General features: G+C 41.8%; 5 protein-coding genes and 1 non-coding gene across 29 annotated transcripts; 3 read left to right on the top strand and 3 right to left on the bottom strand.

Moving 5' to 3' along the window:
* Positions 1–11,404: 11,404 nt before the first annotated feature.
* On the top strand, positions 11,405–41,448 carry DDHD2 (DDHD domain containing 2). Of its 3 annotated transcripts, XR_010409684.1 has the most exons (19): positions 11,414–11,674; positions 13,324–13,551; positions 14,515–14,705; positions 15,301–15,390; positions 15,934–16,054; positions 18,357–18,446; positions 19,591–19,726; positions 22,060–22,268; positions 22,538–22,605; positions 23,008–23,130; positions 24,297–24,392; positions 25,678–25,806; positions 25,918–26,073; positions 26,341–26,443; positions 26,583–26,753; positions 27,863–28,022; positions 35,805–35,957; positions 37,859–37,966; positions 39,040–41,448. XR_010409684.1 is itself a non-coding variant. In XM_045879847.3 (18 exons), the coding sequence occupies exons 2-17, from the start codon at positions 13,332–13,334 to the stop codon at positions 37,938–37,940; spliced, it is 2,145 nt and encodes a 714-aa protein (XP_045735803.1). In that variant the 5' UTR covers positions 11,415–11,674; positions 13,324–13,331; the 3' UTR covers positions 37,941–37,966; positions 39,040–41,448. The 3 variants fall into 3 exon arrangements, 2 of the variants coding, with proteins under 2 accessions (XP_064441605.1, XP_045735803.1); XM_045879847.3 differs by lacking the exon at positions 35,805–35,957 and having other exon boundaries at positions 11,415–11,674; XM_064585535.1 differs by lacking the exons at positions 22,060–22,268; positions 22,538–22,605; positions 23,008–23,130; ... (7 more) ...; positions 37,859–37,966; positions 39,040–41,448 and adding an exon at positions 18,798–18,926 and having other exon boundaries at positions 11,405–11,674.
* A 362-nt stretch (positions 41,449–41,810) lies between these two features.
* On the bottom strand, positions 41,811–53,657 carry PLPP5 (phospholipid phosphatase 5). Of its 7 annotated transcripts, XR_008506485.2 has the most exons (8): positions 47,313–47,446; positions 47,052–47,160; positions 46,482–46,572; positions 46,003–46,066; positions 45,405–45,529; positions 44,573–44,743; positions 42,635–42,889; positions 41,811–42,145 (listed from the first exon to the last, which is right to left on the bottom strand). XR_008506485.2 is itself a non-coding variant. In XM_064585537.1 (7 exons), the coding sequence occupies exons 1-7, from the start codon at positions 53,574–53,576 to the stop codon at positions 42,729–42,731; spliced, it is 774 nt and encodes a 257-aa protein (XP_064441607.1). In that variant the 5' UTR covers positions 53,577–53,657; the 3' UTR covers positions 41,811–42,728. The 7 variants fall into 7 exon arrangements, 6 of the variants coding, with proteins under 6 accessions (XP_064441607.1, XP_045735805.1, XP_045735807.1 ...); XM_064585537.1 differs by lacking the exon at positions 47,313–47,446 and adding an exon at positions 53,524–53,657 and having other exon boundaries at positions 41,811–42,889; XM_045879849.3 differs by having other exon boundaries at positions 41,811–42,889.
* Positions 47,945–168,948, bottom strand: NSD3 (nuclear receptor binding SET domain protein 3). 5 transcript variants are annotated; one of them, XM_045879853.3, is made up of 24 exons: positions 168,429–168,947; positions 122,471–123,189; positions 114,436–114,507; positions 113,661–113,823; positions 102,712–102,866; positions 100,696–101,211; positions 98,335–98,461; positions 94,938–95,038; positions 92,763–92,808; positions 89,695–89,825; positions 89,185–89,313; positions 88,132–88,258; positions 79,689–79,886; positions 79,049–79,222; positions 74,866–75,012; positions 71,307–71,463; positions 66,582–66,784; positions 65,755–65,867; positions 64,689–64,958; positions 57,678–57,794; positions 56,035–56,176; positions 54,903–55,009; positions 54,178–54,382; positions 47,945–53,772 (listed from the first exon to the last, which is right to left on the bottom strand). In XM_045879853.3, the coding sequence occupies exons 2-24, from the start codon at positions 123,143–123,145 to the stop codon at positions 53,531–53,533; spliced, it is 4,317 nt and encodes a 1,438-aa protein (XP_045735809.1). In that variant the 5' UTR covers positions 123,146–123,189; positions 168,429–168,947; the 3' UTR covers positions 47,945–53,530. The 5 variants fall into 5 exon arrangements, 4 of the variants coding, with proteins under 4 accessions (XP_045735809.1, XP_064441603.1, XP_064441604.1 ...); XR_010409683.1 differs by lacking the exons at positions 47,945–53,772; positions 54,178–54,382; positions 54,903–55,009 and adding an exon at positions 56,725–56,932 and having other exon boundaries at positions 56,042–56,176; positions 71,307–71,490; XM_064585533.1 differs by lacking the exons at positions 47,945–53,772; positions 54,178–54,382; positions 54,903–55,009 and having other exon boundaries at positions 55,016–56,176; positions 71,307–71,490; positions 168,429–168,948.
* Positions 168,949–172,939: 3,991 nt separating this feature from the next.
* On the top strand, positions 172,940–191,275 carry LETM2 (leucine zipper and EF-hand containing transmembrane protein 2). Its single transcript, XM_064585532.1, has 11 exons — positions 172,940–173,370; positions 174,440–174,520; positions 175,772–176,225; positions 176,850–176,993; positions 180,979–181,116; positions 181,767–181,967; positions 183,066–183,185; positions 186,631–186,744; positions 188,692–188,784; positions 189,104–189,205; positions 189,925–191,275. Exons 2-11 carry the CDS (start codon positions 174,474–174,476, stop codon positions 189,985–189,987), a joined length of 1,476 nt encoding a protein of 491 aa, XP_064441602.1. The 5' UTR covers positions 172,940–173,370; positions 174,440–174,473; the 3' UTR covers positions 189,988–191,275.
* Positions 175,453–175,562, top strand: LOC123849135 (U6 spliceosomal RNA). Its single transcript, XR_006791968.1, has one exon. It is a non-coding gene; the product is annotated as a U6 spliceosomal RNA (small nuclear RNA).
* A 2,883-nt stretch (positions 191,276–194,158) lies between the features above and the next one.
* FGFR1 (fibroblast growth factor receptor 1) lies at positions 194,159–241,646 on the bottom strand. Of its 12 annotated transcripts, none has more exons than XM_064585522.1 (18): positions 240,974–241,646; positions 233,097–233,275; positions 209,351–209,617; positions 207,862–207,951; positions 207,419–207,591; positions 205,263–205,386; positions 204,102–204,292; positions 202,032–202,176; positions 199,915–200,117; positions 198,764–198,909; positions 198,449–198,570; positions 197,879–197,989; positions 197,196–197,386; positions 196,398–196,520; positions 196,096–196,166; positions 195,604–195,741; positions 195,370–195,475; positions 194,159–195,259 (listed from the first exon to the last, which is right to left on the bottom strand). In XM_064585522.1, the coding sequence occupies exons 2-18, from the start codon at positions 233,185–233,187 to the stop codon at positions 195,083–195,085; spliced, it is 2,469 nt and encodes an 822-aa protein (XP_064441592.1). In that variant the 5' UTR covers positions 233,188–233,275; positions 240,974–241,646; the 3' UTR covers positions 194,159–195,082. The 12 variants fall into 12 exon arrangements, with proteins under 12 accessions (XP_064441592.1, XP_045735815.1, XP_064441598.1 ...); XM_045879859.3 differs by having other exon boundaries at positions 199,921–200,117; XM_064585528.1 differs by having other exon boundaries at positions 207,868–207,951.
* Positions 241,647–245,029: the final 3,383 nt, after the last annotated feature.

Genomic DNA, 245,029 nt, shown 5'->3' with positions numbered 1-245,029 from the left:
TAAACAAAACCAGACAAATATATGATGAGAAGAAATGGAGTAAAAATATTGGCTGGGGCTTATGGGTGGGATGAGTGACTTTATGAGATAATGTGACAATTTTATTCTAGGATTTTAATTTTTGGCCTAATAGAGGAATGTTAAAAAAAAAAACGACTTTCTATGAAAATTAGAAAATTGTACTTGAAACTAAAAATTTAGAAGGGGGAGAACCTTAAAGCCAACTTAAAGGAAACCAGTGAGACAGTGATGACTCAGTGACTAATTCAGGAGAGAACACTGTTGTTTAACCGAGGATCCAAGATACCAATTTCCACGAAGTCTTGATTTTTACACACACACACACACACACACACACACATTATACACATATATATGTGTGTATGTTTTTTAGCAGCTTTTTTTTTAATTTTGAGATAATTTTAGACCTCCTGAAGAGTTGTAAAATTAGTAGTTTCTGTATACTCTTCACTGAACTTCCCCTTATGTTAACATCTTATATAACCATAGAACAATTGTCAAATTAAGAAATTAGCCTTGATACAATACTGTTAACTCAAGTAGAGAGTTTAAAAAGTAGAGATTTTCTTGGTCTTTTCACTGATGTCCTTTTACTGTTCCAAGATCCCATGCAGGATTCTACCTTGCATTTAGTTGTCATGTCTCCATAGTGTCCTCCTGGTCTGTGACAGTGTATCATGACACCTGATGTCATAATGTGTTTCTGGTGTTGTTAACCTTAATCGCTATCTAAGGTGGTGTCTGCTAGGATTCTCTACTGTAAAATTCCTACATTTTTCTTTGTAATGACTAAATATTAGCTGGAGATACTTTGAGACTATGCAAATGTTTCTGCTTAAACTATTGCCCACTCATTTTCGTGTCCACTGCCAGATCTTGCTTGTGTCAGTTACTACTGTGGTGTTCTAATGGTGATTTTCTGTTTCTCTCATTTCTTCTACATTTTCTAATTGGAAATCTTCTGTAAGGAAGCGTTATCACATTTGGATTATATTTTCAACAAGATATTCAGGATAAATACAAACTTAGAACTTAAAGAAGTAAACCATGTTAAAATGATTCCATATACCAATATCAAAGAAAGGAGAGTTTTGGTAACCTGTTTCAGAAAATATAATGAACCCAAGAAGGAAAGTAGTATTTATCATTTGTGGGTTTGGTTCAGTATCTGACCTAGTATTGACTCCAGACTGAATTCAAAATTTTCTTGGAGTTTCACATCTGGACTTCCTAAAAGTATCTAAATTTATATTGCTTTGGGGATAGTTTTTGTCAAAATCTTGAATAAAGTTACCTACATCTGGCATGTTAAATACAGCTATGTCTTCTTTATAATAAGCCATTATTGTTTCACATATAAATGCCGATAGAAATGTTTAGACAAATATGCCCTAATGAAGTATCTGGATGGCGGGTTATGCTTGTCTCTACATTGTTGGTATGGAACTCTTCTAAATGCTTTCAAAAATAGGGTTTTGAAAACAGTTCTTTAGTGGTCAATGTAATACCGTTAAAGATAGGCAGATTTAAAATAAAGTTGAAGACTATAGATTAAATTGGCATTTACAAAAAAGATTTTGGGGAGATGGATAGTTGATGACTGGATTTTTTCTTTTTCAGCTTTTTTTTTTTTCTTTTTAAGAAAGTTATAAGCTTAAAAACTCAAATAATTCTATGGAAGTTATAACGGTATAAAGAGTCAATTCTCTGACAAGGACCATGCTTCTGCTCCCAGTGCCTTGTTTCCTTCTACAAAAGCAAGCACTTTGAACGGAGTTTTTAACAATTCTCTTCATATTTTTGTTATTTTCCTATTGTTTTTTTAGTTGCTAAATCATTTATTTCTGCTCTCATCTTTATTATTTCCTTCCTTATGCTGCTTTTGGGTTTTGTTTGTTCTTTTTCTAGCTCCTTTAGGTGTCATCTCCATATTTTAAATTTTTATTTATTTTTTTAAAGGTTTTATTTTTTTAAGTAATCTCTACACTCAAGTGTGGGGCTTGAACTAACAGCCCCAAGATCAAGAGTTGTACACTCCACCGACTTGAGCCAGCCAGGCACCTTTCCATATTTTTTAATGACACAATTGTATTGCTTCTTTCATTTTATCAATTTTAGGTCATTTCTACTAATTTTCTGTTATAGAGGCTGAAGGTTTAGGTTTATCTCTCTACCCTTACCATATGCACATCTCAGTCCTCATCCCCCAAAACTCATCCTCCCCAAATGTAGTTATGTGATTTTGTTGTACATTATTATGACCACATAAATGCTAACCAGAGCTCAGTCATGTAAACTGTGATTATTCTTTCTTTCCTGAACAACTCCTCCTTTTCCCTGCAGTTAATCGATTATTTGTCTTATTTATTGAGTTTGCTCATGTACTTATAGCTAATTTGACCTCAAACCCTCTATCATTTGTGTAAATCTTATCAGATGTTCAGACAGACATTTTCTCAATTTCAAACTCCTGAAGAAGTCTACCCTGGAGCCTTCTAACTGGAGACCTGGTATGTTCTGATTGCATATTATCATTCTGGGATCTTCTACTTATCCTGGGATTCTTTTTGCTTCTCCCGCTGATTTCCTGTTTTCTGTACTTTATGTCTTTCTCTTAATTTATTCCCTCAGTTTGGTGTAGAGCATGTTCTCTAGTAGCTTCCCGCAAAAGGGTGCAGGAGAAAAATTTTTTTTTTTTACATCTTACATATTTGAAAATGTGTTTTCATGATCCTTTGTATAAAACCCTTCTCTCTGGAAGCTTGTATGATATTTTTGTCCCCTGTGTTCTGAAATTTCCTAACAGTGTAGCTTTGGTGTGGGTCTGTTTTTATGCATCTTATTGGGCACATTTCATTCTGGAAACTCATACCCTAAGTCCAGTGACATTGTCTTGATTTTGTTAATTTTCTGCCTCATCACACATCACCCTCATCTGTTAACTCTTTCTAGAATTCCTGCCGTTTCTGTTTTAGACCTCTTAGACTGTTTTTTTTGTTTTTGTTTTTTTAAGGGAGAGACTGGTGGGTGGGTGGGACAGAGGGAGAGAGAATCTTAAGCAGGCTCCATGCTCGGTGCAGAGCCTGGCATGGAGCTCAGTCTCACGATCCTGAGATCATGACCTGAGCCGAAATCAAGAGTGGGCTGCTTAACCCAGTGAGCCACCCAGGCGCCCCTAGACTGGTTCTTTGATTCACTTTGCTTTTTTACTTTTTGTCTGCTGTACTTTGCGGGAGGTTTACTCACCTTTATCTTCTAAATCTTCATTGAGTTTTACATTTCTACTATATATTTTTAAATTGTAACAATTTTTTTTTGTTCTGTGTTCCTTTATGGAATTCTGCTTTTGTTTGTGGTTGTAGTATCTTTTGTCTCTGAGGACTATTAATGATAATTTCTCAGTGTTTCCTTTTTACTGAATAATGGATTTCCTCTGTAATTGCTTTTTCCTTTCTTTTTTATCTCCATCTTTATCATATTAGAGATATTTTCTCAGATGCCTGTTAGTTCTTGGTTGTGTTTTGCAGTATTATACTGGAGACCCAAAATTGTTCCTAGAAAATGCTTCCTCACTATTTCGTTTTTATTTTTTCATAATCTTTGTTAGAAGGGAATAGCTCTTTTAAATCTGAAATTAGGAAGGGAGGATTGTCTGAATAATTTTCATTCCTGTGTGTAAATGGGAGGTTTTATACTCCATGTGGCTTTTCTCACCAGGAGTAGTGGGCACATTTGTTGTCATGAAATGTAAGGCAGAGGAGGTACCAGCTCTGAGAGTGAGGATTTAGAGGTTTCTGGGATCAGGGCACATTTTCTGTCTGCCAACCCTTAAATGTCCTTTTATTTTGCAATATATACTTTGTCTTCATAGGCTAATGTGAAGAGTAGTATTGTCTGATAAATTATAGGACTCCTAGTTACATTTGGATTTCAGAGAAATAACAAATCATTTTTTTTAAATGATTATGTTCCAAATATTGTGTGGGACATACTAATACTAAAAATGACTGTTTTCCTGAAATTCAGATTTACTGGAGGTACTGTATTTTTTGAAGTTTTGAGATACTTGTAGATTCCCATGCAGCTTTAAGAAATAATGCACAGTTTTCATATACTCTTTACCCAGTTTCCCGCAATGGTAATATTTTGCAAAACTTAACTTCAGTGTCAAACCAGCATATTGACACTGATACTGTCAAGAAAGAACAATTCCACCACCACATTTATTCTTACTGTTGACCTTTCACAGGCACACCTACTTCTCCTTTCCCACCACACTAAACCTGTGGCAATCACTAATCTGTTTTCTATTTCTGAATTTCGCCATTTTGAGACTGTTATATAAGTAGAATTGTACAGTAACCGTTGGAGATTGGCTTTTTTTCACTCAGGATACTTCTCTTGAGAGGATTCATTCAAGTGGTTTCCTGTATCAGTAGTTCTTTTTTATTGCTAAGTAGTAGTCTGTGATATGGATGTACCACAGTTTAACCACTCACCTATTGAAGACATCTGAGTTGTTTCCAATTTGGGGCTATTATGAATAAAGCTGCTATGTACATTCATGTACAGGTTTTTGTGTGGACATGGTTTTCATTTCTTTGGGGAAACATGCCCAGGAATGCAGCTCTGGGCCATAGTGTAGTTGCATGCTTAATTTTGTAGGAAATTACCAAACTTTTCTGGAGTGGCTGCACCATTTTACATTCCCACCAGCATGGATGAATTTCTCTGCATCCTTGCCAGTATTTGATGGTGTCACTATTTTTTATTTTAGGCGTTCTGATAGATGTGTAATGATACCTCATTGTGGTTTAATTTGCATTTCCTTAATAGTTATCATGTTGAACATCTTGGCATGTGCTTATTTGCCACCTGTGTATTCTCTCCCGTGAAACGTCTATGTGTGTCTTCTGCTCATTTTAGGGGGATTTATTTTAATAAGCTTCTTACTTTAGAATAGTTCAGATTTACAGAAAATTTAGGATGCTACAGAGTTCCTTTATACTCCACAGTCTATTAACAATTTAAATTAGTATTATACATTTGACACAATTAATGGACCAATAAGGATAGATTCTCATTAACTAAAATGGCTGTGACAGTTTCTCAGAGTTTCCTTGTTTTTGGTGACCATGACCGTCTTGAGGAGTACTGGTCAGATATTTTGTAGACTGCCCTTCAACTGCGATTTGTCTGATGTTTTTTCATATACATTGGGGCTGTGGGTTTTTGGGAGGAAGACCACAGAGTTAAGAGTCCATCTCATATCAAATAACTTATACTGTTGATGTTAACCTTAATCACCTGGCTGAGGTAGGGTTTGTTAGGTTTCTCTACCATAAAATTACTTTCTTTTCCCCTTTCTCATACTGTACTCTATGGAAGGAAGTCATTATACACAGTGCCATGCTTAAGGAGCAGGGAGTTATCCTCCACCTCGAGAATGTTTATCTACATAAATTATGTGGAATTTCCCTGCAAGGGATATTTGTCTATTCTCCCATTTGTTTGTTTGTTTAATCAATTTATATCAGTATGGGTTCATAGATACTTATTTTATACTTTGTGTTATAATCTAATACTGCCTTATTTATTTTGTTGCTCAGATTCTTTTGCTTTGGCCATTGGGAGCACTCTCAGTTGGGTCCTTTTGACATACCCCCATCATTGTGTGTGGCTTTTTTTTTTTTTTTTTAACCCCCTTCTCTTACTTTCTGGCACTAGAAGAATCTCCAGGCTCATCTTGTGTATTTTCTGTTCTAGTCTTAGAATCAGTTATTTCTCCAAGAAGTCCTGATTCCTGTTACTGAAAATGGTATTGAAACCAAACTTGGGCTCCATCGTCTTCACTGCTGAGTTTTGAAAATTCTTCATTTTCTAGAGACAAGTGCCTTGTCAGATGTGTGGTTTGCAAATATTTTATCCTGGTCTGCAACTTGTCTGTTCATCCTCTTAACAGAGTCTTTCCCAGAGCAAAAGTTTTTAATTTTGAAGTAATCCTATTTATCATTTTTTCTTTTTAGGGAATGGACTTTTGATGTCAAGTCTCTCAGAACTTCTGGTTTATTTAACCCTAGTTCCTGAAGATTTTCTATTTTTTTTCTAAAAGTGTTACATTTTACATTTGTGTTTGCTACATTTACATTGGCTCTGAAGGGAAGGAAAAATTCTTCCTCCACCCTCAAGTTCTTCCAGCTGGGCTAAGAATTAAATTTACATGGGACAGATTAACAAGAGAAAAACACCAAAGTTTTATTACGTGTGCATGGAGGCCCAATAATGAAATTGAGATCTCAAGAAGTGACCAAGGCAGGAAGTATTTATACTTTTTTGACAAAGAGACAAATTTGTGAGGAGTTGACAGGACAAAGAAAACTTAACTTCAGGAGGTTCAATTAGTGAGGAATTCTAAACAGAATTTGGGCTGTGGTAGCCAATTAGTAAAAAGTAACAAGGGTTGTTTACACAGCCTTCTTGGCTGTAAATTTCCCATCTCTGGGTGATAGGGATGTCTCTTGTACCTCCTGGTGCAGGGAGGTACCTTTCCCATGGGAGACTTATTTCCTGCTTTCTGGGGACAGAGGAAGGTCTGAGTGTCCTTGCACAGCCTGTCTCTTACGTAACTTTTATTTTAAAAGATTTTATTTATTTGAGAGAGAAAGCATAAGCAGGCAGAAGGGCAGAGAGAGAGGTAGAAACACTGCTGAGCAGGGAGCCCCATGTGGGGCTAGATTCCAGGATGCTGGGATTATGACCTGAGCCGAAGGCAGACGCTTAACCAACTGAGCCACCCAGGCATCCCTTAAGTAACTTTTATTTTAATAATTAATATGCCAACGTGGCCTATGGTAGGGCCGCCTGCCATCGGCCCCTACAGCTCAGTCTGACAACCCTAGCCAACAGGAAGCCTTGGTTTGATGGAAACCTCCAAGAGCTAGAGGAGAGCCAGTTTGCTGCACAGCTTAAAGTGAAGTTCTCAGGTTATCAGTCTCCAAAACAGCTCTCATTGCAGGAAGACAGGAAGATCATAAGGGAAGCATAAATCATTTTCCTCAAAGTAAAAACATTCTATTAAAACTGAGGGCAGGAACTATTTGATTGTGGCTATAAAGTAATACAATGCATTTTCATGAATGATTTATGGACTTAACAAAAATCTCCCAACTTTGGGTTGGAGAACATCACACTATTAATCACTAAGGTTTCTTCTAGTTCTATCATTCTTATTTTATAAACGAAGTTAGTGGTATAGCCAAAATTATAGCTCAGGTCTTCTATTTCTCGATTTAAGCACCTTGCCTCATAGCAGTAGCCTGTATATTCTAGATTAAAATGTAGATTCATGACCCCTCTGATTAAACTCTTGTAGTTAATCAGAATGGCCGTTGGATCTAAAAATCTACATTTTAAAGAATTTACTTAGTGGGGCACCTGAGTGGCTCAGTCGGTTAAGCGTCTGCCTTCGGCTCAGTTCATGATCCCGGGGTCCTGGGATCGAGTCCTGCATCGGGCTCCCTGCTGAGCTGCTTCTCCCTCTGCCTGCCACTCCCCCTGCTTGTGCTGTCAAATAAAATAAATAAAATAAAATATAATAAAATAAAAATAATCTACTTAGCATATTCTTCCATTCATTGAAGTTTGAGAATCACTGTCACAGCCTGAAGTCCTGTTGTTATTTTATAGTCAGAACATCCAAGACAACTGTGGAGTGTTCTCTACTTGGGATGCCTAGCTGTCCACCAGGGATTGGGGACTCCTGCCTCCAAAAACTATATATCCTTATACCTAATGCCTTCATGGGCACTCAACACATACATTTTGAATACTGAAATATGCTTTATTTTGGAAAGAAATGGGAATTCAAAATCGATGCCTCACAATTTTTCCTACTTTGGATATGAAATCCAGTTGTTTTATGACCTTAGGCTCCTGCTTTTGCTTTTTAGGCAACTTACAGGCAATTAGCATTATCTTTAGTATTAGAGCATGGAGTCAGCAAACTGCCTAGCACTAGAGACCAAATGTAACCTACTGCCTGCTTTTGTAAACAAAGTTTTGTTGGGACACAGCCACACTCATCGCTTTACCTATTGTCTCTGGCTGCTTTTGTGGTACAGCGGGAGACCTGATTAGTTGTGACAGAAACTTCATGGCCCAGAAAGCCTGAAATAGTTATCTGGCCCTTTACAGAAAAAAGTTTGCTGCCCCCTCCACTAGAAGGAAAAAGGTAATTTGTTTCAGATTTTGCCTTCTTAAGGTTTTTTTTTTTTTTTTTCTGGTTAAAGATCTGATGTACAACTGCTAACAACAGCCAGTAAAAATTAAGTGGGATTTTTTTTTTTTGAGCGATATATCATAAAATATTCTCTTTTTCTGAACCTACCTACCTACTGAGCCTTTTTGGGAACCTAAAATTTATAGTGCTTAAGGCAGTGTTTCTCAAAGATCTCAAGTAGATCCCATACTATCTGCCTTTAAATCATCTGGAGTGCTTGTTTAAAATGCAGATTCCTGAATCCCACCAAAAACCTACTGAATGAGAATTTCTGGGGGGTATGCTTGGACATCTGATAAACTCCCTCTTTTGTAACTATCAATGTATCTGGCTCCTGTATCTGTTACGACACTCAAGATATATTTATTTGTTTACCTGCTTGTCTCTTAAGACTGTGAACTCCTTCAGGGTAGGTATTGTGTTGTTATTCATTACTTTTATATTCCAAGCTGCAGGGTGGGCACATTTAATTGCTGTAGTTCTCAAAGGGTAGTCCACGCATGCTGGGGGTCATTTCAGGGATCACACAATCAAAACTATTAATACTAAGACATGATTTGCTTTTTTTGCTGTGTTTCTGACATTTGCACTGTTGATGCAAAAGCAATGGTGGGTAAAACTGCTGGCACCTTAGCAAGAATTAAGGCAGTGGAAATAAATTGTACTGTCAGTCATTGTATTGTGCACTGCCATGCGTTCCTAATAAAAATAGTGCCCATTTCACTTAAGAATACTGTTCATGAAGTAAAAATTATTAATTTTATTAAATATTAACCCTCGCATTCACATCTTTTTCATATTCTGTGTGACAAAATAGTATGCCTAAAACAGTTCTGCATCCTGAAGTATGCTGGTCTGTTGAGGAAAAAGCACTTAACAAGTGATTTGAATGGTAACTGCACTAGCTACTCTTTTTTTCATGGATCATTTTTATTTAAAAGTATAACAGAGAACTAAGACTAGTCAGATTTAGTTATTTGACAGAGCCTGTCTTGAAAACAAAGTGAGCTTGTTAACTTCAAGGAAAACAACTGACAGTATTTGTTGCCAATGATAAAATGTGACCCTTCAAGAAAAAAGCAGACTTTAAAGAACTTTTATTTACTAAGAGCTTGACAGCTTCCCTGTACTTAAAGGCTCTTCTAATGAGACCGGTGGTGATTAAAAAATATATATATTGTATAATGAAATGTGTTAACATTTGGAAGACTGAATAGCACAGTGAACTGTTATTTTCCAAATAACCAATGTTTGATGTCATAAATCATGTATAGGTAAAAGAGCCATTCAAAGTGCAAGATAGACCAATGGATTTTAATGTATCAGAGTACAAAATATTCACTGATATGTTTTCAGATTCCATATTGCAACTAACCTTTAAGAAGCCACTATTTGTTGAATTTTATCTGAAGAGGCAGTTAAAATACTTCTTTCTCCAACTACATAGTTGAGGGAAGCTGGGTTTTCTTCATATACTTCAACCAAAACTAAAGTTGTAACAGTTTGAATGCAGAAGTAACTATGAGAATCTTACAATTTTCTACGAAACCAGACATTAAAGAAATTTACAAAAATGTAAAGCAATGTCATTCTGTCCACTGATTTTTTCATTTTTGAAAAGTTATTTTTCCGTTAAAAAATTTATTGACAAGAAACGGGTTTTTAATTTTATTTTAAATAAATTAGTAAACATTTGAATTTGTTTTAATTTCTAGTAAACAGTGATAGATATAACCTACATAAACAATACACTTTAGGGTCCTCAATAATTACAGTGTAAAAGGTTCCTGAGGCCAAAAAAGTTGAGAACAGCTGTTATGGATACAGAGATTTGGAGATAGAGGACCTAAATTCAAGGTCTGGTTTTGTCACTTAGAACTGAGTTTAGGTAAGTTGCTTACGTGCAGCTCTGAAGACAGACACTGTGCTGTTTTGGCTCCATCACTTGCTGACAGTATGACTTTGGATAAGTCATTTTACCTTTGCAAATAGGGAAAACTATAGTCTACTTCAAGTTGTGGTGAGGACTAAATGGGATTACACTTGTAAAATGCTTACAAGCCTACCTAGAAGTAGTAAGAGCTCAGTAAATGCTAGCTCCTGTTAGTCTGTGATATTAGCTAGTCATCTGACAAGATTCTATAGAGAATGGGACAACTCTGGCATTCCTTACCCTGTCCCTGGAGAGCGGAAGCTTTTTAGGTGTTGTAAGTTTCAGAACGTATAAGTAAACTTGTGGATATTTGTGTGTGGCTGTTAACCTGTAAGAGAATTCATGTGTTATAAAAATTCTTTTTTCTCGGTTTCTGAAGAAATAACGAAACTGAAAAACATCCCTGAATCCTTGCCCTATAAACTAGTTAGAATATAGGCAAGCGTCTTACTGAATACTCAAAGGAGCTGAGGTCTTCCAGAAAACTAAATACTCAGGAGAGTAGGGCAGGGCCATTAGCTTCATGACTGTGGGAAATTCATTTAAACTTTTCACCTCAATTATGTCATCGTGTTTGGACAAAAATATCTCGTTTCCAACCTCTCGTGCGGCTTTTAAATCTGGTGAAGCTCACCTCTACATTTTTTTACACTTATCTTTTTGGCAGCCTCGAAATCCTAAGAAATGTAAGGGGGAGGGGGCAAAGCCCCAGAGATAAACTTTCTTCTTCGCAAATGCCAATAGTATCCATTTTCCTCCACACCCAGAAGTGGAAGCTGCTGCTAGCGCCCTATCGTCTAATTGCTCACTAGGGGCGTGGCATCTGCGTCTCCCTCGGGTTCTCCGCATCTTTCCCGGCCCTTTAGTACAGTTAGCCAGAGTAGTACGAGGGTCAGCGCGCCTCTTTTCCCATCTAGTCTACCGAGTGAGGAGGCATGGCTGGTTAATTCTGAAGAAGCTTTCTTTCACTGAAACTCAAAATGCTCCCTTACACCTATAATGTCTTATACCCCATCCCGCCTTTCAAAGACCTCCGACCTCAGACGGAGATTCCGCGCGCCGGCTCAGAGCGGAGGGCACGCCCCACGCACCGCCCACACGGCCAGCGCTTCGGCTCCCTGCCCGCAGGAAGGAGCCACGTCTCGCGCGATTCCTTCCACCTCTCGCGACACTTCCTGCCAGTGTCCTGCGGCCCTCCTTGCCCCACCCATCGCTTCCACGCCGCGGTCCTCGCCACCTCACCTTTGCTGTCGGTAGCCCGAGCCGCTGCTCGCCCGCTGGGAGCGCAGTGGAGCCCAGTGTTGGGCACGAGTCCGGCGGGGCCGCAGGCTCCGCCCTGCTGCGCCCCGCCCCGCCTGCGCTCGGGGGAAAGACCGCCCCGGGGACATGTCGTGCCCCCCTCAGCGAGGGCAGGAGTGTGTGAAAGGCAGCGGGGCTGTCAGGTGAGCCCGTGGTGGCGTGTTGGGGTGGGCGGCTGGGCGGAGGGAGGCCCCACTGGGCTGCGGGTTGGAGGCACTGCGGGATGGGGATGCCGGGAGCGGAGGAGGACGCGATGCCTGAGGCAGAGAAGGGAGGTGGTGGGAGAACCACCCGGGGGGGTGGGGGTGACCTCGGTCCGGGTGAAGCGTCCAGGCTTCCCTTTGTACGGACTGCGTTCTAAGGCACCGGCAAATTATCTTGTTCCCTCGGTGGCTCCGCTCCTCTCTGCAGGGCTGGAAGCGGGAGGAGGCAAGTCCCCGAGCTCTGAAGTCCCAGATCTGGGCGGCAGGAGGCCCAGGGTCGTGGGGGAGAGGGACGCGCCAAGGTGGCGGAGGTAAATTGGTGCTAGGAAAAAGGATAAAGTGGCCGAAAGCCGGGCGAGCGTTCGCTCAGAGGAGGCCAGGTGTTTGCCATCCGGCTGCGCTCGGTGCTGAGATACCAACAATGCTCACTCCCCTCAGGTTGAGTACACATCGGTGTGTGCAGTGTTCCTTGCCAAGTGGTCAGAGTGTTGGAGGGGTAGGACCATATAGGTCAGAGTCGTCTTTGAGAGAAGGAGGCTTTTGAGGTCACTTGTTACTTTTCTCCCGAGACTTGGACGGTGTGAGTGGGTGCGCGAGTGCGCACAGTGGCTCAAACTAGGGTTCGTATTTTCAGAATTTGTGCCCTAGTCGCTAATTAAGTACACTTCAAGGATCAATAAAAGGGGACAGACAGGTTCTTCGGACGCCTGGGTAGCTCAGGTCATGATCCCAGGGTCCTGGGATCGAGCCCCGCACCGGGCTCCCTGCTCCGCGGGAAGCCTGCTTCTCCCTCTCCCACTCCCCCTGCTTGCGGTCCCTCTCTCGCTGTGTCTCTCTCTGTCAAATAAATAAAACCTTAAAAAAAAAAAAAAGGTGACAGGTTCTTAAGTGAATAGTTTTACTTTCAATATTTTAAGATTCCAGTGATCACGTAAGTGTGTAATGATAGGGGCCTGGAGCCTAAAATCTAGGTGTTAAGACAGTTGGAGTAAATTTTTTGCCTTTAGCAATAGACTTAGATGGAAATTGGGGTAGGATGTTTTGTTGCAATCACGTTTTTAACCATATGTTTCTTCTCATTCTAGGTTTGTCTTTTTTTAAAGTTATTTTAAGTTCATTTTTTAAAAAATTGTATTTATTAGAGAGAGAGTGAGCAAGAGCAGGAGCAGGGGGAGGAGCAGAGGGAGAGGGAGGAGCAGACTCCCCACTGAGCAGGGAGCCCGATGCCATGCAGGGCTCATTCCAGGACCCTGAGATCATGACCTGAGCCAAAGGCAGATGCTAACTGACAGAGCCACCCAGGCGCCCCTCTGGTTTGTCTATATGAAAGCCATGCAGTTTTCTGAGAGAATTGGGAAATCAGTGTAAAGTGGTTGGTCTGACTATAAAAAGCATTTTGTTTAAAGCTCCCCCTCAAATCCAGCTGTTAATTTATATGTTATTTCTTGAGATTTTTTTTCCCAGAAATGACACCTTCAAGTGACCAGTTGTGTATGTGTGTGTGTGTGTGTGAGGGAGAGAGAGAAATTTCACTGTTAATAGAAGAAAAATGATTTTTCCTGATAGTTTTCTTATATCTTGTCTTTTAGAGAGCAAAATGTCATCAGCAGAATCACACCAGGAACAATTGTCCCAGTCAGATCCATCCCCGTCACCAAACTCATGTAGTTCCTTTGAGCTACTAGACATGGATGCTGGCAGTTTGTATGAGCCAGTTTCTCCTTATTGGTTTTATTGTAAAATAATAGATTCTAAGGAGACATGGATTCCTTTCAACTCTGAGGATTCACAGCAGCTGGAAGAGGCATATGGTTCTGGTAGGATGAAAATGATGACTTTTAATAGATTAAGACTATTTCTCTCAGTCTAATGTAATAGTTCTTATATTGAGTGCTATTAAAAATATTAGATTTTTTTCTAGTTTTCTCTGTAGCATATTTTGCAGTTCTCTCTTCTATAGCATTTTTATATAGAAATAGAAGTTTTGTACTACTAACCAGTCAATTTGTAATATTTAAGAATTTGGTCTGTATTTGAAAACAGTACTTATTATAATTTCTGCGTAGTTATCTAATAATATTTCTTTTTTTTTTTTAAAGATTGTATTTATTTGAGTGAGAGAGAATGAGAGAGAGAGAGAGCACATGAGAGGGTGAGGGGGGGAGGGTCAAAGGGAGAAGCAGACTCCCTGATAAGCAGGGAGCCTGATGCAGGACTCGATCCCGGGACTCCGGGATCATGACCTGAGCTGAAGGCAATTTCTTAACCAACTGAGCCACCCAGGTGCCCTCTAGTAATATTTCTTATGTTCAGCATATGTTTCAGTTTTTGTTTATGAAGAATGGGGGCATGTCACATTGCAAAAGAATGAATTCTTTAACTTGTCACTTGTTTTTTCTTCTTTTATGAAATAAGAATGACGCGGTAACTGTTTTATCATCATCATGGTCATGGTTGTTAATTTACTTTTTGGCTCCTCAAGCAAAAAATTCAGAAAACCCTTATATACTTTTGTTTGTTTAATGGGGCACGACTGTCTCTCAGAAAAAGAACAAAACAGTGTTGGGGTATTATCTTTTTTATGTATCATTAAAACCAAGAATGGTTTTGATGGCTTGGGAAGTAGTGAAAAAATGCAATTCCGTTTTGCTTAATGTTTAGCCAAGTAGAAAATGTTCATTCTTATGCTCATACCATTATTTAGAGTATAGCTCAGAATTGTATTTTGGGAGATTTATTTTTATATATGTACTTCTTTCCCCCTTTCCAATCCTTGATAGGAAAAGATTGTAATGGGAGAGTTGTCCCCACTGATGGGGGCAGATATGATGTGCATTTGGGGGAGAGGATGCGGTATGCTGTATACTGGGATGAGCTAGCATCGGAAGTGAGACGATGTACCTGGTTTTACAAGGGAGACAAAGATAATAAGTATGTTCCCTACTCAGAGAGCTTCAGCCAAGTATTAGAGGTATTTCTTTGACTCCTTTTCACTTATTTTCATTTTTTTCTTCTCTTATTTAATAATCTTTTTTTGTGACTTATTTTTGTGAAATTTCTAGAAAGAGTTTGGTTCTATCTGGATCACATGTATATCATTTCTTTTGCAAGTTAGTTTCAAGATAAAGTAGTTTTATTTTCAGATTTTAAATTACTATGTAAACTGTTATGCCTTTAAGTTAAAATTTTTTCCCTAATGGTGATCATTGTTAATAATATTTAAATTATGACCACAGGATTGGTCTTTTCAGCCTTTTATTTTTCTGGCTCTGGAAACAGTCTGAAATTTGGTTTCTTTAAATTGGAGTAGACATTAGTACTATTGGAAGAAGTATATCAAAATGTGAACAGTGATTTTACCCAGTCTAGATGATAAAAGTAGGCGTGAACTTTTTGTTGTTCTATACTGTTATCTGTTGTAATTTTAAAAGTATTTTCAAATATTTGATAAATCGGAGTCGGATATTCTTATGTAATTGTTTATCTAGCAGTATTCTTGTAAAAAAAAGTTCAATTTTAATAGAAAAGCTATTAGAGAAATCTAATGAAATGTGTTTTCTCTTAAGGAAACGTACATGCTTGCTGTAACTCTGGATGAGTGGAAAAAGAAACTGGAGTCTCCCAACAGAGAAATTATTATATTACACAATCCAAAGGTAAAGCAAATTAAGCCTTTCTTTCATGTGGGATTAAAGGTTAATTGCATTCCTAAGGAGAACTTAATTGGTTTCTTTTTCATAGGGATTCTATTTAGGATACCCTTTGGAAATTTTTACATTGCATTCACAATTATGAAACTTGTAGCCACTGCCACTATTTTTTACCTCCTTCACCTTATACAAGAGAATTTTCTTAGAGAAAATTATGCCACTGTAGATTAAGAATATCACTGACATATTATGGGGGCATATTTTACATGTGTAGGGTATTATTGAAAGATCTGTTAGCCTGATTTTTTTTTTTTTTTGGCTTTATTGAGGTATAATTGACAAAGTCGTAAGGTATTTAACATGTACAACATTGGCCTACTGTATTTTCAGGGTTCTCATTTCAAGCCATCAGAGTTGCATATCAAAACTCCACTTGAGATCTGACTATGTATTCTCTTTTGAAAGACATGTATGGTGTCCCTCAGCGTGTATAAATAGAGATGTCTATAATGTAGAATATATTTATTGCTCTGATCTTTTCTATTTAAGCTTATGGTGCATTACCAGCCAGTTGCAGGGTCTGATGAATGGGGTTCAACACCCACTGAACAGGGTCGACCAAGAACAGTGAAGAGAGGGGTTGAGAACATCTCTGTTGACATTCATTGTGGTAATGTTGTTTATTTTTTCTTCTGATATACTTATTTATGACTTAAATTATGACCCTTTTTCTATGGTTTTGGATTACCTCAAGGCTTAAAATTGATTTAGTCATATGGGCTTTTTATGAGTTAAGATTAGCATCATTTCATCTACTAAGAATCTTTTTTTTTTATTGATTGATTGATTTTAGAGAGAGGGAGCATGCAAGCGGGAAGGACAGAGGGAGAGGAAGAGAAATCTCAAGCAGACTCTTCGCTGAGTGCGGAGCTGGAGGTGGGACTCCATCTCATGACCCTGACATCACAACCTGAGCCGAAACTTAGTCGATTGCACCATCCAGGTGCCCCACTAAGAATCTTAATAGATATAAAAATCTGTTTTAGGGCGCCTGGGTGGCTCAGTCGTTAAGCGTCTGCCTTCGGCTCAGGTCATGATCCCAGGGTCCTGGGATCGAGTCCCACATCGGGCTCCCTTCTCTGCGGGAGGCCTGCTTCTCCCTCTCCCACTCCCCCTGCTTGTGTTCCCTCTCTCGCTATCTCTCTCTCTGTCAAATAAATAAATAAAATCTTTAAAAAAAAAAAAAAAGAAAAAAATCTGTTTTAAAGTTGCTAAGTATATATATTGTGGAATAGGTAAAATTTGGCAGTACTAATCAAGAAGTCACTTGGTACAAATGAACTGATGTAGTTCTAATTTTAAGAAGTGTGATTCCACCTGTTTGATTAAAAATTAATTTCTGGTAACTCCTGTTCTTGAAGATTGTGAACTAAGGAAAGCTTCTTCGGTAGAACTTTGATGGTTATCCATTGCTAGTATCTAGCTAGGGCCATTTATGGTTGGTTTTGTAATATGTTTAACTGGATTATAAAATTCCTTTTATCTCTGAGAGGAGATGGCTTGTCTTAGACTTACTATACTTGTAAGTCTTAGACTTACTATAATTTAAAAAGATGAGTTTGGGGACACCTGGCTGGCTCAGTCAGAGGAGTATATGACTCTTGATCTCAGGGTTGTAAGTTCGAGCCCCATGTTGGGCATAGAGATTACTTAAATAAAAACTTAAAAAAAATAAAAACTAAAAAGATGAGTTTAAAAATTTAGAGTTTATATACACACCATACATTATTGGTATAATTGATAAAAATGGAATATTAGATAAAAGTATCCTACCAATGTTATGCTGCCTGAATTTGATAACTGTAGTTATTTAAGAAAATATTCTTAGGAAATACATATTAAAGTATTTAAAGGGTTAAGTATTTAAAGAGGTATGATGTGTGCAGTCTGATAATATATGCAACCTGCTTCCAAATGGTTCAGAAAAATAAATATGTATAAACACATACACATAGAGAATAATAAAGCAAATGTAAGATTAAAGTTTTGAATCTATAAAAAGTATATAAGAGTGTTCATACTATTCTTTCATGTTTTCTGTAAGGTTGCAGTTATTTCAAAACAAAAAGTTTAAAGCCTGAAAAAATTTTTTACAGATTTATGTCAAGATAAATTAGAAACACAGTAAAATCACTATATTTTTACTAAGTAAAATATAGGACTGTTTTGTGTCCTTTAAATGATCTGCTTGGGGGCACTTGGGTGGCTCAGTTGTTAAGCATCTGCCTTCGGCTCAGGTCATGATCCCGGGGTCCTGGGAATCGAGCCCCACATCGGGCTCCCTGCTCCGCGGGAAGCCTGCTTCTCCCTCTCCCACTCCCCCTGCTTGTGTTCCCACTCTCGCTGTCTCTCTCTCTCTGTCAAATAAATAAATAAAATCTTTAAAATAAATAAATAAATAAATAATCTGCTTGGGGAGCCTGAATGGCTCAGTCGGTTAAGGGACCAACTTTTTTTTTTTTTTTTTAAAGGTTTTATTTATTTATTTGACAGAGAGAGGGAACACAAGCAGGGAGAGTGGGAAAGGGAGAAGCAGGCTTCCCACCAAGCAGGGAGCTCGATGCGGGCGGGGCTCAATCCCAGGACCCTGGGATCATGACCCGAGCCGAAGGCAGACATTTAACGACTTGAGCCACCCAGGTGCCCAAGGGACCGACTCTTGATTTTGGCTCAGGTCATGATCTCTGGGTTGTGGGATTGAGCCTCTGCTGAGTGTAGAGTCTGCTTGTCCCTCTCCCTCTGCCCCTCTCCCCACTTCTCAAATAAATAAATAAATAAATAAATTCTTAAAGAAAATGATCTTCTATTTTAATTTACCCATCTTTATAGCCTATTCTTTGTGAATATTTGACTATAAACAGAATATAAGACTAGTTATATGAAATAATTTTTCTTTTTAATTTCATTTACAGGAGAACCTTTACAAATAGATCACTTGGTTTTTGTAGTCCATGGGATTGGACCAGCTTGTGATCTCCGCTTTCGAAGCATTGTACAGTGTGGTAGGTTTGCAAAGCATGTAAGATTAAATCATTTAAGGGGAATATTAGTGCTCCTGTAAGCTGTTGTTTTTAGTCTTTTGTCTTATCTGCATAATAAGATTTGGAGAGATAAAGACAGGTGGCCAAGGTAGTAAAGCTTCTTAACTTAGACCTAAAGTACTAGTAAATTCCTTAGGCTAATAGTTTATACTCTTAACTAATAATTCTTGAATGAACAAGCCCTTAATCCTTATAAAATTGTTTTATGAATGTGATGGTCCTCTTTCTAACCATTCCAAATTTAAAGGGAACCAAAAAGATGTTATCATTTATTTTTTATTTTTTAAAAGATTTTATTTATTTATTTGACAGAGAGAGACACAGCGAGAGAGGGAACACAAGCAGGGGGAGTGGGAGAGGGAGAAGCAGGCTTACCGCGGAGCAGGGAGCCCGATGTGGGGCTCGATTCCCAGGACCCCGGGATCATGACCTGAGCCGAAGGTAGACGCTTAACGACTGAGCCACCCAGGTGCCCCGATGATATAGTTTAAATGAATAACAGAACCAACAATCATTTTTGTAATTCATTAGTGTGGTAAAGCTCTTGATATTCTACTTAGAATATTTAGGTCATTAGTATAACTTGATTTTGAAAGGTAGTGTGCTCTAAAACTTAATTGTACATATTCAGAGTATGTACCGACTTGGGAATCTTCTCCTACTGGGTAATGCTTCTAAGCGTAAACCTTCTGGAAGGTTAAGAGACTGATGTAGTATGAATTTCAAATAGCAGTTGTTTTTTTTTTAATCTAAAATATTGGTTACTGGTTGTTTGTAAGAACCAGAAAGTTAGGAATCTAACTGTAAGGCCAATTGACACAGTCCTGGGATTTTTTCCTTTTTTAAAAAATTGAAATCGTTCCCATGACACAGAAGTTTTGAAGTTAGCTTTTCTTTAGATAAAATGTTTTTTATAGTAAAGTTCTGTGGTAAAGGAACAGCTTTTGTGCACTAATAATATTTCCTGAACACTACTTTGCTATTTTTGACTCAAGTAAATATGTGTTCTAAGCAAATGGAGAGAGTATAATTACATGATCTATTGCATCCTTATTCTGTGAATTCATTGCTTCCCTGGTGATGCATAAGTTAATTTCTTTTCCAGTTAACGATTTTCGCAGTGTTTCCTTGAACCTGCTACAGACACATTTTAAGAAAGCCCAAGAAAATCAGCAGATTGGGAGGGTAGAATTTCTTCCAGTCAACTGGCATAGTCCTTTGCATTCTACTGGTGTGGATGTGTGAGTAATACCTTATGTCTTTGAGTTGTTAACTAAGATTGTAATGCGTTTTCTGATCATTGATATGGTTGGGATGTTTGTGCTATAGCTGATTATATAGAAATTTGTTCAGTGAGAAGTTTTTTATACTTCTATGTCTTTCTTAGAGATACATTATTAAATGCTGACCAATCCCTTGGTTTAACTAGCCTGATTAGGAGTAGAGAACTGTGTGTATCTTCTAGTATGTTTTATTAGCTCATTAGTATCTACTATTACAGCTATATTATTTCTTTAGCATTAAAACCAAACATTGCTTTCTTCCTATAGTGTATAAGCATTTCGATCTTTAGATGTCAAAGCCAGCCTACCTCAAGATGTACAAAGTATTTTGTTCCTTTTGTGATCATGTTTAGATAATATTTGTCCGTGTTGGGGAAAAAAAAGGAAATCCCCAAACATTAAATTATTAGCGTTTATAACTTGAGGTATAATTCGTATAACTTTTAAGTGATGGCTTTCTTAAGTCACAAACCCAGTTTTGTTTGTAGGTTTTATGGTAATGTCAGAGAAGGTTGCCTTATGTTAAGGGTATTTTGGAGAGCTATAGGCTCTCCAGAAAGAAGTGTGTTCATAATATAGTTCCAGGGTAGAATGGCAAATGCTTTTCTGGAAGATAAAGGAAATAGTAGTATTTCCATGTTGGTCTTGAAAATGACTTTTCTGATTCTGTGTCTCTCAGTTCTTAATACTGTATGATTTGAGCATATTCCATGTGCCAAATGTTGTATTGTGTTGCTAGTTATGGAGTTCACATTCTTCATGTTTGAGCTAATGCTAAGAGGTTCCTAAGGGCAGATTGCCTTCTCAACTACAGAAGCTCTTGAATCTTTGAGGACTCTTTCTGGGTATTTTGAGAAAGCTTTAACTGGAAGTTGATTTGGATAATGTCAGCATGGTTTTCCTTTTTGAGATATGAGTTCTGTTTGCCTTTGGCATCTGGCAGTCTCACTTTCTTTCAGCTTTCAGAAATTCTGCATTGAGAAAGGGAGCTGATCCATTTATCAGCTGACTTGTGATCAAAAAACCTTAATGCTGAGAATTCTAGAAAAATCATCTTGTATTTTCTGTCTTTAAAAATCCTTTATTATATAGGGCGCCTGGGTGGCTCAGTTGGTTAAGCGACTGCCTTCGGCTCAGGTCATGATCCCAGGGTCCTGGGATCGAGCCCCGCATCGGGCTCCCTGCTCGGCCAGAAGCCTGCTTCTCCCTCTCCCACTCCCCCTGCTTGTGTTCCCTCTCATGCTGTCTCTCTCTCTCGTCAATTAAATAAATAAATAAAATCTTAAAAAAAAAAAAATCCTTTATTATAGAGAATTTTGTAAAAAAAAAAAATAGCTTATATAAGGAATCTTCACGTACAGATTATGATTACCCAGGGCAAACAAGCCTCAACACATGGCCAGTTCTGCTCTATCCATTATTTTTCAACCTCTGTCTACTGCCCATCCTGCCACCATATTATTTTTGAACCAGATCTTAAGATACTATATCATTTCATCTATAAATGTTTGTTTGTATATCGGAAAGAACTTTTTAAAATATATTAACCATAACACCATTATCACATCTAAAAAAATTCTTTTTTTTTTTTAAAGATTATTTATTTGAGAGAGAGCTTGCACGAGCAGGGGGAGGGACAGAAGGAGAGGGGACAAGCAGACTGCCTGCTGAGCACCGAGGCACCCCTAAAGAAATTCTTAATATCAGCAAATATACAGTGTTCAAATTTCCAATTGTCTAGTAAATGTTGTAGTATATATATATATACACACACACACATTTTATTTATTTATTTAGGTTAAAGATTTTATTTATTTATTTGACAGAGAGAGATTGAGCACAAGCAGGGGGAGAAGGAGGTAGAGGAAGAAGGGGACTCCCCACTGAGCAGGGAGCCCAACACAGGGCTTGATCCCAGGACCCTGGGATCATGACCTAGCTTAAGGCAGACGCTTAACTGACTGAGCCATCCAGGAGCCCCTTGTTGATATGTCTGTTAAGTCTCTCTTAATCTCTTGATTACCTTTCCATCTCTTATTTCCTTGCAATTTATGTATTGAAGAAACTGGTGTTTGTCTTGTAGAGTTTCTCACTAACGTGCTGATAACATCGTTTTGACGTAATTAGACATGTCTGAGTCCTTTATACTTCTTTATTATAGGTACTTGTCTCTTGTATCTTTAAATATCTAAGTCTAAGCTTGAAGGCTAAGCTGGGTAATAACTTAGAGGAAGTTATGGAATGTATTAGGTTTTCTGCTTAAAATACCTTTTTTTTTTTTTTTTTGTCAGAGATCTGCAGCGAATAACTCTGCCCAGCATTAACCGCCTAAGGCACTTTACCAATGACACAATTCTGGATGTCTTCTTCTACAATAGCCCCACCTACTGTCAGACTATAGTGGACACAGTTGCTTCTGAAATGAACCGAATATATACACTTTTTCTTCAGAGGAACCCTGATTTCAAAGGGGGTGTATCCATTGCCGGTCATAGTTTAGGTAACAAATTAATTCCGTGTGACCAGAGAGCACTATCACATATTAAGGACACCTGTTTTTGAAGTACTATGTCTTTTATCCATATCAGATTTAGAGGTCTAGAACTGGTCTGTGATGAAGAATTTGGAAGGGGTTGGAAGGGCGGTGGTGGATTGGAAAGAAAGACTTCCTGCTTCATAGATTTTGCTACATGGGTATTTGGCTTAATACTTTTTGTATAAAAGCTATGTAGTGCCAATACTTAGAAATTGTCCTTTCTTCTATTTTAGGTTCGCTTATATTGTTTGATATACTAACAAATCAGAAAGAATCTTTGGGGGATATGGACAGTGAAAAGGTAATTTAGATATACAGATATACTTCTCTTGTACTATTTCTTGGGACAGATTTTTAGATTTTAGACTTATTTTTTTGTGAGTTCTTCCTGGACAGGGCTTTATTTTAGACTGTTTTATGTCTTAAACACTCTTTCCATAATAAGAACTCAATAAATGTTTTGTTAATGAAGATGAAGAAATACTTTGATAATCATTTATTTAAAAACATTGTTTCATCTAAAGTTGCAACACTTAGAGATTAACTACTTAATTTAAATTTTGTACAAATTACAGTTTATTTAAAGCTAAGTATATCTTTATATAGAACTCTTATATAGTACATTATTTTTATTGCTAGTAGTACTAATACAGGACAATCTAAATGAATTTAGAGAATATGAGCTTTACAACTTAATTTTTAGGATGCACCAAATATTGTCATGGATGAAGGAGACACACTGACACTAGAGGAAGGTTTGAAGAAACTTCAACTCTCTGAATTCTTTAATATCTTTGAGAAGGAGAAAGTAGATAAGGAAGCTCTGGTAAAAATAATGTTTTAAAACTTTATGCTATACTATTTTTAGTATTTTTATGCTTATCTTCATCTTACAGCTGATTAAGAGCCTGCCCTTTAGAAGCACTTTTGTCATAAAAACTCTGTTATCAGTAGTAATGTCCTTTAGCATTATCTATGTGTTTTTATCTTATAAAGTGATCTTTGCTTTGTTTGAGAGCAGAGTTCAGAGAAACCATATTGACAAACATTATAGTGATAGAGCAAAGACTAAAAAACAACATAGCTCAGAAAAGAGAGTAAGAATAAATGGACCACTAATTATTCTGGCTTATTTTCTGTTATACTTCAGGAGCTCTGCTGTTGATATTTGCTTACTTATTTGTTTTTGGTTTTTCCGCCACCTTTTTTGTGCTTTTTTTTCAGGCTTGCAATACATTCATTCATTTAATAGGTATTTAGTGAATGCTTTATATGATCAGGCATATTCTACCAAGTACTAGAGAGAGAGTGGTCAGTAAGATATGTAAACCATAAACATGTTATGTAAACATAAACATCATTATGTTTATGGCTTAGTGGGGAAGACACATATTAATAATCAAATATAATTCATTACAATTGTGGTAAGTTCTAAGTTGGAAAAGTACACAATAGTATTAAGAAAGTATAGTAAGACTAATGTAGTCTGGGAGGGTGAAGGAAGCTTTAACCTAATCAGGTGAGTGGCACTTAAGCTGAGATCTTGATTGTTAGTTTGTTTCATGCTCAGTGTTTGCTGTATGTTCTTACTGCTTATGTCCATGAGTAGGGATATAATCTTTCTCAGGAATGTGACATCTAAGTCAGCATGGAAATCAAGGAGTGTTCTTGTGTCATGCAGGTAGATACCCACTTCTGTAGGGTATATATTATATATATATATATATATATTATATATATATATATATATAATACAATGTCATCTGTATTACTGTAGCATTGATACTATAGTATTGGTACCTTTTATTCTTCTTTAGGCTTTTATGAATAAAGTACTCTTCTCAAAATTATTAATGATGTTGTACCACTAGGGAACCCTATTAATGTAAAGCAAAGAACAATAGTACTTAGGTCTTATTCCTCTCAGAGAACAGGACATTTAATTCATTTTATTTTGCCTAGAAATAAGGATATTTGATTTTCTGTGCCTAGGCTTTATGTACTGACAAAGATCTTCAGGAAATGGGAATTCCCTTAGGACCAAGAAAGAAGATATTAAACTACTTTAGGACCAGAAAAAATTCAACGGTATGTGCTTAATATGGCTTGTAGGATTAAATGGTTTTTGACATCCTTGTATCCTTGTGCTTTGTGAGGTGTTTAGGCAGCTAAGCAATTTTGTTAACTGATCTTTGGCTCTCCTTTTAGAAATTAAACACCTTTTCTTTCTTTTTCCTTTTTTTTTTTTAAAAGACTTTATTTATTTATTTGACAGAGAGAGAGCAAGCGAGAGCAGGAGCACAAGCAGGGGGAGTGGGAGAGGGAGAAGCAGGCTTCCTGTGGAGCAGGGAGCCTGATGAGGGGCTCAATCCCAGGGCCCTGGGATCATGACCTGAGCCGAAGGCAGACGCTTAACGACTGGGCCACCCAGGCGCCCCAAACACATTTTCTTAATTGATATCCTTAAAAAATGTTATTAGCTTCAGAAGTCTTGTCTCCCCTGGAGTCTTCCCACCATTCCATTTTTTTTCCTTTTTTTTGGGGGGGGGGGTTTCATAACCGCTTTATTGAAATATAATTCATGTCACATACCATAAAATTTACCCTTTTAAAGTATACAGTTCAGTCGTTTTTAGTGTATTCACAGAGTTGTGTCACGATTACCACTATCTAATTTGAGAACATTTACATCATCCTAAAAAGAAACCCCGTACCCATTAGCAGTCACTCCCCATTCCTCCCTCCTGTGAACCACTGGTCTGTTTTCTGTCGTTATGGATTTTGTTGTTCTGGACATTTCCTCTAAATGGAATTATACAGTATGTGGCTTTTTGTGACTGGCTTCTTTTACTTTAGAATAATGAACTTGAGGTTTATCCATGTTATAATAGTACTTTTACGTTCAGTTTTTTCGGCCACTAAATTCCTTTCCATATCTTAGTAGTTATTTTTCAATTTTGTAGCAGATTGTTTAGTTCTTATTTAAGGTCCAGTTCTTGGACCAGTATCTGTATCATTTTCTATACCCAGAGACATTCTACTCCTTAAAGGGGCATTGTGCTTCATTGAACCCCTTAGCAGCCCTCGGCATTCCTCTTCATCATGCTCTGCTGTTGTTTTTCTCATAATGGTCGCCTAAAGTTTCAACTGCCACCCAGATAGCTCTGTACAGCTTTCATTGATTTAGAGAATGTAGGGATGTCAGTTCATCACTTAAGACAACTTTTGTTTTCATCAGCTTTATCTTGTTTTCTGAGACTCTTCCTAGAATTATTCAAAACTTTCCTAAGTATTCTTTCAAATCAGTGAAAAACTATAATTCTTTGGATATTTTTACAACATAACAGCTCCATAGAATTATTTTATTCTTTAGGGTATTAATAGACCAACCCTGCAGCCAGCTTCAGGGGTGACTATATCTGACATCCCCAAAGAATCAGGCTTCTGCAGTAAAACCGACGCCACTGGAAATGGTGACTATCTGGATGTTGGTATTGGGCAGGTAACAATACTAATTAATTCTCTTGAGTCATTTTATTGCCTGCCATTGGTATGGTAGGAACAGATGTCACTTTTGTTATCAGTGAGAGGTACTTTTATATCCTCTTTCCAGGTGTCTGTAAAATACCCCCGGCTCATCTACAAACCAGAAATATTCTTTGCCTTTGGATCTCCCATTGGAATGTTCCTTACTGTCCGAGGACTAAAAAGAATCGATCCCAACTATAAATTTCCAACATGCAAAGGTTTCTTCAATATCTATCACCCTGTAAGCATTGGACAGCTCTTGTGTTTTTACCTGAATATTAGAGCTTATTGATGAAGAGCATATAATTTTCTATTGTGTTGATTTGCTTTTTTCTATACTATTTTGTGTTAATGAGACAGTTTTTAGTAGTGTGAATCTGAAAGTGATGGAGCAAAACAACTGTTTGTTTGTTTTTTTATGAGCTTATAATTATTTTTGCCTGATACACAGTTTTAAGACTGTCTTTCTTCAGCAGAGGTATCTGTAGCTATTATTTTTCCCGTATAGTTTGATCCTGTGGCCTATAGGATTGAACCGATGGTGGTCCCAGGAGTGGAATTTGAGCCAATGCTGATCCCACATCATAAAGGCAGGAAGCGAATGCACTTAGGTAAATCTGAATACAGAACTTGTAATTCTATACTGTCTGGTCATTGCAAACTGACTGGACCTCATTCACTTTGTTTAACTGTGTTGGACCCTAAACTCTTTGTAAACCACGTAATGTTCTTTATTCAAATATGTTTCAGAATTGAGAGAGGGCTTGACCAGGATGAGTATGGACCTTAAGAACAACTTGCTAGGTTCACTTCGGATGGCCTGGAAGTCTTTCACCAGAGCTCCATACCCTGCCTTACAGGCTTCAGAAACTACAGAAGAAACTGAAGCAGAACCTGAATCAAGTTCAGAGAAGCTGAGTGGTCAGTGATACTGTACACTTTGATATCCTACATTAGGTCAGATAAGAGTAACTCCATGGTGTGTATTTCTTTTTTTTTTTTTTTTAAAGATTTTATTTATTCATTTGAGAGAGAATGAGATAGAGAGAGCATGAGAGGGGGGAGGGTCAGAGGGAGAAGCAGACTCCCTGCCGAGCAGGGAGCCCGATGCGGGACTCAATCCTGGGACTCCAGGATCATGACCTGAGCCGAAGGCAGTCGCTTAACCAACTGAGCCACCCAGGCCCCCCATGGTGTGTATTTCTTATTCATGGTATAGGACCAGTACAATGAGCCCTAATGGGCCTTCAGCTCTGCTAGTCTTTTCTATTATCTAATAGTCACGAATTATGGAAAAACATTATTTGTGAGGAAAAATGTCAAGAGAAGCTGAATACCTGATAAAGAGGCTTTAAAAGACAACCCTCACTTGGGAACTCTTGGGGTTGTGTTAGGAGCCTCCTCTATGAAGCACCTTGCTTTACTAGGGCAATGTCTGTGTGTTCATTGGTCCGTTTTATTTGCCTGGCTGGGCACTAGCTAGTATACGCTCCTCTTAATTTCACAGTTAATGTTGCATTCTTTTTTTTTTTTTTTTAAAGATTTTATTTATTTATTTATTAGAGAGCGAGCGAGAGAGAAACAGCATGAGAGAGGAGAGGGTCAGAGGGAGAAGCAGGCTCCCCACTGAGCCGGGAGCCCGATATGGGACTCGATCCCAGGACCCTGGGATCATGACCGGAGCCGAAGGCAGTCGCTTAACCAACTTAGCCACCCAGGCGCCCCAATGTTGTATTCTTTTTGCTTTAATTTTCAACTGCCTAACGATTTCTATCCCTCCTTATATTTAGTTTATAAACCAGAGGCAAATGAATTGGCTATCAGAGGTAGAGGAAAGAAAAAATGGGATTGAACAAAATCATTGTGACTTGAGGAGAAGCTTTAAGGGGCTTGAGAGGAAGAAGGTACAGAAAGCTTTCTGAGCAGAGAGTACCTCATCCTACTGTAAACTTGGTAGTCTGAGGAGAAGTAAGGACAATCTTGGAGGGCTGGAAGCTTTTAGATTGTTGTTATGGTTCTTCTATGTCCAGATGTTAACACAGAAGAGACCCCTGTGGCAGTTAAAGAAGTCCCACCCATCAATGTGGGAATGCTGAATGGAGGCCAGCGCATTGACTATGTGCTACAAGAGAAGCCCATTGAAAGTTTTAACGAATATTTATTTGCTTTACAAAGCCATCTATGCTACTGGTAAGTGATGTTTGTTTTTGTTTCTTGGTGGGGTTTTTTTTTTTTTTTTTTTTGTCTGATTGTTGCACAGCTATTTGATAGATGTAGAAAAGGGAGGATAGGCTAGTGTACATTTGGGATTAGAGTGATTTCTCATTTAGACAGTTACAAAATAACAAAATTATGTCATTTAAAGAAATCTGGTTTAAACACATTGTTGTTTTACTTTGCAGTTGGGTAGAGCATGGGCTAATGATGCCAGCAACCATGAGTTCAGCTAGCTTAGTTTTATTTTATTTTATTTTTTAAGATTTATTCATTTGAGAGAGAGAGAGAGAGAGCGCACAAGCAGGGAGAGAGGGAGAGGGAGAAGCAGACTCCCCGCTGAGTAGAGACCACCCCCCCCCGACTTCTGGCTCGATCCCAGGACTCTGAGATCATGACCTGAGCCGAAGGCAGACGCTGAACCATCTGAGCCACCCAGGTGCCCCTGGCTAGCTTAGTTTTAAAAGTGGTGTCCTTTGGTCATTGGCGGGGGACAGGATGGGTACATATTAATGTTACTGTTGCTGAAAGTATTTTAAACTCATCTGAAAGTATTGACAGTAGCTAGATCAGAATTTATTATTTTCATTTTGTTTTAATGTTTACATTTTTAATGTTTAAATGTTTTTTCCAGATTTATTGAGATATAATTGACACATTATATAAGATGTTCAACAAGATTTGATACATGTATATATTATGAAATGATTAACACCTCCATGACCTCACATAATTACCTTGTGTGTGTGTGTGTGTTTGATGAGAACATTTAAGAATTACTCTCTTAGCAACTTCCAAGTATATGATACAGTATTATTAACTATAGTACCATGTTGTACATTAGATCCCCACAACTTATTCAACAGAATTAATCATTATTAAATATAATTATCTGATGGATTGTAGAATGGATTAATAATGCTTATTGAAATTCATACATTATAACAGAAAAGAACTTAATCACCAAAGAAATTTAAGCTAAAGGAAAATATAGCTAGGAAAATAAGATGGGTAGGGGATAAGGATTCAAAAATGCATGCTTTTAGGTCTTTTTTTTTTTTTTTTTAAGATTTTATTTATTTGTTAGAGAGCACAAGCAGGGGGAACAGCAGGCAGAGGGAGAAGCAGACTCCTCGCTGAGCAAGGAGCCCAATGCGGGAATCATTCCCAGGATCCTGGGATCATGACCTGAGCCGAAGACAGACACTTAACCGAGTGAGCCACCCAGGCACCCCTTAAATTATGATTATTTTTTTTAGTTTTTATGATATTTTGTTTTTTTAAAGATTTTTTTATTTATTCATTTGAGAGAGAGAGCAGGAGAGCACGAGCAGGGGGGAGGGGTGGAGAGAGGGAGAAGCAGACTCCCTGCTAAGCAGGGAGCCCTACACAGGGCTGGATCCCAGGACAATCCCAGGATTGGGGCTCAATCCCAGGACCCTGGGATCATGACCTGAGCTGAAGGCAGACGCTTAACCGACTGAACCATCCAGGTGCCCCATTTTTTTAAAGTTTTTATTTATTTATTTATTTATTTATTTATTTATTTATTTATTTTTAAAATTATTTTTCTGAGTTGTATCAAATTTTTTTTTTTTTAAAGATTTTATTTATTTATTTACGAGAGAGAATGAGAGACAGAGAGCACGAGAGGGAGGAGGGTCAGAGGGAGAAGCAGACTCCCCGCTGAGCAGGGAGCCCGATGCGGGACTCGATCCCGCGACTCCAGGATCATGACCTGAGCCAAAGGCAGTCGCTTAACTGACTGAGCCACCCAGGCGCCCCTAAAGTTTTTTTTTTTTTTTTTTTTTTTTTTTTTAAAGATTTTATTTATTTGACAGAGCACAAGCAGAGGGAGAGAGAGGGAGAAGCAGGTTCCCTACTGAGCAAGGAGCCGGATATGGGACTCGATCCCAGGACCCTGGGATCATGACCTGGGCCGAAGGCAGCCGCTTAACCGACTGAGCCACCCAGGCGTCCCGCCCCTAAAGTTTTTATTTAAATTTCAGGTAACATACAGTGTAATATTAGTTTCAGATGTACAATATAGTGATTCAGCACTTCCACACACCTGGTGCTCATCACAAGTACACTCCTTAATCCCCATCACCTATTTAATTAACTGTTCCCCTCATCTACCACCCCTCTGGTAACCATCAGTTTGTTCTCAAGAGTCTGTTTCTTGGTTTGCCTCTCTTTTTTTTCTTTGCTCGTTTGTTTTATTTCTTAAATTCCACATGTGAGTGAAATCATACAGTATTTGTCTTTGTCTGACTTACTTCACTTGGCATAATAATACTCTCTAGCTCCATCCATGTCATTGCAAATGGCAAGACTTCATTCTTTTTTATGGCTGAGTAGTATTATATTATGTATGTATACCACCTCTTCTCTATCCATTCATTTATTGATGGACACTTGGGCTGTTTCCATAATTTGTCTATTGTTGATAATGCTGCTATAAACATTGGGGTCCAGGGGTCCAGGGTGGCGCGGTCAGTTGAGCGCCCAGTTCTTGGTTTTGGTTCCAGTTGTGATCTCGGGGTGGTGGGATTGAGCCCCATGTTGGGTTCCTTGCACAGTGCAGAGTCTTCTTGAGACTCTCCCTCCCTCTCCCCCTCCTCCCGCTACTTCCTCGCTCTCTCAAATAAATCTTAAAAAAAAATCAGGGTACATGTATCCCTTTGAATTAATGGTTTTTTTTTTTTTAGAGAACATGCATGGGGGTGAGGAGAATGGTGAAGGGGAGGCGCAGAAGAGAAGCAGAGGGAGAGAATCTTAAGCAGGCTCCACGCCTAGCTTGGGCCGGCACAGGGCTCAATCTCACAACTATGAGATCATGACCTGAGCAGAAACCAGGAGTCAGGTGCTTAACTGAGCCACCCAGGTGCCCCTGAATTAGTGTTTTTGTATTCTTTGGGTAAATAACTAGTAGTGCAATCGCTAGATCGTAGGGTAGTTTTTTTTTTTTTTTTAGTGATTATACTGATTTTATTACTTTTACTAAGCCATTTTCTTTTCTTCACACTCAATGCAAAGAAATAAAACAATATAAAGAAAAATACGTCCTCATTCACAATAAAAAGGGTCTGCTTCATTCTGCAGGACTGGGCGTTTTATATAATAGGGAGCACTTAATGGCTCAAGTGGATCAAAGTACCATTTTGATTCTGTCCCACTGAATAGAATCTCATGCATATTTGGTGACTGGACTAACTTCATGGGAGCTGTGATGTATTGAACCATTTCTGTGGTATCCCCAGATCTCACTAAATAAGAAAAGACTCCACATAAGAAAAAATAACAATCTGTCCATAACTTATATCTATAGACTCTTTGGTATAAAGTGGGAAAAGAGGCCCTTTCTGGAGTATGTGGATACAAGTATTTTTGTGGTCTCAAGATTGCTGGATTGATACTGTTTCACTGTAATGAAAATAAGGTGTACATCAACACCACTGCCAGATTAAGGAACTTCCACAATTTGTCTCAGTTCTTCAAATAACGGAGCGAGTTCCTTTTCTAGTCTGACAGGGAGTCCTGTACCATCATTACTGCTGGCTATGAAACTCACCACCAGAGGTAAATGATTGGATTGAACGACGTGGTAGGTATTATAGTAACAGATGATACTCTTATTTTTTGAAAGTCCAAGTTTGCTCCATTGGTTTGTTGCAAGGGCAAAAGTAGATAAGAAACCAAGTCGGAAAGCATGCTCTGGAGCACTGTCATTGCCTCTTTAATAACAGGTGTTCTGTGTGACCCAACAATAGCATGGAGCCCTTCAACAGTGGGCAATTTTTTTTTCATTGTGGTTTTTATTTTCTTTTTATTAACATATAACACACTATTTGTTTCAGAGGTACAGGTCTGTGGACAGTGGGTAATTTTTTATACAGGAATTGCTTTAGGTCATCTGCCATGTTGAACATGATGAACCCCTTCATCCCGCAGGATCAGTCTCCATTCCTGGCTTTTTGGGCTGCTGTGTTCTCTTAGCCCTAAACTCAGGGACAGCTTCAAAGATGGTCTTCATCTTAGGGTAGTTCTAGTTTTAACTTTTTGAGGAATTCCATACTGTTTTCCAGAGTGGCTGCACCAGTTTGCATACCTACCAACAGTCCAGGAGGGTTCCCCTTTCTCCACATCCTTGTGAAAAAGGCATTCTTTAGGGGCACCTGGGTGGCTCAGTTGATTAAGTGCCTGCCTTCGGCTTAGGTTATGATCCCAGGGTCCTGGGATCAAGTGCTGCATCTGGCTCCCCGCTCAGCGAGGAGTCTGCTTCTCCCTCCGCCTGACGCTCCCCCTGCTTGTGCTCTGTCGCTCTCTCTCTAACAAATAAATAAAATCTTAAAAACACTAGAAGGCATTCTTTAGAGATTTCTGAGTGTGTAGTACATTCATATGGTTCACCATGCAAAGAAAGACAAATAATGAAAGCCTCTCTTCCATTTTGTTCCCTGCTAACTACCTTCTCCATATGCAAGTAACATGCATTTCTTGAAATTTTTTCTAGAGGTCTATTTTATGCATACATAACACAGGTGTGAGTGTGTGAATATATTATTTCTCTCTTTTAACAAGTATAGATAGTATCATATTATAGGCATTGTTCTGTAACTTGCTTTTTCTACTAGCAAGTCTTGGGAGTTTTCTGCTTGTTGTATATAAAGAGTTCATTCTTTTATAGCTTTAGTATTCTACTGTATCAATGTACCATAATTTCTTTAACTAGTCCTGTACTAATGGGTTACTTTAGATTTCTGTCCTCTTGCTCTTTATACACCTTGTTCATATTTTACCTATTCATGAGTGTATCTGTAAATACTTAGAATTGGAATTGCTGGCATAAAGAATACATGGATTTGTAATATTTGATAATTATTGCCAAATAGAAGTTGTACCTTTTTGTACTCCCACCAGGAATATATGGGAGTGTCTTGTTTCCCCACAGCTTTTCCAGCGTAGTTTTTAAAAATTCTTATTTTTTTATTTTTAAAATTTTTATTTTTTAAAATTCAAGTTTAATTAACATACAGTGTCATATTAGTTTCAGGTGTTCCATATAATAATTTTCCACGTTCCATATATTTTTGTGGAAATATTTTTTTTCGTTTTTAGATTACTTTTTTTATTAACATATATTATTTGTTTCAGGGGTACAGGTCTGTGATTCATCAGTCCCACACAATACACAGCGCTCACCACAACTGATACACCCTCCCCAGCATCCATCACCCAGCCACCCCATCCCTCCCACCCCCCTCCACTCCAGCAACCCTCAGTTCGTTTCCTGAGATTAAGAGTCTCTTGTGGTTTGTCTCCCTCTCTGGTTTCATCTTGTTTCATTTTTTCCTCTCTTCCCCTATGATCCTCTGCCTTGTTTCTTAAATTCCTCGTATCAGTGAGATCATATGATAATTGTCTTTCTTATTTTGCTTAGCATAATACCCTCTAGTTCCATCCACGTTGTTGTAAATGGCAAGATTTCATTTTTTTGATGGCTGCATAATATTGCATTGTGTATATATATATATATATACACATCACATTTTTTTTATCCATTCATCTGTCGATGGACATCTGGGCTTTTTCCATAGTTTGGCTATTGTGGACATTGCTGCTATAAACATTGGGGTGCTGCATGTACCCCTTCGGATCATTACATTTCTATCTTTTTTTTTTTAAAGACTTTATTAATTTATTTGACAGAGAGATAGCACAAGTAGGCAGAGGGAGATGGAGAAGGAGGTTCCGAGTCGAGCAGGGAGCTGGGCGCGGGGCTCGATCCCAGGACCCCAGGATCATGACCCGAGCCTAAGGCAGCCACTTAACCAACTGAGCCACCCAGGCACCCCACTACATTTGTTTCTTTAGGGTAAATACCCAGTAGTGTAATTGCTGGGTCATAGGGTAGCTCTATTTTCAACTTTTTGATGAACCTCCATACTATTTTCCAGAATGGCTGCACCAGCTTGCATTCCCACCAACAGTGTAGGAGGATTCCCCTTTCTCTGCATCCTCGCCAACATCTGTCGTTTCCTGACTTGTTAATTTTAGGCATTATGACTGGTGTGAGGTCATATCTCATTGTGGTTTTGATTTGAATTTCCCTGATGGCTAGTGATGTTGAGCACTTTTTCATGTGTCTGTTGGTCATTTGGATGTCTTCTTTGCAGAAATGTCTGTTCATGTCTTCTGCCCATTTCTTGATTGGATTATTTGTTCCTTGGGTGTTGAGTTTGATAAAATCTTTTTTTAAAATTTTTTTATTATTTATTATTATTTTTTGAAGATTTTATTTATTTGACAGAGAGAGAGACAGCTAGAGAGGGAACACAAGCAGGGGGAGCGGGAGAGGGAGAAGCAGGCTCCTGGCTGAGCAGGGAGTCCTGTGTGGGACTCGATCCCAGGACCCTGGGATCATGACCTGAGCTGAAGGCAAGCGCTTAACGACTGAGCCACCCAGGCGCCCCCCCCTTTTTTTCTTAAAGAGTGATGTATTTGAGAAAGAGAGCAGGGGAGGGGCAGACGGAGAGGAAGAGAATCTCAAGCAGACCCGCTGACCCTGACATGGGGCTCGGTCTCATGACCCTGAGATCATGACCTGAGCCAAAACCAAGAGTAAGACGCTTAGCCGACTGAGCCACCTGGGCACCCCCCCCTTTTTAAAGATTTTATTCATTCATTCATTTATTTATTTAGAGTGTGTGCAAGCCAGGGGGAGGGGTGGAGGAGCAGAGGGAGAGGACAGAGAGAATCTCAAGCAGACTCTGCTGAGCACAGAGCCCAATGCAGGGCTCGATCTCATGACCCTGAGATCATGACCTGAGCCAAAACCAAGAGTGGGACACCTAACCGACTGAGCCACCCAGGCGCCCCGCCATCTGTACACCTTCTTTGGTGAACTGTCTGTTCAAATCTTTTGCCTTTTAAAAAATAATAGATTGTCTTATTAAGTTGCCAGAATTCTTTCTATATTATAGTTACAAGTCCTTTTCAGATACATGTTTTTTCCTCAAAATATGGCTTTTCGTTTTTCCAGAATGTTTTGAAGAGCAAAAGTTTTTGACTTTGATGTAGTCCAATTTATTGACATTTGTGCCTTTTTAACATATTTAAGATATCTTTGCCAAGCCCAAAGCCATTAAAATATTACCTGTATTCTAGAAATTACATCATTTTAGCTTTTATATTTAGGTCTGTGATCCATTTTCATTAATTTTTTAATATGGTGTGAGGTAAGGATTGAAGTTCATTGGTTTGCATGTGGCTATCTAGTTGTTGTAGCAACATTTGTTGAAAAGTTTATTCAGATGGAGAAATCATTGAATTGTCTTGGGTCTATTTTGTTCCATTGGTCGATTTCTCTTTATGCCAGTAAAACAGTCTTGATTACTGTAGCTTCAGAATAAGTCTTGAAATCAGGTATTGTGAGTCATCCAACTTTATTCTTCTTTAAAATTATTTTAGCTATTGTCGGTTCTTTGCATTTCCACGTTTTAGATTGAGCTTGTTAATGTCAACCAAAAAGCTTTCTGAGATTTTGATTGTGATCGCAAATATTTTATCTACAGATCAATTTGGGGAGAATTGACATCTGAATAATAGAGTCTTCTGAGCCACAAACACAGTATCTCTAAGTGTATTTTGGTCTTTAATTTCCCTCAGCAATGTTTTGTAGTTTTCAGTGTATGTATTTTGCATGCTGTAGTGTTTTTGTTTTTTTTTTTTTAATTTTGCTTATTTATTCATGAGAGATCACATGAACACGTGAGCAGGGGGAAGGAGAAGAGGGAGAGGGAGAAGCAGGCAACCTGCCAAGCAGGGAGCCCAATGTGGGGCTCGATCCCAGGACCCTGGATCATGACCTGAGCCGAAAGCAGACGCCCAGCTGACTGAGCAACCCAGGTGCCCCACGCTATAGTTTTTAAATTACATTCGTCGTATGCTCCTTTTTCTCTTCAGATCAATCTTTTGCCTTTTATTTAAAAAAAAAAAATTGCATTCCTCCAGTTATGAGTAAGATTGAGCATCTTGACATATATTTAAGGACCATTTTTATTTCCTTTTCTGGGAGTTATTTATATTCTTTATTCTCTTTTATATTGAAATGTTTTTTGTTGTTGTTGATTGTCTGTGATGAGTTGCAAATGCCTTTTCCCCAGTTTGTCTTTGACATTGCAAACATTGGTTTTTGCTAAGTAGAAAAGATTGATTCATATTTGTTGATTTTTCCTCTCTGGTTTCTAGAATATGTGTCATACTTACATCTTCCTTATCCTCCGAAGAATTCCTTACCACAGTTTATTCTGATATTTTATGGTTTCATTTTTACATGTGAATGTTTGATTCACTTTGGATTTATTCTAGTAACAGGTATAGATTGGTTCAGGTCATTTTCCAGATGGCTATCCATTTGTCACAACACCGTTTGTTCTCTGTATATGAGTCTGGTTTGAGAGTCTCACTTTATTAAATTCCTATATAGACTTAGGACTATTTCTGAACTTCCTCTTTTTTTCTGTTGATCTGTTTATTTATGCACCAGGATCACACCATTTTAACATCTGGTTTAGCTAATGCCCCTTCACTGGCATAGGAGGAATTTCTTAACCTTAAGTCTGTATGGGGTTTTTAGGGGATAGAAAAAGCATATGAATCCAATGAAATTTTATTTATAATATTTATATATATATTTAAATTACATTCCTCGTGTGCTAAAGTATTAAAAATATATTTTATTATAATATATATATAAAATCTTTTCTGGAGAGAAACCCATTGGTTTCATTAGATTCTCAAGTAGATACATGATTCAAAAAATGTTAAACCATGGATTTAGAGAAATGTTCGAACTATATGTCCTTAAGGCAGTCCTTCATGATGTTGTTTTTTTTATAATCAAATTTCTTTATGAACTGGATGTAAGTAATTGGGCACACACAGAATAATATCTGGAAGATGCATGAGAAGTTGATAACATTGATTGTCAGAAGATGGGAACTGGTGGTTAAGAAACAGAGGTGGAAGGGAAACTTCATTATTACAGTCTTTCATATCTTGAATTTTGAACCATATGATTGTATTATCTTTTTAAAAAGGTGAATAACATTTAAAAAATTAAGGTGACCAACTGGATGGCTCTTCCATATTGTTCTAAGAATGAGCTCTGTGGAAAGGGAACAATTCTTGGTTGGTCATTTCCTACTAGTTGTTTTGTATTACCAGACATAATGTTGGACTTTTTTTTTTAAATTGTAGTTGACATACAATGTAATATTAGTTTCAGGTGAATCACTGCATAGTGAATTGACAGTTCTTTACATTACTCAGTGCTCACCATGATAAGTGTAGTCACCATATATTATTACAATATTACCGACTATATTCCCTGTGCTGTACTTTTCATCTCCATGACTTACTTATTTTATAACTGGAAGTTCGTACCTCTTAATATCCCCCTCACTTATTTCACCCATCCCCCCACCCCTCTCCCTTCTGGCAACCACGTTTGTTCTCTGTATGTATGGGTCTGGTTTTTGTTCATTTGTTTTGTTTTTTAGATTCCACATATAAGTGAAATCATATGGTATTTGTCTCTTCACTTAGCATCCTCTAGGTCCATCCATATTGTGGCAAATGGCAAGATTTCATTATTCTTTATGGCTGAGTTATAGTCCACTGTAAAATGAACTTTTGCAAAAATGAACTTGAAGGTGGTTGTGTAGATTACATGAGATAGTATATATAAAACCTCTAGTATAAAAGTTAGTTTCTTCTTTTTACAACCTAAGTTTTCCTCTTTACAGGGAGTCTGAAGATACAGTATTGCTGGTCCTCAAAGAAATCTACCAAACCCAGGGCATCTTCCTTGATCAGCCTTTACAGTAAAAATGAATCATGTGTGGCTGCTTAATGTAAGTTTTTAAATGTCATGTATGCAGCATATTTCCTACATATTAACATGTTATGAGGAACAGTGTAGCCTTGAGCTCTTTTTTTTTTTAAAGATTTTATTTATTTATTTGAGACAGAGAGAATGAGAGAGAGAGAGCACATGAGAGGGGGGAGGGTCAGAGGGAGAAGCAGGCTCCCCGCCGAGCAGGGAGCCCGATGCGGGACTCGATCCAGGGACTCCAGGATCATGACCTGAGCCGAAAGCAGTCGCTTAGCCAACTGAGCCACCCAGGCGCCCAGCCTTGAGCTCTTTATAAATGTACTTTTCTGTTGCCTGTCACCAAGATCTAGGTTATTATTATTATTATTTTTATTTTTTTTATTTTTTAAAGATTTTTATTTATTTATTCATGAGAGAGAGAGAGGCAGAAGGAGAAGCAGGCTCCCAAGGAGCAGAGAGCCTGATGCGGCACTCGATCCCAGGACCCTGGGATCATGACCAGAGCCGAAGGCAGACGCCTAACCATCTGAGCCACCCAGGCGCCCAAGATCTAGGTTATTATTTTTAGAGGGACTCTGGTTAAAATTGCTGAAGGAAAAGTGCAATAGCCCATTTAGAGAAAGTTCGTGTGTGTGTTTTTGCAAGTGACTTGGTCCAGTAGCACCTGTCATTTTTTAGGATCTGAACTCCGAATCTAAATAGTTCTGATCATCTAAGAGTTACCATTGGCACCAGTAACGATCTTAATGACGAACAGCCCATCCTGAGATTTAAGTTCCTCTGCCTTTTATTTTTTAATTTTTTTTATTTTGAAGATTTTATTTCTTTATTGGAGAGATAGAGAGAGCTAGCGAGCACAAGTCGGGGAGAAGGAGAAGCAGACTCCCCACAGAGCAGGGAGCCCGATGCGGGGCTCGATCCCAGGACATCAGGACCGGAGCTGAAGGCAGAGCTTAATAGCTAAGCCACCCAGGCACCCCTCCTCCACCTTTTAGATGTGTAACTAGAAAGTTCTTGCATTAGACTCCAGCATTCTGGCTGGTTGCCTTCCAGTTGTGACTGCATCATGACCTCTGTTCCACTCTTCCCTAGACGGACACTGAAGGATCCTCCCCCAGAAAATGCACCTGCTTGTTGCTGCCGTTTCCCTCTCCTCAGCTGCATCATTTCCTGCATGTTGCCTGCCACTTACTTACCACCGGGGTCTTTGGAAGATAATCTTGTTATCTCGGAAGTGAGTGAAAAAACAAAGGGAAGACCCTATTACTTTTTACCACTGGCTTTATAGAAGCACTTGCCACTCTTCATAGTGGGGGTTGTTTGCATCTTTAATTCCAGATGATAGGTGCCATCCTTTATTGCTTATTACTTGAGATAGTATAAAGTCTGTTTTGAGTTTATTTTGGCTTGGTAGAAATTTTTCTAGGAAATTATTGCTTTAGAAAATGTTCTAGTTTGGAGAAGGCTCCGGAGATTCAGAAGGCATTTTGGGGTACACTCATCTCTCATTGGTGTTCTCTGTATTTGAAGGCTAAGTGGGTGTGAAAAAGATTGTTGGGCACCTTCCTTTGAGCCAGCTTTTCTTTCCTACAAGTCCTGTGTGAGGGACTGAAATGTAGCTTACAGAGAGTATTGTTTACTCTCTACAGCTGACAGTTGATGGCATGGAATCACTGATGCTATTCATTGTTTTCCGAGCTGTTCGAGCTGCTTTCAGAGTTTACAGTGGATAGTTTAGTTCACATTAGGTGCATCTTTATAAAGCAAAGATATTATATATCCTAGACCTGTCCTTTCGTATCATGCTCAAATGGGGAGACTCTCAATGAAATCTGACTTAGTTGATAGTAGCTTCTGTTCTTGAGGGCAAAGTTATAAAGGCTGGCAAACCTGAACTCACACAACCTTGACCGGCTGCTTTGGTTATGAGTAAAATCTTTCAGTAGTACTTTTTTTTTTTTTTTAAGATTTTATTTATTTATTTGAGAGAGAGAGAATGAGAGAGAGCACATGAGAGGGGGAAGGGTCAGAGGGAGAAGCAGACTCCCCGCCGAGCAAGGAGCCCGATGCGGGACTCGATCCCGGGACTCCAGGATCATGACCTGAGCCGAAGGCAGTCGCCTAACCAACTGAGCCACCCAGGCGCCCTCAGTAGTACATTTAAGGTGAAATAGAATTTGTGAGTCAACCACCATATCCACTTGGGTGAAGGCAGTATTGTGTGTCCTCTTTGAAAACATTTTGTAAACACCATTGCCTGCTTAGGTACCCATAATCCAGAAAGCTTATTTAACAGCCCCATGGCACAGGCCGTGTTGGCTGGGCAGGTGGCTTTGGCTGGGGGACAGGCTTCCTATTCTGAAAGAAAAACCTATGCCTGTAGGAGCAGAGGAACAGCCAGTGCGGAGTCCACGTCAGAACGTGCAAAGTGAGGTGTACCTTGAAGATGGGTGCATACAGATTGATTTCTTCCAGGGCATCTGCTCACCACTGCGCTGTATTTTCTTTCTCATTGGTCAGAGTTTGTCACTCACTTTGCAGTTCTCTTTGTGATAGTCCTTTACCCTCCACTCCGATTCCCATAGGCCTCTCTGTTTATAGAGTGGCAGAGGCAGGCAAGCTGTGTTTTGTTTTTATAAAAAATGATTTGTAAATATATCATGGTATCCAGTGCATTGGCATTTAACATTCACTTAAGCCATCCCTTTGACAGCAGTGGTCTCTCTCCCTTTCCAGAGAGAAAAGGAAAGGGAAGGTTAATCACCGTCACCCTAGAGATGGCAGAGGTAAGGCTGGGGTACAGGACCCATGCCTGGCCTTTACTTGTCCATCTGCTTATAGACTAATGCTAAGCCACTAAGAAATGTCAGATATATGGAATACTTTTATATTCTTTACTATATAAATTGAGTTTGAAGTAAGGGTTACTGAGAATTAAGTAGCATTCAATTATATTTTAAAGGGGAAACTTTTGTCAAGTTGTTGTCTTCAAATTTAAATTTATTCTTCATATTAGCAGAATAGATACTATTTAAGAGTAAACCAAAGGACAAGCAAGAATGAGTCCCTGTAACCAAAGATGAACAGCATAACCCTGGACACCTAGATAAACCACTGTTGGTACTAAGAAATGTTTTCTGATGGTGAGGGGCAGGCAACTGTAAAGGAGCTTTATATCTTGTCTCTCCGCCTATGGTATCATGGTTGTATAGTACACAGGATAGTAAGTTTGAGTTAAATTCTTAGTTGTATATTATTTGCACTACTTCAGTTGTATCATGTGCAATCTCTTGACCAAGCCTATTTTTAAACTCTGTAGAGTATCATTTTATACATATTCCCTGTTACAGAATTTGTATTGCTTAGCTCAGCAAGAGATTGTCTGCATGGAAAGATTAATAGCACTGATTAGCTTTCTGATATTTTGCACTTTTTGAAATGTTTGTTTTTTACATGATTCTATTTAAAAGTTTACTAAATACTGAAATAAAACCATATTGACCCAGTTGCCTACTTTTACCTGGTTCGATCCATAATAGAAAAGAATAATACAATAACCATTTTCTTCCCCTTTATGTTATTAAACAAATTAAGAAAATAAAAGTTTGGGGCAAAGAACTATTATTTAAGTTCTTTTCCCTTGACTGGTGTTTTCATTATCATAGGCAGATGTAGTTCAGAATTTAAAGCATGGCAATTACAAAGTCAATATTGAGACTGTTCTTCAATATTTACAGGTAATCAGCCTCCACTACAGCCAGTTAGATCACTTTATGTCAGATGGGGTGGGGAAGCCAGTGTTTTTCTTTGGAAATGTTCCAGCTCTCGAACGGTACTCTACGTACCAAAAACACCCATGTTCACCATTTTTGACTGTCACATTTATTGAAGGAAAAAGATAGATACATTGAAAATATAGAAAGTATGATCGCAAAGAGCAGGGCAGTTGTAGGTCCTATAGCATCAGTTCTGATGATGTCCTGTAATTGTCCCTTATATCCCATTATGAAGAAGAGACAGAAAAAGTTCATTTTGTCCTCCAGAGAACATGTGTAATTTTTCTTTCCTGCCTTAGCCAGTTGCAGAGTTGATGCATTTGGGCAGCTCTTCAGTCACGCATGGAGGGAAAGCAGCTCATGAACACAGTTCAGGAGTGCGGTTTCAATACTAGCAAGTGATGATTTCCACTTCATTTGTCCTTACCATTTGTAAAAAATTGTTTATTTAGTGATTCAATAAATTATGCCCACAGGATTCAAAGTGGACAGCAGTATCTGGCTAGACTCAAGTAAGATACAGGTCTAACGTGGTAAAGAAGCCACAACTGGACATTTTCCTACTTAAGGCTTGATGGAATCGTCACCAGAGAAAGTAAACAGAACCAAATAATTTAGTTGGTCATCTTGGGTTGTAAGATTTTGAGCTATGGAAAATGGAAATTTAACTCTGGGTTCTAGGGGTTCTAGGATATGTAAAGGTTTCTTTGTGAAAGAGCCTTCCAAGAATGACATTTAAATTAAACGTAAAATGCTGTAGATCTTGGGATACCAATCTGGTGGACTACTGGAAGATTTCTTTATCAGAATGTGTGGCACAGAGTTGTGAAAAAGAACCCTGAACCCTGACTCATGACAAATCCATGTGAGCAAAACTGCATAAACATACGGAGACAGAATGAAGTGCTCACCTGTATCTCTTAAGAGTAAAAAGGTCAGACTTTCTTGTCTTGCGCAGTTAAGAGGGGCTGCTTCACCTCATCTCCACGGAGGTAGTTCTAGTTTCTAAATACTAAAATGATAAGGGTCACCAGGCTTCTGTGCCACGGGCAGTGCAAGGCTGTCCTGAAACGGTTTATGGCATTCTGCATCCGTCAGAGGAGGATAATACTGCCTGTAGCAGACATAGGCAAACGTCAGGCCAATCATGGCTCCAACCAGTACATCTAAAAGAGAGGAGATAAGGTCTTTTCTTAATCACTGGACTCTCAAATCATGTTAAAACACCACATGTTACTGGCATACCGATATTGAGGGTTCGATTCCAGATCACTGCCAATAAAGCGAGTATTTCAATAAAGCAAGTCAAATGAATTTTTCGGTTTCCCAGTGCATATAAAAGTTATGCTAACACTATCCTGTAGTCTCTTAAAGTGTACAATAGCACTAGATCTAAAAAAAAGTATATACCTTAATTTAAAAATACTTTATTGCTAAAAAATGCTAACCATCATCTGAGTTTTCGGCAAGTCATAATCACTAATCACAGATCACTATAACAAATATAATGAAAAGGTTTAAAACACTGCAAGAGTTACCAAAGTATGACGGAGACAGGTGAGCAAATGCTGTTGGAAAAATGGTGCCGACAGACCTGCTTACCGTAGGGTTGCTAGAACCTTCCACTGGCAAGAGACACAGCTCTCTGTGAAGTGCAGTACAATGGGGGACGCCTCTATAGAGAACTTGGCCCTCCAGGTTACTCTACTTGTTTGGGTGCAAAAAACCTCAATTTCACATTTATCATATAGTTAAAAGGATTATCATCAGGTTCTTTCCTAAACAAGTTAAAACACATCTTTGGGGGCGCCTGGGTGGCTGAGGTCATGATCCCAGGCTCCAGGGACACCCCCCACATCGGGCTCCTTGCTCAGTGGGGAGCCTGCTTTCTCCCTCTGCCTTTGTGCCTCTCCCCCACTCGTGCCCACTCTCTCTCTCTCAAATAAAGTTTAAAAAAACCCCACATCTTTAAGTAAATATAAGCCTTTTTCCGAGGATACGCTAGATTGAATTTTTTTTTAATTCAACTAGGCAACACAGAGTACATCATTAGTTTCAGAGGTAGAGTTCACTTATTCATCAGTTGCATATAACGCCCAGTGCTCATCACATCACGTGCCCTCTTTAATGCCCATCACCCAATTACCCCATTCCCCCACCCACCTCCCGCTAGAGTGGATTTTTTAAAAATTCAAGATAACAAAGTTTCACTTACTGCTATTAACCCCTTTTTCACCATGTAAAGAGTTCTAGAGAAAGCAAAAAACTGTCCAGGAGTTGCTCTTCTTTGCAAAAAATTAGCTTATTCTTAAAAACAGGGCTCCTAAGGACTTCCGGGCAATACTATCAGCTTTTTTTGAATTACGGGTTTTCCGTGAAGATACTCTGTAATTTGGATGTTTTACTATATCATTCAACTTAAATTTCTTTGGCTTAACTACAATTTTATGTTTTCTTGAATTTTGGTTTCTGAACAAAAATCTCATGAGAACGAGCTTGATTTTTTTTTTTTTACAAACTTGATTTTTATTTTAAGACAGTAAGTAAATTGATCTTTGTAAAAAATTTCTTAGAGAAAAAAATTCTTAGAGAATTTATTCTGAACTTAGGATGCTTCAAAATAATGGAAAAATTGGGACATTTCTCCTTGGTAATCTCTTTAAAAGGAAACTGCTTTCTCACCTTCCACACAGCTATACATACTCTTGGTTCAGAAACCCAGACTATCCCAGACTCATTTGTTTATTCATTTAACAGATACAGTCAGCGTCTCCTCTGTGCCAAATGCTAGGGATACAGTGGCAGGTGAAACATGCAGACTTGCATCGCAGGAACACCTTGCTTATTACCTTGCCAGTGATGCTTATAGTCACAGGTGCGGGACAGCGCGATCACAGATGCGAGGAGGAGAGGTGACAGAAAGGCACAGAACCTCCAAGACTTCCCACGGCCTTGTGGTGTGAAGCAATGTAACTTCCCCGCCAGGTAGAAGGAAGCGAAGGCCAGACCAGCAAATGCAACTAGAAGAGGGAAAACCTGTAAGTCTTACATCTTTTAAAGGAAGCTCCCTCACTCATCTGCAACTAGGTGGCTGGGGGCATGAACATGTTTTATCCTTTTTTGGTACACTTGTGGTGTAGATCATTGACGAGGAGGACACAAAAGGAAAAATGAAGGACTTTACTGTGTGTCCCATAGGTAATAATACCCTTAGGAATAGTGTTTGGAATACTGGCATTAAGACTTTGGGCAGGTTACTTCTTGATGCCTTAGTTTCCTGATGTATAAATAGGAATCATAAAAATAATAGTATCAACCTCTTTAGGCTATTATGGTACCAAAAGAGATAAGAATAAAAAAATGCTTTCCAAAGCACCTGCAATAAAGGTTAGTTAATATTTTTCTAACTAGTACCAGATTGCAGGATCTAGACAAATAATCCAAGACTCATAAAATGTTCAAATCTCATGAAGGTAAACTACTTCCTCTGTCCTTGAATATTTACCCTAATACTTGAGGCTCAGGCTTGTGAAATCTTGGTGTTATTAAAGAAGGAGGGGATTCTCTAGTTTTTAGATACAAGAACAAGAGTAGAGAGATGGCCCCATCCTCATAAGCTTCCTAAGCTGAATTCAGTGACCCCAAAAAGGCACAGATGCTGAGTCCCTGTGGTATTCATACAGGAAGAATGTCCACTAGGGAAGCTCTTGCGGCCCTCATTCACCACGTCCTTCTCCCCTGTGCACGTCAAGTCGGACTGGGCTTGCCCATCGGGGAAGCAGCGGTAGAAGAAGTCTGGGCGTGGCCTGAAAAAATAAACATGGTCTCAACACAGATCACTTAACAACTCCAGAAATTATTTTTTGGTTGTATCAGATACTGTAATCCTGTTCACAGTTGGTCAGATTTAGTGTCCCAGGCAAAATAATGAAACTGGATTAGGATAGTCACCATTAAAAGAAAAACATGATTTCCAAGGTCCACATTTAAAGGAAGGGGGGGCAGTCCAACACACGGTAACTTTTTAGGGCAAAGAGCAAGCCACCCTGCAGCTTCAGGGGGTGTTCAGAGGACACGGACCCCGCTGTGCTGGTCCGTGGGAACCGCTGTTCAGGGCAGCAAAGAGCCCAAGTGTCACCCGCAGGACAGCCGTAGGGAAGGGAGGCCATGTTAGGTGAGAAGAGCAAGGTCAGACTGAGGATAGAGGACAGGGTGCGGTTAACCATCTCCTGCGGACTAGGCCGAGGCAGGCTCCGGGGCGCGGACTCTGGCCACTTACCTGCCCACTATCAGTTTTATTGTGTTGGTAAAGACACCATTCAGAGCCAGGGCAAGGCTGGCAGCTGGAACGCAAAGAAACTTCCTGTTAGTGCTTTCTGCCTAGGAGGACTTGCGCGGTCACGGTGCCATCAAGAGAGCAGCCAGGGTCTTTCTGAGACCGGAACGGGCAGGCTCCAGCCGGAGCGGAGCAGAAAAATCATTCTAGCCTTGAACGTGGTGGAGTACAGAGAGAGCTTCCGTACTAGGCTGGACACTAGGCTGGGGTACAAATCATCCAGCGCATCGTTCACCTCGGAGGTTAACGATGTTCTGAGTGCCACTCTTCTCACGGGTGACAACACGGGTCCAGGGGAGATAGGACGCCTTGAAGAATGCACAACTCAGTGGCCTCCACACGCAGAGGTCACACCTCCAGTGGCCGAGATGACAGCACGGAGGAGCTAGAGACCAGCCCAGCCAGAGAGGGCTCGTTCTTACCCAGGCAGGCTTGTTTGCTGTCGGTCCCACCTGCCTTCTTGAGACATCTGGCCAGGAGGATCAGAGACAGTGGGGACAGAAATGCAATGACCTGAACCAGAAGATGGCAGACGTTAAAAAACCCAAACCCAGGGCCCCGGTGAAACCACGCGGCTAGTGGTTCAAGTAGCGCCTACAGGGAAGAGGGATGGGAGGCGACAGCGGAAGTCACAGGTCAGACCTAACGGGTCCCTGTCAATACGAGCAGCGGCCGTGTCTGCGGGGTAGTTGGGCACAGGGCAGCTCCACCAGCAAACGCCACCGCCATGGGCCGTTACTCTAAGGGCCAGGGTGCCTCAGGCCATCCTAAGGAGCAGAGCTCACGGAACGTGTCTCTGGAGCCCACACTGGCATCTTGCCCCTCTAAATTTGGATTTTAATCGTAAGGAAACAAAATGGCGAGCACCTCATCGAAGGGAGCAAGCAGTCCCCCACAAAGATCACGCCGGAGCCGGAAGGCCCACCTGCGCCCTAGCATCAAGCTCAGTACTAAGTATCAAGGGAGGGAAGGCAGGCTGGTTCTCCACGCACAAACATGGGCTTGGTAGGGAAATACTCGGCTTCCACATACGGATTCCGGTACAGCCACATCTCCTCGGGCTGGATCCGCCTCTGGAAGGGAGGAAGGAGCTCCGTTACCCTGGAGGGGAAACACAAATGCGCAGAGCACGTGCGTTAGCTTCCCGGGCCCGGCGGGGGCTGCCCGGCCGCCCGCCTCCTTCGCGTGGACAGCCCGCCCGCGCGCCGCTGCGGCCGGTCGGTGCGAGAAGGCGCCGGCCGCGGGCCGCTTACAGGAAGGCCGCGAACAGGGCGAGCCGCACGCCCAGCTCGGCGCCCAGGGCCGCCGCCGCCTTCCCCATCCTGCCGTCCGCCGCGGACAGACGCTGCGCTGACGCGGCAGCGGCGGGACGCGGGCCCGCCCCCGGGAGGGCTGTCCCCGGGGGCGGGCCTCGGCGGCTCGGGGCGCGGGCTGGCGGGCGCCGGGGGCACTGCACCCGACGGGCGGGTCGGCGACCCGGGACGCGGGGAAGCGGGAGGCGCGGCTCCGCGCGGCCCGGCTTGCAAGCAGTGCCATTCCAGGGGCCGCCGACCCCGAGCTGGCGCCCGGGATGAAAGTGACGCACATCTCCCCCTCCCGCCCTTCGCTCCACAGCCTCCTACCACACCGAGCGAGCAGCATCCTCCTCCAAGGGCCTTCCCTCTGGGACACCACCACCAAACCCCACGTCTATTTGCGGCTCGGCAGCATTTCCGAGGACCTCGCTGTGCCGCAGGCCTCAGCGGCCGGGGGCGGGGCGGCGGTGGGGGGCACGTCTCGGGTCCTCCAGCCCGACCCCGGTGCCCTCCCTCCCATCAGGGCCTCTAGCCCAGCAGTTGCGGCCAGAAACTACAGGCAATGAACAAGCCCACAGTTTAATTTGGAACATACAGGACAATTTATTGAAGTCAATCTCAAGCAAAATCTGAAGTCAGTGGAATGTCATTAAGAACCTTTCCAAATTAATCCTCACGGAAGCAAAAAACACATTTGAATCCCAAAGTATTTGTAAAATAAAAAAAGGCAACATCTCAGTAAATATAATGTACAAAAATTTATGTTCCTACCAGCACACACAGTAGTAAGAAGCTTAAAATTACAGGCAATCCTAAATACACTATAACTAGTCAACAGTAAGCTATCTATATACAGGTTAACCAAGCTTTACACGTTTCACACTATGCAGTAAAACATAGGCCAATCAACAAAATCCCCAAAATATCATATATCTTGAAGTCTATGTGGCAAACATCAAGTCATTATACAGTAATGCCCTAGTGGAACACCCCCCAGGGAAAATGAACACTAATCCCTTAGTGTCAAGAGCTTCTAGCCAAGTCACAGAAACTCAAAAGAGATTGACTTTCGTGAATATTGATGCTTTGTTATTAAAGACTCAAGTCTCGAGTGATTTAGGCAAAATAACATTTCACAGGATCTACAAAGTTTATTACAGATAAACAAAGTACAGAAATAACCAATCTACAAAGGTCATTATCATAGATAAAGATCACAAGAAAAAGAAAACAATCTGTAGGTATCTGTGTTTGTTGTGCAATATCACAAGTGGTTACAAATGAATTTCTCGTATCAATTCCAATTGTGCACACACCCTTGTATAGAAAAAGGATCTTATTAGCCGGCTGTAATCATCATTTAGCATCTTGGTCATCGGAGGCAATGTGATTTTCTTTTTAACAGAGGGTATGTGACAGCACAAATGAGATAAAAGAGCAATATTAATGACAACAGAGGAGAAAAGGAAATTGTATCCAGTCCACTCCTAACCTGACAAGAATACCTCATACATGCCTCGGCCTGGTGATCTGAGGGACACCGCGCCTCGTGCGCACGTCGCAGGTCTGTGGCCGGCACCCGAGGGGGCTCGCTTGCCAATTCGCAGGTGCGGAAGGTCACATAAGAAAACTAAGGGCCGAATAAATGACTTTGGCAACTGTTCATCTTTTCCCTTTTTCTTACGCATAACTGACTTTCACAGGCTACAGAAGGGCAGGCCGCTCCCCGCCCGCCCCCCCCCATCCGAACTTGTCACTTAAGCAGGGGACTGACGGAGAAAAGAACGGAAATGGTTTTTGAAACACAGATTACACCCTGCGTTTCAGGAGTGTAATGTACGTGCACATTTTTGTTTTTTTCCCTACACAGGCATATATATTAAAAGGAAAGAAGAGGTGCATGGGGATAGGGTTGACATAATGACAAAATAAAGAACACACGTGGGAAATACTCATAAAAAGGCTGCTGGTATTTCATGCAAGAGTCTCTTCCCGAACGTGTACATGAAATCTGAGCTATCTGCTGTGGACACTCTCTCCCATTAGCAGAACTTTGCCTTTAATCCAAGTTGAAGAGGACAAGAGACTAGATTGTTTTCAAAACAGTATACAAAACAATGCTTTCTACTTCATAAGTTTAAAAGTAACTGTAAAATAAGGGGAATCTGAAGAGTTTCAAGTACTTAAAAAACCTGAATTCAATGAGGCAGAGGTCTCAGTGTTAAAGTGACTACTTCGTACCTGTGGTAAACATCACTCCCCCTCCCTCACCCTGTTCTAAACCCCTTTTCTCCCTGTACCCCGCCCCGGGGAAAAGTTGGTAGATTTCAGTATATACACATTTCCAACTTTTCAGTCTTCTTTAATACATGGCAAAACCATCTAATCGGATCTGTTCCCCAGCTTAGCTGAAAATGGAGGCGGGTTCTACTCTTGGTTTACAGATAACCGGGGACCAAGTGTAAGTGGTCCGAGGCCAACGGAAATCGTTCCAAATGATCACTTTGTGTCTGCAGCAACTTGGCCAACTTGGGAAGTCGAGTCTGCGCTGCCAGAGGTACCTCCCCGGTGAGCTTCCCAAGCCCTAAGGGCTGCGGCCACCTGTTTTCTTATCCGGTTGGGAGCCGGCAGCGCCCTGACTTCAAGGTGAATGCTGAAGGACCCTGGGCGGGGGGGGGGGGGGGGGGGGGGGGCGGCGGCGTCCAGAGACCAGGCTCTGTAGGCTGCTCTCTGCCGTCCAGACTGCATCGCTCGCCCTCGCCCTCGCCCTCGCCCTGGCCCTGGCCCTGGCCCTGACTGGAACCCAAACCGTGCGATGAGGCCGAAAGGAAACTACTTCATGAACCGGGAGAGAAACCTGTCCAACAGCCTGCCCACTCTGAGAGTCCTCTACATGATTATCTCAGAATTCCAAAACATTATTTACAAGCATGTTTCCAAGTATTATGTGGAAATGGCAGAAGGGAGCTGGGAGCGGCCACCCCCCTATTATTATCATTTAGTTTTTACATTTGTTCCTGACTTGAACACACAGAGAGCTCCCAGTTTCAGTGATTCTAAAAGTCGGCCTATTCTATAGCTTAGGCCAGATCATTTTTAAGAATTAAGGTAGAGTAGGAACTTGTTAAAATAAAAATGAAAATAAACCCCACCTCCCTCCTGACTCTAGCCCTGATTAGCTATTAAAGAAGTGAATCCCTCCGGGCGGGCCGGCCTTCCAGGAATGAGGGGCCGCCAGCCCCCGCCTGCGCCGCGCATGCCCGGAAGGCCGCCCGGGATTTCCTCTGTAGTTGTTACCCATCTGATTTCTGAAGCTTTATGCCGATTATCAAAAATTTTACATTCGCTTCTTCTTCCAAAGAATTAACATGAGGCTAAAAAAAGAACCCACCATTATCCCATGATGCTTTAAGTTACTTCATTTTGGGACAAGAATAAACCCCAACCATTTTTGCTCTGACCATGCAGATTTACAAGCTCACAAATAGCAACCACAGACGAAGAGCGAGCCACACGTCCTCTGACCGTCTGGCTGGTGAAGCGCGGGCAAGCGCAGTGCGTGCGCGCAATGCACGCAGGAAGCACGGCCCTCTCCCCTTCTGCTGCCACAGCCTGCACCGAGCAGGTGGGCAGTGACAGCCCGGAGCTGTGAGGAGAGCGCCCTGGCCCTGGCGGGGCTCAAGCCACTTCCGGACCATTAAAGAGCACTCCTGGACGAAGACTCCAGAGCTACGGTTAGCTATTTTGTTTTCACCCTGATTTCTGCAATGGCAGAACGATCCTATTAGGTACCCCCAACCCCCCAAAAAGATTAAAAAATCTCAGCAGAGCTGTTGTAACACCAACAAAATGTGACACGATGAAGAAGCTGCATAAAAACACTGAAACCTAAGGTGTCTGTAGGTACACAGCACGTACCCGGCTTACCATATAAAAGTCACCAGGTGTTAAACAGCACTAAGTCCAAAACAAAGCAAGGAGGTTAAGATTTCATGTGGGATACGGTTTCAGCGAGAGAGTTACATTTTGCATGTTAAAGGAAATCCTTCATGTTAGGAAGTTTAAAAAAAGCAACCATTTATCTCATATATATATACACACACATATATATATATAAAATAAAGTTTTAGTATGGTAAAACCTAGATTTTCTTAAATTATTTTTAAAAGGACATCCAGCTATCTAACTGCTCAAGAACAAAGTTTAGTGTCCCGGCGCGCCGTGCTGCACGTCACCGGCAGCGATCTGATTCGGTAACATGCACAGCATTTTCCATCTTGCTGTTTCTCCTGGGATCATATCCAATCAAGAGAATTCCTGGAGGCTCAATAAGTTACCTCAGAATTAATTGCTGGAATCAGGCAAATGGCAGTTTAGGAGCTTAAGTAAAGGAATTGTAGTGTGATTTTTTTTGTTTTATGTTTTTTTACAAGAGAAAATCCAGTTCAATTGCACATTTACATTAAAAAAAGAGAGAGAGAGAGAGAGGCACAAAAGAGCTTTTTTTTTTTTTTTTCCAGAGAAGAACTCTAAATTGATAAGAAAAAAGGAACACACATAACACAACGGAAGGAATGTGGCCGAGCATCTACCCTCCCTCCCTTCATAAGGTTCCTAGGTATTTCTTGAGGGAAAATAAATGCCACCAGGTACCAGCAATTGTAAGCAGTCAAAATTCACAGAGAAAGTTAACGTTCATTCAAGCTAGCCCTAGACTTCTACTTAGTACAGTGTGACAACAATGTCTGACATTACTATTTACTTCATACAAGGAATACTGGAATATACATATTCCGAAGCATTAAATGCAAGTGAATTTTGTGGGCAGACATCTTGATACACTTGCATCTATGAGATCCAAGCGTCCCAACCATTTTTGCTAATAACACTGCTTTCTTGGGAGCTTCCCTAAGTGCTTCCTAAAATGAAGTGTGTTTGTGTGGCTCTTACATACCCTGTAGAAGCGCTTCCCCTTCCTCGGTGGGGGTGATTTTAATTAGTAGAGAATACTAAATAGAAATTGTTTACATATAACAGGGGGATACCCCTACCCCTTCCACGCCCCCCAAAGAAGAACTAAACCAAAAAGACCTACTCAGATACAACTCTGATTCACCTGTGACATTTTCACCAGGAAACTCGGCTGGGCGGGGGTGGGGGGGTGGGGGTGGGGGGTGGGAATGTTTGATTCGGAGAGGGAAGCAGAGACAGGGAAGGAAATGGCCATAACGCCCTCCAGGTCAGACTAGGGTAGGGGCCCCGTTACACTGCGCAGAGGACGGTGCCTGAATGATCCAACTCCGGCTCTGGGCCTTTCATCTCCCTTTAGCTGCCTTTGTCCACGTGTCAGAACAACAGGGACGACCATTCTAACTCTGCATTCACATCCACATAAACACGCCTCATCAGAAATGTCCACTGTCAATGGAGAACATTTCAAACTCAGTGAGGGCACCCATTTCTGTTTTTCTCCAAAACCAAAAACCACATTATATACCTTTCTAAGCAAAGGTATCACATCATAAAGCCCAGCTAGGTTCAGACCACAGAGGTAAAATCCGCTGAGGCATCTTGTTTTCAAGAGGCCAGATTCAATACTCCCACGGAGCCCTTCTCTAAGACTATGAAAGTGTTTGGAAGGCAAAGAGAAGTGAGCCTACCTACTGCTCAGCAAAGAGGTATATAAAGATCACCAGAACCTTTTCTAGAGGGCCTGCTCCAACTGCTACTTCAAACACACACGCACACGTACACTGAATAGACTATCTGAACTACACTTCTCCAAAGTTTTAAAAAATGAAAATAAATAAAGGAATCAGGGCTACTTTTGCTTTTTACACCCAAGGAACACATCCTAGACTTTAAATGTATCTCATTAACAAAATTTCTTTTTCTCTTCGTTATTTTAAAAGCGAAGACATCTCTTTTTCCCGCTGCAAGGGCATGGAAGCATGATAAAAGGCAAGAGAAGACCAAGGGACTTTGGCCCGCCACAAAAGAATCCCCAACCCAACAAAACAGAAAAACAGACACGGCCAACCGCTTCTGCCCGCACGCATTGGCCCTGGTCGGCGCGGCGGCAGCTTTCTCCCACTAACGTGCCATCGAGTCACTTGTTTCTTTTCCTTTTTTTCATCTCAATAACAAAAAGAAAAAAAGAAGAAATCACCACCCATTTATTCTTTCAGTTCTTCTCCGTGATCTTGTGATGCCAGTTTGCATTTGATCTTGCTCCAGGATTCTGGCGACACAGGAGACTCGGGGTCGTGCTCCGAGCAGCAGAGCCGGCCTTCCAGAGCAGAGGGGACCAGCGCGCCCGCCTCATGCTCTCTACAAAATGAGCGTGGGCAGAACTCGCAGAAGGAGACGGCCGCACCGCTGCACTCCTCGCACTGATGCCACGGGCACTCCCACTTTCCTGCGGAGGGGTGGGCACAGGGAAAAGAGCCCCGTTAGTGGCCGTCGTGATTACCCACGAAGAAGCCGGGCTCGCACCATCTGCTCTGACTGGAGACCGAATTCAGCTGACTACGACTCGGCATCTCGGCCACACTCACGTCTCAGTGGACGACTGAGCGTGGGTGTGCGCTCCGTCCCAAACTCAACGCCACGGGGGCCGACGGCTCGCCCACGGCAATAAGGAGCAAGAAACCGATCCTCCTGGCCCGCACCTATCCCATATTTGCAGACAGATTTCTCACTAGCATACTTTCGGTTCAACATTATCCATTCCATGGCTCCACTAAGGGGAGTGAAGTACATTCTAGGTGACACATCGTTGGCAGTCGCAAGTCAGGGAAAGGGTCCTGAAAGGCTCGCTTACCATATGGTGGCTGAGTCAGGTTAAGGCATAAGAGGTGGTATGCTTTGGGACAGTCTTTTTTGTCACACATGACCAGCTCTCCACCATCTCCACATTGAAAACAGTAGTCTTCATGCATCTGCTTTGGTTCTGCTTTGATTTTTCGCCTCTTCTGCTTTAACTTAGCATTTTTGGCCTTTTCTTCGGCTGTTGACGCACACGTCGACTGGCGGGGAGAAGGATGAACACAGCGCGTGAGGCTCTACATAGAAAGGGAGCTCCCATAACCTCAGGCTCATCTGAGTTCCCTTGAACTCTTTTGTTCAATTACCTAAAAACCAGCAGGAGGACTTATCCCATAACAGTACTAAAATAAAAATAAGGCTTCATTTTCTCTGACTTTTGAATACGGTGCTTTGTGTTTTAAATTGCAAGGATCCTGAGATGTAATTCATGTACCAAAGCACTCAGTGGTTTTTGGCATAGTGTGAATTTTAAAAAAGTTTTTGAAAAGGATGTTGATAACTAGATTTAATCAGAAATGCAAACACCTCTTCAGAACCTGACAGATCTTACTGAGAGCTGCTTCACTGGAAAGTCAGAGAGTCTACACTCCGGTTAAGGCGACAGCTGTGGACTAAACCGGGGACCCACTCGCCAGCCCTTTCCTGAGATGGTCACAGACTTCAACAGCCTCATTGCTGACTTGCCGCCGGCCTGGGGCGCTCGCTCCCCGTGCAACTGACCTTGGGCCGCACGCCCAGGAAGCCGCTGCAGTTCTCTGCGCCGCAGTGGCACTCGGTTCTGCCGTTGCCCAGACAGTCCAGGTTGTAATTAAACGTTAACTCCATCCCTAAAGCGAGAGAAAGAATTACTCATCCTCAAGTCTCGGGGAACAGACATGCTGTCACACACACACTCTCATAAGGAAAAGAGAGACTTAATTCTGACCTGAAGGCTTTTCCCTCAGCCGTGCTCTGCACTGAAGAGTGACAGGGGAAAAACAACAGAGGGAAACATCCCCACCCACCAAGGATTACAGCAAAAACAGTCTATAAAAGCCGTCATATCCTTCTCATTGAAGTGCTCAAAAACAATGTAAGAGACGAAGAATCTGAAATCTGTGCTCGAGAGAAATGGGCTCTGGCTTAGCTTGCTTTTCTCAAGCTAATTTACAAGAATTTCTGAATGAACAGAGTGGCGGCCACACTATCTCCGGCGACTAACGCTTTAGCGCATGCTCGGAACGGAGTTCACAGTGCGGATTTACTATTTACACCAAAGACCCAGGGATTCGGACTGGGAGGTCCAAGCTTGCTGCTGGCTGGTCCTGAACAGAGTTCCGGGAATGCAGTTTCTCTTTTAGCTACAGCTCTTCTCTTCTCAGCCAGTTCCCTAAAACCTGGCAGAGAAGAAACTAAGTGTTGCTGGTAAGATGCTGGATGGCTGAGGAGACATGGAAGCAATAACGGCCTTCGAGAGCTTTTCGTGTCTAATTTGAAACAGACTGACCTTTCAACTAAAAAACAAACAAACAAACCCCCCCACACACAAACCAAGAAACCAGCTGATGCTAACACAGTATGTTCATACTTTAAAGAAGAAAACAAAAGCTTAAACATCTGGCTATACTGGGCAGACAGGATTCATTGGGAGGAGTCCTTCAGGAGGGTCGCGGACACACAGGATTCTGTAACATCCTCTCGGACAGAAAGGCTCTTGCTAAACTCCCTTTTGCAGGACATGGATTTTCACTTCTTAGTGGCAGATAACAGTTTCAAATATAATCCTATCTTACTTGAATAAATACTTGAGCATCAAACCTTGAAGGATGTCCTGCCCAGAGAGAGGGGCACAGGGAGCAAGTAGCTTTTTTACCTGCAGGAATATCACAAAGAGCAAAAAGTCCAACTCGAACATCTCCATTCACCGTCCACTTTTGTGTTTCACAGTTTGGATTACAACTGTGGTTCATAAAGCGAGAATAATTTCCTTTGGGGCCAGCATCAATTATACGGTCCTTCAGAAAGAAAAGAAATGAAAGGTACCTCTGACATAAAACGAAGTACAAGCCTCTCTCAGAAACCTCCAACTCGGTCAAGAGCCACAGGAAGCAGCGTTTTGCTACCAGCCGAAGTCTGGCAGCTGACAACTCCCACAACACATGCTCTCCGGGCTGGTGACCAAGTTCTCTAGCTGATGAGTTTCAAGTCAAAGCCATTAAGATAAAGTGGAATTTATCTTAAAGTTGTTTAAACTTTGTTTCTAGACACAGACCATAGTAAAATGCACTTAGAAGATGACCCGGCCACAGGGGTGCCAGAGCGCAGAGCTCAGCCAGCCGCGTGGCGTGGGAGCCATGGGACTTGCTGTCAGCCCTCCCTTCCTGCTCTGAACAAGCAGCGAAACCAGTCTGGGGGTAAATGGACAAGAGAGTAGGCCATAAAGAGGGACGGAGGAAATATGGAAGCCTTTCCTCTGAATGAAGATTTGGACGTCTGATCGACGGAAGGGCTATCATGTGGGACATACTCTTCAGTGGTTACCTGTTCCTTCTATTTTACTTACACTGACGTTCAGAACACAGTAAAAAGCTCAACATTCTGAATTCGAACTCTGATCATCCGGATGAGCTCTGGAGGACGGAGCCTCCCATGTGTAATCAAGATGGCTGGAGGGGCCCCGACAGTGAGGAGCGGACTTAAAGGGCTACTCAGGCATCAGAAATAAATGGCATTTTAGGTTTATGAAATTTCTGTTCATGGAAGTTGTAAAACTGTCAAACAATGACATATCAGTTAAAATAAACTTCTTGTAAGTGATTTCTAGTTCTTACTTTTAATGATATTCTAACTCAGTTTCAGGGAGAGCCTGGAACACAGGAAACACGGGTACTAGTCTTAGCCCTTCACTCGACTGTGACAAGATATCCAACAGATCGCTTGTCAGGGCTGGACCTCAGTTTCTCATCCTCTGCAAATCAGAGGACTGCTGAAGAAATTGCACAAGATAACGGATGTCCCGAACGTGTGGCAAATGGGACTTATGAGCATACGGGTTAATCTAGCAGCTTTATGATCATTTCGCTTATGATGGCATCCATTTGTCCTACCTCAGACATGAAGTTTCAGTACACAGAACAATTTAGAGTTAGAATTTTTGCTAAATCAGAACTTTAATGGGGCTTTAGAACTTAGCATGACAGAGCTGATGGTCTCGGTCAGTGATGGAGAAACTGAGGGCCAGGTCCTTCAGTGACTAAGAAGAGCTGGGACGAAAAGCCCCATATGTCCGCCCTGGTCCTGGTCATCTGTCCACTCACATGCCATGTGCAAGGCTTCAATAATCAGCCTTTGTGTAGCCTGCTATAATTAGCACATTATGGGAGCTAGCATACTGGCTACTGTAAAGCGTTCATTCTCCTGAAAAAAAAAATCAAATTAGAGGAAACGGAGTTCAATCTAAGACCATGAAACAAAGACCCCAAATCCTTTTTTCTTACAAAAAAAAAGCAATTTTACCTTGGTAACAGTTAACATATAAAAATTAGTTACACTGTTCTCGTGGGCTCTCTTGATTCGCAATCTGCATTCTTCTTCATCAATTAATTCGCCAACATATTCATTTACAAATTCGCCCTGCAGAGAAGCATGCACTATGTAAATGTAAGACCAATGTACGTCTCTTTGAGAGCATTCTTTAACACCACATGTATAATCCAAGAGAATTAACCAAAAAGAATTCTGGAAATCTAACGCTAGAAACAACAGTAGTTGTCATTCCCTGGCATGCAGGGGGCACTAATTTTCTCATAGCCGCGTCTCAAAAGGTGATAACCCGTCTTTCCTTGCTGACAATATGATTTATGACACTATGTCCAAGGAACATAATGATGGGAGCCTGAGATAAGGCTAACTCAAGTCTTTGAGGCTGTATTATAACAGACTTTTACTAAGTGTGCAGAGTTAGGGTTAATGCCCATTGAAGATCTGAATCGGAAACAAATGAATTCTTTTTTTAAAAAAACTTTTTATTTTGGAGTAATTCTAGATATTCACAGGGAGTCGCAAAAATAGCGCAGAGAGGATCCATGCGCCCATCAGCTGGTATTCCCCGCCCGCAACATCTTACAGAGCTACAGGACTGTATTAAAACTAGAGAGCTGACCTTGGTACAATCTACAAATCTTATTCACATTGCACCAACTTTACATGCACTGCGTGTCTGTGTGTGTGTGTGTGTTAGTCCTATGGAATTTGGTCAGGCATAGAATCATGTCACCATCACCACAACCGAGATACAGAACCGTTCCATCACCACACAGACCGCTTGTACAGTCCTTTCTAATTACACTGTCCTCCTTCCCTCCTCCACCCCATCCCATCCTTAATCTGTTCTCCATCGCTGTCATTTGGAGGATGTTCTATAAATGAAATCATACAGTATGTAATCTTTTGAGGTTGGCAATTAAAAAACCCCTCAGTCTTAATTCTCTTGAGACCTGTCCCATTTTTTATGTCAGTAGCTCAGCCTGTTTTCTCCCACTGAGTACTCTTTCACACTATGGACGTACTGCGGTTGAACGGTTCACTCTCCTGAGGAATGTTTGAATTATTTTCATATTTTGGCTATTACAAATAAAGCTGTTGTGAACATTCTGGCAAAAGTTTTTGTGCAGACATAGGTTTTCATTTCTCTGGGAGAAGTGGCCAGGAGTGCAGCTGGTTGGGTCAAATGGTGAGTTTGTATTTAATTTTTTAAGAAACTATTTTCCGGAGTGTATGCACCATTTCACATTCCCATCATACTTTCCCACTGTAGGAGAGACCCAGTTTCTCCACATCCTTTCCAGCATCTGGTACTGCCGACTACTTTTCGTTTTGCTATTCTCACAGGTGTGCAGGGATTAGCTTCTTTTATTACTTTTTAAAGATTTTACTTATTTGAGAGAGAGAGCACAAGCAGGGGGAGGGGCAGAGGGAGAGGGAGAAGCAGGCTCCCCGCTGAGCAGGGAGGCCGACACAGGGCTTAATCCCAGGACCCCCGGATCAGGACCTGAGCAGAAACAAAGAGACAGACACTTAACTGATTATGCCACCCAGGCGCCCCATGATTAGCTTCTTTTAAAATAAGGTAAATACTATACATTCAACATCTTGTGTTTATAAATTCATAGTCATTAACCCTTTCACCTCGAAAGCATGGCTGATTCAATCCAGGACAAGAGCATTACCTACAGAACTTTTCGGTCTTAAGAAAAAGAAATGTCTTGGGACACAAAAAATGTATTTGCTTATTGTTGCACCAGGCTTGTTCTTCTTCCCACCCCCGACCTCCTCCCCCATACAAATTTTCACTAGCCCTTCTCACGGTTCTTAGAATCACAGAACTGATAGTAAATATCAGTAATCTAAAGAGAAGTACCATATTTTCTGATTTTGGCAAATCATTAAGAACATAAGCCAACGTTCTTACAAATATTTAATCTTTCTCTATTGATAAAAACAAAATATTGTCAGTTCTGTAATATAGAGAAAAAAGTTAATGGGTCAAATTGGAAGGAACCAACCTAATGACCCACGCATGTCTCTTCCCTTGGTGGTCTGCTGTTAGTGGGGTCAGTGAGGCTCTGAGTCAGCCTCAAGGAGCTACATACTTGTTTCCACTGGGGAGTGGTCACCCCAAAAGCTGACCTCTGGCTTTTTTCTCCCTCCCATTTTCACTGACTGTTAACCTATGACAAAGAATTAGGTTAGAAAAAGAAATGTACAAATACAAAAAAAGAAGAAAAAGAAATATACTACACTGATAACTGTAACACTATAACAGAACAGTTTATTTTCTCTACCTTTCCCTTCCAGTTCTTTCTCGCAAAGGACGGAGGAGGGTCTGCACATTTGTGTGCCACGCTCAGTCACCTTACCGGGCTTTCCCTCCATCCAGCTGGGGCTGTGTCACAGCTGATGAACAATTCGCACCATCACGTGGGACCACTGCCCTCACAGGTCGGTTTCCTCGCCACCCCGTGTTACTAATTTAATGGCAGGTTTTCTTTAACTGAAACCCATAGAGCAGAACTTCAACCAAGTCGGCTATACATCATCTTTTCCATGTATTAGGATTCAAGGTAAGATTTCATTTAAAGAAATGGTTCTGTGGCTGTCAAAGCTTCAGTATCATGTATTATGGTTTTATGAAAATGAATGAATACAGGAAAGTTAAAGTGCTGATATCAAACAGGAAGAGTGCAAGTCTTAAAATTTGATACCACTGTAAATAAATATTCCTAGCTATTTTGTAAGAGAAATATTTCAGATGTCCCGAGGGACAAACCTTAGCTTCAAAGAGTTGCTTACTGGGGCACCTGGGTGGCTCAGTCGGTTAAGCATCTGCCTTTGGCTCAGGTCATGATCTCAGGGTCCTGGGAATTGAGCCCCAGCAGGGAGCCTGCTTCTCCCTCTCCCATTGCCCCTCCCCCCTATGTGTGCACGTGCTCTCTCTCTCTCTCTCTCTCTCTCCCCCCCCTCAAATAAATAAATAAAATCTTAAAAAAACAAAAACCAAAAAACGAAAGAGTTGCTTACTGGACTTAAAACCATTAACTGTGGGGCACCTGGCTGGCTCAGTTGGTAGAACATGGGACTTTTGATCTTGAGGTTGTTGAGTTCAAGCCCCACATTGAGTGAAGAGATTACTTAAAAAAAAAAATAAAATCTTAAAAAAAGACATGGGAACCCAAAGACACCCATTAACTGTGAATTCAATTGTGAACAAAAATAACCAAATAAAGAGCTTTAAAAATGCTAGAAATCTGTCCTTAAAGACTATGGCAAAAAGGTAGGGTGTAATTCAGCATTTAATATATATTTATTTAATTTCTGAGAAAGAAATCACCTTGTAACAGGAAGTCCCTTTTTTGGCTCTGGCACACATTTTCAGGAATCTGTTATGTGTGGAAAGAAGAGGACTGGCTGTGTACAATCAGTTTCATCTTTGGCTTCTGTCCCCTCAATGCACCAAAAGTCTTTTCCATGTTGCTACTCAGTCTTTTATGATTTTGCTTTTCAGGAATTTATACTTCCAGCTATTTTGTAAAAGACCAACGGTCTTACATTAGCAATCCCTCAAGAGCTAACAGGCAGAATAATCCTGGCTATATTTTCTCTTGATTATATTAATTTAATAAATTAGAATACATTTTAAAATAAATGCAATTACTGCATAAATTTCAGGATAACCCCTAAACCTCCCCTGAAGTCACAGGCAAAAATTTGTATTATGATATGCATGGCATTAAAGTAACATCAAAAATTTTGCATTCTAGGGGCACCTAGCTGGCTCAGTTGGAGGAGTGTGCTCCTCTTGATCTCAGGGTCCTGAGTTCGAGCCCCATGTTGATGTAGAGATTAAAAAAAATAAACTTAAAAAATTTTTTTGCATTCTATAATGACTTTTTTTTTGTTTTACTTTTTTAAGTAGGCTCCACGCTGAACTCAGGACCCTGGGATCAAGACCTGAGCTGAGCCAAGAGTCGGACACTTAACCAACTGAGCCACCCAGGCGCCCCACTTACAATGACATTTAAATGCTGAGGGCCTTTGGCCAAGAGACCCAATGCATATATCTAATCCATCAGCGAATCCTGTTGGCTCTGCCTTCAAAATGTCAGCAATCCACCCACTTCTCTCCTGTTCTGCGATAACCCTAGCAGTCCACACCACCATCATCTCTCTCCTGGATGATAATGATCTCCTTTTTGCTACTCCTTCAGCCCGTGACCATAAATACCCCAGACTACAGCCAGAGTTTTCTTCTGAACCCCAAGGGTGGCACACAGGTACTTAAGGTGGCCCCCAAGATGCCTGTCCCCTAAGGCTTATACCATGGTGTGATCCTCTGTCCTTGAGTGAGCGGGATCTGTGACATAAGTCTAACCAATAGACAATGGTGAAGGTGACAGGATGTATGTGATTATATGAGTTTGTTACATCAAGACTTTAGGATCCATCTTGCTGGAGTGGAGTGTCTCTCCCCCTTGTTGGCTGTGAGGAAGCAAACAGCCATGTTGGGGAACCCTATTTGGCAAGGAATCGGGGGCAGCCTCTAGAAGCTAATAGCAGCAGAACAACGAGAACAACAACAACCCGAGACAAAAAAACAGCTGAAGCTCTCAGACCTACAGCTTCAAAGAGCAGAATTCTGCCAATAGCCATGCAAGCAGGAAAATGGATCCTTCTCCAGCTGAGGCACAATAATGAGAATCCAGTCCTGGGCAGCATCTTGAATGAAACCTTGTGAGACCCTAAGTAGAGGACCCAGCCAAGCACTGCCTGACTCCTGAGCCCTAGAAACTGTGAGAAAATAAAATGTGTGTTACATTATAAGTTCCCAAGTTTGCAATATTATTGTTATGCAGCAATAGAGAATGAGCACATCAGCTCAGATCAAGTCACTTCCCACTAAAATCTTCCAGAAGCCTCCCTCCTGTGGCCTCTAAGGCACATAAGATGTAGCCCCAGGCCACCCTCCCTCACATCTCCTACCTACCAACCGCCCCTCTCCTCCTCCTCCAGGTGCACTGGCTCTCCTGCTGTTTCTGGAGCATGCTAAGGCCTCTGTCCTTGCTTTTTCTTCAGTTTGAAATGCTCTTCTCCCTTATGTGCCTGCAAGGCTTTCTCCCTCATGTTCATGTCAAATGTCACCTCCTCAGCCCTCCTTAACCAAGCAGTTTGAAATAACCATCCTGTCACCAGCCATCCCCTTTGACTGCGTTATTTTTCTTTGCAGCATTTTAGTGGTACTCAACATTATATATCTATTTATTACCTGTCTCTAGCAGACCTACAAAGGTGTCTTGTTCACTACTGTTTTTCCAAATGCCCAGAGGAGTACCTGGCACACAGAAGTAGCTTCACAAACACGTGCTTAATGAGTGAGTTTCACCCCAAGCAATCTAACCTATAGAAATTGGTGCCTAAAGGGGCACCTGGGTGGCTCAGTCGGTTAAGCATCTGCCTTCGGCTCAGGTCATGATCTTGGGGTCCTGGGATTGGGCTCTCTGCTCATTGGGGAGTCCGCTTCTCCCTCTCCCTCTGCTTTTCCCTCTTTCCCTGCCCCTCCCCCCACTCATACTTGCTCTCTCTCTCTCAAATAAGTAAATAAAATCTTTAAAAAAAACCTGGGTGCATGAAGATAGATGATCAAGAATGTTCTTTATAGAATGAAATATATATATAAATTTATTAGAAAATAGGTGAAATAAGTTATGGTACATTTTACTATGGAATACAATGGGACTGTTGCAAAGAATGAGGAGAAATCTGTATGTATTGTCATTAAGGTGTATTTATGATATATGAAGTGGGATAAAATAATATGTATCATATTTATGTTTTAAAAAACCCTGTAAGTATAGAATATCGGAATATGTATTTGTATATGTTTACATTTATAACTGTGTAGAAAAAGTTATAAAAGGCTACATGACAGCCTCTTAACAATGATCATCTCTGGTGAGGAGATGAAAGGGATGAAGGAATTTCATTCTTTATTATCTTTTTTGTGTTTTTGATTCTCTTTCCTACATTATATGGTGCTTTTTAATTACAGATGTGATTTTTTTTTTTTTTACAGGTACAAAAATGTCAAGAGTAACCCAAAATGCCCACCAGACCTACCTTCTCTCAGTGGAAGCCTCTCTGTGTTCTCTCTCCATGGGGACTAGGCAAGCAGGGGGTGGTGGTGGGGGGAGGGTTGGGGGAGGTGGGCTGGGGGCCTGGTTTTAAAACGCACACTGTTCAGGCCTGTCCCAGGTATTTCAGTAAGACCCTTTGGTAAGGATCCCAGGAGATCCCCAGGATCTCTGAAGTTTGACAGCCACTGTTTGAAAAGTAGGATTTGCTGGGGATTTTCATTTTTGAGTTATTTGCATTTAAAAATTTTTCTGCAAAGAGACTGCTTTGAAAACTGCCTCAAAGTATAAGAATGAAGATAATTTGTAAGTGTCAAAGACCTCAACTTCTGCCAACTGCTTTTGCATATATAATCTGAGACTGGTAGAAACCCCTTCAAATACGTAGGGCAGGGATTACCATGTCCGCTGGAGAGCAGGGGAAACTGAGGCTCAGGGAGTGAGCGACTTGGCCCTGGCCTCATGGCCATGGAACACTGATGTGGGCACAAAGTCCTGGGTCTGCTAGTTTCCATCCCAGCACGTTCTGACCTTTGCACTCTTTTGACTCTGCGAAGCCTTTTACAGCTCTTTTGCTTAACAAGTAAAAAATATTTCAAAGAGAAAATGACCGATTTTTTCTCCTTTTATGCCTAATCACAGGACACCCAAAGTTTATGTATACTTTATTACTGCCTCTTCCTACCGCTCCCGCTTTGCTCGAGAAGTGCCCAAGTTTCACCACGGTAAGTTCCAAAATTTTGCCATAAATCCCCATGCATTTCATCCCGAAGAGAAGATGAAGCATCTCTAAGAGGCACAGGCCCTGGTCTGTCCCCCCGGTGCCCCCGGCCCCCGTTACCTTCTTAATGCTCCTTTTGGTCCTGAGGCCCCAGCCCCTCCGCTCGGTCTTGATGATCTCGGCATCAGGGTAGAGCCTCTTGGTGAAGCACTGGTTCTGGCAGCGCTCGCCGGCCGGGCACACCTGCGGGTGGCACTCATACTGCAGCATGCGGTTCAGGCACTCCGACTCCAGGCCGCACGGGTTCTCATCGGCTGGCTTGCAGTTGCAGCGGGGAATCTCAGACAGGTCTGCAACATGGATCTGTACCTTTCCTATCACTTTGTTAGCCTGGAAGACGAAGCCACAAAGAAGAGGAAGAATTTAAACAGGAACATCAGACACAGCCAGGCGATTTCTCGCTCGGGCTACTGCCTTGTGGCATGACTCTGAGAAGGCTCTTTTTTTTTTTTTTTTTTAAAGATTTGATTTATTTATTTGAGAGAGAATGAGAGAGAGCCCATGAGAGGGGGGAGGGGCAGAGGGAGAAGCAGACTCCCTGCCGAGCAGGGAGCCCGATGTGGGACTCGATCCCGGGACTCCAGGATCATGACCTGAGCCGAAGGCAGTCGCTTAACCAACTGAGCCACCCAGGCGCCCGAGAAAGGCTCTTTCTATCTTGACCTCAGTTTCCCCGTGCAGAAGCTAAGAACAAGATGGCCCCTACCGAGTGGACAGAAATATCAAAGTCTGATGTAAATTCTCCCTTATTTATCTTGTGTATTTCTTCTTCTTCTCGCTGATGGAAACTTCCTAACTGAAGACAACTGTGGGCTTTCTGGAAGAAGAGGAGCTGAACACCTATATTCTCATTTGGTTGCAGGAGAACCTGGTTGGGCGAGAACAGGATTCCACATGGAACATGGTGCTACTGGCTATGAGAGGGCTGATCAACAACCTCCTCACAGCACAGCAGCTGTGGCTCCCATTTTATGCTTCCAACAAAAGCTCCCGGTCTGTTCTACCGAAGACTGGGTGATAACTGACAAAGGTTTTCGTAAGTCAGAAAGTGCCTTCTAATGACGAAGACAGTGATGCATTTCCTCTTGCCTGTCAGATATGAGTGTTTTCATGGGCAGAGACTCACTTTGATGTGTTTGTAAGGAGGAGGTTTTCTTGAGTTTTTTTCAATCTCTAGTGCTTCTCTGCTTTCTCTTTGTGCTTTCAATTCCTGGAAACGTTTTGCAGCTTCTTCCAGTGCTGCCAATAAGACCAAACAAAGTATATAAATACCAAAAAACAAACAAAAACTGTTAGGAGAGCAGTTTTACATTGCCTTCCCAATGCCCTGGATCTGGCCCGAGGCTTTCTTCTTAAAATTATTCCGGAAATGACCATTTTCCACCAACATAGTGTAACACTGAGAGAAGACATAACTCACGTACGGCTAAAGCTGCTCTGTGCAAGGTGCGGCCTCACAGAGGTCCTACTTCAATAATCAGACGCTTCCAAGTAAAGCAAAAAAAATAACCAACCAACCAAAAAAATCCCCAGTTTTTTACGTTGTACCAGATTTAAATTCATTTTACTCTTACCCAGAAAGCCAAACTTCCTGGAAACTTGTTGCAAAAACAGTTGTAAGGCTCTTTGTGAGCAGCTTTTACTACGCTTCTGTGACAAAGAAGCTTCACTTGATTAAGAAGACTATTTCCAAAATAATCTCTATGTTTGTAGAAAAATTGCTGAAGAAACTCCTTTCACACAGATGGCAGAGTCTACTATACTGAAATGTATTTTTCTAACTGACTGGGTAAGATGTGGCTCTAACGTGACTGGATACTTACAGGCACTGGATCATAACACCTGGTGAAAAGTTCTCTAACACCACAAACATGTCCTATGCAAGTCAGGACATGCTGAGAAATCAACCATGGAGTCTTAGTTTTGAGCCCCTGTAAACATCATCCAACTTACCTTTTTTGAAGGTCTTGTTAATACTAGTCTGTCCCTCAGCAAAGCTTTTGTCTCCTTCAACGTAAGGGAACACTCTGCCCTGGTGTACCCAATAGTAGTCATGAGAACCAAAGAAGAACACAGGGAAGTCCCCCAAGTCATGCTTAAGGCCCTGGATGTTCAGTGGCACAGACCTGGGATTGCAGATCTCTGCTGGCCACCATCTGAAAACAAAAGCAATTGCAGATCAAGAGAATGAACAAATCGTACCATTCTGATACATGGCTGGGCGGGGGTGAGGTTTTGTACGTTGCAATTTTCATTCAGATTCTAAGGACAAAAAATACCTTATCTTTAATCCTGCTAAACCACACAACATTTAAAAATATATTGATTAGTGAATTAATGAAATAGTGAACATAAACTAAACAAACTATACCCTAAACACCCAATCTAGTTTTTTCTTTAAAAATTAATACTTGATATGGGGCTCCTGGGTGGCTCAGACGGTTAAGCGTCTGCCTTTGCTTCAGGTCGTGATCCCAGGGTCCTGGGATTGAACCCCATGTCGGGCTCCCTGCTCAGAGGGAAGCCTGCTTCTCCCTCTCCCTCTGCTACTCCCCTTGCTCCTGCTCTATCTCAAATAAATAAATAAAATCTTAAAAAAAATAAAAATTAAAATTAATACTTGACATAAATACATATCATGAACATACAAATTATAAAACATAAGAACTTGCTACCCAATTTAAGAATTCTAATTCTTAAATTCTATACCAATACTATTCCAAACCCAACTTCAATCCTAAAAAAGTCATGTGTTCCTCCAAATTTGACTTTTTTAAAAAGATTTTATGTATTTATTTGACAGAGAGAGACAGAGCGAGAGAAGGAACACAAGCAGGGGGAGTGGAAGAGGGAGAAGCAGGCTTCCTGCAGAGCAGGGAGCCCGATGTGGGGCTTGATCCCAGGACCCCGGGATCATGACCTGAGCTGAATGCAGACGATTAACCGACTGAGACACCTAGGTGCCCCTAAGAATTAACTTAAAATGTAGGCAAGAGGGGCTCAGTTGGGTGGCTCAGTCAGTTAAGCATCCGACTCTTGATTTTGGCTCAGGTCATGATCTCAGGGTCATGAGATCGAGCCCTGAGTCAGGCTCCGCACTCCGCCCCTGCTTCCCCCACCTTCAGCTCATGTGCTCACTCTCTCTCTCTTAAAAAAAAAAAAAAAAAGGCAAGAGTCTGTGCTCAAATTGTTAAAACACTATTTTGTGTAATAAATATTTTAGGAAATGGTTATTTCTTTTTTTTCTTTTTTAAGATTTTATTTAGGGATGACTGGGTGGCTCAGTTGGTTAAGCGTCTGCCTTCAGCTGAGGTCATGATCCCAAGGTCCTGGGATCAAGTCCCACATGGGGCTCCTTGCTCAGCGGGGAGCCTGCTTCTCCCTCTGCCTCTGCCTGTCACATCCCTGCTTGTGCTCTCTCTCTCTGTCAAATAAATAGAATCTTAAAAAAAAAAAAAAAGATTTTATTTATTTGACAGAGAGAGAGAAAGAGAGCGTGCACAAGCAGGGGCAGAAGCAGGCAAAGGGAGAGGGAGAAGCGGGCTCCCTGCTCCGATGTGGGGCTCGATCCCAGGACCCTAGGATCATGACCTGAGCCGAAGGCAGACGCTTAACCGACTGAGCCACCCAGGTGCCCCGGGAAATGGTTATTTCTAACTCATTTCAAGGTATTAAGTGTATACACAATAACTATATTCACTGGGTCGGTTAGGAAGGGGACACTTTCTGCCAGGGGTTGTTCCGGGTCCTCCTCACTTCCCCCAGGAGGCTTCTCATTGGGGTAACCAGTTATTGAAAAGAAACAGCTTCATGTGACCCAGCTGGGCCTGACTGGAAAAAAACACATTGAGTCTCTGCAAAACATGTGAAAAGAACCTGACCTGCATATAAAATCTCACTGAGCTGTGAACCTCAATGCTTTGGGCTTTTTAAAAATGTAATGTGATTAAAAATTTTTTTTGAGTTTTTTATTTTTTTTATTCATTTGAGAGAGATACAGAGACAGAGAGCACAAGCAGGGGAGAAGCAGAGGGAGAGGGAGAAGCAGACTCCCTGCTGAGCTGGGAGCCCGAAGCGGGGCTCGATCCCAGGACCCTGGGATCATGACCTGAGCCAAAGGCAGACACTTAACCATCTGAGCCACCCAGGCGCCCCGTAATTAAAATTTAAGTATGAAAGTTAAAGATACTTTCTATTCATAACTTTTCACAAAGGAAATACGTAATGGACAGCATGGTGACCACAGTTCATAAGATTGGATTGTATACATGAAAGTTGCTAAGTGAGTAGATCCTAAAAGTTCTTACCATGTCTCTTCAGAGGCTGTTGCCGTGGAGGCAACATTTCAAAGGCATGTCAAAGCTACTAGAGCCATCTGTTTTTTTGTTTTCTGTTTTATTTTACTTTTACTTTTTATTGAGGTAAAATTCACTATTTTAAGTTGTATATACTACAGTTTTTAGTACCTTTGCAATGCTGTGCAACCATAGCAGTCACTCCCTACTCCCACCTACCCTCGGCCCCTGGCAACCAACCACTGATCTGCTTTCTGTCCCTACTGATTTGCCTAATTTGGTCATTTCATATAAACGGAATTGTGCAACAACAACAACGAAAACAAGCTCTTATCACAAGAAAAAAAGATTCTGTAACTATGTGTGCTGCTTAACTGGACTTGTTGTGGTGGTCATGTCATAACATATACAAATACTGAATCAACCTGAAACTAATATAATGTTATGTCAGTTATAACTCAAAAAAACCCCCCAAAAACCCAAGAAAGAAATTTTAAAAAGTAGACATTCTGAAATTTATGTGAAGATCTGAAGGCTTCTTACACTGTTTTAGATATTTCTTATCCAGGAATGTCTTATCAATTGTCAAACTTGCACCCCTTCCCACCCTGGAAAGATATATTTTTAATTACAAAAAGCAGTGCTTCTTTTAAAAATTAAAACAATGCAGAAATGTATAATAGAAAAATTGAAAATGCCTCCCCTTTAATCTTATGTCTCATACTATAACATTAGATGTATTTCTTTCTGGGGTAATGAAAAACAAACCTACAATTTTTTAAACTGTATAAACATATGGAAAGATAATGTATACGCTGTTTAACATTCTTTCTTTTTTTAAAGATTTTATTTATTTGTCAGAGAGAGAGAGAGAGAGAGCACAAGCAAGGGAGAGGCAACCAGAGGGAGAAGCAGGCTCCTTGCCTGGCAAGGAGCCTGACGCGGGGGCTCAATCCTAGGACCCTGGGATCATGACCTGAGCCTAAGGCAGATGCTTAACCAACTGAGCCACCCAGGCCCCCCTAGGCTCAGCATTTTTTACATGTTTAATTTCTTTTTTTTTTTTTTTAAAGATTTTATTTATTTATTTATTTGACAGAGAGAGACACAGCGAGAGAGGGAACGCAAGCAGGGGGAGTGGGAGAGGGAGAAGCAGGCTTCCCGCGGAGCAGGGAGCCTGATGCGGGGCTCGATCCCAGAACCCTGGGATCATGACCTGAGCCGAAGGCAGACGCTTAACGACTGAGCCACCCAGGCGCCCCTTACATGTTTAATTTCTATTTGCTATTCTTTGGCAAACTGGCTCTTTCTCTTCTTTGTCCCTGTTCTAGGTAAGATATTTGTCTTTGCTTATTAAAGTAGAAGTGCAAATACTTTACTGTGGCTTAACATTTGACTTTTAAAACTTTGTGTCTTTTGCCAGAAGTAAAAAATTGCTTATGTATTTAACTGCCAATTTTTTTTGGGGGGGGTGCTTTGAGGCTTTCTGTCATACGTTAAAAAAAAATAGTGTATGTGGGGGATCGCTTCTCAACCTCAAGGCCCCTTATCTTAGCTAAAAACAAAATTTTTAAAGTTAAATAGGTAAGCAAGCAGCATATTCAAAACATAGAGAAAATGACATAGCCATTACTAAAAAATTACAGTACCTTTGAAATTCTATAGAAATATATTTTACTTAGTATTCTAATTGAATAGCAGACTCTTATTGTGCCCTCTTGAATAGTATCTATTTTCTTAGTAAAATGATAAACATATGACTCAAAACGTAAAATGTAGAGTTTTTAAAATATATCGCTATTCTGCTCAGTGGAGGCTTGGTAAGGACAGGCTTCTTAAAAGGAGAAAGTTTTTTGAAAATAATGGCAATCACACATACTTCTTACACTTCATTCTCTTAAGAACTAAAAGCTCTTAATGAAATAATTGCTCTCTTTAAATTCTAAAGAGCTCTCTCCTTGCACTCAGTTTAAAGCTTAGCAGGAACTAAAATGGGCAAAGACAGCTATTTTGAACAGGATATAAAGTCTTGATTTTATTAGAAATCAATATGAATGTATTTGGACACAAAGAAAACATCTTCCCTACTATCTACATTAGACCTTTTATTCCATAATCTAGTAGTACATAGTTCATTAGTATAAAATAACTTTCAGAACATAAAAACAAGCCAACCATCCAATCAAAAAAAAAAAAACTCCAACAACAACTAACCTTCCCAATCCTCTAAAAACCAATTCAAAAGGTTTCTCTTCTCTTTCTTTTTTTAAGGAAGTAGCTCTGTGGTATTCTACCTATCTCCTCACCAGTTTGTATACAGATTATGAGCACCTGTGTCTGAACAATGATTGAATACTTCCTCTTTGTCCTTGGAAAAACTTGCCTGTAATTTCCCAATTTGACCCAAACAATCTGCTTGTAATGTAGTTTCTTGCCAGCTTTACAGTCATTACAATTCCAGCAGCCTTCTGGCATTTCTATGCTCAGGCATTCCGGGTGGAAGGAAGCTGGGCACGATTCACAGCAGAGCAATCTTCCACCTTGAAACAAATAAATAGTCTTAATAACTGAGAAAAGAGGAAAGAGAAAAAGAAAGAGAAAAGAGAACGTTATCTTTTAAGTGCATTAACTCTGAGTCAAACTGGGGGAAAATAAAGGGACTGAGTCAGGTCTATAGTGATGGATTAAAATAGAAAGCAAATGAACACATTTAGCTATTTCAGTCCCTTTCCAGGGCCACATGGCCAGACACTCAAAGCTTTGGAGGAGTATGAAAACCATTACTGTGGTCTTTACCCCTTGAAAAGGTGGGCAATTGAGGTATGAGTTTAGCAGGAGCTATAACTCTTAACAGATGACACAACAGATGCATAAAATCTTTAGACTGAGTAGATTTGAGAGCAGATTTTCAAAGAAATATGTAGCAACTTTCTTTTCTCCTTGAGAGCTAAGAAAGCAAGCAATGGTCATCTTTGTATTTTAATCCAGTGCCACAGTTAACTGAATCCCTTTATAATAAAATTAGCAAGAAAGAAGATAGCCAATAGGTTGACTGGTACTTTTTTCTTTCCATAAAAGAATGCGAAAAAGCAAAGGATTGTACTTTCTCAAATTGGTGATTACATTATCATTTCCCTTTCCAGTAAAAATAAAGAAAGTCAAATAGGCTATACAGCAGTGGTTTGCAACTTTTTCATCACCAAGGATCCCCTTTCCCTTCCTCAGGGACCCATGTTTTTTAATATTTTATCAACCAAAAACAAAACAAAAACCCCCAAACCCAAAAAAACCAAAAAACCCTAAGCCAAAAAAAAAAAAAAACCCAAAAAACAAAGCCCCTGTTAAAGGTAACAATTTCTTCTGTTTTTATTAACCAAAGAAATATATAACTGCCAATCAGAGCTTCTGATCCCAATAATAAAACTAGTCTTATCACATTAAGTTGTTCAAATCATAGCTAAATATAAAGAAACGTATGCAGCCTTATTTTGTGCGAATGTATGATTCTGTTAGGTTTTCTGAAATATTAAACATAGTTCAAAAATTTTTACATAAGTTTTTCTGACTTCATATTGAGAACCACTGCTTTATAGCATAAAACTAAGTAAATGTCACTGTAAAATGAAGTACCATACACAAGGAGATCCCTCTCCAAGTTCCCTAGCAAAATCCTCTCCTTTGAAATGATCTCTGGATTAAGACCAAAACAAGTGCAGCAAACAAAACAAAAGAATATTTTTAAATGTAAAGAAATAGAAGAGATTTGGGGGGAGGTTACCTATTTCTAATAGGTGTTTCAACAAGTGACAGAAGGATGTTAACCACTTTAGATGAAATATAATAAAGACATTTACTGCAAAAAAAAAAATTAATTCTATTGGAAAATCAAGTCTATAACCCATGAATGTACTGAGACTTAAAATCTCATAAGCAAAAGGTTAAGAGCCCTCTACACAACTTTATGAAATCACAGCTCCAACCTTTTGAGGGTTTGCTATCAATTTTCCAGAAAATCTTTTCTTCCTGTAGACTTTCAAACTTCCAACTGATTAACATAAAAACAAAAAGAAAAATCTATATGCAATCAGTGATGAAATAAATTACTATATTTCCTCTGCTTAAAAGATTTTGCTTTAATCATTAAGATTTTTTTTCCTTTGCAGATCTCAATATGGATTCATTGTTCCAATTCTCCAACCTACAGATTAGCTGCCTGAGTGCTCTTAGCCTAGGTAGGGAATTCTGTAAGTTTCAAGTAAAATGAGATAATTGACTTCTCCATCAGAAAGGAAGGACCAGTAGGGAGAGCAGTCTTTGCAAACAGCTTTAGAGGACATGTGATCATTAGAGCTGATGTGGAAAAGTCAGCCTGGCCATTTTTTAACATAATGGAATAGTCCTTAATTAAAATTAAAACTTAAAAGTCTTATTTCAGAGGAAATACAGACCCAGAACCGTCAATGAAAATCATCACGATTTTTTGACAAAAAATACACAAGAAAAATAGAAAAATGAAAATATGAACAATCCACCTTGGTGCTATGCAAGAAAACTGCTTTAGGATGCAAGAAGAAGTAAGACATGGTTCAAGCTAAGCAAATAGAGGGCTCAAAATAATTTCAATTCATGTCAAGGTCAATACTGAGTGCTGAAAACAAAGTAAGAAACAACTGACTTAATCTAATTTTATGAAGGCGCCAGTAGGAAATAAGGCATTTCCTAAAATGAATGCCTCGGGTAGTCTAATTTTATTGCATTATGGAGTTAGACCTCTCTGTCCATCTTTGTTTTAGAAGTAGGTGGTATCACCAGTCAGGTGACATCCTCTGACTTCAGTGGAAAACAAACAAGCAAGCAAGCAAGTAAGCAAGCCAATACTCTCTCCAACCTATTCCTTATAGGTTCTAGTCACCCTGTTTAGTTAGTGGTATTTTCTTTTAGTCATGGGTTGCCACTTCAGATGTCTGACAAAGAGCAAAGACATATCAAGCAGGCAACAAAAAGAATGAGAAAAAAAAAAAAACCAAAACACCTTATTTCAAATATACCCAGTCTATTAGGTATGGATTAATTTTTCTCTAAAGATTCGGAACCTGGCCCCCAGATCATAATGGGAATGTATACAGGAAAAGGCCTTCACCTTCCAGGTTATTCATTTTACCCTCTGGGGTAATAACTCCCTAAGTAATACAGTACTGTTAAATTACCTTTTCCCTGTGTTACAAGTAGGCTATGTAAAGCTAAAAACAAGGTATGATTTTCTCCTATAGGTTAAATTAATTGGGAGAATATAAATATACATTTAGCTCTTGGTTCTCTGTGGATAAACTATCCATAAGCAATTCTTCAGTTGAGCTGGGTTGCCTTTCAATATCCAGTATTTGGGTTAATCTCCCCAGCTGCCCACCAAAGCCTCCCAAGAGAAGGGCAGCTAGTTTTCATAGCATCCTAACAAAAACATTTAAGAAACAAAAAGATAGCATATACCCTAAAATCAAAATTTTAAGTATCGATATCTTGGTTTCTCTTTTAATAACCTACCCAGGTTTTTTAGTTGAAAGTTCATAATAATTTATATCATGTCTATTCTTTTCCAATGGTAGTTCTACATCAGGCAAAAGAGCAAGAGCCTTTAGAATATCTTTCTATATATAAAGCAAAATCCCAGCCTTTCAATTGTAGTAACTCACAGATATATGGAATGTGTGAGAATTTATTCAAGGAGAAGAGTAAGTAGGTAAGAATTTGTAATAATGGAATTATTTTAAGCCCTTTTTAATAATGTTGCAGCCACATGAAGACACAGTCACAACCACCAGGCAGAATTTACCAAAAGCAACAGATGGTGCTTGACAGGCATACATTTCCCCCCTTCATTTAAAGAGGAAAAAAAAAAAAAAGGAAATGCAAAAATAAAAGAGAGAAACTATTTTGATTATTACCTTTCTCACATTTCTTTTTGGAAGCTGACGAAGAAGGAATCATAGGTAATTTCATCAACTCTGCACGATTTGATTCATTCAGTAGGTAGTGGGACTTATAGGCATATGAACTGAACATGGGGTCTGAATGGTCCTGAACTATCAGCCCTATACGAAACAAACAGAAAGAGATGAGCTGCAATGAAACTACCCATGATTCCATGAGGGAAAAAAAATAAACCAACATCTATTATGTAGCTGTGCTAAAAACTGGGGGCGCGGGGGGGGGAGAATATGAAGAAAAAGGAAGATCTGACAGAAAAGCCTTGCCAGAGTTATTAAAGGGAGTTTGAGCTACTCAGTGCCTTATCCCATAAAAACCTACACACCCAGAAGAAAACTAAAACTTAATTTGGAGATGTAAACTGCATTTGACGTCATACTTAAAACCCCCTATGGAAGACAAAGCTACATTCCTTAATATTTACAAGTACTATGATGACAATCCAAAGAACAAAATGACATATCACTTAATAGCAAATAAGAGTTATTTACATAACATGGTAGAGACACTGATCCACCTTCAACGTATCAAGGAGTACTGAAAGGCAGAATTGAGTCTCTCCTCTAGTCGTATCTTGAGATGTACTCAAATAAATTCTAGCTTTTTCTGCCAGATAATGAAGCTATTCTCTATCAATATGACACATGATTTTAAAGGAGCCATAATTTGTTGAACTTCACTGAGGTAATGCAAACTGTTTACATTTCTTCCCTGCCATGATATAAACTAAAGACAGTTCTTCTGACCTACCAATCCAGCTATCCTATTGGAGGGAAACAGAAGATCTCCTTTAACCCACTTGTGATGCCCACTTCTCCGCTCCCTCCCATCCCCTTCCCCCCTTTGTTGAGTTCACTACAGGCCATTCCTAAACCTAGGGCAGTGTGAGACCAGGGAACATTTCTCTGTTTGGTGACTGGACAGTTCACAATGATCTGGACTTTAAAATACGGATCATGAGAGCAGTTTTATAGAGATCATTTTGAGAAGAGGGAAGAGTTTTGTTTTTAAAGGGGTTACCATTTGCTTTTTGCCGTGGGTGTTATCTTCATTTGGTGCTACCCTACACTGAGAAAGATTTAAGAAACATCTCCGACCTGGAGGACAGAATGGGACTTAAAATTGCTAATTGGTAACAGCATAAAAGTCTTCTAAAAAAAGTTATACAATGTCAAATGAATTTCATACATGTAACAGAGAGAAGCAGTGTAGTGTAAAAAACAGTGGGTTTGAAATGAGAAAGATTGGGTGCAAATGCTAGTCCCTCTATTTAAACTTCTGCAACCTTCAAGTAAATGATGTAATCTGTGCTTCGGCATTCTCATCCATATAAAATGGGGCAATAACTCCTTAAGGCAACTGTGACAATTCACTCAGATAGCATATCCAGTAGAGTTTGATTTACAGATACAAAAAAATTGCTATTATTAAAATGAAAAGAAAGCCCTAATCTACCTTCTCCATTATAAATTACCATTACAAAGAGAGGGCGAGAATGTTAAGTAACTTGATTTTACAAACACGCCCCACCACCACCACCTGCCTGGATGGAAGGAAAGCCTAAAGGATGTGTGTATACTACACTGAAATATGATGGGACACTTTCTATGGCACCATGAGGGTCAGGGGTGGAGCAGTGTTCCTCTAAACCTTAAAACATTTCTAAAAACATTTCTAGATAATCATTCAGTCCTTAAGAATTAGCTGAATGATTTTAAACAATCAATAACCATGAACTAAGAGAAAAATCCTTTGTGAGGAGGGAAAGACTCCGTATAAGGCAAGAAACAAAAGCAAAACAAACTAAGTTTTCTAATACCAAAACATACACAATTAAAGCCTCCTTTTTTATGTGTGGATTTATTACAATTATGTCTCTTTTTTTTTTTAAAAAGGAGACCTCTGTAAAAACTGATGAGAGAACATATATTATTTACTTGTGAAAACTGTTGACTTAAGCCTTCTCAAATCCCAACATCTGATCTATTTAGGATAAATTTCTATATTTTGGAAAGGAAAATGACAGTTTCTATTTACTGTACAAAGTTTCATAGTTAAAATATTTGAGAATTAAATAATCTTGATTACACAGGCATTTAAATACAGTATATCTTTCAGATATCTATCAAATTGTTAAGATGCAAATACAGGTCCTGTAAAACGTGAGTTTTCCCCTCATTTGCATTACTTCAAACTTTTAATCAAAGCATCTAAGTTAAACTTTAAATGGTTAGTCTCTATAAAACTAGGCTCCTTGACAATGGGCCATTTTCTGCCTATCTTAAATTGAAAATACCTGTTTTAAATGTTTCCCAATTATTGAATGAAAAGAAAGGAGTGGTTAATATATTGATGGTACTTGATTCAGAATGTACCAAGTAAGCCAACATGATAGTTATGGAGTTGACATTTAAAATGTTGGCTCAGGGGCGCCTGGGTGGCTCAGTCAGTTAAGTGGCTGCCCTGGGATTGAGTCCCACATCTGGCTCCCTGCTTGGAGAGCCCGCTTCTCCCTCTGCCTCCCCACCCCTCCGCTCATGCTCTCTCTCTCTCTCACTCGCTCTCTTGCTGTTGCTCTATCTCAAATAAATAAATAAATAAATAAATAATCTTTAAAAAATAAAATAAAATGTTGGCTCAGTTACACACTCTCTAGCATGCACCGTGTGTTTGTGTGTGCGTGTGCAAGTAATACTAAGTGCCCAGCAAGGTAGAATAAAATGTTTACAAAGCGAGAGAGACTTCATGTTATCACTGACACTCATCTGTCTCTAAAGCTAGCCATCCAATTGATAATTCACTATTTCCATACTATCATCACTTTCTCAGGCATGGGGAGACCATAAAGACATCAGGGGTGACTTTTTATTTCTTTTGACTATTCGAATCCTTGCTGCCACCTGTTATAATGTGGCACAAAATATTTCAGACCTACTCCTCCATGTACCAGCCAGGTTTCAGAGCAGAATACAGTTGTAATTGCTCTGGTAAAGAAAGACACAATGCTTTCCCTCTAATAGCACACAGCCCCAGGTGCTTACTGCAAACTCTGGCAAACTGAAAGCTATACATACCATGGACTCAGCTGGCTGCCAGAAGGACTGCCATTTACTTAATCTTTTACTGCCAACCTCTTCTGGCTTTTTTTTTTTAAAACAAAAGACACCATACCAAAACAACTCAAGATCTGTCACACTACCTAAATTCTATTTTAAAATACTTTATAGTACTTCCACCAAATTAAAATAACTATCTCCTAAAGGAAAAAACAAACAAAACCAAGTAAAACCAAAACCAAACCGAACACCTCATCTTCAGTTTAGTCTAAATATAATTTAATAGGCCTGATACACCATGGAGTCCTTTCAATTATTTCACCACTAAGGTAAGTTCAGAAAAGTTAGTATTTGTATTAAAAAAAAAACAACACAAACAAAAAAACTGCATCAGGGGATATTAATTTCTAAAATGTTTAATACTAAAAACTGTTTTCTTATAATACAGCTGAGACACTGTAAAACTGAATACTCTGTATTATATTCAACCAAAGAAATCTTATTTTCTATTTATCACGAACTCAAGTTCATTGACCCCCTCAGGGACACAATAATTGTTTTTACTTGATCAATCTCTTGGCATACTTAAATATCAACAGGTGGCAAGTAAGAAAGCTTGTATCGCCTGACTCTTAGCTAACACCACCACATATGTTGTCTTGGCTGTATCCCATCAGGCCTTCCTCAATGCCAGACCAAAACAGGATAAAATACAATGTAAACAATTAAAAAATAAATGTGCTTATCTTGCCTTCCAAGTGAAATCTCAATCAGTTGAAAACTCTGGATTAAAGAATATGACATGGGAAGAGTCTACTTTGAACAGAAGAACTGTTTGCAGAAGGGAATAGATTAATCTTTTGATGCTCCATACAGGAACACTAAGAACTTATCTGTAATTCTAAGTCACTAAAAAAAATGCAGATATTAGGTTAGAGAAGAATAAATATTCTAACAATTTGAATGTTTCATGTTATAAAAGGGACTACTGAAAGTGTTAATCTCTCGGGGATATAACTGAAACTCTAGTTTGATGGGGAAATATGCCACTGAACTCAAAGAAAGAAAAAGGACTGACACTCACCTCTTGCACAAACGAAACAAAAGCCTACATTTATGGCCGAGGAAGCCTTGGTGCTCCGTTTGGAATGATTACTACAGATGAGCATGCAGGAGGATACAAATGTGCTGCCGGCAGCAATGCAAGCCTCTCCGGAGTGATAGGCTACCGGACACCTCAAACATCGCATCATGCGACCTGTTTAAAGACAAATCAGAAAAAACAAAATCTACGTAATCAGGCCTCAGCTGGATATAAAGTGAGCTTTTTGGAGTTGGGCTCTTTTGGGTTCCATGGGATACTGTTATGGTAAGATAATATTTTTCTCCACACGTGTGGTTCTGTCATTCCTATGCAGGACCCTAAATGCAGTGCCCATTGAGAGATCCCTCAAAAAAAAACTTGTTGGCTCTGATGCCGGAGATGGTGGTCTCAATGTCACCTGCGAAAGAAATTCTCAAGGGTAATTTTGAACATACGGAATTTTCTTCTCATGATCTGAATTAGAACCTAATCTCTACTTACCGTGCTATTGTGGCTGAGCGGTTACATCTACAGATGCAGAGAGGGATAATTACCTAATACTCTTAAAAATAATGTGCTTATCATTTGCTACTGCACTTAAAAAGAAAAAAACCTTAGTCCCCTTTTAACTCTGTTTTACCTTTACTTGCTTTGTAGATATCTTTCTCCATGGAACAGGCAGAGCAACAGTGCTGAGGACAGCGGAATCCTTTTGATTCAAAGATGGCAGTGGGGAATTTGCGGACACAGGCTTCGTGATAAAATTTCCCACAAGCACCAACAGAGCAACGCTTCACATCTGTACCAGACACTTTACACGAAAAACACAGGTGCTGTCCTGAAAAATTGGTTGAGGAACACAGATTAAATAAAATCTGATTAAAGCATATTCTTCTTAAATAGAAGCAGCGAATGACATCAAAGAGCTACTCCCCAAAGAGACTCTGCTATGTATAAGAATTTCACATACAAAAAAAGGCATTGAAAATAAATGGTTAAATTATAAGATTATTTACGTGCTCGCTTCGGCAGCACATATACTAAATTATAAGGTTATTTATTTAATTCATTTTTTAATTTTAATTTTAGTTCATTAACATACAATGCAATATTGGTTTCTGGAGTAGAATTCAGTGACTCATCACTTATCTACAACACCCAGTGCTCATTACAAAAAGTGTCCTTTTTAATACCCATCACCCATCTAGCCTATCCCCCACCCACCTCTCTCCATCACCCAGCAGTTTGTTCTCTACAGTTAAGAGTCACTTACGGCTTGTTTCCCTCTCTCCTTTTTTTCTTTGCCCCCTTCCCATATATTCATCTGTTTTCTTACTTGAATTCCACATATGAGTGAGATCATATGGTATTTGTCTTTCTCTGACTTATTTCACTTAGCATAATACACTCTAGCTCCATCCACATCATTGCAAATGGCAAGATTTCATTCTTTTTGATGGCTGAATAATATTCCATCACACACACACACACACACACACACACTACATCCCCCCCCACCAACTGTTTTATCCATTCATCAGTTGATGGACATCTGGGCTCTCTCCATAGTTTGGCTATTGTTGAAAACGCTGCTACAAACATCGGGGTGCACATATCCCTTCAAATCCGTATTTTTCTATCCTTTGGGTAAATACCTAGTAGTGCAGTTGCTGGTTCATAGGGTAGTTCTGTTTTTAACTTTTTGAGGAAACACCAAACTGTTCTCCAGAGTGGCTGCACCAGTTTGCATCCTACCAAGAGGGTTACCCTTTCTCTGCAACCTTGCCGACACCTGTTGTGTCTTGTGTTGTTAATTTTAGCCATTCTGACAGGTGTGAGGTGGTATCTCATCATGGTTTTGATTTGTATTTCCCTGATGATGAGTGATGTTGAGCATCTTTTCATGTTTCTGTTAGCCATCTGGATGTGTTCTTTGGAAAAGTGTCTATTCATGTCTTCTGCCCATTTATTAACTGGATTATTTGTTTGGGTGTGAGTTGTTAGGTTCTTTATAGATTTTGGATACTAACCTATCAGATATGTCATTTGCAAATATCTTCTTCCATTCTATAGGCTGCCTTTTAGTTTTGTTGATTGTTTCCTTTGCTGTGCAGAAGATTTTTATGTTGATGAAGTTCCAATAGCTCATTTTTGCTTTTGTTTCCCTTGCCTCCGGTGACATGTCCAGTAAGAATTTGCTAAGGCTGTGTTCAAAGAGGTTTCTTCCAGCATTCTCCTCTAGGATTTTGATGGTTTCCTGTCTCACGTTTAGGTCTTTCATCCATTTTGAATTTATTTTTGTGTATTGTGTATGGAAGTAGTCAAGTTACATTCTTCTGCATGTGGCTGTCCAGTTTTCCCAACACCATTTGTTGAAAAGACTGTCTTTTTCTATTGGATACTCTTTCCTGCTTTGTTGAAGATTAGTTGACCATTAATTGACCATTAGTTCTGGGTTCTCTATTCTGTTCCACTGATCTATGTGTCTCTTTTTGTGCCAGTACCATACTGTCCTGATGACCACAGCTTTGTAATATAGCTTGAAGTCCAGAATCGTGATGCCTCCAGTTTTATTTTTCTTTTTCAGGATTGCTTTGGCTACCTGGGGTCTTTTGTGGTTCCGTACAAATTTTAGGATTGTTTGTTCTAGCTCTGTGAAAAATGCTGGTAGTATTTTGATAGGGACTGCATTAAATGTGTAGATTGCTTTGAGTAGTACAGAAATTTTAACAATGTTTGTTCTTCTAATCCATGAGCATGGAATGCTTAGAAGGTTATTTAATAAATTTGGTAGAATAATTGATCATCAATTTGGAGATAAGGCACTAAAAACAATTTAGATCTTCAGTTCTCACTCTATAATAAAATCAATCCATAGAAAACCCAGAACAGAATTTTTCAACATATGAGAGTGGGAAGGTCTTCCCAACCAAGAATACATAAAAGATATTACCAAAGACAAAACAGATTCCATTAGTCACAATTTCCATATGTAAAACAGACATAAAATGAAAACTCATAATCCTAATGCAAAACACAGAAAATTACAGCTATACATCTTATTCAAATTGTAGTAAATCAAGAACAAAGAGAAAATATTAATATTATCCACAGAAAAGACAATGACCTTCAAAGAAGCAACAGTAAGACTGAGAGCTGACAGCAAAGGAAAAATGGAAGTCAGAAAACAATGGGATGTCATCTCCAAAGGGCTGAAAGGGCTGTTACTAAGTCAGCATTCTATATCCAGTGAAAGCACTCTTTTAAGAATGAAGTGAAATTAATATACATTGAGGAGGATTAAAAAACCCAAAAGTTGTTTTTTTGAAAAAGAGTTATAAAACTGGTATCTCTGGCAAGAGCGACTAATAAAGGGAGAAAAGGCACCAATATTAACAATACAAGAAATGGTACATCACTACAAATCTTACAACTATTAAAAAAATAAAAGGGTATCACTACATTTTTGCCAATAAATGAAAATTTACATGGATTCTTAGAAATTCATAATTACCAACACTCACACAAAAATAAATAGAAAAAATGAATAGTTCTATAAATTCTTTAAAAAATTGAAACCATAATTAAAAGCCTTCCTACAAAGAAAACTTTAAGCTCAGAAGGTTCTACAACCTGTCAAACATTTAAAGCTAGGATTAATGTCAATTAGAATAGAATAGGTAAAAAAGAAGGAACAGGGCAGATGTGGAAAAATACATGCCACAAAGATGACAAAGGATTATGTTTTGTTACAAAAAGAGTTCACATATGGAGAAAATATATGCAACATATAAGCAAAGGTAACTCAACAGGATTCATACAGAACTATAATTTAATACAGAAACAGAACAGCCTAATATAAAAGTGGGCAGGAGCACCTCACTGGCTCAGACAGTAGAGCATGTGACTCTTGATCTTGGGGTGATGAGTTCAAGCCCCACATTGAGCCAGAGGGCTTACTTAAAAATGACCAACTGAATGAATAAATAAAGTGGGCAGAATATGAAGAGGCAGTTTACAGAAAGCAGAAAGACAAACAGCCAATAAACATGTGGGAAAAAACCCTCAACTTCACTAGTAATCAGATAAATGATAATTAAACCCAAGTAACATTTAAAAAATTCATCAAATAAGAAAAAAAGAGTTTGATGATACAAACTGTTGAACAGGTACTCTGATATATTGCTAGTAGGAGTTCAGGTTGGAAGGAACTACCTTAGAAGGCTACATGGCAATATCCATTAATTGTACATTCACTTTCTGTGACCTAGAAATTCTGCTTTTGCTGTCTACGTTGGGAAGACTTGTACTTGTAAAAGGATATTGAATGAAGCACTGTTTGTAACTGCAAAGAACTGAAAGCAACTCAAATGTCCTTCAATAGGAGAATAGTTAAATAAACTGTAATATATGCACACTATGGAGCACGATGTAGCAATTAAATAGAATGTATTTGTATTGACATAAAAAGAGCTCCAAGATAGTGAAAAAAGCAAGCTGCAGAACAATTAATACATTTTTGTTACAATACACAAAAAATGTTACATACATACATGTGTTTGTGTGTACACACAATCTGCTTAAACTATAATTATAATATTTTCATAAGATTGTATATATATACTATTTGTGTAATTAGAAATAAATTTAAAATATTAACAAATGCAAAGAACATCTTTACCAGCACAATACACAAATGGACAAAACATGAACAGATCATTCACTAGAGACTCAATAAAGATAGAGAAAAAAATGTTTAGTTGTAAACAAAGAACTGCAAATTATAACAACATTTTTGTTATTTGTTTTGTTATTCTTTGAAGGTAATTGCCTTTTCTGTGGGTAATTTTCTGCCTCTTTTATTAGGATAGGAATTTTCATTGTGTGTCCATCTTACATACAGAATTTTAAGTGATTATTTACTGGCTATTTGGATATCATCTTTTGGAAAGTATTCAAGTCTTTTGCCCATTTTTCTTATAATGTTATAAAAAAATCTGAAAAAAAACGGAATAGTTTTTTTTTAATGGAATAGTTTTTTGTTTTGATTTTTTAGTTAGATTTTATTTTAAATTATTTTATATTAAAGTACCTGACCTCTACAAATTGGCTGAATTATAAATATTCTTTAAAATTAGTACTTAATTCTTTAAAATTAGTACTTATGATTATGATGTTCAAATGTGTATTTTTTAAACTGGCTTTGTTGTAAATAGAGTAGGGTTTTTCTGTTGTCTTGTTACAAATATATAATTTCAAATTATATATTAACATGTATGTAGATATGAAAGCGATAGTACTGTTTTAAAAATAACTTTTAGAAATTTAAAAATTAAAAGAATTTATTTTAAAGGTTAAGAGGTTTGCCTTTACAGCTTTGGCAAAATGCATAAATTGCCCTGTGTGTAAAAAATAAAAAAAAAAAAGCCTTCACTTGCATAATGATCAAAATAGGTCTAGTATAAATGAAAATTGTTATAACTAGTGACACTGTTATGCTAATAGCCGAACTATCAAACTCCTTTAAGACTTAAGTTTAGAGCCCTAGGAGATGAGTACTTCTAATATCCTCCCTTCTCAGTAGGACATGGTCTTCATTTATAATAATTAATAAGTAAACTTGATTGTATACATTTTATTCACAAGGTCAAATGAAAGTGCTTTCTTTCTAGAAATCACATTTGTCTTAAACGATAATAAGTGATAGTATAAGAACTTCTTAGGCATGTATCCTATATAATACTTTCTACGTACAAAGTATCTGCCTTTGATAAACAGAAGAAAACTTTCTAAATGACCTTAAACAATGGTTTGAAATTTTTACTCCTAATCTGTTGGAAGGGTAACAGATTAGTATCAAAGTAATGTTCATGTAATAATAAATAAAAGCAATTTTTTAAAGAGTTTATTTTTTTATTTGAGAGAGAGAGAGAGTGTGTGTGTGTGTGTATGAGCAGGGGAAGGGGCAGAGGGGGAGGGAAAGGGAAAGAATCTCAAGCAGACCTCGCGCTGAGTGTGGAGCCCAAAATGGAGCTAAATCTCATGACCCTGAGATCATGACCTGAGCCAAAACCAAAGAGTGGGATGCTCAACCGACTGAGCCACCCAAGTGTCACCCAAGAGCCACCCAAAAGCAATTTTTTAAAAATTAAAAAATAATTGTGTTTTAAACTGTGGTTAAAAATACATAATATAAAATTTACCATTTTAACCACTTCTGAATGTACAGTTCAGAACGTGAATTAAATACTCATTATTTTGCAACCATCACCACTATCTCCAGGAGTTTTTCATCATCCCATCCTGAAATTCTATACCCATTTAAATAATAACTCCCCATTCCTCTCTGGTAAAAACCAACAAAAAACAAAACAAAACAACAACAATAATCAAAAAACCACCTTGGTAAAAACTGCTCTACTTTCTGTCTCTATAAATTTGGCTACTCTAGGTAATTAATTCATATAAGTGGAATCAAATAATATTTGTCCTTTGTGACTACTGTATTTTGTTCACAATCATGTCCTCAAGGCTCATCCATGTTATAGCATGTATTAGAATTTCATTTTTTAAACTTCATTTTAAAAAACATTCTACTGCATGTACACAGCACATTTTATTTAACCATTCATTCATCAGTGGACACTTGGATCATTTCCACCTTTTGGCTATTGTGAATAATGGTGCAGTGAACATGGTGTACAAATATCTGTTTGAGTCTCTGCTTTCGGTTCTTTTGGGTATATACCCAGAAGTGAAATTGCTGGATCATACAGTAATTCTATGTTTAATTTTTTGAGGAACTGCCATACTATTTTCCACAGAGGTTGTATCATGTTACATTCCTGCTGACAGAACACAAAGGTTCCAATTTCTCCATATCCTGACCAACATTTTTTTTTTTTTAAATAATAGCCATTGTAGTGAGTATGGAGTGGCATCTCATGTGATTTTAATTTGCATTTCCCTGATTACTAATGGCGTTGAACATTTTTCATGTGCTTATTGACCCATTTGTAGATCTTCTTTGGAGAAATGTCTATCCAAGTCCTTTGCCCACTTGGGTTGTTTGGTTTTTTGTTGTTGAGTTGTAGTTCCTTATATTAATCCCTTTTCAGACATGGGATTTGCTAATACTTTCTCCCATTTTGTGGGTTGTTTTTTCAGTCTGTTAATGGTGTACCAGGTTTTTAATTTTGATAAAGCCCAATTTATTTTTTCTTTTGTTGCCCGTGCCTTTGGTGTTGTATCTAGGAAATCAATGTAAAATCCAATGTCATGAAGCTTTTCCCTTATGTTTTCTTCTAAGATTTTTATAGTTTTAGCTCTTATGTTTTGGTCTTTGATTCATTTGAATTAATTTTTGTATCCTGTTGTTAGGTAAAGGTTCAACTTCATTCTTTTGCATGTGGATATCCAGTTTTCCCAGCACCATTTGTTGAAGACTATCCTTTCCCATTGAATGGTTTTTGCACCCTTGTCAAAAAATCATTTGACCAAATGTGTGAATGTTTATTTCTGGGCTCCCTATTCTATTCCATTGGTTATACTTCTGTCTTCATGCCAGTACCATATTGTTTTAATTACTGTAGCTTTGTAGTCAATTCTTATTTTTCATATTAAAAAAATTTATTATTATTATTTTTGCTTTGTAGCAAATTTTTAAATCAGGAAGTAAGTCTTCCAACTTCGCTCTACTTGTTTTTAAAGCAAATTTCTCTTTTAAATTTTCTAATAGATGTGTGCCAAGTTAGATTATATCTAAACTTTGTTGGTAGAATTCTCCTCTGCTGGGTTCTAGAGTTAGGAGAAAAGCCCTCAGAGTATTCTAATACCATGAAACATGGTCCTTCCTATCAGTTTTTTTTTTTTTTTAAGATTTCATTTATTTATTTGACAGAGAGAGACACAGCGAGAGAGGAAACACAAGCAGGGGGAGTGGGAGAGGAGGAGCAGGCTTCCTGCTGAGCAGGGAGCCCGATGTGGGGCTCGAACCCAGGACCCTGGGATCATGACCTGAGCTGAAGGCAGATGCTTAACGACTGAGCTACCCAGGTGCCCCTTTATCAGTAGTTTGTATCAGAGATTGCAACTTAAGTGCTTAAGGGGCCAGGTAGATTACATAAATGCCTGGAGTGATAGGATTTTAGAAAAGGGAATGGTAGGGAATGTGGGGAACTAGGAATACGTGCCTGTTCCATGTTCACACATCGAAAACACATTTTGAAGGCCAAATAAAACAATGGGTAGATAATCTGACCTTTAGGCTGCCAGTTGGCAAACTGTTCAAAAATTTTACTGCAGAGTCTAAATGTGATAAATAAAAATACAGGGGAACATACAAGTTATATGTTCAAAACAGCTTTTATAGCTTAATTTTTACATGTGTTATGTATGTGTCTGTTTCATATGACTACGAAATACAGTCTTCACCCTACTTAGTCAAGGTGGTAGAAGGCAACAGTAAAGAGTAAGGACTCTGGGGTTAAGCTACTTCCTGGATTTAAATCCCAGTTTCATTATATGTTGTCTTTTGACGTTGGGTAAAGTGTTCAACTTTCTTTCTCTGCAAATTGTTTTGATCAGTAGTAGTCTATACGAGGCAGGGGGATAAGAAAAAAATGGTGAATCCAAAACTTCCAATGTCTAAAAAACAATTTCCAGTAGCTGCACCTTTCCAATAAAAATATAATCACCATGGTTATAGTTCGTGATTGATGCTTATTCCAGTCTATTAAAGTCAAGGGACTTTTTATTTAACACAAAACTCTCACACCCATCTAAAAAATAATTCAATCTACTTATTTTGCATAGTTGTTTCGATAAAACACAAATCCATCTCAATGATTTCATAGATTTTACAGTAAAAGCACCAGTAGGAGGAAATTTGACAATAATATTGCTAACTACTCTTTTGATCTTAGGAATCCCAATCCCTGAATGGTCTTAATTTGTTGAAATATCTACGGGAGTGGAGAATGAGAGCTACATAAAAGTGGTAAGAGAATTAGATGTCATGGGGGCTGGCATGGCACATTCCTCCCTACCTGTCTTTTCATATCTATCAAACTAAGTAAACTTACCGGTTTTACATTCCACGCAGATGAACTTTCCATCAGGGAGTGATGCCAATCCCAGGCACTCCAGGTGAAAGTGTTTGCAGCACTCTCCCTCACAAGGAATCAGAGGGTCACCAGAGCTTTCACAGATCTGTAACATGGCAAAAAGCAGTAGTTCTAAAACTTTAGCAGGCATCAGAATCACTTGGAGGGCCTTTTAAGACACAGATTACTGGATTCCTCTTCCACAGTTGCTGATTCAGCAGGCCTATGGTAGGGTCCAAGAATTTGCATTTCTAACCAGTATCCTGACAATGTTGATGCTGCTGGTCCTTGGCCCTCACTTGAAGAATCACTGAAGTTAATTTCTTATTTTTATTTTTTTAAAGTTTTAATTTTAATTCCAGTTAGTTAACACAGTGCTATATGAGTTTCAGGTGTATAATACAGTGATTCAACAATTCCATATATCACCCGGTGCTCATCATGACAAAAATAATAAAAACATAGGAAGACTCCTATATTTAATACATTAAGGAAAAAAAAAAAGGAAAAAAAGAACCACTGAACTAGATAACTATTTCCAGACCCAATATGGTATAAAGTTTAACAGGCATACTTGATCTTCCATGATTCCTTCTTTGGAATGTGCAATACTTTAACTTTTCTTCACAGGGCAAAACAGTATTTTTCAAAAAGGGTAAATACACATTAAAAAAGGCAATACCAACTTAAATTTAAGAAAATGTTTTTTGAAATAAATCATCTGCCATTTACTTTTTTCGTAAGTAAGCTCTAGGCCCAACATGGGTCTTGAACTCACAACCCCAAGGATCAAGAGTTGCATGCTCTACTGACTGAGCCAGACAGGTGCCCCCCATTTACTTCTAATTAAAAACTGAGTATCACAATGAAGATGGGCACTTGCATGTGCAGAAGAGACCCAGAAAAGGCTTTAGGACCTATAGCTTTAAAGTAATATAATTTAGAAAGATATTACTCTGTCCAGCAGGAGGTTAATTGTATTATCGGTGGAATATTACAGCAATTATTTCAAGCTATCCGTCGCTTGCCTACCTGACACACAGTGTCCTTCTTACTGACTCCAACACCTCTTCTTGACAAACTTGAATCCACGGACTGCACATCAGAAACATCTACATCTGCAGTAGCGGAAGGGCTATCTACTTGCTTTCCAAAGCCTACCTACATGGAAAACATAGCACTTTTTAAGAAAAATAAAACAAAAATTTCCTCCAAGTGAGGAGCTATGAAAATCCTAGCAAGATATGCTCAAATAAACCTTGATATCTCTTTTTTGTTTCTTTCTTTGTAAAAACCCCTGGGTACCATATACCTGATGTTTTGAGAAAAATTATCGTTAAAATTTACAATACAGAAACTATGTTTCTCTTACATAAGAGATCAGCAAAATTAAGACATTTGTAAATTACAAAATAACCAAAATGATTTGTTCCCTGAGTATTTAAAAAATTCCCCAATCTCCCCAAATAAGTCAGGCAAAGCATTTTGTTCATCTTGCAAAGCAAAAGAGAGCACTGTGCCCCGAGCCTTGAACATATTTACCTGCAGGTCACTCAGTCCTCTAGAATCGGAGTCAGATGTGTCTCTGTATGCTGAGCTAGTCATTTCTACATCAGTTGAGGCGCGACTCCTTTTCTTTAGAGGTTTACAGGAATCTGAAATCTCGCTGGCACCTTAATACAACATACTGAAATTAATCCTAAAATAGTGCTTAAGGTTTGTTGTTTTCATTTTTTTTTTTTTGTGGGAGATTCCTTCTTTCCCCAAACTCATCTGTAGTGTGAAAAAAGCACAGCTCTCTTTGTAATACTGAAGTCACGAGTCAAAACTTCAGAAGCTTCTGACCTTCCTGATAGTGAGTGATTTAATTTACAACCGCTCTATTAAAACATTTAATTCAGTGCTCCTGCTCTAAAGCTATTTTCAGTCAACAGAGCCCAAGTTCCAAGCTAAAAACCAATTCTATCAAAACTACAGGATAGCCGATTGATTTGGAGCAATCCAAAGAACCATTCAATTTGGAGGGGGAAGACATAAAACCCAACACACTGTGTAGCTTACAAATATGGTCGCAGAGACATCTCCATCTTGTTTTTATTAGGGATGTGACAAATCTTTGATTTGTATTCGATTCGTACACGGATAGTGCCATTTTCCCCCGAATTTTGCAATTCAGTTGATTATTGCCCCCCGAATAAATTTTGGATGTTCATAATTGTTCATCTGAGACTTCCTTGGTGAAGTGGCATTTATTGTGACCATTAACAAGTGCTGCAGCACATCTACATATGTCATGCCATTTAGGAGGCACATTGCTGAGGGTTGTAACGGACAATCAATGTTCAAGTGCAGCCAAATCACGAAGAGCTGGATGAGAGGCCTCTATGTGGAATTTGTGCGGGAAGGAATAAATATGAAAAAAAAAAAAAAGGCAGAGAATAGTGTGGAATTTTTTTAAAACTGTGTGTAATACAAATCCAGCCAAAACAATAGTGCAAAAAGTTACAAAGCAACAATCTCTTGGGCTAATGCAGTATAGGCTATACAGAAACAGCCACGATGAAATGTGCAGATCAGGCACGGTGAATACCAGGGAACCAAGGAGACGGTTAATATTTCAACCCACAGTTTGTGTTTTGGATTTTTTTCCCCCAAAATTTCCATACAACAAACAGACATCTAGATCAGCCCAGCAAGCTATGGTGGAAGTGTGCAGTCCAGAAGAGACCATGGAGAAACAAGTCTCCTGAGGCCATGAAGATCCGCAACAGGCTGAGTGAGAGTAGCACTTGGTATATAGCCATGTTCTGTGGTGGAGGATGTGGGCCTCTTTAGACTGCTCAGATTACTGGAACCTTGTTATCACATCCCATTCTACAAGTTTTTTCACTGAATGTTTCCTTACATCTATAAATGAGGGTGCCTGCCCATGTTAACGCTGATTAAAAAACACAAGTACACAAATCTATCTCCTTCATTGCTGGTGTGTGGACCCAGAACACCACCACAAAGTATTTCCTTGGCCTAAAAGATCACTGGATTAACAAGGAGTTTTAACAGAGGAACAGGAGTGCTGTACTGAGAGGCTTTCGAAGGGAAAACACAGGTACCGCCATTTCCGATGAGTTTCTGAAAATGCTAGAAAAATGACAGACTGCCAAAGACAGCTGCCATGCTGTTCTCCATGATAACGGCACTAATATTAAAAAAAATAAGAGCTTTTAATGATTGTAATGTATACAGTTTGGGCTGTTTGGCAAAACCCTGCAGATGTGCATTAATGATGCTTTATTTAAAAACAAAAAACAAAAAAACAAAAACAGTCCATGTTGAAATTGATCAGTGTAAGTTAAACGGTGGTTTTTAGGCTGGACCCATGATTTAAGCTGTACCCATCCAGCTCAGACCGAAAAAAAAAAGAAAAAAAAAAGAAAAAAAAATCATCTGAATGTTAAAGCAATCGTTCAGAGTCTTGAAGAAGAAACCAGGCAGGAAAATGCCAATAATGATGATTGGCGAAATCAAAATTGAAAACAAAGAAACTGTTTATCGAGCCGCCGACAAAGAAATCTTGCATGGAGACTCCAAGTCTGGAGTTTCTGGGATGAAATTGTACAGGAATCTCAGTCCACAGTTTCCTCAATCGCTGCGGAGACGGAGCTGTCACTGAATCTGACAGAGCCCTGCACTCCCCGGTCCGCCGACCCTGTGGAATGGTGGAAACACAACGCAATCAGGCCTCCTAATCTCGCAGCGATCGCGATGTCTTTTCTTGGAGCTCCGCCAAGCAGTGTTCCCTCCGAGAGGCTGTTCAGTTCTGCTGAGGATCTCCACGGAGACCATCGCTGCAGACTTCTCCCCGAGAATGCAGAGAGGCTGGTGTTTTTTTTTTTTTTTTAAATAATGCAATTTGCCCAGAGTAAACTACAGGTATTAAATACAGTTTGAATGATCTCACCAAAAACGCACGAATCATGCTATGGAGTTTGTACTGTAGTCAAATTGCACACAGAAAATACGGATATAAGTTTAAGGTTTCTTAAACTTTGTGCATATCTCAAATAGATTCGCATAAGGTCATCTAATAATGGCCATAAATATGCTACGAATCATTTTAATTAAAAAAAAAAAAGATTTTACAGCACTGTCAAAATAAACGTGGCAAGATTTTTTTTCAATCAGGTTGTCTTGTCTGATTTGTCATAGTCCATGTTTGACAAACATTAATAGCTACTATTCGGTATTCAGTCGAATACCAAAAAAAATGGATTCGTCACATCCCTAGTTTATAAACCAGTGAAACCCCAGAATCTTATGGAGAAAAGTTGGAAACAGTATCAAGTCTACATGGTGTTCTCCAATTTACAAAAACAAGTAAGACTTTACACATGGAGGTACAGAATAAGATCAACTCTAAAACACACACACACACACATACATACATACACACACACACATACCAGGAAATACTTCAGTTTCACATAAATTTTTGACTGAAGAGCAACAACAGTGATTTACAGAGACAAACAAAAATACATGAAGTACAAATAAGTAATTCTTAAAAATTGGTTTTAATCAAGGAAATGCAAGGCAACATTATAGTAACTCACCTTTCTGTAATCCAGTCTTCACTGTAGCCTGAGGAACTGTTTCAACCTGTTTGGACAGAAAAATATACCATTAACAAGGAATTTTTTTTTTTCACTTTTAATTAACAGAGGGAAAAAAACAATACTTCCATCAATCTAAGTAATGATGAGTGATTAATGTATCTGAAATCTGAACTCCGTCCCATCTTCTGGGTAAAGTTCTCTGTCTCAAGGTCAGGGAGGGTTTAAATCCTAGCTGCCTATGCTGAATTCCAAGTGACAACACACAGCCACATGCTCTCTAGCAAAGACTTTTCCCACCATTCCCTTGGTATATGAAGAGAACAAGAATCCTTTCCTCAGTGTCTGGGAGGCAGGAGAGGGGTTGTTTCTGCAACCAGCCCCAATGTTGCTATAAACCCCTCCCGCCCCAAAGACGTTAGGATAAATTTTTACTTACTATGATACTCAGGTTAATGTAACTCACGCCACTTTAAGACCCTTCCGCGCCTGCACTCACAGCTAAGTTGCTGGGAATCAGGACCCTCTCTGTAGAGAGTGCTACAGGGCTCCATACAGCTGGAAGCTCAATACTTTTGCTGCTAGTACAAACTTAAGAAAATAAGTTTGTGATATTGCAAAAGCACTTTCTTGAGTGTCTTATGAACAGTGTCTTGATCCTACATTAGGAGAGCGAGATCAGAAGTTATTCTGCCAATGTATATGTAAAACACGTGGTAATTTGAGGCTTGAACCATTGGAATTAAAGAAAGGATGCTGTTTGGAGGAGTTCCTGTTTTAGCTATGAATTGAATTTTATGTTTCTTTAAGATGTGGTGAGATATGCATGTTGAAACACATTTTGTAAATATTTAAGGATTGTTCTAAGCTTTTTAAAAAAAATTTTTATTTTTTTTACAACAGGTAAAAAAACATACAACAGAAGCGCTTTTATAAGATACAATTAGTAATACAAATATAAAATCTTCTAAACAATCACTGTTATTGTTCTACTACTAACTATAACACAGTGGCATTAACAATTTGTCCCGCTTTTTATACTCATTCTGCTTATTAATTTTAAACTGGTCACAGACTGAATTTGGGAACCAGCTGGAAAAATCACAACCTTGTTTTGGTAATTAATGCTATAGATTTGCAAGAGCTTAGAAAGATTTTTTGGAATATAATTTCCTAAGTATGAAAGTTAATTATGGTGAATGAGTGACAAATTAGTATATTATTTAAATTTTAGTTAAATATTTCTGGGAAAATTGTTTTACATGCTTGGAGATACCATAGAGCACCCACAAAATCACCTTTTAAGTTTGGAAATTTAAATTATGAAGGAAATAATTTGAATAGAAAAGTCCACACTTCCATATTAAGTGGTTTTAAAAATATAAAGCTTATTGGAATACTATTCAGAATTCTTTTTTGTTTAACAGCAGCTGTCTGGGCTATAAAAAATGGATATTCTTCCACTTTAAAAAATTTGGAAAAATTCTTATTGTGAGTTTAATTTCAAGGAATAATGGTTTCTAAAAATTTCTTTGAACAGGTAATTTCATATGCGTATTACTACATTGATTACACTGGTTTAATACCCTTCAGTCAAATCTCCCTCCTCTTTTTTGTTTTTACTTAAATGGTGTTTCTGATAACCCAATCACAGGTGAGTGCCAATCCACTGGGAAAATAACATTCCAAAAAATCTGTGATACCAACAGAAAAACCAGATCATCTATGATTATCTGTGTCTTAAATAGAACTCTCATAGTTAAATTAATTAGATTTGTTTAGAAAATAAAAACAATACATACCAGCAGCTTAAACAAAAAATCAAAATTTAAAAGGGCAGGGGGGACTCAATGATGGTTCCAAATAAAAATCATGAAAACATGAAATCACTTTGCTCATAACAGAAATTTCAAAATAAATGTGAGGAATTCTTTAAGAGTCTTGTACCACTGGCTTCCCATCTCCTGAAGCCTATTTTCTGTGAAAATGCTTGAAGCAGAATCACAGGGATGGTTGTATTAGAATTAGGCACTGGAACTCACCAGGACAGAAGCATAAGATAGTCCAGAAAAAGGAAACCCAGTTTGGGGAAAGTTTCTCTTTCTTTTAAGAAACCAAATAAGCCACAACATTTACAAATACAATGTTTTAACTCTCTACATGTAGGAAGCCAACCTGCTCCTTTTTGATCTTCTTCTTTGGCACAACCTCAGTGGATTTCTCTGATTCAGAACGAGTTCTAATCGATCTTCTCTGTTGCTTCTTTTCTACTGAGCCTAAGAGATGATTTAAAGGAACAAAAAAAACTCATTTAAGGATGACTTGACATTCATGTAATTAAGATTTGACCCAATTCCCTGCTTTTCTTATCCATTACTTTGTTTTCTAATTGTAATTGTTTTGTTTTACTTTTGGTCTTTCAATTATAAATCACTAAAAATTCAGTCAGTATTACATATTTTTAATTTTAACAAATGAATTAAACTAATTCTATATGTAAAATGTTTAGTGGTGCTTGGTGTACCTGTATGAGTTTTTGCTACTGTTATATTATTAACAAAAACAGAGGAAAAAGGCACAAAGATGTGGCCAAAACCAAATCATTAATTTGGATGTCAAGGGACTTGTTACGCTTTAGAAATAATGAGTTATGAAAAACTTTTTGAAACAAGTTAGCAAGGTTTTTCATGTTAAATAGTAAAACAGAAACTAAGTAATACTTTTAAACAGTAAAATTCTTTGGAAGTAAACAGAAAAACAACTCACATGGACCCCATTTTGGACAGGATAAAACTTAGAATGAGGACCACCATTAGAAAGAACACTAAGTCAGGAATGATTCATTCTGCAATCCTGAGAAGGAACGATGCCTGCAGCACAGCTGTTCTCCATCTTCTCAGCGCTAGGACCACCTACATGGTCCTTCCTACATAATAATCACCCTTCCACACCTTGCCAAGGGAGATAGCTCTTATCAAAGCAGGCAGAAGCTACTTCAGTAAAACCTTCCACATTACCTTTATATTTTGTGGTTTCATTGTTCTTGCCTATGTATAAATGGTTTCCTTCCTTAGTTCAAAGCCAAAATAAAGAAGGATCGCACTATATCTGTTTTGGGGAAGAAGGAGGTAGTGTGATACTAATATATTGTTCCTGAGCTGTGTTGATTTCTAGCAGAAAAGTCACAAATTAAGGTGTTGGCTCCTTCCTTCATGCTCACTCTGCTTTACACTGATGGAAATGTTCACTAAGACAACAGATATCCTACCCTCACAGGCACCTGAGTATCCCAGAAATCCAGACTTTAATATAATCAAATCATCAATATTCAAGTACCTACCAGGAAAGAGGAAAATGAAAATAGAACTGCTTAAAACAAACAAAATAGCTTTACTTGTTTTGATGATGACAACATGACTTCCATTAAGTACAGACGGTATTTGATCTACTATCTTATAGGAAATAAGGCAACATGACTTCTTATAATTGTTCTGAAAGCTACCCGAAGAACACATAAAATCTACTACATTTAAAACCACTAAAAAGTACTACATTCTTGTCTTGAGAGAAGGTGAGCGTCTCTGAACTTGGAAAATAGCTTAGAAATCTAGTATAAAGGCAAATACAATTCTTCAAATCACAGAAATTAGCAGTGCCACACACTCTACGTGCCCCCTAAACTTACTAAGAAAAGGCTCAAGAATTCTAAGTAGTTAACACCAACCGAGATGATACAACTGGTTCCTGAAAGGAGATAGTCTTTTCTCTCACTTTTCAACTACTGAAGTTATTTCCACAAGAAGCAAAATGGTCATTTAAAAAGGCAAAATACGCTCGCTGGTAACCAAATTTAAACCAAGGTCAAAGCTTTAAAGCACTCATTAATTTACACCCTAAATATAGCGCCTGCCTACAGAAGAAACTGAGCTTTTTCCAGATATAAAGAATTAGAACCTTCCACTTAAAAAAAAATTTCATGGCAAAACTTAAATATTACAGCGAAAAGACTACGTGAAAAGAAAACGTTCAGTAGCTGAGGGGAAGGAAAAAAATAAACTCTATTAAAAATAAAAGTATACTATTTAAGATCAATCTAATATGAAGAGTTTATTTTCTCCCTGAATAGGAGAATGTAGATATTTAAATAAAGATCCCCCCTAGGCTAAGTATCACACTTAAATCAGATCAATCACAACAGTTTAATGTAAAGAAAGATAACAAAATTGATGTACCTGACTGGAGAGCTGAGGCCAAAAGATTCTTTTAATCTTCAAAGAAGGGAACAAATGTTTTCAATTATGGCTAATTAATGCAAAATTGTTTAAGTCCATTTATTCATTTCTTTAACATCATAATTTCATTTTTTTATACAGTATTGTGAAATGATACAAGTTGCAAATCTGGTTCTGGACTTTGCTACTCTCTCCTTATTTTAATGCAGCTTCCCTTCCCAACTCAAATTTGGATAAAGGCATAATGTTTTGTATGCCCCATATGCCCCATCTCCCTTGCTACCACCTCTCCCTGTCTTGTAGCCCCCTTCACATTTTTTTTAAAGAAAGCTAGCCCAAGTTCTTTCCTGAACAGTGATTGCTTTTATTTTAGCTCTTATAATAATAAGAATCTTACTCAAAGTTTCCCTTACAAAAATATTTGCCCCTTCGTGCCACTCAATCACAATTCTGCCTGAGTTACTACTGATTCAAGGCTACTACCTCAGTTCTCAAGACTTTAATCCTTCTAGAAAATTACTCGATCCCTTCTTTGATATGATTCCAACATTTTTTTAAAAGAACAAGGTGAAACAAACTTGTTTCTCCTAAACTAAAATTCCAAATGACCAAACCAGTTGACAATCTAACTCTTTGCTTGATGGCTGTACGAAACAGTAATACTGTTATATAAACCAAACCCACCAGACCCTCAGTTAAACTATAAGATTCTTAGTATGTCAGTCCCTTAACAAAAATTACTTTGACCATTCCAAAGGCATAACCTTATATAGGCATTTCTATTTTAAACAAGAATAATATAGTTTGATTTTCAATTCATGGTATCTGTTAATCAGAGAACAGATTATAATATATAAATTATAATAGGAGAGTTAGGCCCTAGTCCCCTACTTACTAACATCTAGTACACCTAAGAATAATAAAAAGAACATGGGCATCTGAAAATTAGTTTCTAGTAAGAGATGAAAGAGGAAATGGTAAGAATGTGTTAATAGTGCTAGAAAAGTAAAGCTGTTATTTTCATGCAAAGAGAGATAATCAAATGGTGCATTTACTCAGATGTGTACAGATTTCATAACTATACACTTTTAATTACAAAGCCTTATTACTTAAACTCCTATAGGAAAAATAACTTACTATGAATAAAGCTCCCTAGCCCCTTAACCGTTCTTTCCTATTGAAGTAACTACTTTTATAACTCAATTTTTTTAATGTAATTTGATTTTGATAACTGAAAATTTCTTAGGAACACAGCTACTATATAATAGCAGAACAGAACTATGACCTCTCAAAATACATATATACCCTACTATATACTATACTCTTCATTCCTTACCCACCTGTAGGACCAGATGTTGCTTCAGGAGATGATATATTCTGAGTTGCCTTTTCATTTCTCTGGTTTGGTGTAGAAATTATAAGTCTGTCCTGTCCTCTGACGCTTATTTCCGTTTTGTTACCAATTCCCTTTAAAATAAGACAAAATAAAAAACAGCTGATTACCAGGCAAATGGCGTCGTTGGCTTACAAAGACAGCTTAAGATGGTCATGATTTGCTTGAATTTTACACGGTCTTTGCAGTTAATTTATCATCTTCACCATTACCAGAGCAATTTTATTAAGTCATCAGGATGTATTCTAAAATGTACGAGATTATGTGAGAAAAAAAAAAAACGACTCCACATGAGGCATATCACTAAAAAAATGAAACCGTATCACCTAGTTTTCTGTCAAAACCAAAATGTTTTCTGGTCTGAATAGTCTCTCCCGTTACCTCATCACAGGAAAAGAACTGGAGTCATTCTCATTTGGTTAAGTACCCTACTACACTCATGTCTTAAAAGACAAGAATATCCTTAGGTACAGAAATTTGACATTCATGATGACCAAAATGTGTACCCAATAAGCAACTTGAAGCAGATAGAAGGCAGTTACAATTATAGCTCTGTCTCATTTTAGGTATTTTTAATACAATGAAATAAAGGAGTGTTTTGTAAATATTTGTATTTTTAAGATGTTCATTTTAAAAAGATCAGTTTTGGGACGCCTGGGTGGCTCAGGTAGTTAAGTGTCCAACTCTTGATTTTGGCTCAGGTCATCTCAGGGTCATGAGATTGAGACCCTACCCCCCCACTCCATGCTCAGCGGGGAGTCTGCTTGAGATTTCTCTCTCTCCCTCTGCCCCTGCCTGCCTGCCCCTCATGTGTGGGGGCACTCTCTCGCTAATAAATAAATCTTTTTCCGAAGTTTAAATAAATAAACAAAAGACAACTTTATCTCAAATTTCATTTAAATTGCACTCTTTGGAGTGGGGTGACAAAGTTTGATTTGTATATCCAAATGCAGATAAAATCTAGCTCCAAGAATGAAGCCAATTTGCATTAAAAAAAGATGCAGAGTATTCGTTTGCTATTCCAAGCTGTCAGTAGAACCAAGTGGAGCCTGTAACTTAAGCCTTTCTTTTTTTAAAGATTTTATTTATTTATTTGAGAGAGAATGAGAGAGAGCACAAGAAGGGGGAGGGTCAGAGGGAGAAGCAGACTCCCTGCTGACTCCCTGCTGAGCAGGGAGCCCAATGCGGGACTCTGATCCTGGGACTCCAGGATCATGACCTGAGCCAAAGGCAGTCGCTTAACCAACTGAGCCACCCAGGCGCCCTCTAACTTAAGCCTTTCCAAGTAGTCTAGTCTTACTGAAATCAGCTGAACCTACAGTCAGAAACAAACTAATAGAGAACCCTTGTACTCCTCTCTAGTAAAATAGTATCACTTGAGCACAAGGTGTCGCATATAAGTGTTCAATCACTAAATTCTACAGCTGAAACTAGTATTACACTGTATGTTAACTACCTGGAATTTAAATAAAAACTTGGAAAAATATATCACTGATGAGGCATACTTTAATTATTTTCATGTGCATATGACAATGTTAGGAAATAAGCAGAGTTCTTTAAAAGCACACACCCACGAGGTGCCGCTAAATTGAATTCACAAGCCCACAACTGTGGTAAGGATTTGGAGGACAGTGAAGAGGTATGTGGAATAAACATTACAAATGTTATGACACAATTTTAAAGTCTAAAAGCTAAAATATAAGTGCCCTAAATGGAGGTTCAGGGCTGGCTGATGGAGATACTCAATTTGAAGAGGTATTTTCACCCCATTACCCACGCTATCACCACAGTTAATTGTTACAGAACAAACACAGTTCTGGAATTTCTCTTAAATGCATTAGCTATCCAAAGTGAACATGAGTCTAACAAAATTGCCGGTGCAACCAAACAGATCAGCAGGTATAATTATTACAATGGTTAATTCAGATAACTGACAAAAATAATATAAGAAGAAGCACACTTTGCAGCTAAGAAAAACTAACTATACAAACTGGAAACAGGCAAAGTGCCGAGTTTTTTTCCAAAACTTTAGGGAGTTAAGCTCAATTTTGGCTGCACAGCTCAAGATTAATCTAGTACAGATGGGGATATTACAAAAGAGGGAAAAAAAGAAGGAAAACATAGCCTTTTTGCTTGTCTTTTTTGCCCCCTCTTAAACACAGTAAACTCACTGTACATTTCAAATGCAGCGGATAAAAGGGTATTTAAATCATGACTTTGTCTTGTTTGTAGGGTTTCTTTTTAAATGCTAAGGTTGACTACTTATTAAATAATGTTCCCCCAAAACACCCATGAAAAAAGGAGGTACCTTCGTTGAATAAACAAACTGATCAATAAATTTCCCATCTCCTGTAGCGTTCTGAAGAGCAAACACTTGTTCAATCTTCACAACCGGAGACATGTTACACTTCTGCAAATCCAGGCTCCCTTTGTGCATTGTAATGGAAGCTGGTAAAGATTTCCTCGCAGCAGCCGTTTTCCAGGCTATTTTAACAGGAGGTGGTTCTTCTTCTTCCACACTTGTGTGCCGCCTCTGGCTCTGTCTCCGAATTTCAGTACTTGAGAGAGAGGAGGCCACCTCACCTGCATTGGTCTGTTCTGGCTGAGTATTCAGCACTGACCTTGGTCTTCGGGTTTTCTTAACTTCAGCTTTGGAGGCAACATTCTTTTTTGCTTGGGACAAAGCCTCCTCAGGCTGTTTATCAATATAGATAAAAGTATACTGTTCTATTCTTTCCTCTCGGGTCATTTTCAATGCCTTCTCTGCATGGGCAATGCCAATATCCCACTGAGCACGTTCTCTCTGAGGTCGGGGTTTCCGAATCTAAAAAAAGACCCAGGCATATAAAAGACACAGGCATGATCAGATACTCTTCAATCTAATTGGTACATTTAAACCAATATGTATTTCCCATGTGATCCTGTCATCTTTCCAGGTAACATAAATAAATATCTTCAGGTTCTTCAGTCAAATACATGAAATGTTCTAACTCCCTAACTTTGGTAAGTCAGTATTACTATCAGATGATATGCAGGTCTACTCTCTCTTACACATCCTTTTTCGTTGACCACTCTGCTGGACAAGTCCCTCAAAGAGGGAGCTGTCCTCACGTTATGTTCATAAGAAGCTAGCAAGGAGGGCAAAGGGAAGAGAGATTGCAGAACGATTACTTTCAATGGCCAATAAAACACCAACATTAAAAATGACACCCTAAAGCTCAGGGGTGCTACAGAGATCACAACAGAGCAAATGGCAGAGTTTGCATTTGTGCTGGTAGTTTGTACCATAATGCAAACAGGGGCAGAATGCAGAGAAAGGAGAGAGCCCAGAGGAACAAATGAAAGTTGACAAGATATAGGAAAGAAGGAATGTTTGAGAGAAAAAATGAACCTGAACCAATTTCCACAGGTGTCCTTCACTGTTGCTCAGAAGACTTTGAGTTGGCCAGACAGATAAGAAAACTTTTGATGACCAAAGCCATTAGGAATTATCCAGGGAGTTAGACTGAGGTAGCCCAAAATTAGCAAACGAAACTATGAGAAGGGATGGTATATGTGGAACGCTGATGTATAAATCTGTAAAATGTTGTCTGATAAAATTAATCAAAATCCTCTGTGATCAAATTTAGCTTTTAAAGTGTAAAAGTATGACAAATTTCTGAATTACAAGAGACCCACCCTAAAATTAGTTGAGTTTAAAAATGTCAACCACATAGATTATCAGGAGCTGATGTCATAATTCTAAAATATCCACCACCACAAACATATTTCTTGGTTCTATCACTAAGTGTGACCTTGGTTGAACCAGTTACTTAAGCTGTCTGTGCCTCGATTTCTTCATCTGCAGAAATAGGAATAATGGTGTCTACGCCACTTAAGTTGTTATGGAGATTAAATGAATTAATATACACAAAATGCTTAAAATAGTGCCCGTCTCACAGTAGGTACTCACTGAATATTTTAGAAACTTTACTTTCACAAAACAATTTTACTAGGTAAGAATAAAGGAAATTATGTAAAGATAATGAAATAGGAAAAAGAATAAAACTCCCTGGCAAAATCCACATTTCACTAGCATCTACTAGTCTTATGTACACTAATTCAATTCAAAAATAGAATCCAACACTGTACTAAGCAGAGTTCAAGTTTTTAATAGTATTCTAATGTTGTTTATATAAAATATAAAACTTACTGACATACAATAAATTATTAAAACTGGACTTAGGTTAACAGCTATCTGAAATCAAGTATGAAAACTTCTATTAAATTATTGAATCCTCTAAAAACCATATTCGATTGGTAATGTTAATATGTTGTCAGATACCTTTTGTTTCTCAGAGTGATTGCTGGCTTGTTTGGTTGCTTCAGCCAATAATTCTTCATACTGTTTATGACCTTTATACTCTCGTACTCGCTTTTCATGAACCCATGCCCTCTCTGGCTGGTTGCTAAAAAACTGGACGTGATACTCCCGGGCACCTGTAAGCAAAAATTCTTATTAACCATTTCAGAACATAAGCATCCACATATACTCTGCCAAAAACATGAACCTAAGCCAGGTTCCCTAGTATCACTCCTATTAAAACTTGTACGCTTTGGATTGTCTGAAGATATAATCCAAAACTTGCCAATTACACAAGTAATAGTGTAAAAAAAAAATCACTCCCAAATGATTAAAATTAGTCCAGCAAATTTTAAGAGAAAGAAAATCAGAAATTCTGCTAATTATCAGATTTGTTACCTTGGTTACACAACTTATTTTTGCTTGTCTCAAACCCTTTTACAAACAAATCTGGGAATAAATAATTTTTTCTTCAAAAAATGTGTAACAGGGGCGCCTGGGTGGCTCAGTCAGTTAAGTGTCTACCTTCGGCTCAGGTCATGATCCCAGAGTCCTGGGATCGAGCCCCATGTTGGCTCCCTGCTCAGTGGGGCGTCTGCTTCTCCCTCTCCCTCTGCCTCCCCTCCCCTGCTCGTGGGTACTCGCTTCTCTCAAATAGAATCTTTAAAATATATATATAATATATTTTCTTGGACTTTAAAAGTGCTAGTCAAATTGCTTTTCTGGCTATATAGAAGTGGGCTATATAGACTTGGGGATGGAGAGGAGGCCACTGACTCAGGGATCCTGTGAGGTCAAAACTATCTTCATAACAATACCAAGATGCTACCATCTTTTCAGTTGGTGGCATTTGCACTTCATACGGCAAGAACAATGGTGGGTAAGACTGCTGGCACGTTGGCACAAATAAAGACAGTGAGTGACTCCAAACAATACTAGTATCACATTCTTCATAGCCACATACTGGCAGTTAAAACAAAACAAAAAGCCAGTTTTATTTAATGTCCTTGATGAAGTAGTAAAAATGATTAATTTCACTGAATTTCAACCTTTGGACACTGTCTTTTTAATATTCTGCATGATGGAACGGGAAGTATGCATAAAGCGCTTTTGCTTACTCAAGTGTGACAGTTATCTTGAGGGAAAGTACTTGTGTGATTGAGTTGCAAGATCACTGGCCACTTTTTCATAAAACATCATTTTTATTTGAAAGAATGACTGACAGAAAAACTGTGGTTTTTTGAACTTGAGCATCTGGCAGGTATTTCCTCAAAAAAGAACAAAGCAAGTTTGCTATTTCAAGGAAATCAACTGACAGTATTTGTTGCCAATGACAAAATTTGATCTTTCAAGCAAAAATTAGAATTTTGGAAAACCTGAGTTTTCCAACTTCCCAATAATCAAAGAATTTTCTGATGAAATAACTGGTCATATAAATTAATGTGATTTTAAAAATATCTATAGAGGATGGGCCCCTGGGTGGCCAGCGATTAAGCACCCAACTCTTGATTTCAGCTCAGGTCAGGTCATGTCATGATCTCAGGAACGTGAGATCAGAGCCTTGCTTGAGATTCTCTCTCCCTCTGCCCGTCCCCCAGCTCCTGTGCACACTCTAAAGAAAAAAAAATCTATAGAAGGATGTGTCAACATTTGGAAGATATGTCTCACTTGGTAAAGCCAATATTTTTTATTTTTTAAAATTTTATTTATTTGAGAAAGAGAGGAAGAAGAGAGCGTGCCTGCAGAGGGGGTGGGGGGGAGACAAGCATGCTTAGTGCAGAGCCCCACGGGGGGTGGGCTCAATCCCAGGACCCTGAGATCATGACCTGAGTGAAAGTCAGACACTTAACCAACTGAGCCACCCAGGCGCCCCAAAACCAGTAATTTTTAAATGGCCAATATATGATGTTATAAAATCATGAAAGGTAAAAGATTCATCCAAAGTGCAAGACAGAACCAATGGATTTCAATGTAACAAAGTACAAAAAGTTTATGGATATGATTTCAGATTCCATATTGGAACTAGCCCACCACTTATTGAGTTTTGGTGTAATATCAAAGAAATATATCCACAATTACCTAAAAAGGCTATTAAAATACACTATCCTTTTTCAACTACACATCTGCCTGAAGTCAGATTATCTTCATATAGTTCAACCAAAACAAAAAATCGTAACAGAATGAATGTAGAAGCAGATACAAGAATCTAGTATCTTCACTTAAGCCAGACATTAAAGAGATTTGCAATGATGTAAAATGATACTATTCTTTTCAGTAATATTTTTGAGAAAATAGTTTTTCATAAAAATATAATGATAACATATAATGGATTATTTTTAAATGAATTAGTAAATATTTTTAAATTCTCTTAGTTTTAATTTCCAAATTGAAATAAATAGTAATAGACAGAATCCATGTAAACAAAAGCTTTTTAGAGTCTTCAAATTTTAAGAGTAAAAGGGGTTCTGGGACCAAAATATCTGAGAACTGCTGTTCTAGAACAGTGCTACTCTCCAAGTGTGGTTACCATAACAAGCCAGTCTGTGACAAAATAAGCACAGAAAAGTAAGCATTTAGAAACTATGATAATTTGACATTGTCATGACATTTAGGCACATGATCAGGGATCTTGTACTATGTATTTTTTGCAGGAGAAGGCCTTTCCTTTTTGTAATAGTTACTTTTATTGTATTTTATGTAAGTATTGATCCATGGTGGATTGGAAATTTTTAAAAAACGAACAAAAACTGGTCTTTTACCATACATAGTTAGAAAAACACAACTCTACAGAAAATGTCTCAGGTTAACAGAGTACTGTATAACTGGTCTTGGCGAATCCAAGATAATTCAGGTAGGCAGAGAAAGGTAAGAAGCAGATCCTAACTAGAAAAATGTAGGTATAAGCTTAAATTGAACTCAGTTATCTGAAATCGATTATATCTTGGATTTGAAAATTTTTAAATTTTATTAGACATTAATGGGAGATTATCTAAGGAATTATTTTGAAACCAGATTAAAATTTCTTATGTAAAATAGCCTATAAGAGAGAAATACACACACAATTCGATTTCCATATAATCTAATCTGAGAGGGAAGAGGCAAGCACAAATTTGACTATAATTAATCAAAGAAGGTTTATCAAAAGTCCAAGGGTTTTTAGGGACAAAAAAAGAAATATAACCTAAACTAACAGGTGAGTCTGGAAGATATGGTAGTGGGTACAGGTGATAGGGTTAAAAGAACACAGGGCATAATCTGTTTTCAAAAGTCAGTTATTCAGAAACAGTCTTTAAATTATAGTTAAAAACATGAAAACTAAAACTCAGAGATGACACAATCTCATTTTAATCTTTATTTTCAACTTCTTCCTCTATTAAATCATTAGTACAGATGAACCAAATTAAACAATTTGCCTCTTTGTTATTATCACTTTATTTTCTGCTGGCCAAAGAACTATGAATAAAATAGAAACCTAAAGACCTGAAAAAATGAGAAGCAAGCACATCTGCGTTTGAATAATGGGCTGAATTCCAAAAGAAAAATGCAGAGGAGATTTTCTCTTTAAAGATTTATTTATTTATTTTAGAGAGAGAGAATGCATGTGCACACATACGTGGCGGGGAGGGACAGAGGGAGAGAATCTCAAGCAGACTCCTGGCTGAGTGTGGAGCCCTGCATGGGGCTTGACCCCATGACCCTGAGGATCATGACCTGAGCCAAAATCTCCAGTCACTCAAATGACTGAGCCATCCAGGTGCCCTGGAAACGTTTTTATTTAAGAAAAATAATATAAAGGTAAAACCATCCAGTTTTAAACTAAAAAAAAAAAAAAGTTAGGATTAAAAGTTACAATAGGTAAAGAAGATGTGGTACACACACACACACACACACACCAAATGGAATATTACTCAGCCATCAAAAAAATGAAATCTTGCCATTTGCAACGATGTGGATGGAACTAGAAGGTATTATGCTAAGCGAAATAAGTCAATCATAGAAAGACAATTATATGATCTCACTCATATGTGGAATTTAAGAAACAAAACAGTGGAGCACAGGGAGGGGAAGGGAGGGGAAAATAAAACAAAATGAAATCAGAGAGGGAGACAAACCATAAGAGACTATTAATCATAGGAAACACACTTGAGGGCTACTAGAGGGGAGAGGGAGGGGGATGGGGTAACTGGATGATGGACATTAAGGAGGGCACAGGGTATAATGAGCACTGGGTGTTATATGCTACTGATGAATCACTAAACTCAACCTCTGAAACTAATAATACACTATGTTAATTGAATTTAAATAAATTAAAAATAAATAAAAATAAAAGTTACAATAGGTATAATATGATACCATTTAAAACTCTCAGTAGGGGCACCTGGTGGCTCAGTCCGTTAAGCGTCTGCCTTCAGCTCAGGTCATGATCCCAGGGTCCTGGGATCGAACCCCGCATCAGGCTCTGTGCTCATTGAGGGGCCTGCTTCTCCCTCTGACTGCCTGCATGCCTGTCTGCCTACTTGTGATCTCTCTCTCTGTCAAATAAATGAATAAAATCTTAAAAAAAAAACCTCTCAGTAAAAATATTTACTATCCTATTAATTACAATATACATAGAGAAATATAATTACTCTCAAACTTTTTTTTTTTAAGAGGGAGAGAGAGCAAGTGTGAGCAGGAGGCAGAGAAGGAATCTTAAGCAGTCTCCACGCCCAGCACAGAGCCCGACATGGGGCTCTATCTCACAACCGTGAGATCATGACTTGAGCCAAAATCAAGAGTCAGATGCTTAACCCAGTGAGCCACCCAGGTGCCCCTACTCTCAAACTTTTAACAGTAGTTACATTATCTGAAGGATGAAATTATAGGCACTTGTCACTTCTGACTATATATATATTTTGTATTGTTATATGCAGAAAAAGCATTTCATTTTTAACTTTTAAACTTAAAATGATTATTCAGCCATGAGATAAAAGGAAATCCTGCCAGAATGGACGAACCTAGTGGACACTGTGCTAAGTGAAAATAAGTCAGACAGAGAAAGACAGATACCATATGATCTTACTTGTATGTGGAATCTTTAAAAAAAAAGTCCAACTCATAGAAACAATGTAGAATGATGGTTGCCAGTTATCAGGGGCTGGGGTGGGAGAGAAATAGGGAGATGCTAGTCAAAGGGTATAAGCCTTCAGTCATAAGATGAATACGTTCGGGCGCCTAGGTGGCTCAGTTGGTTAAGCGACTGCCTTCGGCTCAGGTCATGATCCTGGAGTCCCGGGATCGAGTCCCACATCGGGCTCCCTGCTCAGCAGGGAGTCTGCTTCTCCCTCTGACCCTCCTCCCTCTCATGCTCTCTGTCTCTCATAAAAAAAAAAAAAAAAATGAATACGTTCTAGGAATCTAATGTACAGCATGGTTACTATAGTTAATAATACTGTATTACAGGGGCGCCTGGGTGGCTCAGTTGTTAAGCGTCTGCCTTCAGCTCAGGTCATGATCCCAGGGTCCTGGGATCGAGCCCTGCGTCAGGCTCCCTGCTCAGCTGAAAGCCTGCTTCTCCCTCTCCCACTCCCCCTGCTTGTGTTCCTGCTCTTGCTCTCTCTCTCTCTGTCAAATAAATAAAATCTTAAAAAAAAAATTACTGTATTATATACATGAAAGTTGTTGAGAGTGTAGATCTTAAGCATTCTCACCAAACATCCACACACAAAAATAACTGTGTGAAGTGCTGGATATGTAAACTGACCAAAGTATATGTATATCAAATCATTATGTTGTATGTACACTTTAAATATATATAACTTTGGTCAATTACACCTCAATAAAGCCTGAAGAAAAAAAAAAAAGAAAAAGAAACTTAAGATGAGACCACAACAATGAAATATAACTTAAAACAGACATGTGATACAAACATCTTTCCACATGCTCTTACAAAGAATTTGATCTTTATGTGTAAAAACCGTTATTTTTTGGGCGCCTGGATGGCTCAGTTGGTTAAGTGACTGCCTTCGGCTCAGGTCATGATCCTGGAGTCCCGGGATCGAGTCCCGCATCGGGCTCCCTGCTCGGCGGGGAGTCTGCTTCTCCCTCTGACCCTCCTCCCTCTCATGCTCTCTGTCTCTCATTCTCTCTGTCTCAAATAAATAAATAAAATCTTTAAAAAAAAAAAACAAACAAACTTATTTTTTCCAAAGCTAAGAATCTAGTAATATGGACCAATAATATGGAAATCAATGACTACTATCTAAAAATAATTAAGAAAAATTTTACAAGGTTGTTTAGATAACAAGCAACACAAAATGCTTCACAGTCATCATGTGTGAACATATCAATAAAATTTTTATACTGTTTTTTTGATTTTCAGAAAACTTTCTCTAAAACTGCACTGCATACAGCTATACAATGGAATACTATTTGGCAACAAAAAAAGAAGTACTGACAGATGCCACAACATGAACCTCTAAAACATGAGGCTAAGTGAAAGAAGCCAGACACAAAAGGCCGTATGTTATATGGTTCCATTTATATGAAATGTCCAGAAAAGGCAAATCTATAGAGACAAAAAGTAGTTAATGGTTGCTTAGCGCTGGGGGAAGAGAGGAGGAATGGGGAATGACTGCTAATGGACATGGGATTTCATTTTGGGTTGAGGAAAATGTTCCAGGAGCACCTGGGGGGCCCAGTTGGTTAAGTGTCTGACTCTTGTTTTCGGCTCAGGTCATGATCTCAGAGTGGTGAGAACCAGCCCTGCTTTGGGATCTGCACTCAGCGGGGAGTCTGCTTGGGATTCTCTCTTCCCCTCTGCCCCTCCCTCACTCACGCAAGCTCGCTCCCACGACGTCAAATAAAGCCATTTATTTATTTATTTATTTATTTATTTTTTAAAGATTTTATTTATTTATTTGAGAGAGAGAGAATGAGAGAGAGCAAGCACATGAGAGGGGGGAGGGTCAGAGGGAGAAGCAGACCCCCTGCTGAGCAAGGAGCCCGATATGGGACTCGATCCCGGGACTCCAGGATCATGACCCGAGCCGAAGGCAGTCGCTTAACCAACTGAGCCACCCAAGCGCCCTTATTTATTTTTTTAACACATTTTTTTTTAAGATTTTTTAAAATTTATTTGACAGACAGAGAGAGAGACAGCGAGAGAGGGAACACAAGCAGGGCAGTGGGAGAGGGAGAAGCAGGCTTCCCGCTGAGCAGGGAGCCCGATGTGGGGCTCATCCATGATCCTAGGATCATGACCTGAGCCAAAGGCAGACGTTTAACAACTGAGCCACCCATGTGACCCAAATAAAGTCTTTTAAAAAAAAGTTTTAAAATTAGATGTAGTGATGACTGCACAACTCCGTAAATGTACTAAAAATCACTAATTTGTATGTAAATCATATCTCAAGAAAGCTATTATTTTAAAAACTACTGCAAAAAAGAAAACTAAAAATATCGAAATATACTTAAAAAAAAGATTTTATTTATTTATTTGATAGAGAGAGACACAGCAAGAGAGGGAACACAAGCAGGGGGAGTGGGAGAGGGAGAAGCAGGCTTCCCGCTGAGCAGGGAGCCCGACGTGGGGCTCGATCCCAGGACCCCAACACCATGACCCGAGCCAAAGGCAGACGCTTAACCAAATGAGCCACCCAGGTGCCCTATCCTTATGTTTTGAATAAGTAAATAGAGTTTCAGAGAGTCCTTATTCCATAACCTCCACTCTTTTTTTTTTTTAAAGATTTTATTTATTTGATAGAGAGAGACACAGCGAGAGGGAACACAAACAGGGGGAGCAGCAGGCAGAGGGAGAAGCAGGCTTCCCGCCGAGCAGGGAGCCCGATGCGGGGCTCAATACCAGGACCCTGGGATCATGACCTGAGCTGAAGGCAGCCGCTTAACGGCTGAGCCACCCAGGCGCCCCTCAAAATACACTTTTAATTAATTTAAACTTTAAAAAATTTCTAAATTCTCAGAGTTCTGGTTTTCTCAATCATACAAACAAATTTTACCAGCAGTAAAGCAGGAGATTACCTAGGGAATTCCAGACCATATTAGATTAATTCCTAAATTTAAATACTTCCTTTGAAATACAGATGCGGCATAAAATTGTGCTTTCACTTGTATCCCATAAAAAAGCTGTAATTAGCAGGTTTTCATAGAGTAATTAAATGTGAAACTCTATATAATTTCAAAAGCATGCTTTTCTAAGGAGAGAGAATTGAAGAGCCACAACTCTCACATGATCTAATACCCCAGAGTGCTCCAGAGACCCAGACAGGTACATGGATTATTTTATTTAGGAAGGCTTTGCCCTAACAGACACATGAAAGATACTAATCATCACTGATCATCAGGGAAATGCAAATCAAAACTACAATGAGATATCATCTCACACCTGTCAGAATGTCTAAATTAACAACACAAGAAGCAACAGGTGTTGGCAACTATGCGGAGAAAGGGGAACCCTCTTGCACTGTTGGTGGAAATGCAAACTGCTGCGGCCACTGTGGAAAACAGTATGGAGTATCCTCAAAAAGTTAAAAACAGAACTACCTTATGATCCAGCAATTGCACTACTGGGTATTTACCCAAAGAACACAAAAATACTAACTGAAAGGGATACATGCACTTTATGTTTATAGCAGCACTATTTACAATAGCCAAGATACGGAAGCAGCCCAAGTATCCATCAACTGGTGAATAAAGAAGATGTAATGTGTGTGTGTGTGTGTGTGTGTGTGTATATATTACTCAGCCATAAAAAGAATGAAATCTTGCCATTTGCAATGACATGGATGGAACTAGAGAGTATAATGCTAAGCAAAATAAGTCAGATACCATATGATTTCACTCATACGTGGAATTTAACAAACAAAACAAGCAAAGGTAAAAAATAAGAGAGACAAATCAAGAAACGGACTCTCAACTATAGAGAACAAACTGATGGTTATCAGAGGGGAGATACATGGGGGGATGGGTTAAATAGGTGACAGGGATTAAGGAGTGCACTTGTGATGAGCACAGGGTCATGTATGGAAGTGCTGAATTACTATATTATACACCTGAAACTAATATAACACTGTATGTTACCTGGAATTAAAATTTAAAAAGGCTTGGTCCTTTGGGAAATCTGTCCCTTTCTTCTCCCATTCATGGACACAAAGATTATTAAACCTGCAAGGTACTCAGAGAATACTAGTCCAACACTTAGTAATCAGTAATAAATGAAAGAACTGGGACTGCCTTCCCCCCAACCTTGGTAAATTATGACTAGATGAATTCAATTACTTTCCTTCTAATACATAGGATGTTTAAGAGTGGAGGTTGTGGAGGTTGTGGAGGGGCGCCTGGGTGGCTCAGTCGTTAAGCGTCTGCCTTCGGCTCAGGTCATGGTCCCAGGATCCTGGGATCTAGCCCCGCATTGCGTTCCCTGCTCTGCGGGAAGCCTGCTTCTCCCTCTCCCACTCCCCCTGCTTGTGTTCCCTCTCTCGCTGTGTCTCTCTCTCTGTCAAATAAATAATAAAATAAATAAAATCTTTAAAAAAAAAAGAGTGGAGGTATGGAATAAGGACTCTCGGAAACTCTACTTAGTCAAAACATAAGGATAATAACAGTACCTACTTCGTAGTGTTGCTGCTATGTGGACTGCATAAAATATATAAGAGAATTGCTTAACACAGTGTCTTGCATGAAAGTAGACATTCAACAATGGTTTTTTTTGTTGTTGTTGTTTTTACTTCTGCCCCATTGATGCTTCCAGTTACCCAATCTTGAATCAGCAGGTTATAATGACAGATAACTGCCTTCTGTACCAGGGCAGATTACTGGCTATGTAGCACAAAAGTTACAGATACGGCTGATCTTGTCACAAATCTGACTTGCAAGACTTATGTAGACATTTCTTCTCTTCATTAACAGTGAACAGGTAGCAAGACAGAAAGTTTAAAGAGAAAAAGAAATAGGCACAAAGTTGTCACAAACAATAAGGAATTCAAAACATAACAAGAGTGAGTTCACAAAGCAAATATCCAGAAATAAATTCCAAGCTCAAACCTTCCCCTGGCTAACTAAGCAAGTCCATTCCAAATGCTAGAATATCAGAAATCTAATCCACATGTTTTAGACAAACCCATGAAAAAAATTAGAGAAAAGTTAGAACACATCTTTTCTTAACATTTATTAATATTCCTAAGGTAGGATTCTATGCTAAATAGCTAGATTCAAGCTATACGTTTATGTTGTATTGAATTTATAAGGATGTCTCAGTAAATTTGCAGATTCAAAAATGGAGTGGAGGGAAAAAGCATCCTGAAAATTTTATCAGGATGAAAAGCACTTATGTGGGTAAAAAATTACTACTCAAAGGAATCAATGATGAAATAAGACATACAACAAAAGCATGGCCCAAATGCCTACTAAGCTCATATAAGACATCTTATTACTTACTCAACTGCTTTCTTTTGGAATTCATATGAGATATCAGTCAGATAAAGGTTTTTAAAGAAGTACAGAAGAAATTATAAAACAAATGCAGGGTGTTATAAGGGAAAACAAGGACCGTATCAGTTGTAGAGGCTTTTTGCCATTAAGATCATAATTAAATCACTGGTCATTAAAAACTGATATTCTGGTGTTAGATTATATGCATATTCTTTCTTTTTTTTTTTAAAGATTTATTTATTTACCTTAGAGAGAGAGAGAATGAGTGGGGGGAAGGGCAGAGGACGAGAACCCTCAAGCAGACTCCCCACTGAGCATGGAGCCCAATGCAGCCTCGATCCCATGGCCCATGAGACCATGAGCTGAAATCAAGAGTTACATGCTTAACCAGCTGAGCCACCCAAGTGCCCCTCCTGTGTATATCCTTATAGTCATATACAACATTTAAGATTCAATTTTTTCCCCCAACCTTTTATTTAATATCTACGTGGGCCTTTACTTACCTCTTGTGTTAATTTTGGTATGAACCTCGAGCTGGGGATCACTTGAAACCATGCAAGGCCACCAAGGATAGGTTCCCACCTTAGACCAAACAAGATCGCCAACCTGGAACTTAACACCAGCAGACACTTCTGTTGTTGGAACAGAAGATAATATTGGCTGAACCTATAGGAAAAGTTCATAAAACTTCATCAGCAAAGAAAGTTAAAAAAAAAAAAGAAACTATGAACAAAGTACTTTAAGCATGCTAACCATGTAAAATTTATCTTCAATTATACTTTCCCTGACACTTAACCCTAAGTAGCAAAAAGGAAGAGAAGGAAAATAATGAACCCCACTCCAAATACTGAAAATAGGACTGGATGTTTCTGATGTCTTATTATTGATAAGGCATCTTGAGAATTCACATAATCCATTAAAAATGGTCATAAAAATATTTTTGTAATTTTATATGGTGACAGACGGTAACTAGACTTCTTGTGGTGATCATTTTGTAATGTATTTTCATAACAAATCAATATGTTGTACACCTGAAACTAATATGATATATGTCAATTATACTTCAGTAAGAAAAAGTGGTCATAGTTTTGAAAAGAAAAATAATTCACTGAAAGTATCTACCTCTTAAACCAGCTCCAAGATTTATTTCAGTATAATTTCTGAAATCCAGAAGTATGGAACTGTAATAATACGTATGGAATGTGTTATAATTTAATCACCCTGCTTTCACCTTCTTACACCATCCCTGGTTAGACAATATTCAATAGAGCAACTCACCGGAGGTTCCTCTTTTAGTACTGGCTCTTCTCTTGGTTTTTCTGACACAGTGTCAACCCTCTCATTTGGTCTCTAGGTGAAAAGGTATAGATAAAAAGAACAAAATGGCAGCCAACCAAAGAACAATGACATACACAGAAAGAAATCAAAACTAAATAGCAAAGAAAATAAAGGACATTTATTAACTGAATAATGTAGGTAGTAAGAATTCAACTAGTGCAATACATGACGCTATGTCTTAAATTCATGTTCCATTCCACACCATAGCTAGATCTCATTTCTTATTACTTTTAAAACTTAATGTGTTGATTGTTGTTGCTGTTGTTTTTTTAACCTAACAGGGTGCAGAAAAATGAGCACTCTGAGATTGCTAGTAAGATGTAACTTGGAATTTTTCAGGAGAGCAATTTGGCATGTATGAAAATCCTTACATTTTCAGACTCTGATCAAGCAAATCCACTTCTAAATGTATATGTATACTGAAAAGCACTGAGAGATATAAATATACACACAGAAAGATATGCACACTAGTCCTATTTATAAGAGCAAATATTAGAAAACAATCTAGATGTCCAGTAATTTAAATTAAATAGGGTATAGTATAACTAGACAGTGAAGTAATATAAATATATTTTAAAATGACATGGGGGGGTGCCTGGCTGGCTTAGCTGGTAGAGCATGCGGCTCTTGATCTTGGGTTTGTGAGTTCAAGCCCCACATTGGGTGCAGAGATTACTTAAAAATAAAATCTTTTGAAAAAATAAACAAAATGACATAGGAAAATGACAATATAATGTTATTTGAAAAAAGCAAATTTCAAAGCAGTTTGTATAGTATGATTCCAATCTTGGAAAAATAATTTCTTCTTATTTATTTGTTTAAAGATTTTATTTATTTATCTGACAGAGAGAGAGCACAGGCAGGGGGAGCCACAGGCAGAGAAAGAGGGAGAAGCAGGCTCCCCACTGAGCAGGGAGCCTGATGTGGGGCTCGATCCCAGGACCCTGGAATCATTACCTGAGCCGAAGGCAGCCGCTCAACTGACTGAGCCACCCAGGCACCCCAAGATACTTTTTTTTAATGTGCACGGAAAAAAAATTAGAATACCACCAGGTGATGGAAAAAGTGATTCTTTTGGTATGCTTTTCTGTATCTGTCAAATTGTCTATGATAAACATTATTTTTCCAATAATAAAACCCACACATATGTTACTTAAAAAATAATTTCTGCAACTCTTTGGGAAGGCTACTCAGAAGTATCTATCAAAATTCAAAATATATCACTCTTCAATTGGGCAATTATATTTTAAGAAACTAGCTACAGAAAACAAAATGAGAAAATCTAAGCAGAGGATGGTTAAGTATAGCATTATTTCATGTCAGTAATCTACAGGTCTATCAACATCTTCTAACTTTTTATTTTAAAATAGCCCATATTAAAAGGTTTGATACATTTTATATCAGATTGATAAAAGTAGTTATCTTTGGGGAATGAGGTTAGGGAAATGGTAAAGGAAGATCTGTATTTTTGTGTTATTTGTATTTCCTGTAAAAAGCAGATTACTTTGTAATTTAAAAGATTTTTTAAAACTTCTCACTTGTCAAAGAACAGAACTTAATTTAGATGGCATAAAGAGAGATACAGCCATCAAATTAAGTCTTAATTCCAATTTAAAAATATGGGTAATTCTAGAAGCTACTTAAAATTTTCAATTAATTCAAGACACTTTTGTAAAAACAGTAAAAACAAAGTTTTATTAAAGAAAAAATTGTAGAAAAGTTTGTAACTATTAGGAAATGATAAGCCAGACTAATATCCCAAACCCCAAGTATCAATCGTTTATTCAGCAGTGCCTATGACTTTCCAGGCACTGTTCTAGTAGGTGGGTATGCAATGATGAACAAATACATTTGATCCCTCACCTCAAAAAGCTTACAGTTGAGCAGGACAGACAGACATTAAACAAATAAAAACATACACTTATATAATGTAAATGTATGAAGAGAAATAATGGGGGGGTATATCTTTAAATATGACGGTCAAGAAAGGCCTCTCTGAGAAAGTCAATTATAATCGGAGAATCAGAGGAAGAGTTAGTCAGTCTAGTAAAAAGTGGGCAGAAGAACATTCCAGAAAGAAGGCATGGAACTTGTGAAGTTCCTGGGGTTTAAAAAGTAGAAATTTCAGGAAGGACTTTATAACTGACTTAATTGCCCAAAGAAGAGAGGTTACAAGATGAGAGAGGGGAGGCAGACTATAATACAAGGACCTTGTAAGTATAGTCAAGTGTTTTATATTAAGGTCAATAAAAAGCCACCAAAGAGGATTAGGTAGAGAAGTAACATACACCAATTTATGTTTTAAAAAAATCATGTTAGCTATTATGTGGAGAGTATTTTGGAAAAAAAGGTAGTGGCAACTTGTTGACGGGCACAAAATGTGCTCTGTCAGATGTGTCTGTGGTGGTACCAGGACTATGCAATCTAATAGGACACACTCACTGAGCAAGGAAAGAAAAATCTATGTTCCAATGAAAACTGTTCTCCAGATTGCTCGTATAATAATAAAGCAGTCTGAAATACTGTCCCCATTTGCATAGGCCCTTTGGGTAGCTTCACTTCAATCTACAAAAGTAGCTTAAGCCTTCACCTCAACTTCTCATTCTCAAGCTACCACAGGAAGACAAGGCCACTTGAGGAAGTACATATGCCGCTAAGAAAGCGAGTCATCCTCCTCCGCACATTCAATCTTCATGATGTCTAGGTGTAAGGGATCTCTGTAACTCCTTTTGAGGGCAGATAGATAAGGAGTGACTCATCTTTGCCAAACAACAGAATCCTACTATCATTGTAAGAACTGGTCTGAAGCCCATTAACATTTTTCCCTTTCTGGATTAAAGAAAGGATTTCCTTCAAAACTTTTAATATTCAAATGTCTTATTTTTTTAAAATTTTTTATGGTTTGTTCCAGGATGTTTGCTTTTCCTTCAGGCTAGCTTGAAACACTGTTAAAATTGTTTACAGAGTCATCTTAAAAGGAAAACAATCCCAAGGGTAAGAAATAAGCCTAAGATTTATTCTAAGCTTTCAAGACTATATATATAAAAGGAAGAAAAAGAAGTTGAATAAGGATGCTGCGATGATAGAAAGGAAATATATATTGTAAAATGTGCTAATGCATGAGCAAAACAGAAATCTCTAGTAGGCATAAATGTCTATAGCCATACCACCCTGAATGTGCCTGATCTCATCTGATCTCAGAACCTAAGCAGGGTTGGGCCTGGTTAGTACTTGGATGGGAGAAATATCCAGTAGGCCTTGACTTGAGCCCAAAAGAAAGGGTAAGGAGATAAACCGGTTAACAGATAACATAGTATCATAAACACCAGTTAAGGGGTGAAGTTTTTAAGACAACATGGTCAATGGAAGTCAAATGCTTAGGAGTCAAGAAAAATGAGTCAGAAAATGCCAACAGATAAAATACTTCTGGGTATAACATCCATTTTCCTTTAGTTGTTCAAAGGATAGATAAGCTTAAAAGAGATTAAAATCAAGTAAGGACAAAAGATACCCTTTCTGGTACTAATAGTGTTGCTTTAGGAAGAGAGCGTCAGAGAAAAAGATGACAGTGAGTTAGCTCTCCTTAGTTTTAAATTTTTGATTTTACAGGTATATACTGCTTTTTTACATTTTTAGTTGATTCCATATGGAAAGACCTATATTCCAAGTTTCTTAAATAGGAAAAAAATACGTTATGAGAGCAACTAAAATAAAATTAATTATCCAAAATATTCCTTTTAAAAAAATTTGGCCTAGTGCTTTTATTAAAACACAAGAGCTTTATTAAGATGAATAATATGCATCAAATCTGGCAGAATTCCTAACCCCTAATAATTTTCAAAACATTAAGCAAAATCATACTCTTTAAAAAACTTACATCCACATTTAAGGTGGAAAGAAAAATTCAAAGGCAATAAATTATTCATGCATTTTTCTTTTACTTTCTGAATAACTGCATAATCTTAAACACTAAAACATCTGTACAAAAAGAACTTTTTGCATGTGAACAGCTTCTAAGAATTTTAAGACCTAAGACTCTGAATCAAACATAACCTCTAACTTAGTGCTAATGGAACCAAAGTCACTATTTGGCTTTTTATGAGTAAAAATGGCAAGCTAAGAGTTATGAGACTAGTCTTAGTGGATAAGCCCACTGAGGTGCTGGTGGAAGAACAATGTTTGAATAGGGCCTACACTCACATGCCGGAGGCATGACACCTGCCAAGGAGGAAGACACGCAGAAACACTTCCACATGTTTCTAATTTGATAAGAGGAAAAACAGCTAAACCAGCGTTACAAAATATACAATTTCAATAGTGATCTCAGCTCTTCTGCTGCCGAGATGTTTGGACACATTTTATTGTTGAGAAGATACACTTAGGTTGTTCCAAATAACAGCCACTCTTTAGAAGGCCAAACAGCTCAGAATTGGGAGGAAATATTTGCAAGATCAAATACCAAGAAAAAAGAAAAGAAAAAAGTAATGAGTGAAATCACTATTAATTTAAATGAGATTGTTTGTTCAAGAAAGAACCTATGAGTGGGCTTTTAAGGAACAAAATTATATATAGAAGCAAATCCAGCGTAAGGACCATCATTTCAAACTTTTTCTCCAAGCACCCAGTTCTCATTATGCCTCTCTAAAGCATCTGGGGAGGGGAGCTGTCCAGTGAGAGTCAGGAGACTCTCACTTGAGCTCCTCTTTCATTTCTAAGCCCTCTACAATGCTAAACACCAAGCAAGGGCTTGGACCCTTAGTAACAACCAGGAGGCACAAGGGTATGAAAAATTGAACACTTAAAAGAAACTGTCCTAAGGGAAACAAAATAAATATTGTTCAAGTTAATGAAACCTAATTAAAAAACAAAACAAAACCATAAGGTTACCAAACCAATTACTTTGTGAACATCACTGGTCCTCTGTACAGTACTGAAGTATGACACTAACAACAAGCAAGAGCCTTGGGAGCTCTAGCTTTAAAGTTCTATTACCAGAATGGAGTACAACTTTTACGGCATCCATTTCTTATATTTATAATTATTCCCCATGTGTGATAAATTTTAATTAATCAAAATTCAACTAACAAGAACTCTTTTCTCTCTTTGGAAAAAGAGGGAGGAGGGAAGGGAGAGAGTAACAAAGAGAAAAAGGGAAGGAAGAAAGGGGACAAGGTGAAAAAAGGATGGGGGAGGGAGAGAAACAAAGGGGAGAGAGAAACAAAACAAAAAACCCTGGATTTTTGCCAAAAACTCAACTTTCAGGCAACGGTCTTGATAGGAGTTAGTGCAATCAATATCACTTTCTACATCTCTATCTTCAGTCAAACTGATATTCTTTTGCCTCAAGATATTGTAAAATCCTAAATAATGAAATCTTAAATTATGCCCCACATGATTTACTAAAAAAGAACAGAATTCATTTTTTTTTTTAAAGATTTCATTTATTTATTTGAGAGAGAGAATGAGATAGAGAGCATGAGAGGGGGGAGGTCAGAGAGAGAAGCAGACTCCCTGCTGATCAGGGAGCCCGACGTGGGACTCGATCCCGGGACTCCAGGATCATGACCTGAGCCGAAGGCAGTCGCTTAACCAACTGAGCCACCCAGGCGCCCAAAAAAGAACATAATTAAAACTTTTAAATCTTATCTAATCCCTGGATATAGCAATTAACTGAAGGTTTAAGTGATACAAAGAGCTAGGCATAGCAGATATCCAACAAAGAATTGGCTTTAAAATCTCATAAAGTGACTACTAGAAATATCATTGCACTGCTACTAAAAGCACACAATATCTAGTAAACTATCACAGGTTTCCCATGATTTCCCTTTTGTTTCAGTTTCTTTTTAGACATGGAAAGATTTATTAGAATTGCTGCTTTTGGGAAGTGATTTTCCTGAAATTGGATGAGGATCCATGAAAGAATGACTCCATTATTTGTTCTTAGTTTTCTTCCCCTTTTTTTCATTCACAAAGTTACTGGAGTACAATTAGTTTAAAAAGTGTATCCTAGGGGCGCCTGGGTGGCTCAGTCGTTAAGCGTCTGCCTTCGGCTCAGGTCATGATCCCAGGGTCCTGGGATCGAGCCCCACATAGGGCTGCCTGCTCAGCGGGAAGCCTGCTTCTCCTCTCCCACTCCCCCTGCTTGTGTTCCCTCTCTCGCTGTGTCTCTGTCAAATAAATAAAATCTTTAAAAAAAAAAAAAAAGTGTATCCTACACTAAATGATAAAAATATAGTCAAGGTAAAAAAAATATATATCATTGCACTGTTTTCCTAGATTCCAATAAAACAAATAGGAGATACAAAAAGTAAGCAGACTGTCTTATCCTGCTTCTGATTCCAGACCTATTTCTATTTTGAAATATATTTTTAATGTACTTTATCCATGGAGGTAAAAAGTCTAGTCCGGCAAGTAAAACTGGATATTCTCCTATTGGCTAGATTTTCTAGAGCAAAAGCAAGAAGGACCAACAAAACAGTTCTTAGGAACTAAGCTTTAGCTTTCGTTTTAACCAAATTCAGGTTTTTGTGATTCCCAAGGGTCACAGTGCATCACATACCTTTTCACTGCAGGTCTAGGTAAAAAGTGCTACAGTGAATGCATCTAGAGTACAAAAGGTTAACTTCTCTCCTTCCATATAGTCATTTACTTAAGAAACAGTCTGTATAAGATACTATGTAAACTAAGTTCAGGGAGCGGAGCATTTAATAAATGATTTAAGAAATTAAAAGGCATTTTAAAAACCACTTAGTTACAAAGCCTTCATTTTACAAATGCAGAACTAAGACACCAGAATAGCTAAAATGTCTCTAAATAATACCTTTATTTCTTTACCCAGTTTTATTTTCTTCATAGCACTTAACACTATATGAACTTATATACGTATGTTCATGTGTAGGTACGTATGTATTTTCTCATTCCTCTTATTAAAATATAAGCAACCTGAAAGTAGGCATCTTTAATTTTCATTCATTGCCCTACTTTAATTCTTAGAAAAGTGCCTAGCACAGAGTAGGTACTTAATCAATAACTGTTAAATGAATAAATAAAACTATAGAAAAATGAGAAAAACATATTGAAATATTACACTGAGACTCATGAGAGTCTAGAATTGGTGTAGCCTTTTACTCCAGAAAATGATCACATTTGAGTTGTATGAAGTACTGGAACCCAGTTACCAAGGAAAAGGTGAGTTGGTATGAAGTAAATAATTCTTTAAACAGAAGATAACAAATTAACTTATTCAGGCATACAGGATATAAAAGCAGACTAGTGTTGCCAAAATAGATACTTATTTTCTTCCCAAATCAAAGTCTAGGAAATGTATGTCTTCAATTCATACCATGTATTAGAATACTAACTAAAAACTTCATTCAAGCTAGAACTGATTTATTACATACCTATTAATAAGAAAATTCATATTAAAACCTCAGATATACTAAAAAAAATTCAGCAGCATGCATCTTACCTATGAAGGATGACTCATAAAAATTCCACCTGAAGTTTTTATATGAATACTAATTGATTTTAACAAAGAGTTCTTCTATTACTTCAGTTTATTTTGTAGCAAACACACTAGTAATGAGTATTAAGTCATTAACACTGGGAAAAGTTGGTCTAAATAAAGATAAGCAATATAATTAACCATCTCCTTGCCTTTCCTCTTCATCTTTAGAAACCAGTTTATTATAAGCAAATAAAAATAAGTGAAGCTATTAGACAAAGAAACATAAGCAGCAAGGTTCTTAGTGTCCTATGTTTTAAAAATATTTCTTCACTCTAATCATGTCCATTCATTTAGTCAAAAAATTTTACTCAGCACCCATTATAACATCCCAAACTCCTTGCTAGGGATTAGAAGAAAGAAGTTACCAGAAATATTTAAATTTGAAGGGATAAAAACTGAAAAATATCTCTTGGACTTCCAGTAAATCTGAAATATTACAAAATTTTTCAAAAAGATGTTTCAACTTACATTTTGTTCCTCTGGTTCTAATTTGGGGATTTTGTGTGACTTGCGCTCTTCAGATCTAGATGAGTCATGCTTGTTGCTTTTTTTCCTCTTTTCTTTTCTGCTTTCATGCTTTGATTTTGTGTGCTCACTTGCCTGTACTTCATTTAAAAGGTCTCCACAAAGGGAAGACTCAAACAATTCCCTGCCATTCTGGATAGTTTTGGTTATTTTTAGTTTAATTTCAGGTGAGCCAGTCTTCTTTGGAATCACAGTTTGTGGTACCGAAGGAGGAGGTGGTGGCTGTGGAGGAGAAGGTTTTTCCAGAATTTCATGTGGTCTTGTGTTTGGAATTTCTGAATGGTAATAGTCAGTGGGGCTAAAGTTTCTAACTGCACCAAAGCCATTGGCTGATCCATTGGGATACTGATTATATGACTGGTATTTGGTTTGAGTTTCATACATGCTGATTGATGGTGGATAGCCATTTGTGAGTGGAGGAAGATCTTCTGTTGTAGGTGGGTACTGAAATCCTTGCTGCAAGGTAGCTTCATATGGTGTCTGGCCACCATCTTCAACAATGTCACTGTTGTTATCAAAGGCATCCTCCTGACGGATGTTGGCGGAGTCAATGAGTTGAGGTGGTTGCTGAATTGTGTTTCCCATGATCCCTTGCATGAAAGAGAAAGAGAAATCCATTGTTCTGCTCCAGCATCCTTAACTTTCCCTTTCTCTCATCGGGCCTAAAGTTTTAAAAGAGGAGATTAAAAAGTGTTAATATCCTCACAGGCTAGAGGCTTATCAATTGAAAAAGAATTTACTAAAATATCCTGTACCCAATTTTCATATCCAGATACACACAAACACTAAATATTTTTAAAACAGGCAGCCAATATAAATCTGATACAAGTCAAATGCTTTTTACCTTAAATACTTATCTATTTGAAACTCTCAATTACTTTCACAGTTTTAGTAACAAAATTTTATCCTCTTAGCAAACATTCAGAATAGTTTTGCATTCCTTTCTGTTTCCCAAGTTAGAAATGGTAAGTCTCAGGTTAAAACTGGTATTTGCAAAGTAAGCAATGTTCTGACACATATAAATTAGGTTCCATACAAGCTTCTTTTAAATCACTCATGTTTTGTCCAGTGGGGCTCTTTGTTGTTACAAAAAATAACAAAATCTTATTGCAAATATTTTAAATACAAAAGTAAAAAGGCCTAGGGCGCCTGGGTGGCTCAGTTGGTTAAGCAACTGCCTTCGGCTCAGGTCATGATCCTGGAGTCCCTGGATCGAGTCCCACATCGGGCTCCCTGCTCGGTGGGGAGTCTGCTTCTCCCTCTGACCCTCCCCCCTCTCATGTGCTTGCTCTCTCTCATTCTCTCTCTCTCAAATAAATAAATAAATAAATCTTTAAAAAAAAAAAAAAGTAAAAAGGCCTATTACTCCTCCCTCTCCATCATTCCCATTCTTTTGTCATGGATAACCGCTGTAAATACTTTGGTGAGTATTCTTCCAAATCTTTACATAGTTACATACAAAATTTTGAAAATAGGGTTGATTCTGTGACTTGCTTATTCAACTTAACAATATATCCTAGATATCTTTCTACATCAGCATGTATAATTTTCATATATACTTTTTTAAATAGTTACACAGTAAACACCTATGGTATCTATACCACAATGTACTTAACCATTTGTGTACTGAGAATCATTTAGCTGCTCACAATTGTTTGAAATTATAAACAGGTCTACAGGAAACTTTCTTGAAACTAGCTCTTTGGGCATGTATGTATTCCTATTGGACAGATTTGAAATTTTAATAGATATAGCACAGCCTGTAGAACTGTTTTGCGGTGTCAATTTACCATCATACCAGTAGTGAGGGTGCCTGATTCTCTATAGTCTTGATAGTATTAGTTGTTTTTAACCAGCAGCATAAATATAATGATCTGGGGTAGTTTTACGAAATGTACATGTCAATCAATGTCTATCTACTGAGGAATCTGATTCGATAAATCTGTGGTAAGGCCTAGAGTCTCAATATTTTAAGATCACACTCCAGCCGATTCTGATGCACCCTCTTAGTTGGCTCATTGCATTACAATCTTTGCATTGTAGTTATTGCATTATACTCTTACGATTACTGTACCCCCTCTAGAAGGTGCCTAAAGATGTTCACATTATGTAACAATGTTGTAATATAGATAACCATCTATTATGAAATGCTCTAAGACCACTCTGTGTTGTCATAAAGTTTGACAAGCCCACATCTTGAGACAGGATTAATGGACAGTTCAGATATTATCTTGATTATCTCATAAACATTTCTTCTAGAAAGCTCTAAGGCAGAGAGGATTTCTCTACTGCATTGAATCTGATGAACTGATTTTAGCTGCCTGGAATACTGTGAAGAAGGACTATGAGGCTACAGTCCAGTTTGATTCTATGACCAATTAATAACGCCTACGATCTTGATTCTAGTAGGAATTACCATAATGATAAAGCACGTAACCCAAAACAGCAAACAGAAGAGGGAAATGATTGCTGATAATATACTTTTCAAGGCATATCTGATTAAACAGCTGCTGTTTACACTGTTAGCAAATGGAAAGAATTTTAGAAGTTCTAAAATTGCAAACAAATGAATACAAGAGCATACAGGAAATCAAACTGCCCATATCGCTCTATAGTGAGATGGGGTGCAGGGAAGTGTTAGACAGCACTCTCATTTTTTAGCATCTACTCTGGGCCAAGCACTTTATACATTATCTCATTTAATCCTCATAACAACTTTGCAGGATAGGCATGGTGACTCCTGGTTCATAGGGGAAAGAAACTGAGCTTCAGAGAGGTTAGATGCCTTGCTTTAAACCATAAAGCAAAGGGGGCAGAATAACTATTTGTATCTAAGTGTGTCTGACTCTACACCCCAAGATTTTTACCATGCTACGACTTCCACTTCACTCAGCCATAACTTCTGAGAGGATGTGATTCTTTTGTTCATGCTCTTTATTCCCGATCACTGCCAAAATGACAACTAACTATTCTATAGTAACGGCCACTAACAAATAGCGCTTAGTATGTACCAAGAACCATTCTAAGTGCTTTATATACAGTACATTCAATCCTCCCAACAACCTTCAGGTAGATGTTAACCTTAGTTCTCCTTACAGACTGGGAAATAGAGGCACACTGAGGTTAAATGACTTGCTCAGGTGCACAAGGCTAGTCATTAATTGACAGAGCTGGGATTTGATCGAGGCAGTTTGGTTTCAGAGTCAGTGATGCGAATAACCAGCGTAACATACTGGTAATGCTGATAAATGTTAGGAATCACTTCTTTATGCATAGCTGAAGAATTGAAACATTACCCTAATTTGACCCTTGGCAAAAATGTATAGCTTACAAAGAATGGTATGTTCTAAAATTCTGTAAACACACGGGGCCAATAAACAGGTGGAATTCAAAAGTTCTTCAAACTTCCAACTTGAAGACAAGTTAAATACTGACATTTGACAAGATGCAACCTGTGTTTTTGGTTCTCATAACTGTCATATACAAGATCAGCTTCCAGATTAGTCTCCCAAATTATAGTCTACAGAGGTTTTCAGGCATATGTATTCAGAGACTAAGGTTTTTGATGTTTCTGATTTAGTTCCAAACATGAACTTTTTTTTTTTAAAGATTTTATTTATTTATTTGAGAGAGAGAGAATGAGAGACAGAGTGCACGAGAGGGAAGAGGGCAGAGGGAGAAGCAGACCCCCTGCTGAGCAGGGAGCCCGATGCGGGACTCGATCCCGGGACTCCAGGATCATGACCTGAGTCGAAGGCAGTCGCTTAATCAACTGAGCCACCCAGGCGCCCCAAACATGAACTTTTAAGAAGTTTGGTATTTCCCCCCTTTTCTCCTCTAGTCCTAGAACTAAATATTTCGTTTTAGTTTGAACTAAGGAAATAACATTACATCTTACAATTATATAGGAGTTTACAATTACACGCAAGTATTTTCACATGCGTTCTTATTTGATCCTCAAAACAATCCTGTAAGGCTGACAGGACAAGGTGTTAGCTTCATTTTTCAGATGACTACATTTAATATTTGAGATGCTAAGTTTTCCAAGACCAAAAAGCTCATTAGTGATTAACATGAAAAAGAATCAACGTCTTACCTTCTGATCTTGCTCTCTTTACCACAATATCTAACTGCCACAGAATATCCAGCTACCCAAAGACAATCATACTATAAGAGTCATATGTTCAAAACTGAATGAACTGTCTTTGCCCTAGCTCAGTTTTCCTTTCAGACTACCCCAGATTTGTCATTGCTTCCACTATTTTTCTAGCTTCCCAAGCTAGAAGCCTCAGTCATGTGGGTGGCTGATTCTCCCCTCTCTATGAAGCCACAAAATGAGGCACTGAACAAATCTTGGAGTTTCTTCCACTGAATTCTCTGATTTGTTCTTTGATCCATGTCAGGCCAAGCCCTCAGCACCTTAATCCTGAACTACGACAACTGATTTTCTAGATATTTCTCATCTTTAACTTCTTCCTGCATAGCAGTTAGAAGATGTGTCCTTAAACTGAACTTTGATAAGTCTACTCCCATTCTAAGAAACTCTAAAGCTCCATATTATACCAAGTCCCTTCCATGCCTTTCAAGGTCTTCCATAATCTGACTTTCCTACTCAACTCAAATTGTATATGCATGAATAAACTTTTCTGAGCATCCACGGGCCCAAATAACTATAAAATGTGGCCTTGCTCACATATTACCCTTTGTTTAATCCAATGAAGCAAAGTTTTATTCCCATTTTACAGATGTGAAGAAATGGCCCTCGAAAAGATCAAGTGATTTGCCCTTAATCACATAGCCAACAGAAGTTGAAAAAAATGGTGAAACTCAGATCTTCTAACTCAATACAGTACTCTACTCGGCAGCTGCCACCTCTTCTGCAAATTATCCATACTCTGCACTTCTTTCCAATATGCTCCATAGCCACAATCCAAACGCATGTCTGACAGCTTCCCTTGTATCTCACAAGCATCTTAAAATACCTAATAATGAACTTAGTTTTTATTCTACTTCCATGTGTCCTTCCTCCAGTCCTTCCTATGAGGAAAAAAAAAGAAACCTCCATCTATCAGTTGCCAAAGCCAGATATCTGAGACTCTGATACATCCCTTACCCTCACTCCTACTCTTCCCCAATGTATCAGTAAACTCTTGGAGTTTTATCTCCAAAGTATACATCTCATATTTGTCTATTTCATTCCATATCTTTTCTTCTTCATGCTAGTCCAGTCTCCTCACTTAATCTATTCCATAGCTACCTTCTCAGTCTTCATGCTTCTTCTCCTGCCTATGATCTATTTTCCCATATAACAGCCAGTCCCCTTTTAAAAACTAACCCAATCATTTGACTACCCCTCAAAATACAGCAAGAAAAAGGAATTATTGGGCATGTACTGCATGGAGCATTGGGTGTTATACGAAAACAATGGATCATGGATCACCACATCAAAAACTAATGATGTATTGTATGGTGACTAACATAATAAAATTTAAAAAAAAAAAGTATCTTAGGATTTCTCTTCCATAGGAGATCCACAGGACAAGAGGGGGCTCCTGGATCTTTTGAGACTGAGAAACATGGTGAGACCATGTTTTATCTGCATATTACTTCCTTCTAGATTTGGGATTCCTGATGCAGAAGTTCCAAGCAGTTCAATCCCTCCTTAGCTGATTTTTGGGTACCCCCTCATGCCTATTCTCATTTAAACTTAATTTTCATTTAAATATAAATTTGAAAAATGAAGCTGAACACACTTTTGGCTCTAGTTTCTATTCAGAAAGTCTGAATCCTTCTGGAGGTCAGTACAGATAGATGCCCTAGAGCAGCAATTTTTGAGATTTTTCCACCATCCTTTTCTGGGACTCAGCTGGGAGGAGAAGAAAAGGGAAGGGGCAGCTGGATCATTTGGCTGAAAGGTTCTTGAGCTTGAGGAGGGTTCAGATTTTAGTCCATTTTCACTGGAAAACTGTATTCACCTATAGACCCTGTGGGTGAGCAGGGGCCCCTGGGCACTGCACCCTCGGCCACCACCCAACCCATATTCTGCCTTGGGCCCTGCTGCTGCTGAAACAGAAATGTTTCAGGCTTGTAGATCCTCTGTGCCATTTCTTCAGTAATGGTGACCACAATTATAGAGATCATTCCAAGTCACTCATTTACTCATAGCAGTGATAGTCTTTTGTGAATTCTTGTTCAAATTCCTTCTGCTTATGGTGTGACTCTCGTTTTCCAGAGAAAGCAGTGAGGCTTTGGGGTTTTTTTTAATGATTATTTAAGCTATTCATATGTGGTGGCAGTGGGACATCCGTTTAAAAGTGCACATTATTTTAATGTAATTGTTTTGTGGATGGATCACCTTTGGAAAATATTTCATTCTCTATACCTGCAACCTGTTTCATGATAAGTTGATACATTGTCCTTTGTAATTTCCGTATTTTGTGTTTGTACTTTTTCATTCATTTTAAACACAGTTCATGTAAAATAGAAATATTTTATACTCCAATGCAGTGTTTACCTTCTTTTGGTCAGCTCTGAAATATCCATAATCTATACATCTATATCTAATCTGTTTTAAATTTTATTTGCAGGTTCATTTGCCATTACTGATCAATTGCATGCTGAATTTAGTTCTTGTTCAGAAAACACTTCAGTAAAAAGTAGTATAAACGTAGGGGAAGGTTGTTTCCCACAGTTTTGTTATATTGTAACAAATAGACTATATACTCTAATATATATAGCTATATTATGATACAGGGGAAAAAAAAAGAAAAAGGAATTATTGCTATACTCAACAACACAGATGACTCTCACAATGTCATTTTATTTTTTATTTTTTTTATTTTTTTAAAGATTTTATTTATTTATTTGTCAGGGAGAGAGACAGAACACAAGCAGGGGGAGAGGCAGGCAGAGGGAGAAGCAGGCTCCCCGCTGAGCAAGGAGCCCGATGTGGGACTCAATCCCAGAACCCTGGGATCATGACCTGAGCCGAAGGCAGCCGCTTAACCAACTGAGCCACCCAGGCGTCCCTCACAATGTCATTTTAAGTGAGAGGCCAGACAGAGTGATTCCATTTATATAGTATACAATGTGATTTACATAAGGTTCAAAAACAGGGTAAAGTTAAAACTAACTCTATGGAGGGGCGCCTGGGTGGCTCAGTCAGTTAAGCATCTGACTTTGGCTCAGGTCATGATCTTGGGGTCCTGGGATCAAGCTGCATGTCAGGCTCTCTGCTAAGCGCGGAGTTTGCTTAGAGATTCGCTCTCTCCCTCTGCCCCTCCCCCTGCTCGTGTGAGTGCTCTCTCTCTCTCTCAAATAAATAAATAGACTAACTATGGAGACATCTGTCAAAATAGTACTTGCTTACCTGGGGGGGGGCGGGGCAGTTGTGGTGGGCTATAAACACTGGATAAGACCAAAAGGGAGGTTTCTGAGCTGCCGGTTCTATCAGCTAGTTATATTTAACATACTGATCTAGATAGTAGTTACACAGTCTTAAGCAAAAACAAAAGAACAAACCTTCAGGGTCTTCCCAATGCACTCAAATAAAATTGAGACTATTTATCATGGCCAGCAAGCCCCTGCATGGTCAGACGCCAGTTTACATTTCCAAAGTCATTTACCAGCACTCTCTGCTGCAAGCACTGCACTCCAGCCGCATGGGTTTCCTTTCAGTTTCTCAAATGTGCCCACTTCGTCTTTGCTATCAGGATGCTCACGTGTTCCTCCAGCTACCTGAACACACATAATCCCTCCGAGAGGCCTGCTGAGGTCCTGTATTTTACTCCTTTATAGCATTTGCCATAATATGTGTTATACAAACATGTGTTTACCTTCTTATTGTCTGTCTCCCTTACTCCCTTACTGCTCTAAAAAGGAGAACATGGGTAGAGACCATGTATGTCTTGTTCAATATCATTCAATCAATAAATGAAAGAAATAGTCCCTATTCCTCTGAGGGCTTATAACTAGTATACCTCCATTTACCTGCCAGATTTCTGGGGATATTACCCTACAGTATAACTTTACTCACCCACTAATTCCTTGTTTGATAAAAATGTGTTATGCTCATTATAAAAAAATAATAAATAAATAAACACGTATTTAAAATATTCATACCCATAGTTACATGGTCAACTGATCTACCACAAAGGTGCCAAGGTTATTCAAGGGGAGAAGACAGTATTTTCTCAACAAATGGGGCTGGAACAACTGACTGGATATCAGTATGGAAAAACTGAACCTCAACCCTTACTTTACATTATACCCGAAAATAACTACAATTAGTTCGTAAACCTAATACTAAAGTCAAAATGATAAAACTTCTAGAATAAAAACATGGGACAAGATATACCACTGGATTAGGCAAAGATTTTCCTAAACAAATACCATGAACTGTGAAAGAAAAAGACTGACAAAATGGACTTCAAAATTTAAAACTTCTGCTTTTCAAAGGACAGAGTTAAAAAAAGAAAAAGGTGATTTAAAAATGGTAGCCATGAGAACAGGGGAAGATAGGGGAGTAGGAGGATCATGAGCTCTCCTTCTCCCACAGACACACCAGGATGACAACTACATGTCATGCAACTCACTCTGAAAACAAGCTGAAGACTAGCAGAACAAATCGGTCACAGTTAAAGACATAAAGAGAAGGCCACAATGAGAAGGGCAGGAGGGGCAGACATGTGGTCAGGAACCAAACCCCTCGTGCAGTGACCTACAAGAGGGAGGGATATCACAGGCACAGAGGCACTCCTTGAGGAGGGGATCAAGCCCCTGTACCAGGAAGACAAACCCCCATAATGTCTGGCTAGAAAATCCTGAGCTTAACTCTGGGAGATCCAGAGGGCTACGCAAAATCAAGACTTTGCTCTTAGAGGGCCAGCACTATGTCACTTGGTCTGAGACCCAGCACAAAAGCAACAGTTTGAAAATTGCCTAGGTTATAGTGAAAGAGATTTATCAAGATTTAGGACATATGCTGCAGGGGCAGGGATCTGTAATGGCTTTCTATGGGACTGCAACTGCTGGTGAGTCATTTTTCTTGCTCTCCTTCAGCCTTGCTGGTTAGACACTTGTAGAAGCCAGGCCTGACACTCTCCATCTACCCAGCTCACTCCACTTGCCGGCTCTGCAGTTCCCCTGTGGACCTGCCCCATCCAACCCACCCATCCCAGCACGGGCCCCTCCAAAGCAGCTCCTACCCCACCACACACAGCAGACAACCTCCATCAGGAGCAATACCTCTCAAAATGACTACCACCCACCAAGCAGCCTTGGTCCAGGACAAGCGCCCCTTCAAAGTGACTTCTGCCCCAGGAAAGAGGGTTAGCCAGCTTTGCCCACCAGCATCATGCCCACAGCAGTTGTGGTCAGGCCTCTCAGCCAGCTTTGCAGGGGGCCAGCCTAACCCATCACATGCCCTCAGCAGCTACAGTTAAACTTCTCAGTCAGCTGTGCTGGGACTGACGACACTGCAGCCAGAAAGCCTGGGGGACATCCCTGCCCACCACTGCACCTATAACAGATGTGGCTGGTTACTGCTGACAGCTGGGCTAAGGGATAGCCCCACCCACCAGCAGCACACCCACAGCAATCAGGGCCCAGTCACAATAGGACACATGCAGCCCACACAGGGGACAGCTCTGGAGCACTGGGTTCTGGTGACAAGGGGGACTGCACTACACAACATCTTCCAGATAAGGCAACTACTTTTAAGACCAGGAGACACAGCTGACCTACCTTAAACATAGAAACAAACACAGAGTCAGATAAAACAATAAGACAGAGGAATATATTCCAAATGGAAGAATAAAACGAAACCTCCTAGAAAAAAACTAAACAAAATACAGATAAGCAATCTATCTGAAAAAGAGTTCAAAGTAATGGTCATGAAGATGCTAACCAGACTTGAGAGAAAAGTGGATGAACTCTATGACAACTTCAACAAAGAGACAGAAAATATAAAAAAGAACCAATCAGATCTGAAGAATACAATAATTGAAATGAAAAATCCCAGAGAGAATCAACAGCAGATTAGAAGAAGCAGAAGAACGGATCAGAGATCTGGAAGACAGGGTGGTGGACAGCACCCAAACTGAACAGCGAAAAGAAAAAAGAATTTTTTAAAAATGAGGATAGATGGGGCACCTGGCTAGCTCAGTCGGAAGAGTGTGTGACTCTTGATCTTGGGGTTGTAAGTTCAAGCCCTACGTTGGGTGTAGAGATTACTTACATAATTTTTTTTTTTTTTTTTAAATTAGGAAGGTTAAGGGACCAATAGAACAACATCAAGCATACTAACATTCACATTATAGGGATCCCTTAAGAAGAAGAAGAAGAGAAAGGGGCAGAAAATTTATCTGAGAAATAATAGCTGAAAACTTCCCTAACCTGGAGAAGGAAACAGACATCCAGGTCCAGGAAGCAGAGAGAGCCCCAAGCAAGCTGGACCCAAAGAGATCCACACCAAGACACATTATTATTAAAATATCAAAAATCAAAAATAGAAAGAATCTTAAAAGCAGCAAGAGAAGAGCATATAGTTATGTACAAGGAAACACCACAACACTATCAGCTGATTTTTCAGCAAAAACCTTACAGGCCAGAAGAAAGTGGCATGATATATTTAAAGTGCTGAAAGGAAAAAAACCTACATCCAATAATCCAATAATGAAATAAGTCACTCTCCCTAGAAAGGTTATAATTCAGAATTGAAGAAGAGATAAAGAGTTTCAGAGACAAACAAAAGTTAAAGGAGCTCATCACCACTAAAGTGGCCTTACATGAAATGTTCAAGGGGGGTAGGGGTGGGGAAGAGATGTTAAAGGGACTTCTTTAAGCAGAAAATAAAGGCATAACGAGAAGAAAATTATGAAAGGAAAAAACTTCACTGGTAAAAGCAATACATAAGAAGACATAGTAAATCAATCATTTATAAAGCTAGTATGCAGATTAAAAGACAAAAGGAGTAAACTCAACTACATCTACAAAAATTAGTTAAGGGATACACAAAATAAAAAGATGTAAAATATGATGTCATATACATTCAACATGGGAGAGAGGGAGTAAAAATGGAGTGCTCTTAGAATATGTTTGAACTTAAGCAACCATACACATAGAATGTTAATTATGAAACTCATGGTAACCACATACCAAAAACCTATAATAGATACATAAAAAATAAAAAGAATTCCAAGCATAACACTAAAGAAGGTCATCAAATCACATGGGAAAAAAGCAAGAGGAGAAAGGAACAGAGAACTACAAAAACAAGTGGAAAACAATTAACTAAATGGAAGTACATACCTATCAATAATTACTTTAAATGTAAGTGGACTAAATGCTCCAACAGACATAGGGTGACTGAATGGGTAAAAAACAAGACCTATCTATATGCTGTCTACAAGAGGCTCACTTAAGACCCAGACACATACAGACTGAAAGTGAAGAAGTGGAAAAAGATATTCCATGCAAATGGAAAAAAAGAAAAAGCTGGAGTAGTAATACTTCTATCAGACAAAAACAGACCTTAAAACAAACACTGTAATAAGAGACAAAGAATGGCATTACATAATGATAAAGGTGTCAATCCAACAAGAGGATATAACAATTGTAAAAATTAAATGTACCAAACATAAAAGCACCTAAATATATAAAGCAAATATTAACAGACATAAAAGGAGAAATTTGACAGTAACACAATAATAGCAGGGGACTTTAACACCCCCACTTACATCAATGGCTAGTTCATCCAGACAGAAAATCAATAAGGAAACAGTGGCTTTGAGTGACACAATAAACCAGATGGACTTAACAGATATATACAGAAATATTCCACCCAAAAAAGCCAGAATACACATCTTTTCAAGCATACACAGAACATTCTCCAGGACAGATGACATGTTAGGTCACAAAGCAGTTTCAATAAATTTAAGATGAATGGAATTATATCAAACATCTTTTCTGACCACAACAGTATAGAACTAGAAATCAATTACAAGAAAACAACTAGAAAAACCACAAACACACAGAGGCTAAACAACATGCTACTAAACAACCAATGGGTCAAGAAAGAAATCAAAGAGGAAATAAAAAATACCTGGAGACAAATTAAAATGGAAATACAATGGTTCAAAAAGAGGGAAATTTAGAACAAGACAGGCTTACTAGAAGAAACAAAAACCTCAAATAAATAATCTAACCTTACACTTAATGGAACTAGAAAAAAAAAAAAAAAGCCAAAGTCAGTAGAAAAAAAGAAACAATAAAGATCGGAACAAAAATAAATGAAATTAAAAAAAAGTAGAAAAGATCAATGAAACTGAAAGCTGCTTCTTTGAAAAGATAATCAAGATTGATAAGCCTTTAGCCAGACTCAGTAAGAAGAGAGAGAACTCAAATAAATAAAATCAGAAATGAGAGGGGGCGCCTGGGTGGCTCAGTCATTAAGTGCCTACCTTCAGCTCAGGTCATGGTCCCAGGGTCCTGGGATTGAGCCCCGCATCGGACTCCCTGCTCAGCGGGAAGCCTGCTTCTCCCTCTCCCACTCCCCCTGCTTGTGTTCCCTCTCTCACTGTGTCTCTCTCTGTCAAATAAATAAATAAAAAATCTTAAAAAAAAATCAGAAATGAGAGAGGGAAGTTATAACCAACACCAAAGAAACATAAAGGATAAGAGACTACTAGAAAAATTATATGGCAACAAGTTGGATAACCTAGAAGAAATGGATAAATTCCTAGGAACACACAATCTTCCAAGACTGAATCAGAAAGAAAAGAAAATCTGAACAGACCAATTATAAGTAATGAAATTGAACTGGTAATCTAAAAACTTCCAACATACAAAAGTCCATGACCAGATGGCTTCACAGGTGAATTCTACCAAACATTTAAAAAAGAGTTAATACCTATCCTTCTCAAACTATTCCAAAAGAAATAGAAGAGGAAGAAATGCTTACAAATTCATTCTATGAGGCCAGCATTATCCTGAGATCAAAACTAGACAAAGACACTACAAAAGAAAAAGAAGAAGAAAATGACAGACCAATATCCCTGATGATCACAGGTGCAAAATCCTCAACAAAAGGTTAGCAAATCAAATTCAACAATACATTAAAAGGATCATTCATGGTATGCCTGGGTGGCTCAGTCAGTTAAGCATTTGCCTTTAGCTCAGGTCATGATCCCAGGGTCGTAGGATCAAGTCCCACATTGGGCTCTTTGCTCAACGAGGAGCCTGCTTCTCCCTCTGCCTGCTGCTCCCCCGGCTTATGCTCTGACAAATAAATAAAATCTTAAAAAAAAAAAAAAGGATCATTCACCACAATAAAGTGGGATTTGTTCTAGCGATGCAAGGATGGTTCAATATCTGCAAATCAATCAACATGATACACCACATTAAGAAATGAAGGATACAAATCATATGAACTTCTCAATAGACGCAGAAAAGAATTTGACGTTCATTCATGATAAAAACTCTCAACAAAATGGGTATCAAGAGCACATACCTCAACATAATAAAGACAATCTTGAGAAAGAACACAATCATCATATCATAATCCTTGGTATCACAATCCAAGATTTCAAACTATACTACAAAGATACAGTAATCAAAACAGTATGGTACCAGCACAGAAACAGACGCACAGATCAATGGAACAGAATAAAGAGCCCAGAAATAAACCCACACATATATGGTCAATTAATCTATGACAAAGGAGGCAAGAATACACAATAGAGAAAAGGCAGTCATTTCAATAAATGATGTTGGGAAAACTGGACCGCTTAACACAAAATAATGAAGCTGGATCACTTTCTTATGCCATACAAAAAAATAAACTCAAAATGAATTAGACTTAAATTTAAGACCTAAAACTGTAAAACTCCTAAAAGACAGCATAGTCAGGGGGCGCCTGGGTGGCTCAGTTGGTTGGGCGACTGCCTTCGGCTCAGGTCATGATCCTGGAGTCCCGGGATCGAGTCCCGCATCAGGCTCCCTGCTCGGCAGGGAGTCTGCTTCTCCCTCTGACCCTCCTCCCTCTCATGCTCTCTGTATCTCATTCTCTCTCTCTCAAATAAATAAATAAAATCTTTAAAAAAAAAAAAAGACAACATAGTCAGTAAACTCTTATACATCAGTCTTAGCAATATTTTTCTGGATCTGTTTCCTAGGCAAGGGAAACAAAAGCAAAAATAAATAATTTGAATTACATTAAACCAAAAAGCTTTTGCACTGCAAAGGAAACCATCAACACAACAAAAAGGCAACCTACTGAGTGGGAGAAGATATTTGCAAATGATATTATCTGATAATGGGTTAATACCAAAATATATAAAGAACTCATACAACTCAATGCCAAAAAACCCCAAATAAATGATTAAAATGGGTGGGAGGACCTGAATTGACAGTTTTCCAAAGAAGACATACAGATGGGTAAGAGACACATGAAAAGAGGTTCAACATCACTCTAATCATCAGGAAAATGCAATGAGATATCACCTCACACAAGTCAGAATGGAAAGATAAGAAATAATAAGTGTAGGGGTGCCTGGGTGGCTCAGTCTGTTAGGCATCTGACTTCAGCTCAGGTCATGACCCCGGGTCCTGCACTTGAGCCCCACATCGGGCTCCCTGCTCCACATGGAGTCTGCTTCTCCCTCTCCCTCTCTCTCTGTCCCTCCCAACTCTCATGCTCTCACATGCTCTCTCTCAAATAAATAAATAAAATCTTAAAAAGAAAGAAAGAAGTATTAGCCATGATGTAGAGCAAAGGAAATACTTGTGCACTGTTGGTGAGAATGTAAATTGGTGCAATCACTATGGAAAACAGTAAGGAGGTTCAAAAAATTAAAAACAGAAATACAATACAATCCAGTAACACCACTCTGGGCCAAAGAAAATAAAAACACTAATTTGAAAAGATATATGCACCACTATGTTTACTGCAGCATTATTTACAATAACCAGAGTATGGAAGTAACCTGTCCATTGATAACATGAATAAAGATGTGACATATATACACAGAATATTAGCCATAAAGAATAATGAAATCTTGCCATTTGGATAGATCTAGAGGGGCGATCTAAGGGTGAAATAAGTCAAAGACAAACACTATATGATTTCACTTACATGTGCTATCTAAAAAACACAAAAAATGAGCAAACAAAAACAAACCAAAAAAAAAACCCAGAAATTGCTCATAAATACACAAACTGCTGGTTCCCAGAGAGAAAGGGTGTGGGAATATAGGCAAAATACGTGAAGAGGATTAAGAGGTACAAAATTCCAGTCATAAAATAAGTAAGTCATGGGGATGAAAAGTACAACATAGGAAATATAGTCAATAATATTGTAATAAATTTGTATGGTGACAAATGGTAACTATACGTGCTGAAGAGCATTTTGTAATGTAAATAATTGTTGAATCACTGTGTTGAACACCTGAAACTAATACTTTATGTCAACTATACTTCAATCAAAAAAAAAATTACAGGAGTGCCTGGGTGGCTCAGTTGGTTAAGCGTCTGCCTTCAGCTCAGGTCATGATCTCAGGGTCCTGTGATCCAGCCCCACACTGGGCTCCCTGCTCAGCAGGGAGTCTGCTTCTCCCTCTCCCATTGCCTCCTTCCCCCTGTTCATGATCTGTCTCTCTCTCTCAAATAAATAAATAAAATCTTAAAAATAGAAAAATAAAAAAAATATTACAGAGACACAAAAACAAAAAGGTACATTATAGGCAGGGAGAAAATATTTGCAAAACACATATCTTACAAACAACATCCTTTATTCTGACATTCTAGAAAATGCGAAGAGACTAAGGGTTCCCAGGCAAAAATGGGAAAAGTGAATGATAGTTTAAATATTTGTTACTCCACATATTACGTATAATTGCAAACAGAAATACATACAATAGATCTGGCAAGCACCATTTTAAACAAGTGATTAAACATGGCATTACCAAAAGCAGGACAACCTGGCATTATGGGCCTCATGATGTGATTAATTAACACATCGTCATCTCCTAAGTATTCTTCCCAATGCTTTAAGCTGAAAAATGAGGAAACAATCAGACAAATACAAAATGTGGAACATTCTATCAGACAACTGGCCTGGGCTCTTCAAAAAAGCTAATGTTATAAACAAACAAAAGACGGAAAGATTCCTCTAGATTTTTTTAAAAGATTTTATTTATTTATTTGAGAGAGAGAGGGAGAGCACAGACGGAGAGTGAGAGGCAGAAGCAGACTCCCCACTGAGCAGACAGCCCAATGTGGGGCTCAGTCCCAGGACCCTGAGATCATGACCTGAGCCAAAGACAGACACTTAGCCAACTGAGTCACCCAGGCGCCCAGTTTCTTCTAGATTTTAAAACATTTAACTACCAATGTAACGCATGAACTTTGATGAAATTACAAATTTAAACATATACACACACACAGGTAAAAAATGTATTTTGGAGAAAACTTAGAATTTTAATGGACTGGCCATTAAAAAATGGAACTATTAATTTTCAAGGGTATAATAACAGTGTTCGGTTTATATAAAAGAATGTCCTTATTCTTAGAAGAGGCATGCTGAACTATTTAAAGTGCCATGGGATCACAACTTTCAAATGTCTTGGGATTAAAAAAGGACATATAAAAGAGGCAAATGTTAACCATTGGCTAATGTAGGTGTTGACTATAATATTCTTTTAACTTCCTTAAATCTTAAAAGTGAAAAGTTGGGAAAAAACAGAATAACTTGGCTAAGGTTTAGAAGAAATTTTAAAAAGAAAAAGCTACAGCTTCTTAAGGTGGTAAAAACCTGCATTAAAACTTGGCACCGGGGCACCTGGCTGGCTCAGCTGGTAGACTATGTGACTCTTGATCTACAGGTTGTGAGTTCAAGCCCTGCATTGGGCGTAGAGATTACTTAAAAACAAAACAAGACAGGGATGCCTGGGTGGCTCAGTCAGTTGGGCGTCTGCCTTCGACTCAGGTCATGATCATGGGGTCCTGGGATCGAATCCCGCATCAGGCTCCTTGCTAGGCAAAGGAGCCTGCTTCTCCCTCTGCCTGCCGCTCCCCCTGCTTGTGCTCTCTCGCTCTCTGACAAATAAATAAATCTTAAAAAAAAAAAAAGACAAAACAAAAAAACCTGACACCAAATTCTGACCAACTAAGCCAAATGTCCCACATTATTATCTTTTCTAGAAAGTTGAAGCGTGAATAGAGCCACGCTTTTTCATATTATACCTCCAAATGATATAATAATGCAATCAAGAAAGCAGTTTTGGTAATTTTTAAAAGAAAGACATTTTAGGACTATAACTAAATTCCTCTACATAGTGATTTTTGTGTGTACTGGAGTCTGACAGCTAGGTTCCAAACAGCAGACACACCAATTAATTGATCTAAATAGTTAAGACCTTAAAGAATTAGATGGCTCTCCAGTGAGCACTGTGGTTGAAAATAAGCTCAGAATTAAACTGCTAGGTTCAAAACCCAAATTTAAGGCTGTTAGCTATGTAACTTTGGCAACTTAATCTCCCTAAATCTCAGTTTCCTTACCCAGAAACTGGATATTTATAACTGTCTACTTTGTATAGAATTGTTCTAAGAATTAATAATCTGTGAGCAGTACTTTGGACAGTGCCTGGAGTATAGTTAGAGCTCAGTACTTGTTGGCTATTATTATCAGTCAGTGTGATGTTGGGTACACAGAACTTGTGAAAAACCTGATCTCCAACCTAAAGGCATTTACAATCTCTTTAGTATACTAGATGAGATTTTATGGGCAAGAATCATAAAATAGTAATAAATAATGTGAACCTGAATCAGAAGGTGACTAAGAATTAAATTGTGTTACCATCACAATTATAACCAACATTTGAGAAGAACAATGTTAACTAGGCAAGGAGGCATTTAGGCCATGAAAGACAGGCAGGACTTGGAAGTTAAGCATTTCGCACCCTCTAATTTTAAAACCCTTTGGTAGAGGCCACCAAAAATTCTCACATCTTTGTCCTTAATAAATCCCTGATAAAGATGGTATGTTTTAATTATTTTGTATTACTAAAATAATAGTAATGGCTAACATTTGAGAGCTTATTATATGTCAAACCATTCTAACTGCTTCACGTTTATTTTTTTTATTCCTCATAACAAACCTCTGAGGAAATACGATGCTTATTTTACAAATGAAACACAAAGACCAGCATGATTAAGTAACTTGCTCATAGTCAGACATCCTATAAATCCAAGCCTCTGTTTCATAGCAATGGCTCTTAACAAGTAAACTAATTTTTCAAAATCCCTAAGTATATAAGGTAGCAACAACAACAGAAATGCTAACATCTTACACTTCACATTTCCCCAATCCCACTCCCCAGAGTTAACAGTTTGGTGGGTGACTAAATAATGGTACTAGTCTTCCGCCCACTCTAATATGTACTTCCAAGTAAATGAAACCACCACAGACAAACAATTTATGATAAATTCTTCCTCTGACCAATTTTTTTTAAGATGATATAAGTCAGTCAATGAATACCTTTTTTTCTTAATTTTGTTGAAGCTGCTCACAGACAGTTTTAAAGGGAAAAGCATTTGAAACTTGTCAACTGAAGTTTTAGAGGTTTTTTTTTTTTTTTTTTAAGATTTTTTATTTATTTATTTGACAGAGAGAGACATAGCGAGAGCAGGAACACAAGCAGGGGCAGTGGGAGAGGGAGAAGCAGGCTTCCCGCGGAGCAGGGAGCCCGATGTGGGACTCGATCCCAGGACCCTGGGATCATGACCTGAGCCGAAGGCAGACGCTTAACGACTGAGCCACGCAGGCGCCCAGCTTTAGAGCTCTTATGTATTTATTTACCAACATATTCAGGAGGGGAATGATAACAGGAAGTTTACAGACTCCTTAAGTCAAATCTTAGACGCTTAGACTCTGAAAAAAAAAGTGTGCCATGTGTTTCAGATGAACAGGCTGAGCTAGGAACATCAATTAAGTATTCATGATGTGTTAAATGTAAAAAGCCAAAGATTTATTTGATCTGTCATGATGCGTTTAATGTACAGTTTGTTACTTTTTACAATAAAGAAAACTAAAAGATGTTAAGAAAATCATGAAAAAATATACAGTATCGTACTGTATTTATCAAGAAAAATCCACATATAAGTGGAGCCATGCAGATGTATTTTTGTTGTTGTTGCTACTTACTTTATACACTTAAGGATTCTGAGAAATTTATTTACTTGTTAAGAGCCATGCAGTTCAAAGCCGTATTATTCAAAGGTCAACTATATTTTATGTCAAAATTCCTCATGGTGATTTCATTATTAAAGCTTTTTGGAATCAAAAGTGGTTCTAAGGGGCGCCTGGGTGGCTCAGTCGGTTAAGCGTCTGTCTTTGGCTCAGGTCATGATCCCTGGGTCCTGGGATGGAGCCCCAGCTCAGCGGGGAGCTTGCTCCTCCCTCTCCCTCTGCTGCTCCCCCTGTTTTTGCTGTCAAATAAATAAATAAAATCTTAAAAAAAAAAAAAAGTGGTTCTAAGATGTCATATAAATTGCCTATATCTGTTTTCAGACCCAACTACCCCTTAAATACATTCCTAGGTCACTTAATTTGTAATTCTTAAGCATATCACTGACCTGATTAAAATCCTTCAATGATTCCTAGAAGTCCAAGCACTATGGCCAACAGAGCACTCAAAGCCCTTGAAGCAAGGTCTCTACCTAGGTCTCCAACCTCCAGTTATTTTTGTATACTAGTAATGTTAAACCACTGGGAATTAGTGTATACACTCTGATTTCATACCACTGTGCCTTTACCAATGTGATTTCCAATACCTAATATGCCCTTTTATACCCTTTTTTGCTTGATTTTTAACCATCTTCTGAGCTCAGAAAGTCATTTTCAAGAAGTAGTCACTTAAGCTCTAGGCTAGTCTGAGTAACTTTCCTCTATGTTCTTAAGATACACTATGCATACCTCTTAGAATTAATCTGGAAACAATCTGTTTATGTGATTTTCTTAAGAGTAGGAAGTAATTTTATTCATCCATATGCTCCCCAAAGTGAAGGCTAAGAGGTGGGGCTTAATGAGTCTTTTAAACTGAAATGTGTAAACTTAAGGGAGTTATTACATATAAATGAAACTCTTTAAACAGTTGTTGAGGATCTTTCCATGCAGAATACAAGAGAATATAAACGCAGTTATAGTCTACTCAGGTAATATCCTTGGCAAAATTTGACTGATAAGTGCTTACCTAGCCACTATGTAGATTATCAGTTCTGGGCTAACCTTCCCTGCGAGGCTTAAAGCCCCAAGGGACTGGCATGAAATAAAATGAATTTCCAGAGTCTATTAACCCAACAAAAGACCAAAAGATATTAAAAACTTCAAATAAACATATCCACTTAAAACCCTAGAGTTATTAAAACTGTATGTCTGAAAATCAGAATGCAGAAGCTCTCAAAAAACAATTTTCACAGTCATAGTTAATTGGATCGGCATGAACATCAACCTTAATTTTCCAAACCTATTCCAGTAATTATCAACCATACTAAAATACAAAGCCTACTTGATATATCAACATTAGAAATTTTATGGCTAAAGAAAAATAGTGGAATATAACGAACGTGATTTCCACAACATTGAGGAAGAGGATCATCTTCCTTTACCCCAGGTAAACAAGGGATCCAGATATTTTTTTATGTGAAGTGCTGCAAGTAACATTTCTCAAGGTTTACAATAAATCCACAGTTTATATGTGTTTCTATAGTAACAGGAATGGAGTGCACAGTCTATCTACAGTAATGAACCAGCTATGCTGGTTCTTGAAAACCTGGCATTTTTACTGCTTGGTGATTTCTGCAGCAAAACATTATTAAGAAAAAAAATTTTTAAAACACATAATGTTAAAAAATTAGAGAGTAATTTTGTCTTAGAGCAAAAACTTGAAATGTAGTACATAAAGGCAAGCTTAAGTATACACTCTTTGAGGTGAAACAAGAGAAAGCTACCAATTATATTCAAATACTGATTTCTAACTGAATAATCACTCATGTTTGATAATCAGACCTTGTATCTGAAATCAATTTAATACATATACACATACCCTCCCCCCCCCAAAAAAACTTTTCAAGTATGACTCATACTTAACGACAGCATAGGAAGATTTCCGGATGACAGCATCAAGGGAGATTTTCATTACTCTTTTTACCCCCAAATTCATACCAAAAAAGAAAATGAAAGAGGGGAGTTAATTTTTAAAAAATATGGTCCATTATTTTCAGTACATAGGTTTGCATGGATGAAACCTGATACTCTTTAAGGTAAAAACTTGAAAAACATGCTTAATCTATAAGAAAAGTGCCCAAATCCATTAATGCCGGGGTTTTAAAAGAGATGCCATTCTTTTTGGTGCTGTGTTCTATTCAGAATTTAATTTAATGATATGATCAGAGTGATCCTTTGACTATAAGTTAAATTCTGCACTGCCCATTTTTTTATAATTTAAAAATTATTTAATTGTTAGTAATGTAATAACAAAGGTGTACTGTTAAAAACAACAGAGGTATGTTCTTTTGCTTTATTATGTCTATTTTAAAACTATAAATTATTCGGGGGCACCTGGGTGGCCCAGTGGGTTAAGCCTCTGCCTTCGGCTCAGGTCATGATCTCAGGGTCCTGGGACTGAGCCCGAGTGAGCCCTGAGAGAAGCATGAGTCTGCTTCTCCTTCTCCTTCTGCCTCTCCCCTAGCTCATGCGCTCTCTCTCTCTCTCTCTCTCAGGATCTCTCAAATAAATTAAAGAAAAACAAAACAAACAAACAAACAAAAAAACTATAAGCCATACGACCTTTTTGGAAGTGCGAGATAAATATTTTTAAGGAGCCCAAACACACACCTTTAAAAATCAGCAAACACAAACTGCTACTATTAGTACGAATACGATGCAAATTACACTAAAAATCAATATTCTTCCTTCACAAGCCTTCCTACATTTCAACTTCAAAAAAAAAAAAAAAAAATCAGGGGCACCTGGGTGGCTCAGTCAGTTAAGTGTCTGCCTTCGGCTCAGGTCATGATCCCAGGACTCTGGGATCAAGCCACATCAGGCTCCCTGCTCAGTGGGGAGCCTGCTTTTCTCTCTCTCCTCCCCGCTTGTGCTCTCTCTTGCTGTCTCTGTCTCTGTCTCTCTCAAATAAATAAAACCTTGAAAAAAAAAGTCAAGGGTGAGGGTGGAAGTTATGGGGGAAAAAAAAAAAATCAACCATTTGGTTCCAAGAACTTGACCACACCTCTATAGCACCAAAAAGGAAATGAACAACAATGTTTACCTATTATTCACTAAAAGCAGCCAGAATTGATAGCATCTAATCTAGCTCTGTTATAGACAAAAAACAATAACCGAATCTGGTACAGTGACTACACAACTCAATGTCAATCTTTCAAACAAAATGGATCCTGCTTGAAAATTTCTAGCAATAAAATTATAAATGGAAGTGGTTGTTCCATTTGTCTTTAGATGATCTTATCCTTTAAGGGAACAAAAACTGTATCAGATTATAAGATTTACTCTTTTATCCACAAACAAAATAAAGTACTTTTACTAGTACCTAAGTGTTAAATAGTTGGTGGGCACGGCCAACCACAGCTGTAACCACAGTGGTACAGCAGCACATTATTTCCCACTGAAATTTGGGCATTTTCTCTCGAACAATTTGTTAAATTCCCACAGTAATGCAAATGCTTGGACTTCTGAGACTTTGAGGCCATTATATAATGATACTAACTCTTCAGGTACTTCACAAATTTTTAGTTTCCCTATGACATTTTTAATGAAATTTGAGGATATCAAAATTATGAGGTTTGGGGCCCCTGGGTGGCTCAGATGGTTAAGCGTCTGCCTTTGGCTCAGGTCATGATCCCAGGGTCCTGGGATCAAGTCCCGCATCGGGCTCCCTGCTCTGCAGGAAGCCTGCTTCCCAATCTCCTGCTCCCCCTGCTTGTGTTCTCTCTCTGGCTGTCTCTCTCTGTGTCAATAAATTAAAATCTTAAAAAAAAAAAAAATTATGAGGTTTGAAGACTTCTGGTCAAACTTCTGAAGCATTTAAAGACATTTACCACCATTCTGATTGAGGCTAACTCTGTGAAGTTTTAATGCTATGACTTAGGGGAAAACATCTTTTCTGAACTATTTTTCAGTCATTATACTAATAAAGCATCAATTCTCCAAATGACACAAAAGGCTTACAACATTTTAGTATGTTAAATAAATGTTCTATATTAGTAAACCTTATCTGGGTATCTTGACTTAAAGGTACTTTCCGAGGTAGCCTTTTAAAAAGAACTCTCAGCTGCTGACTAATTTCTGGGTTAAACTGGAAAATCTGCTTGTGTTAAAAAATAATTCAGGAAAGAATGTATTCCCTTCCCTTTATATTTTCATATGATTTTACTCACTTACCCACAAAGATATAAAGCAAATTGTGTCATTTTTATACAATTACAGACAATAGCCAAATCAAAGTAGTCTCTCTCCATATCAAACTCAAGATATATCAACAGAAGAACAAAACCCTTGCAGAATTTGCTACATGACATTTACTCATTACCAACTGAGCAAAAGTGTTAACACTAGCCACATTCTTCAATAATGGAGAAATAAAATATGAGTTTAATGCTTAAACAATAAAAACAAAATAAATAAATACTGATAAGATTTTCTCTTCTTTCTCCCCACTACGGTACAGTATTTTTGTCCTACTTTCTTAGACAGTATTATTCCTACAGAATGCCTATCTATCAATTTTACTCAATTTAAACAGAGTGCCGTCATGAAAGGCTACATACTGTATGATTCCATTTGTATGAAATGTCCAGAATAGGCAAATTCATAGCGACAGAAGATTAGTGGTTGCCAGGGACTGGAAGGAGGGAGAAACGGAGGCTGACTGCTAATGGGCATGGGACCTTTTTCTGAGGTGATAAAATGTTCCGGAATTAGTGGTAATGGCTGCACAACCTTGTGGATATACTAAAAACCACAGAACTTTATACTTTAAAAGGGAGAACTGTATGGTATATGAATGGTATCTTGAGAAAAAATGCTCTAAAAGCAATCAAGAAAGCATTTGTGTATGTTTTCCAATAATAAAGTCTACAATATCCATTCAAAGAATGACTGGTTCGTACACACATTAAATGTGCTTAAAATAGGAAGCTTTACACTTATTAAGCTACAGTAATTAAAAGGTGAGGTACTGGCAAAGGGACAGACAATGAAACAGTAAGATCCTAGACAGAGATCCAAGCCTATATGGGAATTTGGCATGGAACAGAAGCAGCACTACAAACTGGTGAGGAAAGACAGAAGATTCAAAGAATGGTATGGATAACTGCTTATCCATGTAGGAAAAAAATTAGACCCTCACCATATAGGATACCAACTCCAGGTGGGTTAAAGATCAAATATAAAAAGTAAAACTCAAAAACTTTTATGAAAAAACAAAAGCAAAGAACAGGAGATCTTTATGAACTTACGGTGGAAGGACTTCTTAAATGATACATAAAGAGTATAAAAATGATTAATAAAATCAGCAATTTTAATTAAAAAAAAAAAACTGTATGCCAAAGTTACAACACAAGTGAAAAGACAAGCCCCCAGACTGGGAGAAGATAATCTCAATGCATAAAACAAAGCTGGATTCTACCCTCAAACTTTCTTCCAATTCTAATTCTTGCTATGTTCACTGCCTCTGCCTTAACATTTATCGTCTGGATTAGAGCATCAACTTCCACATTGTTCTTCCTGCCTTCCAAGCTGTCCACCTCCAATCTACTCTCTATAGCACTGATAGTACTTCAAAACAAAAGCAAAAAACCCCTGTAATAACCTCTTATGGCTCTCCAAGCCTTAGGATAAAATCCAAAAAGCAGAAGACCTTTCTTGATTTGCCCACTGCCCAGCCTCCTCTTCTGCTGCTGCAGTTTTCCCACCTTGCCCTCCACCATTCTAGCATCTCCTCTCTCATCGACGACTCATACTTTAAGATTCTATTCAGATGTGTTAAAATACTCCAAGAAGCTTTTCCGGACCACCTCTCACACATCACACACACTCTGAAGCCAGGTCAAGTACCCTCTTCTGCTGGCATAGCATCCTGCTTATGCTTTACCACAGCACTTAATACATTGTAAAGACCTATCTTAACCTAAAGGAAGTGCGCGCGTGCTTGCGTGCGTGCGTACATCTGTGAAACTCTGGACACCAGCTGCTGTCTGTTACTTGTCCTCTGTGGGCTGTGACGATGTTAGGCCAAGGTTCATACCAGCTCCTCCTTCCTTCCATTCTGGTGTGACTGCAGTGGGAAGGAGAGCAAAAGTTCCGGCCAGGCTGTCCCCACCCCAACCTACACAGGCTTCACTAACAAAACAAAAACAAAAACCCACAAGTATTTATTGAGCATCTACTGTTTATGAGACACTAGGCTAAGCACTGAAGTTATAGGGATGAAAATTCAGACATGGCTCCTGCAATTGTACAGTTACATTATTACTGGAAAGAGAAAAGCAGTAAAGGGCAAGTGCTAAAGATGAGGCTCAGAAATTGCTCCTAGTTAAGATTCATTTATTCATTTCATATCAAGTACTCATATTACGTTTAGTCTTGAGTACCAGAGATAAAAGATGAGCAAATCAGAGTCCCTGATGACAGAAAGGGACAAATGCCTGGATGGCAAAAGAAAACATCAAGGGTTAAGAAGCTGTGGGATGTGAGGACTGACAGAGGATACTGGGGACCTCAGACATTTCCAGACTTAGAAAAACAAGAAAGTCCTAACCTGTGGAAAGGGAGGGAAGTGCCTGTGCAAAAACCTACATTAACCATTACCTAAAAGGGTTTCAGCTAGGAACTTTCTTGGCTTCTTGGGGCACCTGGCTGGCTCAGATGGTGGAGCATGGGACTCTTGATCTTGGGGTTGATTTCAAACCCAATATTGGGCACAGAACTTACTTAAAAAAAAATTTTTTTTTTTTTTTTTTTCAGGGAACCTGGATGGCTCAGTCGGTTAAGCATCTGCCTTTGGCTTAGCTCATGATTCCAGGGTCCTGGGATCGAGCCCCACAGTGAGATACCTGCTGAGCAGGGAGTCTGTTTCTCCCTCTTCCTCTGCCCCTCTACCTGAGTGTGCTCACTCTCTCTCTCTCCCTCTCTCAAATAAATAAATAAAACCTAAAAAAAAAAAAAAGAAAGAAAGAAAAAATAACTTTCTTGGCTTTTTTAATATCACGGCTTCCAAATATCTAGACTATTAGAAGGGCCTTTCTTGATATGTTGCAAAACTAAATTATAAGCATTTAATGAAAGCACACTATCATGAAAATAAAATTCATGGAAATAAACACAACTCAGATACCAGACAATATGAAAAGACTGAAAGTCTATGTTAAGGACGTGGGACTACTTCATCTCTGAATCCCCAGTCCAACTACTGTGCCTGACACATTATCAATAAACAAATCAATTGTAAACAAAAGGGAGCATACAGTAAGGGGCCATAGGATTGGCTTAACAATGTAAATATTTTAATATGAGTTATAACCATTAACTAGTTTTACTGAAATGCCACAGGCTATTTGTTAGCAGCATGCACTTAGAACTGACTGTACAGATTTGTTTTATACATTCTTAAGAAAGGTCATGAATAAAGCTAAAAAGTATCTGCACTGTGATTATATGTCCAACACAAAACCAAACTAGCAGTAGGTAATCAGGTACTGAGAGGAAAACACAACAAAAAAAATTTGCCCCAATTATTTTTAAACTTTTTCCAAAAGTTATTATGTAAGCTTATTATATTTTATCAAGTAATCTCTTCATTAGAAATTGGAGAAGATTTTTTTTTAAAAGATTTTATCTATTTATTTGAGAGAGAGAGAAGGGGGAGGAACAGAAGAAGAGGGACAAGCAGACTCCATGCTGAGCATGGAGCCTGATGCGGGCCTCAATCCCATAACTCCGAGATCATAACCTGAGCCAAAACCAAGAGCTGGATGTTTGACTGAGCCACCCAGGCACCCCCAGAGTAGAAGATACTTAATATTAAGTGCTGGAAATAGAGAGCATAAACACATCACACAAAATAGTCACTGACAGACAAGAGATTTTTCTCCCAGGAAACTAAACATTTACATAACCACATTTAATATGAAGCTTACTACCATGACTCTAATAATTCTATAGGCATATATAAAATATTAACATATTTATCAAAACAGTAGATATATAATGATATATAATGAAATGAATCTCTTCTGTCTTTTGCTTTAGTGTATAAAAACTGCAGTCATGGGACACCTGGGTGGCTCAGTCCATTGAGAATCAGACCGACTCTTGGTTTTGACTCAGGTCATGATCTCAGGGCGGGGAGGCTGAGCTCCGTGTGGAGCTCCACGCTCACTGTGTAGTCTGCTTGAGATTCTCTCTCTCTCTGTCTCCCTCTGTCCCTCCCCCAGCTTGCTCTCTCTCTAAAAAAATAAATAAATCTTAAAAAACAAACAAAAAAACAGCCCTGCAATCACTACTAATGATATCAAGAGAAACTGTCACAATATTATCATCATTGAGCATAACACACGATAAGAATCTGGAACTCTAATAAAATGACTTTCCTTTTTTCAAATCATTTATAGATGAATACAAAACCTGCACTAAACACAAAATCAATTTATATTAGAATGCCAAGCTATATTTGAGGTGTCTTTGAGTAACTTTACCATCCAGAGAATTGACAAATGTGTTCAGATAGCTGAAATTCTTATTTATCTTTAATTTCCAATGCAAAGGGTAACAGTGCCATCTTTAATCATGGAAAAATCAACCAACCATCAAAACCAAACTAAGTTGACCCTTGAACAACAACATGGAGGTTAGGGGCTAGCACCCAGTGCAGTCAAAAATCTGCAGATAACTTCTGACTCCCCCAAAACTTAATTACTAATAGCCTACTGTTGACCTAACTGATAACATAGTCAATTAATATATACATTGTATGTTACACATATTACATACTGCATTCTTATAATAAAGTAGGCAAGAGAAAAGAAAATATTAAGAAAACCACAAGGAAGAGAAAATACGTTTACAGTACTGCACTGTATTTATTTAAAAAAAAAATCTGTATGCAAGTGAACCTGCACAGTTCAAACCATGGTGTTCAATGGGCAACTGTACTTCAATTCTAGAAAAGGTACTTTTATGTTTTGTTCATTGCTGTACCCTATCCCCTGGTACAGTAAGGGAATGAGAAAGGCTGCTAAATGAATACAGAGATGGCAGAAAAGACCAAAGGAAATTATAACTGCGGTTTTACTAAATATTCATTACCAACCAAGTAATGACAGAAGAAAATACGTTTGGCTATCAAAATACAGTCAAAAGCATAGCCCCAAATCACAGCATTAGTGTTTACTGTAACAGAACTTCAACTTCTAGGGTGCCTGGGTGGCTCAGTCGTTAAGCGTCTGCCTTCAGCTCACGTCAGGATCCAATGGTCCTGGGATTGAGCCCTGCGTCGGGCTCCCTGCTCCTCGGGAAGCTTGCTTCTCCCTCTCCCACTCCCCCTGCTTGTGTTCCCTCTCTGGCTGTCTCTTTCTGTCAAATAAGATATTTAAAAAACAAAAAACATGACTTCAACTTCATAATCTAAAATTATGCACGTAATTTCAGTATGTAACCTTTGGAAACCTCATCAAACTGCTTTGTTACACTAACCTCTAAAATTACTAACATTTCTCAAGAGCCAAATATGACCTACCAAAACAAATCTGGTCTTTTGTATCTAGATTTTACATAACTCACGGATCAAGAAGTGATCCAAAATTTAAATACATGACTGAGAATTAGACTAAGAAGGCAATACATTTATCAATGAGATCACACTCTGAAATAGGGTTTTCCAACCTCAGCACTACTAACGCTTTGGGCCAGATAATTTATTGTGGGGGGCTGTCATGTCCATTTTAAGATGTATAGGGGCATCCTGGCCTCTACCCACTAGATGACAGTAGTACCACCTGCCAGTACTAACAATCAAAAATGTCTCCAGACATCGCCAAATGTCCCCTTGGAAGGCAAAATCGCCCCAAGGTTGAGAACCATTGCCCTAAAATGATGTTCATTAAAATGTAAATGCTTACTATCTCTGAATGGAATTATGGATGAGTTCTTTTCTTTTTTTGCTTTACCTTTTGCTTCTCTGTAGATTCTATACTGAGCATATAAAAATTTTAATACGTTTTCAAAAGAAAAAAATACAATTCACTGATTATAAACCAAGGAAATATTCGTATTTACTCAGCTTGTACCCAATTTTTTAATGACTAATGGGCACAGATGTTTTCCCAAATATGAAATATTTGGAATATTTGGATGTAAGTATTCAAAATGTTAAACAAAAAAACTGCAACTCAACAGACCCAGATTTTTATCTATATAAGAATCCCTTGAAATTTCAAATGAATAATTTAAAGATGCTTTAAGTAAAACAGTATCATTTACTGAGCACTTATGTCTTGTTCCAAGTGCTTTACAAGAATTACGACATTTAGCCCTCAGAAAAATTCTGTAAAGTGAATATTAGCATCTCCATTTTACAGATGAGGAAATTGAAAAACAGGTTAGGTGGCTTGTCCAAGGTCACACAGGGATAGAGCCAGGAGTCAAACTGAGACAGTCTTACTTGTAACCTGCACTGTTTATCACATGCTATACTGTCATTGACCATTAAACCACTTTTCTGTCATGTCTGTATTACTTTAGAAAGGCAATGTTTACTGCCTCAGAAAATATCCCTTATTACTATAGTTAACAAAGACAATATCTTCAACTTGCATAGAGAATGTGATAGAATAATGCCCCCCTACCACATGCCCACATCCTAACCCCCAGAACTTGTAAATATGTTACCTTATGTGGTAAAGGGGACTTTGCAGATGTAATTAAGGATCTTACAACGGAGAGAATATCCTGGATTATCTAGGTGGGGCCAATATAATCACAAGGATCCTTATAAGTGAAAAAGGGAGAGAGAAGAGTCAGAGATCTGAAGATACTATATTTCTGGCTTTGAAAACAGAGGAGGGGGACCATAACCCAAGGAATGCAGGCAGCCTCTAGAAGCTGAAAAAGGCAAGAAAACAGATTCTTCCCTAGAGCCTTCAGAAGGAATGCAACCCTACCGATATCTTGATTTTAGCCCCGTGAGACTTCTGACATCCAGAGCTGCGAGATAGTAAATCTGTTGTTTTAAATTTTGTTGTGTTTAAGCCACTAGGTTTGACATCATTTGTTACAGAGGCAACAGGAAACTGAAAGCATTTCCAAACACTCACTTTGTTGTCCTTAGTTCCACTAACATCCCTATAAAGCATATAAAAGGGAGAGGGAAATTACTATAGATTCGTTAAACTAAGATTTAGGGAACTTGAAATAGAAATATCACTTTAAAAAGTTCTTACCTATCACAACATAAATACTCCTATTTATGGATATAAATATACTAATGTGACCTACAATTTATCCCTGGACAGCCAGAAAAAGCCATTAGCTTTTAATTGCTAGTAGGGTGTTGCTGCCACCTTTAATACATGCAGAAGAAAAGGAAATTATTTCTTCCCATTTTGTTGGCACAGTCACTGCTGCTTTCTATGCTTGGGAGTTTACTTTCATTCTAGTCATAGATGTGATACAAATAATGAAAGGGCAGTAAAGCCATTCCCATACATGACACAATGTTATGGGTCCTTTCATTACTAAAATACATTTTTTAAAAGATTTTATTTACTTATTTGAGAGAGCTCTCGAGTGAGCGCATACAAGTGGGGGGATGAGGGGGGCAGAGGGAGAGGGAGAAGCAGACTCCCTGCTGAGCAGGGTGCCCCCTTACATGGGACTCTATCCCAGGACCCTGAGATCATGACCTGAGCCGAAGGCAGACACTTAACTGACTGAGCCACCCAGGTACCCCTAAAATACTGTTTTTAAGATTTTCAATTTCGGGCGCCTGGGTGGCTCAGTTGGTTGGGCGACTGCCTTCGGCTCAGGTCATGATCCTGGAGTCCCTGGATCGAGTCCCGCATCGGGCTCCCTGCTCGGCAGGGAGCCTGCTTCTCCCTCTAACCCTCCCCCCTCTCATGTACTCTCTCTCAAATAAATAAATAAATCTTTAAAAAAAAAAAAGGATTTTCAATTTCTGATAACTACAATCACTGGGCCATACTGGATTTTGTGAACAATTTTCATAAAAATATGTGGGGAGGGGGGAGAAAATCTGCAGTAGTAAAGACAGCACTATGGTAAGAGCCATTAAAAAAAAAATCTGTTAATTTAAACATAGGATAGCCGATTAAAAAAGAAAAGCCTCACATAGCCATTCAAAAAAACTATATTACACCAGTATTTCTCTAATGAATAACCTCTAGGTGGGACTGTATTTTGTTAAGGCAAATAACAATAAGTTCCCTAAATAAAAAGGCTTTCATTTACATCTTAAAACACTGTAACTATTTAAGAATATGTACAGATATAAGTAAAAATAGAATCCTTCCCACACTTACCATGTTGGCATTTAAAAATCAGAAATTAAATCACCTAATTTACTGCAAGAGAATATTTTTGATTTCCAACTATTTTTTTTTTTAAGATTTTATTTATTTGAGAGAGAGAGTGAGCAAGAGAGAGAACACAAGCAGGGGGAATGGCAGAGGCAGAGGGAGAAGCAGACTCTCCACTGAGCAGGGAGCCTGATGCACGGCTCAATCCCAGGACCCTGGGATCATGACCTGAGTTGAAGGCAGACACTTAACCAACTGAGCCACCCAGGTGCTCCAACTACTTGCAGATAAATCATTATCAGCCAACTACTGTTTATATCAAAGTGTCTATGTCTGCTACACAGCACTGTTTGTTCATAGATCCTAAGTCAAAACAACACATAGGAAAATCAGGAGTAGGCAATTCTGCTGGAATGGTTCTCCTATCATTCCAACCAATGGTATACAAAATGACTTCGAGTAAACCCCTTGATCTCTAAGAGATTAGGAAATGAGGCTCAATACTCAAAAACTGATCATGGAAATATTTTCTCACTTTTCCCCTCTATTTTGTCAACTCTCTGAGGCTTTATGTGGATGGGATTTATTTAGTACATACATGTATGTCTGGACTAAAGTTTGTTTTTAAAATAAGAATTCCCGGAGAAACATTTCTATACAAAATCATTCTAAACTAATCACCTTAAATTACCCACACCAACATCACTAAGATAATCAAAGCCTTGTCGATTCCCACATTTCAAGTGGCATGTTATTCCAGATATATATCTTATTCCTCACAGAATCCTTTTTGTTCTGTTTGTGACATGTGGTTCATTACTGAACACCAACTATATGCCAGACCCTGTTCTAGGTCCTGGGAAATCAAAAGATATAAGATTCTGGTCTCATGGAGCTTAATAAGCACGAAAATTTCAGATAGTGTTAAGCTACTATAAAACAGGGTAATAGGATACAATGACTGGAGGGCTAGATGGTATAAATAGGATTCACAAAATCAAAGCCAGGAATTAGTCATATGTAAAGATTTGAAGAGGACAAGTGAAGAGGTGATCATTAGGCATATCTTATTTCCTTTCAATGTCTCTTTTTGTTTCAGAGGCTTCTGAGATATGGCTATAGTAAAAAGATTTAAATAATAGTTTAGTCAAGCATTTATGAAAAGTTTAAGCTTTAAATATTATTTAACTGGAATATTCCAAAATACTACTGAAATGAAATTATTCTGTTGGTCAGCAGTGTACAGTTGCTTAATTGTATTAATTAAAAGAATTTTTAAAAATAGCTTTCGAATAGCTATTCTAAGCTGTTTTCTCTGACTAGATTTATTCACAAAGACAGTATTTTTTAAAAATGAGATTTTAAAACCCAACCCCACAAAAACACACAAATACAGTAATCATAAGAGCAAAGAATGTGAAAAAATATGTCCACTTCTACTTCTTTCCTTTATTAAGAGTATCTAGGAATGGGGCGCCTGGGTGGCTCAGTCGGTTAAGCATCTGACTTCAGCTCAGGTCGTGATCTCAGGGTCCTGGGATCAAGCCCTACATGGGGCTCCCCTCAGCAGGGAGTCTGTTTGTCCCTCTCCCTCTGCCCCCCCACCAGCTCAGGCGCATGTGGGGGCATGCTCTCTCTCTCTCTCTCTCCCCCCCCAAAAAAAGAGTATCTAGGGACGCCTGGGTGGCTCACTCAGTTAAGCACTGACTCTTGATTTCAACCCAGGTCATGATCTCAGGGTCATGAGATCCAGCTACATGTTGGGTTCCATGCTCAGCAGGGAGTCCACTTGAGATTCTCTCCCCCACTCTCTCTCTCTCTCTCTGTCTCTAAAATAAAAAAATAAATCTTAAGAAAAAAGAATATCTAAATCTGTGCTGGCCAAATGTGACTAATTTTAAATAAATTAAAATGAAATAAAATTAAAAATTTAGTGCTCAGGTACACTAGCCACATACCAAGTGTTCAGTATCTGTATGTGGCTAGTGGCTGCCACTAGCCACATTTCCATCATTGCAAAAACTTCTATTGGGTAGTGCTGATGTAAATTATTTTTCAAATTTGAACAAAAACATTCCAAAAGAGCTTATAAAAAATAAGGTTTCCCATAAACTTTTTAAAGGAATGGGTGAATAGTACTGTGAAGCCAGAAAGAAGTCACAGAAGAGGAGGTTTAGGACTCAGATAAATTTGAGGATAAGTAAAAATGTACTCTGCCATTGGTCTTTCAGTAATGAGACTGGAATTTTAGTTCTGATTCTACCTTTAACTTAGCGGCATGAATTCTGAAGGGATATATAACATCTTTAGGCTTCTGTGTATAGCTCATAATGGAGGTTAAATCAGGCAATCCAGATAACTGAAATGACCCCAAACAATGGGAAACTGGGCCGTGATTCCTCCTAGTTATCGATAAATGTATGGTTTGGATCTTCATTCTGACAAGAATATATACGGTTTTTTAAAAAAATTATCTTTAAGGTCTAACCTACCATATTAACATTACATAAAGATGTTACTTGTTTTATTTTTTTTAAAGACTTTATTTGAGATAGAGAATGAGAGCTAGAGAGAGCATGAGAGGGGGAGGGTCAGAGGGAGAAGCAGACTTCCTGCCGAGCAGGGAGCCTGATGCGGGACTTGATCCTGGGACTCCAGGATCATGACCTGAGCCGAAGGCAGTCGCTTAACCAACTGAGCCACCCAGGCGCCCTGTTTTATTTTTCTAAGTAGGCTCCACATCCAGCACAGAGCGCAATAAAGGGCTTGAACTCACAACCCTAGAGATTAACACCGGAGCTGAGACCAAGGGTCGGATGCTTAACTGACTGAGCCACCCAGTGTTCCCCGCCTTTTTATTTTTTTTTAATATTTTATTTATTTATTTGACAGAGAGAGAGGGAGAGAGCACAAGCAGGGGGAGCAGCAGAGGGAGAGGGAGAAGCAGGCTCCCCCCGCTGAGCAGGGAGCCCAATGTGGGGCTTGATCCCAGGACGCTGGAATCATGACGTGAGCCAAAAGCAGATGCTTAACTGACTGAGCCACCCAGGCGCCCCCCGCCTTCTTTTTTAAAGAACATTTTGTTTTTAAATACTCTCTACACCCAACGTGGGGCTCAAACTCATGACCCCGAGATCAAGAGTTGCATGCTCTTCCAATTGAGCCAGCCGGGCACCCCTAGATGTTCATTATTTCAAAGAGCAAACAATTATATGAAATTCACAACCAATATCTATTTCTGTAAATAAATAAAATTGTAGAGGGTAAGATCAGCATGACCACTATATTGCTTTCTACAAAATTCTCTAAGTAATCAAGGTGTTAGACAAGTGGCACATTTTCTTCTAATTTTTATTTTTAATTTTCCTGAGTCTATACTAATAAAAGAGCAACACTATTTTTAAAAGCATAACTGTACTACCCCACAATCTGTTTAACTCTAGTGTTGTTGGCCCAAATATTTTCTGAAATTTTCACTTAAAAATTTTCCATGAAAACCATGTGGACGACAGTTAAGGATATTAAAATACCCTGTATTAGGAAGTGACCTGCATGAAATGAACACAATGAAATAAATAATAAATAAACCACACAACCCTATGTTGTACTTCAGTGAACTAGAAATTGTGTCACTAAATACAATTACACAAATTTCATTTGACTATGATTTCTTTGTTATAGAATATTTTAGGTTGCTTTGTAATTCTCATTTTTTCCTGACTAAACCACAGTACTACTGAACTGCCTTGTACCAATACAAAACCTACTAGTAATACACCCTGTTTCCCTTATCTATTTGGTTTAACCTCAACTGTCTTCACTTTGTTCTTGACCACACCCAGCAACAACAGACACAATATTACCACTTGAAGAAAATTTAAATTATTTTTCAATCCCTTACATCAAGGGTACTGGCTCACACTTAAAATTACTACAAACTAATTAACTCCTAACAGTCATCTTGTTCCATTCACTATGAAATTTAGTAAACTAACAAGTCGATCCACATATCTTCCTCTTTCACCAACAAACTTTTAAGTTATAGTACAGTGGTTTCTGAGATTAGTTCTTAAAATGGTGCAAATGTTCAAATTTGACTTTCTTTTACCTTATATTCTCCATTCCCCGCAGCAAGGCAAAAAAGAGAATGCATCGCAGAAATGATATGTAGTTTTTATTTTTATTTACTTATTTTTTAAAGATTTTATTTATTTATTTATTTGAGAGAGAGAGAGAGAGAGAAACAGCACGAGAGGGGAGAGGGTCAGAGGGAGAAGCAGGCTCCCCACCGAGCCGGGAGCCCAATGTGGGACTTGATCCAGAACTCCGGGACCATGACCTGAGCCGAAGGCAGTCGCTTAACCGACTGAGCCACCCAGGCGCCCAACGATACGTAGTTTTTAAAATACTAAGTAATTTATTGTAATATCTAAAATCATAATTTACTGAGTTTATCTTTCCTCTAAAGACCAGTTTTTGGTTCATCAGGTTTTTCACTTTAGTATTTTAGGATCAACTGTATTCAACATTTCATCTTGAAAATAAGCAATAAAAGTTAGAACATAAGGCACTTCATACCATATACTCAAATTTTACACTCACCTATTTGCTTAATCAGAACACTAAGCGTTGGTGAAGCTATAGCCATCGTGCTATTGTAATAACAGCAACTGTGGAAGTAAATTTGGACTGGAAAGTTAACTTCATGTTCGTACTTGTAGCAGCACGAATCTTTACAACTGGGAAACACTCATATAACCCATGCAACGATTCTGTTCAAGCATTAGTTACTGTTCAACTTTTAACTTCTATGAAAGCGAATGTAGGCCAACTGAGTTCATTTCTTCATTAAACATGGGACTAAGAGCGAGTTCATTTTGCAAATGTTATTTTTCTTATATTAAAAAAGTCATTAATTATCAGCTGTATGCCTGGTACAGTTCCAGGTACACTCTAGCAGTTCTACTTTGGATCCCTATAACTCCAAAAAGCAGTCATTTTCATCTCCAGAGATGACAACACTGAGCCTCTGTTGTTAGGGTGGGAATAGGTCTCCTTGATTCTTGCCCTATACTCACTGCCCACTGAGTTGGAAAAAAAAAAAAAGATGTTTTGTTAAATGGCTTAAAGCAAACAGAATGACCAGAATGACAAAACAACTTTCAGGGTGAAGGTCAGTTAGAGCAAAGCAAATCTCTCAATAAGAAAAATAAAAAAACTTTCTATAGGATAAGCAAGTTTGTTACCATTAATTATATAGATATAGCACATTTTCTACAGATATTTTCTAAAATAAAATGTTTCTAAATAAAATATGAATGAAAAGAAACATTTTAAACCACATACAACTTCTTTCAATAAAGACATTTTGACTGGACAGGGGAATGATTTTATAATTAAAAAAAAATCTGCCACATACTTTGTTTCTTAAACTTTAAGAAACTTTGCATGTCAGGTTTTCTTAACATAGGAAATACGAGCACCTTCTTCTCATCCATGACTTTCTAAACTCACTCATAAATGGATGTAAAGTATGTATCAGTCAATTATATCTCAATAAAGCTGGAAATAAAATTTAAAAAATAAATGCTGGTGATTACAAAGAAAAACTATGTATCACACAGGCAATTGTGTTATTGTATGTTTGTACCACACTTTAAAAATCAAAAAATTCGACAAAGCTTTTCTGACATTGCTGGGAGTTTAAATTGACTCAAAATTTTCTGGAAATGCTCTAAAATTAATTGTGATAAGGGGCATCTGGGTGGTTCAGTCCACTGAGTGTCTGACTCCAGGTTCTGGCTCAGGTCATGATCTCACGGTAACGAGATCAAGCCCTGTGTTGGGCTCTGCGCTCAGCGGTGAGTCGGCTTGGAGATTCTCTCCCTTTGCCCCTCCCCCGGCCCTCTCTCTCTCTCTCTCATCTCATAAAAATAAATCTTTAAAAAATAATAACATTAAATTAGTTGTGATGGTTGCACAATTCTACAAATATACTAAAAAACACTGCATTGTGTACTTTAAAAGGGTTAATTATATGGTACGTGAATTATTTCTCAACAAAACTTATTTTAAAAAAAACCTAGGATGCCTGGGTGGCTCAGTCAGTTAAGCATCAGACTCTTGGTTTCAGCTCAGGTCATGATCTTGGGGTTGTGAGAGCAAGTCCAATATGTACTCTGTGCTCAGTCAGAGTCTGCTTGAGATTCTCTCCCTCTGCCCCTCCCCCCATTCTCACGCACAAAAGCGTGCACACAAACTCGTGCTTTCTCTCTCTCAAAATAAATAAAATCTTTTAAAAAACCTTTGAAATGTTTGTGTCTGTTATGTAATTCTACTTCTAGGAATTTATTGTAATGAAATAATGACAGGGGTTTTTTTGTGTTTTTTTAATGTGTAAGGATGTTCATCAAATCATAATATCCAAAAATTGCGAACTGCCTAAAATACCATCAACAGAAGAATCGTGAGCAGATATGGCACACCTATACAACGAAATTATATGTCAATTTAAAAAAATCACAATATCAAAAAAATTAATTTCACAGTAAAGCATGCTACAAAATAATACTAATGTATAATTCCAGTTTGTTAAAAAAAATACATAGATGTGTAAGAAAAAACACTGGAAAGATATAGAAATGTTAATAGCTACTTCCAGTTGGCAGGCTTTCAAGTGATCTTAATCTTTTTTATATCTCACTGATTTTCAATTTCTCTACAATAAACAATCCTTTCATAACTTAAACACAATAAATGTTATTTTTAAACTAGTAGCCACTTTGAAAAGTACAAATTTTCCATTAAAAAGTAAAAACTAAAAGGGCCATCAGCATTTCTTAGGAGTATTATGTGTGTGTGCATGTATGTATATGTGTGCAATGCTTTAATTAATACATTAACTTCAATACCTTAAAACCTTAACTAATTCTATCCCTAATAAAATAAATTCTAATGATCCATGCTTAATTTCACAGGTGATAACACAGAAACCATGAGCTGGCCAAAAGCATATTTGTAAACCTAATCTAGGTTTACAAAATTATATTAAATCATGTTTGCTTCCACATCTAGGAAAACTAACATGTTCATTTCAAAATCTAAAATAATTATTATCTTTGCTAGGGGAAAAATTAGCCAGAATAAAAAAACAGCATTCTACTGCATTAAAGAAAGGAATTCAAGGGTATGGTAAAAGCACAGCAAGAAGTTTCTCATCATAATCAAATATGAAATACTATGTTCTAATGTATTTGGATCCTGCAGAAATCATAAAAGAAACAAACAGCTTAAAGTGACAAAATTACAATAACCAAATAAAGGCTTTAATTTATGTATGTAAATGTGTTATAAAAATGTCTTTTTCAAATCCACATTGCAGAATTTTATGCAAATAGACTGTATTTATCACGTAGAAAGGAAAAAAATTCAAGTTTTTCTATTATCAAAGTCCTCAAAAACCAACATTTAACCCTTCCGAACATGTAAGAAAAGTCTAGTAAGACAGGGAAGCAAAATAAAGTTTCTCCACTTTCAAAAAATTTGATTCACCTAGACAAAATACAGAAAAGGTAAGAATCAAGAGGCATCAAGGATGAAGTGTCAAAATAGACTGTCACTACTGATTACTTCTCAGGCTATTACTTCTTGAATGGTTACATTAATGTGAAAGCTAGAGAGTCTAAGTTTTTATAAAATAAGATACTTAAGTTAGAATATTAATATATAGCAAATTGGATATTTTCTAAGCAAAAGTCATTGCTAGAGGGCGCCTGGGTGGCTCAGTTGGTTAAGCAACTGCCTTCCGCTCAGGTCATGATCCTGGAGTCCCGGGATCGAGTCCCGCATCGGGCTCCCTGCTCGGCGGGGAGTCTGCTTCTCCCTCTGACCCTTCTCTCTCTCATGTGTTCTCTCTCATTCTCTCTGTCTCAAATAAATAAATAAAATCTTTAAAAAAAAAAAAGTCATTGCTAGAATCTGCACATCAATCTAACACCAGTAGTCATTAAATTCTAACAAAAACTGCAACAGACATGAACTCTGAAAAAAAAGCCACTTTGTATAAAATGGCATGATTCTTACAGAATTTAGTATTATTTTTCGTTTCACATTCATTAATAGAGCACTAAGATTTCAAATCACTAAATGACTATACTGCTAGGAAACAGGTTTTTTTTTAATTATCTAGATAACACTTTTGATAATAACAAAAACTGGTGATTCAGCTTTTACATTTCCTGACCCTTCACGGTTATTAATTTTTCAGGTTACTTTCAGGATGTCGTTACCCTGAAAGCCCGACCACCACCAAGGTAACACCAGCTAAACCAATGAGGTGGTCTCTATAGCTTTCCTTAAAGGGTTTATTACCTTGGTGGTGACTACATGATGTTTACTTTCTAATTATTTGCTTATACTGTACATTTAGGTTTTATGCTTTTTTTTCTTTATATGTCATGTTTCACAACTTAAAAGTTTAAAAATGTTTCTTTTTTAAGGTGCTTTGTGTGTGTGTGTGTGTGTGTTTTTAAATGTACAGTTTTCTTAAGACTCTACAGCTAAGAGATACTAGTAATACAAGACTCAACAGACATACTATCTTGGCTACAGCCAAAATGCCATTAGATAAAAGCAAGCCTCCATATTAGACTTCTTAACCTCAAATCAATTTGATAAACTAAGTTTTGTTTTACTCGCAAAATCAGAGGAATACATACATTTCTTAAATTTAAAATATCTACTTCTATATTTCAAGATGTACATAAATTATACCAAAATTTAAAAAGCATGTTCTATGGTAGAAAAATACTTTATTGTTATTTAATGTTTATTAAAAGAAAGATAATGCAGGCTATGAAAAGAAGTCAAGAAACACAAATTTTTAAAAAAGGTTAAGTAAGCTCCACCCTTAAAGTGGGGCTTGAACTCATGACCCCAAGATCAAGAGTCACATGCTCTACTGACAGCCTGCCAGGCACCCCTGAAAAAATTCTTTTTAAGTAATCAGACAGAAATCTGAAAACCTTATTCTACGTAACATGTCAATCTATTTAGCCTGAGGATTTCCTGAAATCTCAATTTTCTCATCTTTAAATTTGGGTTAAATAATTCTTGTGCTTTCCAACTTCACATTTTAAAACAAAGTCAAGTTATTGTGTAAGAATTCAAACATCTCAGAAAATGTAGTAAGTGCAAGGTATTAAATTTATCTACGTATTCATATATTTATATATCATATATATAGAATTCATATACTTATAAGATACAAAATTTTTTCATTGTCCTATTCACTTTCTCAATATAGCTCTAAATCTACATGGAAAAAAAGGAACCTAGTAAGAAGTAAGAGTTATCATTGTAGATCAGTCAATGATGACACAGATCCATATCTTAAAAAATTAAAAAATAAGCCAAGAATCATTTCTCACAGAGCTTTTCAAATTCAAAATCTCATCAATGGGCAGATGTACTTTAGGAGTAACAACACATATCCGTCTAGTAAAAACTGAACATTCTCTAAATTCACAAAATTTTAATTATGCTTTTTACCTTCTTTTTATGCCACACTGTGCAGGCACAACATAATACAGAAGTGTTTGAAAGTACTTATTAAGTACTTAATAAAGTCAACAATAAAAACCAAAACCAAAACTCTGTAAGCTTTTTAAAAATGCGTTAGGTAGTTGTAGCATAGGTAGTTGTAGTATAATCATTTTCTTAAATTTACCTTTATTAACATTTATAAAAAGATTAGCCTGCAGAAATAAAGGTCACCATTCATTTAAAAACTCAAAAGCTGGGCATGTTATTATTTTTTTTTAAGATTTTTATTTATTTATTTGAGAGAGAGAGAATGAGAGAGAGCACATGAGAGGGGGGAGGGTCAGAGGGAGAAGGAGACTCCCCGCCCAGCAGGGAGCCCGATGCGGGACTCGATCCAGGGACTCCAGGATCATGACCTGAGCGGAAGGCAGTCGCTTAACCAACTGAGCCACCCAGGCGCCCTGGGCATGTTGTTTATTAACAAAGGAATAAATCATGTTAATTGCTCTTTCAAAAAATAACAGACACTACTTTTTTTTAAAGTAAAACTAAAAACACCATTGCACCAAGAATCAGATTTTATAGATACCAAATTCTAAATCTTTTTAAGGCTTTTATATTTTCATTTTTTAAGTGTCTAAAACAGACTTTGTTTCAAAAGAACCCAAAGAATAAATATCCATGGTAACTTATTTTCTTCTTGATAGACAAAAATAATTAAAAATAATCAGTAGTGCCTGCTAAGATCTTTTAAAAGTTGTTTTCAATGAGCTATTTTTTTAGCTCATTTTAAAAAAAACTTACCAGTGCCTCAATTTTCTTTCCAAGTTCCTTTCCAGGACCATGATGGACCTCTTATTTTTTCATTTCATTGCTATCTTATTTCACTGATAATTTTATTAAAACAGAAAAAATTCTGCCAAAACCACTTCATTACCCAAAACACAAACTTTAAGATACTTGCACAGGCTTCATTTACATATGCAAAAATATTTTGTGCATATGCTATATGTACAATATGGTGAACAAAGTATGAAAAAAAAAAGCAAGATCCTTTGCCTCACTGCAAATTAATCCCCTTGCACTCATGCTAAACGTGCCTAACCTTGAATGATCCCCCTCACCTTGAGCTTTTACAGAAAGCTCAAATACCTTCATAATAATGAAGTAATGTAGTGTGGTATAAAGAGCCAGATAACAGGTCTGTCACCAAAGCTTTGAACGTAACTTCCTCAGGCCTCTGTTTTCTCTTATAAAATAAAGTAGTTGGACTATATCTCCTCCATTTAAATAGGCTGTTAGGGACTTAATTCAAGACCTGCTATATTACTTAAAATAGCAAAAAATCTGTTAACATCCTAAGGTTAATCAATATTCCAAATAACGGAATACTATGTGACCCTTAAAAAAAAAAAAAAGCTGTAGATCAATATGTGCTCACTTAAAAGGATGTCCCAGGTAGCCTATTAAAGCACAGAAGCAAAATGCACAGTATGACCAATTTGTATGCATTTGAAGACAGATATGCATATGTATGTACAGATATTTTCTAGGACTCAGAAGAAACCTCAAAATGGTTACCAAGGGGAAACAGGGTGTTAACTTTTTTTTTTTTTTTTTACCTCTTAGCCTTTTATAATATTTGGAAAAAAAATAATGAACATATATTATCTTTACAAATTTTTAAAAAGAAACTGAAAGTTCTGCTGATCCAGGTTCTGTAATTAGAAAGACCTGGATTCAAATACGGCTTTGCTAGTTACCATCTGTGTGGTGTTGAGTTACTTAGCCTCAATTTCTCCACCTGTAAAAGGGAGTTAACCAGTAGTAACCTCATACAACTGTTGGGAGGATAAAAGGAAATCATACATGTGAGACACTCAGCATAGCACACTGTAAGAAGATGACTAGTTAGTAGCTTTCCTATGATTATTATTCAGAATCAGATTTGACAATCTACTCAGTGATGACCAGTCTCAAAGGCAACCAATTTCCTTTACCCAAAATTCAATCAATGTGTTACTATAAGAAAGAGCGTACTTATTAAAGTTTTTAAAAAAGCTATCGCAGGTAGCAGGTGTGCTGATAGACACAGTAATCAGAGCAAAGTCTGGGTTTTAATTAATTATCATCTAGCTAGAATAGCCCTCTTCATTATATGGATACCCATCCAAGGAGCCAGAATACTCATTGCAGCTAGGCAGGAGACCCTGATCTTGACCGCTGAATACACAGGAATACACTCTTTTCTTTTTTAAGTAATTCAAGCTTCTAAGATGAGTTTTTTTATTTTAATATAAAACAATTTCTCGTTTTCCTAAAAATTTGTGGCACTGATAGTTCATGCACACAATTTACCAATTAATTGTCGATAACATGTCCACTGAGTGGAAGACATAAGAATGAAAAATCTCCATAAAAATAAATTCCAAAAAGCATACTGAATGGCATTTTTGAGTGAAACTTTTCCTCACAGAATTTTTAAAAATTCAGACTGCTTATCTTCAAACCAAAATACTCCAAGTTGTAAATCTGGCCTTTAAACTAAAAATACTCTCACAAAGTACCACTCTAACAATATTTAATTTCATTTTTCCAACACACCAAGAATACATCCTAAACTTCTTTGTAACAACTGAAAGGATGTTGCATTTAGACAGGTTAAATCAATATGGAGTACAACTGGTTTGAGTCCATCATAGCACAATTTTAACAGGCCTTTCTGGTATTAGACAACAGTTTCAAAATCAATATGATGAATTCAAGTTTGGATTACCCCAATTACAATCATAAAACAAAAACAAAAGGTCACACACACACACTTCATCTCTTTCAATATGAAAATAGGCTACACTTAACAATTTATCTACTCTAAGTTTGGCAGGATTTAAACCTTTAGAACAGTAACCATTTCAAATTGCCCAAGTAGTTATATTTTGATACATTGAAGAGTTACTGTAGCTTTCCTGAGAGTAACCTGAAGTTCCCACCAAAAAAAACAAAACAAAACAAAGAAAACAAAAAAACCCCAAAAAACTGGCACCTCATTGAGGCTCTAAGAACTGCATGCCTACTTCATAGATCATTGCACTGTGCTGAACTAGCATCTGGAGACTGTACTGAGCTATACACAGGAAAGCAAAGGGAAGGGATGGAGGAGAGAGAGTGCATTAAAAAAAAGAAAACACTTCTTAACACACCCATCACCTATAAGCGTGAACTTCCAGAAACACTATTTTAAAATACATATATTTCTAATTTTCCAACATTCAAAATACAGCAAGCAGATAATCTACCACAAGCAGATCTTTCTACCCCATCTCACCCCCCCCACAGTGCTTTGCCAAGAGCACAAGCCCAAGAAAAATAACCAATGCAATTTCCTTGTTTACGTAAAGAATTTCAGAAAACATGATGACTGCTTCTGAAGCTTCTAAAACAAATGAATTTTCAGTATTTAAGACTTTATGATCACATTTGAAATATGATAGTAATGATTCCTTCAGCTAGTAAAAAAATAGCTTCAACTTTATAAAAAGGGTTAATTTTACACTGCAGTTCATTAGCATGCCTTGTTTGCAACCAGAAGGAAGAGGGAAAGGGGGTGGGGGGAGCAGCAAAACACACAAGATGGAAAACATCACTACCTCCTTTGGTGGTTATGAATAATAGTAAATTACCACAAGATGTATGGGAAGAGTTCATGAATAGAAAGAACGGGGGCTAACAATCTGAACTGGCCCCTTCCAGATTCACACTGATGTCGGAAAGAAGGAATTTATTTACACTGCAGTGCCTGGCAGCAAACATGGCTGCCCCTACCCCCTTTAAATCTGAACAGTCTTCACTCCCTCAGCAAAACCATCAAATTATGGCCATGTCTCTAGTGTCTTGCTACCATAACACTAACACATCTCCTCCTCCCTCAAAACAGTAAAACCCACACCTCCCCATTTCACAACAATCACAACACCATAACCACTAGCTTCTATATTCTCTAGCCTTGAAAGAAAAGGCCCAGAATATACAGAAATACGGGAACAAAAGGCTTTCTCTTCCTTTAACAACCCCCTTCCCCTTCTTTTCCACCCACTCTGTGATGTTTGGTTGATAGTTCTCATCCTTCTCAACATTTAGTTAATTTCCTTCCCTCTACCAATCCTAGGTCTTCCAGTTTCCTGAGTCTATTTCCTATCTTCCTATGCATCCTGTCTCAATAATTTCTTATCCCTTTTCTAATCCTTTTCCTCCACTTCCATTCCCGCGTTTCTCTTTTGATGTCCATTTCTCCATCAAATTCTACCCCTCCCCCCAGACTCTTCTAGTTTCCACTCTGCACCCCCAAACCTCCCTATTTCTCAGTCCACCCAGGTCTCTAATCTTCTGCAAACCTAACTCTTCTTCTCTTTCCCTGCCCCTCCCCCGTTCCATCTCTATCCCCGCCCCCATCCCACCTCTACTCCCAATTCCCAGCTCAGCGCCACTCCATCTCTTATCCCAATCCTACCTCCCCTGCCCCACCTCCCTATCTCCTCCACACCCCTCACCTGGCCCTCTGCTTTACCTTCTGGGCTCCCCCTGAACGCTTTCCGGCCACCCGCTTGTCCTCCCATCCCTGCTGGGGTCTCTCTACCCGGGTCCCATCCCTAGGTCGCCCCCTCCTCGTCGTTCCCTCCTCAGTCCTTCCTTCCAAAACACACACGCACGCGCGCGCGCGCGCACACACACACACACACACACGCATTCACTTTACCTTCAGTTTGTTCCATTCTAACCCCCCGGCCGTGTCAGTACGATCACAGGAGAGACACGGAGGCCCGGAGTGGGGCTGGGGTGCGGGCAGCCGCCGGGGCTGCGGGGGGAGGAGACGGAACCGAGCTAGGCCGCATGAAATCCCCGGGCTAGATTTCCCTCGCGCCGGACGCCTCTGCCATGGCTGCCGGCACCGAGGAGGGCCGCGGCCGGGCCGGGCCGGGCGTGAAGCTGAGAGGAGGAAGGCTGCGGGAGGTGGGGTGGGCAGGGGCGGTGGAAGGATGGGGGGTCGCCGCGCAGCCTCTGCTGCTAGAGAGAAGGCTGTGGCTGGCGGCCGGGCCGGGGCAGCAAGGTCCTCGGGGGCTCGAGTTGGCTTTCGCACGCCTCTCCGCACCGACCAGTGGACAGTCCCCTTCGGCCTCCGCCTCCGTCCTCGCCGCCGCTGCCGCCGCCGCCCGCTCCCGCCGCCGCCGCCGCGCACAAAGCCCCCCCACCCGGCTCTCGGAGCGCCGCCGCCGCCGCCGCCGCCGCCGCCGCCGCCAAATCCTCAGCCCCTCATTGGCCGCTGGCCGCGGCGCCTGCCGGGAAATGCAGTCCCTGGTTTGCGGCGCAGGGGGGCGAAAGGAGGAAGAGGGTAGTCGGCGGGGCGGAGAGGAGCGGCCCGAGAGAGTCTAGACAAGAAGTGAGACCGCAGGAGATAAAGGCAGAGACAGGAAGGAATGATACGAAGGAGGGTAAAAAACAAACAAACAAAAAAACAGAAGACAGGTTAAAGGTTGGGCCTATGAGGTAAAATTGCGTTCGTGCGTATTCTTCGAGACTTGTTCAATAACAGCACATATTAAACACCATATGGTACTCCTCAGAGTGACACTGCTGCACACTCCCTAGATGTTAGAAACAACCTACAAACGAGTGCCGGGTTAAGGTGACCGGGAAAGGGAAGAACAATTTGTGTGCCTCCTTGGGTGCCTTCTGTCCGACAGCTGTCAGAGTCAGGGCTTCCTATTTCACACGGGTCTGCGTAAGGAAACCGTAGCAGCAATTTCAGACCTGAGCCGTGGGGAACAGTCTCTCTTTCAGCCTCGGATGTGAGTCCCGGATGCCCCCCCGCCGACCCCCGTCCCGCCCCACGATCGCAAGCCGTGGCGGCATCTCAGTCAGGGTGAGGAAGCGCTGACCTCCCTGGCAGCCACCGGGCCCCGCACGCCTTCTTCCTGCTCGCACTGCGGGCCCGGAGGCTTGTGGGTAAAGAGGAGGACGTCAGCGCCGACTGCGGCCCGGACCCCTAGGGACCCAGAGAGCTCGGTGCCCGTCACGTGCCTGGGCCCTCTGCTGCTCACTGCCAGACCTTCGCTTCGAGGGATGGGAGGGCATCAGTCCTCGAGAGAACTCACGCAAGAAAGAGCGGAGGAAACTGGAGTCAAAATTCTCTGTAACCCTCTAAGCCCTCGCCATGCTAGGAAATTGGTGTTAAACAATGGAAGGTGTGTGACACAGTAAAGTCGTCTTGCCGGAGTGTACAAAATTTGGTGATATTTCCTGGGGCCTGGTGGTGATGACTTAGAACGCTGCGGCACAGAGACTTGAACGTACGAAGGAAATACAGGCAGCAGCAATCAGATGAGGAAACCTATACTCTGCGCTCTGTTCTGAGAATAATAAAGCTGTGTCACTCCTAGATGTTATATTCTGCACCGACATTATAGTTCTGGATCTGTTTGGCACGGCCACAAGAAATTTCTGATATCTTTATCTTTAAATACCATTTAAACAAGAAATTAAAAGATTCCTACCGATCAATTATTTTAATGACTACTAATTATGTTTCAGGTTTTTAAAAAACATAACCCTTTAATTATACTATAGATGATACTGAGAATTAAGCATTCTCATTACTGTTAGTCATTAACTATTTTTTTCTTAAAGATTTATTTACTTATTTGACACGGAGAGAGAGCACTACAAGCAGAGGGAGAGGCAGAGAGAGAGGGAGAAGCAGGCCCCCTGCTGATCCTGGGATCATGACCTGAGGATCATGGGATCCTGAGATCATGGGATCATGACCTGAGCGGAAGGCAGATGCTTAAACAACTGAGCCACCCAGGCGCCCTATTCATTAACTATTTCTAAACATATGCTTATGTAGTACCTGTTTTGTGCAGTACCAAAAGTTAAACGAATCAGTAAAAAGCACATTTTTTTTAAAATGTCTTTTTAGAACACAGACCTCTTAAAGAGGGCCTCCTGAGCTTATTTCAGTTTGATTGTGTCTCCTGGAAAGAGGTTAAATTGGTCTTTTTCCCCCCTATGATCCTTTCTACCACCATCCTTCCTCTCCATCTTCCTGTATACTCCTTGCTTTGTTGATAAACTGTTGCCTTGACCAGACACCTGGATTATCCCCTTGAGGAGAATCTGGTAAATTGACCTCAGGGATTTTATTTTAATCTGTTTCTAGGCTGACAAGAGTTGAAAATTAAAGTTCTGTGAAGTAGATATATAATCTCTTCCTGCAAAACTTTAGAAAATATACTGTTAATAATATTTGCTCTTGAGCCATATCTAGGGAAATGGCCATTAAAATTAATAATTTACATTTTTAGCATCTAACATCTTCTGAGGTTCAGATAATGCTTTCTCTTCTCCATACAAAATGAGCAAACAGTTCATTAAGACAGCAATCTAACACAATTCCCAGGGCCAGAATTAAGGAGAAAGGAATTTTTTGTTTCTCTTCCGAAGATCATATCCAAAAACTCCTTACATGATAAATCACTTAAATCCTGAAAGTGAAAAAAATTGCCAGGCCTGACAGCAGAAGGCAAACATTGCTTTGAACAAAGGGATTTCAATAGGAAGGTTCTTAACCCTTCCCTTTTCAGAATAGGATTGCTGACATATGACTGTAGTAGAAAATCTAGCTCATCTTTCCAATACTGAGCTTGGAATCATTCATCTGGTTTATGAATACTTAATGATTTTACGGTGCCTGTTTGTGAGTGAATACAATGCATGAATAAGAATATTTCCTGGTATAAAATGTCTCCCAGGGAACTGAAAGGAGTATTTTTCATCTTTATGATCTTTTCCAGAAAAGTACATGTTCATGTTAGTACAGTGATTAATTTTTGAATTAATGTGAAAATTGTAACTATCTGGACTTTTAGAGCTCAAAATTTGCCATCGGGAATTTTCAGGAAAGGAAAGGGAAAGAGACCAAAGCTTTGTAGATTTTGTTAATTCTAGTAAACATAGAACATGAAGTGAAACCTTTATGTAGAAACTCGGGCATAGAGCATGCACAAAGGGCCCTCTAGTGGCCAAACTGAAAAGTTCTGCCTATTTAACATGGTTGATCCATTTGGCTATTAACTGAAAAATGCTTTGTGGATTAAAAGCAGTCTACATTAAAAACAACAAAACAAAACAAACCTGAAATTAAATACCCGCCATCTTTCATTCTTATAAATGTGCAGCCTAGATGAGAGAGGTCTCTGGTCAACTCACATGTTAAGAGAAGTACTCTCCCTGTGAAAGCGAGTCCTTGTTGTCTGGTGTTAGCCCAAGTAGAGCCACTAAAAATTTTGTTTTCCTTCTAGAGCCAGATGAAATGGATGGGTAGAGATAACAGGAGAGCGAGAACATTTCTGTATCTTTCATTTTTCCAAGATGGCTCAGTTACCCAACCTAGGAACTGAAGTGCCCCAAACCTGCAGTGCCTACCTACGTCACTGCACAGTTACTATAATATACATCTTAAGTGTTGATACTTCTCCACAAACTACTGATCATAAACAATACCTGATAAGAGAGCATTTATAAAGCAAATTACTTTAGTGGAATTCAGATTTCCATATGAAGATTTCACAGCATTCCACTCTTAGGCCCCGGAGAAAGGAAAGGGATGTTTTCCTAACCATTCCCGCCCTTTCTGCCACTCCCTCTCCGCAGAGCTCTCCGCGCCATCCCAACCCCGGCAGTTGTTGATTTGGGGGGGGGGGGGGGTACATCAAAGTGATGTAATTCGTGACTTTAAGATGGTTACCATGGCGACTATCAGGCATATTACGCTATCGGTAGGGTAAAAGGTTCTTTAATCTAGCCTTTAATGAGGATTTTCGGGGAGGTTAGCCCACAGCCCAGAGAGTGTAGACAGGCGGAAAGACGTCACTCTTGCCCCCTCCCGCAGCACAGACTCTGCTTAAACTAAACCCGATAGAGAGGTCATTTCGCCGGTGGGAACCGGACCTTGGCTGCCTCCAGGGCTGCCACAGCAAAGGACGTCCTCCCTCCCCATAATCTGAGAGCTCATTGGTGAGTGGTGTCGTCACTCAGAGTGACGTAACGGGTTAGGAAAGAGGTGGAGCCATAGAAACTTGGCCTGGGGCCCTTCTAGCTGGGGAGCTGGGGGAGGGGGGTTTGGGAAGGAACTGGAGGATTGAGGCAGCCGTTCCGGGGAGCCGGCCCGAGGAGGTAGGGGTGGGCGGGCCAAGTCCTCAGGCTGTTATTTGGTGGACCTTGCCTGCCTTTTTTTCCTCCGGAGCCCGTTCTCTCCGCATCCTGCTCTTCCCATCAGCGCCCAGGTTTCCCGACAGCTTCCAGTTCCCCACCGCACTTGCCTCAGCCCTTGACCTCGTGCCCCTGCCCGCCCCCCAACTTTGGAGTTCAACCTCCATTTCCCCTCCTTCTGTGCTCCGCTTCCTCCTCCGTACCCTGCGCCCGGCTTCTCCTTGTCTTCCTTCCATAAACCTGGATCGCCAACAAGGTTGTCGTCCCCGTGCCTGCACCATCCCCGCACCCAAACACAAAGAACCGCCCCCCAACCCCCAGACCCCGGTACCGCAAACACAGTCCACCAACACACTACGTGCACAAAAGCCGCCGGCTGCGGAAGCCGACGGCGCGTTTTGCCCCTGTGTCGTCAAGGGCCAGAAGCAAAGGTAACCCGGGGAGCCTGGGGCCCCCGCGTGTGGGCGTGGGCGGCGCGAAGGCGCAGGCGGGGCTCCCGGCCGTCCCCGCCTAGGAAGTGGTTCCCCGCAGCTTCGGGCGGGAGTGCCCAGGGGTCAGAGAGCGGGTTAACCGCTCGATCGGGTGTGGCATGCCTCCGGCAGGAGACCACCCGCCCTTAGCCTGGGTTTAGATGTTCCGAAGGATTCTTTGAACTCCCGTTCAAAATGTCAGCTCTGTGGTTGAGGTTTCCGTACAGGAGAGCACCCTGGTCTACGCCTTTTCCAGCTGCAGGAAAGTAGTGTTGACGTTAAGAGATAATACCAAAACATCTTGCTGCCCTTGACTGGAAAGGACCACAGGATGGAGAAAGGTTTTGATAAAGCTTGTTTAAAGGTAGTTCAGTTTGATCTCTTTGGAGAATCACCAGTACAGGAAACCGATTTACCTGCACTTGAATCATTAGTAGGTACCATGTGTATCTTCACTGCTACATAAATGTGGTTAGTGAGTACTTTTTTTTTTTTTTTAGGTAGGCTCTGTGCCCAACGTGGGGCTTGAACTCATGACCCTGAGATTAAAGAATCCAATGCTCTAGTGACTGAGCCAGCTAGGTGCCCCTTTCAATCTTCAAAGTTTGGGGCAACTTGGCCAAGTATGGGAAAAAGCTAACTGAAACAAATCCAGGGTATTTTATTCTACCTGTATTTTTAGGCTACAAAAAAGTATGTATTGCTTAGCTTCTTAAATACCTGGCAACCATTCAAGTAGGTTGCTAGGTGTTATTGACCAGAAATAAAAAAGTCTTTGAAGACCATATAACCATCATGAGCACCATGATGTTAGAGATCATTTCTACTTGTTGGGATCTCAAAGTACCATTCTCAAATCCAAGCTGAGAAAACATTCATGATTGTTGGAAATGATCTTGAGAGAGGGTTTACACCTTGAATGGAATATGGAAATTTTCTACCCTTGCAATAGTAAACACTGAAATCCTGGTATCTTTATAATTGGTGTGTCTTTAAAATACTAAATTGTTTACTTAATCCTTCTGTCTAGGTTCCCTTGTTGACTAGTTGAGACAAATATAAGCATGGCCTTCTACAGTTATAAAACAGTCTTAGCTATTGCCCGAACAAGGTAAGCTGTGGAATCCCCTCTTCCCCTGCAATATTTATATGAACTTTCTTCTAGAAAAAGATATATGTAAAAGGATAGGCTTGTTCCACAACAAATGAAAGCTTTGTTGCCTTTAACTATTCTGGTTTTTAGGAAGCTGACATTTTATTGTATTTACACTTACCCCAGATTTTCTATATGCCTTAGAACTCAGGCTGAGTAATTTTTAGATGTATGGCACAGGGAAGAGAGAAGATGTAATGGTTTCACGGTGACACCTCTGTAACTAATGAATGTTACATGGGGCCCTTAGATAGAAAAATGAGTAAAAAGGCTGGCAAACAAGCCAGTCCTAGGACATATACCTGCCCTCGTAGGGTCTGTTATCACTTATTTATTCCAAAGAATATTCACTGAGAACTTACTATGGGCCAGATACATTGTACATTTTCCCTTTTGGCCCTTCAAAAAGTGCTTTATCTTGGTGTGCTTTAAAAACAGTCTGAAAGAATGGAAAAGCCCTCTCTTTGCCAGAAGAAATGTCTTTGCCAGGAACTTTCTTTGCCTAGATGGGTCTTATTTTTATTTTCAAACAATCTCATGTGCTAATTTAACTGAAGATTTTGAGCTGTTGCAAAACTAGAAGGTAGAGATCCCTGGCTAGGGTGCCCAATTCTAATTCTTATTCCTAACATTCTTGAGGAATTGGAGGTGAAGGACATTTGGGCCCTAAATGCCTCTCATTTGAGGGAGTCCATGGGCACCACACAGACAAATCAGTATTATGTGTTTGGTTAATTCCCACAGAGGCCATGAAGTGTTTTGTTCAAGCAATATTCCTACTGTCAGCAGAGTAACCAAAGATGCAAGCGTTCCACCTGTTTTTCAAACACAACCCCTGGTGGAAAAATGTTTGCTGTTAGATTTTTAAATTAATAGTTGCAGACGTTCGTGCTTGCGTCAGCAGAGCTTTTACTAAAGTTGGAACAATACAGAGAAGATTAACATGGCCCCTGCGCAGGAATAGTTGTAGAGTTTCTAACTTGTAACATAGCAATTATTTTTAGGAATTAACTTATTAATATTTCTCATAGAGTCTATCATTCAACCATAAAGCACACTGTTCTTCAACTGGGGTAAAAAGTTATATTTCATTTGTTTATAAATATCATCTGCTTTTAAAATATTATAAATATTAAAATATTTATTTCTTTAGTTTTTAAGTTTGTAACAGTATGTGCTCAACTAAGAGGATGTTGCTCTTTATTCCAGATTCCCTGGCTATTTTGTCCATCCTATGAGCTCTTCTTATTCCGCATCATTTGCATTTCTTCACTTGCCAGATTCCCATTTAAATAAAACATACATGAAGAACTGTGTAAGCAAGAAGTACTCCTATCCTAATCAGTCAGGCAATAAAGTACTTCACTTACGAACTAGAATAATACAAAAGCTACACACGTCAACTTGCTGGTTACAAGAGGTCCCTGGTAAACCTCAGCTGGAGCAAACCCCGAAAAAGCCCCAGGTGACAAGCCCTCAGCCCACAAAAGGACCTGGCATGAAGATTAAGGAAGAAAAGCGATCTTATAGACAAAGAATTATGGGTGAACTTAAACATTATTACAGTGGATTCTACTTGCTGTGGATTGACACCAAAGTTGCTGCCAGAATGGTTTGGAGGCTGTTGCATGGGCAGGTGCTGACCAGAAGAGAGAGACGAAGGGTAGGCAAGGATCATATTTGAGAAAGAAAATGTAAAGTGAAAATGAACTATATGGCAACCAAGTTTTAAACTCACCTGAAAATTCATCCTAAAAATCCCAAAGTAGGAATAGTAACTGATGGTGAGAACCAGAGTTTCTTATTCGTCTGAAACGGACTTACTGTGCAATTTTAGGCAAGATCTTGAGATTTGTGCATATTTGCCTCTAAAATGGTTATAATTGTGTTTTCTAATCTCCCCAAGGAATTGAGAAGCTTCAAGTTTGATCTGTGGACCCGCAATAGAAACTGCTGTTAATATATTAAGGATATGCATTTGAAAAATCAGTCTTTAACAGACGCTATGCTATTAAAGTACAGACCCCTGACATAGATGAAAGCTAACAATAGATGATGTCAGCAATATGTTTTGATTGTCATAGATTTCCTTGAAGGTATCCCATAGATGTTACTTCAGAGTGATGGTAAAGAGGAAAACCCTACCTTTCCATTTTATACAAAGCTGCAGAAAATCCGTCTAGGGTTTTTAACACTTTAAGGACCAAGGCAGGCTTTTTTTGTTTCATATTTTTGTTTGGGGCGTGTCCTAAAATAATGAATACTGCCTATGCATTTAATTCTTTAGCTCTTGAGGACTTGTGCTGATTTCTTCCGCCTGGTTCCATTTATGGTGTTCATAATTGTACCCTTCATGGAATTCTTATTACCGGCATTTCTGAAATTCTTCCCAGAGATGTTGCCATCAACTTTTGAAAGTGAATCCAAAAAGGTATGTAGGATTTTTTAACTTAAAAAAAAAATTAATGGACTCTATTCGTTAGTTTTTAAGTTTATAGAAAAATTGAGCAGAAAGTATAGAGGGTCCCCAGATACTCCCCCCATTTTCCCTGTTATTAATGTCTTGCATTTGTGTGATCTATTTGTTGCAGTTGAAGAACCAATATCGAGATATTATTAGTTAAATCTCATACTTTACATTAGACTCCACTCTTTTTGTTGTACTGTTCTATGGGTTTTGAAAACTGCATAATGTCATGGTATCTACCATCACGCCATCATACAGAATAGTTTCACTGCCCTAAAAATGCCCTGTGCATCATCTGTTGTTCCTCCTACCTCCCCCAGCCAGTGGCCACCACTGTCTCCATAGATCTGCCTTTTCCAGAATGTCATATAGTTGGAATCATACAGTGTGTAGTCCTTTCATGGATCATTTCTTTTCTATCACTGCATAATATTTCATTGTATGGATGTGTCACAGGTTGTTTATTCACCTGTTGAAGGGTATTGTGGTTGACTCCAGTTTTTGGCAATTATGAATAAAGCTGCTATAAAGATCTGTGTGCAGGTTTTTTTTTATGATCATAAGCTTTCAACTCATTTGGAGTCCTAAATACATAGGAAAGCAATTACTGGATCATATGGTAAGACTATGTTTAGTTTTGTAAAAAATAACTGTCTTCCGATGTCTCTGTACCATTTTTCATTCCCACCAGCAATGAGAGTTCCTATAGCCCTGTATCTTCATCAGCATTCAGTATTGTCAGTGCTTTGAATATCAGCCATTCTTATAGGTGTGAAGTGATATCTCACTGTTATTTTAGTTTGCAATTCTCTGATAATGTATGATATTGAGCATCTCTTCATATGTTTATTCGCCACCTGTAGATCTTCTTTGGGGATGTATCTGTTTTTTGCCCACTTTTTAATGGAGTTGTTCATTTTCTAATTGTTAGGAGTTCTTAGTATATTTGGATACAAGTCCTTTAGCAGATATGTGTCTTGCAAATATTTTCTCCCAGCCTGTGGCTTGTCCATTATCTTAACTGTCTTTCACAGAGCTAATGTTTTTTATTTTAATCAAATATAAGTTATCAGTTGTTTTTGTTTTTGCATTGTACTTTTGGTGTTGTATCTAACAACTCACTGCCAAGTTCAAAGTCACCTAGGTTTTCTCCTACATTTTCTTTTTTTTTTAATTTTAAGTAGGCTCCACACCCAACGTGTGGTTTAAACTCACGACCCTGAGAGCAAGAGTCCCATGCTCTACTGACTGAGCCAGCCAGGCACCCCTCCTACATTTTCTTCTAGAAGTTTTATAGTTCTGAATTTTAAATTTAAGTCTATGATCCATTTTGAGTGAATTTTGGTGAGAGGTGGAACATCAGGGTTAATATTCATTTTTTTCTTTTTTGCATGTGGATACCCAAGTTTCCCTAGCATCATTTGTTGAAAAAACGATCCCCATTTCCATTGAATTTTAACTTGTTTTTAACCATTAAAAAATAAAGAAAACAAAAATCAACTGTTATTGCAGTGACTAGTTGAACAGTGGGCATGATTTAGCCAGACAGACCCTTTAGTGCTTGAGAGTAGTCCTGGAGAAGAGGGGTCCTCACTGGATGGTCACTGTGAAGGTGACGGGCTGGGAAAATTAAGGTGGCCCCTTTGTTCTTTCCATTCTGTGCCACTCCACTGGACAGAGGTCTGAAGGCATGAACACGTGATGGGAGGACGAACAGGACAACTCTTAAATCAGATTGGGAAATGTTTCCTAGAAGAGATAACTATGCAACCAAGACTAGAAGAGTGGTAGAATTTTGCCACAGCATTTGAAAGGCTTTCTGGATAGAAAGAGTAGCACTTAAAATGGCTTACTTATGTGAAAGAGTATCATATAATCTGAGACACTGAGCGCTTCTTTGTGGTTGGAGCAGGGAATACAAGGGGATCAATTGTGGAAGATGAGACAAAGTGATGTGTTGGGGTCAGGTTGGAAAGTGTCTACCACCCTAAGGAATTTAGACTTTGCCTTTGACTATGGTGAATAATGGAACGTAAATTTAAGCAGAGGGTGGGTAACACGGTTAGATCTGTATTTTAGAAAAAAATGATATTGCTGGCTGGCTAAAAGGATTGACGAGGGCAGAGCCAAAGGAGGGAAATCGGCTGGCATCCTCTTACAGTAGCACAGGAGAGAGAGGATTAAATTATGAAAGTGGCATTAGGAATAAAAATTTGAAGATACATTAGAGACACATGTAAGGGGTAGAATCAAATTGCAATATGTGACTGGCAGTGGTTTAGTTTACTTACATTTAAGGTAATCAGGACCTAGAATTAATACCATGGGATTCCAAGGAATGTGTTCGTGAATGCAGGAAGATGGGGGGAATAAAGGAAGTGATTTATCTAAAGATTCCTCTTTCCTCAACGCTGCTCGTTCCCCGGATATAATACATACACACCATGGCCACAGTTTTAGAAAATACGTTCTCTCTCTTTCTTTTCCATGGACTAAAACAAATGAGAAAATGAGAGAGAGAGAAGTGGTGGTGGAGGGGAGGAGGTTGTGGGAGGCAGAGTGGGAGGAAGCAGGACTTTGTATTTACGTAAGATCAGAGCACCCATGCATTTCTCTTTAGTAGTACTTATCTATTATACTTTAATTTGTGGAATTACTGGATTATCATTAGTCACTAATGTTTGTCTTTCCCGTTAGACCAGAAGTCCCATGAGGGCAGGAATTCTTACCTGTTTTTGCTCATTTTATCCCCAGCACCTAGTACAAGGTAGATACTCAATAAATAAATGAATAGATGGATGGATATGGATGTAGGAAATGGATGACTAAGTGGGTTCTAATGATGGTATTGCCATTGCCGTGTGTGATTTTTTTGGTTGAGTCTTTAAGATTTTTCTAAAAATTCATGATTGCTATGATTGACTAATCATTAGAATCTCTTGGGCAACTTAAAAAAAATAGAGAGAATCCCATTCCTCTCCATCCCCCTGAGTCCTGACCATGGTTATTATTTTTTTAAAGATTTATTTATCTATTTTAGAGAGGGAGAGCAAGCAAGCGCGTGAGCCAGAGGGGCAGACGGAGAGGGAGAGAGAATCCTGGGCAGACTCTGCACAGAGCATGGAGCCTGATGCAGGGCTCAATTTCATGACCATGAGATCACGACCTGAGCCGAAACCAAGAGTTGGATGCTTAACTGACTGTGCCACCCAGGCTCCCTTAACTGTGGTTATTTTGAAAATGCTACCACACTGCATGTCTGATAATAAATGAGGATTTAGAAGTACTCGTTAACATCATGTCTTAAGAGTATACATTTAGCCAGCACCTTGCTGGCTCAGTCGGTAGAGCATGCAACTCCTGATCTCCGGGCTGTGAGTTCAAGCCCCACCTTGGGAGTAGAGATTGCTTAAAAAAAAAAAAAAAAAAAAAGTACATTTAATTCTCTTTTGTGTAGTGCTTTGTTCATATCTGTTATAACACTTAAGTCGGTGTATTATAATTAATTGTATCTGTTTTGTACTGAAGCTATATGCTACTCTAGCATAGAGTTAATGTCCTAGTTTTCTTTGTTTGTGGCCCACACAAAATCTGGGACCAGGGGCTGGCTCAACTAGCAGCCTAGATGGTTTATACCAGGCTAAGAGATAGTATCTCATTCTAAATAATGACAAAGCTTCCACTGAGGGGATATTTTGGATCTATCAAATAATTATGGTCATTGTATTAGTAAGAAATAAAAGGTAAAATCAAGGAGTCAAGTTGCAAATAGAGGCTACTTTTTATTTGTTCTGGTTTTCACAAAACCCATTTAACTAGGTCTGAAAATAATATTAACATGCAAAATAGGGATGAACAAGAACAAAGTGACAATTCTTTTCCTCTCATCTTTATCTATGAAGTTGTAACCATGAAGGATTGATTAACTTTCTCCTCTTCTATTATTAAGGAGGAAAAACAGAAAAAGAAAATGGCTGCAAAGTTGGAACTAGCAAAATTTCTTCAAGAAACGATTACAGAAATGGCCAGGAGGAACAGGGCCAAGCTGGGAGATGCCTCTGTACAGTTCTCCTCCTATGTCAAACAGGTGTCAATCTTTTGTGTAACACACCAAACAACTGCTAGGCTGGCGGTTATATGAAAAATTCATGTCATTGTGGATCTTCCAGATTGTTCACAGTCTCTGACTTTGCAAATATCTGAGTTATACGCATGCAATGTTGCAAACATTTATAGTAGTGTGGGGGAAAACCTGCCTTAAAGCAGTCATGTACTGAAGACGTTAATAACTTTTTGGAAAGAACTGTAGATTTAGAGCCAAACTTTTGAACTACTCCTGATTTTGCAGTTGACTCAGGCTGACTTGGACAGACTTCTTTATGCCTCTTGGTATCACAGGGCCCATTTCCAGGCATAAGATAGAGTCTATGAATATGCTTTGATGTGTCTTTCAAATAGTCTACAGGGAAAGTTGAACTAAGAAATACATTTTATAATTTTTAAAAAAGATTTATTGATTTATTTTAGAGAGGGAAAGAGTGTAAGTGAGTGGGAGGGAGGGGCAGAGGGAGAGGGAGAGAGAATCTCAAGCAGACTCCCCTCTGAGCTCAGAGCCCAAAGTGGGGCTCCATCCCTCCACCCATGAGATCATGACCTGAGCCGAATGCTCAACTGACTAAGCCACCCCCGGAGCCCTATGAAATACATTTTAATTAACATCTTTGTCCCACTGCCTAGGTCCAGACAGGCCACAAGCCCAGCACAAAGGAGATAGTTCGCTTTTCCAAACTATTTGAAGATCAGCTAACCTTGGAGCACCTAGATCGACCTCAGCTGGTTGCCCTCTGCAAGCTTCTAGAGTTGCAGTCCTTTGGAACCAACAATTTGCTCCGCTTTCAACTTCTGATGAAACTAAAGTCTATAAAAGCAGATGATGAAGTAAGAGCTGAACTGTAGACACGGGGAATTAGCAAGGCTTGGGAGATCCCTTAGGGTGGCTTTGTGATAAAGTGTAGTATCTTCTCCTAGATCTGCTCATGGATGGGTTCTGCAAACCATTGAGTGGTTTAAACAATCATTACCATGACAATCTGAACCCAGATTACTCATTTTAGGAGTTGTTTGTCATACTCTGACGCATTTTCTGGAGAATGCCCTCATAAGCAGTTAGTGATTTAGTAATCTACATCAGTTAGGACCCACTAGGAAGGAACAGCCCCCAGGAGGTTCCTGAGTCTTCCATTGCTAAGGACAGTGCTCTACTCTCACACCTCAGCTCCCCTTCCTCAGAGCTGGTGCCAAAGTAAATATTCTGCTGGGTGAGTTGGCCTGATAAGGAGGGGTGGCAAGGTGTAATGCAGGGAGGGAGAGCCGAGCCTAGACATCTGATGGAGGAAAGGCATCATAACTACTAATTAGACTCCTTAAAAAATGGAAAGAATGTTTCTTGAATCAGAATCAGCTGCTTTAGAGCATTCTGCCTGAGGGAGCAGGATTCCTGGAACTGAGAAAGCACGATCCCTGTGGCCTCATTTAGATTTCAGCTGTTGCTTTCAGAATTTTGGAATAAACAATACTGGTCCCAGAAGTACCCTAGTTTTGGGTCACACCAAGCAGAAGCCGTGTTATGTATCGAGTGAATTTTGTGGACCAGAGTTAGGGCCATTCCCAGGTGGAGGTAGGGGGATGGTAGGGGAAGAGCGATTCCGGGACATCCAGCAAATGGTACCCCGCAAGCTTCTCAAGTGGAATATTTTCTAATGAATCCTGAAGGTGCCATGAAGGGGAAATGCACGTCAAGAGGGGAGAGGATTACTCTGGTGACAAAGTGTTGGGGAGGAGTTATGTGACTACTTCTGATATTATTAATACCGGTTGGCAGGATTCCCCTCATTTTCAGCTGCTGCCCCTTTAGTCAGCGAGAGGACAATCCGATGTGAAAGCATCAGATTTGGTGTTGACCCTGATTTGTTGGAATGTAGGATTCAGTAAAATTGGAACCAAGAGATCCAATGCCATTTCTTACGTTGCTTTCAGGTAATTGCCAGAGAAGGGGTGAGTGCTTTGAGCGTGTCAGAACTGCAAGCCGCCTGCAGGGCCCGGGGGATGAGATCCCTGGGTCTCACTGAGGAACAACTGAGACAGCAGCTCACAGAGGCAAGTTGCAGCTCTCCTGGGCCCTTTTTGCTAGAACTCTGTCCCCTGCGATTTGTAGACCTCACTGTGATTTCTACTTTTCAGGCGAGCCGTCCCACCTAATTTGCCTTCTTTAATTGAGCAGTGGGACGCTGAAGAAGCTAGATTTATTTTTGATGGAGACAGGGTACTCTATTAGTTTTCTTTCTTTTTTAAGTTTAAATTTCACTTACTTGACATACACTGCAATATTGGTTTCTGGCGTAGAATTTAGTGATTCATCACTTACGTACAACACCCAGTGCCCTCCTCATACCCATCACCCATCTAGCCCATCCCCCCTCCCACCTCCCTCCATCAACCCTCAGTTTGTTCTCTATCCTTAAGAGTCCCTTATGGTTTGTTTCCCTCTCTTTCTCCCCCTTCCCGTATGTTAATCTGTTTTCTTTGTTAAATTCCACATATGAGTGAGATCATAGGGTATTTGTCTTTCTCTGACTGACTTATTTCACTTCGTGTAATACACTCTAGCTCCATCCATGTCATTGCAAATGGCAAGATTGCATTCCTTTTGATGGCTGAGTAATATTCCATTGTGTGTGTGTGTGTATATATATATATATATATATATATATATATATATATACCACATCTTCTTTATCCATTCATCAGTTGATGGACATCTGGGCTCTTTCCATAATTTGGTTATTATTGATAATGCTGCTATAAACATCAGGGTGCATGTACCCCTTCGAATCTATTGCTGCTTAAACAATGACAACAAACTTAGTGGTTTATTAGCTTATATGTTCTGTCAGAAGTGCAGGCTGTGTTTTATCTGGAGGCTCTGGGGGAAGTCTCCATTTCCAGGCTCATTCAGTTTGTTGGCTGAGTTTAGTTTCTTGCAGCTGTAGGACTGAGGTCCCATTTCCTCACTGGCTGTCAGCCCCAGGCTCCTCAGCCCTGCAGGCCCCCTGCATTCCTCACCTCTAGGCCCCGTCCATCTGCAAAGCTAGCAAAGGAGAGCTTCTCAACACGAGGCCCCCCAAAGGCTTCACATCTCAGACTTCCCCTTTTTGACCTCTTGCTCCAGATTTAAAGGCTTCACGTGATTAGGTGAGACCTACTCAGATAACTTCCTGCTTTCAGATCTGCTGACTCGCGACCCTAATTATTTCTGCAAAATCCCTCACGGCAGCACCTAGATTCATGTCTGAATAACTGGGAGAAGGTGTGGGTACACTAGGGACTAGGAATCTTGGGACCACCTTAGAATTTTGCATACTCCAGGTATTTTAAGGGCCCCAGACAAAATCTCAAATCCAAGGCCTGTTGTGTATGAATCCATCTGGAGGTCTGAACCTTGCACTGAGGGCTCAGCTGGGACTACTTTCTAATTAGTACCCCAAGCCAATGTAAAGTGTTAGCTTTGGCAACAGATGTTTAATATTTTCCCACTGACAACATATTTTAACTAAGAGCATCAATGTTTTCTTTTTTTTTCAAGATTTATTTTAGAGAGAGAACGTGCACACATGAGTTGGGGGAGGGGCAGGGGGAGAGAATCTTTTTTTTTTTTAATTTTATTATGTTAGTCACCATACAAGAGGGGGAGAGAATCTTAAGCAGACTCCCCGCTGAACACGGAGCTAGATGTGGGGCTCAAGGCGGAGCTCCCACCTTGATCCCACAACCCATGAGATCATGACCCGAGCCAAAACCAAGAGTCGGACGCTTGACCGACAGAGTCACAGGCACCCCAGAGCATCAGTGTTTTCAAACAAGCAGTAACTCCTATTAAAATTCTCATTCTTGCAACTGTAGGAAATGCTATAAAGTATATACAAATTATTTTGGAATAGGAGCCACTGTTGTGACTTTGAAACTGTGTCAGTTAGCTATTTCCTTTTACCTGTTGGACCTGCTCTGGCTGGAAGATGAACATATTGTAGAGAAAGGTTCTTAAAATCATTTATTTTTTTGAACATAGAGCATTGAGTGGGTTCATACTGTCCAATAGCTTTCTTGAAAGAGTGTATCATTTTTCCCACCAAGGAGTGAGGATACTAATCCAGCCATATGATATTCGACACTGTGTATTATCCAGAAATTCCTGTGTTAGGATACAGGCAGGCATTTCATAGAAAGGAAACTCTAAGATGATAATCGTATGAAACATCTTAACTTCATAAGATAAATTAAAACTATGAGATATCACATTCACCTGTTACATTGGCAAAGATCAGTTTGATAATACACTGTGTTGTTGAGGGTTGGGGAGAGGGGCACTCATGCATTGCGGATAAAAAACCTCCATGGAATCTTTCAAAATTTAAAAATGCATTCACTTTGACCTAGAAATTTCACTTGTGCAATATGACATATCTATAAGATTATCCATTGCAGGGGCACCTGGGTGGCTCAGTCGTTAAGCGTCTGCCTTCAGCTCAGGTCATGATCCCAGGGTCCTGGGATCGAGTCCCGCATCGGGCTCCCTGCTCCGCGGGAAGCCTGCTTCTCCCTCTCCCACTCCCCCTGCTTGTGTTCCCTCTCTCGCTGTGTCTCTCTCTGTCAAATAAATAAATAAAATTAAAAAAAAAAAGATTATCCATTGCAGCACCATTTATAATAGCAAAAGATTGGAAACAGCCTAAAGTTCATAAATAGGAGAATAATCAAATTATGGCCTTTCCGTGCAACAGTGGAATCCTTTACAGACGGTTAAAAAGGAAGCAGCTCTACAGCTACGGGTATGAATCAATGTCCAGGACATTTCAGTGAAGAAAAGCAAAGGACAGAACAGTGTGTATAGATCGCCCTTTATGTGAAGATAAGAAACATACAAGTGTTCGTATGTGCACAGGATATCTCTGAAGATTATATAAGGAACTGGTAACAGTGGTTGCTTCTAGGGAGGGAAACAGGGTAAAGGATAGGAGTAGAAGACAGGCTTATTATTGATTATATTTTATTTACTTCTTGAATTTTGTCTCTTGTCCAGTATCTACCTATCTATCTATCTATCTATCTATCTATCTATCTATCTATCTATCTATCTATCTATGTATTTATTTTTTTAAAAGGTTGGCCAGTTTGATACTTGAAAATTATACTCATTCTCATTTTAATGTTTCTTTCTTTGGTTATGAGTGAGTCTTATTCTTTCCCCTTATCTGCTCTGTGTCTAAGAGAAGATACTTAGCTCCTTTGATCCACAGTCGATTTGAGAGGTGACTGGAATGCTCCCCCTCCAACTCAGAGGATCCCACTGTCGCGAGGGGGGATGCAGACTACAGCCACTGGTGCTGAAGCCAGGAGACTAGTGTTCCCATCCTTGTCCTGCTGCTGGTTCCCAGCACGTGCCTGGGGAAGCTGTGAAACCAGGGAAGCAGTCGGTGACGGTGGGTCATGTCCAGTTCTAACATGCTGGGGTTCTGTCCTGTTTTATTCTCCTTCAATTCTCCAGTGGCAGGACCTCCACCTGAAGGAGAACGTCCCTCCTTCTCTGTTGCTTCTGTCACGAACCTTCTACCTGATAGATGTGAAGCCAAAGCCGATTGAGATACCACTAAGCGGGGAGGTGAGTGCCCAGGATCTGGATTTCCTTAACTGGGGCCTCTCCACAAATGTCTTATTTCCTCTTACAGTTAAGGTAGACATTTCTTTTGGAATATCTTTTGGCATTTGGTCCAGTGGGCTTTAAAATCTTTAAAAAATTCCATAAAAAAATTAAAATTGCTAAAACTAACTCTAGCTATAGAGCTCTTACTGTCTTTGTTCCAGCTCGATTTAGGAATCCAGTTTATTCTTTCTCCTTAACTATCTAGTCTTCATTAGCAGACTCTTGCTCTTCTGAAACTGAATGGTTCCTCTTCTTTCGTGTCTATTTCATTTGTCCAGATTCCTATTAATTTTGAAGCAGTGAAAGGCCAATCTAGAATATAAACTTTTTGTCTTCCTTCCACTCATTTCCTTAATCATTTTTTGTTGCCTTTAATTCAACAGCTTTTTTCCCCCCCTCCTGGCATTTTACCAAAAAGCTCAGGATTAGCCCAATCACTAGAGCATCTTGCTCTGGCAGAAGGGGCCTCTCACCTCTCTACTTTGTGGCTTCATGTCTAAGTCAGAATCTGTATGAATGAGAAAGGAGAGACCATTGTGGAAGATGCTGCACATGTGGTTTAGTAGATGAAACTAAGTTCTCTGAAGTGGGGACCCATCATTTTTAATTTAGTTATGCTAGTGACTCCTTGGACAAGCCAAAGGAAATGATATGAAGTCCAGCATGACAAATGTACTCCAGGGAACACCCTCATGCTTTGCCTTTCCATATTTCCAGAGACTAATCAGATTTGGGCTTTGTCTGGGAAGGATTTGAGGGAGAGTGGGAGCAATTTTGGAACCCAGACCATCTTCTAAAAGGCAGCCTACCTGGTTCTTACTCTATCTTTGGTCTTTAAGACAGACCAAATTTGTCATTCTTAGACTGTTCTCAGAAGCAAGGAAATCTTGGAATAGCACAATATCTCAGAGCTAATTTTGTGTTCTCAGAATTATTCTAGAGGGGCATAAACACTTCAGCCAGATGTTGCTTTTTGGAATGTTTGAGAAAGACCTAGAAATTAAGGACAAAATGACAAGCTCCTCGGCATTTTATTGGTTGTTTTTTTTTTTTAAACCACATTTTTAAACTTCTGTTTTCCATATATACAAAATGAGAATAAGTAGCATGCTAGGTTCAGTAAAGAATTTAGAGACGTCAAGTTAAATATACTTTAATTTTGGATATATGTAGCTCTTTCCCCTCCCAAGTACACAAAGCAATTACTTATTTCCAAAGAGCAGTGACATATTTACTTTTTAAATCTAATTATAATTCTTGAAGATAGGTTAGCTAGCTATTCTCAAAATACCATGTCTTCCATTTTCCTCATGTTGCAGGAGCTTCTATTAAGCAGCACCTACCATTTTAATAAATCAGAAAAACTTATCATTTATTATTAGACACCAAAAATGATAAAGATGTCAATTTTGAGTAAGTTATATCAATGCTGTTAGAAGCTGATGAGTAATTGAGAAAAGGCAACCTTCTTTTGTCAGACTGAAAACAGGACTAGAATTGGCAAATCAGGAGCTTGTTAATGGCTGAGGACTTTTTTTTTTAAATTTATTTTTTAAGTAATCTCTACACCCAACACTGGACTCGAACTCACAACCCTGAGACCAAGAGTTGCATGCTCCACCAACTGAGCTAGCCAAGCGCCCAGACCGAGGAGTTTTAATACTAGAATCTCATTAGAGTGCAACTTTTGTATGTAGGGAGCTCAAAACTCCAAGATAAATAATACTAAGTTGTTCCTTCAGGGACATATTTCATACGTTCTCCTATAGGGCATAGTTGGAAGAAGTTAGGGATTTAGTGAGTGGAAAGCAAGTTGTGCTAGAAAGCATTAACTACTGTAAAAATGCTTTCGAGTTTCAGGAATAGCAGAAAGCTGATGTTCTTATAAAATACTTCTCTTCCTAGTCTCCAAAACCAGATATTCCTGTGGAATCACCTACTTCTCCTGAATCTAAAGAGACGCTGGTGGATTTAGCACCTTCACTGAAGGGAACTAAGGTTAGACTATTACTTTTCATTTGATTAATTAGGTTTAAAAATGAAAATAAGTTAATTTATCCATTTTTACCTCTCTTAGTGAAACTGAATTTCAATACAATGGTGTTCTTTAATCAGGACTATTTATTGTACTATCAGATCTGTTTCTTAAAAAGGTCAACATTTGGCTCTATGTAATTAGGTTCCAGATTTAGCCTCTTGAACCTGTGAGGGAAGATGTGGTTGTTTCACGCTCCTGGTGGTCACGGCAGTGTGACTATAGATCGAATACCCATTTTGTTTTAAATCAGTAACCCAACTCTCAGTTCTGCTGTTCAAGGATGAAGAATTTATACAGCTGCCGCCCGTTCCCTCGTCCCCCACAACACCATCAACGCCTATCCCATTACCTAAAGGACCCATCACTTCTGCTAAAGAAGCTGTAAGTATCTGAAAAAAGAACACATTTTGTCTCTAGTTATTTTTAAGGGCAGTGAGAATCTAGAGTTGTTACTATTGCAAAACACCTCATGCTTCTTCCTGTTATCCAAACAGGAAGTTGTAGGCTGAACTTTCGTCGTTTTATAACCACTACATTTTAAAAACTCAATTATCCAAAAGCAACCCCCCCCCCAAAAAAACCCCCCAACTTATCAACCAATGCAGTTGTGGATGAGGCCTAAACATGTGAAGTCTAGAAGCTAATTACAATATAGGCAGATTCTTATTTTCTTTTGTGCCAGATGGAAATAGTCCCCATATGTTGTGTATTTCACACAGGCTTCAAATGTCAGGAAATACTAGCAGGAAAGCAATTTAAATCTTAGGAGAAATGTATGTAAATAAGAAATTACTTATCTATCTGCTTTTCCCGTTTGGATGAAAGAATTTGGGGCGGGGGGGGTCATGGGAGAGTTCGACCAGCTCTACTGGCCTCCGAGGGCCGAGGAAGAGAGCTGGCCAACACGCAGACGCCCTGGGGTGGACACCCGGGGTCCTTGCTGGCAGGTCGTCTTAATTTTTATTATCGAGGTGAGTTGCATCCTTGGATTTGACTTTGTGGTCTGTCATTATTTGATTAAGAAAATAGAAAAGGGACTCCTGAGGAGCTTCCACATCTCACTGCGGGCAGTGCCTAAAGTCCTTACGTTTTGTACCCAGACGCTCCAGGCCAAATCACAAAAGACAACACAGAACAGCAAGGCGAGTTCAAAAGGAGCATAAGGACCAGCGGAGGATGAAGCTCACTGTCGTCAGCTCCTGCCCGCAGTGGTGGCATCCATATAGGACCGCCCAGCTGAGACGCTCTGTGTCTGGTTTAAGCAGAGGATCAGCCATGTCGTCCTTGGGATAGGCCTTTGAGGCCTTGTACCTGTTCCAGATGATGTCAGCAGTGAGACCAAGTTCAGACCATTTAGAAATATAATTGCAAAGCCAACTTCCTCTGTACCATGATGTTATCCCACTAAATTGTGTGTAAAGCCCCCTCCCCATGTTATTTTTGAACAGCTTTGTATTCCTGTGCGTGTCCTTTAAGGGAGGAATTTTTTTTTTTTTTCTTTTCATAATGGAATCAGCCTGGCACCTTAGATTCCTCGAGTAAGGACTTGGAAACTCCAAAACCATTGTGAGACCACCTAACTTTTTCAGGGATCCATCAGTAGGAATAGTGCCCTGGAAGCAAAGCACCTTAATGAGATGGAATGGAGGTACTCCCCAGTAAGGCCTTTCTGGATCTGAAGAAGAAAAAGCTTTGTGGAGAAGAAAACGGGGAGCTCGGCAGACTGGTGATCAGCAAGGCCTGGCTGGTGCTTGGCTGTTGGGAGGCCCTGCCTTGGGGCCTGCGGGGGCTGCAGGATCTGGGAGGCTGCCACTACTCCGGGATGCAGGGCTTTCGTTAGCCACCATTTTTCCAGGAAACATAATTAAGGGTTTAAGACTTAACCATTTGTCTGTGCTGGGTGTATGTTTTCCTGGTCTGTTTGTCTTTCACCAACAAGACCATTTGTTAGTCATCGGGGTGGTTAAAGTCTGATATAATCCCTTTTGCGACCAAGTAATGAGTATTATGTTCAGATCCTTATGTTCGGTGTTTTCAGGATGGTCAGTCCTGAGAAAACTTAACATAATACCTTGCCATGCAGCTGACCAACAGCTCTCTTCCCTCGGGCAGTGCTTAGAAAGAAGATATTTTGGCTTGTGGGTGATGAAATTGGTCTTCTCTGCTCGCTGTAAATTGAAAGCAGTTAGAGCGGAGTCATTTAAGCCAAGCGCAACCCCAGTCTCCCTCTCTGGGGTCACCCAAGGGAGGACTGTCGTTGGCACTTCCCAGCAAGGATCTGTACTTGACAATGTTTTTTAGGCCTCCTCTCCACCTTGAGGAAAAGCCCGACCGTGGCCTGCTAACGAACTCCAGTTCCTCGAGAATGATGAATCCCTACTATGCAGCGTTCAGTGGATCTCGCCATTGGCCTAGCAAGGTGATTCACAATAAATTCTCCCATTTTTAAAATGATGGGTGTTTATTTTAATTAGCTCACATTTCAAGTGTTGAATGTGGGCAAGGGCTTAGCTGCTTAACTTGTTCAATCCTGTTTTAGCTGAATGATTCATAAGTACTACTGGGCTGTTCTACAGTTCTTTCTGGCTTTCCCTACAAGGCGGAGTGGGAATGCTTAGGGCAAGGGGCCCCTGGTCACTTCTGGCCCCAGCTGGCCCTCACCCACTTTTTTCTACATCTAGGCATCTGAGACACTGGACATACCCTTCTTCCCATTCTTAGGACAGTAGCTCAGAGAAGTCTAGGATGTTTCTTTGGTCTCATCACCTAGAGCTCTTGGCTGTTGGGCTCTGTAGGATTGTTACATCTAGGCCCGCGCTGAAACCGAGCTAGTGGTGTTCTGGTAAACGGTTAACAACCGACTCTGGGTGGGGGACAGGAAGTGCCCTGATTGGTAGCATTTGACTTCAAGCTGCCAACAGGAGGTCACTGAAGAGTCAGGAAGAGGTGTGCACCATCAGCTCCAGCACACCACGGACCCCAGCCCTCCGTGAGTAACAAGAGACGAGGCGATCGCTGGCAGCATGTCCATTAAATGTCACTTTTACACTCCAACACAAACATCTGGGAGGCGGTGTCGTATACGTGGCCCTGAATGCTCTTAGGTGCCGGGCTGGAGAGAACTTGCCCCGGACTGACTCTTCCTGAACAGCTGGGTTCTTGCTGACCTTCCGTCTCCCCAGCTCTCCCCAGTGGAGCAGTGGGGTGGGGGGCTAGGCTAGCTTGCTACAGAGCTTTCTCCTGCCTTGCAGATGCCTAGGCCCTCGCTGTGCCAACTGCTCATCTCCTCACTGGGTGTGGTTTTAGGCAGCTTCTAAAATCAGGCCTCGGTGGTGATGTCAGATTTGGCCTGCATCTCACACATAAGTTTTGCTACAACACGGAGGTGTTGGTGGTGCTTGGTATTTATGGACCCCACGCCTGTGCCACGTCTAATTCTGTACTTGTCATTACAATACCAGTCACATTGGTGACATCAAATAAATACACTGTAATGCTAAAGATTTCCCAGTCACCACCAGTTAGTTCACAGTAGGTGAGGTCAGACTAATGGAGCTCCGAAGGAGACTGGCGCATCATCCCCGCCCCCGCCGACGTTGACGGAGACCTTGGCCTGCTGTCGCCCCCCAGTGGCGGCTGACAGGCACCGCGGCTTCGCTGTCATGGAGACCGATTTCTTGCTTCGTCTGAGGTTCAATCTTTCTTACTTGAGGATCAATACAGTACATTAGTGGTGCCAAGGGACTGATGATCCCCAGTCTATGGCAATTAGAAAAAGGTGGAAAGGCAGTATTGATTAATGGTGTGATGATCCCAGGCCCTAATCTTTTAACCCTCCAAAACCAGACAGATTCAGTGCCTTGACAGCACGACGTCTTCATTAGATAAACTGGATTCCTTTCCTCAGGAGACCCAATCTGGTTATCTAAGTAAAACGGCCATTTCATTTTCCCTCAGGTCAATTTTACTATCTTTTATTTGACAGCCAGCTCAGTCTCTGGGGAAATTTGTGGGCGATTGGAGTAGTAACAGCAAGGACATCACAGTTATGGTAACAGTGCCTTGTAGTTCTCCAGCACCTTTCCCAAAGGCATGTTAAAAGCCCCTTATAGATCCTCCATCCACTCACACAACATTGTTTCAAGGGAGGGCTGAGGCGGAAGTGATCATCAGTATTTTACAAGGAAAGACACCACTCTACGGTCTCAAATCAAATGATTTTAAGAGCAGAAATTCATTTCCTGGCTCTGTTCACCAAATTACGCCTTCTTTAAACACAAACACAAACTGTAATATGTTGACAGACGCATATTTACAGAGAGACACAAGGATAAGAAAGAAGTTTACAACAGCGGCCAACACTGCAACTGCCCCCCAAATAGCTAGCTCAGAAAGGAAACTTAAAGCAGCAATCCCGTTTGCCCTGCAGAAATGAAAGCAAATCCGACTTTCTTCTGTATTTCGCAGTAATCCCGCAAAGAGTAAGCTTTTGGGGGGGGCAGAGTACTCGCAATTTCAGGGCTGAGGTTCTGAGGAGGAGAGATCCACATGTTGAGTGCAGTGATCACCAGCAGGTGGCAGAGAAAGAAAATTTCCAAGCAGCCAAACACCAAACATTCAGAGAATTTTTCCCCTTTCCTGGGGGATGGGGTGGAGTTTGTCCTGGAAGAACTATAGGAAACCAAGATCTGCGAGAGTTCTAGCAAATGAAGTCTGGTCACAGACACAGGAAGAATGGTGGGGTGGGGTGGGGGGGTGGGAGAAGCATGACCAGAGTAAGCTGGGAGACATGAAGCAAGGGGCCCGAATGTCAAACTGATCTTAGGTGACAAGTTTTCCTTCACATAGAAGTACAGACAAAACCGCACCCACATGAAGGGGGAGTTGCGTATCTGGGTTTGAGTTTCTGCAGGCCCTGGGTCCCCTAATCCGTAGCTTTCCTCTTAAATCCCTCTAGCTCTACCCCTTGGCTATTCCCAGGTAGGCCCCCAGCCCCCCTTCTGACCCTCCCACCCCACCCAACCCCACCAGTTTCCGCTGAGGAAACAATCTGTGGTTGAGGGTGGCGGAGCCTTGGCTCGGGGCCCAGAGCCTCGGGTGCACTGAGGTTCCTGCCCACCACACACGGTCATCTCTTCCCGCCTTTCCAAAAAGCATCAGAGCGGTAGGAGGTTTGTCCCGGGGGAGGTCCCGGTGCAAGACCTGAGGGGAAGCAGTTGTGAGGGAAGTGCAGGCAGCTGGGGCACCCTCGGGACAGACACAGCCCCAGGGCCCACGAGGCTCACTCCTTTCCAGCTGACATTCTCTCCCTTGTCCCCTGTCACACAGCCCATATAAAAATGAAGCAGCAGCAATTTTTATTGAGGGACCTAAACTGAAAATAGGTTTAGAACATAATTTAAAAAAATAAAACAGCAAAAGTAGCAAAAAATATATGACCTTTTTAAAAACATTTTCCTTTTTTTTTTTTCTTTTTTCTTTGTTTTTAATATATAGCAACTGATGCCTCCCAGCCACCAGGAGCATCTTACCCAGTGGGTTAATCTCTGGTAACGACCCTTTTAAAAAGACATGTAAATATATACTCAGATTTATACACTTTGTGTTTTCTTCATAGCTATGTACAAAGCCCCCAGTTTGGGGCTGAGCCCCAGGGCCACGACACTGCTCCCAGCCTTTGCCTCCCCAGCCTCTGGTACCAGGTATTTGGTCAGCAAAGCAAATTAGCATCGGAATTAATAAGCCACTGGCACCATCTATCTGGGGCAGAGGCTGCCCTCAGCCAAGGCCCAGAGCACTCGACCTCCCCCGGCTACGGCTGCAGCCCTGAGGACGAGGCCCCCGCCCCCAGAGCTCAGGCTTAGGGGTCCACGAAGCAGACAAAACCAACACAGGAAAGCTCCGTCAGCTCTCGCCCAGCTCTGGCCCGCATGCCTGCTCATCTCCCACTCCCCAGCCCTCCAGGCACTGCTCTGAAGTGGCAAGTAGCGGGGAGGGGTCTTGGTCCAACAAGGGGGAGGGGACGAAGTGGCCATGAGCAAGTACCTGCCTCTCTGCTCCTCTCTCACACAAGCAGGTTGTGAGGAGGAGGAGCAGGAGGAAGAGAGGTGAACTCCGTGGGGTAAAGGCCTCAGGTAGGCAGCTAGCTCCTGCCGGCACGAAAGGGGCAAAGGGGCAGGCAGTGAGTCCCGCAGGGAGGGCTGGGGGGTGAGGGACACAGCGGATGATGGAGTCTGGGCAGGGGGGCGGGGGTGCTAGTCAGCGTCGTTTGAGTCCGCCATTGGCAAGCTGGGCTGGGTGTCGGGGCAGACAGGGCTCCTCCGGCAACGGCTCATGAGAGAAGACCGAATCCTCCCCCGAGGAGCAGGTTGAGCTTCGGGTGTCGGGAAAGCTCGGAGAGTACTGGTCCAGGGGCACGGACAGGTCCAGGTACTCCTGTGCAAGGAGAGACAAGTGGTCTGGCATTCTCCGCCCCGCGGCAGCGCTCACTCACAGAGGTGCACCTCGCGGACGGCGACCGGAGATCTGGGATAGGACAGCCTCACCTGGTTGGAGGTCAAGGCCACAATGCGGTCCAGGTCTTCCACCAGCTGCTTGAAGGTAGGTCTCTGAGAGGGTACTGCGTGCCAGCAATCCCGCATCATCATGTATCTGGGAGAGGATCGTCGAGTCAGGGGAGGAAGGACCAGGCAGGGCTGCTTTATCAAGCTAAACCCCGTTCTCCTTCCGTTCTTCCCCCAGGGCCTGGCCCAGGACCTCAGGTGTCTTCCCATGCTTACAGCTCATTGGTGCAGTTACTGGGCTTGTCCATCCGATGACCCTCCTTCAGCAGCTTGAAAAGCTCCTCCACAGGCACGCCGGGATATGGGGAGCCTCCCAGGGTGAAGATTTCCCACAGGAGCACCCCAAAAGACCAGCTGTGGAGGAGCACAGAGCCACCGGGTCTTATGGGCACAGAGCCAGGCCAGCCTAGAGTCCTTTCCACCCCCTCCCCAGCATGTCATCCTGACCCCACCCCCCAGGGCGTCATCCTGACCCCACCCTCCCCCAGGACAGACGCTTACGGGGGGAAAACAGGGGCTAGTGCTGGCGCTCACACTGGCCTTTCAACCTCTACCAAGTGAACAAAGGAGGGGGACACATCCAATGTTTTGTTTTGTTCTCTCCGAAAGGGAAGGAGACCCCCGTCGATCTCGAGGGACATGCAGGACTCTACTGTGCTGGAATTTTCTATTCCACGTATCCCGGGCAATTGCCTCTTTCAAACTCACACGTCGCTCTGGTGGGTGTAGATCCGGTCAAACAAGGCCTCGGGAGCCATCCACTTCACAGGCAGCCGGCCCTATAAGCGGCACAAGGGATATTGGGGGTAGCCCAGGCCCGGGCGATGGGGGGACAAGCGGGGGGCACACACAGGACTGGACATGGGGAGGACACATGCTCGGCTTGTCCCACCGCACCGTCTCTCAAGCAAGGCCAGCGGTGCTGGGTCCCAGCCCGGAGATGGAAGTAGGAGAAAGCCCAACGGAGTCCTGGGCAGAGGACCTGCGGCCGGTTCTGTCCCAGCACTTACGTTGGTTGTCTTTTTATAGTAGTCGATGTGGTGAATGTCCCGCGCGAGGCCGAAGTCTGCGATCTTCATCACGTTGTCCTCGGTCACCAGCACGTTCCTGGCGGCCAGGTCTCGGTGTATGCACTGTGCACAGAGGAAACGGGACGCAGGTGAGGGGTGGCCCGCCGTCAGCCTGCCCCGGGGCTGCTGCTCCAGCACTCGAGCCTCCTCCCGCCACACCACGACCCCTCGACCTTTCCAGACTGCTGCTACGAGGTCCCTCTCTGCCACTTCAAAGCCAGCCATTCGAGCACCTCCAGCTCCAGGCCCCTCAATCACCGTAGCAAACCCTCTGTGTGGGGCTCTCTTGCCGCTCCTCCCAACTCACAGCTCTGGACCCGCACCCAGGAAGGCTGAACCTGGATGTTTCTGTCCAGTCGGGGGAGGTGGGTGCTCTCAAGCGCTGGCCCCCAGCTGCAGCACATGTGCATCGGGCTGGGGCTCAGACGAAGCCTCCGTTTATCCGAGCACCAACACTGAACTTCACACCGTCACACGGACTTCATCGTGCCCCATAACCAAGCCACACCATAGGGCTTATCATTCTTTCTTTGTATTTGGAGATCTAGAAGTAGCTGCCTGGGGCTACCCGGAGAGTGGCAATGCAGTCTGAGCTGGCTTTCCGCACTCTGACGCCCCTGAGAGCCTGAGACAGCACGGGTAGGCGGTGCTCCAGACGATGCAAAGTTGTAAACCGGAGGACAAGGGAGGCTCTGTTCCCACCCCGACCTCACCCAGGGGAACCCTCAGGAGCCATACCTTCTTGGAGGCGAGATACTCCATGCCCCGGGCCACCTGATAGGCGCAGGACACCAGGTCCTTGGAGGAGAGCTGCTCCTCTGGGCTGTGGCTGGGGTTGTAACAGTACTCCAGCCCAGGAGGCCTCCGGGCCTGCAGGTACTCCCGTAGGTTGCCTTTGGAGGCGTACTCCACGATGACGTACAAAGGACCTGGGGGTGCGTGGACAGACGGGCCGTCGGTGGGCAGGCAGGTGCTCAGCTTCGCCCCCAGGAAGCCCCACCCCCAACCACACACCACAGGCCTAACTGCACCTTTAGGGAGCCTGGGAAATTCACTCCACTACCCCAAAAAAGCTAGGGAAAGGATTCTTCCCAGCATACTCCAGGAAGTTCCCGAGCAAACCTGGGGGTGGGGGGGAGCCCTAATTTAGGCCACAGTGACTCACCTGGTTCCACCCCCACACTATGTGTATGAATCTAGATACCTGTCTTCTCAGATGAACACCAGACCCCGAGAAGTAACTCCAGCTACTGCTAAACTGGCCTCTCCTCTTAACCCCCTTCCCTAAGCGTCACTGAGATGCCTGGTCACTGTTACTATCTTCTCCCTGACAGACACTGTTATCCGAGTGGGAGGCCCAGGTTCTCGGCTGAGACCCTATGCTGGCAGGGGCGGGAGAGCCGGACTAGCTTAGTGCCTACCGTCCTGTGTGCAGGCCCCCAGCAGGTTGATGATGTTCTTGTGCTTCCCGATCATCTTCATCATCTCCATTTCTGAGATCAGGTCTGACAGGTCTTTCTCTGTTGCGTCCGCTTTACACACAAACCGGGAGGGCATGAGACTCATTTACTTGGAAGGGAGGATGAGAGGAGGAAAGCAAAGGGAGTGGAGGATGCTCGAGGAAGCCCGGTTTTCAGGGACTTGCTTCTCTCTCCTCCCCATTTCACACCCGAATTGGTTTTCCCTTCCCCTTTATGAGAGCTGTTGGCAATGTGTGCTAGTGTGTGGGGTGGAGGACAGGATGGGAAAACCCAGCTAGCAATGGGATCTAGAATACACCTGCCCACAGCCCAGACTGATGCCAAGGAACTAAGGGAGAGCGTGGCCATCTCAGGGTTCAGAATGATGCCCCTCCACACCCAGGAGATGCTACACAGGCCGTGTGGCAGGTGTGGACCATGACAGGGCACCGGAGAGACTGGTGGCCCAAGGCCCACAGTCTGCTTGGACAACGGCGGGTTTGTTTTTTCAAGGACAGAAACATCACTTACCCTTCAACATCTTCACAGCCACTTTGGTCACACGGTTGGGTTTGTCCTTGTCCAGCCCAATGGCCTCCGCCAACACCACCTGCCCAAAGCAGCCCTCTCCCAGGGGTTTGCCTAAAACCAGCCTTTTGGGAAAAGAGAGGGTGGTGTGAGATGGGGCTGGTAAAATTTCAGCCTGGAAGGGCCATCCTGTCTCCACCTCTCCAAATTCCACCCAGCTGAGAGCAGAAAGTGTCAAACTGTTCTTTCTGGATGTATCTGGTACCCCTTCACTCCCAGCGGGGGACTTCCTCAGAAAGTTGAGAGTTAAAGTATTACCTGTCTCGAGGCAGCTCCCAGCGAGGGTCTTCAGGAAGCTCGTATTCAGAGACCCCAGCCAGCATGGGGGTTCCACTAGAGGAGAGACGTGAGGGCCGAACGAGCAGAACCCCAGAGTTCATGGATGCACTGGAATCCGCCGACACCTACAGGGAAGCGTGGGGTCACCCTTCTAGCGAGGATGGGGTGGGGGAGGGGGCTGGGGGACCGAGCCACAGAGGATTCCTGCAACTCCTCCTCAGGGCTTTCCGCCGATGGCAGAGGTGTGTATCTGTTATCTGATGTTCTTTCTCCAACACAGAGTGGCAGAAAGACCACAAGAGGTCTGAAGACCTAAGTTCGAAAACGGACTTATTTTTGCCGCCAGCTCCCCTTTCCATTCATTTAACAGGAGCAGACCAAATCTCCCTCTTCCAGACTGACATTTTGTAACCTATCATTGCAATCACAACTCTATTGTTGTCCCCATTCTTTGTGAAAACCCTGCCTCAGATTATGCATTCCTTTTTTTTTTTTTAAAAGATTTTATTTATTTCAGAGAGAGAGCGAGTGAGAGTGAGCATGAGCAGCGGGGAGGGGCAGAGGGAGAAGCAGATCAGGACCTGTGTGGAAGGCAGACACTTAACCAACTGGAGCCACCCAGGCGCCCCAGATTATGGATTCCTAACTCCCAAAGCACCCTCCAGAATTAGCCCAGCTCCAAATGAACGTTCCCTCCTTTCACACGCCTTCACCCTCTGTTCCATTTCCTTGGATGAGAGGAGGGTGGCATCCTGGCACCTGACTCAGGTCCTCTTCTCTGCTCTGTATCTTTGTACCTCTAACTGACCCTCGGGGACCGTTCAAAAGTACAATATGAGTTGCACATTCAGCCTGGCTAGGGCTTTCTCCCGATCCACATGCCAGGTGAACAGGGGGCTGGCAGTTGGGGTATGGTGGGCATTCCAAATTCATGGGCTAGAACAGCCTGGAACCCAACTCTGGAGCACTTAGGACATTCTACTGCCCCTGGCCCAAAAGCTAGAAAGCAAAGCTGGAAGTGGTAGGCTGGGGACAGAGGAGAGGGCAGGGCATTTGAAGGTCCTGGCGGCGGCCCCGGGGACACAGGGAGAGGAGCTGATGCAGGGCGTGCAAATCCCCTATCTACTTTCTGTTACCTGTCTGCGCAGAGGGATGCTCTTGGCTAGCTTGTGCACGGCCATCTGGCTGTGGAAGTCGCTCTTCTTGGTACCACTCTTCATCTTGTAGATGATGACAGACCCCACCATGCAGGAAATGAGGAAGGCCCCCGTGCAATAGATGATGATCTCCAGGTACAGGGGTGAGGTCATCACTGCTGGCCTCTCTTCCAGGGCTGAGTCAGTGTGAACAGGGTGTTAGCAGGCTCTGAGGGCCCAGACCACTAGGGTCCCAGCTTCATAAGAAAAACAACCCCCATCTCCTTTCCTCTGAGAATTTTCAGGGCAGAGAAGAACCAAGCTGGGTCCCAGCTGGGACTAAGGTCTGTCACTGAGCAGATCAGATAGCATATGATCTCTGAATCTTCCCGATCCTGACTCGAATCCCCCAAGGGGGATGGATTAGAACTATCTTGCCACGTGAGGCCCATCCTCATTCATTCAGGAGCCCGCCTTGCTCAGCGGGACTGCTGGGATCCACGGGTACCCGGTACCCACAAGGGCTTTCTCCGTCTACTCATGGAAACCCGGCCCTTCTCAGCAGAGCCTTAGTCCTGCGTGTATCCACCTATCACATGGGACAGACGAACCACTTAAGAGTCTGTTGTCCCTGACAGCCCATGAACACCTTCTCCATTTCCACATGCCACAGCGCCGGGCATACAGTGACACATCATGAGTTCAAGGCGGGGGGGAGACCCAGTCTGTGTCCTGGGTCATCGCCTTCTGCCTATGCTACCTATGTCAGGTCAGACACGTAAATATTTGTACCTAGCTAACTCCCCAGCAAAACTAGCTTCATTTCCCACCGCATCTAGACTGCTTGAGAGGAGAACATCCACTTTGCCACACTTAGGAATCCTACTCAGGCCCTAACTCCTAAAACCGAATGAAGAAACTGGGGAGGGGGCACTGTTTTATTCTCTTCTTCCACCTTCTGTTTAGAATCCAGCCCGCTCCCGCAGAAGCCCACCCAGCTGAACCCACCCTTCGCTTGCACACGCGAGGCGGGGAGACTTCCCCCCCGGAGTGAACGCCCCTCTACCTTGGATGGCATTCTTCCAAACACCAGCCGGCCACAGAGGCAGGCGTGCCGGGGACCTCCCCGGAGAGACACTATGTGTGACCCCAGATGGAGCCCAAAGGAACCCCCGGAGCCTGACAAGGAGGCAGCAGAGCTAAGAACAGGAGGAAGTGTTTCTGTTTTTCTCTCTCCCCAGGATGGACAAACAAAGACAACCAAGTGGGAGCACACACGGGACAAAGACAGTGATGGGGTAAAAACAGAACGCTTCTCTGCCTCAAGCAGGGGTGCTGTCAGACCCTGCTGGCCAGGCAGGGCAGAGGAAGAGAGAGGGAGGGAGAGGAGGGGAGTGTCAGCAGCGACAGGAATAGCACTGTGCCCAGACCCACGTGCAGGACACTCAAGAGGCAGCGAAGACCAGCCCACCACCTGAGCAGGCTGCAGGCTCCTTCCTTCCCAGCCCAACACACACACCTCCCCTCTTGGGGGCCAAAGAGGATGCAAGGGCAGCACGGAGTGGCCTCCAGAGTCAGTCCTGACTTAATGCTCCAGTTCCCGCATCTGGGTGGAAGCTCTCCTCCGAGATCAGAGGATGGCAGGGTGGGCGGGCACTGTTCCTTACAAGCAACAAGCCCCTCTTTACAGAATGCCTACATCCGGTTAGAGGAGGCCTGGGCCTCTCTTGAGACCTCTGGAGCCAGCAAAAAAGGATCAGACAAGTCGGGGAAGGCTGCTGGACCCAAGGAGGGAAGGCGCCTGCCCTGCAGGAGAGCCCGGCTGCAGGTTAACTCCAGATTCTACGCATGCATTGCATTGGCCAAGGGGGAGAGCCAGATGCAGGTATATAGGTGGGAGGCCTCCGTGTTCCTGCAAAATGAGGACAGCTCCCATGAGAGCCAAGAGGATTCGACCCTCAAGCTTAGACAAATCGCCAGGGCCACCTGCTGGCCCCTGGAGCCCATTCCTCTACCTCTCCTGGCTCTGTGTCTCCCCCAGCCCCACAATGCATGCTCCCCCCGTGCCCGTGGCTAGGGCAGGACATCGAGAGGAGAAGTACAGTGTATACCTTCCAAAACGGTCAACCATGCAGAGTGATGGGAGAGTCCGATAGAGTTACCCGCCAAGCACGTATACTCCCCCGCGTCCTCAAAGGAGACATTCCTTAAGTGGAGCACTTCCATCTCTTTGTCGGTGGTATTAACTCCGGCAGTCTAGAAGAGACAACGGAAGCAAAATGGACAAGCACAGGACATGAGACCTCTAAGAGACACAGAGAAAGGGATGGAGGAAGAGAAGGGGGGAAAAACCGGAGGAAGGAATGCTCCGCAGCGTCTCCTTTGCAACAAGGAACACACAAAAACCACCAGGCAGCGAGACCTGTTAGAGGAAGACAGTGAGACCCTGAGGGAGGGGCTCCGCAGACCTGAGCCGCCGCTGGCTGGTTACGACCCTTCACCAGACGCTGGCAGCCCCTGGCCCGTCCAAGCATGCGGGCGGGCGGCGGGCAGCATGGAGAAATGCGGCCCGGCGGCGGGGGGCTGTTTGGTTTCAGGTAAAGTCAGAGGGCACACACAGGAGGGATGGATGGGTGCTGCGTCATGCGTGCACGCTCACGCGCGCACACGGCCTGCCGCTCTGCAAGGGGAACCCCGGCCCCTTCCCGTCTCCGCCACTCAGACTCAGTCTGCACTGTCGTTCAGCACGCGGCCGGTCGGTGGCCCCAAGCGCACACACAGCCGAGGGGCACACACGAGGGACGGAGTTTGACACCGACACAGTACCGAACCAAAGCAGCCTCCCAGGCCGGGTATTTTTCCATGGCTCTGGGCTCTAGAAATACAGCAGGATAACAGGGAGAGTTGGGTGCTGGCTTCCCCACCTGCCCCAGCAGCGTGGGGCCTGAATCAAACTCCCAGCACGGGGCCCCATCCAGCTCCCCATTACCTTTTGCCACAGGTCTGGTGACAGTGAGCCACGCAGACTGGTTAGCTTCACCAATATAATTGGAAACCTTACACACATACTCCCCGCTCTGGGCCTCTGTCACATTGAACAGGGTCAGCACCTCCGCATCCGAGCTATTAATCCCCGAATGCTAGAACAAACCAACGACAAGCCAGTCAGTGGGGCACACACGGAGACGTGGCCATACTTTGCTCCCACGTAACGTTAAGGCAGGCCCAGGGAGCTAAGGCAAGGGAGACATTAGTGAGACTTATCATCTTTCCCTTTTTAGGAGGACAAACCAAGTTGACTCCGAAGGCCCAAAGCATCTGACTGAAAAATGAACTTAAAAAGAAAATCGCTGCCCCCAGTCACACATTCTGTCTGTGTCAGGCCCACTCCTCCAGGTCTGGGGCAGGCATTGTGAAGGGAGCTGGCGGCCACGGGCCAAGGCCATGGCCTCATTTTCCAACACAGCGGTTTCAGCACCAGTAGTGAAGAGAAGGCATGGCCAGTAAAACTCTGGGATGGCCAAGCCAGGGGAGGAGGAGGTCTAACTCTGGGACCAGGAGGTAAATCACGTTCCCAGCCTCTGGTTACTTCTTGTTGCAAGATCCACTGGGGGAATTAGGCAATTACCTTCTCTGGATTAGTGGAGCATTTGGGGACAATGAAAGTCTGGGAGTGAGAGGAAAAAGGAAGAGAAGGCCATTACTCCTGACGCTGTTTAGAATTTACCTGTGGCATCTGCTTTTCCAACTCTACCTAAGAGTTGTGCCCTTATCATTCACTCACTTGCCAGAAAGGACGTGACTTGGGAAATAGGGCAGAATCTGGCAAACGCTTGCTGGAAAGGCTTTGGTTCTGGGCAATGGAAAATCAGGAGTCCAAATGCCTTCCCTGAGTAGCTGACCCAAAAGCCTGAGCAAAGTCACTCTCAAGGCTTAGAAACCAGCAGTGGCCACCCCACCCTCCCCACTCCCGGCCTTCGGTTGCCACTGCACTGTCACTCTGTGACCTGTCACTAGCTCTGGGGAATGTGGCTAGGTCCCTATTTAAAACGGAGCAGGTGCCTGAAGGTAAGGGATGCATCCCGGTCGCCAGCACCAAGCCTGACCATAGCAACTTGGGCCCAGGGAGATACGGGTCTCCTTCCCGGCACCCAGCCCACGGAGACTGGGGCCAAGATTACCTTCAAGATCTGGACATATGGCAGGTTGTCTGGACCAATCTTACTCCCATTCACCTCGATGTGCTTTAGCCACTGGATATGGGGCTGTGGGTCACTGTACACCTTACACATGAACTCCACATTGCTGCCCAGGGCCACGGTCTTGTTGGCAGGCAACCCTGCCTGCAGGATGGGCCGGTGAGGGGACCGCTCTGTGGAGGAAGAGAGAGGAGAGGCTCGTCAGGCCCCGCCATGGCCCACTCCTGGCTGGGATGCTGATAGAGAGCGTCTCAAAGACCACCAAGGAGAAGTGTGCTCCCCCTTGGCTTCTCCACTGGGCAGGAGCATTTCCAGGCTCTGCTGAGCCTTAGCCCCTCGACTCTGAGCTGGGAGAGGGAAGAAGGTCCTAAACGATGAGGAACTCCCTCCACGAGGCAATGCATCCATTTTCACAGGCACCAGAAGTCTCTCTTGCCTTAAATGGAGACCCCTAGAACTTCAGTCACACTCCCAGACCTCCCTAACGAAAATCACACAGAGTCGTTTAGACTTGCTACTCAAAGTGTGGTCCATGAGCACCAGCACCGGCAGCACCAGGAGCTCACTAGCAATGCCCATCTCTGGTCCTATCCGGCTGGCCCGGAAGCTTCTTTTTATACCATATCCTTAAAGCCAAGAAGAATGCTGGCTGTGCAACTCTTTACCTTAAGACCTCTAGAGAATGAGGTCAGAGCCTCCGAGAGGAAGAGGCTGCCGTAGCAGCACCGAGAGGCGTGCTGTGCTTTCTAGCGTTTCCTGCGACGCCCCGCAGTCAGCACGGGTCTGGAGTCTTGCACTAATGAGCCTCAGTCTGCTCTTCCGTAAAGTGGGAAGCCCAGCGCCGACCTCACGGGGCCCGTGAGAACTGCCGGGCGTCAGGCGCCCAGCAGCAGCCACCGGATGCTCTATGTAACCCCCTCTCCTGTCACCCCTTGCAGGAGACTAGCCACAGCACCTTCCACCTTTCAGGAGTCACAGCAGCGTCCAATCCTCTCAACTAAATGCACAAACCAGGCACGAAACCGGCTTTAGGCGACAGAGTTGATAAACCCCCGCGCCGGCCTGGACCCTATGGCTGTTTTCTCAAAGCCCTGCTCTCTTTCCTTGAAGCTCCTTCGACCCCTGTCGCTGGTGCCTTCTTACCCACGACGTCGAGCTGGTAGGTGTGGTTAATGCTGCCATATTCGTTCTCCACGATGCAGGTGTAATTGCCCTTATCCGAAGGCACCACGGAATCCATTATGATGCTCCAGGTGGCGTAACGGACCTGAGGGGAAACATGCCAGAGAGCTCCATTGCGGGTCTGGAGGAGAATGGAGGCAAGAAGCCGCATGGAGGCAGGGGTGCCCGGTGGCACTTACCCTCCAGTCCCAGCCCGGAGCGCACGGCCCCCACGGCACAGCACGTGAGCCAGGACAGGGCAGAGACCGCCTCCCCCCCAGCCTCCGGTCCACGTGCACTGAAAGAACACATCAGGCAGACGGGCAGATGGGCATGAGGAACTCTGGACGTCTGCCTGCAACAGCCAGGGCCGTCTGCGATCTGACCTATGTGCCTCCTGCATTCTCCCGAATGCACCGGGAGCTTCCCACTCTGCGCCTCTGTTTGCATCCTGGGCTGGAAGGGCTCCCCGCCAAGAGTTCAGCCCGGTCTGCCCCCGACCTCTTCTTGCAAAAACCATCTCCTCCAGCCCAACCTCGGGTCAGAATGGTTCTCACTGTCCCTCTGTGCCCCTGCTGAAGCACTGATCAAAGCCTGCCTCTCGTGACAGTGTTCGAGGACGCCTGCGCTCCTGTCAGACTGGAAATTCTCTGTGGGCAGGAGCACTGCCTCGTACCACCCGTGGTAAGTGTTGGATAAATTAATTTAATATGTTTCCCTGTTTTTCCTCATCTCTGCTTTTCTATTTAAAGATTTTATTTTATTTTTTTCTTTAAGCAATCTCTACAGCCAAAGTGGGGCTCGAACTTACAACCCTGTGATCAAGAGTCACACGTTCACCAAGTGATCCGGCCACGCACCCCGATCTCTGCTTTCTCCGTACAAGATTAATGGGAGAAGAGCAGGGAGGTGAGATGGGATAGAAGGATGATCAGAGTCTAAAGAAGGGATTAAGGAGGAAGAAGTTCTTGCTAGAGTCGCAGATGAGCAAAGGACGCAAACAGACAATTCACACAGCAGGACATGGAAATTGCTTATTAACATACGAAAATTTGAAGTCTGCTAACAAGCAGAACAATGCACAAGAGAGAGTGAGGTACTTTTGTCATCGAAGTTGTTGGCTCAGGTATGGTAAGCCTGTCATTCTCATACTCTGCTATGGGAAGATGAATTAATTTTTTCTTTTGGAAGTAATTCTTACCACAATAAAATAAAAATAGGAAATAAAATCATACCCCAGCTCGTTAAATCATTCCCCATTAAAGCAAATATCACAATAAATAATATAGCACATCTTCCTGATGTACTTGGAATGCTACTGCCCAGTACACTTTCTGGAAAGACATGGGTTCAAGAAACGTTCATGTTAGAAAAAAATAAATGAATGAGTAAAATTACCTAATTACCGGGGGAGAAAAAGGTAATGGGAAATATGCACTAAGGGCTTAAAGAAATGCTTATACTTTGGTCTAGTAACTTCACTCCTAGCAACCTGTCCTGGGGAAGAACATTTAAAAACACTGACAAAGATTTATGTACAAAGATACTCACCACAATATAATGTAGAATAGTGAAAAACCAGAAAATGACAAATATCACAAAACAGGTCATTACATCATGAGACATTTTAATAATGAAATATTATGCAGTCATGAAAAATTATCTCTCAAACACATGGCAAAAGACTCATAATGTTAACAAGTGACAAGAAAGTATATATACAATGTGATTATATAAAAACCATATACATAGAAAAAAGACTGAAAATTTTTTTTATTTTGAGAGAGCGAGAGCAAGCGCGCGAGGTGAGAGGGGCAGAGGGAGAGGGAGAGTCTCAAGCAGGCTCCACGCCCAGTGTGGAGCCCGACGAGGAGCTCGGGGCTCGATCTCACGACTCTGCGATCATGACCTGAGTGGAGGCACATGCTTAACCGACTGAGCAACCCAGGTGCTCCAGGACTGAAGATTTTAAAGCTTCATTTGCAGTTTTTTGTATTTGAAATTTTTCTAAAGTACACTGCTTTTATAGTTAGAAAGCATTAAACAATTAATGACATATAATAAGGATTTTCCAAGGAGCTTCTCCCGTTCCTCTTATACCGACTTTCAAACACACACACACACACACACACACGTACCTTGTAGCCTCCAATCCTGTGGTCAGGTTTGAATTCTTTGCCATTTTTCAGCCAGCGCAGTGTGGGGTTGGGAGTCCCACTGGAAGGGCATTTGAACTTCACAGTCTTGGCAGCTGGCACTGCGTGCAATTTCTTTTCCATCTTTTCTGGGGATGTCCAGTATGGAGCCACGGCTGCCCAGGGAAAGCCAAGAGAGACAGGCAGGGGGCCAGTCAGGCTCAGGAGCAGGGGCCCAGGCCAGGACCTGGAAGTGCCCCGCCTGCCTGCTCAACACCTGTCAACAGTGCCGGCTCTAATCAGGGCACACCAGGGACCCCGTGGCTAAACATCGGGACCCCATGTGCCCTCTCCGCCCCTTCTCCAAACAATCATCCCAGCCTCCCCCTTCCCACTCAAACCCAACGCCCGGCCCGAGGGCAGTAAGGTAGGAAACAGTGTCTCACGCATACGGTTTGGTTTGGTGTTATCTGTCTCTTTCTCCTCTGAAGAGGAGTCATCATCATCATCGTCGTCCTCCGAGGAGGGGAGAGCATCTATGGGAAGCAGAAAGGGGCACTGAGGTCCCTTCGAGGGAAAAGGGCTCACTAGATTTCCATCCATATCAACAGCCGGCCATGAACATAAAGGCCAGTCCAGTTACAGATGAATGCAGATGCCTGTCCCCATACTGGACCCCAGTCCCATTCTGCCCTTCGTGACGGTCTCTCTGTGGGACGGAAACGGTTTATTTAAGAACTGCAGGCTCTATGCCTGTCCCCCGCCTTCCCCATCCCAACGCGGTGCCCCTTTCTGTCCAGAAGCCTTGAGACTGGCCAGTTCCATCAGGGGCAGCGGGTCCTCTTGAATTTAATTCCACCTTGCGTTCAGAGGTTCTCGCAACTCAGCACCACCCAGAGGTGCTGGGTCTCAGGACCAGCAGCCAGGGAATCTGTGTGTATCCTTCTTCAGAAACCCAGACAGATCTAGGCACACTACAGCCAGAAGCTATTTCTATACCATCTGGGAAAGAACGGGCTGAACAATTCTAGTTGGGATTTTTCTACCACGCATGTGCGAAGGCTTGAGGGTTGCCCCTCATAACCAGAGCAGAGAGGGAGCCCACCACACTAGTCCGCAGTTGCTAACACCTCTCCGCAGGTATCCGCCCCTTTTAAAAGGCTTGACACACATGTGGTCACCAAGCAGCGATCATGCCAGGTCTTTTCCCAGTCCCTCCTAGTGCTTTTGGGGGTCTGGAGGGAAATAAAGGAGGCAAGTCCTGCAAGTGGGGGCAGGTTCTAAACGATACCTGGAGGAGAAGCGATGCCCAGCCCTCACCCTGGGCTCTCCACACACTGTGTAAAGAAAATTTCAGCTCTTCTTTGTTTTACCCTAGAGTTGTGTAAAAGTCGTGTTCTAAAAAGTGGCAGAGTCCCAAAGTCACAGAGCTCTGGGGTTCCCTGGCTGCCCTTAATACAGCTCCAGAAGGTGGAGGACAGATGTTTTCCACAAAGTCTGGGAATATGGTGGTGCACTGGATCCTTTCCAATCACAGCAGGGACCCACCTCACCACATATTCCGGGGCTCTAACCCCCGAGCCAAGTACCAAGTCCAAATGGCAAGGGAATGACAGAATGGAAGCTGGCCCAGTCCCAGGCAGCACCTGGAGATCTGGGCAAGTTATGGTGGAAAAAGATCAGTGTCTTACTGACCCAAGCACATGAGCAGTCACTTCTGAGGCTGATCCTGGAAACCCAGATCTCTGACCTGAGGCCCTGACCACCCCCAGTCACCCCTCTGAGAGCGAAGCCACGTGGCGGGCGCGGAGCAATGTTAGTGGGCAGCAGTTTCCGAAGCAGAGTGGGGGCGGGGCAACCCCCGCCCCCGAAACTGGCAGAGAGGGTGGGAAAGCTGGATCTGGGGAGAGGGTGAGGGCAGGCTTGGCTACCAACCTGAGACGTTGACGGAGAAGTAGGTGGTGTCGCTGCCCGAGGGGCTGCTGGTCACGCAAGCGTAGAGGCCGGAGTCAGCAGGCACGGAGTCCCGCACCTCCACCTCCTCCCCTGTGATGCGGGTACGGTTGCTTTCCACCAGCTGCACCCCGTCCCGCAGCCAGTTGATGCTCTGGACATCGTCCCGCAGCCGACAGCGAAGCTGCAGCAGGTCACCAGGGTGGACCAGGAAGGACTCCACTTCCACAGGGGCTCCCCAGGGCTGGGCTGCAGCCACCCACGGGGGAGGGGGGGAGGGGCCAAGGGACGGGGCAGGAAGAGGGGGAGAGGGAAGAGGGAGAGAGACAAAGGGAGTTAGGCTAGCGAGCCGCACTGAGCCGCGGCATCCCAGGGGCTACAGAGCCAGGAGGCGGAACTGGAATAGGGGTCAGTGGGAGACAGCTGGCTACCTGGAACCCTACCTCTTCTTCTCTACCCCGCTCCCCCCTAGGGCAAAAGAAGGAAGAGGCAAAGCCAGGAAGCAGCCACAGCAGCATTAAGCAGTTGACGTTTCATTTCCTTCCATCCAAGGGGAGGGGGGGAAGGCCAGCCACCCACCCCCGGGCATCTTTGTGTCCAGACTGCCCCTCCCTGCACACTCGGTTCTTTGCCAAGAATGGCCACTTCCCAGGAGAACACCCCATTTCCTTTGGGCTAGGCCAGCCTCAACCCTTTCCCTAGTAACAGCTGAGCAAACCCTTTCCCTCAAAAATCTAGCAGCCCCCACCTAAGTAGAGAGAAGGTAATTTGTCAACAGGGGATCCTGGGGTCAAGTGATTCAGCAGGGAGGGGTCTGGCCCTGCAGTGAGTCAGATGTATAAGATGCATATGGGAGAGAGCCGGCGCAGGGAGAGGTCAGCTCAGGGGAACCTCTAGCTAACAGGTGTCGGGCCAGAGGATGCGGAGCTTTTGACTTTATTAGGAGCAGAGGCCGGCAGCTGCCACTAAGCCCACACTTGCTCTGGCCACAACAGCCCTTGCACACAAAGCTCCTTTCTCCTCGTCCCACTGCTGGGCTCCCCCTTCGAGCCCCCCGCCTCCCCCGCCCCCAACACACTGTCACGCGCATTCACTCCCCCTCACCTCTTTCCCTGGATCCCGGGTGCTCCCCGGCTCCCAGACCCGATGCGACCTGGTCACCCATCCATCCCTCTCACGACCAGCAACTGGGCATTGGCACTGACAAAGAAGGCCACCATCCCAGACAGTTCCCTGCTCTGAGCACCCCCTCTTTACCAGGGGGAAATGCAGCTTCTATTTCCATTCAGGATGCTCATGAGCGCTCCCTCCTGGTGTCGTCCGCCAACTGTCCATCCCCCACCAAAAAGTGCCCTTGTTTCGGCTTGTATCTACCCCCTGACTTAGGTCTCCACAGCCCTGGGAGCCTTCTTTCTTTCTCACCCCCCTCCCCCCACCCCGCGGTTAACCATCAGGGGCTCAGCCAGGACACCCTGCAGGTCCCCAAAGCAGGACTCTCTGAAACACACGCTCCCTCCAGTCCCCGCGCCCCACTACCCCCTTCAGGGCCTGTGTCTGCTGGCTCACAGCTACCCTCCAGTTCTCTGCCTGGCTGGGGACTCTGCCCCAAAGCCTCTTCCAGCTCCCAGTCTGGGTCGGGTGCCCTCCCACTGCACCTGTCACACTGAAGGAAAGTTCCCTTTCTCGACTGAGTTCCGAGGGTGGGGACGGGTCGTATTTACCTTTAAATCCTCGGCAACCAGTACGGCAACCAGTACGGCAACCAGTAGGGTGCCTGGCACATAAGAATTGCCCAATAAATACTTGTGAACAAGCAAAAAGGACACAGGCACTGTCTCCTCAGCATCTTCCTTTCTAAACTTTCTTTTCTCCTTCTCCAACCCTCACTATAACCAACTCTGACGTTTATCCAGGTTTCTGCCACAAGCCTTACAAATGAAGAAAATGAGTGCCTTGGGCCTCAGCCGGCCCCAGGGACTAACAGCTTTTTCCTCAGGGGGGCCAAGGCAGTAGGCCCTGACCCTCTTCAACCCAAGAGCTGTCTTAAATACTGGGTAAATATGAGTCATCAAAAGTGGGGGTGCTACTTCAAAAGGGTTTGGAAGCCACTGGGCTAACAGTCATCTGTATTTTTGTGAAGGAGGTCAAGAGCAACACCACAAAGGTGAGCAGACCACATAACTGATTAAAAATAAGCCTTTTGGTTCTTAAAAAAAGTTATTCTTTCCAATTTTAATGGTTTGTGGTTTTGCCAAAAGAAGGGAGAAGAAAAGCAGTTTAGACTTGACCCTTAAAGAAAACATCAGACACTCCTATTGATCAAATCTCCACTCCCTCCAATGACCTCACTGATTAAATATTTTGCAGCTCCTGATCTGTACAAGCTGTTGGTCAAATAGTCAACTTGGTAAACTCAAATTCTTAGCCCCTGGCATCACAGCCTATTTTGACAGGTCCTGGGGACAAAGAGGTGGCGAGACAAGAACACAGGCAATTCCCCAAGAGAAAGTAGCAAAGGGACACTGGCCCTGCTGAGACCAGCTCTGGCTGATTCTAGCTTGAATCCCTAACTTCCCACTTGTCCCAACCAGGATGTGCAAACACAACTCGCCTACGGGGTGTATAAGAAGCCTCAGGACCAGCTTTCTTTTCCCTGCCGCTGGAGTTCCAACTCACTCGGATGTTCCAAGCCTCGGTGCGCTCTATCCCTTTATTCCTCTGATCAGGATCCTGCACCATGTGTACGATACAATCAAAACCCTTGCTTGGCATTCAAGGCTCTTTGAAATCTGTTCCCACCTCCCCACGTAGCCTTCTTCCTACCTTCCACTTTAAGGCTGGCTGTTCTGCAGACCAACTGCATTCTCTCCTCACAACAAAACGGACTTCGGCTCAAGGCTGTCAGCGTTGTGATGCTCTATCCTTCCCCCCACTCCACCCCGCCTGACACTGTTCAGAGTGCACCATCAAAGCCAGCCAGGAAGCCTGCTGTTGGTCCCAGCATTGCTACCCTGTCTGTAACACAGTTACTGTGCAAACCACACAAATTCACGCTTGATTACATACCATCTTGTATCGTTTCTTTTAAAAACATCTTTATTGAGATATATTCACATACCATAAAATTCACCCATTTAGAGCATTTAAGTTCAACGGCGTTTTTCTTTTTTTTAGTATAAAGTCAGAGTTATGCAACCATCACCACAATCTTACTGTAGAACATTTTTTATCACCCCCAAAAGAAACCCCACACCATCACACGCCATCCCCTACCCTTCCCTCAGTCTAGGCATCCACCGTTGCTTTGTCTCTAGAGATTTGCCTGCACTGGATATTTTATATCAATGGAATCATACATTAGATGATTTTTTGAGCGCCTTCTTTCATTTAGTATGATGCTTTCAAGGTTCTTCCATGCGGCCGCAATCTCACTACTGCATTCCTTTTGATGGCCAAGTAATATTCCACTGTATGCATGTACCACATTTTATGAACCCGTTTATCGGTTGATGGACACCTGGTTCTATTGTCTCCGAAACAGTCCGAAGTGCCCATGTCTTCCTCTCCTAAGAAACAGCAAGCAACTCAGAGCAGAACTGCCTGTTGTAAATTTTCCACAGTGCCTAAGAATGTCAGAAACGGAAAACACCCAATAGGTCTTGAACTAAATTTAGCATCTGGGAAAGGCTAATTTTTAGAGGAACCAAAAATCAGCCCACGGCTCTTGGGTTATAGTGGATTTTTTTCATGGCTAATAGCGCTCTTGGATGTGTGTCAATGTCTCTATTTACAAAGCAGGGATAATGCCACTTTCTTCTAGGAGGTGATGGAAAGGTAACCAAGCACTCGCTGGTTTCCTGGGCCCTGCCTGTCTGCATCGCTGCCCTGAATAGCAGTCCTGACCTGGGGGAGTCCTACGTACGGTGGCTGACGCAAGGGCGTCCCTGCTCACTGGCAGCCTCTAACAATTCAGTCCCTACCCTCCATTCTTCTTTTGGTCTTTCTAGCGTCCCCCATTTATGTCCCCACTGGGAAAGGCCCTTGTATCTGGGGCTCCAGTTCCTCTGAGCTGGCCTTTCCCTGGTCAAGACCAATGGGCCAGGGAAATACTTATTGTTAGGTGTCAGGTGGCAAGAAAGGAGCAGACACCTTTATTGGGCTGGCCGTGGAAGATGAAGAAAGCCAGTTCACTGCTTGGCCACTTGAAGCCAGGGTTCTTCCAATCTTGGAGAACCTGATTAATTGGAATGGGGATGCTGTGAGGAAAGCGGCAAACCATAACACTTGCTTTGTGCGTCTTCTTTCCTGAGAGATGAGGTGGGACACGGAGGCTGGAGGACATGTTGTATCTGGATTCTGTGATGACCTCGCCTGAGGCTGGAAGTGTTCGGCCCTGAGTCAGATTACACCGTTCGCTCTTACAGGCTCCAGGTGCAATGTGTTCAAAGTGCATTGTGGAAAAAGGTGCGTTGTGTTCTGATGCTCACAGCACAGGGTCACTGGTCTCACCACTGGGAGCGGGAAGGTTAGGGTTAGGGTTAGGGCTGGACTTGAATATCCCTAGAAGATTAAGGCTGCCAACACCTTGGCCAACTCCCCAGAAAACAGGAGTGAGCAAAGGCTCCTGCTTAGCTGCGTGAATCTGAGACTGAGGAGGCCTCTGGTCCCGAGGCAGGTTCCTGGGACGGGGCAGGTGGCAGGTGCACGTGGAAGGCTGTGTAGGCTGGATCCAGGACCCCCTTTAGTGAGAGTGAAAGGGATTTATATACCAATCACCAATCCCATCTTGTTTCTCTAACAGAGCCTCTCTATCCCCCAGGGAAAACCAGGAACAGATCAGGGAACCACACTTTTTAGTAATCCTCAGGGAAGCAGCTAGGAAAAGGGGGGGGGGGCGAAGGGGCAGAGTTTCCCAGGGTGCTCTCAAGTCCAGGAACAAGATGAATGTTAATGGAGCCTTACTGAGTCCCTCTTCCCTTCCTATATTCCTCCAAAATACCAGGGCTTTGTAATCCCCAACAAGTCAAAAGGAGGTAGCATTTTGCTTATGGCACAACCGGCCAGAAGTCTGCCACTGTCCTCTAGCAGGCAGTTCTGCCCTGGGTACATCGGATCAGAGCCAAGTGTTGGATTCTAAATGCCCCAGTCTTCTGCCAGCCATGGGCACTGTGCAGGGCGGGGGATTGGAGCCTGTGAGGAGGCCCAAATCCATACGAACCTTGTCATTCTGAGAAGGTGAGACCCCAGGTCCCAGAAATCCAAGGAGAAGACAGGGAGCTTTCCTCAAAAGAGCTACCATTGGGTGAGTCTGTGTGCCCTGGTTACTGTGCAAGGAGAAGAAACGGATTAAACAAAGGCGCAGCAGACCCACGCCGTGCTCTAACCAGGGGGATCAGCTTTACACGCTTTACATAACGCTTGACACGGCTGAAGCACTTTGTGGTGCAACACGAGACAACTGGAGAAGAGCAGGAGAACCCAGATCCAGCAATCCAACATGGGCTCTGAGTGTTCAGAACTTAAAAGAAAAAAGTATTGGTGGTCAGGGTAGACAGCAGAGGTTGGACATAATGGTAGGGAAAGGGGAGGAAGCAATTACGAATTTAGATGGGGAGTGATAACTCTGGGGGAGCAGAAAAGGATGGGGGTGCTTTCAAGCAGGGCTATGCCTGGGGATGAGGGAGCATGGGAGGTGAAGCTAGAGGATGTCCTGCTTGGACTAAAGGTTCACAGCAGAAAGAGCAAAAAATAATGGTTTCAGCCCATGGGGTGGGAGGCCAGAGATAACAGAAGCACTAAAGAAGTCCCAAGGGACACATTTCTCTGCAGACTGTGAATGCAGACCTTTCCTGCCACATGGGCAAATACACCTGAAAAGGTACTTTGAAATGCCAGTTCACCAGCCTCGGTCCCATTAACAGCCAATCTGGTTTGGCAGTTACTGTCCCCAAGCCCCACAAACTTAACACGAACCCGGTGAGGAGTCACAACATATTTGCACAGCACTTTGCAATTTACTATGTGTTTTCCCCCCATATTATCTTGGGACCCTAAACAATGCTGAAAATGGTAATGCTAATACTGGACGATATTTACAGCATGCTTACTACATCCTGTACACTGTGAAAGCTTCTAACACAGACTATTGTTCAATCCCTTAGGAGGTAGATATTAACTATCATTATCCCTACCTACGGACGTGGAAGCTTCCTATGTGTCAGGCAGAGGTCTCATTTAGTCTACACAACCCTGAGAAGTAGGTACTATTATTATCCTCGTTTTACAGGGGGGACCCTGAGGCACAAAGAGGTCCAGTATTTGTCCAAGATGGCCTGGTCAGTTAGTGGCCGGGCTGGGATTCAAACCCAGGTGGCCTGGCTCTTCAGAGTCCACACCCATCCAGAGCCCAGGTCTACTGCTTTGAAAACAAGCCTATTCCTTCACTTTGCCTTTGCAATCCTTGACTTCCAAAAAGTGACTGAGACCCTTTCTGTTCAGCCCCCTGATGCTGTCTAACCGCACCCATGTCCCCCACCTCCATGCATGAGGTTCTCAAGTTGGTCGCTTTGACCTTCTTTCTTCCATTCCCTCAGCCTCACCACCTCTACCTTATCTTTTAGGGCTTTTTAACTTATGAATGTACTTTCCTGTCCTTGCTCATCTACCCTTTGAAGCTGAGCAGGTGCGACTGTGCACATTTGGCAGGTAAGGAAACGGGGCGGGGGGCGACACGAGGATAGTGACAGGCTCGGGACTAAGAATAATGCCGTTTTGGTATGGCACTTGATACTTCAAAAGTCATGTTTAGGGCACCTGGGTAGCTCAGTCGGTTAAGTGGCTGCCTTCGGCTCAGATCATGGTCTCCAGGGTCCTGGGATCCAGTCCTGCATCGGGCTCCCTGCTCAGCAGGGAATCTGCTTCTCTCTCCCTTTCTCTCCCTCTGCCCCTCCCTACTGCTCATTCTCTCTCTCTCTAATAAATAAATAAAGGCTTAAAAAAAAAAAGGCATGTTTATTCATGTTCATTCCCATTTAAGCACAAAAACACGGAGACTGAGGGATTTCTCTCCAAGTCACAGAACAGGGGTCAGCTCTGGCTCTGGATGCTGCGTCTGCCAGGGCCTGGGCTCCTCCAGTGTCTCACTTTTCACCCAGCGCTGGGGAGAGGGACAGGTGACCCGCTCGAGGTACTTCATGTGGCTCTGGCCACAGGTAGACAGCACTGTCCTCCCCTCCCCGTGTCCTTGGCTCAATTCTGGATCAGTCACCGGACACCTTCTCTCAATGCTGAGACCCTCACCTTTGAATAGAGTTTCCAGCTGAGCTGATGACCTCTGATGACCCTGCCTGACTGGCTGAGAAGATTAAGAACATCAGGCAAAGGGCTCCCCAACCCTTTCCTTGGGCCAGCTGTCCTGCTCACACATCTGAATGCCGCAGGGCTCAAACCCTGACCTCTCTGCATGGGCACCCTGCATTCCATGCCCTCACGCTCCTGAGGACCTCGGTGTATTTCTTCCTCCTCCAGAATCTGGAGCCCCTCAACCACGCCCCCCAACCTCAGCTGTCCAATCTCTCAGCCTCTTCGGCCAAGCCGATGACCACCCTGCCCCTCTTATTTTGCTTTCTCCTTAAGTGCCTTTTTCCTCTGCTCTCTCCATTACTCCTACGGACATGAAAACTCACTCCCCAAACTGCAGTCTTAATGTGCCTTCCCAAGACATAGAGATTCTCATTACTTTATCCTGCACTTATTCATGCTGTTTGGCTGTGGGTTGGTCCATAAATATGCATCTTCTCGATCCTCCGTGGTCAGGAGTGGTGTCATCCACATCCTACACTCCAAAGGATAACCGGCCCCCAACAAAGCCCAGGCCTGTTGTCTCGGGGTCGCGATTTCTGTCATCCTTATGAAATCCTTTTGATTTTGGATTTCTGGGTTAAGAAAATTAGGGGAGAATGGCCATTCTCTTTAGGAACGTGGGGGAACTGGTGGTCCAGGAATGTTTACAGTCTTGGCACAAACTCCCCAGGGATAAATGAGGGGGCAATTGTGGGTGGGGGAGGAACTCGGGGTGGCTTTGAAGACAACTTAAAAGGAACACAGAACAGCGCGGCAGGGCTCCGGGAGCCCTCTGCAGAGGTTTTTTATTACGTTATTTTGGCTTTGAAATGGAACTGAAAACTTACTTTAGTCTGGCAAGGCCGGGCCAGAGCGGGGGTCTCACCGAAATCCCGGGGAACTATCCTCTCACAAGAGTTGGGGTAGAGAGGAAGCCCTAAAAACAGGGGATTCCCTGAACTCCCGATGTCCCCAGCGTACGGGGAAAGCTGCAGAAATGGGGGAGGCAGGGGCATGTTGTGATAGGGGAGACAGAACACCAAATCAATTAGCAGGGTCCGACACCCTGATCAGGAGCATTCACCAGTCCCCTGACCCAGGGGATTTGGAGTGTAGGTTTTTTTGTTTTTTTTTTTAAGAGAAAAAGGGAAAGAAGTAAGAGGGAACATTTTGCATGCAAATGGGCCACTGCCAGAAGAACCCATTAAAATGTAAAAACTCCACATTCAGCCTGACAAAACGGTGCAAACTGCTGTGTTTGCCAGAGGGGCAGCAATACAGCTCCCGACAAAGGGCCCGAGGAACAATGGCGGGCTGAATGGCCTCTGTCAGCAGGTCCCCTCGTGCGTTGCCATGGGGACCCCACCGGGGCTTACTAAAGGTATTTCCTGAGGAGAAAGGCAGTGCACACATGCCCAGGCAGCCCGGCTAATCCTGACAGGAAGCCATCGCCATTCAGCAGCCCAGGGGCTTGGGGCCGGAGTTTTGTTTTGTTTTTATTAAAAAAAGATTTCGGTCTTTTGTGTGTCCCACCTCATCACTGTAATTTAGTGCAGAGCCGCCTGCACTGGCCAAAGCCTCAGCCAGGGCCCTGCGCCCGCCCCCAAGACCCCCCAAAACAGCTCCCCGGTAGCTGGGCCCGAGGAGGCCCAGGCGCACAGAACCCCACTCGGGAGACCCAGGCCGAAAGCGCCCTGGGCCCAGAGAGGTCTGTGTAAACTTTCAAATAGATGTTGTGAGGGGTAACACGGTGTCAGGATGGAGCCCAGGGTTGGAGCCGGTGGGCAGGCCTCCTCGTACCTGCAGCTCTCTCCCTCCTGGGGACGGTGCCCCCCTCAGCATCGGCACCCCCCACATCCCCCCTACCTCCCACCACGGGCAGAGCGCTCTCCCGTTGGGGAGAAGGACTGTAATTAAGTGATTAACAAAGGAATGCTCCCAAGAGTTGTTTTAAAAGAAATTTCCCTTCTTCCTCTCTCCCAGCTAAAGCTCTCACGCCAAGTGTTTACTGACATGCTCCGGATGGAGCCGGGGAGAAATCTCTTCCTATACCCATTTCCCAAAGCGATTCTCAGTACGCTTTGCTTCTCTCCCGCCTACCTTACCAGGAAGAAAAGAGCTGCTCTGGAAAGAGGAAAGTTCACTTAAGTCGTGCTAGGAAGCATAGAGCCCACTCACCCCAGAGCAAAGGGAGATGCCCTGCAGCTATGGGGAAGGGCGGTCTATGCTCACAGTTCCTAGAAGTTTGTGTCACCATTTCACATTTGGCACCAGAGGAATCCAGCCTTGGCAGATTCAGGGAAGTAAGCCAACAACACAGCTGGCGGGGGAGACAGAAACTCCTGTGTGACAACCGCCCCCCTAGGACACAGTTGAGGGTAAATTAACATTTCCTGAGCAAACTTGTATGTGGAAGGAGCCATCCCCCATGAAGGAAGTCCGATGAAGGAGGCTCTGTTCATTCGTTGTGATTTGAAGCCTGGCCAGTGTGTCTGCAAAGCTCATGCCCTTGCGACTAGACCTCCTCCCAAAAGAGGTTCTGAACCTTGCATTTTGATAGAATCATGGAGGAAAACGGATCATTTCGGAGGTATTAATACTATGCCTACTAACTCCCTTGGACACCTGGGAAGCTTCTAAAGCCATGTTAGATGGGTCCTATTTTGGGAAAAGGAGCTAAAGAGCCTCTGCGCAATGATGGAAAACTCCCCCAAAAGAACCCCAAACCCAGTAAGGACCACTCATGCGGGCTGTAAGCCGAGGGGATCTGGACACTCAGGCGGAAGTCTTCTCCTGCCTTTATTAAAGATCACATCCGGGCGCCTGGGTGGCTCAGTTGGTTAAGCGACTGCCTTCGGCTCAGGTTATGATCCTGGAGTCCCGGGATCGAGTCCCGCATCGGGCTCCCTGCTCGGCAGGGAGTCTGCTTTGCCCTCTGACCCTATCCCCTCTCATGTGTTCTCTCTCATTCTCTCTCTCTCAAATAAATAAATAAAATCTTAAAAAAAAAAAGATCACATCCTGAACTCCAAAGTACAACAAGCCACCAACTGTTACAACACAGAACACCTTTCCACTGAACTTGCTGGTGTGTGTGTGTGTACGAGTGCGTGTGTGCACGCGCGTGCCCGTGCACGCTCACCCCGAGTCCCACTGCTGGAAGGGGAGCTCAGACCCTCCCACCACTGGCCCGGAGCCCAGGCCTCCCAGCCATGTGTCTGCAGCTGCGACCTGTCATGCACTTCCTGGTCTGGGCTCTGTAATGGAAAGATCATTAAGGGTGGGGGAGGAGGAGAGTGAGATGAATCAACAGGGAAGAGGTAACCCTGTAGCTCCCACTCTGCTAGGCTCTGACCTTAAAGTCCGGTCAGGTTCCTTAAAGAAAAGAATGTCCTGCCCTCCCCCACCCTGCCCCCTACTAGGGCCCCTCATAGGGTTTCCCCTCCCCCATGCTCAGCAGAGCTTGTTTGGGGAAGGAAGCACCAGCAGCTGGGCAGGAAAAAGTTGCAGCTCCCTAAACTTGCTGATGAATTAGTGGAGGACCCGGCTGTTCCAGAATTTGCCTTTTCCCTCCCCCCAAAACCTCAATGGGTGCTTGAGAGCACACTTCGCCAAAGCTCTCGGCACCCCGGAGTACCTGCCATCTTCCCTCCCTGTCCAATCCAATGGTGGCATGGTGGGTCTGGGTCACACAGTGTCCGGGGGTCACCACCCGCTGCAGTGGGCAAAGGATGGGCTCTTCATAAGGTTACTTTTTCTCGATGTTGAAGAAATGCCTTTTGGGGCGCCTGGGTGGCTCAGTGGGTTAACTGTCTGCCTTCGGCTCAGGTCATGATCCCAGGATCCTGGAATCAAGCCCTACTACGGGCTACCGGCTCCCTGCTCAGCGGGGAGCCTGCTTCTCCCTCTCCCTCTCCCCATCCCGCTTGTGCTCTCTCTCTCCCTTTCAAATAAATCCATAAAATCTTTAAAAAAAGGAAATGCCTCTTATCTTTACATTATGAGAATAAAGGCAATAAACATCCTTTTAAAATGAAATGGTGTAGAAAGGTGGCTGCCAGGGGCTGGGGGAGGGGAGAATGGGGAGTTCATGTCTAATGGGAACAAGAGTTTCAATTGGAGAAGGTGCAAAAGTTCTGAAGACATGGTGGTGAAAGTCGCACAACACGTGAATGTACTTAATGCCACAGAACTATACGCTCAAAACGTGAAAACTGGTCCATTTTTGATGTTATGTATATTTTTACCACAATAAAAAACAGGGGTAATGGTAGTGAACAGTGTTGGATTTTAAAAAATGTTCTGACGTGGCAAAACAAGTTAACCCTATGTAGGTTCCCAAAACCTGGGGGGGAAATTGTACTGGCCCATGAAATCTAAAAATCTGGCACCACTGGTCTGTTCCAGATTTGCAGGACAGTGAGGACCCAGAGGGACACATGGATGGACCATATATTCATTTTCCTCTCTCTCCTTCACACACACCATGAAAGGTGAGCATTTAGTGCTCCTTGTTTTAAGAAACTAAAAGAACATGGTTCAGGGATTTTTCTACCTGAGATGGTATGGCTGTCAGGTAGAGAGCCGGTCGAAAAAACAGGACCAAAGGCTTGGGGGACGGTAAGGGCCAATATCCACACTGAGGACTCCTCTGCTCAGACAATCTGGGGGATCTTGAACAATTAGAACCTTGGGGGGAGACAGAACTACTCTGGGCAATGTCAACATCCCAGATCTGAAATCCTTGTAAAAACTCCACAGTCCCAAACTCTGCTTGAACCACAGGTGTAACTGGCTGGGTACAGTGGAAAGAACACCTGCGTGAAAATCACTCAGACGACTGGCCCTACCATTCACGGTGTGACCCTGGGCAAGTCATCGCCCCTCGCTGCCTCGGGCCTCAGTTTCCTCACCTGTGAAATGGGAAGACTGACTGATCTGACAAGCTCTGGGCACCCTCTGTCTCTAAACAACATTCTAATTTTCAACTGGGCCTTACGAGGTGAGCATCACTCACTGCCACCCCCTCGTGCCTCCGTGAGCGCAGAGCTCCCTCTGGTGTGAGGGAAGGCAAGAGACCTCAAGTTAATTTGCTTTAAGAAGAGGGGATTCTGTTTTGGTCCCAGAGCTCCAGCCACCGGCACCTTCAATAAATGCTTCTCTTCGTGCCTTCTCTCTGACCCATGTTCTCACCAGAAGAAGCCTTAGAATGGAGAATACAGAATAGCCAAGAGGCCGTGACTGGCAGAAAACTGCGAGCCCAGGTATTCTAGAAGGATTTATTTCACTGAACTTTTTGATTCATGACATATTATCCCATGAGAACTGGCTAGGCAAATAAATTTTTAAAAATGGAGCGGGGGCCAGAGGGTAGTGGAGAAGGGCTAACGTTGTAAAAGAAATGCCACTTCCAAATGTACCCTTCAGGCATTTATACAGTCTTGACCGCTCAAATTAACATCCGTAAAAGTTTTGAATGCCACAGGAAGAACTTCATTCAGTAGTTAGTTAAGGAACCTGACTCTTTTAAGGTTCAAGAGCTAATTCCTAAAACCTAAGGAAAATAAACTTTAATTCCAAAAGTAAATTCTAAAGTTTGACAATAAAGGAGCAGAGATTTCTGAATGCAAAAGGACCCTTCTAGGGGGCTGGAGAGCAGATCAGCATTCCAAAGGCAGTGATAATTGACTTAAAGCCCGACTCATCAGAAAGAGAGAGAGAGAGAGGGAAAGAGAGGGAGAGAGAGAGAGAGAGAGAGAGAAGAGAGTCTCCTTCCTTCGGAGGAACGCTTTCAGACCAATCTACCCCCCCCCCATGTACCCCCCTCCCCAATACCCCCAGGTAAACTGACTCAGCACTCTTCCACCTCTCCCACCTACCTCCCTGCCAATCTTAATCTTTCTCTTTCCAGCCTCCCTGATACTCCACCTTAGGGTTAGGGCTGTAGGCACAGATGCCAGCCAGGCTCAAGTCTCAACCCTGCCACTTCCTGGCTGTTTAATCTCTGCAAGTTTTCGTTTGTTTGACCTCTGAGTCAGTTGCCTAAACTGTGAAATGGAAACAACACCTGCCTTATAGACTTTTTTTGAGAAATTAACTGACCTCAGAGGTTCTCAAAGTGTGGTTCCCGGACTGGCGGGAAACGTGTTAGAGATACCAAGCTTCAGAACCCAGAGCTCTGGGTTTAAACATGCCGGCCAGGAGATGCCATGCCTCCAACACCCAAGAATGCTTGTCCCAACAACTGAAATAAAGTGCTCCATATGTGGTAGCAGTAAGTCTTTCTCACTTATTTTCCTTATCTTTCTGTTGAAAAGGATTTTATTCCCACCGTCTCCTTTTGAAAACTAGAAATTTTAGGTATCTCTTTTTAAAAAAGAAAATGGATTGTTCCTTACTGGTGTTCATGCACGGATTCATTTGTTCAGAAAGTATTAATTGAGCACCTAATATGTAATCAGATGTTCTAAGATGCTGATGTGAACAAAAGGCAAAACCAAACCTCCGCCTTCATGATGTACATACACACCCGTCACAGCCCACGAATGACGGTCAGTCTGTCCCTTCACTTCAGGGAAGGACCCTGTCCTCTGGTTTCAAATGTCCTCATAACCTGGGTTTTATGTCCTTACTTGATGCAGTCTTTTGATGACATTTCTTAAATGTGTCATTTACTGTATCTGCATATGTCTGGTAAGAATAACACTGGCTAGGGCTGGGCCTCACCTAAGGTGAGGCTAGGGGCAGGGAAGGCATTTGTCTTTGGCCTCCCATTCAAGAGGGGCCTCCAAGACTTTTGGTGTCTTTTCCCCCCAAAAGGTTACACAGAGAGTTACCAACAGAACTGGAAGAAAATATTTACCAAACAACTTTTAATAAATCTGTGTCCTATTCCTGGGGCATACTTCAGATGGTAGACCACAATTAATACATATTTTTAAAATCCTGTAATTATTTTGTGACTAGTTCATCTACATTATAATTTTGTTTAAAACATTAATGTGTTGGGGAGCCTGGGTGGCTCAGTTGTTAAGCGTCTGCCTTCGGCTCAGGTCATGATCCCAGGGTCCTGGTATCGAGCCCTGCATTGGGCTCCCTGCTCAGCGGGAAGCCTGCTTCTCCCTCTCCCACTCCCCCGCTTGTGTTCCCTCTCTCGCTGTGTCTCTCTGTCAAATAAATAAATAGAATCTTTAAAAACAAAACAAAACAAAAACATTAATGTGTTGAAGGTAAACACTAAGATAACCAAAATTTTCAGGATTCTTCCTCCTCTCTTTGTATTTCTTCATATCTTAAAGATATATATACCGGTAGCCTCAGAACAATGTCAATGCTCCGGCCTCGCTGAACCTTCTGACATGTTTATTTCCACCCATCAGACATTGTTGGACCACAACCACTTGAAAAGCAATCTAGGTGGTTTATGTGTCTGGGCAACACCACTACATTCTAGAATAAGTGTGACCTGCAAAGAAAATTCCGGTGTGGCATCTGACACTTTGGGGACCTCTGATCCTAGACCTTCTCCGAGTAGGAGGGCTTGGCTGCAGTGGAAAATGCAGCCTCAATGGGGTTTTTGTTCTACTGATTATTCTAGGCTAGGGAACCCCTTCCATTAGGGCAGCTCACAGACTTATGACCCATGCATAACCTCTGAGGAGAGAGCAGAATGTCACACAAGAAATGGCATAAGGCAAGCATCCCTAGCTGCCCTTACCCCAATCACACACATGTTCATACCACACCAGAAAGGGCCTGGGTGGCTCAGTTGGTTAAGCATCTGCCTTTGACTCAGGTCATGATCTCAGGGTCCTTGGATAGTCAGGCTCCTTGCTCAGCAGGGAGTCTGCTTCTCCCTCTCCCTCTGCCCCTCCTCCAGGTCATGCTCCCTTTCTCTCTCTCTCAAATAAATAAATAAATAAAATCTTAAAGGAAGAAAGGAAGGAAAGAAGGGAGGGAGGGAGGTGGAGCTTGATTCCTGTGAGATAAAGAAGGGCTGACCCAGCAAATTCAAATGTTTAAATTCAAGTGTTGGCCAGCCTGAATTTTGGGAGGGAAACCCAGTATGACATAGGGACACAGTTTAATACGCTGGAAAAAAATACCAAAGTCAGATCAACTTGAGTCTGAATCCCAGTTCCATCTCTCACCAACTATGACCTCAGACAAGTTACTTAACTCCTTGGATCCCAGCTTCCTCATCTGATTATGGGAATAAAACCTATGGCCATGAGATCGATGTAAAGATGTAAAAATGTAAAGCATTCAGAGTGTGAAGGTGCAATAAATAATATTTATTAACTGTTATTTTAAAAGACCTTTACCAGCATAACCTTCCTGGGGGCAGTTTGGCAGTATGTATTAAACACTTTTAGAAAATAAACATCCTTGGCTAGGTGGACAAATTTTATTTGTCAATGTATGCTCATTTAAGTGGAAACTATTGAAAATAACCTAAATGCTCAACAGTGGAGGACTGGGTAAATAAATTTTGCAAACCCATACAATGGAATACTATGTAGTTATTAGGCACAAACATTTTTTCTTTGCATGGCAAGTAAATACTACGTGCTTGGGGTACCTGGCTGGCTCAGTTGGTAGAGCATGCGACTCTTGATCTCAGGGTCATGAATTTAAGCCCCAGGTTGGGCACAGAGCTTACTTTAAAAACAACAACAACAACAACAAAAAACCTACTACATGCTTAAGTTAAAAACCAGTATATACCATATAAATCCCATTTTTGAAAAGTCATGTTTGTATAAATGCAAGAAAAAACAGCCTAAAGAAATAGATTCACAGTTAACAGTGATTATTTTTATTTATTTATAGATTTATTTATTAGAGAGAGAGAGAGAGCATACACAGGTGTATGCTCGCCAGCAGGGGGAGGGGCAAAGGGAGAGCCCAAACAGACTTGGCGCTGAGCGAGGAGCCCCCCCACACAGGGCTTTATCTCACAACCCTGAGATCATGACCTAAGCTGAAATCAAGAGTCTGATGCTTACCTGAGACTGAGCCACCCACGTGCCCCAAGAGTGATTATTTTTAGATAATGAGAATATAAGTTTTTCTTTTTCTCTTCACATGTCTGTATTTTCTAAATTTCCTACGATGAACCTCGATGACCTATCAAATACCAATGTTTTATTTTTTTAAAAGATTTTATTTATTTGAGAGAGAGAGAGAGAGAGAGAGAGAGCGCGCGCGTGGGAGCACAGGCGGGGGAAGGGTAGAAGGAGAAGGAGAAGCAGGATCCCCGCTGAGCAGGGAGCTTGACGTGGGGCTCAATTCCAGGACCCTGGGATTATGACCTGAGCTGAAGGCACTCAGCTGACTGGGACACCCAGGCGCCCCGAATATCCATGTTTTAAAAGAGCAATGAAAACATTCTTTCTGATTGCACAGAACTTTGCTCTAGAGGAAGAAATAACTATATGTTAAAAATTCCATATAATGTAAAGCCAAGTACCAGGTTGAAAGTTAAACAGAAAGGGGCGGAAAAAAGTGATTAATTTGGGGCCACAGGAAGGCTTCATGGGGTAGGTGGCCCTCAAGCTATGCCTCAGGCTAAGCCCAAGCTAAACCCTCAGCGAAGAGTAGGAATTACAAAAAGTGAAGGAGTAAAAGATAGGGACGAACATTTCCTGCTAAGGGACCCAGATAAACAAGGGTTATGTATGGATGAATATACTGTATAAAACAAGGAAAAACGAAGAGTCTTGTTTGGCCGGATGGATGGATGGATGGATGGAAGAGAGAAAGAAGGGGGGAAAACGAAGGAAGTGAGGGAGGGGGAGAGGGAGAGAGTGAGTTCAATCTGTGAAGTCTGTGAATGTATCCTGAAGGGACCACTAGGCTAGTGGTCAATCGTAGAGAAAATTTAGGAAGGGATAAGCTCCAAACTCAACTTTCTTTGTTGATTAAGTATCTGAGTGTTGGTGGATTTTAATCTCTCCCCCTACCCAAGCTTGTAACCACGGAGGCCCATCTTCACGGAACTCCTTGACCCTCTCACCCACTTGAGGCTCCATGCGCCTACACGTCCAAGGGCAGGGAAACACAGCCGCATTCACTCAAATGGCGGTGCCGGCTGCCCTGGCATTCACCTCCTTCTACACAACCCATCCCAGAAGGCTTGAGCCACACCAATGCATGTGGGTTAAGGAAGGAGCATTGCGTTTCAAGCTCTGCCAGAGCCAGTCCTTCTCAGGGCTTGGAACTAACTGGACAGACACCTCACCCCAACAGTGCCCAGTGTGCAAGGAACACGGTCTTTATTGTTATTATTATTTTTAAAGATTTTATTCATTTATTTGACAGAGAGAGAGACACAGTGAGAGAGGGAATACAAGCAGGGAGCCCGACGTGGGGCTCGATCCCAGGACCCTGGGACTGCGACCTGAGCCGAAGGCAGATGCTTAACCAACTGAGCCACCCAGGTACCCTGGAACACAGTCTTTAAATGAAGGCGGTGGGCACCTCGTTTGGCAAGGGGGAAGAAAGGTGGGAGTCCAAGCGAAGCGAGAACTGGGAGGGGGAACTCTGAGGATAGCAGCTACCGTGAAGAGGAACAAGCCTACCACGGCGGGCTTCGGGCAATGGTCTCCCCTACTTGGGTGCTGCCAGCTGGAAGTCAGAGCAAACCTCCAAGTTCAGGAGCAGCCCAGACTCCAGAAGGCTTTTCCTGAGAGGAAACAGTCTGGGATTTACTCCAGGCCCTCAAGAGCCCAGGTAGAGAGCACTTAACTTGCAGCTGAACCAGTGGAGGCCTGGGGGGGGGGGGGGGGGGCAGGGTGGACAGAAAGAAGAGAATGTTTGCAGTAAGTTGTAAATGAGCCATCTTTCCAGAATTAATAGGGAGGCCTGGGCAGCCAAACTCAGGAGACCGGGAGCGCCAGACCAGCTGGACTTTCCCCGGTCAGCAGGGACACAGTTGTCTCATTTCCAGACTTCGGGGAAGGAAGGAGGAGGCAAAGGTGGTGTCCACAGGGTGAGCTGGAGCCCCCGGCGGCCCCGGAGGAACAAGGCACTGTGAAAACAGGGCGCAGCTGCTGGTCAGGCTCTTTGACCCTGGACCTCACCCTTGCGGATAATGACTCCCCAGAACTCACTTCTCCCGAGGCCGTCCATCACCGCCCCAGACACAAGCCATCACTCACTGCTTTTGCCAGACCAGGAGCAAGCACCCTGGCCGAGCTCTGCTGACCCACCTCCAGGCTGGGGCCACAGACTCCAAAGGAATCCCTGGCACTCTCCCTGCGGTTCCTGCCCACCCCAGCCTCCAGGTAGTGCCAGAAACCAGGTGACAAAATCCCGGCCTGATTCTTTGTCTGGGCTCCCTCCCCTCCCCCACCGGCAGCAAGGGCTCTGGGGCCATTTGTTCTTCCCTGAGAAATTCCTCCTCCCTGACTTCGGGGAGCTGGCTGGCAAAGCCAGAGTGGAAAATCAGTGAAGCTAATAGTGTAGCAATGCAGACACCAGAGCCAAGAACACAGCCCTGGAGTGACTTTGCCGCACTTGCCCAGTGTGGTCAAGCAGACACGTGAGCGCTCCTCCTTCACATTCTCTCACAAGCCAGCTGAGCCCTGGGTCCTCCCTACCCCCACCCCGCTCAGCTCAGCTCCGCTCCTCCGGGAACACTGGCAAACACACCCTGTCAAAAGCACTCCAGCCTCCAGTCTCTGGGGAAGAGGACATGGGGCCGAGCGGATCCTCTGGGGAAACCTGGTAAGTAAGCACCCTGCAGATTTCTACTGACCTAAAAATCCTCCACCCTTGTCCTCAAGTGGGTCACCCAACATCACCTTTGGCTCCACGTCACTCCACTTGCCTCCTGGCAGGGGGTGAAGAAACTCCTCTTGACCATCCAGTGTGCATTCAAAGTAAACAGCTTCTTTTCACAAGAAGAAATTCTGTTGGGGGCAGATGGGGCAGAGGAGCGCCCCTGGACGTGTGTCCCAGGGCAGCCACCAGCCGCGGGTCCTCTGGCCACACGGATCGCTGCAGCCTATCTGAGGCTGACAGTGGGAGACCCTCCGCTACCTATTTGCGGCTCCCCCTGCACCCAGGCTGAAATGCATACCCCTTGGGGCCCAAGACCGCTGTGGGACCCTCGGGGGGCGGCCTGGGGTGGCCAGGGCCCTACCACCTGAAGCCGGGGCCATGTCTCTGGCACTGCCTGTAGCTTCTCCGGCCGTGGGTGCAGGTTTCCGTGGAACATGGACAAAGCCTCGCTTTGTGGCTCCCGGCATCAGCACCGAGGGGGCTTGCAGCAAGAAATGGAAATGTGCGGCTTTTCCATTAAGTCTAACCTCTCCCCCTTCAACCGGCCACCAGACTCCTTCAAATCTGGGTAGGTGGGAGGAGCTGTAAAACCCCAGCCCATTAAATCGCTTATTAGTTGCAGGTTTCTGAGTATGCAGGCAAGTATTTTGAGACTGCAAGCCTCATACTGTCCCCCTTGACCAAGGGGTCTGGGGTGTTTAACCCATGTTCCAGGACTCCCACCCCCAATTGCAAGAAGCAGCCTCACAACCAGTTTTGGATTTAGCCATTTGCTTTTCCCAGTCTTATTCTAAAGGAGAGAAAAAGACATAGACACAACCCTTCTCAAGTTCAAATGTCTTTCAAGTTGGTGCTTATCTTTCTAAAGGGGCTTTCTGCCCCTTGGCCCACGACCCAGGTTCCGTCCATCCATCCAACTCCCTCCCCTTCCTCAAGACTTGATCTGAAACAAGCTTTGCCTCTTTAAGATCCCAAACTAGAGAAAGGAAAGGAGAGGGCGGGACAGAGGGAGGCTGGTTTTCCTGGAACCCTTATTAAATCAACTTTCCAAGGACAGCCAGAAACTCCAGGCCCTCCCCGCTCCCTCAGGAGCATTTGCAGACTGGGGGAGGGGCTCCCAACACACACACACACCCCTCCCCACCACACACACACACACACACACACTTACAGCAAGGCCTTTCTAAAGGGGAAAAGGCTCCCAACACACACACACACACACACTCTCTCTCTCTCTCTCTCTCTCACAGCAACGCCTTTCTAAAGGGGAAAAGCTCTCCATGGGAGCAGAGTTTTGGGTTTAAACTTTTGGACAAACCCTTTATACACAGATTATAGTCTTTTCTGAGGACAATAGCAGCATTATTATTTAATAATCAGCAGGGCCAAGACTGTACGGTGATACTTTACATTTGTGAGGTACCTTATGGTTTACAAAGCACAGAGGCAGATTTTCCCTTGTGACTTCCCAGCAGTTCTCTGAAGACTGTGGGGCATGGGTTTTGCCATCACAAAGCTCAGGAGGGATAAGCTCTGTGAAGGGCCACCCTGCACCAGGGGACTTGTCCTCTGAGTGCAGTGGATTTCGACATCTGCATCCTAAGGCATCGCATGCCATGCAGGGAACGGCAAGGCCCTCCCCTTGTGGTGTCTTCAGGACAAAATACCCACAACTGCCATTTACTGCTCACAGACCATGCACCAGGCACTGTTCTAAGAGCGTTGCATATACTCTTATTTGACAGCCACAAGGATCCTGGGAGCGGATGCTCATTAGCATTGTATCTTATATACGTTCCATACAGAGGAACGTTCCCAAGGGTCAACAGCAAGAAATGGTGCCAAAATCAAAACCAAGGCAACTGAGCAAACCTTAGGCCCACACAAGACTTATACACAGATATTCACAGGAGTTTTATTAATAAAAACCAAAAGCATTAACCCATCAACAGGTGAATGGCTACACATTTGCCACGTAATGCCATTATATGAAATTCTAGAAGAGGCAAACCTGGTCCATAGTGACCGTAAGTAGATCTGTGCAGCACTTGACTGAGTGCAAAGGGCAAGAGGGAAGTTGTGCAGGTGACGAAAATGTTCCCTCTCTGGACTGGGATAGTACCGACATCGGACGTTACGTTTATCAAAACACACTGAACCGTATCCTTAAAAATCAACGTTTTTTCCAGAACGTAAGTTATACCTCAGTTAAGTTGATTTAAAAAAAAAATGGTGGTCTAACTTCAGTCTTCACTGCTGCAGAGCCTCCCAATAGCCCCCTCAACCTCCCCTGTTCCCTCCCTGCCGCTCCTGGCCTATGCCTCCTCCACGTCAAGACCTTCAGGCCCCTGGTTCCACCCTCCATCACTGCCTGGCCTTCCTTTCTCAGTCTGGATCCACTACCAGTGGCTTCCATGAACCTCACCCATCCCACCCTGAAATTCCTAGCCTTGTACGCTCAGCCATCTCCTTCCTGAGTATGGGTACCCAGGCCTGAGACCTGCACCATTCACTCTCTCCACCCTCCATGTCTCAGGTGCAAAGAGCTTGTTAGAGAAAGTTTAAAAGAAAAAAAAAAAAGTACTTTAGGGCCCATTGTAAATTCATATTCTCAAACCTCATCCAAGTCCTCCTGGCTTTTTGGACTCTCTTGTTATGGTCTACACTGAGGCTGATCCAAATCTCTACTCCCTACAAACCTCCTGCCCTAACTCATTCCTTTTACTCTGATGTCATTCTGTCTCTGTTTCTAGTCACCCAGAGTTGACAGCCAACCTACTGATTCTATTTCTGATTCTACAACAACCTATCTGATTCTACACCCATAGATTCTATTTCTATAGTGTCTGCTAGTTTTCCTTCCTTTACAATCTCCCGCCCCACATCCTGGTTCCTCCCGCTAGCTGGACATTCAAAACAAACGTCTGTCTGGCAACTGCGGGAGCAGCCGTCCTAACTACCAAAACTTCACCTGTAGGTGCTTTATCTGAATGACCTCATTTCAGGCTTTATTATCGCCCCATTTTAAAGATGAGCAAACTAAGGCTTCGTGTGCTGGGGTAATGTGTCAAAGCAAGTAATGCAGATATGAAATGGCAGAGCAGGATTCAAACATAGATGTCTTCCTCCCATCCATCCAAATCAACTGCCAGGCTGATTTTCTGCAAGCTGGATCACACCACTACCTGCTCAGAATTTTTTGAGATTCCAGTATAGTTTACTTAACAGGGTGTCCAGGCCTTCCATATGCTAACAGTCCAATTTCTCTAGGTGTTACTTCCCACCACCACCTGCTCACCAGGCAAGTCGTTCTGGATACACCTTATACATGTGGCCTCAGTACCCTCACTCATGCTAGTCCGCCTGGAATGCCCTTCATTCCTCTCTTCCAAACAAACACCCACCTACCCCCTCTAGACCCATGCCAGCCGCTCTCTGCTCTCCTCTTCCTCTTCGTTCCCACTGTGTTGCTATGACTCCACTGTGTGGTCTAAACTCGGTCTACCTTGTACTTAGTTACCTCTGCACCTGTCTCCCTGACAATAAACTCCCTGTGGGTAGAGATGCTCTCTCCCACTTTGGGTCTCTGGCATGTTCTAGCTCAGATCTGACGTTCAGTTCCATTACTGAAGGCAACATTAATCTGCCTGCTCTAGTCAAGTGCACCTTCCAGAAAGTCTCATGTGCCCTCTCTATCACCATGCGAGTGGACAAATATGCTCACTCATGATTTATCATTCAATTGGGTCCTGACAGCTGAGACAGATGGCCCTTCAGGCTCAGCCACTACGTCACGTGCTCACCTGAGTCTCTCACCCACTGCCCGCCAACCTTCTCTATTGATGTGATCAGCCACTGGGCCACAAGCCACACGACCCTTTGGCAGCAGTGAGTTCTCACAGACCCCTGATAGTGTGTTGTACCTTTAATCTCCATGAAGTATTTTCACAACTCCAGTAAATCCCATGAGCAAGTCCTTCCCATTACTAATAATGTCTGAATTTCCAACAAGCCATAGATCTCCACCAGCGCCCATGCACCATAATGCTCCCTGGCTCTCCACTCTCCATCTACTTGAAATCCCTCCAGTGGTGCAGCTCCAAAGCAAACTGCTCAGCAGGCCTCCAAACAGACACGCTCGGACATGGTCAAGGAAGGAAAAATGGCACGCCCTTGGCCATGACTGTCAGCCCTCATAGAAGATGGGTCTCTGGAACAATTTTCAAGAAGCCAGAGGTCTTCATCAAGCTCCCACATCTTTCAACATCCTCTGATCCAGGTTCTAAACAAACAAATTCATAGGTCACTTGTGCCCCATTTTATACATCATCTAGTTTAGGGAGCCAGCTCTTGGGTCCCAATCAGAAGTTCTTTTTCAGGAAGAGAAGAGCATAAACCCACCCTAAGCATGTCACCTCTGACAGATGGATGTCACCAGCCTTTGTGACCCCAACCTCTGCTGGAGTTGGGTGTGTTTATAGTCAGGCCCAAACCAGACCAGGTATTGTAGAAGCCTCTCAGTCAACACATGACTTCTGTCCTAGTGTGCTATGTTTCTGAGGCCCAGGAGGCCAGCCTGGCCCCGCAGCCCACAGCTTACCTTGTTCAGGCAAGGTCGGGGCCGGCCTAGCAGTGCAGAGCGCGGCTGTGACCAGCACAGCCCAGAAGAGGAGACACTTCCAGCTCCACATCCCAGTTCTGCTGTTAGAGGTCGGTGACCAGGCTCCACACCTCCATGGAGACTCCGTCTTGAGCTTGATCTTCCTTTTCAAGCTGACTCTAGGGAAAAGAAACAACCAAACAGTTAGGAAGGTCTGCATGGGAGGTGGGGAGGCAAGGAGGAAAAGAAGTGAAAGAATGGCACATAGTCACCCTGTCCAGAAGGGTGCTGAAAGCAGTAACTTGCTTCTTAAGGCACAAAGAAGAGAACTGCGGTCCTGTCCCGAAATTGAATTCGGGGTTACAGGCCTTCATTAGACCAAACACTGCTTCAATTCAGCTCTACAACTGCTTCCTGAGCGTGGGCTACACGCAAGCCTTGTTGGGAAAATTGTCACGAAGTCCTCCAAGGCATAAGCCCCGAGATCGTGTGTGCTGGGAAAGTGAAGAGGCTCATGAAAGTCCCAAAGAGTTCTGCCACTTTGTGGGCCAGGGCTCCAGAGCATGGGGGCGGGGGGTGGCTGCAGGAGGCCTGAGTGGGCCGGTGACTCTCCCAGGACAGACTGCACTTCCTCTAGGGCAGACCAGCCCTTTGGTGAGGGGTAAAGAAGGTGAAGAATTCTGGAACAAACCAAGGGCTAGGAAACAGGAGCCAAGCACCCTGCTGACCCTCTTCGGACCTATGCAGCCAGGGAGCTGAAATAAGTGGTCTCTTGGGTTCTTTCTTTTGGTCTCCAAAACTACATGCATCACAGGGATCTCTGGTCCTATCAACTTCCCGTGCGGCTAGAACACAACTCTCCCCAACTTATAAAGGGCCTCAGAGTACAGAACCATGACGTGGATGCAGCCCTCCTCCCCAACACTGAAAGGTGACAGCTCATGTCCGGCGGAAATGAATCCAGAAGTAGAGCCAAAAAGGTCATACTGAAGAATCAAAGATCCTTGCCAGGGCCCACTCAAAAAAGCACGGACTGCAGCCCTTTACCCTTCTGAGGTCTGGCGTGGTAATAACATTTAAAATAACCCCCGAGGGTCTTAAGGAACAGGATTGTTGCTGCTAAGCACTGACCAAGTGATAAGACTTTTGGGGCCCTGTTTGGGCTAGGTAGGGGTGACATCTCCATCTTCCAGGTGGCTTTTGTCCGAAATGCTCCAGGGAACCATCCAAGTTATTTAGAGAATCCATTTCCCCGGAACATGCCCTAATGTGGTCCTTCAGCCCTGCCTCCCCAGAGCCAGACAGGGCCCCTCGTGAGTCAGTCCCCATGAGTGAGTCAGTCCCGTTTGGCAAAAACCCCCCAGATTCTTGGCTTCGTTCACATGTGCTTGCCAGCGGGAGTATGCATGTGTCCCCGCTAGCTCCCTCCCAAGGCTTTACTACCATTTTTAATGATTTCAAATCACAGGAGAAATAAACATTTCTCTGTCAACTTTCTAAATTTAGGGAAGGGATTTGAAGAGACAGAATATTTACTGAACACCTGCTACGTGTCAAGCAGGTACTAGGTAAAATTTATACCTATAAATCTTCATTTCTTCCTCGCCATAACCTTGTGGGGGTAGGAATTATTAATTCCCCTTTAAGCAGTGGAGAAACCGAGCCTGCAAGCAGTCAAGTACTTTGCTCAAGGCCATGTAGCCGGTAGGCAAAAGCACCAGGACTCTCATCACCCGTTTTGAGGCAAAAGGACAGGGCGCAAGGAAGCAAATCAAGGTGATGGAATCCGGCTCTATCTGGTGCAAGCTCGTTTTCTCCAAAGAACATCCCTGTGCCATAAAGAAACCAAGTAGACACGGACAGATCCAAGGTAACTCTGGAGATGGGAGTGCCTCAACTCCTCTGGTTGGGAGTAGACTCTTGGAAGCAGATCACAGATGTGCCAGCTAGGACACAGGAGGGGGCACGATCCGTGGCCCGGGACAGACGCGATGCTTGCTAGAGGACCTCTCTAAACCACATTCCACATCTCACTATGTCCCCAAAATACCCCAAACCAAAGATGCAGGCCTGTCACCCAGAAAGGTACACCTAGCTAAAGAACCCAAGTCCCAAAGCAACTGCCAGGGTAATGAATGAATCTTCCGTATCCAGTGGGAAAAGGTGGTATCATCCCGAGGCGATTAGGCTGGTTTTCAGTGTAACAGACAGGCAGCCTCCACCACCACTCAGCCACTCTGTCCCCCGAAAAGCCTTCCCACTTGCGCACAGCTGTGGACTGGTTGCAGAATGTGCTCTCTCGGCTCTGCTAGCAGGGTACTTCAAACTAATCTGGCTGCTTCTCTCCAGCTCATCCCCCTCCGAAAGGTGTAGAAGTCTCTTTCTCTCCTTCCCTCTGGGCCTCAAGGCTCACATTTGTAAAACAAAGGATGTCAAGAAAACCCAGCCTCCCAGCACCAGCTCTGGGAATGAGGTCAGTGGGCAGACAGGGCCCCACCCCACAAACAGAAAACAGTGACCCAAACCACCAATCCACATACTGTCTGGGACCCTTGGAACTGCCATCTTCTCCTTCACCACACCTTCTCCTCCTCCTCCTAATGAATGAATTCTTAAAATCCCGGAGGGACAGTCTCCTTCCTTCACTACTGGACAGATGTGACCTGTAGCCTTGCAGGTGTCCTAGGGAGCTTCCTCAGGGACCCTGCAGCTGGCTCCATGCTGAGCCTCTCCCATACCCAGCAGGTCTCCAGGGACTTGAAGCCCCACTCCACCTGGGCACAGAGGTCCTCACGGGGCACTGGCGGCGGGGAACACAACCTCTCTGCTTTCCCACTTGTCGGAGGAGATGGCTGCTGAGCCTCCATCACAGGTGGTTATGAGGATCAAATGGGCAGCATGGGTGAAAGTGCCTGCCCTCTCCTCTCTGAGTACTAATCCATGAAAGAATTGTAATTTTTTTTTTAAAGATTTTATTTATTTATATGACAGAGAGAGACAGCGAGAACAGGAACACAAGCAGGGGGAGTGGGAGAGGGAGAAGCAGGCTTCCCGCCGAGCAGGGAGCCCGATGTGGGACTCGATCCCGGGACTCCAGGATCATGACCCGAGCCGAAGGCAGACGCTTAACAACTGAGCCACCCAGGCGCCCCTCCATGAAAGAATTATAAACATTGCGCTCTGAGTCACTCCTTGACAGCACTCTCTGGAGGCTTTGGTAACTGGTGGCAGGAGGACTCGAACTTCCTACCTTTACAAAGATATTTCTCACTACCCATCTTCAAACCCTGTACTCTAGACCTAGGGGTCCCAGACAGTGGCCACTAGCCACTTGTGGCTACTGAGCTCTTGGAATGTGGCTAATGTGAATCAGGATGTGCTAGACATGGGACATACACACCAGACTTCGAAAACTTGGGTGTGAAAAAAAGAAGGTAAAGTAGCTCATCAATAATTTTTTATATTGGTTACATGTTCAAATGACAGCATTTTAGATATATGGGGCTAAATCAAATAGATCATTAAAATCTCAACCAATTAATAAATGTGAATTCCACCTGCTTCTTTTTACTTAATTTCAAAAAGTGGCTACTAGAAAATCTAAGATTACATGGGGCTCATGTTCTATTTCTATGGGACAGCATGACCTTAGGCAATCTCCATGTTCTGTCCTCTTCTTTGTCCTTCCTCCATCCTTAATGGGCCAAGCTTTCTTATTCTCCGAGTCCCACCCCAAATAAATAAACAAACAAACAAACAAATTAATTTAATTTAATTTAATTTTAAAAAGCTACCTCTTCCACAAGTCTTTGGGCTTTCTCCCCGAGGCTCTCATTCCTCTGTATTTCCTAAGCACCATGGGATCACAAGCTCCTTAAGAAGCAGGGTCTGTGCCTGACTAACTTTCGCTAATACACTTAGCACCCACAATGTACACGGCAGATGCTGACCCATTTGTTAACTGGATGAATAAGTGAATGAAAGAAAGGACTGATTCAAAAGAAACTGATACAGATACTCTTGCAAATGAGACATCTTCTAAACATTTTGATTCTTCAGAATTGAGGAAGTCAACATCAAAACATTCATTTCTTTGGACAGGAATAAGACTTACTAATTTTTAAATTTTAAATCTTTGTTAAAAAAAAAAAAGAAAAAAGGTAACCAAATGTCCTCGGGAGTGAGGTGTACCAAAAAATAATAAATAAGTGAAACACCAACTGCTCCACCATACTCTGGGAAACATTGCTCTTGAAGACAAAATGGACTGGCAGGCTACCACCCTTTTCGTGGAGTTGTTCACCCAGATGACAACTATTTACTTGGGGGGTGGGGAGGACCAAATATATCTTCTCTAATTGCAAGGAGGAGTGGTGGTGAGGAGAGAATCTCTGCTTCAGGTCGATGCAACCTTAGGGGGGAAAGCAAATATCCTAGCCCAAGTTTGGTACTTAATCCTCTCTGGAAACACCAGAGTCTTCTCTAAAGCTCCACATCTGGACTCCCAGGAGTCCCTGGTGCATTCAGACCTTGGACAAAGCTCTTAGAAAGCAAATGCAAGACAAATTTCCCAAGAGGAAATTAAACTCATCTCAAGGGATGAGGCTTTTTCAGAACAAGACATTGGAATCAATTCTACCTCCTTTGCCTCCAGCAGCAACAGGCTCAAACTTTCCCAGGAAGCTCTTACCTAACAGCCATTTTGATGAAAAGATTTAAAAAATGGAGGCAAAGAAGAGTGTGTTTGGAGAAGCTGGCTGCTAACAGCCCAAGCCCACAGGAGCAAATCTCCTATTTTAGGAGCCCCTTTTCAGGACAACACCCCAAACACAAAGCATACAACTAAAAGCAAAAACCCATGGATTTTCCTTGGGTCACCATGACTGGAGTCTGCCTACTCCATGTTCAACGCGCTCTTCCTGCCCTCTGGAGTCCAACAGGGCTAAAGCCAGCTCAGGCGTAGGGATGCCTGGATGGACTCTAATCTCCCTCAAGACAGGTGGGACAATAGTAGCATCTGCCACGCTCCTAACTCCATTTCTTCCTGTGCTTTTGCTTCACTTGCTATTCTTTTGGAACTTTCTAACATCCTTTGTGGCCAGAGGCCAAAGGAAAAGAAGCACCCAAGGCTGTCTACTTTGGAACCAAAATTAGTGGCGCCCACTCTGGCCCAAATCCCACTCGTGAAAATGCCTACAAAATGGGCATTTGGACAGGCACAGTAAAAGCAGGCAGTGAAAGCACACATGTCCAAGTGGCTCTCCACCCGGATGGCCCTCATTAAAAAGCTGACACTTGATGATGACTAAGACTGAATGCAACAGATATTTCAAGGAGCTCGTCACTGATGCAGTACATAACCATCCCAGCTGGAGCCAGGCCCCAGCAACCTCCCCATCCCCAAACACCCTGTGCTCCTCTAGGGGTCAGCGGCAGCCCTGGAGCCTCTCCCAACCAACTGGAGGGAAATATGTAAACAAGTCATTAGAGAGGCAGGCTGTCAGGACAGACAGTGGGCAATGGCTCTCTTGGTCCCTGAAAGGAAGGGAGATGACCCAGGCTTGGGGGTAATTAGCTAGACCGAGACACGTCCCACGGGGCCCTGCTACTCAGCTTTTAAAGCCTCAGAGAGGAAACCGGGAGCCTGGGCCAACAGGGAAAATGGCCACTTTTTGCTAAACAGTCTCAAGGCTAAGGTTCTACAGTTTAGAGGGGATTCCAAAAAAAGCGCTGGTCCGGAGGTGCAAAGGGCAGGGCACATCTGCGGAGGAAACAGTCACCTTAATTACCATGTCTAGAGAAAGTGCGATTTCATTACAGCCTCCAAAACTACCGCCCAAAGGAGGAAACCAGAGAAGTGTTTTCAATTTGAAAGAGACGGAAAAGAGAGGGTGAGAGCGACCGACTCTCCCCACCCTCCTGCAACTTTGGACCATAGAGTGCTTGCCTACCTCAAAGGATATTACCAAAAAAAAAAAAAACAAAAACCAAAACCAAACACAACCCCCCCCCCAACACAAAACCCACAAAACCCCTCAACAATCCAACTCCCGCTTTCAAACCTATAGCCCTTAAGAAGCAAAATGTCCCACTTTAGTTTCCAGGGGCTGCAGCCCACGTAAATCCTTTAACACGCACAGAGAGAGCCCCTGGCAGCAACAGCATCCGCCCCCCTCACATGCCCCCCGCACCTGCGCCCCGGGCTCGCTCCAGGGAGGGTGGAAAAGGGACGCGTGACGCCACCACCGGGCGGCCAGAGACCCGACGGCGGGCTCCGGACAGGGTCAGACGCTCGGGCTGCTCCAGCTACCACTGAAGGGACGGAAAAGGCAATGCTTTCGTTCCAGAAACTTCCGTCAGGGCCAGTTCTGGGTCAAACCCATGGCCAAAGAGGTCACCTCCAGCAGATGACCCGTTCGCAAGCGCCACCCCCCTAAAACCGTGGCCCCATCTCCTACCATGCCTTTTTCCAGCACAATCTAGAAAGCACCGCCACCATCAGATCCTAAATAACTTGGGATCCAGGGTAACTTACTTTTCTCCCCAAATCCCAACGCCTCATCTCCAAGTCTCGGAAAATGTGAAAGAGGGAGGTGGGAAGGACAAGTTGAAGAATCCCAGTTTTAATTTGGGTGAGGGGGAAGGGAGGGAAAGGGATGTTAATGTGGCTGCGGTGTGGGGTGAAACGGAACCAGATGCGGCTGCTACATCTGGAAAATGGGGGAAAAAAGTGCTGGGGGAGAAAGACACCGCAGTAATTTTTTTGGTGGGCCAACAGCTTCTGGGCCCAGAAAGGAGAAGCAAGCCTCACCACCGCCACCCCCTCCACCCCCGCCCGAAGGTGTCTGGCTGCCTTCATAGGATGTGTGTTAAATGAACTCCATCCACAATGTCAATAAATTCCTCTGCAAACGAGGGTTCCTCTGTTCCCAACCCCAAACATAACGGGAGGCGGGAGCGGGGTGGGCAGAGGGTCTGAGCCAGAGAAGCAACATGCAGCGCTGCCGAGTGAACCGCACCGGGCAAAACCCTCATCCCTTCCCCCACCTCCTAGAACCAGATTGGAACTGAACGTTCCCCTCCCTCCGACCCCATAATGGGGCTTAACATCACCCGCTGGGCGCCCTCCCTTCCACAAACTTCCGACCCTTTCGGAGATCGACCAAGTAGAAGATAACCCCCTCAGGAAAAGGGAATTCCTTTCTCGCTCTCCTGTATAGCAGATTCGGCCATTTGGTGACGACACCTCCTTAAAACCTATTCCAGGAGAAGCTAACCTACCCCTTCACTGCCTTCCCTCTTCATGCCCCTATCCACCCACCCCAACCTCGACCCCAGACTTTCCCGGAGGGGAAAAGGTCTTAGAAATACCCCGGGTTCTCAAAGCTACCTGCTGAATTGAGGTGAGTCCCCACTAGCGGACTAAAAAGAGATGGACTGGAACGCAACACACACACACACACCCCCAACCCCATCTCGCTGCCCACTCCCCCCTCCCTCCCCAGTCCCAGGAAACCGAGGGCCGCCGCCGCCTTCGCCCCGGCCCTGTCCCTCCCAGGACTCACCGCGGAGCCGCCGCCTCGCCAGCTCCCCGGCGCGAGTTGGCGGAAAAGTTGGGCGGCAGGAGGAGCGGCGGGACGAGCGCGGGGAGGGGGCGCAGAAGGCGACGCGAGCGGGGAGCTGGGAGGGGAGACAAAAGGGGGGCGCAAAGCGCTGGGGAGGGAATCGGGAGGTGGAGGGGGGCGGGTAACGAGTGGAAGGAGGCGCCGGACCCGACTGGGCTGCGGCGGGGGAAGCACGCAGCCGGGAGGCTCCGGCGCCGGGGGCCGCTCGGGACGCCAAGCCCGCCCCGGATCTGCGGGCGCCGCGGCTCTTACCTCACTCGGCGCTGCGGTTCCGCCTCTGGAGAGTCCGCCGTGGCGTGTGCGGGCGGGCGGGCGCCCGCGTCCCCAGCTCCGGCCCGCCGCCCCCGGGCTCCGCTGGGGTCCTGGCGGGGCCGCGAGAGCCCCGCGGCCGGCGCTCGACTCCCGGTGGCGCTCGGTGCTCAGCGCCTCCAGCCCGGGCGGGAACAATGGAGCCGAAGCTGGTGCCCCGGAGGCGGGGCGGGGGGGGGGGGGAGGGCTCCCGTCCGCCGCCCGGGGTCTCCAGACCCTGTGGCCCCCCTCTCCGGAACCGGGCGGCGGCGCCTCACGCTTCTCGCAGACCGGGCTCCATGGCCCTGCGGGGACCCCGGCGCCACGGCGTGCCCGACTGCAGCACTAGGACGGTGCGCCCTGCGGGGCGCTCCTCGGACCGGCGAAAAGTCCTCGGTCTCCGCGGCTTTTCCAGCTGCGGCGCGCGCTCGCGGCCGGGGAAGGCGAGGTCGCCGCAATGCGCTAAGCGGAGTCTCGGTCCAGTCGGGACGTTGCCGCCCAGCTGCGGGCACAGCCCGGGCTCCTCCGCGCGCTGCGGCTGGACCAGAGTTCGGGCTCCGGCTCGCCGCCGCCCGCTGCCCCGGCCGCCGCACCAGTGCCCGCAGGAGCGCTCCGAGCGCTGTGCGCCGGCGAGGCGCGAGGGCTCGCTCTCTCACTCGCACCCGCGCTAGTCCCACCCCCTCCTCCTCCCCCTGCTGCTGCCTGCTGGGCCTTGTAGTTCCCGGCCGCGGCCCCCGAGAAGGGGGAGCGGGCCGAGCGGCGCGGCGCTCTGCCGCTGCTTTCCTGCGGTCTGGTCTCCCTGGGCGCGCGTGCCCCTGCATCTGAGCCCCGCCAGGAGGGCGCCCGAATTTCAGGCGGTGGACACATGAGCGGTTTGGGGGGTGAGGTGGGGAGACGCTGTCGTCCCGAGTTTGTACGTGCCAGCACCGGCCTTGGAGTCGCACTGACTGTGTGCCTTGGAGAAATGATTCTTCTCGCTTTAAGTCTGTTTTCAGGAGGATAATAGTGCTTTTCATATAAAGTTGAGGATGAAGGGAGGGCCTGCCACATAGTTAACACTCAATGAATACAAGCTGTTTTTATTCATGAGACGGTCTATCCCCTCTTCAGATCCTTCCCTTGCATCTCACGGTTCCCCAGCCGCAGAGTTTAGGTTTTGTGGTCTATGGGAAGCGGGGCCCTGTGAATTCGGCAGCACCATTCTGGGCCTCCAGAAGTCTTCAACCTGCAGTGAATTTTAGGAAGCAAAAGAGTGAGTGGTGGGAGTTGGGCATGTTGTCGGTTTGGAAATTAATCAGAACCCACCCGAGAGTACCCGAGGAAAAGGTTCGGTGAAACCTGAGGAAAAGTGGCTAAAATGCCCTTTCCTCTGGATCCTGCCACTATACTCTAGTGGTTCCCTAATCCAAATGCACATGAGTCCTCTGGGGAACTTGTAAAAAATACAAATTCTTGGACCTGTGCAGACCTAAGGTATCAGGCTGTGCCAGGACCGAGCCAAGAGTCTATTTTTTCTGAGGCTCCCAGGGTGCCAGGTTGGCACCATTGGTAGGGTATGAAAGATACCTCCATTCTGGTCCCTTACTTATGAACTGTTTGATTTTGGACAAGTCATACATCTGAAAAAAATCAAGATTTTTTTTTTTAACCTATCCCCGCCCCCCCCCCCCCCCCCCCGTTGAGACTCCCTCAAAGGATTGTCAATAAAATAATGGATGTCAGTGCACTAAAGTATTACACAAATAGAAGTCACTATGTAGGGGCCTCTGGGTGGCTTAGTTGGTTAAGCATCTGACTTCCCGCTCACGGTCAATCTCTGGGTTCTGAGATGGAGCCCCAGGTCAGGCTCTGTGGTCAGTGGGGAGTCTGGGATTCTCTCCCTCTGCACCCCCCTTGTGCTCTCTCTCTCACAAATAAGCAAATAAAATCTTTTGTAAAAAGTCACTATGTAAGAAGGTAGGGCCTATACCTCATCTATACCCCACAAACCCCTCAAGCTTGTGGAAGCTGGAATACTGAATGAGATTAGCCTCCCCTCTCAAATTTAAGGAAATGGTCTAAGTTATTTCTCTATTTGACCAGCAAGTGAAAGAATAGTGACCATCACAGTGTCATTCACATAGTAGGAGCTCAAGAGCTGTTTATTGACTGAGCAGAATAAATACTCAATAAATGTTTGTTGAATGGTTGAGTAAATTAAACTAAATAAAAAGCAGGAAGTCATGTATTTGCAGAATATATGAACTTCAGCCATGGTTATAGGGTTATTCCCCCTACAAGCCTAACCCCCTCATCTTTAAACCTTACAGCTCCTGATCAGGATATGTTTATCCTCCCATATAAGCTGCTTCCTCATTGGGCCTTCTTCATTTTTTCTAAGTAGGTTTCATGTCCAGTGTGGAGCCCAAATGGGGGTCTTGAACTCACGATCCTGAGATTAAGACCTGAGCTGAGATCAAGAGTCTGATGCTTAACCAACTGAGCCACCCAGGCACTCCACACCTTCCTCATTTCATTCCAGACTTGTAAGAAGGCCAAACTCATGCACTTCTCCCTTAAAGAGGCCTTTCCTGCCACTCCCAGCCCTGACAGTCGCTGGAACTCTTCCAACCTTCTGGTCTATCCCATTGATCTGATACTTAACTTTGTTAGTCATCTTTTTTTTTTTTTTTTTTTTTTAAATTCTTTCTCTCTAATTAGTTTCCAGACTATACCAGGGCAAGGACCCCATCTCTGTGACTAGCTCAGGACGCTGCTCAGGAGGTGTTTCGTATATATTTGTTGGTGGTGGGTTTGATGAGAGTAGTAAACCCGGGTTACCAAAGGAGAAATACAATTGGAGGGAACAGAACTGGGAAGTCAAGCCATGGAGAATCCAGTGTTTATGTTAACATCCAACGACTATTTTTCCCACTCTATTACTGAAAGGGAATATATCCACCTTCCTCTCTCTGAGTCTTCTAAACAGGGGTTTTTCAATCCAGCACTTTTATTCTTTGGATTTGGGAGCATTTTAGGAGTATCTTGAACCCAAAAGAGGAGATTGAAGGATGTGTCCTTGATTGAAACAGAAAGAGAATGATCTAAATGCCTGTCTGCTGCTGACCAAATTTCTCTATAGGTTTAGCAAGAAACCAAAATGAAAGCAAGCAGCCAACTTGATAGTTCTCCTTCCTCCAGTTCTCAAGGAAACAGCCAAAGAAAGCAGAATGGAGAAGGCGAGAAACCCAGAAAACGAATGGGCCATCCAGACCATGGACATGGCTCCAGAAAAATTGAGAGCTGGCTGCTTTCATCCTTCCAGTCCAACTCCCCTTCCATGCTGCTCTCCCTGCACCGCACCCCCCCCCCCCCCCCGCCGAAATGCAGACCCTCCACATCGGGACAGACCCCAGGCCACTGAAGGGAAAGCGTCCCCAGGGCAGCCCCAAGCGGGGCTCCAGGCAACAGGGGTCAGCCGGCAGCTCTGCCTGCCCCTGTCCTGCTGGAGGACTCCTGGCACCTTGCCTCCCCACACAGAAATGTAATCTTCCCTCCGAGATAACAAAGAGCTGGGAGGGTCAGGGAGGATTTGTAGGCCCCTTGCCCGGGCAGCTAGATGTCTGAGGAGGAGACAAAGGCCCTCATGCTCGAGGACCTGATAACCAGTTGGGGGCCTGTTGCCTCCTGGATCTGTGGGAGGAGGGAAACGGTGCTGAATGAAGTGGAGGGAAACGGAGCTCTCCCCAAAGCCCCATCGGTTCTCTTTGTTTTGGAACACTGCAGAAAATCCCTTCCTTCTTCCTCCAGCTCCTTGTGGCCTCAGAGTTCTTCCGCTGGCAAGGGAACTCCTCTTCTCTCCCCAGCTCTCCCCTGCTCCATTCGAGAGAGTTTCGTTATCTTAGGGCTCAGCTGTTTCCACCAGGGATGAGCACCCCGGCTACACTGGGCTGGTGCTGCTGAGCTGACACCTCCCTGTTACAGAAGAAGTTAGGGGAGGCAGGCAACATCTATAGTGGGTGGAGGCTGGGCCAGAGAGCT

This window comes from Mirounga angustirostris, unplaced genomic scaffold, assembly GCF_029215605.1.
Source record: "Mirounga angustirostris isolate CCGP_5_RB_7025 unplaced genomic scaffold, mMirAng1.0.hap1 SCAF_2, whole genome shotgun sequence".
In the NCBI taxonomy this organism is placed as follows: Eukaryota; Metazoa; Chordata; class Mammalia; order Carnivora; family Phocidae; genus Mirounga; species Mirounga angustirostris.
The sequence above is the reverse complement of the archived record's forward strand: the minus strand, read 5'-3'. Positions and strand labels throughout refer to the sequence as shown.

What these genes read in the sequence shown, in the direction of transcription:
- DDHD2 (XM_045879847.3), top strand. Translation starts at nt 13,332, where the DNA reads ATGTCATCAGCAGAATCACACCAGGAACAATTGTCCCAGTCAGATCCA. An exon ending in CTCTGTTGACATTCATTGTG is followed by an intron (nt 16,055 to 18,356) that starts GTAATGTTGTTT and finishes TTTCATTTACAG; the next exon opens with GAGAACCTTTACAAATAGAT. An exon ending in AAGTTCAGAGAAGCTGAGTG is followed by an intron (nt 26,754 to 27,862) that starts GTCAGTGATACT and finishes TTCTATGTCCAG; the next exon opens with ATGTTAACACAGAAGAGACC.
- PLPP5 (XM_045879849.3), bottom strand. Translation starts at nt 47,380, where the DNA reads ATGGGGAAGGCGGCGGCGGCCCTGGGCGCCGAGCTGGGCGTGCGGCTC. An exon ending in TCCCTACCAAGCCCATGTTT is followed by an intron (nt 46,573 to 47,051) that starts GTGCGTGGAGAA and finishes CTTCTGGTTCAG; the next exon opens with GTCATTGCATTTCTGTCCCC. An exon ending in CCCTAGTGGACATTCTTCCT is followed by an intron (nt 44,744 to 45,404) that starts GTATGAATACCA and finishes TCCCTCTTCTAG; the next exon opens with TTGCATTTGCTGGTCTGGCC.
- NSD3 (XM_045879853.3), bottom strand. Translation starts at nt 123,145, where the DNA reads ATGGATTTCTCTTTCTCTTTCATGCAAGGGATCATGGGAAACACAATT. An exon ending in CTCCTTACAAACACATCAAA is followed by an intron (nt 64,959 to 65,754) that starts GTGAGTCTCTGC and finishes TTCGTCTTCCAG; the next exon opens with GCTAACAAAGTGATAGGAAA. An exon ending in TCTTTGTGATATTCCTGCAG is followed by an intron (nt 55,010 to 56,034) that starts GTAAAAAAGCTA and finishes CTCTCGCTTTAG; the next exon opens with GGATGGAGTTAACGTTTAAT.
- LETM2 (XM_064585532.1), top strand. Translation starts at nt 174,474, where the DNA reads ATGGCCTTCTACAGTTATAAAACAGTCTTAGCTATTGCCCGAACAAG. An exon ending in TTGAAAGTGAATCCAAAAAG is followed by an intron (nt 176,994 to 180,978) that starts GTATGTAGGATT and finishes TCTATTATTAAG; the next exon opens with GAGGAAAAACAGAAAAAGAA. An exon ending in TCACTTCTGCTAAAGAAGCT is followed by an intron (nt 189,206 to 189,924) that starts GTAAGTATCTGA and finishes TTTTGTACCCAG; the next exon opens with ACGCTCCAGGCCAAATCACA.
- FGFR1 (XM_064585522.1), bottom strand. Translation starts at nt 233,187, where the DNA reads ATGTGGAGCTGGAAGTGTCTCCTCTTCTGGGCTGTGCTGGTCACAGCC. An exon ending in CCCGACCTTGCCTGAACAAG is followed by an intron (nt 209,618 to 233,096) that starts GTAAGCTGTGGG and finishes GGGTGGCTGCAG; the next exon opens with CCCAGCCCTGGGGAGCCCCT. An exon ending in ACAGGATTGGAGGCTACAAG is followed by an intron (nt 205,387 to 207,418) that starts GTACGTGTGTGT and finishes GTTTCCCCTCAG; the next exon opens with GTCCGTTACGCCACCTGGAG.